This window comes from Cryptomeria japonica, chromosome 2, assembly GCF_030272615.1.
Source record: "Cryptomeria japonica chromosome 2, Sugi_1.0, whole genome shotgun sequence".
NCBI lineage: Eukaryota > Viridiplantae > Streptophyta > Pinopsida > Cupressales > Cupressaceae > Cryptomeria > Cryptomeria japonica.
In genome coordinates, this window is record NC_081406.1 from 550,562,121 (window position 1) to 550,843,790 (window position 281,670).

Genomic DNA, 281,670 nt, shown 5'->3' on the forward strand with positions numbered 1-281,670 from the left:
CCTACGGTTGGTTGTCTCCCTCCAGTTGTCCTCTGAAATGGACAAATTCTTTAGCAAGTCTCTGGTACCGTCGATCAGGTTTAGACTTCGCCTTGTTTGTTCCACCAACTCTTCGCGGCTTCTTACCCTACGGTGGTATTCTGGCGAACTGTAGAGTTCTCCTTCGACACCCTCCGTGACTCCTTCTGGTAGCCCTACAACAGTGTAGACAGTGTAGTTCTCTTCGTCTATCTCTGCCTCCGCAACCTCCGTGACACCTCCTGGGTTCCCTTCGGGCAACCCCTAGGCCGGTCGTCCCTCGGCAAGCTGCCTTAGCCTACGCCTTCGTTCTATCTATTGTCTGAGATGCAACGCAGTTTGTGCCACTTCCCATTCGTCACTCTGTATCTTTTTATTTTTGTCCTTATTTAGTCTATTGGGCATAAGTCACTTCCATACACAGCAAACACACGCCATGTACACAAAAAAACTTTTATTATTTTTATTTTTTATTTTGCCTTTCGGCCACAATTTATATCAGCAATGTCGGGATTATTACAAGGTTCAATTTCCTCCTGGCCTGGCGCCATCTCATTCCGTTTCCCGTCGGCTGTTCTCTTCGTAGCGTTGCAAGATTTGTTGTCGTCGCTCTTCCTGGGCAATCTCCTCCAGGCGGGCCTGTTGTGCTAGCGATGCCTGTGCAACCAACCGGGGGAGGTGGTTCATCAACCGGTTTACTGCCGGGCTAACCTCTAGCGCTGTCCACACGACACTTGGTGGGATTTCTACCTCCGCCGCTTCTCGTCGAACGTATGTCTAAATGGCTACCTGGAGCAAAATTGAAAATTCTCGCGTTGTCGTGTCTTCTCCTGTATAAAGTTTTGTCCGCGCGTCGTCGGCCTCCAGGTTTACTTCACCAACGGGTAGGCCCATTGTGTCTGTGCGCCATCCGTGTCTTCCGTTCCCGAGTTCGTCTAGGCAGCGGCGCCAAATGTTTGCCCTCTTGGGTAAACGGTTAAATGCAGAACGTAAATGCACAGAACATAATGGAAATATATTAAATAGCCAGCCTATGTATTAATTCCACAGTCCATGTACAATAAGTGCTTATAACATTACATCTGACACGACTAACATGATCCTACTTCGAAGAAAAGGTACACCATATATAATACCCGAAGGGGTGCGACACAACCGTCGCAACTCCAACTACCTACCCGTCGGCTAACTAACTGACCACCGTAACTCATTATTACCGACGACAACATAAACATAATATAACAACATAACATAATGATTATTCCCGGCAACATCATCCACCCCAAGAAAAGATACCGGGATAATAGACGCGGCGGCGGCGGAAGAAATAATAACAATAACAACAACAACAAAAACCCACGACTTATCATCGCCCACGATTGCACCCGCTGGTTTAGCATGCACAAGGTGCCCAACCTCACTCTGGCACCTTCTTCGGGAAAGTCCTGGGCCACGACTTCCCTAGCTGCAACGATCACAATATCATCTAAGTAGGCCAACTTCTGTGGTTCCGCTTCTACCGATTCGCAAACGAACTTATGTGACAAAAGTTCCGCAAACTGAGCCAGTTTGGCGCTCAAGGGGTCTGGGTCTGCTGCGGCTTCGGGCTGCTCCATCCAAACCCAACGTTGGAGGGCTTCTGAACAGCTCGCCACAAGCTATGTTTTGTGGAGACTTTCCTTGGTGGAAAGAAGGTGTTGGCTATGGTGGACTCAAGCGCAACACACAATTACATCTCCGCATGCCGAGCGAAGAAGCTTGGACTCAAGATCGAGTCGACTTCGAATCAGTTTAAAGCGGTGACCACACTCGCGCAGCAGGTAAGCGGCGAGATCCACAAGGAAGTAATTCGAGTTGGATCGTGGCAGGGTGTGCTTGACTTAATCGCTATTGGGATGAACGAATTCGACCTCATACTTGGGCAAGAGTTCTTGAGGTCGACATCTGCGGCAGTAGTGCCACACTTGGGCTGCATTCTGATATTGGAGTCAAGCCTGCGTGAAAGGGTAAATCTCCGATGCAAAATAGAACCCCACTAAAGAAAGGTCCGGCCCAAAATGATGTGCAAGTGATCCGCCCAATGCAGGTCCGTTACATCCTCCCCCACTAAACTAGTGGCGGCGCCCTCGACGCCAGCGCCCCTGCACAAAGCACTGGGAGGCCAAATTCTAGAAAACTACTCCTGTCTGGGAGAGCTCCCCTTGGAGAGGAACTCCATGATGATCTCTTCATTGCGCCAAAGTACCTCGCTGCGCACCCATGAAGCCGAGTCGCGTTCCTGTCCTTCGAAAACTACCAAGAATTCCTGGATGCCCTTTCTGCCTCCTCCTCGAGTTCGCATCGCAAGAACTTGGCTGACTCTGCAGTCCGGATTGTCCAACACATTTGCCGGGCCCATGTGCGGAATGTTCCTCGTCCGATTTTCGGTGTCTTCACCAAGGACTTCGCCAGTTAGGCGGACCAACCTGTCCTGAAATGGTTCATACGGCCTTGTCTCATGATCCTCCCAAGTCCAATGATCCACGGCTTGTGAACAACTCACCATGATTTCCAAGGTCTTCCTTGTACTCTCTACGTCGGACAGATCTGTGCTGCCTCCGATAGACATCAAGTCATCATCCCGGATCATACCTTGTTGATCCCGAGTCGTAAAGATGCCATCCTCGCGAAGAGCTTCATTGAACCCAATGAAGTCTGGGAAAGTTCCGACGTGCAATTGCACTGATTCCTCTTCCTGTCTCATGAAGGTGAGGGGAACTGTGGTGAATTCCTCCGCCTGAGCCTGATTTGTAGAGGTGGTATCGTCCTGTGATCCACTTTCTTCCGCCATAACATCTCGGGTAGGCGGGGAATCATCTTCGCAGATATTCACCCGCTGGTTTAGCATGCGCAAGGTGCCCAACCTCATTCTGGCACCTTCTTCAGGAAAGTCCTGGGCCATGACTTCCCTAGCTGCAACGATCACAATATCATCTAAGTAGGCCAACTTCTGTGGTTCCGCTTCTACCGGTTCGCAAACGAACTTATGTGACAAAAGTTCTACGAACTGAGCCAGTTTGGCGCTCAAGGGGTTTGCTGCGGCTTCGAGCTGCTCCATCCAAACCCAACGTTGGAGGGCTTCCGAACAGCTCGCCACAAGCTATGTTTTGTGGAGACTTTCCTTGGTGGAAAGAAGGTGTTGGCTATGGTGGACTCAGGTGCAACACACAATTACATCTCCGCATGCCGAGTGAAGAAGCTTGGACTCAAGATCGAGTCGACTTCGAATCAGTTTAAAGTGATGACCGCACCCGCGCAACAGGTGAGCGGCGAGATCCACAAGGAAGTAATTCGAGTTGCATCGTGGCAGGGTGTGCTCGACTTAATCGCTATTGGGATGAACGAATTCGACCTCATACTTGGGCAAGAGTTCTTGAGGTCGGCATCTGCGGCAGTAGTGCCACACTTGGGCTGCATTCTGATATTGGATCCGAACAGACCGAGTTTGATTCCGACGGTGAAAAGCATGGAGCAGGATCTCCTTTTGAATGCACTAAGTGCTAAACAGGTCGACAGAGGAAGGCGGGAAGAGTTGTTCTTGGCCGCACTAATTGGAGATTGGGATGAAGGAGAGTCTTCGGGACCCTCCAACACCTCGGCGATCCAAGAAGTGTTGTCCGAGTTTGCGAATGTAATGCCAGACAGTCTCCCTGCAGTTTTGCCACCACGGAGGCACATAGATCATCGGATCGAACTTGAGGCCGAAGCAAGACCGCCAGTGAAGGCTCCCTACCGCCTCTCCGGACCAGAGATGGGGGAAGTTAAAGAAGCAGCTGACAGAACTCGTGGAGGCGGGTTACTTGCGTCTGTCCAGGTCGCCCTATGCTGCCCCAGTATTGTTCCAGCATAAGAAGGATGGAAGTCTTCGGATGTGCGTGGATTATCGGGCTTTGAACAAGCTCACAATCAAAAACAAGTATCCGTTACCCCTCATAGCGGATAGCTTTGACCGACTGGTTGATGCAAGAGTGTTTAGCAAGTTGGATCTGAGGCAGGGTTACTACCAGATCAGGATCGCGTCGGGTGATGAGGAAAAGACCGCGATCACGACGAGGTATGGTATCTATGAATTTTTGGTCATGCCCTTCGGCCTCACTAACGCTCCTGCCACCTTTAGCACTTTGATGAACAACATGTTTCGGTCATTGTTGGACAAGTGCGTAGTTGTGTACTTGGATGACATTTTGGTGTACAGTCGGGACTTGGAGGAACATAAGAGACACCTTCAGGAGGTGTTCGCTTTGTTGAGGGAGCATCAGCTGTTCGCAAAGAAGGAGAAGTGCGTCTTTGCACAGGAAGAAGTGCCATTTCTAGGTCATATTCTTGGACATGGCCAGATCCGACCAGACCCGAAAAAGCTTGAGGCGATTCGAGACTGGGAGCCACTCTGCAATGTGCACGAGGTAAGATAGTTTCTTGGATTAGCTAACTACTACCGGAAATTTGTAGCAGGCTACTCCCGAATTGCGAGCCCTTTGACGGACCTGCTAAAGAAGGACCGTGGGTGGAAATGGGGTGACAAGCAGCAGTTGACATTCAAAATGCTAAAAGTTATGCTGACAGATAGATCAGGCCTTATTGTACCATGCCAGGGTGAGCTTACATTGGAAGATGACTTACTCGATCTGCATGAGTATGAAAGTTTAAGAGACAGGTGGAACAAAGCAGAGCAGTAAAAGGAATCGTTAAGGGACGACTTCCTTGCCAATACCCAGACTACCAGCCTTTTGTTTAGACGGCTGAGAGGAGGCTCAGCCCGACTCTATGTTGATTTCGAAATCTTGATGGGTTCTGTCGAACTACCGGACATCTTTTCGGAGGTGGACATCATGGATAGATGGGAGAACCGCAGGGCCATCTCTTTGAGGGACTTGTTAGTTCTTGGTTCTGGAGATGGGCTTCGACCAGAGGACTGCCCCCGCGCCTTCGAGCTTGTGGCGAGCTGTTCGGAAGCCCTCCAACGTTGGGTTTGGATGGAGTAGCTCGAAGCCACAACAGACCCCTTGAGCGCCAAACTGGCTCAGTTGGCGGAACTTTTGTCACATAAGTTCGTTTGCGAACCGGTAGAAGCGGAACCACAGAAGTTGGCCTACTTAGATGATATTGTGATCATTGCAGCTAGGGAAGTCGTGGCTCAGGACTTTCCCGAAGAAGGTGCCAGAATGAGGTTGGGCACCTTGCGCATGCTAAACCAGCGGGTGAATATCTGCGAAGATGATTCCCCACCTACCCGAGATGTTATGGCGGAAGAAAGTGGATCTCAGGACGATACCACCTCTGCAAATCAGGCTCAGGCGGAGGAATTCACCACAGTTCCCCTCACCTTCAGGAGACAGGAAGAGGAATCAGTGCAATTGCACGTCGGAACTTTCCCAGACTTCATTGGGTTCAATGAAGCTCTTCGCGAGGATGGCATCTTTACAACTTGGGATCAACAGGGTATGATCCGAGATGATGACTTGATGTCTATCGGAGGCAGCACAGATCTGTCCGACGTAGAGAGTACAAGGAAGACCTTGGCAATCATGGCGAGTTGTTCACAAGCCGTGGATCATTGGACATGGGAGGATCATGAGACAAGACCGTATGAACCATTTCAGGACAGGTTGGTCCGCCTAACTGGCGAAGTCCTTGGTGAAGACACTGAAAATCGGACGAGGAACATTCCGCACAGGGGCCCGACAAATGTGTTGGACAATCTGGACCATAGAGTCAGCCAAGTTCTTGCGATGCGAACTCGAGGAGGAGGCAGAAAGGGCATCCGGGAATTCTTGGTAGTTTTCGAAGGACAGGAACGCGACTCGGCTTCATGGGTGCGCAGCGAGGCACTTTGGCGCGATGAAGAGATCATCATGGAGTTCCTCTCCAAGGGGAGCTCTCCCAGACAGGAGTAGTTTTCTGGAATTTGGCCTCCCAGTGCTTTATGCAGGGGTGCTGGCGTCGAGGGCGCCGCCACTAGTTTAGTGGGGGAGGATGTAACAGACCTGCATTGGGCGGATCACTTGTACATCATTTTGGGCCGGACCTTTCTTTAGTGGGGTTCTATTTTGCATCGGAGATTTACCCTTTCGTGTGGCCGACATGGAGTTAGCCTTTTTGCGCGGCCGACATGAATTTATTTCTTGGCGGGGCCGACATGAACTTGCCGATGGATTTCTTTTGGCGCGGATTTAAGCACTTAAGTCCGGACCTATTTGGGCGCTGAATTCTCATTGGCGGAAATTCATTTGGGACCGGTCCTATTTGGGTAACGGCTCCTTTGTTTGGGTCCGAGCCTTCTCTATAAGAGCTAAGCGAAAAGCTCATTTTTGCAGAGAAGGAGTTTTCGCATGGAGTTTGGATGCGAGATTGGAGTGAAGGACTTCGGTGCGAAGGCGAAGGCATTTGAAGTCTTGAGCGACTTTGTAATTCCAGGGATCAGGCAGACTCGAGGAGCGAACTGGTCCGCCTCTTGAGCAAGCCGATCTCTGTTTGAGCCAAGGGGCTCTTTGTATACTTGTTCTAAGCCAAGTTGGCTGGCTAGACATTCATTCGGGGGCAACCAGTATTCCTCAATACTGTGTTCTATCCGACATTGTAAATATTGGATTCATAATGAAGGATTTGGGCATCTCGCCCCACCCTTAAAACTCTTTGGCAGTCTATCTTTGTGGTCCGCATTCTATGTCATTTCTTGGGAGAAGTTCGGTCTGCTTTCTTATTTGCGCATTTCCGCTTTAGCGTAATTTGGACAAGGGACAAGGCGTAGGCCGAAGGCCTCAGTCCGCAGACTTATTCCAAGTCGGGACGGGACTTTTCGGTGCCGCACAGGCTAACTAACTGACAGCCGTAACTCATTATTATTGACGACAACATAAACATAATATAACAACATAACATAATGATTATTCCCGGCAACATAATAAAAGTACAAAAATGGAATTTTTCCACATCTTCAAGGTCATAAGATTCTCTAACGAATATTGGGTCCTAGTGGACATTCAACAACATCCAACCTTGTGAATCAGGTTAGGCTTGTCTCTTTGAACTAAGGGACAACTGAGTAGGCAATCATTACTCATTCAACACAGACCACACACAAATATGAAAAATGATCACCTCAAACAAGTAACAAAACATCTAAAGCACATAATACAAGAAATACACACACATTAGATTCACACCAATCAAGCATAAATAAATAAGGAAGTGAGCATCATCAAATTCACAAAGAAGGAATGGAGTATCATAGGTGCCATAATGGAATGTATTTGTATGTGATCACCAACCATTGTGGAAAGGTTGGGGAGTATGCCCATCCAATGGGGGTCCTCGATGACACTATAATCAATATGTAGGATCAATCCCGTGCCCCTCATAATCATAACTTGAAAATTTTATGAGAATTATTTAGTCCTCTCGATAATGAAGAATACCCTTTAACTTTTAAACACTAGATCTTTTACTTCTTGATGAATAATTGATCTATTTACACTTTACATTGTTACCATAAGGCTTTGTACAACACCTTACACACATCTCAAATCCGCATGTAGTGCAACTTTAGTACCTCATGGAGGAGGAAAAGTGCTCTCTATAAACGCACGCACACACTTATGCCCTATTTATTACATTTTAGCCCATGCATAGTCATTGCCCAACACCTAGATTAGGTTGGGAAGGAATTTCTTGGGTTCTGTTATATGGTTAATTTATTTGCGACCACCAAATACTTTTGAGTTATATATTTGGATTCTTCGCTAATAATAGGAAAATAGTTAAAAGATATAGCATTAAAATCTTTGGTTTCCTATCTTCAACCCACTTATAAAATCCTCAATTATTCTACCTATTTGGGACAGACATCCCAATCTTCCTCTCTAGTTTTGGGAATTCTCTTGGTCATTTTTTTTATAGGAAGATGTTGTGATTATTAACTATGCCCATACTACTTATGTCCGCATTCTAGTAGACACTGACACCTTTAAGGATCTGTATAGGGATATTGTGCTAGTTGTTGGGGATAGATCATGGACTCAAATGCTTGGACATGATGGTCTCCCCCTTTGCTAAAGGATATGCTTTGTTGTAGGACACTTGGCATCAGTTTTCCCTAACTATTTTCACAACAAAGGCAAGGATTGAAATGGTGGAAAAATTCCCACTGTGAGTGTTTGATGATTGTAGATTTTTTCAATTCTAAGGAGGCGACATTGGAGGAGGATTTGACCCCAAGGGTTGTGATATCCTCTAGCACTCATGATAACTTATCTTTCATGGGCTCTTCAGTTGTTCCACTTTCAGAATCTTCAATGCCAAGGGTTGAATCTAGGGATCATTTGCATATAGATGCTTTGATAGAGCTAATTGCTATTGTTTCATCGCCTTTTGGTGAGTGGATGATAGCCTCCCCTTCTCCCCTTGATTTGAGTCTTTAGAGGATGATATATTGTGTGATATTTTCCATAGAAGGAAACATGGGAATCCTAAATATGCTTACACTTCCCACACCTTGGTTTTGAGTGCTCAGAGCATTAGGAAGGGTATAGGAATGGTGTAGTTGGCCATCCTAGTTTGTTTTGTTAGCAACTTGGGTTCAAATATATGTGTTGTTGGATACATTTGGTGTGTGATAACTAGGCTATTATTTTGTGCTAGCCTATCTTTTTTTGCTACATTTTTGTTGCTCCAATTGTGTGTTGTATGTCTCTTATTGTAAAGGGCTTCAAGCCCCTTCGAAACTTACTTTCCCACCAATGAAAATAACTATTTAATTGAGGCATAATAGTGAATATCAAAATAGAAGTTACTGCCACTACATTGCTAATAGTTTTAAATAACAAAATCCTATGCTTAAAGCTGTCTTAATCCAATTAACATCCTATATTTTTTTTATTTTTTTTATGTTTTTTAAAAATTTATCTACTTGAAACCAAAAAAGTGTGTACTTTAGAGGAGGCTTTAATAATAAATTTATACACACATATAATTGTAATAAAATTAAATCTGTGTTGAAAGAAATAAATTATATAATTACTCAAAAAATAATATATGATAGTAAAATTAATTGGGTGGATTTTTTTTTAATTTTTTGGTAACTGCCTCTTAGTGGATTATATGGTGATAACTCTCTCGCTTATTGTTCAAACCCTACAACATTCAAAAATTGGATGCTTAGAGTTGCTCAATATTGGGTATAGTGGCCTTTATAGCTCCAATGATGTTGCTTTTTCAAACTCTTCAAATGGTTTGGGGTTCAACCTTCTGGTTCTCCCTTTCTTTGCTAGTGATTGTGATATGTTTGTTGAACAGCTTAGTTGTGACATCTATGAATCAAGGGTGCTCCTCTTTAGTTGTGAATGGAGGCCTTGTTGGATATTATTGGTCCTTTACTACTGTAGTGGGTTCAACTATGCTCTCTTCTCTTCTACATGGGAAGTCTCATCTATTACCCTATTCTCTAGCTCCTCTCGTGGTGGTTTGTGGTAAAGAGGTGGTTGAAAATTAAAAATTCAATATTGGTTGCAGTTTTTCTATGTAAAAGGTTTTGGGGCCCCTTCACACATGTACTTCCCTTAATAAAAAATAAAAATGATTAGTTTTACATTATTTCCATATTCTATTATTGTCATTAGCGTTTTGGATGATGGAGCATAGAGTATGATCTAAAATGAAAAAAACAATATAGTCAAATTCAAAAAATATTGCCAAGTTGATATTATGGACTACGGAAATTTCATGTTTTCGACAAAATTTATAATATAGTTTAAAGTATTATTTCAATCCCTTCCCTTTACTGCTTTAATTATCTCACATAACTTTAGTGAACACTTGTGCCTCACCAAAGGGTCTACCTCTGTCCCCGATGCTTCACACAATCATTTTTTTTAGGGTGTAGGAATAAGTCACTCATTTAAAAACTTGTCATGCATATTTATTTAATTAATTAATAAATTGATTGTTTTTAAAATGTGACCAAGATGACCACTCCCTTTTTATTTATACTATAAAGAATTACAAATTGTATTGTTAGCCATTATTTTGAAAATGAACAATCAAGCATAAAACAATATAACTTCTGACTCACTTATTTCAACATATCTGCATATTATATGTGAAATGGTGGAATTTGGGGTCCTAGCCTAAGGATATAAACTATGATCTCAAATTATCACAAAAGTAATTGGGGAATAATGAACAAGGTTCAAGTTTATTCCTAAAAGAATAGCTGAACATTTTGATTGATTGTCCCTTCTTTTATTATGTGATCAAATTTGAGATTGTAAACTGAATATGCAAGACTTAGGTTTAATGATAGAAAATTGATTACTTTCAGTAATATCGGTGAATTATAGAACCAAAAATCAACATATTAGCTCAAATATGCAAAGAGGATGTTGAAATGAACCTATGATTGCAAGTTGAGCTTGAAAATGTTAGACACAATTGCCGACCCAATTTTAGGGTGTTTGTGCCAACAGAAAGTTCTAGATTCACAATCAAGAGGTCCCATGGATATCTCTCTCTGAAATTTAGCTAAAAAGTGTTAGACATAGTTGGAGGGTGCCCTAGTCTAGGTGTTTTCACCTGTTCAACGTCTAGGAATGTCTATTATTGTCCGCTCTAACACATTTGCAACACTCTTTGTAGTTGGATTTGAACCTGTACACACGAAAAATGGTGGAAAGTGTTGTGTTGTATATGGGCTTGCTTCAGTCAAGCCTCATGTCGGTGTTCCCAATCAAATAGAGATCTTGTTCATAGAAGGACAAAGGCTGAAACAATAATGGAAATGCTTGAATTGACAAATATTACCTTAGATATGAAACCCTTGGCTTGAAGTGTCAAAATAAGGCTTGATGCCACTTGAAAGATATTAATTCATACCACCATTATGGAGGAACTTATCATATCTAATCATGATTGCCGAAACAAAGGTGTAGACTTGAATGCTTGACTCCTTGATTAGAGATTTGTACACAATTATGCTTGATTGAATGCTCATAGGATGACAAATGTTCACTTAGAAAACTTAGAATTTGAATGAGAGGGAGTTGTATTTATATGCAACTTACACCTTTTTGAATTTATGTAGGGAAGACCAACATTAGACTTGCAAAGCTGACATTCATAATTCAAAATTTTGGGCCAAACTGCTTAGGTAGGGGCACTGGGTACCCTAGTCCTACCAGTTTGGGCAAAAACAAAGGTCATGAATAGGGGAATGCACCAATTTACTAGAAATAGTCTCAAAATTGAGCACACTTAGACATGACTCGAATACACATTAGGCACAATCACCAAAGAGGGTCCAAAGTGAGTGTGATTGTAAAGGGATACAATTTATGACACTACATTCAACATCCACTTTAGCATGAGTGTGAACATATGTTTATACTCTTAGTAAAATACGAAGAAGCCAAAGATTCTTCCATTAAGACATCAAAGAGACAAGACAACCCTTGGCAAGGCGGTAGCTCCCAAGACAAGATTTTATCAATTTATAATGTCAAGATAAAAAAAAAATACAAAGTGAGAAATATGATCATCATTGGTAACACACAAGGATCTTGCAAAAACATAAAGGGCATGACATCTAGGGCTAGTAAGATCCATAGAAGCTTACTAGGAGCCATATCAAGAGACAAGACATGATATCTAGGACTAGTAATATTCTTAGATAATTACTAGGAGTCATGTTACAAACACAAAGCATAGTCTCTAGGGCTAGAAAGATCCTCATATACTTACTTGGAGCCTTGTCCACTAGGAGTCATAGGGCTAGCAAGTTGCATTATGCTTGGTGACTCATGCGTAAGAGAAGGTCTCACAAGGGATAGCAAGTTGTGTTATGCTAGGTGAGATTCATGCCAACAAAGATTACAAAACCAAGAAAAACTCTTTTTTTTTTGGCTAATTTTGATAAGAGATTGTAAAAGGGTGTTGCAGTGGCATTAGAAAGTTCATAGTGTGTGATCGAAGTGTATTGCTAATCTCATGATATGTGTAGAAAGTGAAACACATAGAAGAATGCATGCCCCCACCTTAAAGTGATTGTGTAGGCCAACCAAGAGCAATTGTCTAAAGGTAGTGTACATTCAAAGAAAAACATGTTGCCATAATGAAATGCCCCCAAATAGATTCAAGTCAAGGTGATATCACATACAAACAGGAGCACATAAGGAATCCAAAGATTTGGGTTTAGCATGTGTGTAAAATAAATAATGTACATATAAATATTATTGTTCTGAATTGACCTCATCCCCCAGATGCAACAAACTACAAGTATAAAGGAGGAAGATCACATAAGAAAAGACGAAAGGTATGTTGGCAATATGTGTTGTCATTGATGTTAACCTCTTGATGTCTAACAATATATGTTGTCTATGTTGTGTTGTCATTGATGATATGGAGATTGGTTGGATAGAGAATTATGACAATTGTTGAAGTAGTGATGATGTTGATAGCTAATTGTCAACTGTTGTCATTAAGATAGGGAATAAATGAATATTAGTTGTAGATGTTCTGTGGATGTCCACCTTCTTGGTCTCTGATGTCTACACTTTGTATGATGTACTGATAGAGATGATGATACTGATAGTTTGAGGTATTAAGATGATGATTAGATGCATGGTAATAGAATGGAGATATTGATCTTATGATATAATGTTGAGTGAGAAGATTATGTTTCTGGAACATTCTTGTACTTAGAAGTTTGATAGAGTAAGTTGGTGCAAATATATATACAAATCATTTAATGATACGGTTTCGCGTACTTGAACTTAATGTCTATGCTCTGTGGACATTGCACTCCTATCATTCGAGTCCCTGGTGTTGCAGCTAATGTGGTTGGTGATTGCAATTTGCTGACAATCTGGCTGTCTATCAGAATTGGTCCAAAGAATGCTTTGCATTTCTCTACATTGATGTTTCAAGTTTTGCAAATTATAGGACATGTTTATAACGTTTGTTCTATGTCTTAGTTCAATTTTTCAGATACTAGTGATTTCTACAGGAGGTTATAATGGTGTTGTGTGCATGACTGGTTTCTCTAGTTCTTTGAAATGAAGTGTTTTTGTATCAATTGTGTTGTGCCAATATGTCCTTGATGTGGCAAGGAGAAATAAGTTCTTAGGAATGATGTTAGATGTTCAAGTAATGTCCCTACATGCTTTGCATGATGATGAAAGGTCTATTAAATGGTACATTGCGTTTGACATGTGTTTCATGGTAACTACTCTGTTTCGACTGACATAAGTTGTTATCTACTTGCGGTGTATTCTTGGGCATCTCCGCTTGTTTTAAAGGTTGTGCTGCATTGATTTTGGGTCCCACCTTGGCATGTGAGGATCTGCATTGGGCTTGTCATCTAGAAGATATATTTTGCAAAGGCTGACTAGTGATGTGTTGCTTGATTTATCTATACGTTACCTTGATGCCGAGCCTGGAGGATGTGTGATAGCATGCAAATTGTTTTAAAATTAATTAGAAAGAAGTGATACGATGTTTTTAGGTCCTCTCTATCTCCTAGATTGGACCACCTTCACCACTTTATGTTTTGGTGGCCAACTTGATAGACTTGTGTTTGTCCTTTTCTATGGTCAACCTAGTTGATGTTTGCAATGAAGAAGATGGTGTTACAAGTGCGGTTGTTGTTGCACCAAAAGATCGACCTGTTAATGCCCAATACAACCACTAGACTTATAGAATCCATAGGAGGTGGTTAAGCCATGTCACAAACCCAAGCGTTGTGTTGCACAACACAAGGAGACCAAGGACGCACACCTTGCAATAATCCCCCCCAACGCAGGCGAGGGGTTTGAACCTATAACCAAGATTTGATACTACTTGTTACAAGTGTGGTTGCCGTTGCACCAAAATATCGACCTATTAATGCCCGATACAACCACTAGACTTATAGAATCCATAGGAGGCGGTTGAGCCATGTCACAAACCCAAGTGCTGCATTGCACAACACAAGGAGACCAAGGGCACACACCTTGTAATTGAAGGTATATATAGAATATCAAATCGTTGTTGATGGTGTGGATGAGTGTGTGAATCAATGTGTATGCTGCACTTACATGATTATATCATTTGCAGAGTTAGCAATGCAAAATTGAGGCAAAACAAGTGAGTGGCGATTACTGTGAAGTTGGTTGCTTGAGACAAAAAATGAAAGACAACTTCATACTCAAAGATTGTTGGAGGTTGTCTTGATGGAGGTCTATTCATTTTGATTCATATGTTCATGTACCTTGCTCAGAGACAACGAGTCTTCTCTATAGTTTTTGTATCTTGCTTTGAGGTAGTGCGTCTTAGCTTGCAAGCCCCTTGTATCTTGGCTTGGGATAGTGCATCTCAGCTTGCAAGTCCTTTAGGGAGCAGTTAACTGTCTTAGAAGTGAGCCTTAAACAATATTGTAATCTTATTCATATGTTGTGAGTTGACTCTCATCATGGTTTTTCCAAGTTTGGGTTTTCCACCTAAATCTGGTGATCTCTTGTGCATTGTGATTCATTGTTTTATCTTTCATTGCTGCTAATAAGATTGAGACTAAGTTGATAGTGAATAAAGTTTAAGTAGTTGATCATTGAGTGATTCACCCCCCCTCAGTCCTAGGTGTGTGTTTAACAATTGGTATTATCTAGAAGAAGCTTAACCACTTGAGGCAGGTCCAGGATGGCACAAGGTGTATCTTGCAAGATTCTCAAGTTTGATGACATAAACTACTCCTTATGGAAGATGAGGATGAAATCATATTTTAATTCTATAAGATTTAGAATCTAGAACTCTGTTGTAGATGGTTATACTCCTCCCTCTACTCCAAACGATATTAGAACGCATGAGAACAATGGAAAGGAAATGAATGCAATCATAAGTGGTTTGTTTGATAGAAAGATATTGAAGGTGATGAATTGCAAACCCGCCAAAGATGTCTGGGAGAAACTTAGTAGCATATATGAAGGAGACAAAAAGATAAAGCAAGTGAAGTTGAAAAATCTCAAAAGAAAATTTGAGAATCTAAGGATGCCAGAAAATTCAAATATTGATAGCTACATACACCTAGTAATTGAAGTGGTTAGTGGAATCAAAGGTGGTGGTAAATTGGATGAAGATGAAGTAGTGATTGAAGGTACTAAATTTTTTTCCTAAAACCTATACTCCTAAGGTGTTTACTATTTTGGAGAGTAGGGATCTAGACACCTATACAATGGATCAAATCTATGGTACACTCATTGCCTTTGAGATGAGAGAAATTGAACGGGATAATCCCAAGAAGGAAGCTGCATTCAAATCTAGTAAGATAATAGAAGACAATGCTAATCTTGATGATGAATTTGACAATGTAGAAGTAAATTTTATAAGAAGATTGAAGAAAGGCACCAACAAATATAAAGGTAAGTTAACCTTCAAATTCTTTAATTGTGGAAGAATTGGTCACTATGAATCTAAATGTACTTTCAAAGAAGACAAAAATAGAAGAGGAGATGATAAATGGGACAAACCTAAAATAAGTTTTTATTCCAAAGAAAGTTGCTATTCATCTGAAGAAGAAGAATGTGAGGTTTCAAATGATGAAACATTGTTCATGGCTATAAAATTTAATAATGTTAGTAAATATGAAGAATCCAATACTCTGTCCGACAATGACTACAATGAGAGATCATGATTCTATGGCCCGCCCTTCATGCAAAAAAAGAACCAAATGCATGGGTCATTGATAGTGGTTGCTCTAATCATATGATTGGTGATAGAATAAAGTTCATCAATCTTGAAAAATAGAATGGTGGATCAGTCAAGTTTGGTGGTGAAGAGGCTTCTCAAATTTGTGGTAAAGGAGCCACAACTATTGATAGAAAGAACAAAATGGAGGATGTTCTCTATGTTAAGGGGCTCAAACATAATCTTCTTAGTGTTAGTCAGATGTGCAACAAAGTATACAAGCATAAATTTCATGAGAATGGAAGTGAAATTAGGAAAGGAAGCTCAAGAAGACTAATTGTAGAGGGTACAAGGACTGATGGAAATACATGCCATCTAAAGGAAGCCAACGGAGGAAATTGTCTGATAGCCCAAAGCAGTGAATGTTGCCTTTGGCACAAATGAATGGGACACATCAATTTTGATAACATGATGAAGATCAGCTCTACACATGCAACAAAAGATATGCCCAATATTGTCAAGCCTACCAATACATTATGCAAGGAGTGTTAGATGGGGAATCAAACAAAAACAAGATTCAAGAGCAAGGAACAGTCTACTTCAAAACTCTTGGAGTCGATACATACTGATCTATGCAAATCTACTAGGGCAAGATGACTAAATGGTGAAAGATACTTTATGATACTTGTTGATGTTTACTCTAGAATCACATGGGTTACTTTTCTAAGAATCAACAAGATTCCTTTCCTTCAAGTAGAGTCACATGTGCTAAGACACCCTTAGAGTTAGTTCATTGTGACCTCATGTCTTTTTTGAGGGCCAAGTATGTGCTCACATTCATTAATGACTTCTCTAGGTGTGCATGGGTTTTCTGAAGTACAAGAGTGATGTCTTTGATTTCTTTAAAATGTACAAGGCATTTGTGGAAAAAGCAGTTTGGTCTTTCTATCAGGTGGATACACACATATGATGGGGGGGGGGGGGGCGCAAAGGATGTTAATCAAGCATTCCAATACTTTTTGCATTGAGCATGACATCATGCATCAACTTACAATTACTTATACCCCTTAGCAGAAGGTGTTGCCAAGAGGAAGAACAAAACTGTATGGAAGATGACTTATTGCATAATTCAGTCTCAAGATATGGATGTTGCTTTTTGGGCCGAGGCAGTGAATTGTGCTAATTACATTCAGAATCAGATACCTCATAAGGCATTGCAACAATTGACTCCTGAGGAGGCTTGGTCCCATGTCAAGCCTGATGTATCTTAATCCAAAGTTTTTGGGAGTGAGGCTTGGGCATTTATTCGATATGCTTAGAGGAAAGCCATGGAGAGGAAGAGCCAACCACTCATCTTTGTGGGCTATTGTGAGGATGCTAGGGCATATAGGTTGTTTGATCTTGTTTTTAAAGAAGTCTTGTTTTAGCAAGATGTCCAATTTGATGAGCACTATCCTCTAATGAAATTATTATTGCCATCTTCTTCGTCACTTCCTAATCCATCTCTCGAGGGATATTTTCCTTCTGAGAATGAGGATGTTCCAATTCAATCCCCACAACCTCCACCTCTACTTCCCAAGTGGGCTCGTAGTACTATTGATGTAGTTGGAGATTGGGTAGATGATCCTTTAGATTCTCATCGTACTCATTCACAACTTTTTTTGGTTTCACTTTTGAGTCATGCCATTTTGACTGATCCTTAAAAGTTTTCATATGCGACAGGTATTTCTAAGTGGGATATAACTATGAAAGAGGAGTATTCCTCATTGATGAAGAATTGTACTTGGGATCTCGTTCCTTTTCCTAAAGGAAGAAAGTTGGTGTAGTGCAAGTGGGTGTATTGTATCAAGTATATTGCAGATGGTTCTGTAGACACATAAATCTATCCACTTAATTAAATGAATATTTAGTATTTATTTGATTATTTAACCATCAATCAATAATATTTAATTAATTCATCTTAACCGTCTTCTCCTATTAATTAAATAAATTATTCAATTTATTTGATTTAATTCACTTAACCAAATTCAGACCATTAATTAAATAAATAAATCATATTTGTTTAATTAAATCTTCTCTCACATTTAAATAAATTAAAAGTTATTTAAATCACCTTTATCCTCCACTCACTTGCATTTTCCTACAAATGCAAGTTGCACAACTATTTTAAATAAATAAATTATTTATTTAAAATCTTATTTATCCTCACCCACTTGAAACCTTTAATGGTTTCCCTTAAAGTCTTCAAACTTAATGGCTTCTTTCTAGAGCCTTCTCAAGCCTTTAATGGTTTCCCTTAAAGTCTCCTAACTCAATGGCTTCCTTCTAGAGTCTTCTTAAGCCTTTAATGGTTTCCCTCAAAGTCTTCAAGCATTTAATGCTTTATCTTCCTTTTTCTCATATAAATAAGTTAAGATTTATTTAAATAAAATCCAAAATTTACATTCACATTTAAATAAATTAATATTTATTTAAATATCTATCCAAATGTAAATTACACCATTTAATTGAAATAAATGATTTTATTTTAACTGAAAATCCCAAAATTCCTCCCACTTGCATTCTCCTACAAAATCCACTTGCATGCCTAAATCCCTTCTAGATTCTTCTAACTCCTTCTAATTAGCCTAATCCTATCATAATCATTGTCACATTCCAAAATAAAAGGAAGTCACTTCTCAAAAACCTCCAAAGTCTCCAATAACCATTAAAGGTTTTATGTCTTCAAATGGTTAACCTCTAAAGTCTTCCAAACCATTAAAGGCTCTTACATAACCATTTATGGTTAACTCACCTTTTACCTTTGGTTAGAGACTTTCCTCTAACTTAACCATCCTTTTGACTCATGGGTCTCTTCAAAGCATTTATTTCTTTGACTAAGGTAACCATTTAACCCTTGCACATTCATTTATCCCTTGGATAAAAGAAATATCCATTAACCTAACCCTAACCCAACCCCCTAGGGTAACCATCATGTCCCCTCAAGCATTTAATGCTCCTTATCTCTCATCTCAAGCTTCCTCGTGGTGACACTTGTCAATATGGGATTGGGTTGAAAGTCTCACATGGATTGAATATCTTTCAATCCTAACCCTTGTTAAGATTACTCAATCTTAACCCTTCATTTCCCCATTTCTTCATTAGAGTATTGTTGTTGTACTGGTATTAGCATAGAGCTTTTTCATAGCATCACTATCTACACTTGCATAGCATTTGTTTATCATATCCAACCATCTTGAATCTCCATATGGCATCCATGGCTAGTGCTAAAAGCTGAGAGCTACACTCATTTGGGACTTGGAGAGGGGAGAAACAAGGGAGAAGCATAAAAGGCATCATGGAAGCATCTTAGGAAGGCTCTTCTCCTTTCTTTTGTTTTGTTAAACTTCTTTCATGCTTTTTGAAATCTCTTTTCATATGTTTGGAATGGTTTTTAGTTCTTTGTTTTGGTTTTATGGTTGAAACTAAGTTATTAACATTGAAATTTGTTGTTGCCTTGTCCCCATTTCCATGACACCAGGTTCCATTGATATGTATTAGGCTCATCTTGTTGCTAAGGGGTTTTCATAGGTTGAGGGTTGATCATTCCAAGACCTTTTCTCCTATTGCCAAGATGGATTTTATTAGCCTTGTGCTTTAACTTACAACTTTATAGGGATAGCCAATATATCCGATGGGTGTGAAGAGTGCCTTCTTGCATGGTGATCTTCATAAGAATATCTATATAGAGCACCTAGAAGGCTTTGTGCAGGACTCTTCACTTGTTTGCAGGCTTCAATGTTCATTGTATGGTCTTAAGCAAGTCCCTAAGGCTTGGTATGAGAAGATGGACACCTTTTTGCTACCTTTTAATTTCATACGTTGCCATTCCAATCCCATAGTTTACACTCAATGACAGGAGAGAGTTCTTTTGATTTTAGTCTTGTATGCGGATGATTTGATTCTTATAGGCAATTCTCCTTCCATGACAAATCTTGGCCTTTTGCATTACTTCCTTGGTCTTTAGGTTATTCATTCTTTAGATGGGATTTTCATTTTTCAGCATAACTATGTTCTTGACATGCTTCAGAGATTCAACATGCTTGATTGCAAGCCTAACTCCACAACATTTCAGTCAGGGGTTGTGTTGTCTTCCAATTGTTCCTCTCCTTCAAAGACTGCTACATTATGCAGACCATCTTTTGTATCTGACACACTTGTCTTTGATCTTTTGTTTGCGATTGGCCCAGTCTCTCATTTCTCTCATGATCCACATGAGAGCCACTAGAAGGTTGCCAAACATATTTTAAGGTATATACAAGGCACATCACATTTTGGCATTCATTATACATTATGAGACTCTCAGGTTGTTGGCTTCACTGACTCAAATTGGACCGATGATGTTGATGATCGGTTCTATTTCTCGCTTTGTTTTTTGCTACTCTCGTTTGTGAAAGGTGTTCTTCGTTTTCTATTTGATCTTGCAAGTGCTTGTGTTGCAAAATTCAACACAAAGTAATGTCCCACTTGCTCATCTGCTTCTTTTTTTCTTCATCCAAGTCTTCTTCCTATAATATAACTCCCCAACAACCATTTTGGGCCAACGATGTTTATCCATGGTTTCAACACTTTTTAAGTAGCTTAGCTAATGGATTATCATCAATGCCTCCATTGGAAACATCATCGCTTCAATAAAAAAGACTCACAGGGAATTGTGAATTTGACTTTGAGACTATTGGTGATTAAATGTTTTTGGATTCTTTCAAGTTGTTTTCACTTGAGGTTTGACATGCTACTCCGCCAAACCTCACAACCATAGAGGACAATTGCCATGACCAACAAACCAAAAATGTTTCTTTCTTACAGATGTTCTAAAGTAGGTAAGAAGCTTTCCATCCTCCTTGAATTATTTTTGTTCTACAAATCTCCCATCCAAGTCTATTGTGAAAATCAATTCCTAGGTACTTGTAATCTTCCACTATCTCCAACAAGCTTCAGTAAAAGAAAAAGTTAACTCGTTCCTTCTTCCTTTTCAAAGAAAAGATCATGACTTTGGTCTTACTGGTGTTTATTTGCATCCAGACCTCTTAGCAAAAGAGCTCTAAAGCCTTTAAATGTTCAAATCATGAGAAGATATTGGAGTCAAACATGGATGTCCTCTATCCCCCACATTGTGTGGCTCATATATTGATAAACTATAAGAATGGCTAAACAAGACAATGAGCTAAGGCATTTAGTTGACAAGTTTTGTGGTGAAGTTACTTATGTATGCAAATGAAGTTACATTATGACATATACCCTCTTCAATTCTAATTTTTCTTTTAACCTACTCATAAAGTTTATGGACCACTGCTCTAAATTTGTTCAGGATCAAAAGTTCTTCCATTCTACTCCAAAGCTTGTCCCTAGGACTAGTGTCAAAGGAGTTTTTGAAATCAACGAAACAACAAAAGTCTTCTCCTCCCTAGGTATCCCAAACCTTTTCAATGAAGTGTCTAAGAATGACACAATGGTCAATGGTAGAGTGCCTTTGCCTAAAGCTAGCATGCCCTTTTACTCCTTTTATCTCTTTTTCTACCCACATGTTGATTCTAAACTCAATTATGCTCCCAAAAAGTTTTGCAAGTAGAGGGTTGATCATAATAGTATGATAGTTGGAAGGGTTATTGATATCCCCAATTTTGTAGATTGGAATAATAACACTAGTTGTTCACTCGATTGGGAATTTTCTTTGTATGACACCGTTAAAACTTTTGTTGATGCGTGGAGCAAGGAGCTTCGCTCCCCATATTAAGAATTCAGCCTGTAGCCCATCAATGTCTTAAGCTTTACCTCTTGCTAAATTCTTTTTGCCTTGTTTACTATCTTCTACAGAAAAGAGCTCGATTGATGTATCAATCATGTGAAGGTTACTCTTCTTTTGAGCCCATTTATAGAAAAGCTTCGCACAATCTAACCAATAGGCATATGTGATATTATTTTTTGTTGTTTCCCTCTTTTGCTGCAACTCCATAAACCTTTGGGATTGTGTTTTCCCTAAAGATATTAGCTCTTTCCTCCTCAAAATCACATAAAACTATTTTTTGTATTTTTTCATTTTTTCATATTATCTTACTTTCTTTGTTTGACTCTCCTATAAATGATCTTTTAGCAACCTTACATTCTTCATCATACCAAGGGTTAGCTAGGAAAGAACATGTAACCTTCTTAATAGGCCAAGATCTTTTACAAACCTTTAGAGCCTTGTGGATTAAAGGGATCAACATATTTTTGTGAATGTAATCATTTTCTTCGTTGTTTTCCTCGTCTCCTATGATTTTTTTTGCCATCTTAAGGTGTTCCTCAAGGGCAACAACATAAAATTCTTGGTTTTCTTGAATTAAAAGAATTTTACCATATTTATGGCCTTTCATGAGCATGTGTTGGTCCTACTCTCACAAAGGCTATTTGTGGGAACGCCAAATTTTACAAGAAAATGCATATGATCAGATTTCAACTCCATAGGACAATTCTCAATGTTAAACTCCAACATATTAAAAATAGAACTCTAAGAGCATATTACATAATCCACCACACTTTCTCGTAGTAGGTTTTACAAGTGAATTCCTTGGATCCTACCTAAGTTCTCATGCCATTACAGGTAACCAAGCCATACAAATTGTATAGCCCAAGTAGCTCTACACCAAAGTGTGACACACTCCCATACTTATCTTGTGGAGCCCTTTCCCATATCCCGTCCCCATTTTCTTCTAGCCACAAAGGGTTGTTATCCTCTTTGTATTCATTGTCCAGTTGGATAGATTGATGGTTTGTTGCCCTAGCATTAAAATCACTAATTAGGGCTTTTTCTCCAAAAGTGTTGAAAACAAAGGTATTTTTCTAAGCAACATAAGGGTCTTCGTTATCTAGATTCCTCTCATAGAATCTCAAACTTTTTGGAGAAAAGTAAGAAGTACACAACCTAATTGTTACCTCATTGTCAATTATTTTCAGCCAAATAAACTATTTATTTGGGTCCTCTTTTTCAACTTTTACTATTCCATCCCACGTTTCTCTCACTAGAACTATGATTCTTCCATGTCCTTTACCTATTTTAGTCCCTTACTTCCAAACTAAGTTTATTGTAACCTTCAAAATCTGGAACCTTGAACCCATTATGTTCATGTCTATTTGTGAGAATGACAATGTCATTCCCCTCTACTATGGGCCCCAACTCCGATCCTATTCTCAATGGAAGGCTCTACAATTCCAACTTACCACGTGTAAATGCTCTCGTGGGGCCCTATATCTCTATATTTTGTGTGATTTGAGTTCTCCCATTTTTAAACCATACCCATTTTCTTGCATCTATTGTTGATTTCACTTTCTCCCATTCTTTCCCTCAATCTTCTCATTGAGCAAAGGTCAAGTCTGTTAAATTTGATACTTTCAGATTTAATAAAACTTAGAATAAGGTTAATTAGCTTATTGTTTTCCAGACTTAAGCAATAATAAAGGAAATGAAATGCAAAAGACAAAACACAGTTACCCTGGGAAAACCTCCTAAGAGGAAAAACCCAGCCAAAGGATCCTCAGATCTGATTATGATTTTAATTCAACTGGACATTACATATGATCTGTAGCCTCTTATGAAGTTCGCTGCCTTTAATTATGGATCTGCAGATGTCTTGATGAAGTTCGCTGGCTGCTGTTGGGGATCTGAAGTTCGCTGCCTTTAATTATGGATCTACAGATGTCTGATGAAGTTCGCAGGCTGCTATTGAGGATCTGAAGTTGCCTAATGGAGTTCGCTGTCTACTACTGCTATCTAGGGCAGTTCGCTGGTTGCGAGATCCCTGAATATGGAATTCACTTTTCACTGAAAAATACTTTTCATCTGCTTGTTATGGTGTGTTGATAATGAGAAGCAAATGCCACATTTATAGGAGACTTATCCCTTTTAACATGTCGGCCTTCTTTTAACTTAATTAATTATATTAATTCCTTATTAGCTAGGGTCGGCCCTATCAAGGAGGCATGAAGGGTTTAAGTGAAGTGTGGAACCTTTTTGGGTGCACCGAAAGGTATTGGGCCAGGCCCTATATATTAAGGAGGCGGATTCCAATGTTGCCCAAGGCAATTGGAATCCGCCCGCCCTAATTACAACCAACAAAGTCTTCATCTAAATATATATATAAGTGCCTCTAAGCTACCCATATTTTTTAGGATCACCATCTTGTCTTCCATGCTTCTTAAGATAACACTTGCATGCCTATTTCTTCCTTCTTTTGATATATCTCCAATCATATTTGCTTGTTGAATATATTTTATCCATTTCAGCTTGTCCTTGAGAAAATCTCTTGCTAGAATATTTGGTTCTTTCCTTTTCACCAAAGTTCTTCAATCCTTGGATGAAGATATTTGTTGTGTTGTCCTATTGTCTTTTTCTTCTCTTATTTGTCCTTTGAATGATATTTGTTGTGTTGTCTTTTTGTCTTTTTCTTCTCTTATTTGTCCTTTGATTTGTTTCTCTATGTTTTCTCTTTGTTCAATCGATGGACCATTTACAACTTGAGCCCAAGACCTGGCCTCCTATATTTGTTCATTTAGTTTGTTTTCTCTTCCAATTGCAAAGTGCTACTTTCATCGTCTCTAGGCTCTTTTTTTCCATTGCTTTCGATTGTTCCAATTCTTGTTTAAATTGATTATCTCCTTGTCTCCTCTTTCCATACTATTTTGCAAGTTTACTACTTGCTCTTTGAGTAGCTTGTTTTCTCTTTCAAGGTTCCAACTAGCTTTTAAAATTTCCTTTAACTTCATATCTTCATGCTACCCCTCCTCTTCTATAAACTCAATCCTCCTTTAAGCTCATGAGATCATTTACATAGAGCTTGGATAACCACAACAACAAAGTGGTCATGGGGTTGTATGTGTCTTTATTGCTTTCTCCCTTGGTTGTTGTTATAGTTTCAATTTTTCTTTGTTTTGGCCTAGAATCCTCTTGTAGCGACAAATTCTCCATATTTTTTCCTTTGATAGCCATCTTGATCGGTTCGTTCTCCTACCATAGCCATCTTGATCGGTTCATTCTCCTACCAAAGAATGTATTTTGGAAGTGTTTAGCTCTTTTTAGTAAAGATCATCTTGAGTTTTTTTTTTTGTGACTGCCTCATTTTTTGTCTATCTATGCCTTAAAACCCCCTTGTATTATTTTGCATTTACAAAGATCCATTTTTTGTCAATACCAAATGCATTGGTGTGAGGAAACCCTGGCAATGAGGAACTCCAAGTCCCAGCTATATTCTCTGCAAGAGTATTGAGATTTGAGTCTACGTGTCTTGAAATTTGGAGGGTGTGATTCCAAGGAATGCTTAAACCCTCCTCGTAGAACCTCCTCAATGGGGAACTCGATATCTACATTTGAAACCCATTGGTTGTCTCAAGTCCGCTTGTTGTAGATTTCCCTAACCCTAGCATTTCTATTTGTTTCTTTTCCACCAAAAATTGTGCCTTTTCTACTTCGGACCCTAGGTCTCCATATTGAGTTGCTTTGACTATATTCCTGTTTGTTAAAGAGGGTTTAAAGGTTCAATTTAAATATTGTTTAAGAAGTTCCAATTTGCTGCTTTTAAAAAGTGGGCAGGAGAAAAGAAACGAAGTCTAAGTATAGAATAAAACAAGGAAATAGGATATGGGTTCGACCTGTTTGTGCTGAAACCTTTGGTTGATTCGACGAGTCTAGCTCCACCACCCTACTAAGCCCGGCAATGACCCCAAGAATCCCTCAAACCACGTGTTGTCTCCCGCTGCTACTATTCTATTCCACGCACTGCTTGTGGCTGCTCCACATCATATCACACATCGTCCCAGTTTGCTGCCTGTTCACTCTACAATGTAGAATGTCAGCTCCCAATTCGCTCCCAGTGATGTAGAATGTGGCAATGGGTTGGTAAAATGTAGACAATTTGGGTCATAAACCACGTAACAAAAAAAAGAACAAGAAAAGAAATGACTATCAACAAGACATCTCAACACGGTCGAGGCCCATTGCCATAGGGTTGGGATAACCCAATTGCATGTCAATTAAGAATAGCCTAAAAAGAGAATATATTTTGACCAAGTTGATGATGAGTATTTGTTCTGAGTTCATAAAATTCTTATACAAACCCACCAATGATAGAATCTACAATGGCATCGTCTAGGGAAAGTCATTCACATGAAGCAAAATGGATTGTCAAGTTGTTCGATAACTCGATATAGATTATGCCATTTGTGTTGCTAAGAGTGTATCTACCAGAAGATGCACCATGCGCATGGGTTCAACCGCTATTGCATGTTGTAAAAAACATGACACAATGGCCAAATTTTATGCTAAGTACGAGTACATAGCTGCTTGAAATGTTTCTCATCATTTTTTATTTTATTTATGGCAATCTATTTTAGATGATCTTTGATGTTAACAAATCACCCCTGATCTTTGCATTGACAGTTCAGCTCAATCCAGATGAGTAAGAATACTGTTTTTCATGCTTGTACTAAGCATGTCCAAGTGGAGTATCATTATTTGAGCATGTTGGTTTACAAGAAGACTTTGGATGTTCTCTACCATCCTACTACAAACTAGACAATTGACATCTTCACCAAACCTCTTGATCAATTTAAGTTCTAAAAGTTTCAGACAGCCTGATCTTTGTCTTTAACTAGGGAGATTTTTTTTTTAAAATTTCAGATGTTGCTTATGAATGATGGAGTTTGTCGGTTTTTTTCTCCAAAGATAACATTTTATGAGTAATACATTGTGCTAGGGGATTGCTTCTCTTTTTATAGACACCACCTTTTCGACTATCTTTTATAGTCTCCTGTAACAAATGTTGCTATCAGTGTTAGATTAGGCTTTATAATTAGAATTGGTAGTCGTGTATGTTGCATTTGTTGTGGCAGTTGCAAAGCAGTGCAATCATTCTTGATTGCCTATTTAAGGGGAGCATAACTGCATACATGCACCTGCCATATACCTTTGTTTCGAGTTAATAAAATTACTTTTCACACTCCATGGTAAAGGAAAACATATATATCTAAGGGAAATTGCAAAGTCAGTACAGACAAAAAGTTAAAGAACTTTAGCTAATTAAAAAGTATTTACATTAAATTGTTTAAAATAGAAATATATGTACCGGACAAAACCTTTCCTGATCCACAAAGACACTAGAAGTAAACCTTAGGATAGCCCTTTATTTTGAAGATGACAACAACAAAACAAATGGAAAGAAGAAAAACAAAAATCATTTTAAAAATTTCTCCTGAAGGTTATCATTTCTAGATGTTCTTAGCTTAGAGATGAGTTTGTTCTACACCAACACCTTAGACAGCAAATTTGGTGTGAGACTTCCCACATTCAAACACCCCGGATAGTAACTCAATTTTGAGTCAATGAAGAGTGTACTTCTTGTTTGGAGATCCATTTTATTTGAACTGTCTTGAAACAACCGATACAGCAGAAAACCGATATCCAAATGTGGATCATGCCAGAAAATAAATCAACATGAGAAAATTATTGAATAATTACATACAAGCCCTGGAGGACTTGATCGCATATCTAATTGTGTTCTCTGATTTTGTTACCTCGAAATACTTTTTTAAAGAATGTCTGCAAAGTAAATAATAGAGATTAAAAAACTGACATAGTTAACAGATGATATACATAAATTGCCTTAAGATCCACATCTGAAGATGTTCTCTTGCCAAATATTTCCAGCACGTTGTGGACCAAAGATTTTACATGGTTTACAAGTACAACCAATACAATAACTTGTATTCGCCAAAAGAATATATATCAGTTGCCAAATGAGTACTCGGAAGCAACCAGCAAAACATTTCTTACTATTTACAAGATTTTCCTTCTGGATTTTGGTGGCGCATTATTATCAGGGCGCTTCTGCTTATGGTGCGGTTGATACTCATCTTCACTGTTGCCCTCACTAATCTCACCTTTGTCATTCTTAGGTAAAGCAAATAAATTCTTTCTTCTAAGGCTCTTTGATGGTATATGACCATTAGACTGAAGATCTCCTGTAACTTCGCCTGCCTCAAGAACCACGGTCCGAGGCCTTTTCCTGGATACATTGGCTGGAGAAGAATAATCAAAAGAATCTTCTTCCAGTGACCTTTTAAGAACCTGTTGAAGAAAGCAATAAGATATTTTTGTACAATAAAGCATCAAATCTAGAATGCCCTACTTCCAGAGGGGAATTGAATTAGCTTATTGCCATTCTACTAGGAATTTGAGGTGGTAATTCAATTTCCTCAGAAGAGAAAGGAATAGTAACCCAAATTAACAATAGTAAGTTAATCCTGTTCTGCAACATACAAAATTCAATAAAAACTACATGCCCAGAATCTAGAACAATCAATAATAACTTAGAGCATTATGATGGAAATTACAATGTCTAGACTCTATCCTATAAATTGAGCTTATTATAATATGATTCTTTCATACATCCAATCAAGTTTATATTATTATAGAATATAGATCTTAGGTTAATAATTTCTATATGTTTCAAGATAACTTGCACCGTAAGGCAGATGTTCATAAAGGAGATATATGCATAGAAACCCTATATCTATTTATGGTCAGAATTCTACAAGAGTGCTTTGTGCAAATTCTTACTTTCTTCCTGATGTTTACGGTCATCGAATTCTAGCACAAAAATAAATCAGGTAATACAAGTTGCCAATTACACAAAAGAAACAACCAACCTCCAGCAATACTGAAATTTAATGTCTCAATTTGGATGATGTGCTTGGAGAAGCTTACTTTTTCAAGATCAGGCTCTGATATCATCAGAAAAGCTTAAATATAGAAAAATATCTGAACAAATACACGGTGATTTGAAGACCATCAATTTGGACGTGGATAGGCTTATGTTGTTTGATTCCTATACACATTTCTCCTCTAAATTTTCAACTCAACAGAGTGCATACTTATTCTAGCAAAAAAGAGGTTATATGGAAAGGGAATTTCGATTTTTAAAGGAGCTTTAAACTAAAGGATGAAATACTTAAACTGGAAGGGAGCCAATCGATGCAGCTACATATTGAAAATTGTTCCTTGAGCTCTGCTTATCTAACAGCTTAGCATGTTTCTTGAAGTTGCAATTAGATGTAAAATGAATATCCAGTAAGACTGGAATATGTTTAAGAAAGCATAGTTTATGATATGATACTTGGCTCTTGTTGTGACCTTTTCACACATCGCCTCATTGCAAATAGGGATCCCCTCTTTCCTGTTTCCTGCATCGTGTTAGCTTAGGGTTTTGGTAGTCAGGCGACAATTTTGAGTTTTCAGTGCCTGAGTCTCAAGTTTTGTTATGATCATGCCTAAGTGCTATTAGGGTTTTTAAATTTTGAAAAGGATCAAGTGCGTGTAAAATGTTAAAATATCTAGGTGATCCTAATTTTGTCTAAGTCTGGATTTTGAGTGTGATTGAGTTTAATGTATTCAAGTCGGTTATATTTTCGTGCCAGAGCGTCAAGCGGTCCTTTAGGGGTTATTTTCTTGCTCCTAGGAGGTAATTCAAGTCAAAATTGCACTTTATCACAATGAAATCCCTATTTTCTCGCTCAAATTTGGATAAATTTGGCTAATTCCAGGTGCGTAATGTTGAAATTTGACATGTCTAGGTGTTTTTGAGTGTGGAAATCATCAAATTCTTGATGGAAATCCATTAATTTAAGGTCTAAGGATCAATTATCCTAATAGGGGGCGTTTTTCCCCAAGTTTTTGAGTATAATTCTGATGACCCATTATTTTCCCCATTCAAAAACCTGATGGGGGGCATTTTTCCCCAACTATCCTAACATTTATCCTGATGGACCACGTTTTTCCACCAAAGGGCCCAAATTTTGTCTAAGTGTTGGAAATTATCCCGATGACCCACGTTTTTCCCCAAGAGTGAAGTATGACGTTTTATGCGGATGAAATTGACTATCCTGATGGAGGTCGATTTTCCCCAATTTCAGCCTGAGCAAATTTGATGGAATTTAGTGGGATAATTGTCTTGATGGGTGGCGAATTTCCCCAAGATGTGTTTTATGATCAAAATTGATATGAATAATCATCTAGATGGGAATTGATTTTTCCCAAAAGGTGAATTTTGGACTTGATGAGCGAAATGAATTGACTTTTATGTATCCAAATGGAAATCAATTTTCCCCAAAAGGCAATTGTGATGACTTATAATGATTTTTTATGCATGGATTTTTATCCAAATGTGGATTGATTTTCCACAATTGGCCAAATTTGATGAAATTGAACACCATTAAATGCAAATGTGGTTGGAATTTAATAGTTATTGCCTTGTAAACAATTATTTAAGACCAACAACAATTATTTAATGATTTGCAATGATCATTTAATGATTAAAATATTTTCTTAAGGCAAATCGATTTTCCCAGGCAGGTTTAAAAGGAAATTTTTTATCCCACATTGCTTGTGTGGTGAAGTGTTGAGGTAAAAACAAGTTTAAAAGAGGCCAACCAGCAATATAATATTAGTATGAGTGCTGATGTGATTGATTGAAGGCATATTTTGGTGGCTGATGGGAGAGTTTCCAGCTAGGCGACTTTGCCCAAGTGTCCATTGGATGCCATTTTTGTGAGCTGGAGTTACAAATTGGAGGGCGATTTTGCCCAACTATACCCCATTGCCTCTCATTTGAAGGGAGAGATTTTTGAGAATTGTCGTCTACATGCTGCAAATTTGAATACAATCATTGAATTTGGTGATTTTGTTTAAGTGTTGTATGCAATTGTGGTTCTCATTGCCTCCAAGTTAGATTAGAATTTGTTTTCAAGCATTTTAGGTTGAATGCATTTGTGTGGAATCCATTTAATCCATACCACTAGCTTCTTGCTGATTGTAAGTTGGCCTTGTGTGGTCAACTAGAATTTTATTGAACTTAACTTCAATTGTTACAGGTACATTGTTATGCATTGTCTTGATGGTATCAATGTTTGATGTGATAATTTGAACATCTATGAAGTTTACCTTAGATGATTGCACTAAGCTTGTGTCAAATTGTTCATTGATGGTGAGACCTTGCCTAGTAGGATTCCATCAAATTGTTCATTGCCTCTTGCATTCTAGGCTTTAGAATAGAATTCCTAAACCCTATTCCTTTCGTCTTTTTTTTTAAAGCCTTGTTAGGATCTTCAAAATTTGCTAATTTTGAGGTTCCATATAGCTAAAGAGCCTTGTTAGGACCTTCAAAATTAGCAAACTTTGAGGTTCCATATTAAGAAATTTTACTTGCGGCACTCAGAGACACCCCTATAGAATCTTGCCCAAGTAGCTGACTTTGGAGAGTTACCTTTTGAAGCCCATTGATTATTAAGCAAAATGCCTTTGGGGAAGTATTGAGCACGTTTTAGTAGGCATATTAATCATGTTGCACCATCCCACAATCAGATTGGATGCATTCTTGAAGCACTCAGTTTGAGGGGTCAGCATAGGTTCACTGTGTGTGCATTTCCAGAAAAGCCTGAGTAGCTTACTTTGGACGCTTGTATTTTGCACTCAGTTGATTGTCATGATAAACTGCTTGTTCCCCTGTATTCCCTGCAATTTTTTGTGCCCCCTTGTCCGTTCTTAGATTCATGTGATCTTATTTGACATGTTTTCCAAGCTCAAATCTTTTGCAGTTTGTCAATTTCTGCACTTTGCTCAGTGAAATGCATTTCAGCAGAGCTCACTTTGAGCATTTGTATCTTGTACCCAGATGATTATTTCGTCAAGCCAACTGGTTCCTGGGTTTCTTTGTAGCTAAATGAGCTTATGTGCAAGTTCCAAACCCTTATGATATCGTTTGCTATTTTTTCGAAATGGATTTGAAATAGGCTTTGAAGAGGGTTTTGATAGGTTACAGTGCAGAAATGACTAAGTTGCCATCTTTGACGATTAAAATCTCGCGCCTCAGGTATAGTCAAGCAAATCCGCTTTGCAGCATGATTCAAAATATATCAGCCTATGCTTTTGTCTGATGGCATGGTCCCATGTGGCCGTTTGACCGAATTTTGAGGGTGGTTTCTTGAACTCCCGAGCTTGTTTTGGCAATTTTTGCAAATGGTTAAAAATCAAATTTCAGTGATTAATTTCTGCGCATTCTCGCCCCAAATTCATAATGAAGTGGCTCCAAATCAATTTCAAGGCTCAGGTGTTTGCAAACGATTTTTTTTTTAGTTGGGCCCAACCTATTTCATGGCATTTGCATTCCATGGATTGGCATTAATATTCCATTGTTTTATTGTTTAAATCAATTTTTGATTTAAATAATAATATACATATGGGAGTATAAGGCTTATTTTAGTTTATACATACTTATAAATGCCAAAGTCTTGTGTGGTGGGACCTCTTGCATCCACGGGCAAAGAAGATATCAGTTCTTAAATAAATTTCAAAATTATAGCTATTATTTAATAATGTTTTTAAACATTATTAAATACATAGTTCAAATGCAAATGATGTTTAAAGAAATGTGCAGGGGCAACATTTAATGAAATGAAGTTTATTTTCCCGCTTGCCCCCATATATGTAGTTGAAAAATATCTCCAAGAGGGAGCATCCCCTGCACACCCGCGAAAAAATACTGGAAAAAATAAAATGTGATAGCGGGGGTGTGGGGTAGGGTGAAAAGGTGAAATGTTTTAAAACCTTTTTCAAGGTTATATTGATGCCCACATTCCTGCAAAGGAAATTAGGGCAAACAAGAATTGCTGCGGGGGCACGGGAAAGCTCTCTCTTCACTGTGCAGGAGGTGAAATATTAGGGTTTCATGGAGGCCATGATTGCAGTGATAATTGCACAGAATTTGCACAGGGTGTATTAGTGTATCTGCTGATGAAGCTGTGAAAGCTTTTGTGCAGGTTCGAATTGGTAGAAGAAACACTACAATACCACAATCTTTCCCAGTATCCTCCTGCCTATGCCAATACGGGAGTCTTGAAAAGAGCGTGAATATCCATTGAAGCTTTGAAGCAGCGAAATGGATGTCAATATCTATTAAAGCGTAGTGGAAATTGTTTGGATTTTATCGTTGGCAGTCCCTTTGGTGTGTAAGCAAAACATGAGAGTTTCAGATCATGGCATGCAACCTGTTCAAAACGCCTCATGATATGATCTCATGGGCTATGTAGATTGCAGAAATTGCAGAGTGTGTATATGCTAATAAAGGCTTTAGGAGCATTAAGCAAACGCATTGACAGGGGTAGTGTCCGATTCCACAATCTTTTTAACGCCATGGTGAGCCTCAGAAAGGGCGTGGATGTCCATCAATGCATAAAAGGATTTTGTCAATCGCTGGAGTCGCAATTGTTTTGACAGGAGAGCAAAATGTGTAAGCATAAAATTCATTTATTGCGGGGGTTTTGAAATTTCAAGTATGAATTGGCAGTTTTTAAAGCCAAATACCACGCCTTGTGTATACTTTCAGCAAATAAAAAGTGGAGCACTATAGTGGGCATGGAATGCCAAAAGTGGAGGTGTGGATATGGCACATGAATTGTTTTAGTTTTGTGTAAGCCATGTAAATTTGTTGGAAAAGGCTTTTGAAGCCGTTGAGCCGATACATTTGGTGGGTGTAATGCTAAACACCACAAGCTGTCTCCGCACATTTTCTCAGTGCCCCTTTTTCTCAATTCGTTGTGAGAACAATAGACTGAAATATTTAGTATCTGTCAAAGCATAAGACACAAGGGATTCTGTCAGATGTTGTTGTTACAATGCATTGATGAGCATCGATGCAGTGTCGTGGAGAATAGTGATTGTAAGATATGCACAAAATACATTTGTTGATGCTGCTTTAGAAACTTTGAAGTGAGTGCATTTGGCAGAGGTCGCCTAATTCCTCACAGCTCCCAATATTTCTCCTGCCTGTGCCGATAGGGGTTTTGGGCAGTATTGACATCCATCAAAGCAAATAGTAGAGGATTTTTGTCACATGCCATAGTTGAAGTTGTTTTGAAATCGATGCAAAATGTGGAAGACATTTTGAGAATGGCATGGACTGTCATCAAAAAGCACAGGAAAATCTTGCTAGATGCTGTAAGTTGTGGTGCCTTAATAGATATTATACACAATATGGAATCACAACATAAGGTGCGTTAGCAGTTGTGAACAAAGTGCTTTTTGCCTTGAAAGAAATGTGATCTCAAGAGTTGCAATAAGGGCAAAATGTTTTATTGAAAAAAGCTTGAGAACCTCTCAAGCAAGATACTGTTGCAGATATAAAATCCAGTGGTACTACTATGGTGAAATGCAACTATGTGCATTTTTGGATTAAACATTGTAAGTTGTGACAAGTCAGAGCATACAATTGAAATTAAAATGACCACAGAGGTGACTCGTTTCCATAATTGTTGTGTTCATTTTCACTTATGTGAAAATACATTTCGGTAAATGGAGTTACAGGTGAAAGTTAAAAATGACATGTTGGCACAGCATGGTGATTGCTTTTTACCAAGAAGAAGTAAAACTTTTTACATGGGCAACAAAGGAGGAATTGTTTTATTTGCAGAAGTAACTTTATAGAAATGAGCATCATCTATGTCAATGGAAAATGCAGTCTAGAAATGAATATTTTCACAAGGGAGGTAAAATGTGTCGGAGAGGAAAATTTAAGAATGCAGAGCTTGAAGGATACTTACCCAAGTGAATTAGTGAAAGATAAGAGTGACTTTTTATTGGGTAAATATTGTTACTGAAAGACTTTCACCCAAAAAGTAAAGTGCAGTGTATGATTATCAGACAAATGAAATATTTCAGTTGCAAATAAAGATAAAGGTGCTGCAATCAGTTATTTTCATCAAGTAAAGGGTGCTTTTACGGGAAAGCAAGCATGACCAAAGTAGGGAATTTTTTTCAGTTAGAACAAACGGGTAAAGTAGAGAAGTGCTGGAAGTTTCTCAAACCACCAACTGCCATGTTCAGATTTTGATTGGAAAAGAAAACACAAAATGGGGAATATTTTCAGTTGTAGCAAAGTGTAAAAAGTGCAGGTCAGAAAGAGTGTTTTTCAGGTGCAGAGAAATGAAAGAGGATAGAGGATGCTGTTGCAAATCAGATTCTAGAAGAGGACAGCTGGCAGAAACGGGTGGCAAGTGTAGAACAGATTTGAAGAAGATGTGGCAAAAGCAGATTAAGTCTGGAATTCTTTCTTCTTCTATTTATCTTCTTTCTTTCTCTGTTGTAGAGGCTGGAATTTTTGATATTCCAAGCATGTAAATAGAATAGTTATGAATTCTGAGTTGCAGGTTAGGTGTTGATACAATAGTCTGATTTTATGAGCAAGTGCATCAGTGTTTGGAATTGTAATGTTGTTGTCATGAAATTGTCTCCAATTTTGCATACTTCTCTGGTTATATGAATTAAATACCTTGAGGAGGTTTTGATTCAGATTTACAGGTTTTCTGTAAATTCATTGTTTGCTCACTGGTCTCTTTCAAGGAAAGAGTTAAATTCCTCTGCTCAAACAGTTGTAATCTTAAGTTTTGTACTCAAATCCATACAATTTCTGAATATCAAGGGTATTTGAAAATTGTCTTCACATTGCCTTACATGAATGTGATGTTCATTCATGGTTTTCTTCTAAGGGAAGATTTAAAAGATTTGAGTGAATGTTTATGGGTTTTGGTGCACAAATTGGATTTGTAAGAAGAATTTGAATGACAAGATGGGTAAATTTGTTAATGTAAAGCATTAACATCTGAAATACACTAATTGGATTCCATTTGTTCATATTGTCTCTGCTATGGTTTCTTGTTTGACTCTGTAACTTTGGATGAGGCACTGGTCTATTGAGGGCTTGGTATATTTCCAGAAGCAAGTCAAATTTTCAAATCCTTCTAAACCCTCTTGTTGTTAGGTGTAGGTTTTAAATTATATCTGCTCCCAGTTATGTGTCAATGATGTATAAAGTCAGAATAGAGCCAATTCTGAGGAAATTCATGTGTTCTAATTCATTCCATTGAGAGTTATCTGCTGAAGTCAATATTCATTATGAAAGTATTTAAAATTCATAAATATTGCAAGAAGGGTTACCCCCCAAGGTCCTGCAGAGCCTGAAGTGTACGGGAATGTCTATTTCCTATTAGTTGGCCAAGCCCAGTGTTAGGATTGAGTATAAAGTCTAGCTACCTTTTAGATCCTAGCATTTTGCTGAATTGGAAAACACCAACAGTGTGGTCAACTAGAATTTTATTGAACTTAACTTCAATTGTTACACGTCCATTGTTATGCATTGTTTTGATGGTATCAATGTTTGATGGTGATAATTTGAACATCTATGAAGTTTACCTTAGATGATTGCACTAAGCTTGTGTCAAATTGTTCATTGATGGTAAGACCTTGCCTAGTAGGATTCCATCGAATTGTTCATTGCCTCTTGCATTCTAGGCTTTAGAATAGAATTCCTAAACGCTATTCTTTTTGTCTTTTTTTTTTTAAATCCTTGTTAGATTAGATTAAGAGCTCAATTTAAAAATCATAAGTCATTGGCATAACCTATTCCAATTCCAAATCCATGAAAAGATCCCTAGTTTAAACAGTTATGTAAGTCCCCAAGTGAAAACAGCATATCACATCAATGTTGAAATGTAGCTAGATCGAATCCCTAGCTTAATTAATTTTAATGTGGCCCTTGGCCTTAAAATTAATTGTATTGATATAATTGATTAATAATTAGGGCTGAGCCCCAATTTGGATAGCTTGTAATTGGGCTGGGCCCAAATAGATATCAATGTAACTTGTGAACCTTAAGGGCAGGCCCTATTTGAGTGATGATGCATATGTAACTTGTGAATAATAATTATATTATTATTATTTTTGGCGGCAAACTCATCTAGGCCGCCCTTGGGGTTCTAAAGATCGACGCCATGTATATATGTAATATCCCAGTAATTTTTTTTTTGGTTTTTTAACAATAAGAGATGCAAGCAACACCACAACCCGTTAAGGTTAGAGAAATAATCCAAACTACTGAAAGGGAACCCTTCCACCTTTTGTTCACCGAGAGCCCAATCTGGGAGGGTGAAAGCATATGGTGTTCCAGGGATCATTAGCACCAATAATGAAACTGAAATTACAATGCCTGGGCGGCAAGCCAGCCCCTTCTGCTTATCCAGCAGGATAGAAACCAAACTCTCGGCGATAAACCAGCCAAGGGAAAAAGACAAGAAACTAAAATTCAATCACTCTACCGCATATTTCAACGGGAGGACAATTGCATTAAACTGATCACTCGACCACTTATTCAATGGGAGGACTGAGTATATAAACTGAATTACAAAGCAAGAAGGCGACAAGCCAGCCTCTTCCACTTATGCAGTGGGAATTACAGAATAAGGACAGCAAGAATGATTGATCAGTACTACTGAAACAACCTTACAAAAATATAGATGAAAGGAGAGTAATGCAGATTTCTACAGCAAGAATATAATTTTCTGTTACAATCAATCTGCAGGCTGAAAATACAAATCAGCAGCCCATGGAAACACCCAAATGCTCATAACTCCCTCATTTTACATCCAAATTAACTCAAACCAGTCCCAAACCCACCATATTTCACTCACAACAGCAACCAATCAAAACTACAATCCAAACAACCCAATAACTATTTGGCATGCATCCCAATGCAAGCACAAAAACCAACGCTAGACCTAGGAAGTTCGATTTTGTCTAGAAAAACCATTGCTTAGTTAAACTTGCTAAAAACTTACACAATGTATCGCCATGGCTAGGAAGGAAGGATGAGCCGGTACCCAGAATGATGGAATCGCCTGGTCAAGAGGTGTGAGCAAAATTCACTTTCAGCAGTCCTGCGACCAGCAACCAGAAAACACTCCAATCCCACATAGAACACTCCACAATCTGCAACTCACTCACCAACAGCACTAGGAATACATGGACACAGCTAGGTACTATCTTGCAAGTACAAAATTGAGACTTAGCTAGGAAGCCACACTTCGAAGCTCAGATTTTCAATCGCCAAACCGGCAACATAACGATGCAATTTTCATAGATCTCTGAAATGAGAGCCCAAGGCTCTAATTTATAACTCTTCAACAACCAAATTCAAATGCAAATTCCTCCAAACTCCACTCCTTCATTTGCATTTCATTTCACCCTCATGTGGACCCAAGTGTAGCGCCACTTTTCATAAGTCAAACCTCACGCCAAAAGGGAAAGGACCCACGTTAATCACTTGGCAAATAATGGAGATGCAATGTAAAATAATATTCCTCTAAAATATTTCGACATCCCATAGTACACATGAATTTCGCCAAAAACTTAGGATAAAATAGGCATTAATCCCAAATTTAATAAATCAGTAGCAAATAATCAGATTAATTAAATATTAAACCTTAGGATAAGGAAATAATATTTAATTATGTCGCAAATGACTCCCATACTGATTATTATCACAACTAGGATGAAACTGAGCCAGGACGACCACAGAACTGCTGCAGAATCAGAACCCTGTCTACTGCCAAAAATAAAATTGTGCCACATTGCCACTTACTAAAAATAGTAAGTCAAGAACTAATGCTCAGAAAAACATGATCTTCGTGTCCAGAGGCAAAGCATGGAGAGCTCAGTAGGGCAGTAACACCAGAATGGCCATTCCTTGACTTACTAAAAATAGTAAGTCCTCGTTTCATCAATGCTGGACCCTCATTCTTCATTCCACCTAGCCTACGAGTCTCAGGAATAGGCTAATGGACCACTGGAAGGTCATCAGTGAGAAGGGGACATTACAATATATGCAAGGCAAGTTGATGCCTTATGCCATTATCATCATTAGCGAATTTGTCTCTACTAATCAATAATCTGCATTAACGAACTTCTTCTTCAGCGACTTCAATTAATCATCATTGGGGAATCTCCTTGAAGTTAGCAAACTGCTGTTTGATGTCCTGCGATTTGCCTTGTCTCATATGTGAATACTCCAGAACTGGGTGAATGTGTTACCTTGAAGATTGTCTATGTGCTGGGCATTCATATTGTTCTAATTCTGCTCCTAAATGATCGCCTATAGTCCAGATCAGATAAATTGAATCTATGCTACTTTAAGTGAGCGCACTTGTAATTGTATTATGCTGATTATAAATACTTTGATCTGGATTATTGTTGCTGGGTTTTTCCTCCAAGAGGGAAGTTTTCCCAGGGTATCTTGGTGTTCTTGTGTATGTGTATTTGTTTATTTCTTAGTCATGTTATTTCTGATCACTAAAATCAACATGGTATCAGAGCTTGGTTCGTAATAGTTGTGATCAAATACATCAATTACAGTCATTTTTCAGTCTAACCTACTGCTCAAGTTCAGGTCGACATGGCTTCTTATCTTAGGGTTGAAGATAGGTTGGAAGGTTCCGCCAATTACACTTCATGGAAGGTCAGAATAATGATGGCCTTAAATGACCTTGCTGAATACGTCAGCAAGGATGCTGCTGAACCTCAAGACGAAAAGGACAATGAAGAATGGAAGAACAAGGACTACCAAGCACAAAGGATGATTATTGATTCCGTCAAAGATCACATTGTGTCATCCATCTCCAAGAAGACGACTGCGAGAGAGATGTTCAACACATTGGAGAAGATGTACGAAGTCAACAACACTAGCTACATACTTGCCTTAAGGAATCAACTCTCTCACATCAGATTGGAGAAAGGAGAACTTGTAGCTGCTTACTTTATGAGGATCTCTAAGCTAAGGGATCAGCTTTCTACCATTGGGAAGAATGTTGAAGACGGCGACTTAACTATGACGGCTCTGAATGGTCTTCCTTCTACATGGGAGCCCTTTATTCAAGGAATCAGTGCAAGAGTGGAACTTCCTCAATTTGATCAATTGAGAGGAGATTGCATTCAAGAGGAATCTAGCTTGGTTGCGAAAGGAAAAATTAGAAGTCCTCATGACAGTGATCATCATGTCCTCATAGCTAAGAAGGAGTAGAAGAATAACTTCAAGAGAAATAGAGATTTCAGACCCTCTATTCCTGATTCAAGGAAGAAACCAAAGGACTTGTCTCACATCCGATGCTTCCAATGTAACAGGTTTGGTCACTTTGCAAAGGACTGTCAATCTCAACTTGAGCAAGGAGAAGCGAACCTAAATGAAGTCTCGGAACAACAGAATAATGAAGACTTCCTCTTTGTCTCAACCTTGTCAAGCAATGTTCAGTTAGACAGTAACACTTGGCTGATTGACAGTGGTGCATCTAGACACATCACGTGCTATTGGGAGCATCTCTTAGATTTGGTCGACAAGGAGTCCAACCTTCATGTGACTATTTGTGGCAATGCTCGTTATGCAGTAAGAGGTTTTGGCTTTACTTCCTTAAAATTAGATTCTGGTATTTCCCTTCATCTTAGTAATGTTTTGTTTGTACCTGGAATAAAAAGGAATCTAATCTCTATATCTGCTCTAGAAGATAAAGGTTATCAGGTTGTATTTTCTGAAGGAAGAGTTCTTGCATGGCCTAAGGAGACAACCATCAAATCAGCTCGTGCCATCGGGATTAGATATGAAAGCCTATACAAGTTTTCAACTCACACTTTCAATTAAGGATATAGTTGATAGATTCTTAAAACTATGATAGGAGTAAATCAGCTAGTTTTTGAATCAGGTGAACTTATTACTTAGATAAGGATTAAGAGGGAGTTACATATTCCCCATAATCCAAATAGTTTTTCTTTGTATAGGTGTGTCTCAGTCTCTCAAGTGCACACCTCTATGCACACTTTTGCGATTGAGTTTAGTCCTCCATGCTTAGGTGTGTCTATCACCCAGACACACACCTTTGTGTAGGCTTTTATTTTTCACCATCCCCTTAGATTCTTCCTTTTGTCAAGTGTGCACCTAGACCTCTCATGCACATCTATGATTGATACTCCTCTATAATTTACGAGTGTCTCGCGACAATAGACACACACCTCAATATAGTAGATTGTTTTGTTTGGAATTCAACTTCTATAATTGCACCATAGACCACTTGGGGGGCACATTTATGTAGAATATGACCTTATGAATTTGGAAAGTAAGTTGTCTTTGACAAAGTGCACCCTAATATATAGACATGCAAATATGAATGGCACTCACTTGAGTCTCCTTTTCCATACCTGAAATAATTTATGTCCTTTGCTAGGTGTGGGTTGACTCTAGACGCACACCTAATAATGGACATTTAAACTTTAGGCTTTCCCATATTTTCATACATGTTTCTTCTCCAATTGTGCACTTGATCACTATATTTGACCATCATATAACTTAGATACTCCCTTTCCAAAGTTGTTCCCTCAATGAAATTTTGTCCTTGAACTTGATTCTATATAGTGCAAACAATCTTAGGACTTCTTTTCCTTTGCCATGATGGATAACTTCAAGATCATCATTTTATGATCCTATGAACATTAAATACAAAACAAACTTGCCAATCATGACTTTGACTTAACATAGTATAAAATTGTTGGAATGTTACATTGTTTAGTTAGGAGTTATAGGTTAATATGTTTTTAAATTAATAAATAAAGTAAGTTTAATATGTTAGTTGGGAAGTTACCTTCCATGAGTTACTTTTGCTGAAAAATAAGGCTTTAAAAAGCCGTTGCACTATAATGTGAAACCATCCAATCAATACATCAATTTATCTCTTTAGCATTACTCCGCAAATATGGTTTGATTTTTCTAGTAAGTTATACTACTCTATTGTTTTCAATTTGGTATCAGAGCAAAATGAAAATCTCTGTGTCAGTGTAAAGTTTGGAAAAGAGACTACTTTGGCAGCGTGTGGAGAGAAGATGACATGGATAGAGCTTGTAAGGCCTAGGTATAGGCATCCATTGTGAATGGAGAATGATGGAGGGTTCCTCAAAGCCAAAACTGGAGATTGCATAGCGTAGAGGCAAGTTAACGAGACAAACACAACTAGTGAATGGGAGAATATGCTAGAGACATCGCGAGTCATAGAGATTCAATTTAAAGTGTGTGCTGACCACTTAATCTACAATGATGGTGAAAATGACATCTTCTTAGACAGTCAATTGTATTAATAAATCCCATGACTTTGGAAAGTGTTGAATCATTTCTAGCAAGTTGTGAATAAAAATCGTGTCATGGTATTTTGTCTTACTAGAGCGCAGAGTAAAGAGTTTGAAATATTTGTTGGTGGGCAAAGGTCTTAAATCCAACAAAGGGCACAAGAAGATGTTACATATTCATCAAATATCTTAGATATCTTTGTGGTAGAGCAATAGGGGGCTATAGGGAATCGGTATGTATACGAGGTGCAAATCATGGGTTCTTTGGTTTACCCAACAGAAACAAAGGTGGCGATTGGAGCTATAAATGCAGGTCGCTTAGCTTCATCTAATACGCGTGAGGTTCCTAAGCATGCTAACAACAATCTGGGGAAGTCGTTGAAGTATGGCATGAGTTCTTTGCATTTGATGGACTTCCTTGGTGCTAGCGCTAACCCATATAGGCTGAGGTGCATGGGATCTTGGAGAGCTATTTGATAGAGAATCCTTCATTCCTCGAACCTTGATTTTGTTCTAAATTTTGCATGCATAACGTTTTCATGTATGGAAATCATTATATGCAACTTACAAGAAAAAGGTCAGACTTTGATAGCTGATATGTAATGTCCCCTTCCCAATTTGACCTAGAATTTGCCCTAAAATCACAATTGAAAAAAATTAGGGTTAGGGTTACATCTTACCAAGTAAATATTTCTTTAATAATGTGATCCTGGATTTGAATCTTGCAAGCATAACATAAGCAACATATACAAATATATATATTCAATCATTAGGGTTACAAAAGGTAACATCATATTCATATACTATCAATAATATTATACAAGCATGTTAGGTTTTGGAGGAAGAGACATGATGGGTCTACTCGAAGCCATTTCTACACTAAGCCCAAGAGAGGAGTGAGTTCCAGATCCCTCTTGGCCTCAATGGGCAGTCAATAAGGATATCCAATGAGGTGGCCTACTTAGTGGGTTGCTTGTACTTGCTGTCACCATGAATGTCTCATCTCCCTAAAGACAAGTGCCATCTTGCAAAGTTGGGCGGAGGTCGTAAGTGGGTTCCTTGGCTCTTCTACATAAGTGCCCTCTGGTCCTAGGAGCCATTATGGTCAACTCTAGGACGGCCTACTTACTTAGCCCTCTGAAACCCCTTTTGCTTACACCCCAAGCTCTTTCGACAAGATGGCATTCAAACAATCAAGCATATCTTATATTCTATAGGTACATACACTTAAGCATTATCTATTATGCATAAGCAATGAGTGATTGTAAAAAGGATAGTGCTAAGGAAGGCAACTCTTATTAAGTATCAGTCTGTCATATTATGCCTGATCTGAAAATGAATTCACTTTGGTTTAAATGCTGTTTGTTGTCCTCATTTTTGTTTTAAAAAATGGACCATTACATAAAAAATTGTCAAAAAATGAAAATTTTACTCTATGGCATGCTTCCCGAGGCAGAATTTCGCCTTACCCTTTGACTGGACTAATCCTCAGTCCATCCAGAAACCACGTTTCAAATTTCATTGCATTCTGGTTTCGTTTGCTATGTCTTTCCTTCAATTTCAGGTTTTTTCTCCCTGACTGCAGGTGGGAAATTTTCCTTAAGTTGCAAGTTTTATGTTTTCCTTTGTTTTAGTCTTTGTAGGGAAATTTTTAGTTAATTACAAGTGTACTTTATGAAATTAGAACTTGTAACTTTTAAGTTATTAAAACTTATTGAGGGGATGTTACTTTTCATTACATGTAAGACTACTGCAGGCTCACCCTTGAGTAGGTTATTGATTTGAACCTGGTGGACATTCCGCAAGGGATGATTGATGATGGGAATGTGCTTGATCCAGAGTATGTCTCACGAAGGGTTGATGAAGCCCCACTTCCTTTAATCCAATGGTCACATAAGAATGCACTTCCATTCTTGAAAGATTTCAGCCTATCCTACCTAACACCAACACTTGGCTCAAAGCTAATGGTCTTAGACTCATCAAGATTAAGGTTGGAAAAGAAGATGACTCTACGGGGCCTCTTGGATGTAAGTCTGAGATTCAGATTGACAACAATGAAGGTGCATCATATTCAGGCACTAGGATCAAATTGCAGGTTAGTCGGGCAATCGTGCTTCCTCCTCAGGAGGCGACAATTCGTGGAAAAGAAAAGTCCAAGATTCACATGCATGTGATTGATCCCGATAATTCGGAGGAAGGACAACAATCCAATGATGCTCCTAAGTCACTGGCTTTGGAGTCACCTCATGAGATTCCCTCCTCAGTTTCCTCAGAATGGCCTATATCTCCTCCTGACACAGTAGTGGAGTCTCCTCAGAATGTCGTTCCTATTTTAGCAGTTGAGCCACCTCTTGATCATCAACAAGAGAGTTTGCTGGAAATCTTCGAGGATACTCCTGCATGTATTCATTTGTCAGAGATTGATACCTCTACTTCCGGCTTTGAAGAGTTTATTAGACAATCTTCATGCCCTTTGGTTACCGAGCAAACCATGGTTGCCACCCAGACAGATACTCCTCCCAGGGTAACCACGACTGTTCAAACAAAAATTGCTTCTCCTTTGTCTTCGGTAGCTACTAGAGGAGAACTAGTCGTTTTACCTCCATGGCTTAGTTCTTTAGACAATCTCAAGGGTAACTGTTGATAGCAATAAGATGAAGGTGGCTGAAATTGTTGAGCCTTTTGTAGATAAGCCACGTGAGGAAATACAAGCTGCTGATTACAGGGTTGCAAGGATAGAATTGGGTAAACAAACGCATGAAGTGGTCAAGCATTGTTGTCCTCATTTTTGTTTTAAAAAATGAAGGACCATTACATAAAATTTTTGTGAAAAAATGAAAATTTTACTCTGGCACGCTTCTCGAGGCAGAATTTCAACTAATCCTTGGACTGGCTTAATCCTCAATCCATCCTCGAACCACGTTTCGAATTTTGTCGCATTCTGGGTTCGTTTGCTATGTCTTTCCTTCAATTTCAAGTTTTTTCTCCCTGATTGCAAGTGGAGAATTTTCCTCGAACTGCAAGTTTTAATGATTTCCATTGTTTTGGTCTTAGTAGGGAAATTTTAGGCTAATTACAAGTGCACTTTATTAAAAATAAGAACTTGTAATTTGCTTTTTATTTCCCCCTTGATGCTTTTTGGATTTTTTTAGTTAAAATAGGGATTTTTTGGTTAAGTTACAAATAAACTTGTAATTCTTTTCTAAAAACCCTACTTTAATGGCTTTTGCTTGTAATAGGGATTTTAAACCCCTATTACATATGTGCAAGTTATTAAAACTTGTTGTAGGGATTTTATTTTCCCTTTACATGTAATTTTAAACTTGCACATCTCTCTCCAAAACCCAATTTTGCCTAGAATTGAAATAAAGTGACATTTCAAACTTGCTATTTTGCCCAAAAAACCCGATTTTCTCTATAAAGTGCATTTTGATGGATTTTTAAACTTGTAATTTTATTTTCAAAACCCGATTTTGCCTTATTGATGAAAAAGTGCAATTTTAAACTTGTTATTTCATCCCCAAAACCCGATTTTCTCCAATTCATGCAAAAACGAACTTGCTATTCTTTCCAAAAAACCCGATCAGCAAGGAAAAACATTTTTTGAGAATTTTAAGCAAATTTTTGTGGAGAAATTTTTGGAGGTAGAAGGCGTTTTGAATTCCTTCCTATTCTTATGCATTTACAAACATCTTTCACGCCATTTGGAGGTTATGATTGCTGGTTTTTTGGTTTGGAACAACAAACACGTGTTTGGTGAATGCCACGATTTTCTCCTTCAAGATGCCACGAATCAGCAATCTCCTAAGTCATTTTGGCTTGGTATGCTAAGGCGTTGAGGTTAGAAGGAGATTTGACCCCTTCTTGGGCCATTTCTCTTGCATTTAACACCACGTTTTTTTATAAAAAAAACGTGGCAAGGGTTTTTATTGTGGTTTATCTCTATTTAAGAGTTATTATTCTTTCTTCCAAAGATTGATCATCTTTTGGAGAAGCATTTTCAGATTGAAACAAGTATTCCAATTTGTCCATCAATGTCAGATTTGCCTTCATCACCAATTCCAAAGAAGATGAAGTATAAATATGACAAGTACCAAAACGAAGTTGCACCTTCCCAAGTTTCCTCTCCTTTGGATCGCATAAGAGATACAAAAATAGGGCATGTGGATATGTCAGAGTTTGTCAAGAGGGTTGAGAATCCACAAGATAGCAATATGCAGCGGCTGTTGGATAGCCATATCCATCACGCATCTTCTTTCCTAGTGGCTGCCCTAGAACCTGAATTTGTTCTCGCTTGCGCCCATCACTTTGACAAGGAGACAAGAATCATTAAAAATGATGATAGCGAAGCAATAATCCGCCTTGATGCAGACACAATTGAGAAAGTCTTCAGAATACCTCCTGCACCTGTTTACATGGAAATCTCCAAAGAGAGTGTAGTTGAGTATTATGTGAAAAAGGAAAAAGACTGCAAACATCATATCAACAGGTGGATCCATGAGCCACGAGCCTCCTTCTCAAGGTGGGCTAAGTTGTACCGCTGTGACTTCAAATGGGAAATAGGAGACATCTGGATAATGGGCCTTGAACATTCTAATGTTTTTGAGCCCTGGATGTACCAGTTCATCATGTTCATAAGGCAGTCCCATCATATATCATGGGGAGAAGTCATTAGCGATGCCTTGTGTGAACAACTTTCAACAATCTCTTCCACCATTAGTTTCTACATGAACTCATATTTGGTGTACCTGGCAGCATCGCTTAGACATTTTCCAGGTCTTTCTACCAAGGGTGATCGCTCGCTTATGCTAGTTTGGGAATATTATGATCAATTGCCTTTGAGACCTAGCAGATTGCATTTCAGAAGAGTCCAAGATGCATTCTTCGGTTACTTCATGTGTCAGTTTGACAGAACTCTGAAGAACAAAAGGGTATCAGATGAGGCATGGGAAAGGGTGAGTGAGTATGGATGCTTGTTTCTACAATTCTCGACCTTCACCTATATGAGAATCAGATGCTATAGTGGGCAACCATATATGCTCCCTACATACCCAACTGATAAGATCATTCTTATGGAGTTGGGAAGACAGATTATGGCTGTCCACGCTCATCAGTCCGTCAGACATAAGGTTGGAATGGGGATCTCTACAACAAACCCATTAAAAATTGGCCGGTATTCTCTTGTCACATCCGTTAAAGCCAAGGCCATGGAGACCGAAATGCAGGAAATTAAGCTCAAAAGGTTTAAGTCCAAAGCTGATTTTGATTACCGGGGTATGAAGGAGAAGATAAAAAAATTCTTCGTGCACGTGCATCGCATTGAGGATATCTAGGTAGATCTCCGTACAGAGGTCGAGGTTCTGAAGATGGATTACTGCAGGCTCACTGTTGAGCAAGTTGTTGATTTGAACTTGGTGGATATTCCACAAGGGATGATTGATGATGGGCACGTACTTGATCCTGAATATATTTCACAAAGGGTTGAGGAAGCTCCACTTCCTTTAATCCAATGGTCACACAAGGAGTGCATATCCATTCTTGAGAGATTTCAGCCTATCTTGGCTAACACTAACGCTTGGCTGAAAAGTAATGCTGTTAGACTCATAAAAATCAAGATTGGAAAAGAAGATGATTCTATGGGGCCTCTTGGACGTAAGTCTAAGATTCAGGTTGACAACAAGGAAGGCGCATCATCTTCGGGCACAAGGATCAAATTGCAAGTTAGTCGGGCAGTAGTGCTTCCTCCTGAGGAGGTGACAGTTTGTGGGAAGGAAAAGTCACAGTTTCATGTTCAGGTGATCGATCTGGACAATCCAGAAGAAGGGCAGCAATCTGATGATGCTCCCAAGTCTCCAGCATCGGACTCGCCTCATGAGATCATTCCCCCAGTTTCCATTGAGACGCCCCTTTCTCCTCACTTGCTTGTGGATGAATCTCCTCAGAATGCCATTCCTATTTCGGCATACGAGCCACCTCTTGATCATCAACAAGAGAGTGTGTTGGAAGTTCTTGAGGATACTCCTGCTTGTATCCAGCTGTCAAAGATTGACACCTCCACTTCTGGTTTTGAAGAATTTATGAGGCAATCTTCATGCCCATTGGTTATTGAGCAAACCGTGGTCGCCATCCAAACAAATATTCCTCCCAAGATGACCACGGTTATTCAAACAAAAACTGCTTCTCCTTTGCCTACAACTGCTACTGAAGGAGAGTTGATGGCTTTACCTCCATGGCTTAGTTCTTTTACTCAAAAAAGGAAGAAGCAAGAAATCTCACCTGATGCCTTTTATTATCAGCAACTTAAACAGTCTAGATCCAAGGTTGCTAAAAAGGCCAAGACTATCTCCAAAGTAACTGTTGATAGGAACAAGATGAAGGTAGCTGAAATTGTTGAGCCCATTGCAGATAAGCCACTTGAAGAAATGTTAGCTGTTGATTACAAAGTTACAAAGATAGAATTGGGTAAGCAAACGCATGAGGTGATTAAACATGATGCTCAGTTTTCTGTAGCTTCATTGGTACAGCGATGTGATCAACTTCTAGCAAAGAAAGACAAGCTAGAAGAGGAAAACCGACAACTTATGGCAGCTGTTCATAAAATCACAAAACTTGGTGTTGAAGGGAGTAATCCCACAGGTTCTTCCGGTTCCCATGAATCAATTCGTGGAGTGGAAAGGGCTACTCAAAAGGTACAAGCATTGGATTCCTGGGTTGATCAGCTTCATGATCTATGTGCACAAGTGATGAAAGACATTTTTCAGATGATGTCTAAGTTGAAAACCGTTGAAGAGAAACTGGATCAAACTTCCAATACTTTCAAAAAGAATCTGGAAAGTGTTGAAGATAGTTTGACAATCTGGCGTACCATGCCCCTGAAAAATAAATTGAATGAATGATTCAATAATCGGATGATTACATTGGACGATATACACACGTATATATAGAGGTTACAAGACAATGTTCTATAATTAGAACATAACGTTAAAGTAAAAGATTAAAGAGCTAAAAGCTAAATTAAGCTTAAAAGCTAATTAATTAAAAAGAAAAAGCTAAATGCTAAATAAAGCTTAAAAGCTAATTAACTAAAAAGCTAAATGACCATTAAACAAGGAACTAAATATAGGTGACTAAAATATAATTAAATATTCTAATACCCTCCCTTAATGGTCATTCTATCTACTAACTACCTTACAGAAGACACTGCAGGTCTTTTGATCACAAATGAAAAGAACACTCTGCTGCAGTGGAGACCCTCCCTGGATCTGAAAAGTGTTAATGACCAAGAATACCAGAATCCATCCAACCTAACGTTGGGTAACCAAACTGAAAATTGAAACCATGATTTTGAGGAAAATCGGCAAACCCTTTTGTAGAAGAGTATCAACTCCAAAACTGACTGCAAGATACCACGGTTGCAGATGTTCGCCCTGGCAGGTGTGACCCAAACTAACTGCAACAAAGCACGATTTTGAGGAAAAAACCGTCAAACCCTGAAATAGGAACCCTCGAAAAGAGAATTTACGATTTTGAGGAGAAAATCGAAAAACCAAGAAATCTGAGGTTACAAATCATCGTTTTTGTGGGAAAAAAGGGTAAAATCCAGATAACTAAAATCTTACGCGAATATCGCGGATTACAGATGAGATAATTTTAAAGGGAAAATTATAAACCCTGCGAAAAATTATATTGTTGAATACATTATCCGATTATTGGATCATTCATTCAATTTATTTTTCATGGTATCAGAGCATGGAAATTAAAAATTTGCACCTTGGAATTTTGTCATTGGATCGGTTTTCTAATTTTTTCCACAAAAAATCATGGGAGGGTTTTCACGATTTTTTCCTCAAAAATTGTTTGCAGGGTTTATAATTTTCCCTTAAAAATTATCTCATCTGTAATCTGTGATATTTGCGTAAGATTTTAGTTATCTGGGTTTTACCGTTTTTTTCCACAAAAACGATGATTTGTAACCACAAAAATCAGAAAACCGACAGACAATTTTTCAGGAAAAAATCGTGAAAACCTTCCCATGATTTTTTGTGGAAAAAAATCAGAAAACCGATAGACAATTTTTCAGGAAAAAATCGTAAAAACCCTCAGACCTATAAGACGAAGTCTGGCCTAAATCAATTTGATAAAGGTAATGATATTCAGATATCGTGAACATGCACTGTTTCCAGGTGTTGTGGTTGAGGCCACTGAACTTCTGACTGTGTTCCAACATGATGTTGGTCAAAGATGCCATCACGAAAATGGAGGTTGAACAAGGTCAACCTAGTGAAAGCATGAGACAGAAGAATCTGATTCAAAAATCAGAATAGAAGCAACTGCTGAAAAAATTGAAACCCTGGAGAAGAATTCTGGCACAAATTTCAAGGTTTGGAAGAAACTTATAAACTAAAATTTTCTGCAAACTTAAAACAGCATAAACGGTGCCCAGAAGACAAAAAAATCTGAGACAAACCCAAAAAATATTTTGAAAAACCCACCAAGAATCTGAAATCAAAATGCAATTCTGACGGCTCAAAAATTGACGCACGAAAAACGATGCACCCAGAAAAATTTGTCGACAACCCAGTTGAGGTCTCGAAAAACCCACCAAGAATCTGCAACCAGAAAAAAATTTCGACTTGAACTGAAGGGTCAAAACCCTAGTCGAAAATTGCAGAAACCCTAGGAAAATTTTCAATCTTCAAAAAAAACCTCCAGGTTGCAAGCCCGAAAATCTCCAAAACCCTAAAAAAAACATGAACTGCTACCCAGCACAAAGGAATTCGCCCACAAACTCGAAACCCTCAAAAAGCCTTCAAAAAAGCAAAATCGTTTTTTTATAAAAATACAATTAAAAAAATCTAGAAAATATTCCAAAAAGAAGGCCATGAATTTTTATTAAAAAATTCGCCAAACTTTAAAGAATCCCATCGACCCGCTCTAATACCATGAAAAATAAATTGAATGAATGATTCAATAATCGGATGATTACATTGAACGATATACACACGTATATATAGAGGTTACAAGACGATGTTCTATAATTAGAACATAACGTTAAAGTAAAAGATTAAAGAGCTAAAAGCTAATTGATCAAAAAGAAAAAGTTAAATGCTAAATAAAGCTTATAAGCTAATTAACTAAAAAGCTAAATGACCATTAAACAAGGAACTAAATATAAGTGACTAAAATATAATTAAATATTCTAATAGCCCCAACAACAATTGAGTGTTCTACAGGAGCATGCCATCATCTCTTCCAGGGTCATGTACTTGAAATTTGAAGAGCTTCTGAAAAATAAGGCCCTTATTCTTAAATCCCTCATTGAGGAGATTGGTGATGCAATGAGATTACGAGGTGAAGTTTTCCAAGATATTGTCTCTCATTGTGAAAAGGCCTCTTGCAACATAATAAGTCAGGATGGATAGCTAATACCAGAAGAAGAAGTTCTTGCAGATTTGTAGATAAGGATTCATAATGAATGGAGGAGCGATCAATTCTCAACTGCTTCAATTCAAATATTGATGAAACATCAAATCTTTTTGCATGAAATTCAGTCCATCTTGGAGAAAAACAGCTCTGCGCTCCTTCGATGGCATGATACCATTGTGAAGACCGTGGTTGTTGCCAAGAACACCCATGAGCCGGATCCCGATGAACTACAAATGATCATCCAGAAGTTTGAAGGATTCATGTCTTCACATGCTACAACTTAAGTGTTTTTAGTTGTCTTTTTCCACATTTGTAATCTTTAGTTGTAGTTTTTCTTTTGACAAGTTACATGTAAAAGTCTTTTTGTAAAATGCAAGTTAAGTCATTACTTGCACTTTTGTGATTACATGTAAGGCAACTACAAGTTGTGTTCAATTAGGACTGTAGTTGGAATAAGTCTTGGTGGTTGAGAGAATCTCTCAAGTTAGTTAGGATCCTCCCACCTTTTTCTCAAGGCTCCTCCTCTATAAATACTTGAGGGGTCTACTGTAATCTTTATCTTTTCGAAAAGCAAGCAAAAACTCTGCCAAATTTGCAGCAAAGAAGTCTTTGAGCTTTCACGTGTGAATTCAAGAATTGAAAGAAATAGAAGGAAATTGCTCAAGCTTTGAGTCTTTGTGCTACATTCTTGAGTTTGTGTTCTATATTATCTTTCTTGCAAGTGTTTCCTAAAGAGCTTAATCGCATTTGATTTGCAGTCTTTGTGCTGCAAATATTTGAGGTTAATATAAATTAGAATAAATATTCTTTTGAGAGGAGCTGTAAGTCTTTGTGCTTGCACTTATTCTTAAAGATAGTTTAGAAGCAAATTTTGTGAGAAATAGCTGAGAGTTTTTGAGCTTATACTCTTTCCCATTGTTTTAAGTAGAAAAGAATAAGATATTCCAGTCTTTGAGCTATTCTAATTTGTTCTTGATAGCGTTAGTATAGAAAAGGGTAGATAGGACTTCATATAATCAAGACTTTGAGCTTGATATTGCTATCCTGTCTCAAAGGAAGTGACGGAAGTGTAGACTTTTTTTTACTTTAGGAATTATATGATTCTTCTACCAATAAATTGTCTTAGATTCTACATAAATCTTGTACCTTCTTTAGTTTGAGTCAAGTCAAAAATTATGAAATAATTCACCAAGTTCAGACTTGACCTTACAAAATGTCTTAAGGGATTCACTTACCAAATTAATGACATATTAAGAGTGTTCACATAATACTAATAAAATAATGTAATTTCAATTATGTGCCTCAATTCATGTTTTTGATACCTCGAGGTCTTCTTATACTACAAAAAAATATCTCTCGATGTTCGTCTTTCTCTCATTTCATTTCAAAAGTTGTTACTGCTGTTTTATATCAAATCGCTATCACTTTTCTGTGAAGAGAAAAAGATAAGTCTTTCTTGAAAGAAGAAGAAAGATTGTTGTCCCATCCTATTTTATTTTCAAAGTTGTAGTTAGATAGGGGGAGCCTTCCCTTAATTAGGAGAGTTTTACTCACACAATGTGGTTGAAACCACAATTTTGTATATTTCCCCAAGTGAACAAAATTTTCAACCGACAAGCATGATGCTCAGCAATCCGTAGCTTCACTAGTACAACGGTATGATAAACTTCTAGCGAAGAAAGACAAGCTAGAAGAGGAGAATAGGCAACTTGTTGCAGCTGTTCATAAAATCACAAAACCTGCTAGTGAAGGGAGTAATCCTACAAGTTCTTCTAGTTCACAAGAATCAATTCGAGGAGTTGAAAGAGCTGCTCAGAAGGTACAAGCATTGGATTCTTGGGTGGATCAACTTCATGATCTATGTCTGCAAGTGCTGAAAGACATTCCAAATGATGACTAAGTTGGAGACTATTGAAGAAAAATTGAATCATACCTCCGAGACTTTCAAACAAAATTTGTAAAGGGTTGAAGGTAGCTTGATAGTTTGGCGCAAGATGCCTCGACAACAGTTGAGTGTTCTTCAGGAGCATGCCATTATTCCTTCCAGGGTCATGTATCTGGAATTTGAAGAACTTCTAGAGAACAAAGCCCTTGCTCTCAAACCCTTCATTGAGGAGATTGATGATGCAATGAGATTGCGAGTTGAATAATTCCAAGGTGTTGTTTCTCACTGTGAGAAGGCCTCTTGCAATATCGTGGGTCAGAATGGGGAGTTGATACCAGAAGAAAAAGTGCTCGCAGATCTACTAATGAAGATTCATAATGAGTGGAGGAGCGAACAATTTTCAGCTGCCTCAATTCAAGTTTTGATGAAACATCAAATCTTCTTGCACGAAATCTAGTCCACTTTGGAGAAGAACAACTCTATGCTTCTTCAATGCCATGATACCATTGTAAAGACCATGATTGTTGCCAAAAACACCCACGAGCCGAATCCTGCTGAGCTACAAACGATCATCCAGAAGTTCGAAGGATTCATGTCTTCACATGCTGCAAATTAAGTGTTTTTCAACACTTAGTTGCATTTTTCAAAATTGTAATCTCTTAGTTGTAGTTTTTCTTTTGACATGTTTATTTGTAAAAACATTTTGTAAATTGCAAGTCAAGTCATTATTTGCACTTTTGTAATTACAAGTAGATGAGTAACAAGTCAATTTAGAATAGGACTTGTAACTTTGAATAAGTCATAGTTAGTTATTGAATAAGTTTTGGTGGTTGAGAAAATTTCTCAAGTTAGTTAGGATCCTCCCACCTTTTTCTCATGACTCCTCTCTTATAAATACTTGAGGGGGTCTATTGTAATCTTTATCTTTTGGAAAGCAAGCAAAAACTCTGCCAAATTTGCAGCAAAAAAGTCTTTGAGCTTTTATGTGTAAATTGAAGAATTGAAAGGAATAGAAGAAAATTACTCAATGTAGCGTCGTAAATTGTACGCACTCGCTAGGGTGGTACAATTTCACACCTAGTTTAGCACCCGCCTTAGTGCATTTTGCATTCTGCATTACATTTCTCCTTAAGCACTTAATTAATCAAATTAATTAGGTCTAAGGTCCTATTTCATCATTCTCTACATCACAAAGTTGGGCCCTTTCACTAAAGCGTGCCCTTCGCATTTTATTCCTCCAATACACCACTTAATCAAAAACCCTAATTAAGTCCTATTTCGAACTTGGGGGCTTGGTTTCGGGGTCAAAACATCTCGAAATCACCTGTAACTTCGGGATTCTCTCTAAAATCATCATATCCGACGGCCTTGAAAATTTGGTGAAAAGTTGTCGGGACCGTGGCGCCCGGAGTGCAACATGGTCCCGGACATTTTTCCCGAAATTTTAGGAGCGCGATCCAATCATAAAATAAAGCTTAACCCCAAGAAATTGGCGGGATATTCAATCTCTAGGTCGGCCAAAATATGAATTTACGACCTAGGGTTTCATACATAAAAGCTCTCTTTCCTCATTTGAAGGGATGGGATTTTTGTTTCCAGGAATTTCATATGCAGCGAAAGAGCAGATCTTTGAGGACTTCAACATCTTATAACATCTTTCTATCAAGCATCTATCAAATTCATTCATCCACTTAGGGTTTGGAAGACATTGAAGAACAATAGGGGATTACCGACTGAAGATTGGCTTGTACTCCTCCCTTGAGGGTTGGGTATGATTTCGTATTGTTTTCATGTCTTTGCATAAGCTTTGATACATCATTTATTCACGCTTTAGATCAAATTGTATCTTGATTTAGAGCATTTACATTATCGTTTACAAGCAATTAGGGTTTACTTTCTAGGTTGCTCTAGTTTGCTTTCTTGCATTTTGGACCTTGCACACACACTAGGTCTGCACACACAATACATTTTACAAAACAACTTGGCTATTCGTGGAGGTGGAAATCACCGAAGCGGGGGTTTGACTAAGGCAAAACCCTATATAGCCGCCCCTCCCCCTTTTCAGATATTATTGCAGGTTTCGGGATTCGGACGACGCCGCAGGATACAGATCCGGAGAGAGAAAGTTGGGACAGCACTTTGTGTGAAATTGCAGAGCAGGAGACTGGGACAGGGGCGTTGGGGGCCCTGGTCCTTGGGACAGAGGCGCTGGGCGCCCTGGTCCTCCGGACAGACAGTTTGCAGACAGCTTTCCGACAGTGTTCCAGAGTGCAGAGCAGCAGTTTCCGGTGCAGTTTTCAGGACAGTGGCGCCCGCGCCCCCGTCCCGAACATTTTCAGTCCGATTTTGACTCCGGGTACACATCTGCATTCTTATTTCGTCCTTGTATTTACAGCTGTTCATTGTTTAATCTCAATTCTGCAATCTTGTTATTAGTTCATACTTGCATTTTGGGATTAGGGTTTGAACTTGTATCATTTTATCTTTCAATTACAACAAAGGAATAGAAATCCTAATAGGTAGCCCGTGGCTCTCTCTTCCACAAAAAGAAGTAGCCAATTGTGTGATACCTCTAGGCTCTTTCGTATTCCACAAGTGTGTGGTTGAAAGTGAGATTAGAGCATGTTTGCTTAGTGTCACTTTTTCCCCAACACATTTTGGTGAACTCGACGTGAATCTATCATTGCTTCCTCTTGCATTGCATGTGTTAGATCTAGATCTAGAGTTAGTGTGTCTTTCATTTCATTTTCATTAAAAGAGAAAAAAAAGAAAAAAAAAAGAGTGTGTTTCTTTGCATTGTGTGTTTAAATTTTATGCAATCTTTTCAAAATGTCAGATTTTTATTTGCAAAATGTTCATGCTTTTGATGATTATTATGAGTATGGCCAAGATGAATTAGATGAAGCTTTAGATGAGTTTTTAAACCCTAAGGATGCTAAACCTTCATTTTACCAAAAACTCATAAATCTTGTTACTATGCCATTTAGGTGTGATGAGAAAGATAAGTCGAATGATTCCTCTCAAGGATACATTCCTATCAACTCTTCCCCTGAATCTAGTAACATGGTTGTTTTCAATAATCCCCTCTATGAGGAGATGTCTCCTTTTGAATCAAAAGACAAACCTTTTAACCGATATGATCATGCTTTGTTGGATGATGCTCTTGATGACTTTGTGGCTTTGTCGAAACCTATAAACAAAAACAAGACCTCTAAATTGGTTAACATGATAAATTTGAATGAATATAACAAGCCTCTCTTTGAAGTCCAAGGTGCTTATCCTTCTCCCACCTTTCAAATTCCTAAATCACCTCTCCTTACTGTCCAAGGAAGGTATGATCATGATTCCTTTCGTACCCCGAATAAACCAATTATCACTATACAAGGAAGAAAACCTATAAGTCCTTACAATTATGCTAAACAAATAACTAGAGAGAGTTATCATGCGGTTGCCCATACTTATCATACTAGAAATAATAGGCAACCTAATCCTCCTCCTGTTATTCCAGTTTCCCTTCCTAATCCTCAACCAATTCTTCCTCAAGCTCCCCGTATCTCGCAAGTTATGGGTAAGGAATATGATCTCATAGAACAACTTAAAGCTACCCCTGCTAAGATATCCCTTTGGGATTTGATTCAAACTTCTTCCGCTTATCATGGAATGTTACAAGATGCCTTGAAAGATTTGAATGTTCCTCCACCGAATACATCTAGTAATATAGCATCTTTTGTTAACTCTGTGATGAATCCTAAAGCTCAAATTGTGTTTACCCAAGATGAGTTGCCTACAAATGAAATTCAACAACAATATGATCCCTTGATGATTGTGGTTGTCATGAAAGACACTGCTATAAGACGAACACTAGTAGATAATGGCTCTGGCCTTAATGTGTGTAGTATTAATCTATTGCATAAGATGAATGTGGATACATCTCTTATGGAGCCTGACTCTCGTCCCATTCGTGGCTTTGACAATGTGGCTAAGACTTCATTAGGTATCATCACCTTACCTCTCACAGTGGGACCTGTTACTTTGCCTACTCCTATTCATGTTATGCCTGGAAATTTAACATATAACTTGTTATTAGGGAGGCCTTGGATTCACAGCATGCAAGCTGTCCCCTCTACATTGCATAGACAAGTTAAATTCGTTTATAACAATAAGACATACACTTTGATGGGTGATACTAATTTTCAAGCTTGTCTACAAACATCTAATTCCAAAGGAGATTCTTCTAAGCCATCCTCGTCTAGTGATGACTCTTTAAACAAGAAACCTATCGATGAGTCTTCGCTCTCCAATGATCAAAATCCTTCGGATGAGTCTGGAACTCCTGAAGAAGATCCTTCTCGACTTGAAAATACACATAAAAAGGATTTTGATCCTGAGAAGGTCCTCGCAGAAGATGATTGGGGATCTCTTGATTTTAACCCTACCTTTGTAGGTGAATATAAGGTTTCTTCTAGAGAAATTAAAGTTGAAAAGAAAGAAGAAGCTAAAAATCAATCAACCTTACCTGAATCTATGAGTAATAATTTTGTGGCCGCTTCTCAAACCTCTTCTCCTCACATCTATAATTATGAAGAGTTTGATTCTTTGTCTTATGAAAAACCACCTTCTCTTCCTGAAATGGCTGATCGTTATGGTCGTGGTTTTCGCATTTTCGCTAAGCATGGGTATCATGGAAAAGGTTGTGGTGCTAATGAACAAGGGATAAGAGTTCCTCTAGAGACTAATTTTCACAATTATGCCTTTGGACTTGGCTATAATCCCTGCAGACGTACTAAAGCTTCTAAAAGACCATGCATTAGTGTTAATGCTATTTCTACATCTCTATCAATACAACACCCTGAGTATATTGACGAGGATTCTTCGGGTGATTGTGCTTTGGATATCTTTCCTACCGACGATGCTTTAGCTGAGTTCTTGGGAGCCTATGACACTCTTCCTCGTTATCATCACAATAGGGGACTCCCTTATTGTTTGAACACCGAAGCCTATTTTGGAAAAGAGATTGATAACGATAAGATTGTGAAAGAATTCCCTCAGTTAAAGGATACTCCTCAACAAAGCAATCTTCTCATAAGTGATACCACTGATGTTAAGATAGACCTTTGCAATAAAGAGAAAGTTATTAAAATTGGGAAATGTTTGGATGAAGAGGAACAGAAACAATATGAAGAACTATTGCATGAATTCCCTGAGATCTTTGCTTGGACATATTCTGACATGCTTGGTATAGATCCTAAGATCGTTACTCATAATATTGTCTTAGTTCCTGATGCTAAGCCCGTGAAACAAAAGATTCGAAAAATGAATCCTAAGGTGGCTCTGCTGGTTAAGGCTGAGAGTGAAAAATTATTGGAGGCTGGATTTATCCGCCCTATTGACTATTCCCCATGGATTTCAAATATTGTCGCTGTGGCTAAACCAGATAACAAAATAAGAATGTGTACTGACTTTCGGGATCTAAATAAGGCTTCTTTGAAAGACGATTTCCCTCTTCCAAACATTGACATGATAGTTGATTCTACGGCAGGACATGCCTTGTTATCCTTCATGGATGGTTTTTCAGGTTACAATCAAATTTTTATTAACCCTCAAGATCAATTCAAAACCGCTTTCACCACTCCCTGGGGTACGTTTTGTTGGATAATGATGCCTTTTGGACTTAAAAATGCCGGTGCAACTTATCAACGAGCGATGACCCTTATCTTTCATGATTATATGCATAAGATTTTAGAGGATTATGTTGATGATATTTTGGCCAAATCCTTTCTTCGCATGGATCATGTTAAAATCCTCCGACAAATTTTTGAAAGAATTCGTAAATATCACATGCGCTTGAATCCCCGAAAAATGTGTTTTTGGTGTGGATAGTGGAAAACTATTAGGATTCATAGTTTCGCATCGTGGGATTGAGGTGGATACTAAGAAAATAGATGCTATTGTTAACATGCCACCTCCTCGAAATGTGTCTCAACTTAAAAGCCTACAAGGAAAGATTCAAGCTATTCGTAGGTTTGTGTCTCAACTTGCGGATCGTACCTTTCCTTTTACTCAACTTCTTAAAAAGGATATCACTTTTCAATGGAATGAGGATTGTCAGCAAGCATTTGAAGATTTAAAAGTGTATTTGGCTAGTCCTCCTATTCTTCAACCTGCCGAACCTTCTAAACTCTTCCTTCTGTATACAGCTGCTTCCTCTCATGCTCTCGCAGCATTGTTGGCACAACATGATAAAGATGGTAAGGAATGTCCGGTTTATTACATAAGTCGTACCTTACTCGATTATGAGACCCGATATTCTGCGATAGAAAGACAATGCTTGGCCTTGGTATTTGCGACTCAGAAATTGAGACATTATCTTTTAAATTCAGAAGTCCATGTCATGGTTAAGTTTGATCCTTTGAAGCATCTTTTCTCTAAAACTGATTTATCAGGACGTCTAGCTAAGTGGGTTATGATGTTAACTGAATTTGACCTTAAATTTGTTTCACAAAGAGCAATTAAAGGACAAGCGTTGACCGATCACTTAGTTGAGGCCCCTTCACCTTTCTCCTTCCCTAACCCTGAGTCCTTTCCTGACGACTTCATTCTTTCTATAGAGAAAGATGAAACTTGGGAGTTGTACTTTGATGGCTCTAAGTGTCGTATGGGATCGGGGGCAGGTGTTGTTCTGATTTCTCCTACAAAGAAACCTATTCCTTTATCATATCGTTTAAATTTCCTGTGTACCAATAACATTGCTGAGTATGAGGCTCTTATAGCGGGAATAAAAGCAGCCTTAGCTCTGAATATAAAACACATACATATCTATGGAGATTCGCAATTGATTATAAGATAGGTAACAGGAGTGTATCAAGCAAAACGAAGACAAATTATCACAATATAAAGATCTTGCTATCTCTTTATTACAAAATTTCGATTCTTATACCATGGAACCCGTTCCTCGAAAAGATAATCGACATGCGGATGCAATGGCATGTGTGGCTTCTCTAGTATCTTTAGAGGACCCTATGATCGATCTTAATTTCGTTATTCACAATCTTATTTCTCCGGCTATCGAAGATGATTCTAGCTTGATAACATGTTGTGACTTTGTAGACTCAGACGAATGGTACTCGCATATCGTAAGATATTTGACTGATGGTACCTTTCCTGATTCCGCTAATAGGAACACTAGGGCTAGAATCCGCAAGTTGTCTGCTAGGTATATCATTCTTTCTAATGTCCTATACCGAAGGGGTTACGATGGTCTTCTCCTTCGTTGTCTTAACAAGTCGGAAATCCCCGTTGCTCTTGAAGAGGCACATTCAGGTGCCTGTGGGGGGCATTTTGGGGGCAAATCCTTGGTTCATAGGTTGCTTCGTATGGGATACTATTGGCAAACTATGCAGAAGGATTCCTTTTCATTTGTTAAAAAATGTCATCAATGTCAACAACACAATAATCTGATTCATGCTCCTGCCCAAGAACTTCGTTCTCAAGTAGCTTCTTGGCCTTTTTCCGCATGGGGTTTGGATCTTATTGGAAAAATTTCTCCTCCTTCATCTCAAGGACACACCTTCATTATAACTGCAACAGATTACTTTACGAAGTGGGTAGAAGCTATTCCTCTTCGCTCTACTACTGCTGAAGTGATTTGTCAATTTCTTCTGGAAAACATCATTTCTCGATTTGGGATACCTTCCACTATTATCTCAGATAATGGGACATCGTTTAAAAACAAGGATGTGAAGAAATTCCTCGAGAAGTATCATATCAAACATCGATTTTCTACACCATATTATCCTCAATCAAATGGCCAAGCCGAATCATCCAATAAGATAATTGAACAAATTCTTCATAAAACCGTGAATAAGCATGGTAAGGATTGGAGTAACCAGCTAATCTATGCTCTTTGGGCTTACCGAACGAGTGTACGAATTGCTATGGGAACTACTCCTTATAATCTTGTTTATGGTGCAAATGCAAACTGTTGTACATTGTATGCTAGCCTTGTAACCTCTCGCCAGGCCCTGACTGGGGACCATGGCGCCCTGAGGGGACCATGGCGCCCCTGTCAGGGACCATGGCGCCCTGGGGGGACTAGGGCGCCCCTCAGGGACCATGGCGCCCTGGGTGGGCCCCAGTCAGCCTTCAAGGCCCGCATACGATCACAGAAAAGTCAAACATGCGAAAAATCAAAAGTCAAACGTTCAGTCAACTCACCTCGTCCAGTGGCTCGTCGTCGATCACGGCCTGGCGCAGGATCTCGATCCTCGTGGGACGCTCCGGTCGTCGTGAAGGCATGGTGATGGCTAGGTGGGCTCCACTGCACTGAATAGTATTCTAAAATCAACAAAGTGACGAATACAAGTGTCACTTTCGAAGTATATACTCTCGTTTGCTTATTCCTACTTTTTGAAACCCTAATTCTCCTCTGTCATTCATTTTATCATAACTTGAGTTTGGGAGATGCGATTTTCAAACCGTTTGTTGCGTTGGAATCGTATTTTCCTTCCCCTACTCTCGGGATGTTCCAAAAAGTGCTCTGATGAAGCCTATTTAGTGAACACCCCTCATCAATACTCTCTTACACAATTTGTCGCAAGTAAACATGCTACCCTGTTTCACCTCCCTAATAAGCAAGTCGAAACAGGGGGGGGCATATAGCTACTCACAGATTTCATCACTTTCCCTAGTAAGCATTAGGTGATTTTGTGATCTAACGTGTGTTTTGTAGGGTGCGGTTCCTAACTGTGTACTGCAGATACCGCTGGGGGCTTCGTCCGACAACTTATGGATATATCCTTTTTCAAATAATGTTTACTTTTCTGTACTTTAGCTTGCATATGCACGTAGTACTCATATGACCGCTAAAGTGGGGGCTAAATGTAGCGTCGTAAATTGTACGCACTCGCTAGGGTGGTACAATTTCACACCTAGTTTAGCACCCGCCTTAGTGCATTTTGCATTTTGCATTGCATTTCTCCTTAAGCACTTAATTAATCAAATTAATTAGGTCTAAGGTCCTATTTCATCATTCTCTACATCACAAAGTTGGGCCCTTTCACTAAAGCGTGCCCTTCGCATTTTATTCCTCCAATACACCACTTAATCAAAAACCCTAATTAAGTCCTATTTCGAACTTGGGGGCTTGGTTTCGGGGTCAAAACATCTCGAAATCACCTGTAACTTCGGGATTCTCTCTAAAATCATCATATCCGACGGCCCTGAAAATTTGGTGAAAAGTTGTCGGGACCGTGGCGCCCGGAGTGCAACATGGTCCCGGACATTTTTCCCGAAATTTTAGGAGCGCGATCCAATCATAAAATAAAGCTTAACCCCAAGAAATTGGCGGGATATTCAATCTCTAGGTCGGCCAAAATATGAATTTACGACCTAGGGTTTCATACATAAAAGCTCTCTTTCCTCATTTGAAGGGATGGGATTTTTGTTTCCAGGAATTTCATATGCAGCGAAAGAGCAGATCTTTGAGGACTTCAACATCTTATAACATCTTTCTATCAAGCATCTATCAAATTCATTCATCCACTTAGGGTTTGGAAGACATTGAAGAACAATAGGGGATTACCGACTGAAGATTGGCTTGTACTCCTCCCTTGAGGGTTGGGTATGATTTCGTATTGTTTTCATGTCTTTGCATAAGCTTTGATACATCATTTATTCACGCTTTAGATCAAATTGTATCTTGATTTAGAGCATTTACATTATCGTTTACAAGCAATTAGGGTTTACTTTCTAGGTTGCTCTAGTTTGCTTTCTTGCATTTTGGACCTTGCACACACACTAGGTCTGCACACACAATACATTTTACAAAACAACTTGGCTATTCGTGGAGGTGGAAATCACCGAAGCAGGGGTTTGACTAAGGCAAAACCCTATATAGCCGCCCCTCCCCCTTTTCAGATATTATTGCAGGTTTCGGGATTCGGACGACGCCGCAGGATACAGATCCGGAGAGAGAAAGTTGGGACAGCACTTTGTGTGAAATTGCAGAGCAGGAGACTGGGACAGGGGCGCTGGGCACCCTGGTCCTGCCAAGACAGGGGCGTTGGGCGCCCTGGTCCCTGGGACAGAGGCGCTGGGCACCCTGGTCCTCCGGACAGACAGTTTGCAGACAGCTTTCCGACAGTGTTCCAGAGTGCAGAGCAGCAATTTCCGGTGCAGTTTTCAGGACAGTGGCGCCCACGCCCCCGTCCCGAACATTTTCAGTCCGATTTTGACTCCGGGTACACATCTGCATTCTTATTTCGTCCTTGTATTTACAGCTGTTCATTGTTTAATCTCAATTCTGCAATCTTGTTATTAGTTCATACTTGCATTTTGGGATTAGGGTTTGAACTTGTATCATTTTATCTTTCAATTACAACAAAGGAATAGAAATCCTAATAGGTAGCCCGTGGCTCTCTCTTCCACAAAAAGAAGTAGCCAATTGTGTGATACCTCTAGGCTCTTTCGTATTCCACAAGTGTGTGGTTGAAAGTGAGATTAGGGCATGTTTGCTTAGTGTCACTTTTTCCCCAACACACTCAAGTGTTGAGACTTTGTGCTATATTCTTGAGTTTATGTTCAATATTACCTTTCTTGCAAGTATTTCTTAAAGGGCTTAATCAAACTTGATTTGTAGACTTTGTGCTGAAAGTATTGGAGATTAATTTAGTTAAAGTAGAAGTTCTATTGAGAAATAGCTATAAGACTTTGTGCTTACACTCGTTCTTAAAAGAGATTAGAAGTAAAATTTATAATAAGAAATAGTTGTGAAACTTTGAGCTCACACTAGTTCTTGTTGTCTTGTGTAGAAAGAAATAAGTTATTTCAGACTTTGTGCTGTTATAATTTGTTCTTAATATCATTAGAATAGAAAAGGGTAGATAGGACTTTACATAGTCACGACTTTGATCTTGATATTGCTGTCCCGTCCCGAAGGAAGTGATGGAAGTCTTTGAACTTTCAGGAAACTTCATTACCTTTCTCTCATTTCATTTCAAAAAGTTGTTACTGCTGTTTTATGTTAAATTGCTATCACTTTTTTGTGAAGAGAAAAGGATATTGGCTTTCTTGAAAAAAGAAGAAAGACTGCTGTTCAATCCTATTTTAGTTTTAGTATTAGATAGATAGGGGGAGCCTTCCTTTAATTAGGAGAGTTTTACTCTCACACTGTGGTTGAAGCCACAGTTTTGTATATTTCCCCAAGTGTACAAAATTTTCAACCAACATTGTTCAACCTCTATAAGTCGATCCTAGACTGAAGTGTTGTTATGCTGAATGCTTTGATCTTCCTTGGCAAATGTATTTGTTTACTGACTCTGCTTGGAATCTGATTCTGCTTGAGAGATTCGATGATGATCCTCTTCCATTAATTGCTTACTCTTTTTATACCTTCATATCTCATTGAATAGACATGTCTCTTTGGAAAGAGATATCCATCAAATGGGTCATGTCTCCTCATTGTTGTCTTATTATTCAAATCAGATCTGCACTTCTGATTATTCATTACAATGCTTATTTTCTATTCGCCAAGTTGATCTCCTTGGATGTATTCCTCAAATGAAATCTTCTCCCCTTTATATCTTCCCATGTGAGGGAGAGTCACGCCTCTTCATCATATCTGCCCTTTGCAAGGGTAACAACCTTTAATTATTATCACCCTTTGAAAGAGTTACAACCCTTCATCATTTCTGCCCATTCCTTTCTACTTCCATTAATCCCTGCTTGTTTCACATGTTCCCTTCTTTCTCCTTCCTCTCCCCATCCTCCTTTCAAATGAGATTCTCTTCTCCCTTTTATATCTCAAAGAGGGGACATTGCATGACATCTTTGTAATCTAATATTTAACAGCTGTAATATATGTGAAATACTTTTTGATTTCAGTTGTACGCTATTATTTACAATTGTCATTCATGAATGTCAAGTTTGGTTGCCTTTACTCATATGACATCAATGTAACACAAACTCAGTAAACAAATCAGATTACACACAACTATCTGTCAAAATGTCTATACTCTAAACAGTGAGGAAAGGTGAGAAATCAGGTATATCTTGGTAAGAGACATTACAGAAACGAGATGATATTGCTGCCAAATTTTTTGAGTTTTATTATATCCACAAGAATCCAAGCATTCATGAAAGTAGACTGAAACTATGATTTCTGACTGACATCATAATGAATTTTCCAATCAAATTATCAATGGAAATAAGGCATGAAGAGAGCCAAAAAAGAAACAAAAGGTTGGGAGTCAAACCCAAACTAGAATTTCTAAGAATGTTTTAGTGCGAGGATCGAATTTGGGATGCCAAGGTTTCATATAAAGATAAGCTTTGTCCCAAGACAAAGGTCCTTTCAAAAGAATCAATTCCCTATCCTTAGTGGATCTACAAATCACTATGAAAAAATGTCTGGCACAATGACAAATGAAGAGTTCCTCTCCTCAGAAGGGTTTCTAATTTTTCAAAATCCAATTGTAAAGATTGGCCAAGGTTCACCAAAAATAGTGAAACTAACGAATCCACATGTGATTCATGTGTGTCCCAGTATTCCTCTAGAACTTCCAGCCTTGATTCTAAAAATGATAGAAACATCAAACAGATCTTCATGTCCCAATGATCCTTGAATTGGTTGGACAAACTCAAGGCAGGGCTAAGCACAAGGGGAAACTTAACTGATCTAAGTATTCCTTAAAGAATACCAATGTGTTTGGAAATTTTGGATCTGTCAAGTGTGAAAGGTTTGTAGCACGCTTACAAAATGGAGGCTCTAAGATTCCTTTCACCAAATTGCAGAGATCCTGAACCTATTCTGATGCCACAAACTACAAAGGAGAGCTAGGAAAAAAATTGTGAGGTGCTAAAAGCCTACATTATGCGTAGTTGTGGGCAGGGGTCATTTGAAATCCAATGTGGACAATTTCTGCACATATACTTTTACTCATGTATGCTTCTATCTTCAAACAATCCAAGTTTGTTTTTATTTTAATCACAATTTACTCTAATCACTTCAATTCTATTTTAATTTACTCATTTTTGTTTCTATATGTCTTATCACTTCAATTTTGTTTTTATTTAGTCCATCTCTTCATTATTTCGTTGCTGTTTCACATTTTATAATGTTATTATTCTTGCCCCACTTGTAATGATGAATTCAAGCTTTTCACCTTTAGAGATTTTCCGCTTAGAGATTATTCCTAAAATATTTTACATGTTGTTATCTAGAGCAAATTTTCTTGGTTTCTACTCCCTCCTCCCTTAGCATCACAAATACTACTTATGGAGCTATATTGCCAATCCTCATTCCATTCTCTCTCATCCACCAATGATATCTGGGCCGTCAACGTAAAAACTGAATACAAAGATTTTTACCAGAAGCTCTTTTACATAACTCCATGGCTGCTTGACTTGCAACATTATTAACATATGTTTCTTTGCTGTGAGGGATTGAACCCATATTGTTGAGAGTATTCTCAAAGTCAATGGGCTGCTTGTACTCGATCCCACCCAGTTTAAGGAAAACTCAATTAGGAGGCGGCTTTCTAAAGGTTTAAATATACACCAATACATGAATAATTAGAATACCAAGCTTCAAGATAAATTCTGAAGAAAAGAAAATTGTTCCAATGAACTAAAAAATTCCATAATCCTATTTGAGTTTGTTGAAAATTTATTCCAAAGTTCTCTTTTGGGTAAGGGAGGATGAAGTGCCATGTTGTATAGGTTTGAAGGCCAGCATGCAAGGTTTCATGAATTGCCTAAACCGATTAAGGGACATCCTTGAAAAAATTGCTTATTCTCCTCTAGATGCACACATACCAACCCCATGCTCCCAATTCTGATGGATCCAGAGCTTCAAGTATAAGCTTTAACTATGTCAGACTAATGTATGTCAGTATGAATCAACAGATTAGAGACCTTTCTCTATCAAACCACACTTCTTTAGAGTCCCCAATAGCAAATAAACCTTGTTAGTGCTATTCATTTTCTGGGAGCATCCATTTCCCACTCTTGATTGGAAGTTTGGTTTGATAACTGTAGTATTTCAGAATGTTCGTAGAGAAATTTCAACAACTCATCACTTGAAAAAGCCATGGCCTACCCACAGGAGAGGGAAGAGGAGAGGAGGATGGAAGGTAGAGCCTTTGAGGCAAGACACTTGTATCAGTGAGCTAAGTTGCTAAAGTATACATCTTCACTAGACTTCACATAAATTTTTGCATAATCACCTCACCATTTTATAAAAGTAATTTTCATGCAACAAACAGTGGAAGATGTACCAAGGACACCATCAGAAAAAAATGCTATTGAAAAGGGATTATTGATTCAACCAAAAAAGAGAAACAAAAGAGAAACACATTAATGTACATTGATCATATGCAACCGTAGGAGCAAAGTCACTCTGAATACAAAATGGTTTTTATCCTTTATTGCTGTGAACATCTATTTTGTCAGAGTGGATCAATATTGACCTCCCATTCCCTCCAACCATTACTGATATCATTTTATTTTTATTTTTATTTCCCTAAATTGATTTACTTTAAGTAGAACAATCAGAAGCTTCAACTCTCGTTTGTCAAATTACATGTCCAAGACATACTTCCATAACAACATATTCTATAGTATTTATTCATAATTGAAAGATAAGACTTGTTTGATTGAGACCTTAAACTAATGGAAATAAATGGTGTAAATTTCATGACAAATACAAATGTAATTGGAGCCAATAGAACAAACAGATGCTCCAACTCTCATTTGTCAATTTACACATTCAACAACTATGCTTTCACAAGAATAACTTCTATCATTTTTATAGTTTATGCAGCAGAAAAAAGGCCTTCACATCAATAGAAAGGTGTAAAGCTTGTGTGACTCAGACCTTTTTATCTGATGGAAATAAATATATCAATTTCCCAACAAATACTGGACGTAGCAGACCAAAAACCCCATAACAGTATCATTCACAATTAGTAATAGCAGATAGTCATATTATTGAAATCTTTACAAAACAAAATAGAAACAGGCTCACCTGATATTGTTCAAGCACTTGTTGCACAGTCCTAGGGGAAGCAGTAGGAATGCCCACAGTGCTAAATGGTATATTTTGTTTAGTCAAAACATCCCCCAACCTAATGGCCTCAGTAGAAGAAAACGCCTGCAATTGTTTAACAATGGAAAATAGAATTGATATCATGTTCCATTAGAGGAAATCATCCAAATTATCTCAATGGTCATTTTGTTAAAATGCAACTCAAATAAGACATCATTTAGAGCATCAGATAGACAAGCTAAAATGCAACTTACCTGACAACGAGCATCAGACAGTCCATACACAATTTTCATGTGTCTTTTCAATCTTAACAGTAATGAAAAGGCAACTGCGGCATGACAATCTGCCTGGTAACAGAATTAAAAAAAGATTAAATTCAGAAAATTCAAATGCAAATGACTATAAATTCCAGTGAGAAATGCTGAACTTTCATTTGTTTGATTTCAATTAAATTTCAATCAAAACCAGTTATACTTCCTACAGGAGATCAGTATCCCACATTACTATAACATCCTCATGAACTATAATACTTATAAGCACAATAATGTACAAAGTTGATACAATGGTACCTAGAAAGTTAGGCAATGATGCATTTTAGCTGCTGAAATACATAAACCATTGGAAATTCCTCAGAAAAAGAGCCACCCAATAAATGTTTGAAATAGTTAATCTTGATTAACTATTATTTCTCTGCTTATTGATTCACCACTTTACCATTCTCAGTTAATGTGTTTTTCTTGTGAATTATTAATAATCAAAGAACAATATTGATTTCTATGTAGTATATGCAGAAAGAAAACTACCACATAGTGATTGCATGCACAAAAAATAATACCTTGTAACACACATTCAAAACGAAAAGATCCTTGCTATTATATGTCCTTTATGTGCTCATCTTTCCACTGTGTCTGCTGTTGTTCGGCCTTACTCTTTGCTTCCATTTTATGCCCGACTTGAACTTTTGAAAATGAAAATTTGGGTCATGTCACCGCCTCTTCTGATCTTTTTCAGTCAATGTTGAGGATTGTAGATGGGACTCTGCTTGGACTGAACCCTTGTCTGGATCTACCACTTAATTCAATGATGAGCTGAACACTTCTGCAAATAAGGCTACAGATGAACCAGAGGCTGTTTTTCTGATTCCACAAAAAGTGGCAGAATATGGAAAGCAGAGTCGTGTTAAAAGGCAGATTTTATCCTCAAAGTGGTCTTTGATTCTAATAAAAAGTGGATGTCTGGGATGCTACCCTGTCCAAATCTGCCCTTATTGGCAAATGCGAAAGTTTTTGGCCAAATCCTGCCATTCTGAAAGAATGGGTTGACAAGGCATGAAAACTTATATTCAAGGGGGTTGTGGTTCTGTTACCATGAACTCAAGGTTTTTTAAGAGTCTAGTGTGGCTAAGAGTCTAATTGCAAGGATCCCAATTAGTAAAGGAGTTGAGGAATCTTATATCGAAGGAGATGGACACAAATTCTACTCCCACTATATCTCTAGAAAAATGCAGCCAAAATCTTGAGGCTCCTTCCTCAGATGGTAATGTTATGGCAACGGGTTATAACTCTCCAATAACTCACAAGTAGCCAGCCATCTTTCTGGGAGGGAACACTTCTCTCTGGATTGTGCCCAGCTCCTTGAGGATCCTAGGGATGAAAACTCAGCCAATGGGATGGTGGTCTATAATGTTTCCTTTGATTAAATGCCCTAATTTTGCCCCACAAAAGAGTAACAATGCCACTGCCTGCAATATTAAGGATTTCTGGTCTGATTTCTATATTGAAGACTACTCATATCCTTCCCAAGATCTGCTCATATGTCTTAAGATCTGCTTATACACTTCCTTAAAGTCTGCTCATAAAATCTCTTTTCAATTATTTCAGATCCGCTTATAAGCAAGGTTGCATGGGTACTCGTACCGCGCCCCTGGGTACTCTTATCGGAGACTCGGACGCGTATCCCGCACCGGAAACTTGGTTGGAAACGTCTCCATAGAGAGGAGACTTCCCGCTAACGTATCTGCCCGTCTCCCACCGTCTCCAAGCCAAACAAAAAAAAGGGAAACCTTAAAATGTTAAAACAAAACAAAACACACGCAACAAAATAATCAAAATGTAGTACAAATGGAAGAAAAACAATGCTCAAAACAAATGCAGGTCACAAGGATTTCTTAAAACGTTGCAACAACCATTACTAAATTATTATATTATATTTAATGTCATTATATTTTCAGAATTTCTATAAATTATTAAATTATATTTAAAAGAAATTGGCGTCTCCATGTACCCACGTCTCCTATTTTGAAAAATTAGCCGTACCAGTACCAGCACCAGTCTCCAAAGTCTCCAAGTACCCTCGTACCCGTGCAACCTTGCTTATAAGTCTGCTAAGCCTTAAAAAGTTTGCTTATATAGCTTCCAAACACCACTTCGCCCAACGGAGGTGACCTTTCTAAGAGGGTTGGTCTATTAGAATTAAATGCAAATTTGTTTATTAACTTGCCATTGCCAAGGGTTATGAGTGAGGTCGGCCATCAGTCTAATTCCATACATCTTAATTTGAGTCAGACCTCCTTATAATTGATCATTCCAAATCTTAATTACCTTTATCCTGGTTGGCCCCTTGCATTATTTAATCACTAATGCTTATAAACCTGCGTCTAGAATTTAGGACTGCTGTGATTAAAGTTCTATACTGCTACGACCAGCGGGTATAATATGGTCCAAAGGAAGAAAACTTCTTTCAAAATAGTAAGTTCAAGACAAAACGATTCTGAGATCCCATGCCAAAAAACATTATTTTTAATTTAGGGTTGGTTAATAGCTTGTGATAGTCTCTAGTTATAGCATATAGTTGTTTCTCCCCCCCATTTTGTATATGGGGATTGCTCTATGATTGTTTCTCTAGCATTAATTGCCTGCATTGTGAGAGCTTCCCTCTTTGGCAAGTTTGAAAGTCTATGTAAACCTTTTTCTATATTAATAATATAAAGGGTAGAGACAGAGAGATAGTTTATTTACAAAAAAGATGCCTTCTTAAAAAACCATCCATGGTGTTTGGGTTTAGTCACTTTTCACAAATGTCCCATTTAAACAAGGTAAGCAAACATTACAATATGCACCAAATTGGCCTCTTGACCAACAAACAAAAGGACAAGGTCCTTTAGCAGAAGTCTTATCTAAAGTGCCCCCTGTTGCTTGGTGCTGCTAAAAAGTGGATAGAAAATGCTGCAACAATTCGAGTATGACTGGTCATCTCCAGGGCAGCCAGACATCCCCACTTACAAAAGTCAAAAAAATTTAAAAAACACCCAGGTTGAGTAAAAAAATTTAAAATGTGTGTGTTTTCAACACCACAATCTGCCATTTACACCTCAAACACAGCTTCCTTATTTATTTGAATGACATTCTTCATCTCAAGTTGAAGGAGAGTGATAAAAATCAAACTTTAAAGTTCAGTTTGAATTTCAACATAGTACTACAGTTTATTGATTTTTTAGACAACAGCAGCATCAGCAAAAGGACTGAGAAGAAGGACAGAGATAAGTATTGCAACTATTAGCATTCTTTTTATCCATGGTTTAATTTTTACAAAATAAACTCAAACAAAAAAGGAATAGATAATTTGCTATTAAACTTATGTTCTGATTGTTACTTACCCTAAGTAACTCCTATACACTTTAATAAATAACTAATCAACAACTATACTTGCAGCCTTCTCCCCTTCTACCATTTTGGAATATGGAGACTCCGTTGAGGCATTGCTCACAAACATCTTCTTGAAAGAAGGAATTGTGGCTACACTACTCTACAAAATGAGGAAGTGGATGACAAATTGTGTCACCCCTGGTCACACAGGCCTCTTGCGATTTCTTTCTCTCATCAAAGAAAGAACAGAAGTATGGTGTCAATAAATTTAGTAACTTGTATAACATCTTCACACTTTTGACCTGTCCAATCTTTTGAATGTCCTCAAGCATCAAATACAAACAATGTATCAATATAACAAAGAAGTAAGCTAGTCTCAAAGTATCAATAATGATGGCACCAAGTTGGGCCCAATGAAGCAATCCCCTCAAAAGAAGAAAAAGCTAAATATAGATGTATATCACAGCCAAAAGTAAAATCTCCCATGGATCTGAGTTTATGTATGACAAAGTAAGTTAGAAGATAGTCTCAAGACACAGTGGTTGGGCAGCAAACTCAACCTAGACAATGCTTGGAGCAATAGTTCTCACTTGCACCTAATAATGTTTTAAAGCATGAGAGTTTGAGCACTCTCAATACAGACCCAATCAACAAATCCCAGGTTACGCTCCAAACCTTAGAGTCATAAAAAACTATAGGCTTGATGATGTTATTGAAAAGACATATCTTCTAGAGGATATGTTGGAAGTGGAAGACGCAAATGTGAGGCAAGCTTCATGCTAAATGAAGGACCACAAAATTGGACCCACAAATTGGTGTAAGCAAATTGGATCACCACGGTTGCCCCTTGTAATAGAATTGAAAGATAGAAAGAAGACATTTGGAGATATTCAAAATATGACCTTTTACTAAGGTTGACTACAAGCTAGCAAAATTGACATCTATGAAACAACAAAAGGTTGTGATAGATTGTTGACTAGTCTCCTAAATAACACCTTGGAGTGTAAAGAAGTGGTCAATAGCCTAATAATTTCCCCTAAAGTTGGCCTGTCCATAAGCTTAAAGATTACCTTTCTCTATGTACTCAAAAAACTACATGTCTAATGTTAAGGCATAAAGTTTGGCAAATGTATGCCCAATCAAGATAATCCTGTAGTTGCCAAGATTGGCAAGATCCCTAGACATAAGAAAAGGATGAATTAGATACCAAGGCAAAGATTTAGGAAAACCCCAACAAACAACCTCATTGAAAATCTTCAGCAAAGGGGAGGCAGGGAAACCCACATCATATTTGAGAAACTCAGTTTGTAGGCCTTCACAATGAACTACTCTATTTGTACAAAACTTCACAATAGCTCTCTTAAGATTACTTATGGAGAAAATAGTAAAAGTAGGTGGTGAAGTGAGGACCAAGAGCTAGAATAGAAAACTCCTGCATTGGGGCTAATATCAAAGGTTATATTTCCAGGTTTCCTTGGGCAAAGAGTGTGCCCAAAATGTTTGAGGGAATGGTGAAGATTAGCAAGGAGGGAAGGTCACCAAGAACCAAGAAAGAGAAGACAACAATATTCTTCACAAATGGAGGGCATAGAGAGAGGGTCATGTGTTAGTGAGAATTGGAGCCTTTGATGGATGCAGACAATTGCAATCATCATCCAAACACTAGTTCATAGGGCAAGATCCCTATATGCATGGAGATCAAGGATAATATGAAGTGGGGACAAGATTCAAGCCCAACATCCCAAAAGACTTAAATTAAGGAATTCATGGATTTTATCAATGGTGAGAAGATGAAGGTTGTATAAATAAATAAAAAAGAAGGGAGAGACAAGCAGAATAGTCAAGAATACAATCACCAACAAAGTGGAGAATTGTATACTTGCATCTCTAGTGATAGGAGATGTGATGAGAGGGTGAATGTAAGAAGTGGGAATAAGCAAGAAGCATGGATGTCATCTTATCATGATCAACAAGTGGAAGCCGAGGGAAAATGAGGAAACTACAAATGTCGGGGATGGACTTGCAAGCAAGAACAAAGTACACAACAATCGTATCACCACTGTGAGAAAAGAAAGGAAATCTATCAAAATCAAGCGAACATATAAGTCCATTGAGAATGTGGAGGCTCTAAGAGTCACCTAGTCGAAGAATTGTCTCCTATAGGGTGTAACAACGATATTCCCATCAACAAAAACTCTTTGTTAACCAAACTCCTCTAGATCCATCTCTTGAAGACAGCTCGTTCTCTACAAGATCATGAATGAGTGCCTAGGGGTCTTGATACAACCATTAATTTTCCCCAAAAGAATGATATCTCCAAATGTGGAGTATTTGAAAATCTTTGGATAAAGGTCTACGTAGAGGTGCCCATCAATGTGAATAAAAAAAGGAGACAACTAAAGCAAAAAGGAACATACGACAATGAAGACATCCTAAATAGGAAGAGGCCCCCTATGAACCTGAAGTAGAATTTATTTGGACTGGACATCAAAAGAAAACAATGAAACTCGAGAGTCGAGGTTATTCGAAATGAGGCAAGCCACACCTCTAAAATTATGAACACCACCAAACCTATGAGGATCATAACAAAAGGCAGAGATCCAAAATAACCAATGATAGGAAGGAACGCCCACTCAAGGCTCTCATGGGTCATCTTGGAAAGCAATTACATCTTGAAAAGTCCCTAGAGAAGACCATATAGCACCATTGTTGTTCCAACAAGTTATGGAGATGCCACCACCACCACCCACATTCGAGGATGCCCTTATGTTGACTGTTTAGAGTGTGAACACCCAAAAGGAGAAGAATCACGAATTATAGGCAAAGCCTTAAAATCCCAGATAACAACCCATTTGTTTTCTTTCCTAGCAAAAACAACCTAAATACGAGCTTTTCAAAGTTCTTCCACCTAGGATCATGAAAGAGCTGCATAAACATAACCTAAATATGTAATGTCCCCTAATAGGCTGAGACAAGTTTTAACCATGATCAATCTATTTCAATATACTTATGACTCAAACTAAATATATTAGGAGACAATTCCACCTTAACATGCATCGAATCAGTGATATTCCGCAGCTCAATCAATTAACTATTAATAGATAAATTGTTAATCTATCATACATCCCTAGTTCTTAATGCAAGTGTCAAACCGATTGTAATGTCCCATATTAGGAACATCTCCTTTCCCAACTTCTTAAACACAGACAGTCATAACAGAAAAAACATTTTCTTCTTCCTGATATTAACTTTAGAATTCTTCTGATTTATACTCTAATGTTTATTTGTCTGATCAAAGCATTATATATATATATATATATATATATATATATATTCATCTTTTTCAGATATTATTAATATTATTCTTATAAATATTACAATAATTATAATCAGTATATTATTACCTATAATCATATTATTATTATTAAGCATTAATATTAAACACATCTCCATGCATACCAGCAAGAACAAGGATGTTACTGCCTGTAACTTAATAACAGTTCTGATCTGATCTGAAATATATATTTTATATTCTTTCTTTAATTGTCAATTAGTAAGTTTTAGTAAAGAAGTTTATGAGTACTGCCTCTAAACCTCCTAACCCTTGTAAGATTATCAGTTGTTAGTATAATAGTGGTTGTAAAGGCAGACAGATCTGACATGGTCTGCCATTATATATAAAATGAAATGTCTCATACGTATTGCAGTCTATACTACTATCAAATTCTGCATACAGACATTATCAAGTTTCATATATTAGGCATACGTAATAAGCACATCCCCTGGGGATACCCCCAAGAACAAAGAAGTTATTGCCTGTCCTCCTTTTATGAGCATAGACTATATTTAATCATTTCCCATCTATTCGATAATTGCAGATGATATCCTTATATGATTATATTAGATGTATGTGCCTACAGCCATTCTTCTTCCCCACTTGTTTCCTTTTTCCTCCAAAAAACCTGTCGTGTGTTGTTTGAAAGTCTAACTGCCCCATTAAAACTCCTCCACAGGTCGTGACTATTGGTCACGATTCTAAAGAGGAGACATGACTGATTGGAGTCACGTCTGTCCAAAATACATAAACGCCAAGGGTTGTGACTCTTAGAGAAGCCGTCACTACTTAGTGCGATTCTTATAGGAATTTTGCACTAGTAATATTAAGAATTATTTATTAATCTTGGTAATGAATTTAAATAATGATTAATTTCTGTCATTATATTAATAATTAATAAATATAAAATATATTAAATCTTGCTTATTATTATTATTAAGATTTTATTTAGTTCATTCTATTTATTTATTTGGTTATACATATATAGTTTTATATTTTAATTATATATTATTTATTATTAAATTCCATTTTTTAAAGTGGGCATCATCATTTTTTGACCGTTTAGATGGGGACATCACAAAATATGAGCTTTTCAAAGTTCTTCCACCTACGATCATGCAAGAACTAAATCAACATAGATTTTTTTGCAAAAGGGAAAAAAGTTTCTATTTTTGTTGAAGAGCTAAAAAACACTCCAAGAATTCTAAATTGAATAACAAGGGTGTTATCCAATAGCATCCAAGCATTGTCTAGGGAGACATCATTCAAGTCCAAAGATTCACGCAACAATTGTGATGTCCCTTTTTATTTGGCCTTAGAGAACAATTAAATGATTAAAATTAAGTTGTCGAAAAAATAAATAAAATAAAATACAACTAATTTTAATTATTTAGAAGGTCATAGAATAATTAACTAAAGAAATTTTGAAGTCTTAAGCTTCTTGAGATTATTTATATTTAATTAACTAAATGTTGATACTTGGTTATTTAATAAAGTTACTTTATTTATGTCAATAGAATATTTAGTGTGGGTCACTTTGTAAGAGGACATATTTATGAGAAAAACTGAAATTAATATTGAAAAGGTGATTTTATAATTAATTTCTAAATTTTGTTTTGGAAAGCTATAAAAGAAGGTTGGGGAGAAGAAAGGAGATCATTTATGGATATTGTTTATTTTCCCTCTAGATCAAAGTTTGAAAACTCGGACTCGTGAGAAGACTTGGCAAAAAAAAACCGTAGTTTTACAAAAAGAAAAGAAAAGAAAATGCATTTAGAGAACATAAGAGCCATAATTGAAACTTTACAAATGTCATAACAGTCATATGATCTCCAAACACTTAATATTTGAAATTTCATCATTCATACTCATAGTTTCAAACTTTAAAATGTATAATAGCAGCATAAGTTTATAAATGTTACAAAATTACATATAATGATATGTCCAAATGTGAGAAACAACAATGAACAAACTAAAGAGAAGACTACATCTTCCTCTTCCCAGCTCTAGTGAAAACCAAGGGAAAGATAGAACTAGAGGGTCTAGTTCTAGGAGTCCGATGTGGTTTCTCCAGCTCACCAAAATTAGGTTGAGGGTAGCACCACCTGCTAGGGTCTGAGGGTGAGAGAGAGAGAGAGGGGTAGAGAGATAGGTCTAGATCTTGGGGGAGTGAGGAGAGAGTGAGATAGATAGTGGTAGAGAGAGGGGATAGAGGAAGAGTGATAGGGAGATAGATAGGTCTAAAATTCGGAGTAGATAAAGTGAGTGAAATAGAGAGCAAGAGAATGCTAATAGGAGCCTATTGATTACTTAAATTTGATTCCCTGAAAATTTAAAAGATCTTCTAAAACCTAGAATTCGCATTATAACTCCTAGAGATTTGAAACCACTCTCAAACATCCTACCAATATATACATGAAATATAACTTAAAGTATAAGAAAGGAAAAAGACATTGAAATGTGACTTCATGTATATATTTTGATGGAGAGAATGAGTGACTTGAAAAAAAGAATTTAGATAATTTTTTGACATGTTTCCTCTCCTTCTCCAAACCCTACAAACCTGTTTTTAGCCAAAGAGAATGCCAAATGAGTGAAAAATGAAAAAAAAAAACCACTTTAAAACGTGGCTGGGCGTGCATGTTGGGCGACATGAGTCTGCAAAAACTCACGCGAATCCCTGTAACAAACTTGCAAGTCTTTTGTTAAGACTCGCCAGGACTCAACTTGCAAGTCCTTGGCGAGTCGACTTGACCTGCCAATGGACTCGCGAATCCGTGGTGAGTCCCACGAATCTTAAAACTATGCTCTAGATATTTGTGTCGGTGGCTAGATTCTCACTGAAGGGACAAAAACCCCAATGGTTTTCTTGATGGACGAAAACCCAAAAGGTAGTGCAATTCCAACCAGGGATCAATGGTGTATTAAACCTTTTGAGTAGACAGTATTATACTCATCTCAAGGAATCATCACAAATGTCCATACCTTCATATGATGTTTCAATAGTTGTTGATACAACAAACTAAGACCCTTTGATCTTAGCACTATCATGAAGACCAATTTAATCCTTTCCATTCACAGATGCACATGAAGAATTAACTTCATCCTCCTTTCCGAATGCCTTTTCAACTTTCTTACCAACTAATAAATGAGGTTCCAACCATAGCAACAAAGGAAAAATGGGAAAAATCAGATTTGAAAAAAACTATTATTATTATATTATTATAAAATATATAATAATGATAATATATGAATAACAATAATATAACCATATTATATATATTATTATGTTATATTAACATATTTATAATTATAGAACTATATAACTATAATATATTAATATAATATTGTAATTGTAATTATTATACTATAAAGTTTGCCTCATTCAAGTAACGGATACATAGACAGGTGCTAATATAGTGACGTAAGTGAAGAGCACATGTATATACTGAGAGGGGCAGGGGGTGAATCAATGTATCAACAAATTCTACTTTAAAGAAACTTGATTAGATACAATAGCAATACTTTATAAAGATTAATCAACCACACATGCAAGATATCGCAAGTATGAACACAACATAGCACAAGATTTATGTGGAAACCCTAAAGGGAAAAAATCACGACAAAATATTGCTTATATTAATCTTATTTATACAAACTTTGTAGGCACCAACCCCTACCATATGAGGCACCAGCCCTCACCAATATGAAGCACCATGTTGTCCTCATTTTTGTTTGAATTTTTTTTTTGTCAAAAAATGAAAATTTTACTCTACAACACGCTTCCCGAAGCAGAATTTTGCTTCGCCCTTGGACTGGCTTAATCCTCAGTCCATCCTCAAACCACGTTTCAAATTTCATCGCATTCTAGGTTCGTTTGCTATGTCTTCCCTTCAATTTCGGGTTTTTTCTCCCTAACTGCAGGTGGGAAATTTTCCTTGAATTGCAAGTTTTAATGATTTTCTTTGTTTTAGTCTTTGTAGGGAAATTTTTGGCTAATTACAAGTGCACTTTATTGAAAAAAGAACTTGTAACTTACTTTTTATTTCCCCCTTGATGCTTTTTGGCTTTTTAAGTCATAATAGGGATTTTTTGGATAAGTTACAAGTTAATTTTAAATTGCATATTTAGAAGTCACTTGTAGTTCTTTTGTAAAACCCCTATTTTAGTGTCTTCTGCTTGTAATGGAGATTTTATTCCCCTATTGCATGTGTTGAGTTATTAAAACTTGTTGTAGGGATTTTATTTTCCCTTTACAAGTTATTATAACTTGCATCTCTCTCTCCAAAACCCAATTTTGCTTAGAAATGGAATAAAGTGACATTTTAAACTTGCTATTGTGTCCAAAAAACCCGATTTGCTCCATAAAGTGTAAATAGAAGAATTTTAAACTTGCAATTGGATTTATAAAACCTGATTTTGCCTTGTTGAAAGAAAAGTAACATTTTAAACTTGTAATATAGGAATTAAAACCCGATTTTCTCTCTTGCATGTAAAATGTAACTTGTCTTTCTTTCCCAAGAACCCGATTTTCCTCTCCTAATACAATTTTGCCACAAATTCTTCAGGATTTTTGTGGAGATTCATGGAGCAAGGAGGCGATATTGTTGCAAGGCGATTTTTGTGTGTCTAAGAACACGTTGCATTTGTTTTGGAAAACGGTTTAACCCTTGTTTTCTACTAAAACCGTTTCCACGTGATCCTTCAAAGGCTGCGTTTTGGGGGGTTTGGTGCCACGTTTTCATCTCTCCCTTAGGCGTTTTGCTTTGGGACTCTTAGGCGTAATTTCTCTTTGGCGATTTGGCTCTACAAATTTGCATTTGGTGCCACGTTTTGCTGCCTATGGCGTTTTAGTAAAAACGTGGCTAGGGTTTTGGAATGCAGTTAGTCTCTATTTAAGAGTTTTCTTCCCTTCTTTCAAAGATTGATCATCTTTTGAAGAGGCATTTCAGATTGAAACAAGGTATGATTTCTTTTCTTTTCTTGTTTTCTTGTCTTCTTGTTGTTCCTTTCTAGTTGTAAATTTGTGTATATGTTGGTTTTGCCCCAAAAATTGGTTTTGTGAGAGAGATTTTCCCCTTTGCAAAGCAATTTGTGAATTGCATTGTTCTTCCCCATTTTCCCTCTTTACTTGTATTCGAGATTTTAAATCCCAATTACAAGTTGGACGAAAATAATTGATCTTCCCTTATGGTTATAAGAATTTAACCATCTTCTAGTGAAATTCCAAGTTGCAAAGATGAAAAATACCCATCCTTCCAAAATCGGGTTTTTAAAACCGGATTGCATGTCCAAAGTTCTTCCCATTTTCTAGAAAATGACATTTCCAAAACCTTCCTATTTTTATCCATCCATATTGTTTATATCCATACTTTCCGTTCATGTCATTTCCCACAAGTCTAATTCTCATTTTTCACTCATTTCTCCATTTTCCGTTTTACAAGTATACTTGCATTTGGGTTTTAAAAGTCCGATTGCATGTTCATTCTTCCCAACTTGTATACTTGTAAAACTCTCCCCAAGATCCGAAATTGGTCAAAGTCAAATTTCCACCATTCCCATTTATTTCCCATCTTTCTCTCACAAATTTGTGAAGTGCAAGGGTTGGAGTTCTTCCCATTTGAAGAAGGAAAAATGTTAGTTGCAGCTGATTATGATGTTGCCTTAACACTTTTAAATCTTTATCGTAGTATACCAAGTTATCCTTCAATGTCAGATTTACCATCCTCTCCTATTCCGAAGAAGATGAAGTATAAATATGACAAGTACCAGAATGAAGTTTCACCTTCGCAAGTTTCCTCTCCTTTGGATCACATAAAAGACATGGAGATAGGGCATGTGAACATGTCAAAATTCGTCAAGAGAGTGGAGGATCCGCAGGATAGTAATATGCAGCGGCTGTTGGACAGCCACATCCATGACGCATCCGCTTTTCCAATGGCTGCCCTAGAACCTGAATTTGTTCTCACTTGCGCCCATCACTTTGACAAGGAGACGAGAACCATTAAAAATGATGATGGTGAGGCAATAATCCGCCTTGATGCAGATACAATTGAGAAAGTCTTCAGAATACCACCAGCACCTGTTTATATGGAAATTTCAAACGATAGTGCAGCCGAGTACTATGTCAAGAGGGAAAAGGACTGTAAACGTCATATCAACAGGTGGATTCATGAGCCATGAGCCGCCTTCTCAAGGTGGGCTAAGTTGTACTGTTGTGACTTTAAGTGGGAAATTGGAGACATCATAACTCTTCTCAGCAGGATGATGGGTCTTGAACACTAATGTTTTTGAACCCTGGATGTATTAGTTTACCATGTTTATAAGGCAATCCCATCATATATCATGGGGAGAGATTATCAGTGATGCTTTGTGCGAGCAACTTGCCGCAGTCCCTACCACCATGACTTTCTACATGAATTCATACTTAGCGTATTTGGTAGCGTCACTCAAACATTTCCCTGGTCTTTCTAACAAGGGTGATCGCTCGCTTATACCTGTGTGGGAATATTATGATCAACTGCCTTTGAGACCCAACAGATTACATTTCAGAAGAGTTCAAGATGCATTCTTTGGTTACTTCATGTGTCAATTTGACAAGACTCTAAAGAACAAAAGGGTGTCAGATGAAGCATGGGAAAGAGTCAATGAGTATGGGTGCTCGTTTCTTCAATTCCCAACTTTCACTTATGTGAGGGTCGAATGCTACAGCGGGCAACCATATATGCTCCCTAGATACCCGACTAATAAGATCATTCTTATGGAGTTGGGAAGACAGATCATGGCTGTGCACGCTCATCAATCTATCAGACATAAGGTCGGAATGGGGATCTCTACAACAAACCCATTGAAAATTGGCCGGTATTCTCTTGTCACATTCGTCAAAGCCAAAGCTATGGAGACTGAGATGCAAGAGATTAAACTCAAAAGGTTTAAGTCTAGGGCAGATTTTGATTACCGGGGTATGAAGGGAAAGATCAAAAAGTCCTTCGTGCAAGTGCATCATATTGAGGATATTTGGGTAGATCTCCGTACGGAAATGGAGGTTCTCAAGATGGACTACTGCAGGCTTACTGTTGAGCAGGTTATTGATCTAACCCTGGCGAACATTCTGCAAGGAATGATCGATGATGGTCACGTGCTCGATCCAGAGTACGTCTCACGAAGGGTTGAGGAAGCCCCACTTCCTTTAATCCAATGGTCACATAAAGAATGCACATCCATTCTTGAAAGATTTCAGCCTATCTAACACTTGGCTCAAAGGCAATGGTGTTAGACTCATCAAGATCAAGGTTGGGAAAGAAAATGACTCTACGGGGCCTCTTGGAGGTAAGTCTGAGATTTAGATTGACAACAAGGAAGGTGCATCATCTCCAGGCACCAAGATCAAATTACGTGTTAGTCAGGCAATAGTGCTTCCTCCTGAGGAGGTGATAGTTCATGGAAAGGAAAAGTCTCGGTTTCACGTTCATGTGATCAATCCTGATAATCCAAAAGAAGGACAGCAATCAGAAGATGCTCCTAAGTCTCTAGCTTCAGACTCACCTCATGAGACTCCTTCCTCAGTTTCCATTGAGATGGCTCTTTCTCCTCCTGACATAATAGTGGAAGAGTCTCCTCAGAATACTGTTCCTATTTCAACAGTTGAGCCGCCTCCTGATCATCAACAAGAGAGTTCGCTGGAAATTCCTGAGAATACTCCTGCATGTATCCATTTGTCAGAGATTGATACCTCTACTTTTGGCTTTGAAGAATTTATGAGGCAATCTTCATGCCCATTGGTTATTGAGCAAACCATGGTCGCCATCCAAATAGATACTCCTCCTAGGGTGACCACGACTGTTCAAACAGGAACTGCTTCTCCTTCGCCTTCAGCAACTACTAGAGGAGAACTAGTTGTTTTACCTCCATGGCTTAGTTCTTTTACCCCAAAGAGGAAGAAGCAGGAAATCTCTCCTGATGTCTTTGACTATCAGCAACTCAAACAATCTAGGCCCAAGGTTGCTAAAAAGGCCAAGACAATCTCAAGAGTAACTATTGATAGCAATAAAATGAAAGTGGTAGATATTGTTGAGCCCCTTGCGGATAAGCCATGTGAGGAAATGCAAGCTGCTAATTACAGGGTTACAAGGATTGAATTGGGTAAACAAATGCATGAAGTGGTCAAACATGATGCCCAACAATCTGTAGCCTCACTAGTGCAATGGTATGATGAACTTCTAGCAAAGAAAGACAAGCTAGAAGAGAACCGACAACTTGTTGCAGCTGTTCATAAAATTACAAAACCTGCTGGTGAAGGGAGTAATCCTACAAGTTCTTCTGGTTCCCAAGAATCAATTCGGGGAGTTGAAAGAGCTGCTCAAAAAGTACAAGCGTTGGATTCTTGGGTGGATCAACTTCATGATCTATGTGCACAAGTGCTGAAAGACATTTTCCAAATGATGTCTAAGTTGGAGACCATTGAAGAAAAATTGAATCATACCTCTAACACTTTCAAACAAAATTTTGAAAGGGTTGAAGGTAGTTTGACAATTTGGCGCACCATGCCACAACAATAGTTGAGTGTTCTTTAGGAGCATGCCATTATTCCTTCCAGGGTCGTGTACTTGAAATTTGAAGAACTTCTGGAGAATAAAGTCCTTGTTCTCAAATCCCTCATTGAGGAGATTGATGATGCAATGAGATTGCGGGATGAAGTATTCCAAGGCATTGTTTCCCATTGTAAGAAGGCCTCTTCCAACATAATGAGTCAGAATGGAGAGCTAATACTAGAAGAAGAAGTGCTCGCAGATCTACAGATGAGGATTCATAATGAATGGAGGAGCGAACAATTTTCAGCTGCTTCAATTCAGTTTCTGATAAAACATCAAATCTTTTTGCACGAAATCCAATCCATCTTGGAGAAGAACGACTCTATGCTTCTTCGATGCCATGATACCATTGTGAGGACCATGGTTGTGGCCAAGAACACCCACGAACCGAATCCCGCTGAGCTACGAATGATCATCCAAAAGTTCGAAGGATTCATGTCTTCACATGCTGCAGCTTAAGCATTTTTCAACACTTAGTTGTATTTTTCCAGATTTGTAATCTCTTAGTTGTAGTTTTTCTTTTGACAAGTTGCATGTAAAAGCCTTTTGTAAATTGCAAGTTAAGTCTTTACTTGCACTTTTGTAATTACATGTAAGGCAACTACAAGTTGTGTTCAGTTAGGACTGCAGTTGAAATAAGTCTTAGTTAGTTATTGAATAAGTCTTGGTCGCTGAGAAAATCTCTCAAGTTAGTTAGGATCCTCCCACCTTTTTCTCAAGACTCCTCTTCTATAAATACTTGAGGGGTCTATTGTAAATCTTTATCTTTTGGAAAAACAAGCAAAACCTCTACCAAATTTATAGCAAAGAAGTCTTTGAGCTTTCATGTGTGAATTCAAGAATTGAAAGAAATAGAAGGAAATTGCTCAAGCTTCAAGTCTTTGTGCTACATTCTTGAGTTTGTGTTCTATATTATCTTTCTTGCAAGTGTTCCTTCAAAGAACTTAATCGAATTTGATTTGCAGTCTTTGTGCTGCAAATATTTGAGGTTGATATAAATTAGAATAAATATTCTTTTGAGAGGAGTTGTAAGTCTTTGTGCTTGCACTTATTTTTAAGAGAGTTTAGAAGCAGATTTTGTGAGAAATAGCTGTGAGTCTTTGACCTTATACTACTTCACATTGTTTTATGTAGAAAAGAATAAGATATTCCAGTCTTTGAGCTGTTATAATTTGTTCTTGATAGCATTAGTATAGAAAATGGTAGATAGGACTTCATATAATCAAGACTTTGAGCTTGATATTGCTGTCCCGCCCCGAAGGAAGTGACAGAAGTCTTTGAGCTTTCAGGAAACTTCATTTCCTTTCTCTCATTTCATTTCAAAAGTTGTTACTGTTGTTTTATGTTAAATTGCTATCACTTTTCTGTGAAGAGAAAATGATATTGGCTTTCTTGAAAGAAAAAGACTGCTATCCCATCCCATTTTATTTTTAAAGATGTAGTTAGATAGGGGGAGCCTTCCCTTAATTAGGAGAGTTTTACTCACACACTCTGGGTGAAATCACAATTTTGTATATTTCCCCAAGTGTACAAAATTTTCAACCAACACACTAACTTCACTATCAATTTCCTCTATAAGTTCTACTATAATGGTGATCATAAGTCTGCCACACAACTGATCACAATACTCCTCTTTAAAATCTGCTACAAACTCATATTCTTCTCCTCAATTCTGAATATATATACACACACTTGATTGTCTTCACACACAACACACCTTCTCGTCAACTTCTTGGTGTATATCAGATATGTCTTCTTATCTTGCACGCCTTTTTCACACACTCCTCCATTTCAATCTCAATTTATATCTACATAATCTCTAAGAGTCATATCCTTCATTTAAGAGGCATGTCCTTCTATTTTTTAATTGTTGCTTTTAGTTATGATAATAATTACATTCCTTCATTTACAAATCGTATCTCTTCTCTTTTTAATGTTTTTCCTTATATATTCTTCATTGCTCCATGCTTATATTTCTTTCACCAAATCTGCTCTATAAATTCTTCTAATCATTAAAAATGATTAAACTTTATTCACTGTTTACTTCTGTTCAAATTCAGATAATCTTCATTTTACTCCATATTTCTCCAATCTTAGCTTCACCATTTTATATCTCATCTCATCATGAGAAGCAACTGTTCGCCATACCATTTTTACGTTAGATTAAGATAAAAACTCTTCCTTAATTTCCATTGTAGCTTTTTAGACTTTAATTAATCGCTGCCTTTATAGACTTTTAATTGCTGTACATTTCCTTGAATAAGACGAAGTAAATTTGCCTTTTTCTTTAAATAAGACAGATAGTTTTGTCTTTTATGGATCATAATCACTTTTTCCCTTTTTTAATATTTATTAAGGCAGATCACATCCCTTCATTATTAATTCGTTGCCTATAAAGAATTGTGAAGAATATTCCAATGGAAACCACAACTCTTAGGAAATAATGAAGGGATGTGATCTGGCTTAATGAAGGCACCTTTGTAGTCTTGATTTGATTGATCTCTTCAACATTCTCTAGTTCGCTCAAAGTAGTGGTGATGGGAGTATTGATATAGCTAAGTCCCTCTATCTTTGCTTGCTTGCCTTGAAATGATTGTATGTCTTCTCCTTATAACTCCTTTGATCCGTTCATGCCTTCAGGGTGCTGTGAGAGAATCGAGATTCTTCTTAGGTATTTTCTGCTTGTAAATGAAGCGTTCCCTTTACATGCTGGTGTAGATATCTTCCTTGCAACTTGATCTTGATGTTGACATTTTCTCTTTAGGACACTTATTTTGATCTTCCTCCAACGTGATTCTCTCCATTTCTTTCTTCATTTTCTGCAAAATAGACAAATTAGCATCAACACATATGATTTATAACTTTTTCATACTTCTATTTTGACCTGATCTCTCATTCTGTTTCATGTTATTTTTCACTAAATCTGATCTAAGGACTGACAATAATCAGTGAATTCATTGTTCTGCTCTTGATTCTGCTAATCAGGGATGTTTTAATTTGAAGTGATGTTGAAATGAGGATTTCACACTTACCTTTATAGGCGCCTAAGGTGAATGGATGTGTCTTTTACCCTAAGGCCGACTTTGTCATGAATTAAATTAAATCAAGAACTTACCTTGGCCGACTTACCTCTAGATGGACTTAGAATTTGTTTTAGGCGCTAAGGTCATGTATTAGTTAATTTTGGAAACATCATATGAACTTCGCTCCATTGTGTCAACTCATGAAGTGCACTTCACTCTATGTCCTTGCTAGGGACAGGACCTAAAACATAGATTTCGCTCTTTGAGCTTTGAGAGGACAAGACTTAAATGAGATTTTTCACTCTCTTTCCTTGCTAGGGACAGGACCTATATTGAAATTTGTTGGCTCACCTTTATAAAGCATGTTCTCATTCAACTTACTGCATGTTATTTGGGCGGAAAAGGCCAATATAAGTGTTTCGCTTTACGTCCTTAACAAGGACAGGCCCTAAAGATGAATTTCACTCTATGTCCAAGGTAAGGACAAGACCTATAACAAACTTCGCTCACCAACCTTCCTAAGGACAAGACTTAAATCGCTCAATCTCCTTTGTGAGGACAGCCTTCAAGACATAATTCGCTCTAGGACCAGTTCAAGGACAAGTTTTAAAGTGCAGTTCACTCTTTAGACCAAGGTAAGGCAGGCTTCAAAACATAATTCGCTCCATGACCTTTGGAAGGTACAAGGGTCTCATGTCCTTAAGAAAGACTCTTGACTTAGTCCTTTTACCTGTCTTGACGAACCTTCTGGCTACTTAAGAAACTTTAGCCCTTCAATGCAAAGACTAATAGCAAATACTCTAAGACAACCTAGAAAGCAAAAAGTGATGAATACTAAGAGGGGGGGGTGAATTAGTATGCCAAAAATCCTTTGCACTAAAACACTTTGCAAGACTAACAGTAAACCGGTAAAACAGTTTAGCAGACAAACCGGTTAGAACACATGCAAACCAAATAGCAAATAATGCATTTATCCACAGAAGCACAAACACCATAACACAAGGGATTTTGACGTGGAAACCCAAATGGGAAAAACCACGGTGAGATGGAACTCACAAGTAACTATCTGCAGAATAGGAACCAGACCGGTTAAGGTTAAACCGGTTAAGGTCTTACAATGTTCTTTACCAGAACAGATCCTGTTAGGAATCTCAATCTCTGTTAGGAGATAAGTCCGATTAAAGACTACCTTGCTAGAGGATTTTAGATCCACAGATGTGAACCACCTTGTTACAGGATTTACAAAAGGCTTTTGGGCCTACTCGGTTAAGGGCTACGGACTTGTCAAAGATGTGAGTAATCAACAAGTGTTTGATCTAGCTAATAGCACAGACTGCTCGGTTAGATCCTTGATAGCTTGTTCCTAATGCTTTCCAGCATTACTTCAGTCTTCCACACATTCAGACTCTCTCTATCTCATCAACCACCTTAAACCCTAGCAACAACATTGACCACATAACAACAAGATAAAACCCTAGACATGATGTCCTTATAAAGGAATCTGATTTCATGTCGGTCCAATAGGATTACAATACAATTTCCTAGGTTCAATGCATCTAGACATATTCTGGTAACACGACACAAAATGCACCGCCAAAGTGTCGGCACCATCAAACAATCGGTGGATGGTAACTCATCACAAAATGCCGGTTGGTAAGTCATCACAAAGTTTTACCGGTTCATACAAAATACCGGTTGCCGGTTTAACAAAGTGAAGACTAGAAAAATGTGTTATGCCGCTTTGATCCCTCGTACCGCTTGAGATCCACGTACCGCTTGGGGTCGACATGCCGCTTCAAACCGGGAAACACATTCTGCAAAACACCAATAGTCTAAAGACTATAATACAACATACCGGTTGGAACAAATACCGATTATGCTCTAAACTCATACATATAAAGGAGATCTCAATGCAAGTGTGTGTCCATCAATGACAATCACAACATAAACATCAAAAATGCAAAAAGGACTAACCCTAGAAAGCGGAAAAGTGGGGGTTCCCATTTGCAATGGGGCGATGTGTGAATACCTCTCAACATCTAGCGCCACCTCGAATAAATGGTCTTGAACATTTCAGATATAAAGACTCAATTCATACTTAGAACCTCTGGAAAAATCAACCCAACTTATCAGGAAATTAGGAAACATAGTCAACAAGGAAGGTGAATCTCAAACCGGATCAAGACACTTGGTCTTTGATTACCCATGTGTGTGCAAGTGTATTCATTCCCCTCAACAAGAACATTATGAATTCCAAGTTCCATCGTGATTGGCTACGTAGTTTGTCTAAACTTCATAAGCATCCTGGATAGACCCTCGCTGCCAGTCGGACATCTATAGCCCCGACGAGGTTATCGTTGTAATCTCACGATTATTGCTCCATTGCCAGCCGGGCGTCCATAGCCCCGATGGAGTTACTCGCATGTTCCCATAGCCAATTTTGATATTGCTTTTTCATTCATTTTTCTTTTTTCTTTTTCTTTTTTCATCTCATTTTTCTCTTTTGGTATTGCTTTCTTTTCTTTTCATCTGTCAATTCCTTTGGCTTGTAAGCAATGAAGCTTACTTGGGTTTGACAATTACAGTGGCGTTGAAGCTAGACTTTGGTTTTTTCACTAATCACGGCTTCACCTGAAAACCATAATGACTCGGAGATTATTAGTGTGTAAAGATATAGTAACCAAAAGATGTCGGTATCAAGACATAGAAAATGATTCTCTTCTAGGTCACCTACAAGTCCTAACCAAATGATGAAGCCGAAGAGGAATAACCTTGGATTCAAAGCACTTCATGGATAAATACCTAAGAAATGAACCGAACATAAAATCCAAAATGTTGCCCTTGGGTGAGAAACAACACAAACGCCTTTCTCACAAATGAAGGTTCCCACTTAAGACACCTAAACTAAGCAAACGACCAACTTGAAAGCCAAAACAAACCCAAAGCAAGCTAAGCTAAAGCACACAAAAGCAAACCACGCTAAGGCAAACCAAAAGCAAACGAACTAAAGAAAGCAAACACTTAAACTACTTGAGCCACCCAAGAATCATGAGTCAAACGACTCAAGGCAAATCAAGAATAAGGCTCAAAAAGACCTCTAAGCTAAAACACACAAAAATAAAACCTACTCTAAAAGCTATATACAAGACTCCTAGTCTTGAGACGACTCAAATAAGCTAAATATGTACATGACTTTACATGATTTCTCAAGTTGTGCAACATGAGCATGGCAAAGGTGATGGTTCGCAGTCGAGCAAATTCATCTTTAAATACAGAAAAACAGGCTCTCACCATGCATCTCTCATATTCAGGCAAGGTTTTACACAAGATAAGCAATTGAGGCAATTCATTGGGGCCGTGATCTATCCAAATGCAAGTTGTTCTCCCAAAACCTCCATAATCGAAATCATAATAACTTTCAAAGCTAGGATTAAAGAAAGAGGCAACCTGGCATATTTCAAGCTTGGATGGAAATTCTTGCTCGAATGGAGGTGTCTGTCCACCATTCAGTGCATTGTCGGAAGAGAGATCATCAGCTGCTTCAGGAGGTCACCATTGGTGATGTACCATTCCACGGGGATTCACAACATGTTGATCTTTACTTGGAAGCTCCTCTTGAAACAATCTTAGCGCCCCTTCGAATAGCTCAACCTTCTTTGCTTTCACCATAACATCTTGCTCATCTCTATGCATAAACCACACATCTTCATGAAATTTTGTACGCATATCTTCAAAAATTAGGGACTCCTTGATAGATTGAGCTTCAAAATTTTCCTCTAGTTGATCAAATATAAACTCTGGTGGTATCTTATTCTCAAGCATTGTCTCAGGAGGCCAGAGTTGATCATAAATCACATCACTCTCAATAACTTGTTTGTCTTGAAATTTTTTTGATAGTGATTCCATTTGTACTTCTTCCATGATATCGTTTAGCGCCCCCTCAAATAGTTTTGATGGTAATGACACCTCTAAGCGCCCCCTCGAATTGTTCTTCATACTCGGGTTCACTTGTTATAACTTGCAATTCTTTATTCAACATCTCCACTTGATTGTTTTCCTCTCCAAGGTTACTTGAAATCTCTTGCAATTCATTCTCAAGGATCTCCTCTTGTAGGATGAACCAAAACTCTTCGAAGAATTCCTCTTCTAGAAAGGGATGTGAATCATTGTCTTCCTTGACTTGTATTTCAACATATTTCTCTTCAGGTGCAAGATGTGGAGAGCTATCATTCACTGCTTCACCTTGATCATTAGATGAACTTGTATCATCAACTTGTAATTGCCTTCCTTCACTTTCAGATGGTGTAGCAATGTCTTGTAGATATGTTGTTCTGAATTCAGATGCAAGGTACGCACTCCAAGATCTGTTTGCGATACATTCTTCTTCGGATAAGGCTGGCATTCCAAACTGATATCTGACTTGGTTGATAGCCATTTCGCACAATGAGCAAGTAAACTCGGAGTGAGGTGCATTATGAATCCTACACCACAAAGGTAGCAATATGTTTTCCAAACACATTTCACCATTCAAGATGACTTGGCTTTCAATCATCAATAAAAAACTTGAAAGATGATCCTTTTTCTTTGGGACACTAAAATTGCTTTCTTCTGCGTCCGGCCTAGAAACATCCCAAAAGAACATCTTTCCTTGCACTGCCGATTCCATCCTTGATAAGTATTTCAAGCAATGCATCTCATCATGTTCATTCGTCTCGTGGATTCTACACTGTCCTGGTCTTGCAAACTTCAACAAGCGGCGTAGATAAAGCTGTGCATTCAATCTCCACCAAAGTTGAGGGATATCAACTTGTTGCTCATCGTAAGACTGTTGTTGCTCCATCGAGAAATCTTTCTTTATTTAATTTATTTTTTTTGGATTTTTTGAATAAGAGAGATCTTGATTATCTCAAATTCAACTGGAAAGCTCAACTAGTTGCAGCTGCGCGAACTGCTTCTTTTCTTCGCAAGTCTACCAAAGGGTGACTTCCAGCATCAACTGCTTTACTCATGTATCCACAATCATGCCTTCCTTGAACTTCAATTGTGTTGAGTGTGAAAATGACTCTCCACTGATCTTCCTTGGATTCACCTATTCAAGAGTTTGCATTTGCTGTCTTGCCCTCCTAATTATGTTGAGTTCGGGAGGAGGGTAAAAAGCTCTAGATAACTCCTCTAAATATGACTTGATAAGTTCCACTGATCGCGGCTTGACAATGATCAGCCCTCCTAGCACCAATTTTGTTAATGTGTCTTTTACGCACATGCGAACACAGAATAAAATGTTATAAGTATCTTATCCTCTCTTGAACAAAATCTCTTGGATGCTGAAGATTTGCTTAAGGATCATTCGAGAAGACTCCAAGGTTCATGAATGTAGGGTCTCTACATGTGGATAAGCTTAGTTGCTTTGATGTGATTATGCTGGAATCACAAAGGGACTTACATTCGAATGCTTGAATGCTTGATTTGCTGGAACTTGATCATCTGATATTTCAATTGGGCAATGCTCTTTGTCCTAGACTAACTTGAATTGAAAAAATGGCAAAAGACGAAGGGTTGAGAGAATCTATTCTAATCCTAAGAATGTAGGAAGATGAGTGAATGATTAGATGGAATCCTACTGAGCGAGGTCTCACCATCAAAATGAACAATTTGACACAAGCTTAGTACAATAAAGGAGGTTTCCATCCCCAAAGTCTACAAAAACCCTAAGGTTCACAAGCTCCTCAAGGGATGCAAGATAGAAAGAGTAATATCCAACATAACAACTTAACTTCCAAGTTTCACTTTTTATATCTCTCCAAAGCTACGCCCTAATTAGGGCTGAAACCCTAACACCTCAATAAGATTTTATGAATATATTAATTAATGATTACTTTTTCTACATAACAATTCTTCCACTTAAGAGTTCTCACTTTATGTTATATGCTTTTCCACTTAAACCAACCTTTTATCTCTCACTTCCCCTTTCACTCTATCACTAGAAATAGGTGCTTAGGAAAGGTGAAAACTTTATAATATAAATGTGTTTTAAGTGACCCAAAGGAGAAATAATGAAGTTCTATGCATCAACTTTAATATCTCTTTTAATTTGCTCTTTTCTCTCTCCTCATGGATACTTGGCAAGGATGCACCTCACTCTCTCTCTAGGATTTGTCACTTTCTAATGATGTTTAACGTAGTTTCAAGTTGGCATCCTAAAGGTGACACCATCAAGAACTAGCTCAATCCCAAAATACTCTGAAATGGTATCTGAATTCCAAGGAAAACATGTAATGTCCCCTTCTCAATGATGTGCTTTCAATGGTCCATTGGCCTATTCTGGAGACCCATAGGCTATGTGGAAAGGAGAATTAGGGTTTCCAACTTTGGTAGAGTTCTGCATAAGCTTTTTAGAGTTTATCAGGAGGGAAATCTTCAGTTCTATCTATGGTTTCCTTCTGAGTTTTTTATGAACTCTTGGGTGGCATAACGTGCATTGGATTCTTTGGTGAAGTGAGAACTTACTATTTTTAGTAAGTTATGGTTTGGCTGATTGGATGATGTTGTCTTACTGAGCTTTCCAAGCTCTTTCTTTGGGTGCGAAGATCATGCTTTCCGAAGGAGTATTTCATGACTTACTATTTTTAGTAAGTGGCAATATGGAGCATTTCTATTTTTGGCAGTTTGGACAGGGTCCTGATCCTGCAGCAGTTCAGTGGTCTTCATTGCTCAGCTTCATCCTGGTTTTTGTTGATAATCAGTATTGGAGTCATAAGTGATTTAATTAAATATTATTTCCTTGTCCTAAGGTTTAATATTTAAATATTTGTATTTACTGATTAAGTGTATTGAGGACGACTTAAGGAAAAATAATTATCTGATAACAATATTGTTATTTTCCTAAGTCATTGGCGTTAATTTGGTGGCGATTAGGGACAATAAAACATCTCATGTTATATTATGTTTATGTTGCAAAATTGTCACCTAAGGTAAAGTTCGAACTTTGCCTAGGAAGAAGGGAAGTGGGCGCCATGTCTTAAGTGAAGACATGAAATGAAATGAAAAGAGTTTGAGTTGAGTTTGGCACCATTTGCATTTGAATTTGGTGGAGCATGAAGTTATAAATAAGAGTCTTGGGCTCTTATTTTGGGGTATCTTGAAAATTGTATTGTTATGCTATCAGTTTGGCAATAGAAATCTCAGCTTCGAAGTGAGCCTTCCTAGCTAAGTGCAGTTTCGTACTTGCAAGACAATACCTAGCTATTTTCCGTGTTCTCTCAGTGTTCTTGGTGAGTTTGTTGAAACTTGGGATTGTTGGATTTGCTGTGGTTCAAATTTCAGTGTGTTTCTGGGCTGCTGGGAAAGTCATGGCTGAAGCATACTTTCATTCATAAGTCTCTGATTGATCGCTTGCTGCTTCTGGGTATTGGCTCTTTGATTTTCTATGTCCCAGGCGAAGGAATTTGTAAGTTTTCAGCACTAATCTCTAAGTATTCAATTTAATAATGCAAAACAAAATTCCCAGCTATGGCGTTTTTCTTTGTGTGGGCATTTGGAAGTAAGTTGAGTTAAGTGGGTTGTTTGGTGGTCATTTTATTGGTTGTTCTTGGTTAGTATTGATATATTTGCAGTTTGGGTTTGGTTTGGAGTGATTTGGGTGAGTTGTGAGAGTGTTTTATGCAATTTAGTGTGTCTTGGTGTTGATGGTTATGCGTTTCCAGCTTGCTGTCAAAAATTACAGATTTCCAGAAGTTAGTGTTTGGGTGTGCATTTAGGAGTGTGAGCAGATTATAGTTGATTGGGGAGTGATTTGGAGAGATTTGGGTGAGTTTTGGGAGAGATTTGAGTGTGTAATAGCTTCTTGAAGTTGTTGGACTATGTGTCATTGCTCTTAGAATTTCATAATTTCATGTTGAAGGGCTTTTGGAGAGTTAACACTTGCTTGGGAATTTTTTTCAGCTTGGACAGCATTACTTCTCTATTCAATCTCTCTAATTCCTATATTGTAAGGTTAAGTAGTAGTACTACTAACCATTTCTGTTGTGTTGCTTGCCCACTGCATAAGTGGAAGAGGCTGGCTTAGCCGCCTTCTTGCTTTGTTATTCAGTTTATGTACTCAGTCCTCCCACTGAATAAGTAGTCGAGTGATAAGTTTTATGCAATTGTCCTCCCACTGAAATATGCGGTAGAGTGATAGCTTAATGTAATGTCCTCCCGCTGAAATACGCGGTAGAGTGAATGAATTTCAGTTTCTTGTTATTTCCATTGGCTGGTTTACCGCCAAGAGTTCAGTTTCTATCCTGTTGGATAAGTAGAAGGGCTGGCTTGCCACCCGTGCATTGCAATTCCAGTTTGATTTATGGTGCTAACGATCCCCGACCATATGCTATCACCCTCCCAGATTGGGCTCTCGGTGAACAAAAGGTGGAAGGGTTCCCTTTCAGCAGTTTGGATTATTTCTCTAACCTTAACGGGTTATGGTGTTTGCTTGTAACTCTTATTGCTAAAAAACAAAAAAAAATAAGAGGAATATTACAAAACACCATCATAAATGTCCTCTAGCCATCTCATTAGTCTAAGAGGACTCGTTGATAGAATAACTTTTGATCACTGATTCTAACTAGAAAGAGAGGACATTACATATGCTATAAGGGCTGACTAGAAATCAAATTTCTAATTGATCCATAAATACGCATGTGAACCTTGTGGAGGAACCAATGGAAGTACCATGGACTGCATGGATTACAAGACCTACTTGAAATAACTATAACAAAGAGACCCTCGAACTCTAATGTAAGGTCCAAAGGCATGCCACCTTACATCCAATAGTGCTCTCAAGGCAAGTGACAATGGAGCTACTCATAAAAAGGTAAGTAAATTCATTCATATGCCATCTTGGTTGACTTCCAATTTGATATTCGCATGGTGAGTGTGACTGTCCAAACCGTGGTCACATTAGAAATTCATCTGTCATAATATTGTCATTATGGTTGGCAAGAAGTTGACCAATGACTACCTTCCATCCAAAGTCAGTGACATGCGTGGAGGGGCATCAACAGTTTTCCTTTCTCATATGGCTTTGATTTTGGTGCTAGTGCTGCTGACTTACAATTCACCATTGGCATAACATTTTCCATATTTAATGTACTGTTTTATTGGAAGTAATATCAAATTAAAGAAGATTCTGCTTAACCATGTTATGGAAGAAGAATGTATTTGTAACTTGATATATTTGCATCCTCGTGATCAGCCATTTGTGGTAAAAGTCAAGAAGGTTATTCACTAAATGTTTCTTGGTTTAAACTAACATATGATACTGCCCGTGCCTATAAACATAAGTACCAAAAATCTTGTCATCATGGGAAGCATTCTAATAATGTTGAAAAGAAAAACATTAAAGGGAACATAGATCCTTTTACTTAAAGTGTATTATGCATTCAGCTATAGGACCCAGGTAATATTTTGAGACAAGTGAAAGGTGAAATTGGCGATGAATTCAAGATCATTATCGTTGAGGAATATAAGATATATGGTATGACACTAACCTAGTTTATGGAAGTTTGATGCTTGCAATTCATGGGACAAATCTCATAGAATCCTCAATCCAAGAAAATAAACTTCAAATTTGAACCAATTTGTTCAAATATGGCTTAGAAAATTATTTTAAATGGAGGATGGGAAAAATACAAAAAAGGTGAACATAAATATTTTAAATGTCAGACTTGTGTCCCTATTGAAATAATATTGTAATATTGATATTATGGTCATCTTAATCATTTAGTTAGTATTTAGAAACTTCCATCTATTTCTTTCATCTTGTAATTTTCTATTTAAGGAGTATTCCTCTCCTTAATTAATTAGAACAACATTGAATTATCATTTCATGGTATCAGAGCTTAGGTTCTTTTTTGGCAAATATTTTTAGTAAAAAAATTCGTGAGTTTTATGATTTTTTTACACAAAAAATCATGGAAGGGTTTTGTTTGATTTTTTTTCCACAAAAATAAGAGAGTTTTATTTCTGTTTACTAGTTGTGATGGCTGCAAGTAAAGTTTTTGAAGAAACAGGGGGGTTTTGTACGATTCTTTCCTCAAAAATCGTGGATGGGTTTTCTAGTTTTTCTCCACGAAAGTTAGAGGGTTTTGCACGATTTTCTCTTCAATAATCGAAGTTCCTCTATTTGTTTTTTGCACAGTTTTTTCGACAGAAATTGTGGATTTTTTCTCTACTAAAAGGGTTTCTGATTTATTCCACAAAAAATCATGAAGGTTGTTTTCTGGGTTTTCTGATTTTTTCCAAAAAAAAAATCATTATGGGTTTTTTGCGCGAGTTTTGAGAAGCTGATCTTGGTGTCTCTAGATAAAGGAAGGGATGGCTTTGTTACCCAACATCATGTTGGATGGATTGTGGTAGAAGAATTGTGGTAGTTAGTAAAATGACCATTAAGGGAGGGTATTAAAATAATATTGTAATATTGATATAATGGTCATCTTAGTCATTTAATTAGTATTTAAAAACTTTCATTTATGTCTTTCATCTTTAGTTAGTTTCAGTAAGTTTCCTTTGTCTTACGTGTTTCTATTCTCGATCGTTTCCATTATGGAAAGATCGTCTTGTAATTTTCTATATAAGGAGTATTCCTCTCCTTAATTAATTAGAACAACATCGAATTATCACTTCAGTCCCATTATTTAGACTTATCAAATGGAGTGCTTATGGACCTTCTATATAAGAAAATACCAACAATGCTTAATGTAGGCTACAGAACATCATGTCAATATTTAAGTAGGCTTCATCAAAGTAGACTATAGAACATCAACTTAATATTTAAGTAGACTTCATCAAAGTAGACTACCAAATATCATCTCAATATTTAAGTAGACTACATCAAAAAAGACTTCAAACTCAATATTTAAGTGGACATGCAAAGTGCACCCAAATTTTCCATAAACCTCTAGAATGAGAATAAAAGTTTTCATTTGCGAGTAACAACAACATTATTTAGAAGGAAAAAGAAACACAAATATCAAATTTATCTGTGAAACACATTAAGTGATACGTTAGGTGGCGATGATGATCTTTAAAGCAAACTAAGGAGATCGCATAAAATTTATGACATCTAGACCTATTGGCAAGATTACAATAAAGTTGAGAAGCGTGTCATTACTAATGGAAGTTAAGACCACAATGTTAATAATAAGGACCCAACATGTTAAGAAACCTAGATATCACAATCACAGTATTGCTACATTAACTTGTTATAAAGATGGTTGAATATTTGATTGTGATTATCACTTTCCTTACAATGCACATGTCAATAAAGAACTTGTGGTCCTCACATCAAGGTATACAAACTGATCATATCAATAAGTTGTTTAGATAAATGCTCCTAAAACAGATAAATACACCAGCAAAGTAGTTGGATTATTCAACTACTGGGCCTGAAATGGCTCTGCATAAAGAAATTTACAGTAAGACTAAAAACTTTGTTATGACGCATATTATACCTCATCACATAAAGCGATACTTTCTATATTCCAACCCTGAGTCTGGCCAATTTTTGTTGGGGAATAGATTTCGACCATTATGGGTATATCTAATTTTTTACCAATAGTTTATTTTGCCCTTTCGGATTCTCATCAAGCACTGACTATTCATCTCATGACCTTTGAGGGTTATATATAGCACTTTTTGTTAAATATGGTCTGTATTTTGTCAATGGATGTATTCTTACTGTAACGAACACATATGCCAATATATACTGCAATGTTTAATTCATTTTATAGCCAAGATTAGGTAAAGGTAGTTTTCTAGGACACTGCCAAGCGAGATGCCAATTCGGTGCACAAGACCTTGTGCATTCACCCAGGGGTTGTTTTTATCCATTTATTTTAACATTGTTTTCAGGTGAGCAACCTTACTCCCCTACTGATCAAACATGTGACTTCTATCATGGAATACACATGTCTTCACCAGCAAGCCAATTAGGCTGTATAAATATTTTCCAAAATATTTGTAATGTTGGAAAGTTGGAAAATGGCAATTAAGCCTAAGTCACATAAGAGTTCAAAATATTGTTTCCAAGAAACTTTACCATTGGTGGTAATAAGATGCACAAATGTGTGAGTTACATTCAAAATATAGGGAAGAATGAATTTGCATTTCTCATTGTGTTATTTTCACAAGATTCTGTCTTAAGAATCTTGAATATTGAGAAGTTTGCTACAATCGAGCTTCACCACTGTGATCATAAAAATCTCAGTCTTCTACCATTTATCTACGACATCAGTCTCAATAAAACCATAGTGCTGTTCATTCTACCATTATTTCAATATTTAAAATCACAGCATTGTCTGGAATGTTCTAATCCCTGGAAAAAGATTCAATAAATTTTCTATCTTGTTCAGCAAGTTCACTTCTTAATGTTTTTTTGGAGAGGTTTCTTTCACCATTTAATCTCTTCACTATTCTTTAGTGCAACCATTAAGCCACGATCATTGTTAATAATATATGCAAGTTGCGGACAATTATTAATCCTCTCCCTCCCCTCCTCTCCACACACACAGACAACAACATCCACAAAACCCACAACAATGGGCTTCCTAGCACAATATCAAATGTTATAAGCTTTTTCCCACTAGGATAATCATGGCATAAAAAATCACATAGCCCACAGGCAGGAACTTGAAATAAAATATATGTACGAAACAAAGCCACAAGATATGCACTGACAAGCACTTAAAACAAAGCAGATGAAAAGAGCAAGAAGCAAGATGTTTGGCATCCTAAATTAACTATCAAATAAAAATAACATTACTATTGACCATGATATTTTTTATTATTCACAGACACGTTTATCCACAACAAAAGAGAAACTATTTTCTAATTAAAAAACTGTTTCTACCATCTTACCTTCACTTTCTGAATAGAGTTGGCTGTAATTCCTTGTATTTCATCAAGAGCTTTAAAGACTCCACTGGTTCGTAACTTTATAACCTGGAAACTATCAACTTCTTTGTTCCCCTTATGCTTGTTCCCTTCTACTGTTTTGAGTGCTCTCTTCATTATTTTCTGGAAAGGTCCTTCAGAAGCCAGCTTCTTCATACTAGCTTCTAAGTTTCCAGCCCTAGGTTGCACTGTACGATTAATCACTTGCACTAGATATAAAGGTTCATCCGAATTAACAAATGGAAGAGAAGCAAGAACTTCTGTACAATAACTGCAATATAGAAAATATTGTAAGTACCACTCAAAAATTATAGCAACATAATCCTGTTTTATTATTGTACAAACAAAATCACTCAACTATTTCATAACATATTCCCATCTTATGAGCTTACACAAGAAAAAGAAGTGATGAATTCTCCAAGCTCCCATGATCAAACTTATGCAGAATTGATGAAACAAACTTGTTTCTCGAAACACGGCTCCTCCTAATAAGATTGTAGATTCGTGATATTCCTCCTTTCACACTTGCAGCTGTGCTTCCATCAAAATTATTACTTCCATCTTCAAACACTTTACCATGTACTGACTGAATGAATCTAAAGGACAACTCAATGCCATCACCAATTCGACTATCAAAAAATGAAGGATACCTGCAAGAAGGTCTGTATAAGATGGCAATCAAGCCCAAGTACAGAATTCTGACACAATATCAATATATATGCAGGAAGCGATCTCTACAGATAAAAGCATACTTCTCATTCATATAAATCAATAGGGAGTGAGCCATATTTGAGTTTGTCTCCTGTTCATCTACCACAGAGGCTATGAGATATGGTACACAAGTCACCGGATGCACCAGACCTTGTCGAAGCACAATCTCCACAATCTGCCACAGTAAAACATAATGGAGTTATCTTCTTTTAACATGATGCTGAAGAAAATTGAAAGGCACACACTCAACAAACAAACAAGTTCTTAAAATATTAAAACTAATTGCCAGCTAAGATACTGGATTGCAAAATCAGGTCAACGTGGATTAACCAATTAGATAGCCAAAGAAAAATGATACAATGAACGCACATCAACTCAACATTAGAACCATACTCTGTAACCCTTGCTATATTGTTAATGCATGTACCAAACAATGGAACGACGATTCACCTTGAGAGCAGATTGCCGGACCTGGTCATTTACATCAAGGCATTTCTCCAATATGTTCTGCCAATGCAATTGAATTATTCCTCCACAGATATTGTTATCACCCTCCCCAGCAGCAACAGGAACAGCACCATTCTCCTTTGTAACTCGACTATCATTATCAATATCCACTTGTCCCATTTGTTCCTCCACATCTACCAGGTAGTCGTAAAAATTCCGCAATGCTTGAACCTACTAATTAGATTATTACTGAAATTAAGTCAATAATCTTCAAATTTTCGTATGTAACAAAAAGTATACAATATATCACACCTTGATCCGTGTGTCTGAATTAGAAGATAATGATTCCTCCAAAATAATCCTGATATCCTTCTCCATCATAAATTCAGGTTTTGCAATGCAAACAAAACCCAGGGCCTGCATGAATTAATGGAACCTTCAGTTTTAATATGGTAATATATGGTGTCCATGTACAAGCATCTCACAATCAAAAATCTTCATTGGATATACAACAAGAATATTTAAATACAAACCAATTACAAGCATTCTGAGACAGAAATCACACCAAAATAAACAGAAAGAATGAAAAGAAATAACCTGTAAGGAGCGTGCCTTCACAACAACATCTTCCAAATGATGGTAATGTTTGAACAGAGAGAGAATATCTATGACACTAATATCTCCTTTATCCTCACAATCAATCAGTTCTGCTCCATATCGGACAAGCAATCCAAGACAGTAAAGGCAACGCAGCAAAAGCTGAAAATATTAAGCAGAGATAAAACAACATTAGCCTCTCAGTCCTCTAACTATCAATACTGTACAACACTCAGCAGCCTGTTGTGTTCTTGTTCAATGCAATCCCTTAAGAATCAAGACTTTTATTTCAAGGAAAATATGCCTCCAATCTTGCTTGGATTTCATAAATGATATTAACTGTAGATGAAGCCCAAAGAATTTGTTTCAAAGTACTCTTGTAAAAGATGAGATAATAGGAAATTCATCTTACTTTATAATATTGCCTAAATCAACTATAACTTTGCATCCTATGTCTTCTTTAAGAAAGGCACTAAAGAAGACTGAAGCAGCATGCTTGTGTATAAGTTGCACTTACAATTCAAGAAAAGAGACCAACAAAAAATCTAAACAATTATTTGAATTATATACGTACTATGCTTGTAACAATTACATTTCCCTTTTTTCTATGGTCAAAAATATTGTAATAATTAGTCTTTCCTTAATTACATGATAGAAATATATAATCATCAATGCGGTTATATCCAGATACTAGTCTGTAAGACTACAAAATCCAAGTTTAAACAAACAGAGAAAATATATCATGACCAAATAAATACTATGCATCTAAAAGAAAACATTGTGTTATCCAAAGCCTCTGATATTCAATGACAGCGCACACATCTACCATGCATCTAAAAGAAAATATTTGTTTCAGAGGCTCCTCTTATTTGCTCTTTCAAGGTTTTAATGCAATCTCTGATGAGAAGTTTATGACTGGAATAATTCTGATTTTTTACTGTTTAGGAAAGTATTTACAATACTCAATTATTGATATCATTCACAAACTTTAACACCATACATTCAGCAACAGGATTTTCTATACATACAAGAGAATAACTAATATTGACAATAGAACTGTTTGCTGTTTACAATGTCTGTAACACATTAAAAAGGACCTTCTAACCTGAACAGCAGATATAAGGATTTAATGATTGATGAAGTCACCACTTACAAAGATTCCTGAATTTTCTTGTAACCTAGCCGTCTGGAGGCTACTGCAGCAACTTGAACCATCTAACGCCCACCATAATCCTCAAAGATTACCAAAACTTGTTGATAAAAAGATAAGTGAACCTCAGGGGATCTCACACCAGCAAACTTTGCTGTCATGTTCTCTATATATCCCACAACATACAGGAACAATGGCATCCACACAAACACATGAAGTCACAGCCAATAACTCAGCAATGCAATGCCAATCAAAATATATATAAGGCCAGCAACACACTACTTATACAGCACTTCAAAATTCCATGCTAATACAACCATACTACCTTAGTGTCCAGCCTATTGCAAGCAGCACCAGCAATTGCCAATACTATTTTTCTTGTGATTTCCTGTAATCTTCAAACATGGGGTCTAGCTGTCTTTCTTGTAAACCCTTGCAAACATTAATAATTTGTATTGCTTGCAAGACGTCACAAATTATTTAATCTCCTTCCGATTATGCTCCCGTGTGAAACCTGTATGGTTCCATCTGCAAATTAGCTAGGGTATATGTCTCACCACTGAAACCAATCCAATCCAATAGATGCACCTACAAATTCTATGTGAATCCACCAAGATTGGCTGAAATGGGTTTTTGTCCAATCAACCAAGAGGCCCAAGGGTTTTCATCCTAGGATTTGTTGAGCCAAAAGCAAAAACTCTCAAAGCTCTCCAAGACAAAACAAGTCAAGAATGAGGAAATGAGCTTTCAAATCTCCTTTTAAAACCCTCCTGTAACTTTCTCGGATATCAAATATAAAAATCATCTTTTAAATATTAGTTTCCTTTTGCTCATAAAGTGACTCACTTTATATTGACATAAAATCAAGTCACTTATTAAAATAACAAAGGTTCAGCATTTAATTAATTAAATATAAATAATCCCGTGAAGCTTAGGACTAACTGAAATTTAATTTATTTATTTTAATGACCTTTTTGAATAATTAAAAATAGTCGTCTTTTAATTTATTTATTTTTTGACAAAATTTTAATTATTAATAATTCTCTTATTAGGTCAAATAAAAGGGGACATTACAAGCAATTTTCTCTATTTGACCAAACTGTATATCATCTAAAGTTTATGCAAGTTATCTGCACCTCCTTTTAGTTTCTCTTCAAAGATTTTTAGTCTAGTTATTGGTTGTCTTCCATTGCAAAAAAGTTAAGATACCGGGTTCGCTGCTCTGGGTGCTCGAGCCTGGGTCTGGGTTCGCACCTGGGTTCGCAATGGGTGCAACTCAGGTGTGCCCCAAGGGCCCCAGGTTCTCTGTGGGTCCATGTTCGTGGATCCACGGAGAACCTAGGGCCCCTGGGGCACACACAGGCCGCACCCAAGCAAATCCAGGTGCACCACCCAGGTCAAGTCACATAAAAAGACTTTAAAACATTAAAATAAATTTTGGTTTTGCCTTTTTTAGCTAAAAAGCCCTAATCCACCCCTTTCAAATACATATCAAACCTAAAACAACTTCATTTGCTAATCCACCTCTTGGTTTCATTTTGGCATTTTGAGGACCAAGTGATTATTTTCGAAGGAGATCGTTCGTGGAGTGCCTAACGAAGGAGGAGAGCTTGCACAAAGGAGATTCAAGCATCTAAGGTAACCATTTATCCCTATGCTTTGATCTTTTAACAACTTTTTCCAGTTTTTGAAGAATTTTTTAAGGTTTTTTTTTTTATATTTTTAAGAAAAAGATCAACAAGTTCTACTATTTTTTATACTTCCATTAGCTTTAACATTGTGTAATCTTGCATTTTTTTATTTTTTTTCTAATTTAAAAAATGCTTAATTTCTTATAATAGCAGAAAAAAAGGGCAACAAGTTCGAGTTCATTGGGTGGGGTTACAAGACTCAAAACCAAAAATTTAAAGTTGATAAAGGATCTCCTTTATGGAATTATACTACAATGCTTCAACAACTTCCAGGAGGTGGGGGATATGAATAAAATTGTAATTTTTGTAAAACCAAATATAGGTTCTCGTATTATCGAGTGAGACGTCACTTTTGTGGCCCTGTTGCTAGATCAACAAGGGTTGTCTGCAACACAAATAGCAAGATTCATTAGAGAACAAGAAGATGCTAATCAAGTTGTCACAAGAGAAAAACTAAGAGCTAATCCATTTGCAAGCAAAACACCAATGAATTTACCTATTGATCATATAGTACCAGAAAAGGCCCCCCATCATCCTTTCTTGGAGATACCAGAAAATGGAAGCAAAAGATATTGCAAAGCAAAAAATTGAACATTGCCTCTATGCCAATGGTCTTCCTTTGAACTTGATAAGATCACCATATTGGGGGGAGATGGCGACGGCAATCAATAATTTTGTATGAAAAGGTGCACACCACTTTATTGGCAAGAGAGAAGAATTTTGTAGAGACATCATTGAAACCGATTAGAGATTCTTGGGTTGAATCGGATGTTTCTATTGTTTCTGATGGATGGAAGAATTGCAAAAACCGTCCATTAATAAATGTAATTACAGTGTCCCCCAAAGGGGCAATGTTTTTTAGGGCAGCTGATTGTGAGGGGAAGCTCAAAGATGCAGAGTTCATTTCCAGAATCCTCTTTGATTCCATAGATATGATGGGACATGAAAATGTTGTCCAAGTCATTACAGACAATGCAAAGGTTTATAGGGCTGCAAGTGCTTTGGTTGAGCAAAGATATTCGCACATTTTTTGGACACCATGCACCATACACTCCCTCAACTTGGTGATGCAAGCAATTGGCACTCAAATAGAGTGGGTGAAGGATATCTACCAGGAGGTTGACGAGATCCAAATGTTTGTGACAAACCACCATATGTCACAAGCCATTTTTAAAAGTTTCTCGAGGTTGGAATTGCTGAAGGTAAATTTAATTTATCTATTTAATTTTATTTATGCCATCTTTAATTTTATTTTATATTTTTTTAAATGTGTTATTGACATATTTTTTACATGAACTTAGGTTGTTGAGACCCGATTTGCATCACATACAATACTGATGAGACGACATTCGAAGGTGAAAGAGGCATTGAGTACAAATAAATCTCAATCAAAAATTTGAACAAGATTCAAGTTTGTCAAAAAAGAATTGTGTACAAATAAAATGCTTTATGGCACAAGGACATATTGTATCCAAGTACAAACTCAACCCATAATCTTATGGTTCTAGCAAAGCTCCATACTTCTCTAGTAGTTAGGCATTCAAGGTTCTTGAAGACTTATCATAGAGTGAAGGAGGATTATTTTGAGAGTGGCTCAAATGGGATGTCCAAAAACTTGTGGCAAAATGCATGGTATGCCGACAAGATAAGGAGGAGACAATTAAGACTCCAAGTCTTCTGCAACCTTATCTTCTCTAAGCTAAAGATGGGAGGAGGTATCAATGGATTCCATAACTAGTTAACCCAAATCTGAAGGAAAAAAAGTAATCATGGCTGTAGTGAATAACTCACCAGAAATTCCCAAGGAGCCCGATTTCGATAAAGGGGCGAATATTCTCGTGGTTCTAACGACGAGCGGCCCAATTGTTCTTTATCACAGCCAATTGCAGCAAGTACTGTTGAAACAGCCTTTATAAACACCATTCAAAAGCTACATGGAACCCCGAAAACTCTAGTCAATGGTTGTAATCCTATATTTACATGTAACAGCTAACTCAGCTCAAAGTTTGTCAAATCATTCTCAATCAGACAGATAATCTGAGGTGCTCAACAAGTGCTTACAAGATTATCTCTGATGTTTTGCTCCAAATAAATAGAAGAGTTGGGTGGGTGAAATGGTTGCCATTAGTTAAATGATGGTATAACACTTCTTTCCATACTTCATCCAATATTTCTTCAGTTTTCGGCACTATATGGGTACCACCCCCCATCCATCATCTCTTCCTTAAGGGTACCCCCCAGGGTTAGAGAAATGGAAGAACACATTCAACACCAACAAGAGGTACTCTATACACTTGGAGAACTTAGCAATGGCATAAAACAAAATGAAGCAACAACCTAATCAACACTATAGTGAAAAAATTCGAAGTATAAGATTGGGTCTTCGTACAATTACAACCATATAAATAGATGTTATTGAGACAACATAGAAGGATAAAAAAATTTCAGCAAAGTATTATGGCCCTCATCAGGTTTTATAGAATATTTAGTGTTGCCTACAAACTAGAGTCACCTATGTCCACAAAAATACAATCAATCTTCCATGTTTCCTACTTGAAGATCACTGGAATAAAAAATTAATCACAAAACGACACTACCAAAGCTTGATGAGAAGGGATAAATCATTTTGGAACCTAATGGACTCCTTCAAATACACCCTACAAGGTTGTGGATATAGACGATTACAATGTATCTAATCAAGTGGAAGATTTTGAGCAGTGAAGATATGGCATGGGAAGATGAAGCATTCTTGCAAAATCATCCAAGGATCATCAACATTGAGAACAATGTTGGTTTTAAGGGAAGTGGGATGCCTCACCATTAACATATAGTGCACATTGGGATATTTATAACCAACTTGTGCATAGCTTAGCATTTAAATAAATTATATGACCATTTATATAGTCATATATGTGTAGTTAGGTTGGCTTGGGTGGCATTCAAAGCATGAGTATGGTATACATATAGGAGCTACTGGTTAATTCATTATCACGATATTCCAAATTCTATTCCTATTCAAGAATTTTGGATGTTGAACCCTCAAAGTGGCTTATTACGATCAAGTATTTGCAAGTGATTCTTATTATATTTCCAAGTTTTTGCTGTTCCATTCTTTTCTTGTGCAATTTAATTCATTACAACAGAGCTGAGTCTAAGGAGACTAGCATCCGCATCACCATGTGACACTGGAAACATTAGTTTGGCAATGAAGGCAACAAAATATAGGCCCCAGCTACAAAAGATGGGTTCACGCATTAGCATCAAGCATAGGTTATGAACTACAAACTGGATCATCATCACCTTAAATGTCTTCTGACATAAATACAAGCAATGCATATGAACCCACCATTATCACAATTCTACATTCCATAATGATAATAGAGAATAGCACAATTTAGTACATCAATAATCAAAAGAATTGCATATGTGCTTGAATACCTTATTCAATTAAAATAGAGGAAACAACATAAGTATGATGCTTGATGGCCCGATCATTTCGTTAGTGCAAATGTTCCATACCAATCGATCAATCTAAAATTCTAGATGAAAGTCAGTTACACAACTGTGCATATCTGGAGAGACTAAGATAAATCAGCACACAGATTGCAGCAAATGATATAAATTATTATTGCCATTGCATTATAACAGAACTGTGTTATGGCTTCACTCCTGACATCCAAAATCTACGCTACTCTGTCCACCTAAGTGGCGGAATAGTTACATAAAATGCTTTGGCCAACCAAAACTCAATCTAAATATAAAGATTAGAACAATCATCCCCCAATGCTGACTAATCAAGCATAATAGATATGCCATCCTTTAGTCACGTGTATCAAAGCAGCAATGACATCCCCTAGCTTTCAATAAATCACAAAAAAATTAAATTGCTCTAGCTCCAAACATTAGTCAATACACATTAGCTAGGCATCACACTACAATTAAATAATAAATTATTTGTCTTTAAGAGATTTTCATTTTAGAGTAGATTTTATAAAACTGCAAAGAACAAGACAATTGTGCTTTCACCTCTTCCTGTATGTTGTATTATTAATTTTTGCACCCTTGGAAAATAAATTTTTCTTTTGCCAAAGCTTCTCCACAACAGACATGTTTTATGTTTATCGGAGTAGAGAAAAATAAAGAATGATTTTGCAGTCTAATGATATGTTCAATTATTAAAACACACGTACATACTGGTCATTAGGTATGTTGAGATTAAAAAGATAAACTGACAGTCTCTAATTTGTTTAAAGCATTAAACACATCCAAAATTTGCTCAATTGTCTTATATTTTAACTTTAACCAATGGTGGTCTCGAAGTCTTTACAATTCATTAAGGATATAAAAATGAATCTTTCAAATTGAGTTACTTGAAACTTTGAACGTACTGTAAATCTGATGGATATTTAAAAGTGTTTTCTGAGGTTGGCATAGCTTTCTTTGAAAATGATAGAATTCGCTTGAATACAAAAAAAGAAATTGGCACATTTGTCTCTGTCCACATTGAGTGAAAAAGAGAGAGAACTCACCGGTTGATCTGTAGTTCCATATAGAACCTTATGCCCAGCATGTAGATACTTGAAGAACTTTTTAAGGAGGAACCCAAATGAGGTCACTCCTTTTGTGGAAACTTTAGTGAGTGCGCAAAGACACCTGCCTCAAAACATTAAATGAAATCATAAGCTTCAAGTAAATAATAACAGGTTAATGCAGCAATCAACACAGATATAAATAAAAAAATATTAAAAAAGATTGGTATTTGTCACCCTCATACAACTCCATACTTTTGAACATAAGTCTTCACATGGCAAATTCAATAATCTCTCTAGAAGAATTGCATCATAATTGCTTACTGCTATATTTGATAAATTAAATATAGGAAGTAACAATAAAGATGCCAATGCATACCAGATATAGGAGTAAAATATGTCTTTATTTACACATGATATTATTATAGAAAAGAAGATCAGAGATGGTCAGAAAAGGATTAGAGTTGATCCAACTGCATCATAATACTTTCCTTGACATACACAATATATTTAAAGGACCCAACGGTTGCAAATAAGAACACAACCATCAACCAACCAACACTTATAACTACCCAATTTTATCAGACATAACAATAAACATTGTACACTGACTACATCATCCCCCCCCCCCCACCAAAAAAAAAAAAAAATGTTGTCTTCCAAACAACAAGTAAACATCAAGTAATATTCAAGAAGACAAATGACAGGTGTAGACAATGACTTGTACTAAGCAAACTCAAACTTCTAGTGTACTTATAAAATCAAATGGGCATCTGGGGGCAATGCTCCCAGTAGAGTCAAGGGGCAGCACATTATTTTTCTGATTTTGAAGATGCCAAAAACAATGTGACGAAGCCAAAAAAAAAGGAATTTTCGAGTGGTTAACCAATGTATGCAACATGTCATGAAGAATCCTCTTTGTCATTATGTTAAGGAAAGAAGCCATATATCGATGAGGGAATTTGTCTTTTGCCAATGAAGCTGTACGCTGAGAAATGCACTAAGAATGTGTCGTGGCTGAGAATGCCGTATGCAAACAAAGATGTCAAATTGTACAATGCCAGAATGATTGCATCCTGATCGCCACTGTGAGGGTCGTACTATCCAAATGAGATTTCAAGAATACGTGCCATTCCTCTATATGCTTAGGTCATATGGAGGAGTAATACAAGAGCTATGGAGGCCATACAGGAATGAAATAATGATGTTGTACAGGTAGAAACTTACAAGGGAAAGATGATGCCATACAGTGTGATGGTGTTGTTGTGCCATGTGAGATTGAATGCCACCATCCAATGTGATAGTTTTGTCATACGTTGTGAAGCAAGCAAAATAGACGTACAATGTCAACGGGAAAGACTACCATACGATGTGCACAAAATATCACATAATATGAGGATGTAAGTGATGTATGCTGCTATTGGAGAGATGATGTTGTACCATTGCATAGTAAAATTGTCATACTATTGGACTAAAGTGCCATACAATGAGCATCTCCAAGGGTCGTATGGGTATGTGAAAGGTTGGTACAATATGATATGAAAGGAGCCATACTCCAATTGTAAGAAACCATACGATGCCACCATATAAAGGTCATATGGGATTAATAGGAAGTCATACATTGCAAGGAGGCTGCCAAATCCGTACACAAGGTGTTGTTGCTAAGAGTGTGCATTGAGGTTGTACACCAAGAAAATTAATGTTTGCCAAGAAATGCTTATGCTAATAATGGTCATAAAAACAAGGTTCTTGTTTGATTGTTTTATGACATTAAATCCCCCAGATACTTTTTAATGTTGATAATTCCATTTCCTCCTTGCAATTTTTCCTTCGCCAAATTTACTTTATAATTCCATTTTCCCTTATGTTGGCGCACTATGTGCTTTTTAAAAGACAATTTTTTTATAGTCCCTACTTTTAATTTTTAAATGCCCCTAAAATTCATTATATTTCTTGTGCACTCCCTTATTTCAATAAAATTTTGGTTTTTCTCCTCTTCCCATTATTTTTTCTTTTTAATTTAATATTCCTTGGCCATAATATTTTAATACCTCCTCTTTTAAAAAATTTCTCACCCGCTGGATCCCCTTTAAATTTGATAATTTCTTCCAACTCCATTATTTTTTGCTTTCCATTTTCCATCCCTCCTAATTCCCTCTTTCTTTTCTTGTGAATTTCCAATGACGTTGATTTCCCTTGACAATTATTTATATGCTCCACATTACATATTTTGCTCTTTGTATTGTCATATATATCGTTCATAACTTTACATGCTTTCATCAATTGCTCTTCAATGAGAGTTGTAGCTTCAAGAAAATTAAATGTTGACAAAAATACCTCATACTCCTCCATTTTCTAGTGAAATAGTCCTTTCAGGGAATGCATCTCATCTTCAAAACAGTCTTCCAACTCGAGCACCCCTTCATCTTTAGGTTCTATGGCTTTCATTCTTTCATCCATCCCTAACTCTTCTTCTTCAGACTCTGATTCAAAGGATGTCAGTTCCTTGCTTACCACTTGATTCTTCAAGTTTATGGCTCCCAATTATGATTCACCTTAGTAGAAATCAACCAACCCCTCCCAAGGAGTGCATCGTATGTCCCAATCATTACCTTTTGCACCATTAGTGTCCCCAATAGCCTGATTCCATGTTGGTCAGCACCTACCAGGTGGAAGGTTGGTGACTAAAGTGTTGGCTTTCCAAGGCATTTCCAAGTTTCTTTTGGCAAGACATTGACTTCCGATCCTATGTCAACGATGGTGTTTGTCATTTTTATTCCCATTATTTCCATCTTGATGATGGCTAGCTTCCTCCTGATACTCATTATTAGTAACATGGGATCGATGGCCTAGTCGGCTTCCCATGATGGTTTTCCCATCGGTTCCTCTTGTGGCTTACATTATTTTTGGCCAGCTATGTCTTCACTGACTCTATTAGTGATCATTTTTAATTGTGGTATAGTTTCTAGAAGGTCTATAACCTTTACAAGTATTGTTCTCTATAGCACCTGTTGTACTATATTCTTTTCAAACTCCGGCTGCACTAGAGTACTAGCAACTTCAATGGAGACTCTTCTTTCATCCACCATTGCCCATTCCACATCGGCTTTGGCTTCCCGAAATCTCTCCTCCGTATGGGGATCTAGATATATTGCATTCTTTATTTGTAGCCTGGTGATCGCTAGGACATCCTCATCTGGTTCTTCCATGACCAGCATATTAACCCCTTTTTGATTCGAGCAATCAACATCTTTGTGATTCTCGGGTCCACACCATTTGCACAGTGTCCCTATTGACTACATTGTTGACATCGTATGATAGGACGTCCTTTTGAGTCACAATGTATTTGATTTCGCCCTCATTATTGATTTCAATAATCGCTTGGCAATGCGTTCTGTGGTTTCAATGGAATGGGATCTCCTTGTGTGAAAAGTACTTGTGTGCTTCTAATTTTCATAATGTAAGGGCAATCCTTTATTGAATGACCCATCACTTGGAAAATCTAACATTACATCTTTCTAGGACAATTACCTTTTGTGTGCCCATCAATTTTGCACTCAATACACCATAGTTCATTACTTTCCTTATTGGTTCCTTTCTCTGCCTTCATTTCTTTCATCATTCTCATCATATCTTGTCGTCACACTTGGACCATTTTGGATTCTTTGTCGCTGCTACCTTCAGTGCTCTCATTGTCGTCAATATTCCTTTTTCACCAAGAGGATGTTATGGATTCACTCTCAATGTCCATCACCTAATTATATGCATCAGCGTACGATGAGAGAGGCACTACTTTCATCTTCTTGCACAACAAGGGGATCAATCCCTTGTGAACCACCTCTTCTTCAACCCATCAACTGGCTAGTTCTCCATCTTACTCAGCAACTCCTTAAGCCTACGATTGTAAGCTCATACATTCTCATGCTTCCCCTATTTGGTATTATAGATTTCGGCAACAATTTCACTATCATCTCATAGGAGTTTAAACATTGCCTAGAACGCCTTCTTCAAATTTTCCCAAGATTCTATGTGTTCATCTTCTAGTTCTAAGAACCAATCAATGGCTATTCCCCGTCACATTGTGGGATATGCCCTCAACGACTAGTCTTTATCTAATTGACAGCTTGCCAACCAAATGGTTTCGCACGTCTTGCAATGCCTCGTAGGATCCTCTGACCCATTCCAAATGAACTTCAACAATTTCTACCGATCCACATTTGGACTTGGCAGAGTAATTACCATCTTTCTTGCTTGCTACTCCCTTGTGTGTCGGACCTAGGTGGACTGTTCCAACTACTATGTTTCGGTGCTTTCCCTACACTCATCCATGCGTGCATCCTATACATGTCCACCTCCAACGGCCCCAACACTCCGAGTACTTTTAAGCTCCGACTCGTTCTGTGCTCCCTCTGTTTGGGGATCTGCGACTTGTATCCTCCAACTTTCAGTTCCCATAAGATGGATAGATTCTCAAAGCGGTGGAATATGTTTGTGAGTTCAAGATTTCCCTCTTCATACTCCTCGTCTGATGTTGATTGTACGGACGTTGTCTGCCTCGTCTGGAAGTGGTAAGTGTCTGGCAATCTCCTCCACTCACTCCTCATATGATGTGTGCCTTCCTTGCTAGATGGTTTCCTTTCCTCCCGACTACGACTCCTACTTCAACTTTTACTTCGTCCTTGGGAAGGGCTTCGACTCAGGAATCATCTGATTGGAGTTTCCTTGAATGTCTCTCGTAATCTTCTTCTTTGTTCTCTTTCTTTAGCAATCCGTAAAGATCTTCTGCACACTTGGTCTTGAACACCTTGTGACCTCTTCCTGTCTTTAGTGGAATCTAAGGGCATGCATTGCTCAAATCTGACCCAATTTCTTTTAAGGCAAAGGCGCTAAATGATTACTGATATATATGATAAATTAAATTCAGGAAGTAACAATAAAAATGCCAATACATACCAGATACAAGAGTAAAATATATCTTTATTCACACATAAAATTATTACAGAGAAGAAGACCAGTGATGGTCGGCCAAGGATTATAGATTATCCGACTGCATCATACTACTTCCGTACACAATATATTTAAAGGACCCGACCGTTGCCAAGAAGAACACAATTGTCAATCAATCGATGCTTATAACTACCCGAGAGTGACAAACAGCTTAATACAAACAATTAGTACATTGTCAGATAACCAATATTATCAAACATAACAATAGACATTGTATGCTGACTACAATAATATTTTTCCTCGATGCTCTGTACTAGTATTGTTATTTTATATGGTCATTGTAGAGGACCAACGACATACTACAAACCTTTTTCTGTATTTCACCTTGAACCTAAAAAATGTGTAGATGACGAACGTGGCAAATTGATCTGATATTCATTAAGTAGTGTGCAATCTTGAAGATAACGTGAAACACCACCAAGTTTCTTGCTGAAAAATTACTAGTACATTATCAATTGATTAACGTTATAAAATAAACATCAATTATATAACACATTTCATACTCATATATAACTTCATAAAAGCATAGACAACCCAACTCAATCTGACAAATATTCAGTTCCAGCACCTGGCACAAGGTATAAACTACAACCAAACTCTTGAATTAAATCTCACAGTGATAAATACTTACCTTAGGTGCCATTTCAAATTCAAGGTTCTTCAAACTTGCAATCCCATGCAATGAGTACTGTGTGATCCTATGGATGAATGCTTAACAACGAATAATGCTAAATGCAGTTAGCAAATTTTGAGACATCTCAGAAAATTAAACCCATTCTGTACTCCCAGATTCTATAAAGGACAAAATAGTTCTTGAAACCAAATCTAGGAGTTGGCAAGAGCTAATCACAAATTGGTTCAGACTCAAGATCAGACTAAACATCAATACACTCATCATACCGAAAATTCAAAAAATATATAAAATATCATAAAAATGAAATTTCGTGCATGGCAAACCAAAAAATGAGAAAAAACTGCACTGATTTTTAAAAAGTTCCTAAAGTGAACAATAGAATCCCTGCAAATTTACCCCCGGATCAAACATCAATTGAAGTCATTTTATATTTGGTCAAAATCATGAGTAATTGATCACATTAGGTCCCCACAATAGACCCATACGTTATGTAAGTTTGTAACAAATGGTTTGAGCCCACATACTATGTGATACCTGCTAACAAAATTTAGAACAACTTAAGCACTACCCTTCCCTCAGACCACCCATCTCTCAATGAAACTGACTCAAAATGAATATTACCAGTAGTGAGCATATTAATCATTGAAACAAGTGAAATGTTGTGATGCATTTTGGTTGTCTGGAGACACAACAACAGCATTTTCCTCTCTGGAGATACTCACCCTAATCACTTTCTGCCACATTTTCATGTTTATCACTTTCTGCCACATATTCTGTCACTTTTATTAGTCATCCTTCTCATGGTCGAACTTACAGCATATAAGCACTTCACCTTAACCTTCAGGGACTATCCCAGTGCTCTTTTCCCAAATTGTGACTGATGTTTTTGTCTTTTGCTTTGTGCTTTGTGCTTTGCTGCAAAAGTGCATCCTGTGTGTCCAGAAAAACCATTCTGTATCTTTCTCAATTCCTCCAGCTAAAAAAGAAAATGATCTGCTAAAGGGTTAATGTTTGAGTTTGAACCATCAATTCCAAGCTTCAGTAAATGTTTAAAAGGCTTTTAGCAAACCATCCAACACTGGCACAACAATATCTTCATTATCTGAATCCTATTTCTGGCAGAAAACTAATTACTTATTAGTTTCAACCTAAGCAAATGCTCTCACAAGGATCTTCATTATCTACCTTTCCATTTGCAGATTATTCCTCAGGTCAACAACAGATATGACATTTTTGACATCAGGAGACAAGTTGTCCTACACAAAAACTTGAGGAAGCAAGAGTAACTCTCCGTGATTGATCAAAGAGCAACTGCGCGAGCCAGTGGAACAGCCATGCATGCAAAATCCTCTACACATTTTTTCATAAATTTTGCACCAAATGCACAAGTCTTCTTGTCATTGCATGCCACTGTTCATGGCATTGCGTCTGTTCGTTAATGACTAACCATAATCCTGCATAGGACACCCAACAAAATCAACAACAGTATAAATGGATGCATTCTGGCCATATAAATAAACACCAATCATTAGGGAATACAACCAACAAGAAGTTTGACATCAAGTGTTCATAATTGATGATTAAAAATTCCTCAGTTTTTTGTAGTTGTAATGTAATCTATCTATCTGCACATCTCTCATATCAAGAAGCTTGTTGAATGGCAGTCATTATTCAATCATAGGCAAACCAATTAGACATGTTTCCCATTTCTGGTCACAGGAATTTCCATTCCTAGCTCTATCTATGTAATCAACCATTGTATCTTATTCATTTATGTTTGTGAATAGTAGCGCATATTTGCTGGAGTCTTCCTCTTTGATTGTGCAGTTGGTTTACTGTGTCTTGTTTCCCTTTTGCATAATTTATAGACCCAATAATTCATAGGAGAGGTTTGTCCCCCAAACCTCCTAGATCCAAATCATTGGTATCAAACCATTGTTTTCACATGCCAGTTCAAACACATGCACAACAACAAAAGGAAGGTTGTTTAATGATTCATCTTCTAATTTATGCAATGCACATTGGAATAAGGGTCAAATGGAGGATACAAAAAATCATTAGAAGTTTCTTTTGACATTTGACGCATCATCAATGAAGCTTTAAAACACAACACCAGAAAGTCTTCAAACAATTCTGGGATCTGATGGTTCAACTTCAACCAGGCAACAGCTCATCAAACTGCTAATTCCCTTGCAACCACAAAACCACTTTAATGTATAAGTCAACTTGAATATTTTGACATTTGAGGGTAAAATAGATGGCACAGTGTTGGATATCTAGGTGCAACAACTAGAAAAGTATCTCTATAAATTGCTTCACATATGAAGAGAAATTTTACTTTGCAGCATTGAATAATAGCCATTTCAATAACCCACTAGAGGCACATGCTCAGTGCAACATGACAGAGATTATGACCTCATTCAAACATGAATCAATGCTTTGCAAGAAGAATACAGTTTCAACAATGCAGTAATATAAGGAGCAAACAATTGAAGACTACACCAGTGAGTTCCATGACTACTATACGCACTTCCATGAGGGCACTCGCAAGCAACACAAGGTCCTCAAATAACTAAGAATTTTATCACCTTACATACATGTAAAAATGGAGTTTCTAACCTTGAAAATATTGGACAAGCATTTCACAATAGATCCAATGTCAAAGCCAAAGCGAATCACAAAGAAAATTTCTCTTCAAACAAGAAAACAATTCAAACCTTCATATGCAAAAGCAACATCATAACTCCAAATCATCAGCATAAAACTTGAAAGCTACAATATCATTCACATCAAACAAAGAAAAGGTAATAAGTGGTGTTAACACCATTGCACAAGTTCCCACAATGATGTTAAATGTTGCACACAACAATATATTAATGTGCTAGCCGCATCGAATCATTGCAGCCTAGGATGTTAGTCAAGATTTATAGTGTCTCAGCACTAGCATAACAACAATTGATACTTCAAAGGAACACAAGTGTCTCTTCCACACAAAGTGTCAGATCAATGAATAAGTTCATGTCATCATCAACAGTGGCAGCCACAAGAATATACCTTATACCATCAAGCATATAGTTCTTTCCACAAAAGTGTACCTGACACCATACTCTCTACGATGGTTACAACAGGGTAAAGATTTTCAAGTAAATGAAAATGTATTCCAAGTATGCACTCAAATCCATGCAGGACATAGTCACTTGTTAAGTCAAACCACTCATAGTCTATAATATTCTACTTGGAAAGCTGTATGTATATGACAAAGATGGTGTATAGGCAAAAATACAAAGAAAAACAATCATGTCGATGATCAATACTTATATCTTTATGAATTTTGCCAAAGGCCAAAGCAGCCTTAGTATCAACCAAACATTTGCTGCAAGATCATCTTGCACACCCAAAGTTCATGCTTCTCATGGTTCACCTTGAGACACCCACATAAGGAAGCAAGTGTGCACTCGTAGCATTCAAGGTTGCTCAAACATCATCACAGCAGAAGCTCTACAAGGTACTACAATAGTACATAGATCTCTGTGAAGAGCACACAGATCACCAAACACACTGAGGTGCAACAGAAGATCAATTGTCCAATATACCCTCTTCCTGATATTCCTTTTTATTGCAAATTTGTTTGGGAAAATGATTCAGTTCAATGTCAAAACCAAGAGCTGATCAATCAAGACAAGATCAAGCTTAGCTCTTCTCCATGTGAAAGTTTGATAGCCCTTGCACCAAAGAAAGATGCCACATATTGCCTCTACATCAATTATTGAACACTCAACAATATCATAGTTGTAATGTTCCCAAATTTTGAGTGATAATTAATTAAATTGATTTTTATTAAGTTGTCAACAAAATAAATAAAATATATAAATGATGACCTAATATTTGTTAGATTTTAGTAATCAGATTTGCAATCGCTTAACATATAGGTGCAGAAGTAGATAATGTACAGTAACAGAAATAAAGCACATAAATAGAGATGCACACAACACAAGACTACCCTGGGAAAACCTCCCCCTTGGAGGAAAAACCCAGCAACAACAGATCTTCAGATCTGATTATAATAGACAGAAATTATAGTTACAAGTCTGACCCAGCTAAGGCACAATAACAGCAGATGACAATAGATAGAAACCGACTTATCTCAGTCCTTCGGATGCAAGGAAATCACAAGACAATGAATTCGCTTTCCTTCGATGATGGTTCACTGTGCTTCTATGATGATATGTTGCGCTGCCCATCAATGATGTTCACTGTCTTCATACAATAGATGCACAGCAGATGGATTTCACCCAGCAGATGTAATTCGCACCATACAATGACAATTCGCTGTCCTCCTAACTGAGTTTGCAGACCTTCAAGGATAATTTGCACAGCTGGAGATTTCGCACCTAGAGCAGATCTGAATCGCACTTTTGGAGTAGAGGTATTTTGTGAACTTGCATGAGTGTTTCCTTTCAAAATGAATCTGTATTTATACAAGGTAGAGGGAATGAATATAGGGTCGGCCCAATAGATTTTGGCGCCTAAACTCACTTTAATTCACACGCCACATAATGAGGATGGGTCCACACGTTAGCCCACACGTTTGGTAAATAGGTCCATGCGTTTTGAACATTATATGTTAGGAATATAAGGGAAGTAGGGCCCAGCCCTATAATAATCCCAACAACATTGGAATAGGGCCCAGCCCTATTTGTTTTACATATTAGATTGAGATAGGGCCCAACCCTATTTAATCCTAATGGATTCGAATGTTGCCTTTGGCAATTCGAATCCATTATAAATATTTTCCAAACTAGTTAACAAACAACAATATTAATTAATTTAATTATATAATAATAAAGTAATAAAATATATTTCTCCAGCAAGTCGGCCTATCTTCTAGATTCTTCTTGGAGATCTTTATAAGGGGGTTTGTGATGATGTTGGGCATGCAGGATTTGATGAAACATTCTATGATTTCTGGAGACGAGAACCTTCAGGAGATCACAGAAGGGTTGGACGAAAACATAGCTCTTCTTAAAGGGTGTATTTGCGACGGAGTCTACATTTGGACCAAATTTGTGAAGTATCCACTGGAGACAAATTTGCAGTTAAGCTCAATTAAAGATATTTGCAATAATAAGGTTATCCACAGATCTCAGGCAATATTGGCCGACTTAGTAAAAGGTTTCATATAAAGGAAATATTTGTTGAGATTGTAAAGTATTACAAGAGCTATTCCCAGAGCCGTGAAGATATACCGCAGAAAATAAAGAGAGGAGCCGAAAATATCGATTGGGACATAAGGATTTGATATTCGCTGCTAATGTTTTACCGAGCCAGCTCGGTTAGGTTGCCGGCTATTGATCACATTCCTGGGCTGGAGGACGTTTTACAGAATGCTTGAGAATTCTTATTTGCAAAGCAAGGGAAGGAGAGTTCGCTGGTCCTGTGTGCTTAGAATGGAAGACACGGGTTTTGAGAGGCGGTATTTGTTAGATTTTAGATCAGACTGATAGCAATTAAACAAATGAACAGAATGAACACAGAGAACACAAGAATACCCTGGGAAAACCTTCCTCTTGAAGGTGAAAAACCCAGCAACTAATCTCAGAATATATTAGATAAGAATCAGTGTATATCTTTATGTTGATGAATGATAGCATCGGTCAGACATTGGAATGACGAATTAATATGAATCCTACATAAACATGTATGTATGTATGTATGTCAGTCCACCATGTGAACTGACATACATACACACATACTTCATTCTTGTGTGAATAAAACATAATCATATTTCATGCTGTCTTTCTATGCCTGAACGAATCTCCATTCTGATCTGTATGTGATCAGATCCTTGTCTTTTCTCCTGCCTTGAATCGTGGAAAGATATCCAAGGCTTAATACATCCAACGAGTTCAAGGTTGCATGATCGTATTAATTGATCAAACATTCATGTTCGCATTTATTAATATCGAACTTATAAATAAATCGGTGGTTGTGTTTGTGAATTAGTTAAATGATAGTTAACAAATCTTTAGGCAAACGCATCCCTTGGGACACGTTATGTGTTGTGGAGACATGTCCCCACATAACGTGCCCCTATTGAAGATATAAATACAAACCAATTTCAAAGGAGAAAATAATAGAAATCGAAAATCATGCTCTCTCCATTAAATCAGCAAATACAGTGTTAGAAATTAAACTCCAGCACCATTAACATATTGTTGACTTTCATCTTGAAGGATTAGAATTCTCAATATTAAATCTGCACATTGAACAAATAATATTAATCTGATATAAATTTAATCCTATTTTAACATGGTATCAGAGCCAGGGCCAGGCTAGGAGCCCCAAGCACACGAGAGGTGTGGCTTAAGGGGGGGTGTTGGTGTTGGAAATAAGCCACACCTGGACCGACGATGGACTGGTCCAAGAGGGGCCAGTAGTTCAGTGGTAGAGCACTCCAGCAGCGTATGGAAGGTCCTAGGTTCGAGACCTAGCTGGTCCATGTCTCAACATGGTATCAAAGCCTTGGTAAAGGAAGATCCAAGATTAAGTTTGAGATATCAGACCATTATTTATTCAATATTACAGCCACACTTCATTCTTCAAAAATGTCAAGCATGATCAGATTTGAAGATCGACTTGAAGGAGCCAACAATTTCATCTCTTGGAAGCTAAGAATCATGATGTTTCTAAAGGAGAATAAATTAGACTCCTTCGTGAAAGAAAAGAAAACTGAGCCTGTAAATGAACTTGAGAAAACTCAATGGATTGAAAGCAATGAGAAAGCCATGAAACTTATAGTGGATGCAGTCAGAGATCATATTGTACCTATATTGGCAAAACATGAAACTGCATACCTTATGTTCAAATCTCTTGAAAGTGCATTTGAAATAAACAATACAGGCAGAACCCTTGCCCTAAAAAGACAAATCAACAATATAAGTATGAACAAGGGAGAATCTGTCAATGCATACTTCATAAGAATCACTGAACTAAGGGATCAACTATCAACAGTTGGTTATGAAATTGATAGCAAGGAATTAACTCTAATAAACTTAGGCGGTCTTCCAAACTCATGGGAATCTTTTGTTCAAGGAATAAGCGCAAGATCCAAGCTCCCCAAGTTTGATCGATTAAGATCTGACTGTCTACAAGAAGAGTCAAGGCAAATAACAACGGGAAAGCAGAAATCCATAGATGAAGATATCCATGTACTCAACACAAATTCTCATAAGAAAGGGAAGAAGAAGAACTTTAAAAGGAAGAGAAATTATCATGGAAAAGGTTCATCCAAGCAAAAGAAGGACCTATCACAAATTCAGTGTTTTAGGTGTGACCAATACGGACACTATGCAGTCAAGTGCCTTGACAGGACAAAACAACAAGCCTCATTTGCTAAAACAGGGAAGACAAATATAGACCATGATTCTGAGAAATTTGCCTTCTACTCAGCATTATCCAATCAAGTTTCAAACAAATTAAATACATGGGTAATTGACAGCGGATCATCTAGGCACATTACAAGATACCAAGATCACCTAGAGACCATGATGGAAGAATCTGACGAAGAAGTTACAATTGGAGACGATTCGGCACAACCAGTAAAAGGAGTTGGAACCTGTACCATCAAATTGAAATCCGAGGTCACTATTCAACTCACTGCAGTACTATATGTGCCAGGTATTAAGAGAAATTTAATATCTATATCAGCCCTTGAAGATGATGGATACAGAATTACATTCATGGAAGGAAAAGTCCTAGCATGGGCAAAGAACTCAACCATAAAAAAGGCTCAAACTATAGGCATAAGGCAAGGACACCTTTACAAACTTTGCACTGAGTCGAATCAAGCTCTCATACATGAGACTTTTGACTCTAACGAGATCTGGCATCGAAGATTAGGCCATATTTACTTTGGTGCCCTAATTTACATGGATAAATTTGTAACCAGACTACCTAAAATGAATCAAACTCACAATGGGGCATGTAAAGGATGTGCCTTGGGTAAAAATACTAAAAGTACTTTTCCTAATAGTTTGAGTAAAACTAAAGCTGTGTTAGAATTAGTTCATTCTGACTTATGTGGACCCATGTTTGTACCCTCCATAGGGGGATTTTTGTATTATGTAATTTTCATTGATGATTTCTCCAAGAAGACCTGGATATACTTTCTAAAGTGCAAAGAATCAGAAGAGATCCTTAATAGGTTTAAAGAATTCAAAGCTATCACTGAGAATTCTTCCGGAAAGAAAGTTAAAATACTTAGAACTGACAATGGAAAAGAATACACTTCTAAAAATTTTAAAGAGTTTTGTGTACATGCATGGATTAAGAGGGAGTTTACTATACCCTATAATCCCCAACAAAATGGAAAAACAGGACCATAGTAGAAGCAGCTAGAGCTATGCTTTATGATCAAAACCTAGGAACTTCATTCTGGGCCAAGCTTTAAAACCTAGGAACTTCATTCTGGGCCAAGCTTTAAATGCAGTCGTATACATTCAAAACAGATGTCCTCGCTCACATTTGGAAAATAAAACTCCTGAAGAAGCCTTTACTGGTGTAAAACCAGATATTAGTCACTTAAGAATATTTGGGTGCCCAGTCTACATTCATGTGCCCAAAGAGAAGAGACTGAAACTAGAACCTTCTGGGAGAAAAGGAATTTTTGTAGGCTACAGTGAAACCTAAAAAGCTTACAGAATATATATACCTGGACAAAGACAAATTGAGCTAAGTAGAGATGTCATCTTTGAAGAAGACATTGCCTTTAAGAAGGCCAGGAGATCAGATGAGGTAGAAACACCTGATTCACATAAACGGATGGAAGAAGATATTTCCCCTGAGTTTCAGAGGGAGTATACAGATGAAACTACAAATGAAAGTTAGATTCCACCTGAGACTCAAGAAGAGGAACCAGAAAATAATCACAAGAGACCACTTTGGGCCAGAAAGATGATACAGGAAGCAGAAATCCTTGCAGCACCCAAAGAAACATTCAGAGAGAGCAAGAGGCCTCGGAAATTGACATATGATGCATTAATGAGTTAAATCATAAATTTTGAACCTACTGGTGTTATAGAGGACCTCAAGCATCAAGTTTGGAAGGATGCTATGATAGAAGAGTACCAATCCATTCTAAAGAATAATGTTTGGGATATAGTTCCTAGACCAAAAGAGAAATCTGTTGTCTCCTCCAAATGGCTTGTCAAGATCAAACATGTTGCAGATGGCAGTATAGAGAAACATAAAGCACGTTTTGTTGCCAGAGGATTCTCACAGAATGAAGGTATTGATTATGAAGAGACATTTGCACCTGTTGCCCGGTATACTTCTGTTAGAGCAATCATAACTATTGCAGCTGCTAAAGGATGGAAGATCCATCAGATGGACGTGAAAACTGCATTCTTAAATGGGACTATTGATGAGCAAGTCTATCTAGAACAACCTGAGGGCTTTGTGATTCATAATGCAGCTTCACATGTGTGCAAATTAAAGAAAGCTTTATATGGACTTAAACAAGCCCCCTGAGCTTGGGTTGAGAGGATCGACAACTATTTGTTGGGTCTAGGGTTCACCAAAAATGATGTCGATCCAAATCTTTATTTTAAAGTAATTAATGGTGATATGTTGATACTTATCCTATATGTTGATGATCTGCTAATTAAAGGAGAAGATCATCTTACTATTCAATCTAAGAAGGCCTGGCATCAGAATTTGATACGAAAGACTTGGGCAGTTTACACTACTTCCTTGGATTGGAAGTTTGGCAGAAACCAGATGGTATTTTTCTAAATCAAGGGAAATACACCATAGATATTCTGAAAAGATTTGGAATGTGGGACTGCAGACCTATGTCAACACCCATGGAAACCAACTTACATAAACTAAAAGAAGCAGCAGCAGAATCTAGACTTGCTAACCCCACTCTTTACAAACAGATAATTGGGTCATTGATGTACCTGGTTAACACTCGACTAGATATTTGCTATGCAATGAATGCCTTGAGCCAGTTTATGTGTGAACCTCAAGAAATACATCTTGTTGCTGCTAAGCATATATTAAGGTACCTTCAAGGTACTATTGGACATGGACTCAAATATAAAAATGATAATCTAAATCTACATGGTTACTCTGATTCCGATTGGGCTGGAAGTGTGACTGTTCAGAAAAGCACATTAGGATGTTGCTTCAGTTTGGGATCAGCTATGATTTCTTGGATATGCAGAAAACAGTCTTCAGTAGCACAAAGCTCAACAGAAGCCGAATACATTGCAGCATCTTTGGGAGCTAGAGAAGCAATATGGCTCCGAAAACTACTTGTGGCATTATTTGGAGAGCCTCTAAAGCCTACTATCATCCACTGTGACAATCAAAGTTGTATCAAATTGTCTTGAAATCCAATGTTCCATGATAGATCGAAGAATATAGAGATTCCTTACCACTATGTGAGAGACATGGTAGAAAGGAATGTGATCTTGATGGAGTATATTAATACAAGTGATCAAACAGCTGACATTCTTACCAAACCTCTCCCCAAAGTAAAAGTTGAATACTTCAGGAAGAAACTTGGTATGATTGAAATGTGTAAGTTATTGAAATAATTTCTAAATTTCTATTGTATTAATATAAATAAAGATGTTTAAAGTGTAAACTCTTTTGTCATCTGTGTGACTCTATGACTTATGGGCCTGCCCTGTGTACATTATTGAAAGGTGATGATCTTTCAAATAATGAACACCTGTATTGATCATTGTAAGGTGACGACTTTACAAGAATCTATCCACTATCATGATGAATATCATGTGACTTGATATTCATGAACATGTCATGATAGTTTATATCTCTTGGGCTTAGTGATAGATATCATGAGACTTGATATCAGTTGAATATCATTATGCTTCTTATGAGATGATCATGGTGGGTATTATGTGACGTGATATCCATGGAAATGCCATGACCTGTTATGATAGACATCATGAGACGTGATGTCAGTGCACATATCATAACTCGAATGTTTATGTGAAGAATGTCATGTGACTTGATGTTCTTAATTCATCCTTCAATATCACGAGTTAGGTGATATCTCCATACTTAATCATCTTCCCTAGCTAAGAGGGAGTGTTGATGAATGATAGCATCGGTCAGACATTGGAATGACGAATTAATATGAATCCTACATAAACATGTATGTATGTTAGTCCACCATGTGAGCTGACATACATACACACATACTTCATTCTTGTGTGAATAAAACATAATCATATTTTATGCCGTCTTTCTATGCCTGAACGAATCTCCATTCTGATCTGTATGTGATCAGATCCTTGTCTTTTCTCCTGCCTTGAATCGTGGAAGGATATCCAAGGCTTAATACATCCAACAAGTTCTAAGGTTGCATCATCGTATTGATTGATCAAACATTCATGTTCGCATTTATTAATATCGAACTTATAAATAGATCGGCGGTTGTGTTTGTGAATTAGTTAAATGATAGTTAACAAATCTTTAGGCAAACGCATCCCTTGGGACACGTTGTGTGTGGACATGCCCCCACATAACGTGCCCCTATTGAAGATATAAATACAAACCGATTTCAAAAGAGAAAATAAGAGAAATCGAAAATTATGCTCTCTCCATTGAATCAGCAAATACAGTGTTAGAAATTAAACTCCAGCACCATTAACATATTGTTGACTTTCATCTTGAAGGATTAGAATTCTCGATATTAAATCTGCACATTGAACAAATAATATTAGTCTCATATAAATTTAATCCTATTTTAACACTTTACAAACTTGCTTCAACTCTTGAAGCAGTATGAAGTTATGAACAACAGTTCATGAATCAAACTAGAGCATCAATCTAATATGCACAGCAGCATACTAAACTTATCTGAAATATGCTTGACTGAAGATGATTCACTCATCAAAGAAGACAATTTGCTGGCATGAAGACCTTTCGCTGATCACAGAGATCATTCACTGATCATAGACGCAGGTCGCTGATCATGGAGGTGATTCGCTGCTCCCAAAATAGGTTCGTTGTCTTCTAGACATAGTTCGTTGAGCTGAGTGTTGTTGGTGTTTGTTTTATCATCTACCAAACATTAGAATAAGATACCTAAAGGTATTCTATCCTCTCCTGAAAAATCACTATTGATTCCAAGGTCTATATGTGCAAACAAGTGACTTTAGTGGGATAGCTACTAGGGTAGTGTTTGCTGAAAATCTCAAGGGGGACTTACGTTAACAATTGTCTTTGAAGCTGCTGGACTTAGACAGATTTAGCAATTTTTTAGGCTCTTTCTTTTTTTGGATTTTCGGGGATTTTGACTTTCAAAAAGGGAAAAAGGGATAGGGTTTGAGAAAGCTGATCTAATCCTACGAACTCCGGAGACAGTATCAACTGGGTGCTCTCGGGAAGCCACACTGAGGACAACTACACAAAGCGGGTGCAATCTTCAATGGGTTGTGCTTATGATTGAAATATTGGCATGCATAGAGAATAGGCTCAGACTAACTTTGCACAGTGAGATGGAAATCATCCATTCACCAAAAGTATGAGTGGAGATACACCGTCAATTAACACTTATCAAATCCTTCATTCAATTCTAATAACATGAAAGCAAATCTAAATTAACTTTAACTAAAGTGTTGAGGAAATTGAAACCATGCTAATCATTCAAACAATAGAGATTACAAAGCCTTAAGAGAAAGCGCACATGCAATATATTATTCGAAAATGACTTTCACGCAACAATATGTCAAAAACATCACACTCTCCAAATGAGAGGAGGTAGCCTTATATAGTTTTTCAAAAATAAATGAACAGCTGAGATCAAACAGTGATCAAGGGCCCAGATTGAAAGCTACAAACCCTAATTAGGGTTTCCCAAAACTCTATTAGTTTGAAAGAATGAGAAAGTGACAAGTGGCACAGCTGCTATTGTCACTGAGGTGAGTGTCCAGTTTCCCCTTTGGCAGATTCAATGTATCTGGACACAATGAGCCTGACCTCCTCCATAGTGACACTTGGCAAGTTGCTAATCTGGAAGTCGATGATGTCCACATCATCAATACAGGTGGTGAGGATGCCTTCCTACTCAACTGCTTGGACAAGAAAGTTCTCGTCAATGAAGAGAAAACTTGCAATCCTTGAAAGATCGCCTTTATCAATCATCCCCAAGTCTTTGAAAAAGCTCGACTGAATTGTGACTCTCGGGTTCTCTGCCTGCAAGTGTTTTTCTCGTATACTCTCTTTCTTCCAGATCTCTGATGCTACACGAAACACCTTACTCAAAATTTCCCTGACACTTTCCTCTGTCTCAAAGCACTTAGTCTCGGATTTCTTTAGGACTTCACTCCTAGTGACTAAAGCATAATACCAGGTGTTAAAGTCATATCTATCCCTAGCTTGTATGGCATCTGCATCCACCAAACTTCGTTTTGATACACCTCGGATAACCTTCAACTGCAAAAGTATTTCATCTTGAATTTCTTCAACATCTTCCCAATTTGCAGCTAGGTCCTGAATTCGACTGACTAATGAAGAGGCCGACTCACGTGCTGATACTAAATTTTCTACAAGTATGTCAGCACGTGCCAAAGCATCTGAAATCCATTCCTTCGCCTGTGTGAATGTGCCCTTCATGTCCTCGTAATCCTTCATTGACTCTTGTTGAAGAGGATGCAGAGGAGTGACCGGTATCTCATGGTTGAGTGGCCTGGTGAGATGGAGAACATATTTCCTCCACTACTGGTTCTCTTCCTCTACCTTCTTCCTTTTCTCCTTCTCCTGGGCTAGACTCGCCTTGAGGGCGTTGCAAGAGTCGTCAAAGTACTGGACTTCTTGGTCCTGAGTAGGCTTACCCAACTCTATAGTGGTAATCTTATAATCCTCCGAGGCAATATTGTCCCGAGTTTTCCCTTCCTTTGGCACAACTATCTGAACTGTCTGAAACCCTACACTATCCCTCTAAATCAAAGAGAATTTTTTGGCTGGCTTAGGTGGCTTGACTATGACTGGTTCGTTCACCTTTTCCAGAAATGTTGTTGTATTCTCTTCGGAATGGGTTTCCTTAGGAACCTTAGCCCTTATCCTTTCCCTCAACCAATCAGGAATAGTTGACTGCTCCTCAGTATTTTGATCAAATCCATCATCTGTCCTTACTAGTCCAGTAACTATACCATCAAGGAAAACTACTGGGGGCTCGGGCTCTTCAACTTCTATGGCTGCATTTGAAACTTGTTCCTTGTCTGGACTTTGGACAGCTTCTTTCATTATTTCCTCAATTGAAGGAGAAGGCACTCTCACTTCATTTTTTACCATATATGTGTCCATCTCTTGCTCTTCAACTACATTTTGATCAGGCACAGCACATGCGGCACTCAGGAGGGAATGACCTTCGTTGGACTCCCGTCTCTCCTCGACAATTTTCTTTCCTCTGGCCTTTCCAAAGCTTCCAACTAATTCCTTCCTTTTCCGAGCCCCAACACTCTTTGGATTTCGAGCATTGCCTCCAGATATACAAGGGTTGGAGGACAGAGAGTCATCTGCTCCCATTAAATCATAAGTCAGGGCCACACCTTTCGACTTCAATTGTTTCGTCCTCTCAGATGTCCACCACTTAGAGTATTCGACCACCGACCTCATTAGGTCTGCCAGATCTAACTTCTCTCCCTCGGACCAATCGATCAAGGCTAGTGGCTCATTCCTCATCTTCTCAAAGCCTGGCTACTGAAGCTCAAGACTGTCTTCTACTTGATCAGCAACTCTAAATACTTTCATTGCTCTTACCATGCTCAAGGGGATCCTTGACCAAAATCTCCTCCTGATTTCGAACTATCGGCTACGTTAGCCCAATAATCTTCCAAATCAGCTTTGTGCTCAAATGCCATCCCTTCGACCCTTTTCATCCTATGGAACGGATCAAAATTCTTTCTTGCTTTGTACTGGTAAAAAGGGTACAAAGCCAGCTCTTTCTTAGCGGTGGCAGTGGCTTGTGATGACGGGCACGTCTCTAGTCCATTTCCAATCGTGAGAGAGGAGGTTCCTGCCTTCTTCTGCTTATCTCTTTGAACTGTCATATATCCTTCTAATTGCCTCACAACCTCTAATAGCACGACCCGGTTGGTAGGGTAAGCTGGGAGCTTATAAGGAGATCCGAAAAACCCCTGAATTCTGATGTAAGTGAACTTCGGGTATTGAATATACCAATATCTGAATCTACTTATGAAGTCCATAGACTCTTGAGAGAGTCTCTGATGTAGTCCACCTTGCAACGTCTGTGTGATGTGCATGAGAAATGTGTCATTCACCCTCTTGAAATGGAACTTTTCTTCCACGTGAAGTTGGGGATAACAGTCATAGATGGGGAACTAATTTTCTTTGTTTCCCACTTCCACTCTGCAAGTGAGGCCTCTGTATCTGTAGGTTCTAGCCAGGGAATAGAACAAGTACGAGCTCATGAAGAAGGTCCTATTTGCTTCCAGATTCTTCAGCTGGTTGTCCAAGTTATCACTTATCATTCGAGCCCAGTCTATCATCTTAACTCCGTTCATTATTTCATTTATGAAATAATACATCCAGGGCTCAAATGGGGCACCTTGGGGATTACCCATTATCCTGTTTAGTAGGACAATCAAATTTCCAATATCCTCCTTGAAGTACGCCCTCACCAAGCTCTTCCTTTGTAGTTTGGAGGCACCTTTCCTTGGCTTGTCCAGCCAGGAATGATTGACGATGGCGTCATACTCCTCCAAATGATCCTGATACATGTGATCAGCTTCATCCTTGGTTACGTACACAACATTATGATATTCTGGAATTTGAAGGCTTCCCTGATGGCCTCATCGCTGATGTTTGCCAACACTCTTCCATCTGGTGCGACAATATCCCTACTGACAAGGTTGTAGTGCCTAGCGCACTCAGCTACCAACTTAGTGCACTGCATGGTAGGGAGAAAATTGACAACATGCACGATGCCACTTTTCATCATCTTTCGCACAGTCATGGTAGGCACGAGGTTATCTAAACCGAACATCCTCTTCTTGAACTCCCTCAAATTGATATGCCTGAGGTTAGTGTCCCTAACATTCTTCCACTTCGAGGTCATTCTCGACTCAGGAGGAGCATCCTTGTCTACTTGGAACTTCATCATGCCTAAAATCTGCAAATAAACATGAAGCCTTAAGTTAGGAAATCAGATCTTGGATTAAAGAAAATTGAGGCTGCGAATGGCTAAGTGCTTGGAGATTTTTCTTTTTTTACTTCACTTTCATACTTAGCCACAAAAATGGATTTTCACATGTAAACTCTTCAACCTAAGGACATTTATGATTGTAATCCAAAAAGGCCAAGTTCTATAACTCCAAAATTCTCATTCCATTTAGTCAACAAAATGATTTTTCTCACTAAAAATTTGAATAAGTCCACAAAAATTACTTCCAACGAATCTGGAAAACTCAGAAAAATGCAATAAATCTGCATTTTAAAACCAACTTCACCTTCGAATGAATGGGAATAAGGCTAGAAGATCTCAAGAAAACTCAGAAAAAATTGATGAATCTGCCTTCTACCAGCTACTTCCACTCCAAAAATCTGCGGACACTTGACAAGAATGAAGCTAATAAATCAGAATTCCTCAAGAAGCTCGCCCAAACTGCAAGAGATATCCTTGCAACACCAAAATTTTCTTCCAAATGACCTTCAATCTTCGAAATACTTCTCAGTATTTTCCTTAGCTTGCTCAGAAAGTTCGAACTTCTTGGTGTGAGAATGAAGAAATAAAGAATGTATTTGTAATGAAGTTGGTTTCACACAAATACCATCCAACTCATGTTTCTAAATTCAACTTAAACCTTGGGAAAGTTTCTAATTCAATTTCGAGTTGTGCTGTCATCTCTTTGAGTTCGAAAATCTTACTCTTGTGCAAGTTTCTAAATTGTTTTGCCACTTCATATTCAAACTAGGCATATAGATTGGCATCTTCCAAAAGGTTTCTAATTTGGAACTCAGTCTAAAAATTGCCTCAATCTGCAAATATCCTCTTTCCAATTTTGATTCATAGTTCAAACTCGAGTTTCCATTTTGATTTCCCAGCTCATTGATCTTCGAATATCTCTTTTTCAACTTTCTAAATTAGTTAGCAGTTCGAATTCTAGGAAGATTTGATGACATCACTCGCATTTTAACTCAATTTTGAACTTCTTGTTGACTTTCTTTGACTTCCAAGAATAGGGCGGAATTTTTAGACTTCAACTTGATGCTTGGGCGGAGTTTTCATCTTCCAACTTGATGCTTGGGCGGAGTTTGGAGGTGCCTCTATCATCATGTTAGGGTTTTGTTTGCCTTAAACTTCTTTCATTTCATCCATAGGGCGGACTTTTGAAGCATCCCCAAGGCAGAGTTTTAGCCTCTCTCCATGCCGGACTTTTCTCATGCTACCTCCATCATCAAGCTTGGGCGGAGTTTGAAGAGATCACCAAGGGGGCGGACTTTTGAAGGTTGACCTCTACAACTTCATGGAGGGCGGACTTTTGGATGACCTCTTCAAGGCGGACTTTGAAGACACCTCAACCAAGGTGGAGTTTTGGAAGGACATCAAGGAGGGCGGACTTTTGGAGACACCTCTTCAAGGCGGACTTTGGAAGGTTGGCCACTTTATGCATGGCGAACTTTGAAGACACCTCTTCTCAAGCATGGCGGACTTTCTTCACTTCACCATGAGAGCGGACTTTTGGTAGACATCTTCAAGGCGGACTTTGATGACCTCTAGGCAAAGCAGAGTTTTATACTTCCACCAAGGCGGACTTTGAGCATCTCTCCATGGCAGACTTTGAAGCTATCATCCTATAGGGCGGAGTTTTAGTCTACCTCCAAGGCGGACTTTTATGACATCTACACCAAGCATGGCGAACTTCGATGCCTCCTCAACTTGACCTTGCTTGGAGGGCGGAGTTTTGGAAGGCCTCAAGCATGGCGGACTTTGAAGAAACCTCCATCACTAGCACCTTGGGCGGAGTTTTCATCACCTACCATAACACTCAACATCATTCATTAGCGAAACTTAGAAAAATTTGAAAATTTTCAAAATTTCACAATTTTACCAATTTTAACCAGATTAACTTGAAATTTTAAATCCACACTCAGGCAAACCATCTGAAGCATCATGGCCCCTAAAATATAGGAAACTAGCTTTTTAGGTCAAGACTTGGAAATTCTTGATTGCGATCGAAGCAGGTCAGTGGTATCAGTGCAAACCCTAGGTCCCCACTCCGAAAAAGCAAAAAGCAGGCATCCCTAAAAATAGGGAAAACTTTCTAAAAATAGCCATATTGGGGATTGGGCGAAAAATGCCAAAAAAGAAAAACTTTCTAAAAACTAGGAAAAAGCAAACTTTCTAAAAATAGAAAGTTATTCAAATTCGTCCAAATCAATTGTGATCTTCGTCCTTAGGCCCTTCTGGGCACTTTGACGGTATCCGAACCCTGTTATCACTTGGCTTGCAAAAACTAACTTTCAATCTCTAGGACTCGAACCATTCAAAACTGAGGAAGGCTAGGCAAAACTGAAGCGGAAGGCCACGAGCACTAACAAAAACCCTAGAAAGCAGGAAAAGAGAGGGTCCCCATTTGCAATTTGGTGATGTGTGAAAAAAGGTCACAACAAGTGCTTCTTAAGGTATTGATCCGTCACCCTAGGAATGAGTTCTAAGATCAGAAGAAGGAATTCGCTGCTCAGTTGAGGATATTTCACTGAGTGAATGATTGAATTCGCTAAGTATATCTGTTCTGCTAATGATAGATAAAATTCGCTTGTGTTGTTGAGTTGATTCTTTCACTTCATATATATATCAAGATGAGGCACCTCTTCACAAGAGGTCGCTCCTTTAGGTAATGAACCAATTTGCAAATAATATAACAACTCAAGGTGGCGCATATCGGCCCTATATGCATTTACAAGTTACATTGCTCATTATAGGGTCAGCCCTATTTACAAGTTATATTTTAATTTTGCACAATTAATGTTACTAAGGCCGATAGGCCAATTAGTCACCCATATGCTAGGTCGGCCCTAGAAGGAATCCGACCTAGCGACAAACATCAACAATATTGAAGGAGATGATCGAGGAAGGTGATTATAGCCTTTCCCATGTCTGCAAATAGCTGGAATCCTTGCAGATATACATGTTCGTGGCCCATAACGCATAACAGAACTTGCGCCTTCCAATGCAAGTGATATCGATTGATCTTATCTAGTGAAAGTCCTTTGTTGATTTTTGAATAAGTTGTAGTAGATATCTTTTAGTTCCAGGGAATGCATAGTGGCAGCCAAAAGACAAATTCAGAAGACTATTGACGCATGTATGCAAACAGAATTATTATTTCATGCTTTTTCTGATATTTACACATAACAGTATTTTCTGTAGTTAATCTTTTGGGCCTAATTTTCAAATATTGCATATCTAAGGAGTTTCATAAGTGTATTGCATTGCAAATTTCCTGTTCAACTAGTTGGGTATTTTTCAATAGTGAAGAAATGATATCCTTTTTCACACATCAATGATCTTGGACCAATTTCACAATGCGTAGTTTTTCACAAAGATGATCTAAAACCAAGATATCACCACTTACCAATTTATCCTAAAGATGTTTGGAAAACTACATTTAAGACCAAGAAGAGACTGTACTAATGGATGCTTATGCCAAAACGAACAACTTTCATGTGCCTCATGAACATTATCCTATTACTTTTCACCAAATCCTTCATCATTGTCTTCACAAATGACATCCTCATCTCCAACAATATTTGGGAGGAAATGTGAAGCATGTCTCTTTGTCTTGGACACGCTACGGCAACACAAGTTACAAGCCAACTACAGCAAGTATAGCTTCTACACAATATGAATCCAATATCTAGGCTACATGATTGATCACAGTGCATCCATGTAGACATAAAGAAAATCAAGGTGATCTAACATTGAGCAATTCCACACATCACTAAATTGCACAACTTTCTAAGACAGATTTCTAATGCATGTTTGTTCCCGAATTCACACACATCACTGGTCACTAATTCAAACCATCTGTCTCCCCGTGAAAATCTGTGGATAAATGATATAATAGGCAATTGGAAAAATTAAGGGACAAAACCGTAGTAAAGAGAAGTAATCCCCATGGGAACATGATGCGATTCATTAAGACAATTAACAATTTGCTAAAGGCAACCCATAATTAAGAAAGCAACATTTGAAGAGACACCACCTTTCAAGCATCATATCCCTTCGGCGATTGAGAAGGGTATAAAACGGATAGACAAGTTAGTGAAGGAAGGGGCATGGAAAACAACTGAGATAAATATACCTTCGGTTTATAATATCAACTATCATCAAGCATCAATAATCGATGGTAAGTTCCATCTTCAAAAAACAAGGCTAAGGACAGTGATCAGAAATCAGACTCAGCACCGTGAGATCAGCAGAGATATTAATTGACCAGATTCTCCTCAGTTTGATTTAGTCCTATTATAAGCAGTATCTAACAATCTGAATCATTGTGCATTGTGTGTGTATATATATTTACCTTGCATTAATTGTCAATATCTATTTCTTGTACATGTATATATGTATGCCAAAAACTGCATGTCTTGTTTAATACATCTGCATGTAAACCCCCATTATGTATGGAAGGAAGGAGGTGTATGGAAGAGGGGATTGCAATCTAGTTAGGGACCCCGAGTGAATGTCCATGTTGCCTGCCACCGGGGCCAAGAGGGCCAAAGTTCCGCTCTTGGGCTTTAGATAGGACAATCAAGAAACCCCAATACGATCCACCCTCTGACCTGCAGTGACGGCTATTAACCTTACGCAATTAAGTATGGATAGGGAAAGTGTTGTTAAATATGGATCGAAGAATAATGACAGCAATTCTGGAAGACTGATTGCCGTGAGTTCTTGATCGTCTCCATCATTGAATCCGGTTTAAATACAAGAGGAAAGGTTGCCTCCGTAGGGACATGTCCATACGTGGGGGAAAGTGTTGTTAAATATGGATCGAAGAATAATGACAGCAATTCTGGAAGACTGATTGCCGTGAGTTCTTGATCGTCTCCATCATTGAATCCGGTTTAAATACAAGAGGAAAGGTTGCCTACGTAGGGACATGTCCATACGTGGCAGTTGCCACGTATGGACATGTCCCTACGGAGGCAACCGTTCATAACAATTAGTTTGTTTATGTTTGATTTCCAAACTGTATGCTCTGTTAATATATCACTCTCCAGATAATAACCGATTTACCATTAGTTAGATTCATGAGGGCTATATCTTAACACTCCCTCTTAGCAGGAGTGGATCTAAGTAATTTTCTAGGGAGCATATTCTGTCATGACTTCCGACACAATTCGGGACAACATTTAATATAGTCTTGTCATGACAATAAACTCAATATCATGATATCCGGCTTAGTCCGGGACAATCACTTAAGAAGTCAATCATGAGATGATCACATACTTTAGGATCAAGATATCCGGCACAGTCCGGGACAACAACTTAATGTAGTCAATCTTGACACTTGGTCAACTATTGTCAAGATCATCACCTTGAAATAGTAACCTTAAACATAAGAAGATCGTCATCTTCTTGAACACAGTTAGAATATTGCAATATACATTTTATTTATTTATTCATGAACAAATTACACATGGTAGGAATTTCATCCTAATAATCTCAATTATAATCTAGTCATACCAAGTTTACTTCTGAAGTATTCTATCTTCAATCTTGCAAGTGGCTTGGTGAAGACATCAGCATTTTGTTCTTCAGTACTGATGTACACTAGTTTTATGACGTTTCGATCTACCATATCTCTTATGTAGTGATAAGGGATCTCAATATGTTTGGATCGATTGTGAAAAACTAGATTTACTGAGAGCTTGATACAGCTCTGATTATCACAGTGAATTATTGTTGAATTCAGAGTTTTTCCAAATAATCCAAATAATAACTTTCTTAGCCATACCGCTTCACGAGCTCCCATGGAGGCTGCCATATATTCTGCTTCGATGGAGCTTTGTGCAACTGCTGACTGTTTTCTACTGAACCTAGATATCATAGCAGAACCAAGACTAAAGCAACACCCTGTAGTACTTTTACGGTCAGTGGTACTTTCGGCCCAATCAGAATCAGAATATCCTTCAAGTTGAATCTCAACATTTTCATACTTTAAGCCAAGTCCGATTGTGCCTCGTAAATATCTTAGAATGTGTTTAGCAGCCATTAGATGTATCTTCTTAGGTTCACACATGAAGTGACTTAATACATTTGTAGCATAGCAGATATCAGGACGAGTATTTACCAAATACATGAGTGAACCGACAATTTGTCTGTAGAGTGTGGGATATGTAGGTTCTGAATCTTCTGCCTCAATTTTCAGCTTGTGCAAATTAGTTTCCATTGGTATAGCTAATGGCTTACACTCCATCATCCCAAATCTAGTTAGAATATCTGTGGTGTACTTTCCTTGATTTAGGAAGATGTAGTTTTTCTTCTGCCATACTTCTAATCCCAGAAAATAATGTAGAAGCCCTAGATCCTTCATATCGAATTCTGCTGCCAGATCTTGCTTACATTTCTCAATGAGATTATCCTCTCCTGTTATCAAAAGATCATCCACGTAAAGGACCAATATAATCATATTGCCATTTGAAGCCTTGAAGTAGATGTTGGGATCTGCTAGGTTCTTGGAGTACCCTAGTTTGGAGAGATAGTTCTCTATCCTTGCATACCAGGCCCTAGGTGCTTGTTTTAACCCATAGAGAGCTTTCTTTAGTTTACAAACATAGCAATTTTTATCACGTATGGTGAATCCTTCTGGTTGTTCTATATATACTTCTTCTTCAATTGAACCATTTAGGAAGGCAGTCTTTACGTCCATTTGGTGAATTTTCCATCCTTTGGATGCTGCAATTGCAATGATTGTTCTTACTGACATATACCAGGCAACTAGGGCAAATGTCTCTTCATAATCAATTCCTGCTTTCTGAGAGAATCCCCTGGCCACAAAGCGAGCTTTATGTTTTTCAATGCTGCCATCAGATGCATATTTGATCTTGAATAACCACTTGGATGAGACAACTGATTTGTCTTTTGGTCTAGGCACTATATCCCAAACATCATTCTTTAGTATAGATTGATATTCTTCAACCATAGCATCTTTCCAAGCCTGTTTTGATAAGGCTTCTCTGACATTTGTTGGTTCAGAATTTGTGAGTTCGGTTAGAAGTGCAGCATAACATTTTAGAGTTCTTGTTCTCTTATTTTCTTTGGAAATTTCATTTGGTTCTACATTATTCTCTTCAATCATTTTCCTTGCCCATAGAGGTCTTTTCTTGTTATTGAATGTTTCAATATTTTCATCAACAAGAGGTTCAGAAGCTCTTATGATGTCCTCCCTCTCAGTGTCTGAAGGTTTGGAATTTTCTATGATATTCTCCCTCTTAATCTCAGTTATGTGATCTTCTTCTTCTTTAGTAATGTTATCATCCTCAGGTTCTTTGAGTGTAGTGTTTTCTTAAAACTTTAAATCTCTACTTATCTCAATAGATTTTTTCCCTGGAATGTAAATGCGATATCCTTTAGTATTTTCACTATAGCCAATGAAGATACCTCTTTTTCCGGATGGTTCTAGTTTTGTCCTCTTTTCTTTAGGAACATGTATATATATGGGACAGCCAAATATCCTTAAATGACTTAAGTCTGGTTTGTTCCCTGTAAAAGCTTCTTCAGGAGTTATCTTTTCTAGAACTGAGCGCAGACATCTGTTTTGAATGTAGACTGCTTGTATTTGAAGCTTCTGCCCAGAATGAAGTGTGTAAGTTTTGGTCATGCATCATGGCTTTTGCTGCTTCAATTATGGTTCTGTTCTTTCTTTCTGCTACTCCATTCTGTTGTGGATTATATGGTATAGTATACTCCCTCTTAATCCCAACAGAATTACAAAAGTCTTTGAAGTTGTCAGATGTATATTCTCCCCCATTGTCGGATCTTAACACCTTAATTTTCTTCCCTGACTGGTTTTCTACTAGTGCCTTGAATTCTTTGAACTTAGATAGTACTTCATTTGAGTCTTTGCACTTTAGAAAATATATCCATGTTTTTCGAGAGTAGTCATCAACAAAGATTATGTAGTATAAGGATCCAGTTAGGGATGGTGTTGACATGGGACTGCATAGGTCTAAGTGAATTAGTTCTAAAATAACTTTTGATTTGTGCTCGCTTGAGGGAAAAGAAACTTTCACATTCTTTCCCAAGGCACATCCTTTGCAAATGCCTATGTGTTCAGATTTTAGTTGGGGCAGTCCTGAAGTAATCTTCTTTATGTTGGATAGAGCACTATATCTTAGGTGTCCTAATCTTTTGTGCCATAATTCATTATTATTTGAAACTTCAAGATTTAGTGCTTCCTTTTGATCACTGCATAGTTTGTATAGGCTACCATCTCTTGAACCTACTGTTATGGCATTTTTGATATTTGTATTTTTAGGCCAGAGTAGAACTTTATCTTCATTGAAGGTAACCCGATATCCTTGATCAGCTAGGCCTGAGATTGAGACTAGATTTCTTTTTATTCCAGGTACAAATAGAACATCCTTTAATTGTAGAGATACTCCATTTCTTAGTTTGATAGTACAGGTCCCAATTCCTTTCACAGGATATGTGGAGTTATCTCCAATAGTAACATCTTCACTTGAGTGCCCGTTAAGTGTTTCAAACTGATTTCTGAATCCAGTTATAAGCCTTGATGCTCCACTGTCTACGATCCAAGCGTTTTTATTTGTATTTATTTCGCTTGATAGGGCTAAGAAGAAAAGTGAGTTTTCTCCTTTGACTTCGGCTAGACTAGCTTGTGTTTTCTTCCTTTCTGGACAATTCCTGTGAGTGTGCCCATATTTGTCACATTTGTAACACTGAATTTTAGACATATCTCTTTTCTAATGGTTTTTATTTCCTCTCTTCCGTTTGGAGAACTTTTTCTTTGTGTTGAAGGTATTTGTATTAAGTGCTTGGATTTCTCCTTCTTTATTTGTCCCTAATCCTCTTGAGATTAGTCGAGATTCCTCTTGAATGCACTCATTCTTAAGTTGTTCAAATTTGGGTAAGGGGGGTGTTCTGCTAATACATTGAATGTAGGATTCCCATGAAATTGGTAATCCTCTTAGGGCTATGAGAGAGATTTCTTGATCATCTACCTCATTTCCAATAGTTTGTAATTGGTCTTTTACTTCAAATATCCTTGAAAAGTATGTAGATATTGTATCATCTTTATTCATCTTTATGTTTAAAAGTTGTTGTTTCAAGGTTAACATTCTGCTCGCATTGTTAACTTCATATGTATTTTTAATGGTTTTAAATACTTCATATGCTTTCGGCAGTCTGGCTATAGATGGAAGAATATGATCTTTGACTGAGTCAATAATTATTTTCTTTGCTTTATTATTACGCCTTTTCCAGGTAGATTTCTCTGGTTCATCATTTGGCATGTCTTGATTTTCTTCTATGTAAGACTCTAATTCTAGTTCTTCAAAAATGGCAATGATTCGTATCTTCCAAGAAACGAAGTTGGAGGCTCCTTCGAGTCTATCTTCCACTCTCATATTACTTGACATTTTGAATATTTTCTTAGTCGGATATATCCTCTGCGTATATAGCCTCTGTGTTGATTTGTTATTTACTTCCGATAAATGCTTATGAGTAATATGGCTGTCTAATTTATTCTCTTAATATGCTGGCTCTGATACCATGTTGTTAAATATGGATCGAAGAATAACGACAGCGATTCTGGAAGACTGATTGCCGTGAGTTATTGATCGTCTCCATCATTGAATCCGGTTTAAATACAAGAGGAAAGGTTGCCTACGTAGGGACATGGACGGAGGCAACCGTTCATAACAATTAGTTTGTTTATGTTTAATTTCCAAACTGTATGCTCTGTTAATATATCACTCTCCAGATAATAACCGATTTACCATTAGTTAGATTCATGAGGGCTATATCTTAACAGAAAGCAAGTAAAAGCACCCGACTAGGTAGGGAACTCAAGTGGATGTCCATATTGCCTACCACCGAGACCAAGAGGGCCAAAGTTCTGCTCTTGGGCTTAGTGTGGGAGTTTTAAGCGGGCCTATCATACTACTTCTCCCACACCCTAATGTGTTTGAAATGATGCTATTACTATTATATGAGTATCATGTGTTATGAGCTAACCCTAATAATGAATATATGTGTGTGTGTGTGTGTATGTTTTTTATATTATTGTTACAGGATTCTAATCCAGGATCACCCTATTCAAAGAGATATTTTACTTGGTAACATGTAACCCTAACTCTAATATGTTGATTTTGTGATTCATAGGCAAATTATAGAACAGATCATAAAGGGGGCATTACAACTTTTGAGGATCTCTATTATCAACTCTCCAAAGCATTTGTTTTGGCAATGCTTAACATTGGGCACCTCTTTGAGATTCATACTGATGTATCTAACTATGCATTCAGCACAATACTCACTCAATAAGCGCATTTAGTGGCCTAATATTCAAAGACATTGAAAAACACAAAGCAACACTTCTCTACCCCTAAGAATGAATTGTATGCCATTCTACAATTTGTCAAGTAATGTTGATACTACCTTCTAGGTAAGGAGACAATCATTCATTTCAATCATAATCCACTTCAATTCTAGACACACAAAGCAGGCTAACGAATGCATGCCACATGAAATGGATGGCATATAAACAACAACTCCATCTTGTGATCAAGCACAGAAAGGGGAAAATTAAAAAGCAGCAAATTGCCTTAGCAAACCTCCAATTCATATGCTAATCATGATGTTGGACTCCTGCAGAAACAACTTTGACCACTAGGAGCCTGAAGAACCTCTACCTGACATAGTTGAATTTTGCACAAACCTTTGTTGAGCTCGTGCAAGGTAAACAAGCTGACGAATTTCATCCATGCACAAGCTTCTTTTCAAGCTCAAAAAAATTTCTGTTGCAGATGGTTAACCTTGCCAATGACTCATCTAGGAGGCAAATTAAGCCAAGACATTGTTGGAAATATTGTCATTGATGTCAATGGCATATTAATGAAGATTTCTATCATTAATGTTAAAGGAAGAACAAGGAGATTGTAAGATGTTGCCATTGATGTCAAGAAGCAAAAGGTTGTCATTAATGTCACTAATTGATTATCAAAAGATGCTTGATTTTACAAGTCACACTATTGTTTTAGTATGAGAGAAATTAAGTAATGGTCTTTGGTGTCAATGCCTTAAAGAGTTGCCCTCTCCTTTAATTTGAACTTACTAAGTAGTCAATATTCGAGATATTGGAGATGGAAGTGTGGCTATTGCTGAAAAGGCAGAACAGAAACAGATCTGTATGTACGTAAGTGTGTGACAAAACAGATAGGATATGTGCATTCTTTGTGTCGTGTTGAGCTTTCCAGATCTGTATGTATATGCAAAATGTTTCAATCTTTATAGTAGAGAAGAGTAGAAATATTGCAAAGCAATTTCTGAATTGGTCCAGGGCAGTGTACATTGAATCTGAGCAGAGAATCAAGTTAAAGCAGGATATGTGAAAGGATTAACGTAAAGGTAAAGAGGCAGCAACAAAGAAAAATACAATGAAAGTATTAAATTCATTGTTAATCAAGAAGGGAAGTGATTATGTTTAATCACAAAGGCAGTGATTAGAAACGAATAAAGATAAACCATGGATAAATTATAATTATAAAAAGGAATCCATCTATTTAGCAATCAACAACAGCAATTTCATATTAAGATATTTCGCATTAAACAAAAAAGAATTTCCCTAAAGTGACGCTGTATTATAATCCATAGAAGACAAAATTTATTTTGTCTTATTCAAAGGGAAAAGACAAAATCTACTTTGTCTTATTCAAAGGGAAAAGACAAAATCTACTTTGTCTTATTCAAAGACAAAGACAAAGGCAAAGTCAAAGCGGTGATTTGAAATTAAAATTAAAAACAAAAACAAATCCTATTGAGGCAGCGCTTAATGAAAAGGTATTGGTTATTTTAAATAGTCATTATAACAAGCAGCAATTTGAATAAAGTTTAATTTGTTTTGAATAAGGATGACTCTTTGGAAAGAATTCACACCTCTTATGAAAGGGTATAAGAAAGATATAAATAAAGTATGAAAATCATTTGTCGAAGAGTGCGATGTGTGTAATAAAAAAATAATATCATTCAGCAGATCAGAATTATTAAGAAGATCTAATAAAGGCAAGATATTATTTTGAAGAAGAATAAATATAATATTATTTCACAGCAGAGCAAAGTTAGTTACAAGCAGATTTTCTCATGGAATAAAAAGCAATGCAAATGTGTATCATTCATATTTAAGCAGATGTAAAGCAGGGTCTAGGAAGGAGATAGAAGCATGAAGATCTTTAAGAGTGAGTGTGTGAATGATAAGAAGAAAGATCAAGTAAATACACCAAGGGCAGCCATACATGAGAAGTTATTACAGATCTAAAAGGGGGACATAAGAAATATTATAGAAGGTCTAAAAGCAGATTTTAAAGAAGAGATTTGTGACAGTATTGTGGGAAAATTATGGTCTGATTTATATCAGATTTGAAGGTTACATAAAAGAGCTTCATTATAGTGAATTAGTGAAGAAAATATTGTGGCACACTTATGGCAGATTTGAAGAGCAACTAGAGAGGAAGATTGATAGCATAGATTGGGAAGGATAAGTTGATCCATCATCCGTTGATTAAGCAACATTAGTAACGTGGAAATTTGGATGAGGGGTTGGTGCCTCTAGTGGGTTCATACCTACTAATTTGTAAAACAAGTTTTGCATATATAAGGAAGCTATTTTACCATGGTTTTCTCCCCTAAGGGTTTCCACATATATCCTATGTTCCACTTGGGATACATGGTAGCTAGATTTTACGTGAATGTTTATATGAAATGAATATGCATTGGGATTGAGTTAGGTGCATTTGTTATTAAGTTCTAAAAGTAAAAATTTGACGTTATACTAATTTGCCCCCCCTCTCAGTATAACAGTGTTCTCAACAGACATTTAGACACTTCAATGTTCTCAAAATTTAGAAATGCTACAACATTTCTAATGCAACATTGAGAGCCACATCAAGCCTTGTATTCCTTGTTGCATTGCTAACCCCACAATCAAAAGCTCAAGCAACACACACCTCTTGTGCTTCCAAAAATATCCTAAGAATCTATCAACAAGGATTTTATGAGACTTGTGTGATGAAACACTACCATGACTCAATATTTGTTGTAGTGGAAAAGTTTTTAAACTTGGCATTGATTATAAGAAAAGCATCACAATGCAAGAACCATGCACCTCTTCTTCAATCATGTTTGGCTACATTTCAAGCTATCTTCATTCATTCTGCCTAATTGTGACCCAAGATTCAACAACGAATTTTTAGCAATCCTTGTGGGAAAGATTGGATACACAATAGGATCAATCTACAACCTTTCATATGAAAATAAATGGTCAAAGAAAGGTAGTAAATTGCACAATTCAACACCTTTTACACATCAACATATCCTTCAACACACCACCACATTTGGAGTAACGTAAACAATAAGGCAAACTAGAAAGAGCACAAAATCTCTACAACACATTTAGAGTGTTCACCAATAGGTTCGGCAAATTCTCTTATGTCAATAGCATACAAAGAGTGTCAAGATCCCATTGTACACCTTAATCCTTCAAGGTTACTGATAAGGTTTGGTTGCATCTTCAAAAGGAATGCTTAAAGTGCCTGTATTGGAAGACGGAGGCTCTATGCTCTACTTCATACACTATTTTGCACACAACTAAAGAAAATTATTTTGTTCTATCTCTTGAAATACTTGGGTTCGCACCCAATGTTCAATGTGGAACTATTTAAGTAATAATGTCCTCTTCTTGAGCAAGCATCAACTCAACATCCGTAACACTTGGATCCTAAGCAGTTATACACTGTCTTATCAGACTCAATCATTCCAATGACCACAACTAGCATGGCCAAGGCCAAGGCTCAAGCATCCTTACCACTTGGATCCTAAGCAGTTATACACTGTCTTATCAGACTAGATCATTCTGATGACCACAACTAGCATGGCCAAGGCTCACATCATTTGTTCAAAGTGGCCAAGGTAGGGTAGCATGCAAATCAAGCAAAGTGGTACAGCCGTCACCAGTTCAATGTTCACTTTTCATAGCTCATCACAGATATGTTATTGGACTTTTTCATCTCCTTTTATCATCAAGAAATCATATTAATTTTTATTTTTATTTTCAATTTTTTGCAAGGGACTTCTATTAACCAAACATAAACATATATGTGGGCAAAAAGTCCATAACAATTCTAATATAACAAGTCAATTCGTCAAAGCTAAAATATCAACCATATAAACACAATGTGGTATTTTGTAATGTCCCCTTCTCAGTTTTAAACTGATGGATGGAGTCTTAGCCTATTTTGGAAACTCGTAGGCTAACCAAAGACTAAATTAGGGTTTTTGTCTTCAGGAAGGTTTTTGGAGAGGTGTTTGTAGGAGTTCTACAATTTGCTCTCTAGATTCTTTCTGGGTTTTTCGTGAGCTTCAGGATGGTATGACATGCATTCCAATCAGAGAAGATTTTTGTATTTACTATTTTTAGTAAATTGTGACAGGCTGACGATTGTTTGCTTTCTATGATTTTTCTGGGTTTTTTGAGAGCTCCAGTATGGTTTGATATGCAAATTCTTCGGAGATGATTTCCGGACATTATTTTTAGTAAGTCATGATTGCTGCTCAGAATGTGCTGAAAATGACTTTTGACACACTATTTTTAGCAATATGCTATTTATAGTAAGTACTATTTTTAGCAGTGCTATTTTTGGCAGGGGTTCTACAACTCAGCTCAGTGGCTATGTCTGGCAGTGTTATTTTGGCAGGATCCTGTGTTTGAACTGAGATGACTATTTTCTACAATGCAGTTCAATGCCTGGCCTCAGCTCATTTTGGCAGTATTCAGTTTTTATAAGCAAAAGTATTTTTTAATACTTTATCATTTCCCATGGCCTAGGCATAATTGGTGTTGTGACTTCAAGGGGTCGCCATGGTGTTTTTAATTAAATTATAAATTAAGGCAAGTTGGAATATTTTCTAAGTAAGATTGCCTAAGTTATATTATTATTTATAAGTCATTGTTGAGCACTCACTTTACACATTATGGCAATTTTAATAAGGTGACTCTGCTATGATCTTGGACGACTTAGAGAAGGGAAATATTATTTTTATCCTAAGTCTTTTTGGCGAAATATTCCACCTTCATATTGAGACACCAAAGTACATTTTCATCAATATTATTTATGAGTCTTATATCTATCAAAAATGGCGATTTATGGTGAATATGACTTGGGCAAACTTGTGTAAAGGAAATAAAATGAAATGCAATGCCTAATGAATGTGAAATGTAATGGCATTTGGTTTGGGCACATTTGGAGAGCATTTGAATTTGAATTTTGCCTGGCAGAAGCTATAAATAAGGGCCTTGGGCTCTCTTTTTGGTATCTATGAAGAAATTATAACGAAGTGCTGCCAAAATTTGGAATGAAGCTTCGGGGAATGCATACCTCCTAGCTGCCGCTTGATTTCTTGCTTGCAATACAACAACTAGTCGAGCTTATGACCTCTCTTCATTCAGAGGAGTGGATTCGAGAACAATGTTGCAGAATTTTGTGTCAGTTTCAGATGTTTGGTGTGTTTTCTTGAGTGTTCATGTTGCTAGTCGCAGTGTGTGCTGAAGGTGTTTTTTGCTCGTGGCGCCTTGTGTGTTTGACGTGTGGTTCTGGGTATCGGCTTCATCTCTTCCTATGCCTTGGGCGATAAAGTTCACCATTTGTGGATCTTGAAAAGCTGATTTGGATTTTATGTAACAAGTTGAACTTCCCAGCTGAGTCGTCCCCTTTCTTTGGCTGTCTCGAGTTGTGTGCTGATTGTTTGTGGTGTTCGCGGTGCAGGTTTGAGGTTCTATTTGTGTTGTCTATGTTATATCTCTCATTTGCTTTTGATTTGTTGGAATTCGAAGTTGATTTGGGGAAGTTGTGAACATTTTAGTGTGTACGTAGCTTGCTGGTCTGCGTATTTTCAGTGTGTTATTGTTAATTTCAGAATTTGAAGTTGGTTGTAGAGCTTTCTTGGTGTGCCTTGGGGTTTTGGTGTTGGGAGTTGATTTTGGGGTAAGTTCATTGGTGTGGAAAGAAGAAACTTGGTTATTATTTGCAACTATTGGTTCTCAATTCTTACTTCCATGCTTCATATTGTAATGTTGGTAGTAGTACTAACAGCAGTTCCTATTGTTCTTTCTTGTCCCACTGCATAAGTGGAAGAGGTTGGCCATGCCGCCTATCTTTGAATAGTGATTTCTCTTAGTTGTAATCCATATCATGCATTGTAAGCTGGTTAGTAGTACTAACAGCCATTTTATTGGATTATTGTTTTAAGTCCCACTGCATAAGTGGAAGAGGTTGGCCTTGCCGCCTATCTTGGATATTGTAATACTGTCCTCCCGTTGCATAAGCGGTAGAGTTGATTTGAATTTCATTTCTAGTCCTCCTGCTAAACAAGCGGTTGAGTGATTGCATTCTTCAGTTCTTTGGCTTGTCCTTGGCTGGTTTACCGCCAAGTGATTGTATTGTTTTCATTATCCCACTATATAAGCGGAAGGGGCTGGTTTGCCGCCTGAAGATTGTAATCATTTTCAGTTATTGGCATCTAAGGATCCCCTCGTCACTGTATGCTCTCACCCTCCCAGATTGGGCTCTCAGTGATCAGAAAGTGGAGGGTTACTTTCAGCAGCATTTGGTTTTCATTTCCTAAACATAACAAGTGTTGTGTTGAATGTAATTGTGCGAAAAAAATTGGAAAAAATTAAGGTGGATATTACATATTTTAAGGTATTTGACTTATTTTTAAAAATTGAATTACATTGAATGCATTGTTCAATGACTAGAACACGAAATTTATCATTATAATACTAGAATGCTATATTTATCAAAAATTCTCAAATATTCTATTTTACACCAAATATCAAGTAATACTTATCTCATTTCAACCACAAAAGCAGCCACTCTCACCCCAAATAGATCTCAACAGCTTAGGCCCTCTTAGCTATGGTGCACTCTAGGAGGAACCTGTAATCAAACCCAGCATATGGCCATGCACCACACCAGTGTCCATGCATCAGAGCCCTAGCTAAGACAATCCTAAATATACATTGTACCCTGAGTTGTACACACATTACAAACCAGTTCTCCTATGTACATAGCCCACCAAACAACATTCCTTGAGTGATCTCCATGTGATTTGTAGGTCTCAGTAAAATCTTTATATATTATTTAAAGAGCTGAGATCTAAATCATTACACCTGTACTTAAGAATTAAATTAATTATATTCCCTTGTTTATCTCTTGGGACTATTCTATCTCAAAAAACACTTATTTATATTACCTTTTTCCAAAGGTTATTAAAGAGAAATGACATAATTTCCTTTAACCCCTTATTAAAATTACGGGCTTTTACACGACTTTCATTTTTACCTCACTTTTAACAAAAGAGCAAAAATAACAATAACCTTAACTCCCTTTGTAATTCCAAAGGTTCATTCACATGAAAAACTAAGATTATTTTTCGTTTTGGGGAAAAGACACAGAGAAATGGTCGCCATCACCTCTCAAGAAAGGTCAAATGATCAAAGTGTAGTTGCACAAACCATTGGAACCATTGTGCACACAAAGTCTTTTCTGCTCTTCTTTACATTTTTTGCAACTAATGCATACTCTTCTTGTCATCACACAACACCACACATTACAGTATACTTTGTTCATTACACATTCCAACACATAATTAAGCATAATCCCATGCAAGAAACCTAGTTAATTAGTAGTTCTATACATGGATGCATTCCAGCCATGTAATAGAATGCCAACCATTAAAGAGCACAACCAACAAGACATCTGGAATTGGACAGTTCAAAACAGATCATTACAACTTCCATTTCTATTTCAAATGCAATGTATTATATTTATGCATGCACATTTCACATTAAGGTTGTTGAATGGTGGATATTCTAGGATCATAGACAAACCAATTAAATGTGCTTCCCATTTCTAGTCATTGGAATCCTTATTCCTAGTTGCAATCGATATAAAGAGCCATTGCATCCTACTCATTTCTATTTATGAATAGGAGTACCACATATTTTCTGCAGTCTTTTACTTCAATTGTGTGATTGATTTACTGCGTCTTATTTTCCTTTTGCATAAACTATAAACCCCATCCTTCCCAGGAGACTTGTGTCCCCTAGTGTACGGATCAATAGTGCTCGTCACAGTGCCCTAGTGTAAAATGGCATGAAAGAATTAAGGAATATTTTTTGATAAAATCGATTTAAATATTGGCACGGACAGCAACATTCTGGAAGGAAATCAGCAATCCTGGCAATCTTGGAGAAACATTAGCATTTCTCCAATCCTTATATCTCTTGTAAACTTCTTATCAGCACTTGAGCAAAAAAACACTGTACTTAATAACATATATAATAAAATTCTTTAGGAAGTTTCCAACTTCTTAACCTGGTAGTTAGACATTCAACATAAGCTTCTCTGGCCCCAACTATTAGCAATCATAGAGAATACTTCTCCCAGAGGTTTAAACTGTTCTTTAATTCAGTAGGGGCTAACGATTTATAGATGGATAGGATCCAACAGACAACAAACACTCATATAGATTGTAGGAGATTCTCAATGTTGTTTTGTCCATTTCTAAGACAGTTGATGGGATGCTTTAGGAAGAAAAGCGTTTAATCGTCTAAAGGAAAAACGAATTACTCTGTCTTGGCCAACCCCCTTTGCATGATAACTAATGAAGATTAATGTTGATACAAGTACATATTAATTGCCCAAAATAATAGTGTGCAAGTGTAAGGAATACACAACATTTATTATGATTGATGAGTCTAATGTAGGCAGCAATCATGTTTAAAAGAAACAGAGATAGAAATCATTATAAGGCAGGAACTGTAATACAACATTTGACTTCATGGGAAAGAGTGCTATGCAGCAAGTATAATACAGTATTGGACTATTAAGAAGAGGTGTGATCTTACTGGGAGCGATTTTATTATGATCACCAAGCAATGCAATTTTAGTGTATTTATCAATAGCTGCATTTAATTATAATTAGTAATGCTACTTTATAAGGTGCGGTTTAAGTTAAGGAAAGGCATGCAATAAGAAGATGTCTCATCAATGCTCAAAGGGTATGACCCTTGATGTAAAGATATATAAAGATTACAAATGAAGGAATCCAAGGAAAACACATCGGCAGAAAACATCAAGCATTGATAAAAGATACATCATCAGGAATAATCGAAATCACTAAGGAGTCATTTCCAGGAGACCAAGTCCTCAAACAATAATCAAACTGAAACAACATCGAGTTAGATTAATAACATCATCAAGATATCAGTGAAGAACACAAGGCACCCGCAGTTCGAACATAATACATTAAGATTGAAAATCAAGAAGAAAAGAATAAATCAGAGAGAAAACAAGAGAACTGCAATCTCACTGTTAAGGGATTAGACAGCATTGTTGTGCTGATCAGTATTTTGGTATGAAGTATAACGCAGGGCATTCTAATTGACTGAGTTGATATTTATCTTCCGTTGATAGAAAGTAGAATATTAAATAAATAACACCTTGCTATTGATATGAATATTTCTGCATATTGTTATTGTTACTATGGTTTGCTTATGCATAATAGAGAATACTTAAGTATATGAAGTGTGATTGATTGTCTGAAATCCACCTTGCGAGAGGAAGGGCCTGAGGTGTAAGAGAAGGGTGGCGAGAGGGCTCGTAAGTAGGCCATCCTAGGAGGACCACAGAGAAACGAGAATCGCCCAAAATCACTGAGTTTGGGCGATTCTTAAGTCGAGTTGCCCTCCCTGAGTTTGCCAGGCTCTGACTCAAACTCAGACGAGTCCAGAGGGTCAAACTCATCAAAATCGCCCAAAATCGCGAGTCCCGACAGCTGGGCTCGGCCGGTGTTGGGCATAATGAAAGTAAAACAAAAAATAAAATTTAAAAGGTTTTTTTTATGATGTTTTTTCTTGGTTTATTATGCTATGCCCCTAAAAGTGAACTTCATTTCATTCATTTGGCAAAATAGGAGAAAAGTGAGTTGTGAAGAGAAACAAGGGTTCATTGAAGAAAAACCAACAAGGAGGAAGCTCAATATTTCATCCATTCATCACATTGGGGCTGCAGACAGTGACACAGATATTCCTATTGTTGGTGAGGGTGGCATGGTGTCATGAGGAGAGGCTATGGCTGCCGAGTCATCCAGGACCTACCTTAGACGCCTTCGTAGGGGGTCGGGGCCTGGGGATGTAGGCTCCTCTGAGCCATAGGCTTGTAGTTGTTTTTTCTTTTGGTATTTGTATGGAACATTTTGATTTGATCATATGATGACATGGATTTTTTATTCCATGAGTTTTGTAATATTGTATACATTTGACAATATTTATATATCTATGTTTGTTATTTCCTTCAACTACAATTTGCGTTTATGCTTATGTGATTGATGTATACTTGTGTATGTAATCAAATTAGCTTCTATTTGATGATGTTATTGTGTCTTTAAGGTGTATTTAATAAAGGGTGCATGAAACAAGTTTTAAATCCTTAAAAATCTCTAAATTTCTTGATTTTTTCACTTTGCCAAGTCTAGCCAAGTTTCGACTCCGAGTCTCGAGTCCCAAGACGAGTAGGGCTCGCCAAGTCGGGTCCGAGTCTCGTTTCTTTGATTGCGGCCTAGGACAAAGTCAAGTAAAGTAACCCCTTCCAACCTCCCCCCAACTCCACAACATGGCAATTGTCTTCCGAAAGATGAGATATGAATGGGGAAAGCAAGTACAAACCGCCAAGAAAGCAAGAGGGTTGTTGTAGACATCCACTCTTGAGCTTGGTGTAGAAATGGCATCAGGCAGACCCATCATGTCTCTTCCTCCAAACCCTGATATGCTTGCATTATTGATAATCTATGAACATGATGTAATTGCCTAACCCTTATGATTAAACATATATATATATATATATATATATATATATATCTGTGTGTGTGTGTATTTGCATATGTTGTTCATGTTGTGATTGCAGGAATTCAATCCAAGATCACATCATTAAAGAGATATTTATTTGGTAAGACGTAACCCTAACCCTAATTTGTTGCAATTGTGATTTTAGGGCAAAATAGGAAGGGGACATTACATGCTAGAATAAGAACCTTCTACCATGATGAAAGACTTTATGAATGCATATAAAAATCATAATTTTGATAAAAGAATGGGTGTTACTGGAGCATATTTTCACTCCTCTCATCCTAATGCCACTCTCCATACCAAAAAAGAAGTTGCAACCATAACTACATTTTATTATGCATGTCGACTGTAAATAGGCTACGAGTACACAACTGTGCCAAAAAAAGAGTCTATGATCAAAGAAATTTCAACCTTTTTGGTGAAATTTGTAAGACTTGACTTAAAGTTTCAAACAAATGCCAAATCATAAAAAAAATTGCTTGCTTTGGACGTTTAAGTGTGCCTACAATTAAGTACCAACCCTGTCGAAGGAGGGTCTGAAAATAATAAGGTATTCTACTAAATAAATTATTTCCCATATTGAAGAAAATTAATAAAGCAATTTTGGAAAAAAAATGGAAAGGATTGTACTATGATCACTGGGGATAGGCCTGAAAACCAAACCTAGATAACAAAAGGCGTGTAAATGCATTTCAAAGTCCATGTATTCTCAAATTGTTCCCATCAACTTGGGCTTTCAGCTAGATCTTAAACACGTAAAAGACCACATAAACTTCTCCAGGTCTGTGCATAATTAACAATTTATTTACATAGAAAAACTTCCTCTTCAAAACAAAACTTCTGTACCTTCACACAACCTTATCAAATTAAGTAAGCCAGAAAACTTCTAGAACATAAACCACTCTTCATTTGTATCAGAATTGTATACAGCCTCACGTTGCACATTTAAAAATGAAAACTTTGCCATCCAACTTGATGAATGCACATTTCAGATTCAACTAATCAGAACTACAATATCCACTTGAATTGGATAACAAATTTATGTTAGACCAAGGTTGTTTTGAGCATGGCCACAGGTGCAAGACATTTTAGCGATTGAGGCTGAGCCCATTGAAAAATATCAATGTTGTGGTCTAGACTCTACCTTTCATATACATGTGGGTGATGTAGGCCATCAGGCATCGACTCTTCCTATATAAAATAAGAAATAAGAGTATAGATAAGAGGTTAATTATCCAATTCCACCTATATTGAGCACACTTGTGCTTGGTGCCCAAAATTGCACTAAATTATCGCACATGTAATACTTTCAAACTGAGCACATGAATATACATGAAAGGCACTAAAATTAGACATCCAGCTACAACTCAAAAATATGAAGCTCAATATGCACCTAATTATCATACACAACACAAAAAATCAGGGACATCAAAAAAATAATAGGCACCAACTTTAGACATGCAACTATAACTCAATATGCAAATTTCAACTGGAAAAAATATACACTATGAACACATCCAACCGAAAGGAAATGAAAGCTAGAAAAGAGGGGCATAGGATAAAAGATAGGTACTTGCTTTATACATGCATCTACAACAAATAGAAAAGAATATCGAGCAATCAGCTGCCTCAAATCTCGTTCAAGTTCTTCCACAAAATTCGGCGGTGGCCTTCGGAGGAAAGGTAGCACTGCATCAATAACAAATACAATACTCTGAAGCAGCTGAGCAATGGTTCGATTATCTGCCTGAATATTCACACAAGGAAAGCTTGATGAAAATAACATTACAATTATGGAAAAAACATGACAAAACGATTACGCAACTAGAATGTGTCAAGAAATGTCGAAAGCCATGCGGATTCTCTGATTTTCTTCAGTATTCCAATTTGGTTTTCCAAAAAAAAAGAAATGCAATAGATTGGGGAGAGATGTATATAGTTATTAATTTGTCATAGAATGGATAAACGAGTAAATACATGCCTGTGTTTTAAGATAAGGCTGAAGAGTGACCACAAATCGTGATGGATCAGATGCAGGTGCACATAAGGTTGGATCCACAATGCAAAAAGCATGCAAGGCCAGTACATATGGAAGTGCCTGGATTTCACATTCAGCAGTATTTGTTTCTTCTGCCTGTAAAAGCATGTACTACCAATCCATTCAACAACAGGGAAAAAAATCTCATTTTACAGAGAAACAATAACCAAAACCACATTGATAAAATAACTACAGAAGCCATTTCTGTCAGTCTGATACCTTCAGAATACTTTCTAGCAAACACTTGCACATTAGTTCACAGCGATTTCGAACAGCTGCCTGCGATACTGCACTTGTTCCAGAATTTTTGGACACACAGAAGTCCAATGCCATTGTGCGTCTAATAATAGTAACTAATGGCTGATTGTTGTTCAACATAATAAGTACATTAACTAGTTGTTGTGTTCGCTCTGCTATTTCAAGTGGGACAATACTTCCATCTCCAACAAAACCGGTCTGACTGCTGGAAGGTTCTTCAAACCACAACTCATAGAAAGTCTTACAAACAAGATCCTACATACACAATGTCAAAGTGCACTGATAAGTTCTGAAGAAATATAGAAGGGCTGTGTTAAAAGAAAACCTCACCTGATCTTTTTCCTATTTCTTCAAAGGGATTTTCTAAACTAACTATAACTGTTGCAAGCATCACACAGAAAATTTTAAATAATGAAGAAGTGGGAATACAAACTTACAAAACAATCCTTTACAAAACCCAATATGGATGGGCAAAGACACAAACATTGTTTCAGTTAAACATCCCTTTACGAAAGAAAATTGGAATGGATAAATTAACATACAATTGCTTTAATTCAAAAAATTCATTCAGATATACAAAGGGCTTTTCTAAACTAAACTATAACTGTTTCAAGCATCACACAGAATATTTTAAATAATGAAGTGGAAATGCAAGCCTTACAAAACAATCCTTTACAAAGTAAGACGGGTGGACAAAGACACAAACATTGTTCCAGTTGTTAGACCGCAGTTAGTAATGTCCTTTTACAAAAGCAGATTGGAATAAATAAGTTGGCATACAATTGCTTTAATTCAAGCACTTCATTCAGATATGCCTTTTGAACAACATTAAACAACACTAAAATTATGCATGCAAATGATGAAAGCAACCTATTGCCAGGATAAATAACCACATAAAAATAATGAATTCATACTGGAAAAAGAAAATCACATGAAGAATTATTTGATCCAATTTCATCTTTCTTGATATGTATCAAAACAGATCCCAATTCAAGAACTGGATGTGCCACAATAGTTCCAAAGTTAAACTGACATTCTTGGATCTTCAGAAGGTACACAATCAACAACAATGACATGTGACTCTGTTTCAAGGACAAATTAAAAAAGGCTTTGCCACTCTATCAAGAAGATCAAAAGAGATACCATCCCTCATATGACTTAAATGCTTGCTTACTACACAAACAAAATGATTGCCATTAAGCTAAATAAAGTACAGAATTTTTAATCCTTAGCAGATAACAACCATGACTTGTTTCAGAATTCAGATGTGTCAAATGCACAATGGACTTAAATTTAATGAATTGCATTCATGATATTAATTGCCTGAGAATTTTCTATATTGCATTAAACTCAAATGATGCTTAGCATATCCAGCAGACTTCATTTTCATAACATGCATTCAGTATATTAATCATCTGAGAATTTTCCACATCACATGAAATGTGAATAACATTTGCATATCCAACAAAATGAAGTGTAAACAACACATAAGAGTCACAAACTGTTTCAAGACTCTTGACATTAATGTCCCTTTTAGGGATATTCCAGATTTTTGCCCTAAAACAATAATTCTTAACTTCGGAATGATAATGACTTCATCAAACATCAGAAATTCCAGATAATAATCAGATCAACAAATCAAAGCACAATCCTCAAAATCAATCAAATCGTGAATTCTTTAGGAATTGACTTGTCCAGAGCATGCAACATCCCCCATAACTTCTACGTCCTAGCCCCAGAGCATAAAAGTGTCGCCATACCTTCCAACTCCTAGCCCCAAAGCATGACAGTGTTCCCATACTTCCAACGCCTAGCTGCAGAGCATGAAAGGATTACATCCTTCCAATGCCTACAACACACTTCCTCAAATACAAACTGATTGTGTGTTGTATTTACTTAATTAATGCTGATTGATATTTATTGATGAATTGAAAATTATTCCCTTGAATAATATTTGATTGTTATTATGAATCATGGAAGTAAAAATCGTGAAACGATCGGAAATCGGCAGGTTTGCCGATTTTTTCCCTATTTACTATGAGATCAGAGGGAGGTTCTACTGCCTTTTCAGAGGGGCCCAAGCTCTCTCCACCTTTTTCAGGTTCACGGATCAGAGATGCGTTTCTCTCTACTTGTAGGAGGCCGTTAGACTCCGGGATCATTTGCTTCAGCACCCCTCATGCCCTTAGTCTTGCCAACTCATTATCTCCTCCTTCTCCAGGCCTCTCCCCATGCGTGGCACCAAAAGGCAATTGGCTACCTCTCCCAATCATTCCAAGTCCGTGAGGCCCCACAGAGGTTACACACAACGGTCCCTCTCTTCCAGTCGGACTCAAAATACCCAACGGCATCGTCCTACAACTTACCCTTCGGTCTTGAGGTTCTCCTTCGCTACTCCGGTTTGTTAGTGTTGGCTTGGTGGTTTGGAGTTCCCTGCTCACCCCTCCCGCCTCCTTGTTTGTAGTTGTTGCCTTTGTTGTTGTTTGTGCTTTTCTTTGGTCACCTTTTGGTGTCCCTAAAGGGGGCTGCCCCCTTGTTTGTACTCTTCAGTCCCATTAACCCGTTTGTGGTCACTTGTTGGACATTAATAAATTTATCTTATCTTATCTTATCTTCCCCCAAAATGAGATGATTTTTCCTTGGATCATTGACCTAGAATTTTGAACACATTTTTTGTGTACGCATTTAAATTGATATAAATTCGCAAAAAAAAGCATTTAAATAGCAGGAAAACCCTAAACACAATATGTTCGGCCCACAAAGTTTGAAATTCTACGCCTTGAGACTTCTTGCGCACTTTCTTAATCCAACGGAAACTTTTGCAGGTAGGGCATCAATACTGTCATCTGCAATCCTGTCGTTTTTGGGAGTTTCCATTCTGTGCTAAGAGGAAGGATTCCATTAACCAGAAAGCGTTGCTTTGTAGGGTTAATCATTTTTTGTTTTTTAAATTTATGATTTGTGTTTTTCTTTCAACAAAATTTTATGCCTTCTAATTTTTAATAATACAGTTTGCAACTTTATTTTATTTACATTTATAATATTGAATTTAATATTATTTTATCTTATATAAGGTTTTTAAAATATTAAAGTTTAATGAACTAAATTTAACTATTTAAATATTTAATTTTTTTAGGATTTTAACATATTTATATAATTTTTAAATTATTAACTTGTAAGATTTAACAAATTCAAATATTTATTAAATATAAGAAATCTTTTAAATTTTTTATAATAGAGTTTATAATTTTATTTTTATTTACATCATTTTTTTGTTAAGAATTTTAAAGTTTACAATGATGAAAATTAATATTATTTTTTATAAACAAATTTAAAATATATTTCTTTTAATAAATTAGAATTTAATATTTTAATATATTTGATTTAATTTTTAAACTATTAATCTAAGTTGCCGGTACGGGTACGGGTACGATACGCCAGTATGGCAAATATTTTTGGGGGGGTTTAGGTACGTTTGGGTACGTCCGTACAAAAAAATGTAAAAATCATAAATATATACATTAATGCAGCCTAAAAAGTAGAAACAAAAATTAAATTTAGAATCCCAAATATCATCCATATGCTAAACAAAACTTGGAACTATCATATATGATATAAATATAACAAATTTACTGGAAGTCTTATCTAATTTCCATTTGTCAAAATTTGAATCAGTTATGATAGATATATCGAATTCATTGTTCATTGGTTCAACAATAAAATAACACAATTAATAATCAGCATCATATGGGTCACTAGGAAGATCAAGATCAACATCATCATTGACATTAGATGATGTAGCTGGAGTAGTGGAACCACATGCAACCTCACTGCCACTTGCACTAGCAGCAAATTGGCTATTGGACTCCCCAGAAAGTAAAGATTGTGTGGCAGCTGAAAAATCCAAATCAGTTCGCTCTGGATCTACATCCCAAAACTTTGTGCTCCCATTTGTTGTGACCTTTTTCACACATCGCCCCATTGCAAATGGGGACCCTCTCTTTTTCATGCTTTCTAGGGTTTTTGTTAGTAACCTGTGACCTCTCGCTCCAATTTTGCCAAGCCTTACTCAGTTTCGAACATTTCAGGTCCTAAGATTGGAAGTTAGTTTTTGCAAACCCAGTGATTCTAGAGTCAAGACACCTTCAAAGCGCTTAGAGAGGCCAAAGGACGAAGATCGCAATCGATCTTGATGAATTTAGACAGCTTTCTATTTTTAGAAAGTTTGCTTTTTTGCTTTTTCCTATTTTTTAGGAAGTTTCGTTTTTGGCATTTTTAGCCCAATCCCCGATATGGCTATTTTTAGAAAGTTTTCTTTCTATTTTTAGAAAGTCTGCTTTTTTGCTTTTTCAGAATGGGTACTTAGGGTTTGCACTGCTGCCACTGACCTGCCTTGACCAGGATCCGAAAATTCCAAGTCTTGACCCAAAAAGCCAAATCCCTACATTTTAGGGGGCGTGATGCCTCAGATGATCCACCTAGGCATGGATTTCAAATTTCAAGTTAATCCGGTTAAATTTGATGTCATGATGCAGGAGGCCATGAAGAGAAGACCCTCCTAAAGTCCGCCATGTGTTGAAGACCCTCTAAAGTCCGCCTTGAGCCTTGTATGAATGATGCCATGAAGAGGGGCTAGTCTAAAAACTCCGCCATGTGTGTGTGGGAGGCCATGTGGGAACACCTCCAAACTCCGCCATACCATGTGGGAACCTAGTAAAACTCCTCCCTACCCTAGCATCCTTGGTGGCCAACACTCCAAAGTCCGCCCAAGGGGTGCAATCAAAAGGCCGCCCATGTGGGAGCACCTTCAAAACTCCACCATTCTCTTGGAGAAGCCTTGTGAATGGTCCTCAAACTCCGCTTAGGCTATATGGAAGACCTCCAAAACTCCGCCCAAGCATGTCAAGTGGTGGGAGCCTTGCTTAAAGTCCGATCAAGGGGATGTTGCTTGAAGTCCGCCCTAGGAGATGTCTCTAAACTCCGCCATGCCTTGGAGAGATGCCACCAAACTCCACCTTGCATGGAGATATCACCAAAGTCCGCCATGGGGAGATAGTTCAAAACTCCGCCTAGTGTTGAAGATGTCTTAAAACTCCGCCATGCAAAGGGAAGAGCATCAAAGAAGACCTTCAAAAGTCCGCCTAGGCCATGTAGAGGCCTTCTTAAAAACTCCGCCATACCTTGGAGAAGTAAGGAAAGTCCGCCAAAATTCAAAGAAGATGAAGACAACCCATTAAAAGTCCACCTACACATGAAAAGTCAAACGAAATCAACATGATGTCACAAAACTCCTCCAAGATTTTGAACTCAAAGACCAAAATAGAAAGTTTTTTTTAAAAAGGGAGAATATTGGAAGATTGGTAAGGATTTTGAGCCTAAGACCAAAATGGAAAGTTTTCAAATGGAATGTTTGAGGATTAGTAGATATTTTCAAACCTGAATCCAAAATAGAAAGTTTTCGAAAGAGAATATTGGAAGATTAGTAAATACTTCAACTTATAAACCAAATTGGAAACTTTGGAAGATATTTTCTTTAAACTTGGAAACATGACAACACTTTCCAAAAAGAGTGAAGATGAAATTAGAAGTATGAGTTGGAAGATTTTAAGGGTTTCCAATTGAAGAGTTAATTTTATTTACAAATACTTCACTTCAAACTTCATTTCTACACCAACAAGTTCGAAGTTACCAAGGAAAGCTTAGTAAATTATTTCAGTTCGAAGATCATCTGGAGAAAGTTTTTGACATTTCTAGAAGTTGGATAAGCTTTTGACCAAAGTTTCGCAGATTTTTGGAGAAATGCAACCAATACGAGGAAGAATTATTCAACCTTGACTGAATTTTCTGAGTGTTCTTGAGAGAATTTCCAGCCCTACTTCTACCCATTCGAAGGTGAAACCAAATCCATGATGCAGATTTATGGATTTTTCTGAATATTTTCCAGAATTTGAGAAATATTTTTTCGAAATTTTGGGAAAGAAAATCAAATTCTTGGTCAAGTATGAAAAATTTTGAAAGTTTTAACACTTGGTGATAACCACAACCAGCCTTAAGATGGAAGGTTTTTGAGGTGAAAATTCAATTTTTATGGCTAAGTATGAGTATAAAAATGGAAAATTTTCCAACACTTAGCCATTTCGCAGCCCCGTTATTTTTTTTCGAAATTTTGCGAAATATTTTCATACTTAAAATTTTCATTTTTTCGTCTGCAGGTCCTAGACACTATGAAGTTCCAGGTGGACAAAGATGCCCCTCCTGAGTCAAGGATGACCTTAAAATGGAAGAATATTGGCGACACCAACCTCGGACACATCAATCTGAGGGAGTTTAAGAAACGCATGTTTGGTCTGGACAACCTTCTGCCTACCACTACGGCACGGAAGATGATGAGGAATGGTATTGTACATGTTGCAAGTTTTCTCCCCACCATGCAGTGCACTAAGTTAGTAGTTGGGTGTGCACGGCGCTACAACCCCGACAGCAAGGACATTGTCGCACCAGATGGAAGAGTGTTGGTGAATGTCAGTGAGGAGGCCATCAGGGAGGCTTTCAGAATCCTGGAATATCACAACACAGTATATGTCACTAAGGACGAGGCTGATGGCATGTATCAGAACCACTTGGAGGAGTACGATGCCATCGTTAACCATTCCTGGCTGGACAAGCCAAGGAAGGGAGCCTCCAAACTTCAAAGGAAGAGCCTAGTAAGGGCATACTTCAAAGAGGACATCGGGGATATGATCGTGCTGTTGAACAGAATAATGGGGAACCCTCAGGGTGCTCCATTCGAACCCTGGATGTATTATTTCATTAACGAAATAATAAATGGGGTAAAAATGATAAACCGGGCTCAGATGATAAGCGACAATCTAGATACCCAGCTGAGGAACCTTGAAGCAAATAAAACCTTCTTCATGAGTTCATACCTATTCTACTCTTTAGCAAGGACTTACAGATACAGGGGCCTCACCTGAAAAGGGGAAGTAGGGACCAAAGAAAACCAATTTCTAGTCTACGACTGCTATCCTCAACTTCACATGAAGGAAAAATTTCACTTCAAGAGAGTGAATGATACCTTTCTCATGTACATCACTCGGACACTTTAGGGTGGAATGCACCAGAGGCTCTCTCGAGAATCCATGGACTTCATCAGTAGATTTGGATACTGGTATATTCAGTACCCGAAATTCACTTATATCAGGATTCAACGATTCACAGGATCTCCTTACAAACTCCCCGCCTACCCTACCAATCGAGTGGTGTTGCTCGAAGTTGTAAGGCAATTAGAAGGGTATATGGCAATTCAGAGAGATAAGCAAAAGAAGGTAGGGACCTCTTCTCTCACAATCGGGAATGGGCTGGAGACATGTCCATCATCACAGGCGGCTGCAACGGCTGAGAAGGAATTGGCTTGGTATCCCTTCTACCAGTACAAGGCAAGAAAGAACTTCGACCCGTTCCACAACATAAGAAGAGTCGAAGGGATGGCCTTTGAACATAGAATAGATCTAGAAGATTATTGGGCTAACGCAGCCAATAGCTTCGAGATCAAGAAAAGATTCTGATCAAGGATTCCTTTAAGCATGGTAAGGGCGACAGAAGTATTCAAAGTTGCTGACCAGGTGAAGGACAACCTTGAGCTTCAACAACCAGGTTTCGATAAGATGAACGATGAACCATCGGCCTTGATAGATTGGACAGAAGGGGAGAAATCAGATTTGGCGGACCTCATGAAGATGGTGGTTGAGTATTCCAAATGGTGGACCTCAGAAAGGACGAAACCATTGAAGGCTAAAGATGTCACCTTGACCTATAATCTGATGGGAGTAGCTGACTCCCTACCTTCCAACCCGTGTGCCTCTACAAGCAACGCTCGGAATCCGAAAAGTGTCGGATTCCGAAAAAGGAAAGAACTAGTTGGAAGCCCGGGGAAGGCCATTGGGAAGAAGATCGTAGGAGAAAGATGAGAGTCTAGTGGAGGTCAATCCATTCTAAGTGTCGCATCCGCCATACCTAATCAGAATGTCGTCGAAGAGCAGGAGATGGAGGTGTATATGGCTGATGAGGGAGCAAGAGTGCCTTCTTCTTCAGTCGAAGAAGTAGTGGAAACACTTGTCCAAAATCTAAGCAGAAGGCAGGATGCAGTTGTAGAAGTTGAAACGCCTAATCCACCATTAGTCTTTTTGGATGGTATAAATACTGAACCAGAGAAGGCCGATGACGGGTTTGATCAGAATGCCATTGAGCAATCGACCGTCCCTGATTGGCTAAGAGAGAAGATAAGGGCAAAGATCCCCAACGCAGCCCATTCCGAAGAAATCACTGCAGCCTTTCTGGAGAAGGTGAATGAGCCAGTCGTGATCAAACCACCCAAGCCGGCTAGGAAGTTTTCCTTGATCCAGAGAGACAATGCAGGCTTCAGGGCAGTCCAGATAGCGGTGCCCAAGGAAGGGAAAACTAGAGGCAATGTTGCCCCTGATGATTACAAGATTACTACCATAGAACTAGGTAAGCCTACCCAGGATCAAGAGGTCCAGTACGTCAATGATTCTTGTAACGCCCTCAAGACTAGTTTAGCCCAAGAAAAAGAACAGAGGAAGAAGGTTGAAGAAGAAAACCAGTAGTGGAAGAAATATGTTCTTCACCTTACCAGGCCGCTCAACCGCGAGATCCCCATCACCCCTCCACAGCCTCTTCAACAGGAATCAATGAAGGAATATGAGGACATGAAGGGTACATTCGTGCAGGCCAAGGAATGGATTTCAGATGTTTTAGTGCAAACTGATACAATGGTAGAAAATCTGGTGTCAGCTCATGAATCTGCTACTTCATTGATCAGCCGTATCCAGGACTTGGCCATAAATTGGGAAGATATCGGTGAGATTCAGAATGAGATACTTCCACATCTAAGAATAATCCAAGGCTTGTCAAAGAGAAGTTTGGTGGATACAGGCGTCATACAGGCTAGGGACAGGTAGGACTTCAGTACCTAGTATTATGCACTAGTCACTCAAATCGAGGTTTTGAAAAGATTCGAGGCTAAGTGCTGTGAACCAGAGGAGAGCATTAAAGAAATTTTGAGTAAGGTGTTCCATGTAGCATCTGAAATCTGGAAAAAGGAGAGTAAAAGGGAGAAGCACCTGCAAGCAGAAAACCCGAGGGCCAGGATCCAATCCAGCTTCTTCAGGGACTCAAGAATGGTTGACAAAGGCGATCTATCAAAGATTGCGAACTTTCTCTTCATCAATGAGAATTTTCTGGCTCAAGCAGTCGAGTGGGAGAGCATCCTCGCCACGTGTACTGATGATGTGGACATCATCGATTTCCAGATTAGCAGCTTGCCAAGTGTCACTCTGGAAGAAGTTAAGCTAATCGTGTCCAGATACGTTGAATCTACCAAAGAGGAAACTAGACATTCTCCTCAGTGAAATTAGCAGCTGCGCCACATGTCCTCTTCTTACTCATTCCAACTGGTAGAGTATTAGGAAACCCTAATTAAGGTTTGTAACTTGCAATATGGGCCCTTGATCACTGTTTGATCTCGGTCGTTCATTTATTTTTGAAAACTATATAAAGCTACCTCCTCTCATTTGGAGAGTGTGAGGTTTTTGATGTATTGTTGCGAAAGGTCATTTCCAGATAATATATTGCATGTGCGCTGCTTTGTAATCCCTATTGTTTGAATGATTTGCATGGTTTCAAAATTCCTCAACACTTAGTTAAAATTAATATAGATTTGCTTTCATTGTTGTTAATTCGAATGAAGGATTTTGATAAGTGTCAATCAATGGTGTATCTCCGCTCATACTTTTGGTGTATGGATGATTTCCATTTCACCGTGTAAAGTTAGTCTGAGCCCATCCTCTGTGTATCCCAACATCTCGATCATAAGCACAACCCATTGAAGATTGCACCGGCTTTGTGTAGTTGTCCCTAGTGTGGCGAAGCGAAGTTTGGTTTCTCGAGAGCATCCAATTGACACCGTCTCCAGAGTTCGTAGGATTAGATTAGCCCTCCTAAACCCTATCCTTTTCTCCTTTCTTTTGAACCTCTAAATTCCCAAAAAATCCCCAAAAAAAAAGAGAAGAGCCTAAAATTGCCAAATCCATCTAAGTCCAACAGTTCAAGATACTTGTCAAACGTAAGTCCCCCTTGAAATTTTCAGCATACACTACCCAAGAAGCTATTTCACTAAAGTCACTTGTTCGCACATATAGACCTTGGAATCAGTAGTGATTTTTCAAGAGAGGATAGAATACCTTCAGGTATCCTATCCTAATGTTTGGTAGATGATAAAACAAACACCAACACCATCCTTGTACTCTTTTTGTTTATGAGTAAGAAGGTGCAAGTTTGAATGCACATAAACTAGCTCTTCCGCCTTACTTGTTGCCAATCGGTTGCGTTTCACTGAGTGTATAAAGGAGTATGTGCTCCAATTTCACTCAGATGAAGAGGAACTAGCAACCTATTGAATAATTGAGACAAAGTTAGAGGGTGACAATAGTAAAAAATATAAATTTAGAGAGCAATAAAAATTAAGAAACTCACTTGCGATAAAAGTTTGATTGCAAGAGTTTGAAGGTTTGGTGATGTATGGCCATTAAGGTACCACCAAGCATGAGCATCCTTCTTATACTTGTCACGGAGAGCGGCAACACTTTGACCATTGGAGGCTACAAAATCAGCAAACTCACTTGACATTAAATCCTCCATTTCAGAATCGGGGAAGAGTTTAGTATGTGCTGTCCTACACCCTTCACTAACTTCTGAATCTCTATATGGTGGTACCCTTGATGGCTTAGCAAGCATTTCATCACTATAAAATTGGAAGTCAATGCAAATGCAAGATGTAGTGGGGTGGTCATTTTGTTCCACCGCTCAACACAAATAGATTGAACCTCTTTGAAGAAAGTTTCTTCAAGATCTTGCTCTTTTGCATTGATGATGACTTTCATTTCCTCAATCATCGAGTCAAAGCCATCATATACCTATCCCAAACATGAGTGCTCCGTGTCAGTATAACAGATCATACTCATGATGGGCTCAGTGAAACTCAAAAGATATTCCACTCGATCCCACCAAGTGTCATCTAGGATCATGTGTTTTACATTTGTTGCCCTTTCAGTATTGGATTGCCTCCATAGGGACCAACTTTGACTAATTACCATGCTAGCAAGTGGCTCCCGCACCTTCACAAGTCACCTCAAGACGATTGTGTTGGATGCAAATCGAGCCTCGGCAACCTATTCAAAAAAAAAAAAAAAAAAAATTAGAATACAAAGAAGACATGATCAAATTTAAAAAATAAATTAAGGATTACTAAAGTGAAATGTAGATTTTAGAAATTGAAGTGTTTCAATTACCTTTAGCAAGCCTGTGACATGCTATGGTTTGTGATGAACATTTGGATCTCTTCAGCCTCAGCATAAATTTGTTTGGTCCAATTTATTTTCCTGCCCATCTTTTGTAGCATGAGGTTGAGAGAGTGGACAGCACAAGGTGTCCAATATATGTGTTCAAACCGTGTCTCAATCAACATACCTACAGCTCTACAATTCTTTGTATTGTCTGTTATTACTTGGACAACATTTTGAGGTCCCACATCTTGAATGCATTGTATAAGGATGTTAGAAATAAATGGTACATCCTTCACCTGTCCCTCACAATCCACGGCTTTCAGAAACATTGCCCCTTTAGGGCACACTGCAATTACATTAATTAATGGTCGATTTTTGGTATCCTTCCATCCATCAGAAATGATGGACACCCCTGTTTGTTTCCATGAATTTCTAATGGGAGCCAATGCATTTTCTAAGCTTTTTACCTCCTTTGCTAGTAAGGTGCTACGCACCTTCTCATAACCTGGCCCTGTGTACCCTTGTGGAGCCTCATTTACCTTTCTCAACATATCCTGCCAATATGGTGATCGTACCACATTAAATGACAAATCGTTTGCATATAGACATCTTCCAACGGATTGATCTGCAATCTCTCTAGCATCATTTTTAAATGCTCTCCCTATTGGTCCCCTGCTTCCCTTCACAATAACAGGTTCTTCTTCATCAGTTATGCCCAAGAATGGGTGGCTCTATACCACAATATCAGGAAAATTACTCTGAGATGGAGAAGTAGGGGGCCTCTTTGATCTACTTCCTCTTCCTTTCAACAAAGGATGGTTTGAGGCATTACCAACTCTTGCATGTGCTTCCTCTTGCTCTCTAATAAATCCTGCTATTTGTTGAGGTGGCAACACATTTCCATCCCTTCCTGGACATGGTTTGATTCCTTGTTGGGGAATGGCACAAAAATGGGCTTTGACACGGCTGTAGGAGCTAGTTTTTTTCACACTACAAAAGTTGCATATACAATTAAATATTCCACCACCTTTTACTTGGTCTGTTATTTTGACATATTTCCATAAAGGTGAATTTGGGTTGGTTTTGAAAGTTCGTTGAGGAATAGAGCTAGCAGTCGCTGCCATTATGCTATCTACAACAAGTTAAACAACAATTATTAAAATTTAAATATTTAACAGTAAATTTAATTTGATATAAATAATAAAATTATAAATGTTAAACATTTAAATTTAATTTAAAGTGAAAGTGAAATTATTAATAATTATGAAAGTAACCTATAACGATATTAATATATTTACAAACTTCTAAATTACACAATAATTAAAATATCCATATTTAAATTTTAAAATAATAATAATACAAATTAAAATTAAATATCAATATGATATTTAATTTTAATTTGTATTATTATTATTTTAAATTATAAATATGAATATTTTAACTATTTTCAATTTTGTAATTTAAAAATTTGTAAAAATAGTATTATCGTATATATGTTTACTTAAACATTATGAATAATTTGATTTTCCCATTAAATGGAATTTAAATATTTAACATTTATTATTTAATAATTTATATAAATTAAATTTGTATCATTAATTAACAAATAAACTTAAACAAACTACTAAAAATTAATAAACAAACTATAGATTCTAAAATAATAAACAAACTACTAAAAATTAATAAACAAACTATAGATTCTAAAATAATAAACATACTAGTAAAATTAATAAACAATTTATAGAATTTACTTATTAAAAAAAAATAAACAAACTATAGAATTATTGTGAAAGAAATAAAAAATCTACATACCTGAGCCTCTCGTTGATGTCACCTTAACCTGTGAGCCCTCGCGTCGCCCTCGCGTTGCCGTGAGCCGTGAGCCTGCATTGCCTGAGCCTCTCGTTGACGTCACCTTAACGTGTGAGCCCTCGCGTTGCCGTGAGCCGTGAGCCATGAGCGTTGCCTATCTACCGTGAGCCCGAGCATTGCTTGTCTGTCGTGAGTCGTCGCCAAAGACAAACGAAGACAAGCGTGCCGAAGACAAATCCAAATGTGTTTTCTATCTGCTCATGCCGTCGCGGAAGAGAAATAAAAAATACGTCTTCTTATTTTGTTGTAGGGTTTAAATGACCCATTTTCCTTCCACAAAAGTCAACAAAAAACCTCTCGAAATTCGCGCGTGAAGCAGATTCGTCGAAAAAACGCAAGAAATACGCCACATCGACATCGGATTCGTCGGTATGCGTGGGTAAAAACGCGGATACATTTCACGATCAAAATGGAGGTACCCTGTTTGATTCCATAGGGATTCCACTTCGAATCCGAATCCAAGACGAATCGCATCCGGATTTGGGGGAAAACCTAGATGTACCGGTAACCTAGCTATTAATTTATGAAATTTAACAAATTCAAATATTAATTAAATTTAAGAAATATAGTATTATTTTATTTTAATATTAACAAATTCAATTTGAGGGGGATGAGAAGAAAGAAGGGGATGATCTAAGGGATGTTATGGAAAAGTTTGACAAGGGAAAGAAAAGTGGTAAGAAAAAAAGTGACAAGAAAAATGAAAAAAGGTGTTGTCGCTCTGCCGAAATGGATCAGCAACATGTGAAATTGTAAGAGATTAATGAGCCGACGGACCATCACAGGGATGGTGAATTACAGGCCCTAAAATGTGAGGTTCGAGAGCTGAGGAGTTGCCTGGATAGCGACGAGATGAATATTGAATTGCAGGCCCTGAAGAAAGAGACAAAGGATATGAAGACCAGATGGGATGTTAGGGACAAACAACTCGTTAGCATCAACAAATTTTGTATCAGAGTTATGCATAGTTCAGCTACAACTTTATGCCTGCTGCAGGACAAGGTTGCGGATGAGGATGTGGACAGACAGACTTGCAAGGAACTCTACAAGTTCCAAACTGAATTTTGGGACAATGTTCTTGGTATGGCTGGGCTTAGTAAGCTAGCTCCTTAGTTTTAGGCTTTGTCTAGTTTTTAATGTTTATTTTGGTTCTCTTTAGCTCTCTGGACTTACAGGGTGCTCCCCCTATTGCTTTATTTCTAGAGTACTATTAAACTCTCTCATTTTGATATTGTTGTTAATCTGCTACTGATAGCCTTCTAGCTATGTTAAGGGTCAACGCCCTCGTTGACGCTGCTTTTATAATCAAAAACAAATTCAATTTTGTAAATTAAATTTAAACTTACTAATATTTTGATTTTATAATAGTTTAAATTTTTAATAATTATAGTTTACTATATATAGATTTTACTAATCTAACAAATTCAAATATTTAAAATTAAATTTAAAATATGGTATTGTATTATTTTAATATTAACAAATTTAACTATTTAAATTATTTTCTAAATTTTATTAATATTTTAATTTTTTTAATAATCCGGTTTTTTCCCTATTTTTTCGCGATTCTTCTAATTTTTTCAAAAAATCTTATACTTCTGATCTAAGTTACCAGTTCGGGTACTAGTATGGATATGGATTCGGGGGTACAGCAAAAAAAAATTCCATTGGGTATGGGTATGGATAGGTCCGTGAATCAAAATTATAAAATATAAACTGTATCAATGTATAACTATAAGAAGAGTGATACTCATGAATCCATAATTACCAATAAATATCAAAAAAATAGAACATTTCGATATCTCATTCATAACTTGCAAAAATGAAAATACTCAAGTCTCAAAATGTCATTACACAATAAAAATTCAAATTATTATCGATTTTAATATTCATGTTTTTCTTCATTGGAAGCATCAAGGTCAATATTAACATTTGGTTCAATTTCATTTGAACCACAATCAATTGGATTTCTACTACCACTAGCCGTGTCAAGTGCAGAAGCTCATTCAATTTCATTTTTCAAACATTTGATGAAATGCCAAATCACTAACGACACAAGGAAAGTGATTTCACAAAACATAAGCAAACAGCTGCTACATATGCGTAATGTAAATCAACTGAAATCAATCCCAGTAATGCTGATATAATGTTTACTAACCCCGTGTTCTTAGGTATAGCTCACGAATGCAACTGAAATGATATTTAATTGCTTTCTTGCTGGCATATTCTGATAAAAAATGCTATCACAAACTTATGAGAGTTAAACTGAGATTTTAATTTATGAAACTATTGCTTGGGTACAGCCCTTGGTACTTCTTGGGTGCCTGGGTTCTCTGTGGGAAGGACCCACAAAGAACCCAGGCACCCAGGAAGAACCCAAGCCATACCCAAGGCCGTACCTGAACCGTACCCTGAATTCTCAGATGATTAATGAATGATCCTTGAATGAATTTCTGAAGTTAGATGTGTTGCTCGATATATTTCTGTATTTCTGATTTGCTGCTATAAATTGTGGGTCTGCTGCTCAATACATTCCTCTAGTAATACTTCAATATCAGTTTTTGAATTAAGTCTTGGATGATTGATGTCTTAGTGATTGATACTTGAATGATTTCATGCTAGAATGGTTAATGCTTGAATAGTTGATATTGGAATGCTGGATGTTTGTGTGTTTTGTTGATTGAATGAATTGATAATTTATGACGATGATTTGCTTATTGATTGTTTACTTGATTTGATAATTGATTATTGCTTTTGATGGATTCATGAGTGATGATTGAATGAGTGTTGATTTAATGTATTGGTGAGTGATGATTGACAAGTGATCCTTGAATACTCGGAATGATTTCTCCTTTATAATTTATTGGAAAAAGGATCACCACCTTTTATAATAATTGAATCACCACCCTCCATTGCTGTCTTTCGAGAATAAAAAATTATATTGCAAATTGATCTCTCTTGCGTGTCCTCAAATGAAACCTTCTTCCCTTTTTATTTTCCAATATGAGGGAGAAGTCACACCTCTTCATCATGTCTAGCCTTTGCAAGAGTCGCAACCTTTCACAATTAACAATCTTTGAAGGAGTACAACCTCTCATAATTTCTGCCCTTTGACATAGTCATTTCCTTATTTTCTTCAAATTCTTTTCTATTAATCCTCCCTTGATTCATATGCTCAATTATTTCTTCCTTCCTTGCTTGATAATATCCTCCCAAGGAAATGATCTCCCTTTTATATCTTATTCTTGAGGGAGTCACAACTCAACATTTCATGCCTTTTGACCATTTATTAAATTTAATTAAATTTTAGTTACATTATATTTTTTATTTTAATTTATTATTATTTATTATTGAATCCCATTTCAAAAGGGGACAATGCAATGACAAAAGCAAGTATAACTCCGATGTTTGAAGCTACACTTCCAGGTGCATATCTAGTTTTTCTATATTCCTAGCATAGAAAGAGAGAGCAAAGTACAGAGGAGGATCCAGGAGAGGGGAGGGTTAGGGGCCAAGATAACACAGCTTATGTATACGGTAGCATGAATCAAACATCAGTTTCCAACATGATTAGAAAAAAGGAAAATACTAATACAGGCCTACACAACTACCAATACAAGTCATAGCATGAAGAAAGGAAAAATCACTGATGGACAACAGCAAATAATTCATGCTACACTAACAACAATTTGCTTCAGAATATTCAATTAATTAATAACATGCATTTCTTCTTTGTTGAAGCCTGTCCAATAGTTAGGTGGTAAATTGACAATTTAGATAGCTATTTCGCATCGCCCATCACAGGCTCCATCTCTATTTATCTACTTACAAATAAATTACGTAATGTTTTCAACGACCAAACTGTGCACCTGTATACTAGTCTCTTCGTCACTGATTCTGGAAATTATGTGATAGTAAGCATCAGTGGTTTTCGCAAAATTGCATTGCATAATGCATATATCTCGAATAATTTTGATTACACGCTTCCGCACACTTACTCCTTTGTCCATGATACGCTCTGCAACTTTGTTAAAGTACTGTAATTTAGAACACAGTGTCAGATATACCATAGAAAAACCAGAAACATATTTTTCCTAAAAGGCACGTAACATGTATGTCAAACTTTAAGTATCGAAATATTAGATCTCTCAAAAAAACATGTCTCCCCCACCTTCTCAGCCACATCAGGACGAGAGACAATATGACGACCAACAAGCTCCACGGATGCTTCTCGCACAGAGATAGCAGAGTCGAGAAACCTGCCCTCTACAGCACACCTGACATGTGTATCTCCTAATACTCCAGGATCTGCTTCAACAATTGTACTAACCTATGGCATTACCAACAAAATATGCAACTATTTCAGAATATAATAAACTGAGTACTCTTTGAATGGAGAACAAAATATGCAACTATCTTTGAATGTAATAAACTAAGTATTCCTCTGTATAATGAATCCCAAGAATAAACCACAACCAAAAGGCTGCATTTCACATCATTTCCATTAGCAAATACCAATGCCTTACAGCTCTTAGTGCTTTGGCTCGAAGTGTTGGTGAGTTCTCTTGTAAACTAACCTGCATACAAATATATATTATCAGTCAAGCCATTGCACTTCATGTACATATCCACATCAAACAAAAGATATTGTTAAGGAAAATACCAGTAATCTATCAAGAATTTTATCAAATCCACGCGCCAGAGCTCTCTTTTGCCCTAAAGCTGCTGAAATGCATGTGATAACATCCCTGGAGAAACTAGCAGAAGCAATTCCAAAGCCCATAGATTGAACCTTTAAGTTACACCTCCCATGGTAGAATGGAAGCATTTGTAATGCATTTGGTTCATCTTTAAACCACTCACATAAGTAAAACCTGCACAATATTTTCCATAATTATTATATAGAAATAACATAAATAAGAAAGCATTTATCACATAGGAATGTGTATTAAACAAGCACGATGCATTACATACTGGCAAGCATATGTAACCAAATTATCTGTGGACCCAACTTCCTTAAGATAGTTTAAGAGGATCTGCTCAATAACAGCAACTCCCTTTATTCGAAAGCAAGGTTCACTGTCTTTAAGCTTCTCACTTTGCACTTGAAAATGAGAATTAAGAGATGCAAGCTGCTTCCTGCATATGCAACAATAGCAGACCCAACCACGGCTTGTCTGATTATGTCCAGTGTAACCAATGCACTCACCATGGAACACTTGCTGGCAGCCCTCACAAACTATCATAAAGTTTGCAGTTCTTTGCCCTTGACAGACAACACACATCTCCTCTGGGACAACATATTCTGAACTATCTTCCCATAACTCCCGCAAGATCCAATGTTTATCATTGCTGCATACCACACTATCACGCTTCAGTCTAGCAGCAATCTGGCCAAGAAGGTCAATTGCTATGCCACGCACAATTACATCTTTAGACTTAAGTCCAGCATTTCCAAAAAGTAGAACACATAGAATCTGCAAAAAATTACAGTATCAGATGTATTCTCATGCTAAAAATAATAATTAGTTCCATGCTCAAGTTCATATACCTGAAGCAGAAGACTTGCTGCAGGATACTCCGGTACATTTATTGTTATCAATAAATCTATAACAAGGTTCTCAATAATGATTTTAATGTCAGAAATGTCCTGAGATCTGGGAACTGACAAATACTGTAGAAGATTTCCCCAGAAATATCTACAGGATTCAACTGCAGAATCAAAGCACTTAGATGGATCAAAATCAGCAGCAGCAGCAGCATTAACTGCAAAAGCTGTCTTGATTGGTTCTGGTAGAGTGACACTGCATTGAACCAACTGCAGTACCAAGGCAGTTATCATCTGAATCTGTTTCTGTTCATCATCTGGTAAATGATAAGATCTGAGATTTCGCTTTGATGATGGCAACTTCCAGAGTAGCTGAACAATTTCATCCATGATAATTGTTCGATACTCAGGGTATGAGCTGAATACCTTTCCATCAGAAAATGTTCATTAAATCCAAGGAGAGATTGAACTCATGGTAAAAGTCAAAAGCATTAAATCAATTTAATCTTACAGCTTTTTACCAAAGCAAGTAGGTCATGAATAGAGAATATTATTACCGCACATGTAACACCAATAGCCTTTAACTGCAATAGCTGTATATTCTCAATAGTGAATGTTGTAAGGCTTGTCTTGATCAGCTGAAGAACAGAACTATCTAAGAGTCGTTCAATTGAAAGGAGATCCTTAAATAAACCAAGAATACTGCAGAGTTTGTAGAACACATTTGAAACTGCAGTAGAAACCCTGTATACAGTGGAAAGTAAATACAGTATCACACAGTAAATGAACCAAAAACAGGTTACACAATTATTCAGGAGACACACACTTGGTGGATGCTGACTTTCTAGTCTTCCAACCCTTGCTCTGGCAACGCCCTTTCTTTCCTGACTTGCTATGTTGGTTGACATGTTCTTCTTCAATACCTTGTACAATTTTAAATAAACAAAATTTTACTCAATGGTAACTACATTGACAAAGCATATTGCATTGGCAGATTTCACTACTACAATGCAAAATTTTAAAAAGAACATTAACTCGTCTATTTTATCAAGTTCTTCTGATTGTTGTACCTGTTACAGCAAACAATGAGAGGGGCATTTCTGAAACATCCCCCTAATTTCCTGATAGTTTATGAAGCCCCTAATTATCCCAAGAACAACTCCCTTGTACTCCTTTACAATACTTACATATACATAATACAAATGAATTTATAAAATGAAGTTACAGGAATCTCTTGTATTATCTCTCTTAGATGATACTGATAAATAACAACAATGCATAAACTTTGTTAGAAAGTCTTTTATCAATTAAAAACTACAGCTTCTTTATACACAAGCAACTAGCCACCACATTACAAACTTGCCATCATGACCATCAGTTCCATCAACTTTATCGATCATCCAATATTAAGGATCATATGCAATAAAAACACTCTGTACAATTTGCTGTCTTGAGAAATAAACAATTTTATATATCCATTTAAAAATACCATTTCTTTTTTACACAAAGCAACTAGCCACCACATGACAAACTTACCATCAGTTCCACCACCTTTATGGATCATCCAATATGAAGGATCATATGCAATAAAAACACTCTGTACAATTTGCTGCCTTGAGTAGTCAACAATTTTATCAATAATCTGATAACATGTTACACAGTAACCAGTAATTCATTAGAAACTTTACAATTGGGTTTGTATATCAATAAACGTTGCATTAAATAATGAAATTACAACTAATTGCTTCCAAAAATGCAAATACAACCAACTCACAAGTACATACCAGAAACCCATGTATCACATCAAATTTGCAAAAAAACAGCCCAAACCATATGAAACTCCCTCATTTTTTTCACTTTATTATGCATTGATGTACTTTGCCCCTATAGCAAACGTTTGATCATTTTTCAATTGCTTTGAAGTGATCATCAATGGATTTGAAGATTTTTTGACTGGACTTGAATGGCATGTGATTGTTATTTGTATTCGTGTTTTAGATTTTTGTTGTTTTCTGTTCTGTGTTTCTTTTGTCTTTCTCCTAGAGGGCGGACTTGGAAGTTTCCATGCCATTCATCCAAGGCGGACTTTGTGTCTAGCTTGCCATGTTCCCTCGTGCCATGTTTATCAAGGTGGACTTTAGCCTGGACAGCCATTTTTTACACATTCAAATTTGATCAGCCATGCTGTCATCTGGGCCTGCCATGTTCATTTTTGATCTTCTGGAACAAAACCCTAGCTTCTTGCTTTTTACACTTAAAGACATGATTTTTCAATTCTGAAGACATGGGTACTGATCATATGGCTGATCTTTTGGAACAAAACCCTAATTAGGGTTTCCATCTGCATTTTACCATTAGAGACCAAATTTTCAAATTCTGAAAACATGGGTAGTAATAATCTGGCATGGAGATCAAAACCCTAATCTTGAAAAAAAGCAAAAAAAAGCAAACCCTGCTTTTTACACTTGGAGGCGAAATTTCTCGAAATGACCCAAAGCAATTGTGATTCTCGTCCTTCAGACCTTCTAAGCACTTTGACAACACTCATACATGATTTTGAACATGATTTTGAACACTTGGCTTGGGACGACCTTAGAAACTCAAACTCAAAACTCTCTCAGAAAATGGACTTATGAAACTACAGAGCTAGGACAAAAACCCTAAAAAGCGAAAACAAGGGGTCCCCATCTGCGATGGGGCGATGGTGTGAATTAGGTCACAAGAACGGGATGGAATTCAGGGTGAATATGCTGCCACATGTCACAATGGAAGAGGTCAGCCCGATCGTGTCCAGGTTCATCGAACATATTGCCACTCAAGAGGATAATGATGCACCTTCCTAGAAGATAGCTCCTCGCACCACTTGTCCTTCATGCATTTGTTCTTGTTGCTATTATGGGAAACCCTAATTAGGGTATAGATGTTTTGATCTCGACTGTTGATATTTGATTGATCTCGGCCTTTCATTTGTTTTCAAAACTCTATATAACCTCCTCTCATTTTATTGTGGAGAGATTTGTGAGATTGTTGCTAACAACTATTATGATAATAAAAGTTCATGTGCATTTGCTTTGAATCCTTATTGTTCTCACATGGTTGCATGGTTTCATATTTTCTTCAACTTAAAATAGATTTGCTTTACAAAGTTGTTAGATGAATGAAAGATTTGATAGTATAGATTGGTGAAATTATTGCTCATACTTTTTATGAACAAATGATTTTTGTTCATTGTGCAAAGTTAGTCTGAGCTTATTTTGTGGATGCTTTAACTTCTACTTTGGATAAAGGATCCCTTCCTTGAAATAGATGCAGAGTAGCCGAGCTATGGGATTGGAGATCTAAGAAGATGTTATTTGGGCTGCTTGTTATACCAGTGGTATTGTATGGTTGTGAAGTTTGGGGCAGCAACATGTCAATATCAAGATGGAGGCAAATAGAAAATTGCAAATATATCTCATGATTCTCATCCCAAGCAATTTCAAAATTAAAACCAATCTTTATCGAGGAGTTCCTGGATCGTTTTCTCTATCTCATCTTTGAACTTCTTCAGGTGGCGATAGGGTGTGGTGATAACGGGTTTCGCTCCTTACTCCAACTCAATGTTGTGCTCAAACCCTCGGTGTGGGGGTATACCAAGTGGAATATCAGCGAAGACCAAACTATGCTCATCCAGAACCGACTGAAGTTCCTCATCCTGGTAGTAAGTCAGTTGCTCTTTCAAGGGTTTTGTTGAGATCAAGCAATGTGCTGCCCAGACTACTTCATCATGTCTGAAGATGGCTTCCATCCTTTTGGCGGAAATCTCCCTCGGGCCACCATTCGACATTCCCTTGAGAACCACCTTCCTGCCATCCACCTCGAATGAGAACTCCATCCTTTTGAAGCTCTGCGTGTACTGGTTGAGTGTCTCCATCCATTGAATGCCCAATATGACATTCGTGTCATCCAGATCTACAACAAAGAAATCGTTGGTCACCATGCAATTTCCCATGGTGATGCTCAGTTGCGGAACCAGGTGAGTGCATGATAGGAGATTGCCTCCTGCCACCTTGACATCGAACCCTTCATGCTCCTTTGTACACAAACCCCTTCGGGTGACGAGTGATGAGTTTATGAAGTTGAGCGAGGCCCACTGTCAAGCATAACAAGAACTTGTTACCCTTGGAGTGCACCACGTACTCTAAATACACTGCACCTTGGGGTACCTACCAGTGTGGCAATGACACCCCCCCTCCATACCAATTTGGAGATTCTCTCCGCCAGGCTGGTTTCTTTGGTAGATTCTTTCCTTGTGGGGGGGTCGCTTTCCTCATGCTCCTCTTCTCCATCGGACATCACTTCAATATAGTGAATCTTTCCTTTGCCCAAACATCGGTGTCCTAGTTCCCATGGTTCCCTGCAGGTGAAAAAAAGCTTCTTCCTTCTGAGTTCCTGTCTTGTGGCTTCATCGAGCGATGACCCCTTCGGAAAGGGTTTATTATCCTTCTCCCTCAGAACGAAAGGTGGTTTGGTATGTGCAAAATTTCTAGAAGAGGAAGATGTTGCCATGTTACGGGCCTTTTTTATTGCTTCTGTGAGCATGCTGGGGTTGAACCCTTTCACCCAACCTTTCAGTGGTTCCATCAATCCGTCCATGAACAAGACCACCAATCTCTGCTCTGAGATGTCAGTTACCAACACGGATAGTCTCTGGAATTTTGTGATGTAACTGTCCACAGATCCCGACTGCTTTAGTTGTGCCAACTCCTTGAAATTGAGTTCTGGATCCTTCCCGTCAAATCGATCTATGAGCTTCTCTGTCAATTCGGCATAGGAAGTTATCTGGTCATGAACAAGAGTGACCATTCCATGATGCCACCATTCATGCGCGACCCCTTCCAGGTGGAGTGCTACAAACTTGATAGCTTCATCTTCAGGCATCGGGTTGAGTTGGAAGTAAGTATCTGCTTTTTGAACCCAGGCTCGTGCCGAGGTCGATCTGGCCCCATCAAAGGATGATAGGTTGATCTTGCCAACCTTCTGCTTGATGTCATGGTTATAGTGTCCATAATGGCCCCGACTTCTGCCGCCTGAGTATTTCATCTGAAGCTCCACATAATCCTTGAAGGATATGTCCTCCTCGAGATTTGCATCCCTCCAATCTTGGTTCAACTATGCTTGCATCTCCTAAAAGGTGGGCTCTTGCTCCCCGCGTGGTGCTTCTGATTTCTAAGGAAAAGTCGGCATCAGCGGTCGTGAATGTGAGCGTTGGACGTTTGATCTTACCGTGACCGAATCATCGCCCTACCCATTCTATTCTCCATTCGTCTTTCCCAAGGCCAATTGTCGTAAGGTTTCCTCCACAATTTGTTGTCATTGCTCTCCTCTGGTTAGGGTGTCGTTGAGCTGAGCTTGGCTTTTGGTTAGCTCCCTTAATAGTGCCATGACTTCTCTTGCAGGATCCTGTGGTTCCCCCATTTGATCGGCCGAACGATACCTCCTTCTAGTATACACTTGCATCCACTACACAACAGGCTGGTCACAAGTATGGCAGTGTAGGAGCAGGGTCGTACGGTGGTGCACTCGTACGGTGCTTGAACAAAGGTCGTACGGTGAAGGAGACTGGGCGTACAGCTGTCAAGAAAGGATTGTACGGTAGTGTCGAGGAGGTCGTACGGTGGTGCCAAATAGGTCGTACGGTAATGTGAGACTAGTTGTACGGTAGTGGGAAGCAAACCGTACGGCAATGAGGAGGGAGTGTAACTGTACAGTGAGGGAGGGGTATGGTAGACTTCAACTTGTGAGGGGGTTAATCTCCCGCAAGTGTATTGAGTGATGAATTCGGAATATTAGGAATCCTTTATGCATGCAAATCAGATTAACATATACGCAACTGGAGAAGTAACAGTGATGAAATTCAAGATTTGCCAGATCCAGAACAAGAACACTGAACAGAATAGGGTGAGGGGTGAATCCCACCAAAACTGCAAGTACCAAATAGGGAGGATCTTTCACCTCCGAAATGGCGAAAACCAGAACTCCAACAGGAATTCAAACAAGAGAGAAAAATATCAAAAATCGCATACCTACAACAATGACTAACACGACCATATATATGGGCTCCGGGAAACCTCCCGAAGGGTTACAAACGAGCCGACACAACCAACCAAAACTTGCCTAATCTAATTAAATAAAAGGGCCCGAAAGATTTGTTATTAAATTTGGGGCTTTACAATGAAGTAATTAGATTTATTATTTAATTATATCATGGACATCACGGGAGTTGTTCTTCTCAACACTTTCCATTTAACCAATCAGATGTTCTTCTCAACACGGGAGTTGTACGAACCATCAAATCTGAGAGCTCACATTCTGACCAATCAATCCCAGGTGGAGCCTTGTCAACAAGAGTGTGATATTTCAGGTCAAGAATGACTTCATCTTCCACCATGTTATTAGGGATATTAAAAGAAATGCCAAAAGCATGAATTTGTTGCAAAGTGAGCCTCATGAAAATTCTTCTAAACACTTCGGCATCGTCAAAACAATCTTCCCAGAAATCTTCAATGTCTGGCCAATGCACATAATTTTTGGCTCCATACAAGCAACGTTTCACGTAACCTTTGCTGTCAAAACTATCCCTGGTCGGCAAAGAATGAAAGTGAAATTCTTCCAGGGTTTTCTCAACTCCCTTTGCAGCACCATTTGTTTTACAAGAAAAGTGTGACATAGACAACGGGAAGGAATATCCCTTCTTCCCCATATTCAAATATTTGACATAAACCACGGCCATCTGGCGACAAACCTCCAAGAATATCATATAATCAGCGGGAAAACGGGGCAGCTTTAACGGAGCTTTTTCAAAACCCCCAATTCTGAGGTATGTGAACCTATCAAACTGGGTATAGAAACTCCCAAATTCCATCAAAAAGAAGCAACTCATGGGAAATTTGCAGTCTGGGGTTTCCCTCTAATTCTCTAACAAGACCCATTAGGAAGACATCATTTATGCGGGAAAAGGTTTGCATGCCCACCTGTAGGGTGAGCTTGGGATTATTTTTTAAAATGGGCAGACATGCAGAGGGAGGGCATTGCAATTCTAACCCAGGCCAAATAGATTGTTGACTAGATAGAACATATACTACGTATGAACACATGCTAGAGGTCAGGGACTGCTGAAAATTGCTCAATTGCTCATTTAGGTAGTAACTAATTACAGATGCCCAATTGATGGAATTTTGCAGACTGCAAATTACTAAGATGAAGCGGCACATCCAAAATTCAAAGAAGTCGGCATGGGCATTCTCTACTACACGATGCAATAAAGCAATAACTTCTGAAATTTCATCCCTTAAATGTATTCTTCTAAGCTTGGAGGGCAATTGAGACTTACCTCCTTTTTCAGACTTCAGCCAAGACTTGGCAATGCAATTTTTGCACTAGTCTCCACGAGCTCAGAAATACTCTTCACCGGCAAGAACAAACATGTCTTCGGAGGCTTCTTTCTTAGAGAGGCACAAAGCACGAGAAACACTTTCAGAGTTGATTTGAGCGATGACCTCTCCGTCCTCTCTTCGAATTTCCTATGTGGTTGGGTTGTATCTTTTAGAACATGCAACAATTAAATCAACGCAAGGCACGGCACGTGGAAAACCAGCTGCATGAGCTAAGCCACTCTGAAAGATTTTGTCTCGCGACGGGGTCCTTTCTTTCTGTTCAAGGTCCTACAAGAATTCTCCCAGGTTCAAGTGCTCTATCGCTGTATCCTTCACTCCCGCCCAATGATTTTGGATTCCGCTCTGCATGGGCCCAAGCTAGATAGCTCGCTATATGAAAGCACCAGTGAATAATGAAAGTTGGTTCAAAAAACATTCGCCACCTCGTTGATGTACTCATATGATGTGACATGTATTTAATACTGCATTTATTTAGCCACTTTGAAAATGGTTCCTTCATCTACATAATCCTGCTAACAAGACAAATCAAGGTTAGTCTATACAGCTAACCCCACATGGTGGCGGCGCCCCGAGATTTAAGCAAGGCTTCACAAGTCACTCGGTCCCAAACACAAACTTCAGAACCTATAGTCAAGGTTTTCGGACTTTTGACAACCTCTGCATGAGTGACTAAAACACAAGACAAAAGGGGAAGGTCGGGCAATCGGGGACTTTTGAAAATCTACAACTACGCGACCAAGGTTAGAAAAAGTGGACAACGCGCGACAAGCTTAGGAATTACATAAAGGCCACGACTAAACACTTAAGTTATGAGGCAAACAAGGAGAACCTTGAGGAACGAACATGGAAGGGACTGACTTAGTCGTGATTAAATTTTTGGAAAGGTAACAACAAGATAGTTCATTAAAAAGTGATAAGAATTTTGCATAATCCAAAAGGCATTTTATCTCAACTCCAACATAATAATGGTTTTTTATTTGCTTTCCTCTGCAACATCGATTTTGTTCTACCTTGAAAATCCACCCAAATTGAGAACAATTCACTACATGCAGCCTCTTCCAAAGTGATCTAAATGAATGGATCAGAAGCGACTTGTTTTATGTCTATGTTCAAACTAAGAAATCCACATACCTCAATTGAACTATACTTTTCTTTGATTAAGTTTTCACCAGGGATATTTAATCACTTGTTCCTACCTAGAATTATTATTTCTGCATCTAACATGCACTCTATTTCCTCACGTACATAAGCTGCATATTTTGGATTCAATATACAGGGCTATCTCCATTTTGGTATTCAATCATTGATCTCAATTTAAGACCAATAACGTTTCTTGTGCAATTCCTTTTACATCTTGTTAAGTACATGCAAATACCTCTGTTAACTAAAAAATTTTATGACTTCCTTACCCAGTTCAATATCTAAGTCGATTCCCAGTCTAATCATTTGCTTGCAAACTAATTTCCTGTATAATTCAGCCTATATATTGTATGCTTTTTTATTGAAGGAATTCATAGTTATGTTTGGCATCTTCTATCTTGTAAATAGCTTAAGTACAATGGCAGGTCATTACATTCTAATCCATTTCACTATGGCAAACAAAAAGATATTCTTATTCTTCAATATCTATTAAATATAAGGGTTTGCTACTTCTCTTTCTGCATTTCATATTTATACTTTTGTTTTCATTGTTTTTACTAAAAACAAGGTTCTGACATTTCCTTTTCACTCAATTGCTTAGATGGATAACAAATTTTTATACCCAACATACCTCCCTACATGAAGATGTGTTTACAAAGTACTCGTAAATATTTAGAATTTGTCTCTTAAAGCCTTCAAAAGAAGGCAACCACAAGTAAGAAAAGGGGAGCAAAAGAAATGGCCTCCTAAATCCTTCAAAAGAAGGCAACCACAAGTAAGAAAAGGGGAGCAAAAGAAATGGCTGAAGAGGAAACAATCAAGAAAGGGCAAAGGACTTTCCAAAGAGAATGTTGAGTAACTATACTCTCATTGTGTCTCTTACAGTAAACTCTCTCAGACAAAAAGGCACTCAAATTATTGAGATATGATTGAAAATGGATAAGAACAGATTCGAAGGTCTTGTATAGACAACCTCTCCCATAAATAAACACCAAGACAATCGCAATCAACACACCCAAGATGGAAAACAATAAGTGCCAAATGCTGAGAAGTAACTAACCACAACAAACATTAAATCCTATGGTAAGTTATGTTAGCAATATGTGCTATACATTGTCATTGACGTCAACTTACCATCGATGACAGTATAATATTTGTATAGAGATGTTGAAGAGGCTGAGAAATGGTTTTGACCAGCATATTTGAGAGAGACAGTTTGACACAGATGGGGACACGGGATCAGCATGTTTGAGGACAAGCATGACAGTCTGGAAGACCAGCAGATGTATTCATGACAATATGACAGTCCAGAAACATGGTATGTACATGGTTCTGAGGTTTTAACATGGTTCTAACTTCTAACCCTTGCTCACTATTATCTACAGATCACTGCCCGTACACACTTGATAGACTGTTGAAGGCAATCATTTGATACTATTGCGAACACAATCCACTGTTTTTAACAATGATTTGTGCATTGTTATAAATTTGATAACATTAGATATTGGGGTTTGAATATGCAAGGGTTTATGATTTATATTAGACGTTCCATTTTCTTTCTAGCATAGCAACTCATTGATTATTCCTTGATGCCATGGTTTGACAATCTTTTTACCATTGTTGTAGATGGATACCTTACAGAAAACAGTCAAAGAAAACAATTAAAAACATCCAAATTCATTGGCTAGACACATCCGGAGGTGAAATTTGGCCCAGGTTTGCCTGGGTTCGTCCAGGCTGAACACATAGGCTGTGGGCAGGACCCTAGCCAAACCCACAGAGGATCAGACTAGGACCCTGAACCCCGTTCAAACAGCACCAGGGCCCAGCATTGCCTAGGGTAGAACCGGTAACAAGCTACCAATACTGTAATTCTGCAATTCTTGAACAATGAGGTCTCTCACCTCAACCTTGGGTATCATTCTCTCAATATATGTCATGAGGCTCTCCATTGACATCTCCATTAGGATGTGCAAAGCTCAATCAATAGAAAAACCTAGGGTTGAGTAAGTACCCCACTGCATGAATGGGTTGGTGTAGTTGATTGTTCCGACTCTGATCAATGATCTCCAAAATGGGATCAATTTTAAGTTTGTCTCCCTTGTAATAGTTTTAGATGGACTATTTGACCCTATCCATGGCCTTATAGATGTTCCCATTGGGTCTTTATCACCACCTACCAAAGTGCAAAGCTCTAACCAAGGGCTTTGACAACTACAACTACAAACAAATTAGAGTTGTAAATTTATAATGGAAGTAAATACTTCTAAAATTAAAAAATACAATATTCAATTTCGATTTTTAATCGAAATTTTGGAGTTATCTTGATGATCTCTATAGCTCTTGGTGCAAAATGATTATCGAAGATTACACATGCAATACTCTCTCTTTCAAGCTTCTTTGAACATGATGAATCTAGCCATGCTTGACTTACAATTGTTTCAAAGAAGTCAACAAACAAAATAATGTTTTGCAATGTTAGAAAGATAGTTGCAAACTTTGTGACACCCAATTGCACCAACTCTTTCCCTTTGGTGTGATCTCTCATTAAACTAAGAACACAAGGGTGATCATAAATAAATTTTATCATGCTTCTTACATCTTCATTCTTCTATTGATTTCTCAACCAATCAATTTTGCCTTTGTCCTCCACAGAAGTCCAAGGCAACGTGCTGCACAAGGGGTCCAAAAGAGTGGCGAATGCCTCTCTTCAAGCAATCTCTCAATCGCACATATGTTGTTGCATTGTCAATTATAATTTACACTACACTGTCTATGCCCACCTCTAAGGCAACTTCCTCCAACATTCGACTCAAAGTTTTAGCATTTTTTACTTTGTCAAAGGCATTTACTAATTTAAAAAAAATTACCTCACTATTTGAACTACCGAGAAGATGACAAGGGTGCAGTTTTTTGGTACATAAGTTTAATAGACATCGAGATGACGAAAAGATCTAGACTAACATAAGGCCCCCAGCAAAGCAAGCATTCAATATTTGACAGGATACTCTGATTATTTTCCTAAAACTCCTAAATGCAGCTCAAGAAGCAACCAATTTTATCTGATTAAAAATCAAATACAAATATACTATTTTATTGCAAGCCATAAAACAAGCTGATTCACAAGAATCACAACTCTATGCAATAGAAAATTTAGAACAATATAAAAGAACCAAATTGAGTTCAACATGCATGGCTGGCTAAATGTTGTCCTGATTATTTAAACTTCGGCAATCAAAAAACATAACATTGAAAAGGTGGGAAACACGTACCTCCTCTTTATACACTTGCTTTGGCATATTTGGATGAGTCATGATTGTGAGAGAAAGCTGAACTGCCTCTAATGCAGACATGATGCTGATGTAGTTGTCAGAATCAACCTGCAATTATGTAAATATAAATTCATTTCCCAAAAATGAAAGGTCTATTTATCATTATAACATCCCATCTTAAAGATACATATTTACCCTATTATTCATCTAGTGGCATTAATAAGCCAGTCAAATTTATATGTTGCTTCCTGTTGTATATATCCATTGAGTTTAAAAACAGCATAAGCTAGTGGATAACATTACATCAAAGTTTAACCAAAGAGGACAAAAGGAAAAGTAATTCTAATCAAACAAAAAAAAAAAAAGTTGAACCATCCTCCAACAAATCAATTTTATCAAGTCTACCACATATGCAATGATATTGCCACAATCAAAAGGACTATTTACAAAAAGAAAACAATGCCATAAAATAATAATCAAATCAATGTCCATCCAAAGAGAGAATGAAAGGAACGCACTTGATTAATGCCCGCAAATAAATAAATAAATTAATGGCACTCAAAAAAAAAAAAAATTAATATCAAATAGAATAAAAGTAAAGGAGCTTGTGCTCATCAAAAAAGTTTAAACACTTAAAATTAAATCAATTAAACGAAGATAAGATAGGCATAAAACCTACACTTTTGAGTTGCAAATTTGGAGGATGTGAAGATGTGTTCCCAATAAGGAATAAAATCTACACGCTTTTGGTGCTGGCAATAGAATGAGGCAAGAAACAGAGAACAAAATATGTATCTAAAAATAGATGAAAAATAAAAAATATACAAATTGTATGGCTTTCAATTTGCAGAATTAAACATCATTATACATTCTAGAGAGCTTTGAAGGAGTTTCAAATGGCTTCTACGTCTACAGATGTATTCACTTCTCTCTTGTTTGAAACCCTAATGTTGTGCAAAATCTTTCTTCAGCAGCTTTGGTGAGTACCCCTATTGCTGTGTCTAAGTGGTTTGCAGGGAAAGGCATCGCTACTCTCTTTACTCCTATTCAATTAATGAATGCTTTGTTAATGCAGATTGCTCTTCCTATTGATAGTGTTTTGTCCTCCCAGAAACAGACACCTTCCCTGACTATCACAATTCTATTTAGACGGCCCAAAAATTGTCAATTAAAACTCTACGTTACTGGATTCCTCTGCTACCAAGCTCGATCCGGGTCCGGTTCGCACCAGATCTAGGTACCGGTCCAGTTCAACAGCAGGTCCAGCAAAGCAGTAAACCATTGACAAGGGCTGTCGATGAAAATTGCAGAAAAATCAATGATAGCAAAATACGTCGTGTCAGAGAATGTAAGGTGTCGAAGTGTAGTTGGGTGGATGTGATCGTGGGAGCTGTCTTGCTTTGATATTTTTTTTTTGCTTTATATTTTAGGTTTTCTTTTTGTTTTTATTTTTCTATTGTGTGTTTGATAAACTTTAACATACTAAAACTTTCTTTTAGTATGTTAAAGTAACAAAGTTTAATATTTTAAAAATTTAATTTAGTAGTATTTATATCAATTTTTTAATATATTATATTCTAATATTTTTTAAAGGTGAATTTAATTTATATATATTCTTAAATAAAAGTATATTAAATTAAATATATTTAATATTTATTATATATATAAGAATTTTACATTTTTTTGTAATAAGGAACCCAAACAAACCCAACCCAACCCCCCCCCCCCCAAAAAAAAAAAAATTGGCCGAACAGGCAAACCGGATTCTCAAAAACAAACCTGAACCCGAACCGATAACTTAGTTAAAACTTGATTGTTGGTAACTATTTATCAACAACTACATGAAGCTTACACAAATCAATGAAATAAGTCGCTACACAAGGACTAACGAAATATATAACACTTGCTTCAAGTGATTTCTTGCGTCAAACCTAAAGGCATCAAAAGCAGAGCTCAAATCTTGTTGAGATTTCTTCAATTGACCCTCAAGTTGCTTAGTATGTCCTGCTTCTAGATAGTTCTTCATATATCAAAATAAACATTTAAAACTACCCCCTTTGATTTTATAGTTTTGCAAATAAGTATTTTTCTTCTTTTTTTTAAATTGTTGGTTTGGAAGACATTCTATGATCACAAAATATTGGGAGCCTATTGTGACGTTTTCACACATTGCCCAATTGCAAATGGGGACCTGTTGTGACCATTTCACACATCGCCCCATTAAAATGGGGACCCCCTCTTTTTGCTCGGTTTTGCCCGTTTCTCTCTCTGCTTTTAGGGTTTTGGGTTAGTGAGTCAGTCGTCTGGACTGGGGTTAAGCCTTAGGGTTTCCGTTTTGATGTTTTCAAGCCGGTGTCTAGTCCAAATTTTGAAGATTGTTGAGCTTCCTCTCGTAGGATGCAATTTTGAAATAAGGTGAATCTGTCAGGGGGTCAAATGAGTTTGTCTAGGTTCAGTCAGATTTTTGAATGCAAGTCCAAATTCTGCCTAAGTGTTAATGATGGAATTATGAATTTTGTCCGAGTGATTTTTGGCTAATTTTTGAGAATTTTGATAATTGAGCCCGAGCATTGGAAATGGCCTAATTTTGCCTTGTGAAGTGACTGAAGTCTTAAAATCTTGGTATTTTGGCCTATGGAAGTGAAATCGCTCCTGTCCCTCAGCCAGGGACCAGGGCGAAAATGATATTTTATGCATCTTGGTTATTAATTTATTTCATTTGTCTTGTGCAGGGTCGCCAGGAGATGCAGTTGAGCACGAATTGGAGATTTCGAAAGATTTTTGAGACTCAAAATGGCAAATTTTTAAAGTTTAAAGTCAAATCACTCCTGTCCCTCAGTCAGGGACCAGGGCGAAATGACTTACTTAGACCATTTTTGACCTCATTTTGATCAAATTGAAGCATCAAGGACGTAATGGAAGGTGAAATCAACATGATAGAGCGCCAGGATTGAGTCGTTTGCAATAAAAGTTGAACTTTTGCTCTCAAGGACAAAAATCGCTCTTGTCCCTCACTGAAGGACCGGAGCTTGTTTCTCAAAATTTCACTGTCCTTGCAGGACCAAGGCGATTTTTGGATTGGAAGAGGTAAAGGAGGACATCTTTGTCCATTGAATATAATTTGAAGAAATTTGCAAACAAGGAAACATGCTATGAAGACAAATCGCTCCTGTCCCTCACTGAAGGACCGGAGCTTGAAATCCAAAATTGCCTTGTCCTTGAAAGATTTGAACGATTTCGCGATTTGAGAAGAACAAGGGAGGTACATTTTACTCGTTGAATATAATTTGATTGTACCTTGAAGAAGAAAATTGGCCCTAGAAGCAAAATCGCTCCTGTCCCTCTGCCAGGGACCAGGGCGAATTTTAATGATAGCTCCCGTCCCTCTCTCAGGGACCAGACGATTCCTCCACAAGACAAGTTTTTGGCGAAGTGAAATGAGTTTTTAAGTTTGAGGCAAGTAAAAGGAGGCATAACGAATCTATTGGAGATCATTTGAAGATTGCAAGATACCAAATGAAGCCCATATTTGCCTAGGCGCTCCTGTCCCTCTCCAAGGGACCAGAGCGATTTCTTCTTAAGACAAATTTCCCACCAAGTTGGAGCAAGTCGCATGTTAAAGATAAGTGAAGGGGAACATAATGAGTCCGTTGAAGACAAATTTGAAAGTTGGCAAAGCACGAATGAGCTTATAAGTGAAAGTTCGCTCCTGTCCCTCAGCCAGGGACCAGGGCGAAATCAAGGCTATCTAATATTCCCCTCCAAGTTTAAACCACTCCAGGCCAAGGTATAAGGGGGCAATGATGTTTAGAACGCCTCGAAGAGAAACAAAGTTGCAAGGACCGCGAAAAGTGATGGAAATGGTCAAGTTCGCTCCTGTCCCTCTCCCAGGGACCAGAGCGAAATGTCTAAGTATGCTTAATTTTGAGGTGCCACTTCCATTTCAAATGTTCAAAAAGGAGTAAGGAACACCATTTTATACTTTGAAGGCAATTGCAAGTTGATACGAACAAGGATTAGCCCAATGAACAAAAGTTCGCTCCTGTCCTTCAGTCAAGGACTAGGGCGATATTCATAAAATCAATCCTTTTCTTCCTAGACCACACCAAGGCAAAGTTACACAAGGTCGAATGTGTCCTTGGAAGGATGATGGACAAGGAACCAAACGTCAAAAAGTGATTAACTTGAGCAAGGATGCAAAATCGCTCCTGTCCTTCAGTCAAGGACCAGGGCGATATTCATAAAATTAGTCATTTCCTTCAAAAGCTTCGTCAAGCCTAGGCCACACAAGGTTGAAAATGTCATTAGAAAGGTGATGAATGAGGAGTTAATGTTAAAAGTTGACAATTTTAAGCCAAAATACAAAGTTCGCTCCTGTCCCTCAGTCAGGGACCAGAGCGAAAATGGTCTAGGAGGCATTCGTTTCAAAACATTGAATCAATCAAGCTCAAGGTTCCTATTTAAAATGCCAGTTTCAACGTAGAGGAAGTGGTTTTGAACGTAAAAATCAAGATTAAAAAGCTAAGGCGTTCCTGTCCCTCTCCCAGGGACCAGAGCGATATGGTTTGTATCCCTTACATCTCTCATGTGTTTGGCGCCAATAAATTTTGAAATACATTAAATGCTTAATTTCGATAAACCTTGAAATATTTAATTAAAATTGGCATTTAATGGGTGCGCACAAGGTATTTAATTAATTAATTTTGCCTTTTAAAATCGAAATAATTAATTAAAATTGGAGCGCTTGGGTTTTATTTTCTATATTTTACAAAGTCGGCCTTTTTTTTTATTTGAAATTTATTTATTATTTGCCTATTTTCAAAAGTCGGCCTATGGGGGATTGAAGAGGTAAGCGCTTATATAAAGGGGGTGTGATATCTCATTTCAAATCATCATTTAATCGTTCATTTGCATGCGATTTGGAGAAGACAGCGAGAAAGTGCGAAATCTCATTAAGGAAGGGTGCAAATTTGGTTAGAGGTGGAGCGAATACTCTATCATCACGTTGGAGACCCCAAAGGTGGTGAAATTAACTAAGAAAGGCGCCTTTGCTAGAGGAGGACCACATTGAAGACTTCAAACTTCGTTTTTGCCTAGGCGAATTTCCTTATTGTGCATCTTTTTAGAGTTAGCTCTCAAGTGAGGTATGGCAAGATCTCCTTTGTCCAAATTTTGAATTTTGAAACGTCCTAGTCTTAATCTAAATTTTGAAATTTGAAATTTTGAATTTCCAGTAGCTCAATCGTATTTAGGAAATGTTAACTCAAGGACTTATCATGAAGTTTCCTAAATTCAATCTTTAATCTAATTTATGTTTATGCATTGCAAAATCTATTTCTTATTATGAAATGTTGTGTAGGTGTTACAATGGCGACCCCAAAGGCGGGAGCATCCACCAGTCGTCCAGCTCTCATGAAGGAAGATCAAAAGAACGAAGAATTGGAGACCAAGATCGTGTCTAAGTGGAGCAACATTGGAGATACTAACTTGGGGAACTTCAATACGAAGAAGTTTCGAGAGGTCCCTTACATTGGCAAGCCATCACCTGTCGCAAGGAGAATAATTGAAAGTGGCATTATCAAGGCGGCCGGCTTCCCTCCAGCAATCCAGTGCCATGAGTTGATGATCGAGTGTGCTCGCCATTATGATCCACAGTCCAGATCGATAATGTCCAAGGAAGGAGACACTTTTGCTTATCTTTCAGAGGAGGCTATCAATGAAGCTCTTCACTTGCCAGAACATAAAGATATGATTTATAAAAGCTTAGAAGGAACCAGGTCCATGTACGAAGATGATCCAGACACTTGCCTAGGCATCATCAATAAGAACTGGTTACTCAAGAGTCATCCTCGCCTGAGCAAGATTCCGAACACACCACATAGGATCGACTTCCAGGAGGAGTACAGAGATTTGATAACATTACTCAACCGAGTTACAGGGGCTCCTCAAGCCTTCTATTTTGAGAAGTGGATGTTCTACTTCATCCAAGTGATAGTTCAGGGAAAAGGAACAATCCATTGGGCTAGAATGATTAGCCATTGCTTGGACGTACAGTTAAGGAGATTGAAGGCTACCAAGTCCTTCCACATGAGTTCATACATCATATATGCCTTGATCAGGAGTTTTGAATATGCAGGACTACCTCACAGAGGAGTGATTGGAAGAGGACCTGGCGAGGTCAGAGTTTGTGATTCCTATGTTCACTTGCATCATCCGCCAGGAAGTAACTACAAGTTAGTCAATGATACCTTCACGATGAACATCACCAGGACATTGCAAGGCGGGATTCACAATCGGCTATCTCAGGATGCACAAGAGCTTGTAAAGAGGTACGGTGCATGGTTTATCCAATTCCAGAAGTTTACATATATTAGAGTTCATGGATGTCCTTCACCTCCCTACATGTTGCCAAGATATCCGACAGACAGAATAGTGTTACTTGAGGTAACAAGACAGTTGGCAGCTTATGTGAAAGCATTCAGACACAGACATGGAAATGGAGTTCCTGTGCCTATCATATTAGGGAATTCAGTTGAGGTATGTACTAATGCTCTAGCCATGGATGATGCAGAGAAAGAGTTAGCTTTATATTCATTTTCATTCTTTGCCTTGAGAGAGAGCTTTGAGCTTTGATCCATATGGGTATATAGAGGAGACAGTCGGAAGAAAATATAAGCATGAGTTTTAGATAGAAGACTTTGTGATGAATCTCTTGGATGACCTTGAAGTGAAAAGAAAGATGCATTCTAGATTGCCTTTAGACTTTATCAGAAAATGCAAAATTTACAGAGTGGCCGACCAAGCTCAGGATAGTGGCAGACATCTCCAATCATCTTATGATCGAGAAAGCAAATCAGTGAGGCTAGATTGGAATGAACCCGAGGTTGTGGATCTAGATGCTTTGATGGCTCCAGTCTTGTCTTGTACTCGCAGATGGGTTGATGTGCAGCATCAGAAGTTGAGAGAGCAAGGCATATCTATGATTTTCACTTTGGAAGAAAGACCAGTTGAAGGAGGAGCAAGTGTAAGTGAGGGTAATCCTAATCCCAGAAATGCAAGCGAAGGCAACCTTCGAAGCGTAAGTGAGGGCAATCCCCATCCAAGAGGCTCGAAGAGGAAAGAGAGACCTGAGAAAAGAGAATCTTCCAAGAAGAAGCAAGAGGCCAACCGAGATCGTTCATCCGGCACATCTTCTCGACCTGAGAAGAGGACACTTGAGATAGAGGAGTCTATGGAATCAATGGTACAGAACGATAAAGAAGGACAGGCACCTCGAAGGTCACCAAGTGGGTCTCTCCAAGCTAATAAGCTACATGAAGATAAGGAAGATAATGAAGTAACATCTCCTCTCAGAGAAGAAGAAACATTGCCTAATGAGATACAGGTTAGAGAAACAAGATCTGCCATTCCAGATTGGTTAAAAGAGAGACTAACAAGGGTGATTGTGATCGAGGACGAAGATAATGTGATTGATTTAGAGAGCCTTGTTGGAAATTCTCAGGAAGTGACAGAAAAGAGGAAAGCCACCAAGATGTCCAAGATGATCAGAGATGAGACAGGATCCAAAAAATTGCAGATAGCTACACCAGCAGTGGACAAGTATGAAGGTGAGATCCTTGCAGAAGAATATGATGTAGAGACATTTGAGCTTGGTCCACTCACAGCCGAGCAGACACTAGAGGAGGCCACCGATTCATTTGAAGCATTGAAAGACAAGCTTAGGGAAGAAATGGAGAAAAATAGAAAGCTTGAGAGAGAGAGAGGTGCATGGCGAAGCTACTTCAGTCATCTCAATCAGCCTTTGAGACGTCAGGATCCAGCAGTATCTCCTACACAGGCACTTCCCCTTGAATCAGTTGGCGAGGCAGAGAGAGTCAGGAGTTTGGTTCAGCTTATGAGCTCTTGGATTGACAAATCCCATACAGTTGCTATTGAATTTGCAACAAGGATGATGCAGACCATTCACCGAGCCATTCAAGTTCTTGAGGTCATCCACAACCTAATGATAACTGTAGCTGCTTTTGCTCATACTAAGGATGTTATCATTCCTGTCCTGCAAGTAATCAGACAAACATCAAGGAAGGTCCTAGCACAAGAAAAGATAATGGATGGAGGACCTCATAGTTTACTCCAATGGTCAACTTTACTCTAGATGAAGGAAGTTCTTTTTGAGGACATCAGTAACAAATGCAATCAAGTTGAAGAGATTATCCATCCGATCCAGGACAAGGTGTTCGAAGTATTATGTGCTATTCTTGGCAAGAGGATTGCAGTTGAGACAGATGTGGATTTGCAAGAATTAGAGGATAGAGTCAAGGTCATCTTTTGCAAAGATGAGAATGTTATTACAAATGAGCAACGAGATCAGATGTTTGCCACCATGCCCCTGATTGAGAAGATCAAAGAACTTGAACCTGGATGGGACGCTGCTCTTCTCAAGGCTTTCGATCAGGTCATCCACTTGGAGGAACGAATGAAGAATCTTCCCGAGATTCCAATTGCTGAGATCGAAGGAATCGTGTCTAGATTCATTGCATATGCTAAAAAGGAGCATTGGAAAGGGAATAAGATTCTAGAAGAAAGGTTGTTATAGATGATGTGGCACCTTAATTGTCATTGGTCTAAGTCTCCTAGATTTTCGTGCCAAATTTAATATTTGGCTATGCATTTAATATTGTTCAGTAAAAAGGGGGCTATTTGTAATAAACCCTAATTAGGGTTCAGGTGTCATAATCTTGGCCATTGATCTTCTTTTTGATCTGGACCGTTCATTGTAATTGAGGATGCTATATATACCCTCATTTCTTTTCATTTTGCAACTAGAAAACTAGAGATTAAGGAGAAATTAGAGAATTAGAGAGATATTAGAGATTAGCAATTTGATTTGTAGCAAGATTGAGCTTTGAGGAAGGAATTTCAAACAATTGTTGTTCATGATGGCTTTGAGATCAATAGAATATTGAAGTTATGGTGTTTTATTGCAATTCTTATGGTTATCTTCATGGTTGTTCACTTTCTTGAATCATTCTCAATCAAAGTAGTATTTTAGTTTGAAGGATAAAGTGTTGGACTTGATCGTCGGTGAGATTCACTCTCCAAACCACTAGCTTCTTGCTGATTGTAGGAATGCCTTGCGTGGTCAACTGGATAAACTTGAATCACTTAAACCTTCAATCATTGTTGTATCTTGGATATGTGCCTTTGTGGTAGTGTCTATGATCCTTGATGAATTGAAAAATCATCTGTTACCTTAGAAGATCGCATCAATTTCAATTGAGTTGTTATTTTATGGCAATATTGAAGTTGGTAGAATCTTGCCAAGTCTCGTCCACATTGAGTCATTCTTAGGGTTAGATTAGACTAGATCTCTTGCAAGCCCTACTCTTTTGATCTTTTTGAGAATTCGTTTAGTTTAGGAAATTCTACTTCGGAAACGTAAGGCCCCTTGATGACACAGCAATCACAACGACCACTGGTGCTTATCCACACGTAGAGACCCTACTTAAAAGAACATTGAAGTCACCCTAACTGATCCTTCTTGCGATATCTTCAGCAGTTAGAGATTTTATTCAAGAGAGGATAAGGTACCCTTGGGTATTTTATTCTGTGTATGATTGTGTACAAGATACACGTCAACATGACCCCCCTACTTTTTAGGTTCTCTTGGTCTTTTGGTTTTGGTTCTTTGGGTCTTGTCACAACAGTCTCTTCGGTCTCCTTGGTTTGCAAATGTTTGGGGGTCAATTTGATCAAGTCTGCAGCTCGTTTGAGCAAATTTGGCTACGTCTAGACCTTGTTATGTTTGTTTTAGGGTTTCATCCTTCAAACCTGGATTTGAGACATTTCCTTTAGGGTTTTGGGAAAATTGAATGTTACATTGGAATCAAGACCCTTTAAGGAACCTACCCATGAAATTTCAGCGAATTCTGAGCTTTCTATTTTTAGAAAGTTCCTATTTTTTAGGGATTTCACTGCCTCCCAGATTGGTCTAGTTTTGCCAAAAATCAAACTTACTATTTTTAGTAGTTTCTTTTTTTAGCAAGTTTCTATTTTTAGTAAGTGCTTTCCTGACCTGTTTTGCCCTGATCCTAACATTTTGAAACACTTACTATTCTGGGAAAGTCAATTTTTGGCACATTCTTCACTGGTAGACACTGAAGACTGAGCATTCCTGATCATTTTTAAATCCAGAGAATTCGAAAAAGCGGGCTGAGTGATCAAAAAATGGCTAAGTATGGGTTCACATTCCAGAAGTGGAAAGCATGGAAAATCGCCCGAGTCTGGCAAAATCGCTTCAAATCCAAACATGGCATCTTGAATCTGGAAAACGATGAAGAAATTGACTAAGTATGGATGAAGAATCAAGCACGAATCCTTGCCAAGGAAGAAGTGTGAAAATATGGTCAAGGACAAATGAAATTCCTTGGCAAGATGGATATGGCACCCTAGTCTGGAGTTGGGCGCTAGAATGAGGATGCCAAGGAAAGTTGGCAAAGCTAAGAATTCCATCACCATAGTATTTTGGCGCCCAAGTCAAAGGGAGGGCGCTAAATGGGGGTGATGGAGGAATTTCCTCCACCCCCCAAAATTCCTTGACATAAATGTTTTAGCGTCCAAGGTAAGTGTAGAGCGCTAGAGAGGTAGGGTCCAGGAAAAGCATAGGATTTGAAATTTTCCTCCACTATGGTGTTTTGGCCCCTAAGGACAAGGATGGGCACTAGAAAGGCAAGGTCATGGAAAGTTCAAAAACTCCAAATTTCCTCCTCAAAGGCAAATTTGCGCTCAAGTGTTGAATTGGGCGCCACAACCAAGAGAGCATGAAAAGCAAACAAAAGTTGAAATCTCCTCCATACCATGATTTCCACGCCCAAGTTCAAAAGGATGAGCTGGAAGAAAAATTTCCCCTCGAGAAAAATTTTGAAAAATCCATTTTTGGACATCAAAATTTGTCCGAATTTCAAAAATTATTTTGAATCGGTTGAGCAAGAGAATTTTCTCTCTCCTAGACCCTAGAACTCAAATTTGGAAAAAATTTCTTCAAAATAGGAGATGTGAAAAATTGGTCAAAAAACTCCCTACAGACATGATGAATTCAAAGAGCACAAAAAATTCCTTCCTCAAGGAACAAATTTCCAAAATTTCTTCTCCAATTCCAAAATGTGCCCAAGGTTGGAAGCAAGACGTAAAAATCAAGATTCAGGAAGAAAGGTTCAATATTCAAAAAAATTCCTTCCACAGGGAACAATTGCACCGAAGAAGAAGAAATTCCAAGAAGGTAAGAATTTGGCGTTGTGTTAGAAATTCCTTCCTTCAAGACAAAATTCCACGAAAGTGAAAAAAATTGACTTAAGTGATGGAAATTCTTTCCTTCACGACAGAATTCTTGGAAAAGGTGAGAATTTGGCTAAGCGTTTGAAATTCCTTCCTTCAGGACAGAATTCTAGGAAAAGTAAAAAATTGGCTAAGTGTTGGAAATTCCTTCCTTCAGCACCACCTCAACCACCGCTACAGCTTCCTCTAGTAGAGTACCTGGCACTGCTGCATCACCATCAGGGACACAGTCCAAAGTAGTTATTTTGTGCCCAGGAACACACTTGGAGTACAACCATCATTAGAGGCCACCAGATGGAATAGGGAGGCACATAAAAAAACAGACATTGCATGTGCTCATTTTTGGTACTTCAACAACATCCCATTCAATGTGGCAGACAGTCCTTATTGGCTGAATTTGGTGACCGCAATGACAGTTTCAGGAAAGGGCTACAAGGCCCCCTTCTCGCAGGGATTTGAGTGGGAGGTTAGTAAATAGTCCACTTGATTTCATTTTTAATTGTTTTTCAGATTTCTTCTTTATTAAATCAAAATTGTGTACTAAGACCTAATTTCACTTTGTTCGTGTAGGTTGCTCACAAATGTAGTTGATAGGGCAAAATAAGTCGTGGAGGACCAAAGAAATGAATGGAAAAAATATGGCTGCACCATTCTTTCTAATGGGTGGACATATGGCAAAAACCGCACCATTCTTTCTGAAGGGTGGACAGATAGCAAAAACCGCACGATTCTTAATTTTTTGGTTGCTTGCAAGGACAAAGTGGTGTGCTTGAAATCGGTTGATGCCTCCAGTAAGGTGAAAAATGCAAAAACATTGGCTGGAATGTTGGAGCACATTGTCATTGAGGTGGGGGTAGAGAATGTGTTGCAAATCATCACAGATAATGCAGCAGGATATGTGGCAGCAGGTAGAATCTTTTTGAATTATCACCTTTAGCAATATTTTCATTTGTTGTGGCTTTGTTTTTCTTAGTTGTATCTTTCTTCAGAATAACTTCTTCTTTTGCAGGTAGAAACCTCCAAGAGAGGCACCCCACTCTTTTTTGGACACCTTGTGCAACACATGTCCTTGACCTTCTTTTGGAGGACATAGGAAAACTTGATTGGGTGACTCTAGTTGTGGAAGATGCAAGGAAGATCACGAAATATATTTACAATCACCTTTGGGTTCTACATTTGATGAGAGAGCACACCCAAGGGAGAGATTTGGTGAGAGTCGGTGTCACAAGGTTTGCAACGCATTCTTGTTGCATTGACTTCTTTGAAACAAATGTTTGTGAGTCAAAAAATGGCTAGACTCACCTTATTCAAATAAGGCTGAAGGAGAGGGTGTCGCATGCATAGTCTTCGACAACCATTTTGCACAAAAGGCTGCAGAGATTGTGAAGGTAACTTCAAAACTTGAATTTTTAATTATTCTTGATTCAAGTCTCTTTTTGTAATTTGTATTTTTCAATTGTAGGTGTCCGAACCCTTGGTTAGAGTTCTCCGCTTGGTAGATGGGGATAAAACCCCAATGGGGTATATTTATGAAGCCATGGATAGGGCCAAGGAGTCTATCAAAAATTACTACAAGGGGGATAGACTCAAATTTGATCCCATTTAGGAAATTATTGATAAGAGGTGGAACAATTAGCTCCACCAACCCATTCATGCAGCAGGGTACTTCCTCAACCCTCGTTTTAAGTTCGGGGGTTCTTCCTCAGATCCTAATGGAGAGGTCATGGAGGGCCTCACTACATGCATTTAGAAGATGATACCCGAGGTTGAGGTGAGAGACCTCATTGTGGGCGAACTCCAAAATTATGAGGAAGCAAGGGGTAAGCTATTCTCTTCAGAGATGGCCAGGAGAGGAAGAACCACTCAATCCCCGAGTATAACTTGTAACATTTGCCATTTGCATTTTGGGATCTAGAGTGACTGATAAATTGATAAATTATGTTTTCGCTTTTCTCTTTGCTTTCTAACTTTTCAATGTTTTTTTATTTTGCAGATGCTTGGTGGCAAAGTTGGGGTGGAAATACCCCAAATCTCAAAAAAATTGCCCTCAGAATCTTATGTCAGCCTTGTAGTTCATCTAGTTGTGAGCGCAATTAGAGCTTGTTTGAAGCCATCCACACAAAGAAGAGGAGCAAGTTAGCGCAGAAACGCCTCAATGACCTTGTCTTTGTGCAATATAATCTTCGGTTGCGCATAAGGAAAGTAGACGAAGCACCAGCTGGTCCAATTGACTTGGATGATATAGATCCTTACAGTGATTGGACATCACAGGAGCAGCCTCCATTGTTTACCAAGGATGACATCACTGATTTGGAGAGGCAGGCTATGGAGGAGGAGGTGGGTGGATTTGGTTTCACGTTGGATGACGTTGAGGAGTAGTAGAAGGATGAGGAGCCATTGCCAGTGGCAGGAGCAGGTAGAGACATAGCTTCATCTAAGATGAAGGACGAGCCACAACCTGAGCCAGACATACCGAGCGAGGAGGCACAGTCACGCCCACAGCAAACTTCTAGGACTAGACCCTCTAGTTCTACCTCTCCCCTAGTTTTTGCTAGAGCTGGGAAGAGGAAGATGTAATTGTAATGATGTATTTACTTTTAGTTTTACAAAAACCATTTACTACTTTGCTTCCAGCCATCAGCATTCCTCATGAGGATGCGATTTGCACCCACTTTGCATTTAAATATATCTAGACTCGGCTTGTTTCTTTTGTGTTCTCATTTATTGACTCATTGGATGCATCTTCTCATTGAATTTTGCAAAAAAAAAATGCATTTCTAATTAAATTTAAGCGTGTTTTTAAGTTGCCGAGTTTTTGCCTAGTACTAGCCGAGTTTTTCCTGAGTTTTTTTTCAAGCCTTGGCAATTTTTTGCTAATGGCGAGTAGCTCAACTGTGGTATAAATAGACGTAATTGTCAAATCAATGCACGAATTGGTTGTATAAAGCATGAAGGTTTCTTGAAATGATGCCCTTATTACTAGGTAAGGCCCAAATCCCATAAAGGTTTCTTGACTCCACCCAGAACAAGACCTTAATTTTTGGTTTTTATTATAAAAATTTCAATCATCACATACTAGCTATTAGAAACAACAAAATAAAGCAAGTGTTCCAACAAAGCCAAGAAATTCTTAAGCCTAAGTTGCATGAATCGGGCATAAGCATGCTCTGTGCATGGAAGTTCAAGTGCCCTCATTTAATACCTACTATATTCCTGCAGAGTAGCTACAATTCCCTCCACCCAACAAGGTGGGGCCATGCTAACCAATTACAGTTTCAATATATCTATGTTAAAAATTATATTCCACCCTGCACTAAACCAACTAGTACTGCTAGCACACCAACATTCTGCAGCATAAAATATGACTGGAAACTCATAGCAATCACTGACCTTTTAACTCCATATCTGATGGTAAAATAACACAAAATGGACTGACAATGAAAATTAATATATTCTTGATCCCTGAATAACCTTGCAGAACTAGAAACAGTAGACCCCATAAGTGAAAAGCCTTATAATCCCTGAGCAAAATCTACATATCAGATCTAGTTACTTGATTTGGACGGTGCTTCCTCTGACTGAAACTTACCTTCAGCTTTACTCACCAGGAAAGTTCAAAATGTCTAAATGATGATAATAATATATTGGCACCCATTTCACTGTCAAGTATAGCCATCTCCAATGTTGACTCTTACTTCATTCCAGTAAAATATTACTCTGAAACAGAACCATAAATGTGTGTACTTCATAAACATTTAAGGGGGGATGTTTTTGGTACATAGCTGATGAACCATTAAGAGAAACTATATGATCAATAGAAAAAAAGGCACCATTCACGTTAAGGTAATAGATTAATAATCCATTGCTTCTGCTAAAACTAAATATGCTAGTAAAGAAGCATGATTACAATCAGACGTTGCAGAAAGATCTCCAACAGTCACGTTAAATGTTAAGCCTTTTATAATGAAAGTCATTCTTACAGATTTCAACTATATCCATATAACATCGACAACCAGGAAATTAATTTAATCCTATCATGGAACTAGAAGTTTTGAGAAAACTCACATCATCTTCATCACCAAGAGCCTTATCGCAAGAGTGGCATACATACTGTCTGAGTATATCCAACAGTTTAACAATATGCCCAACTGGAACAAGATTTAAAGTTTTCCTCAAATCTGCTGCCATAACTTCTTCTTCAATTACTTTGATATTAGAAAAGGGAATACATGAAGATCCTTCCCCATCTTCTTCACCAGGTAGCTCTGTTCTTTCAAACAACCCATCCACGATTTCACAGAGATGGCCAACACCAGTATCTGGAGCAAAACAAAGTGATAATTAATTTCAAATGGCAGAAGACAAATGAAGCATAGGTTAACTGCAGATTGAGTATAGTTGCAAACCCCTCCCAAGATCAACAATTCCAGGTGCATTCTCTCCTGAATTCTTTGTTCCATTAGCAACTTTTCTTCTTAACCTTGACTTTGTTGCAGATAGAGGTGTTTGCATATCCTGGACTTTGAAAAAATTCGATCAGAATTAAAAAGTGTAATAAAAAACAAATGCATCAAAACTTGGAGAAGAAATTTCTAAAATGAAGTTCATGCCTTCTCTACCATAAATTAAATTTCGGAACAAATGGGAGGGGAAAATGGGAGTGGGGGAGAATAATTCACATGTATCTATCCATACCAACAGGGCACTGGTGTCTGAAAATACGAAATAAAAGCAGTAAATTGGTGCATATTTAACATGAGCTTGTAAAATCCAATGTGATTATGTAATTCTCAATCCTGTGCAGATAAATTTCAGCCATATTCTAGCAAACTCACCAAAGTAACATAATTTCTTGGAAATAATATAAATACTGTTGCAATTGGATATAATTTAGATAAATCAATTATACATATTTATTGCATAGTTTTGTATTATAGCTCACATGGCATCTCAGTATGTAGGGTTAAAAATGGAAAATACTTGAGAAATCAGAAGTTGAGGCAATCTCAGCGAGTGCTCCCCACCAAAAAACAGAAGAGGCAGAAAAACAATTACAAAGGCAGTTTAAATAATTACTTTTTAAGGCAGTTTAATTTTTGACTGAGATTTCTGAGCTTTAGGCTGAATCAAAAATCTGTTTGTTGAACACTCACTGAGTTCATGTCTCACACCATGTTATCACCACACAGAACACATAATATTACAGGTTCTGTGATGAACCCTTGCTGGTTCAACTCTTCAACCTGCTGTAATTTGTAGATCATCTTTGTAATTTTTAATTATTAAGATGGTCTTTCAGAAATAGACAGAAGTTGCAAAAGAGGGTTTCTTTAATTTGCAACACATATTGAATAATACATGAATTTAATCAACTGAAACAATGAATTGGAGAATTTAGGAGCATACCCGTATGTCCTTAGCCAATTTATTGAAAAGAAAGAATAAATCAGCAACTTACAAAGTTTTGATTTTTATTCTGGAACAATTCAGATCTGCTCTTATTTAGATACTAAGACACCCAAACAATGGAAGGTGGTGCCAATAAATGAGCAAGCTGTGTGTTTGGGAAAAGAAGCCTCCAAACCACAGAAGAATCAACAAAAAACAGTAAATAGGAAAACCCTACAACAAATCTGCCTTGTAAGAAGCCAAATCTGCCTTGTAAGAAGCCAAATCTGCCCCAATTCAATTCAATTTGACTTTTGAATGAAGCCAACCCAGCTGCAACAATTCGATTGATCTTTCACAATCTCAAAGCTACTGAATTCTGAAGAATGCACGCTCTCCAAAACAAGTCCAAACCCTAGCCGCCATAGCCAAGTGCTCAGAAGAAAATGTCAAATGCTCAATATCAAGAATGAGGTTTAATTTCCATCTTGGCTGCCTAAATACCCAAAAAGTACGATTTTTGGCAATTAGGGATTTAAAAATTATAACTTGCTTTTAGGGTTCCCAACTTAACCCTAAAAGCAATGCCTAGCTTAGGAGATATTAATTTTCCACTTAAATAAATTTAAGTGATGCACTTTGTGATTTTATATTAATATTTCATTAAAATATTAATTGCTTGTGGAACCACTTAAAAATTCATCTCTCTCACATTATTGCTCGGAAATTGAATCTGTCAGAAGCTGGGGCCACAATTCACCACGCTAATGAAAATAGGACCATGTCTATTTTTAGCAGTTTTTCCCTAAAAATTAGGAAATCCTCATATAATGTCAGAAACTGATGAAACGAAGACTAGAACTGAACTCAACCTTGAACTAGAACAAATAGACTAATCACTCCTCAAGATACTGCATCACTGACCCCCTTATCCATACCCTATTAGCCTACAAGGGTCCAAAAATAGGCTAACTCCTTGAACTCTGATGCTCCCAAAAACGAGGACATTACAAGTTCTACAGTCCATATTTTGTATATCAAAATTTTGATAGCTCATGAAAGGGTTCGATCTTATGATTGTGACTAATTACTAACGAAGAATTCAGTAGACATAACTTCCCTGAAGTTTGGCTTCAGACATAAATGTCACATCCCCTCCTTGATCGTTACATATATCCTAAATGAAATAATTATTATTAATAATTAAAATAATAACTACCAAAAAATGATTATTTGAAACTTATTTATTTATTAAATATTATTATTTAATTAATATTTATTTAAATGATAATAATATTCTTGAAATATTCAAATCAAATAAATTAATATTATAACATAATCACTTGAAAATATTATAAAAGAATATTACATATTACATAAAATTAATGTACAACAATTCAAAACAGAAATCAAGGCATATGATTCTATAAAAGTTTCTAAACTTATCTTACAACTATGATAGCGTTCTATGATAGAAAAGAGATTCAACAGTTCGTGAAGATTCTCTAATCTTGCCAAGGACCTTGATAAACAAGTTATGGAGCAAATATGATCTATAATTGATTTCCATTTAAGAAATAATTCCTCTAGAATGAATCCAGATTCGAGTAAGTTGCAGAAACACTAAAGACGTGAAATGAGATTTTACAGCCCAAAACAAGACATGAAACAGTATGTGCATGTGATCATCACAAGTCACAGTTTTGTTTAAACCAAATTATGAAGGATTGAATATATTGTCTTAAGAGTATATCAGAGCAATAAGAAAGAAAAGGCTTTATTATCGATACTAATGATATTAATTAAAACCATTAGTAAGCTCGACTTAACCGATTGTTTTGAATCAGTTTAAATAGAAGAAGATGCAATTATTATCACAACCTTTGGGTTAGAAAAGGATACAACTCTTGAATGGGTACGTAAAGGGATATATAAGGGATATGAAATCAGTTTGAAAGGGGGATCATCAATTACTTTTTATTCTTTTAAAATCCTTATTGGATCACCGATCAAGGGGAGATAAAAGGATATATAGATGTCATCTAGCAACCATCGAACAGCTCAGATCAGAACTGTTATTAAGTGGCAGGCGGTAACATCCTTGTTCTTGATGGTATGCATGGGGAAGTGTTTAATAAGTATGCTTACCATATGAAGCTTGATAATGTTTTTATGCAGAATTTAATAATAATATTAAGTGCAATAATTCTTAATTTCATAATAGTGGCAGACCCAATCTGACAGGTATCAGAGCTGTCTGCCTTTACCAGCCATTAAATACTAATATTTTTAAGCAGTGGTAGCATTAATAATTTATAGAATAGATAATTAGCAAATACATGAATTATTGGTAATATTGTTTAATTCATATATATATATACTCAAATCAGAATAAGGAATAATATGAGGGTTATAAATATAGATACTGATATAATAGTATATATTAATAAATTATAATTAATATAATATCTTTTAGAAACTGCTCTGCAGCAATACATAATAATTTAAATAACTAGTAATTAATAAATATGTAAATGATTTATAAATGAATCAGAATAAGATTAATTAGCTAGTATAGTAAATTAGCAAGTATTTGATGGACTAAAGAAAGATAGAATATCACAGATTTGTTTCATGTTAAGATAGACATGACTCTTAATCAAGTTAGTTTAAGTCATAAGTACTTAGAAATAAATTAATTATGGTTAAAATAGACCAAATCCTAGTAGGAGACATTACAATAAAGCATTGACTAAACACTTATGGTAAGCAGTGAATCAAAAAAGTTAATCACAAGGTAAAATTGATTGCCATTTTCAAAGCAAACTGTAAATCAATAAATAAAAATAATTATGCCAAGAGGTGTTCTACAGTGGCATCAAGAACTGTCATTCATATGTAAATAAAATAGTTCTGAAGTAAAATATAACAACTCTCAAGTAAATAAAAATAAAGTAAACAATGTAAATAAAATAAAATAATTCTTAACTAAATAAAATAGCTCTAAACTGATATTTCTCAGTGTTCTTTCAATAAGACGTATTTAAGATATCTATACTATAGCTAATTTGGTTCAAATAAAAGGGGTGAAAACATGGTACATGAAAGGAAATTGTTCATGTGTCATTTTGTTGTGTTTTTTGTCAAAAAAAACTGAAATATTCACAAACTAAAAAATTAGTGACTAAATCCCTTAACCTCTCATGCATGTAAACCACTAAACCTGACTAGCATTCTCTTAATTACAAGTATTCTGGTATAAAATGATTCTACTGTTGCAGAAAGTACTTTCATACCTCGCTAGTAAAGTTGTTACCTTCCATCAATTAATGACTCCTCATATGAGAACATGCTTCAATTCTATCATACAAACAAGTCTTATATAGTTTTCTTCCTCTAGGCTATACCCTTTAAAATGCATATTCCTAACTACTATAATTTACAATAAATTATAATGAATAATCATGCTCTAACAATTCTACTTTTACCATTCTAAAGATCAATTGTTTTTCTAAAGCTTATTCTTCAAATAACAATAGGAGTGACTAGAATTGTGGAGCATTCCACTTTATGCAGGGGAAGAACTGATCATCCAATCATGATCATGACTCAAGTAGGATGTTAACATCTCAAAGATAAATAGATGAAGATTATATGGATAATTATACTTTATATGATTGACAAACAAATCTTCAAGTATGTATAGTGTCTTCAGTTGCCACTTACCCTAACATATCGTCTCTTCAGTTGCCACTTACCCTAACATATTGTGTCTTCAGTTGCCACTTACCCTAACATAAACTGAAAACTACAACTCCAAATTAAAGTTGGTTGCTGATTGTGGAGCAGCTTCACTCCTTTGTTGATCATCAACATTAGATAAAGCGATAAGATAATTTTCTTGATATAAAATAACCTATGATGCACCAAATTTTTGAGATGGAGACAGCAAGGGACAAGGGGTTGCATTTCCAGGACAGATTTTTGTTAGGCAATTTTTGGGGACAGCAAAGGGGGTGACTGTATAAAAAAATGGGGAAAAATTTAAAATCATAGAGAAATTTCAAATATTCATATGATAAAACTGACAAGGCATTCATCATATTGACATATATATTATAGAATCCTTAATACACAACATTAGAGTTCATATGAGTGCTGAACAAATTAATATAAATAAATGTCTAACTTAAAATTTGATTGCTTCCATAACTCGTTGTCAATTTGCATATGATATAAATCAAAATATGGTAATACAACAAAATGCCCAAAGGCTGTAAGTTTGAACTACAAATGTTGAAATAACAAAGTCACAAAAATACAGTGACAGAAGTATGAGGCTGCCCCTAATCAGCATCTGCCAACACTGCATCAAAATGGATCTAAGTCAATACCACTATGAAGGATTGCCTCATCTAATGGAAGTCCAACCATTCCCTCTTGTGTCTCCTCAGCAATGTGGTTGGCGTCTTCTAGATCAACATCCCACCATAAAGCCGGACTGTCGATACTCTGAAGTCTAACAATTTTGGAGTCACAAAAACTGTGAACAGCCACCGACTCCTATGCTCGTTTAGAGGTCAGCCAATTCCTCTTGATAGAGTGAATGAAGCTATTTGTGGACCAATTCCTCTCAGCAACAAAGGAACTGGCAACCTATGAAACAAGAAGAATAGTGACCGTCCTCAACTATAGTGTATCCTTGGCGTGCCATGTCCACCATCCAATAGGATTCATTTGAGCTAATGTAGTTCTATCTTCACCTCTAGTTTCCTGAATTGAATACATCTTTCAAAGGGCCTTCATTAACCCTAGTTTCACCTCTTCGTCAACACAAGGAAGCAACCTACCAACCTTTGGTGCATACCATTTGGATTTAGAGCAAAGGGTGCTATATGAAGCGTTGTGCTCACGAAATTCCACCACCACATCACAATGGGCTTAATATGTTGCTCATATAATCCCAATTCAAGATCCCTGTTACAAATTGCTTGTTCATTTTCCCAAGCATGATATAAAATGTCTTATAAATCTCTCCAAGACTAGAAGAGTTTGTATCCACATATCTATGACATCTACAACAAGTGAGATGATGGAGCAAATACATCTACAAACAAAAACTTCAAAAAAGACAAGTTAAAATATTAGAATCAAAAAATTAATAATTAAATCAGCAATTAAATTATCAGTTTATTAATAAAATAGGCAATTTCTTACCTTACAATGAACCACCAATCATCATTAAAGATTTTTTATTCAATATTTTTTCTTTTTGCAATGTTTGCAATAGACCATTTACTCCACTTTGAATTAGCCATCATCAATTATAGAACCTCCTACACCTCAAGCATCCTCGCTAACAAAATGAAATACCTAACATACCTTGTCTCAACAAGTTTGGGGAATTCTTTCTTTGAAAAATTTCTAAAGAGAACGAGGTGTGGGTGGTTTCAAATGAACAACTGATATCTCTAGATTTTGCCATCACTTGTTGCACCCAATTTATCTTCCTTGTGTCTTTCAATGCGTTGTTCAACACATGAACACAACATGGGGTCCGAAAGATGTGCTTGCAAGCACCCTCCACCATAATACCAACAAACTTAGACACGTCCCAAATGACTGACTACTTGTACAATATTTGAGGCCATGCTGTGACGTACATCGCCCCATTGCAAATGGGGACCCCCACTTTTTTGCTTTTTAGGGTAGGTATTTTGCTTAGGTTCTTTGCTTGGCAATAGTTTCCTAAAACCTTTGCTTATGAGAGGGTGTCGATCAGAATGCAAAAGGTTGTTAAAGTTGCAAGGAAGTGGTCTTAAATCAAGTCGCTTTAACATGTCAATTTGTCCTTTTGGGGTCGCCTTAGAAATTATGATAAAATTATTGAAAATCGATGTGATTTTTGTGAAAGTCCAAATGGAAGATGATTTTCCTCTCTTGGGGACTCAAAACAGTGCAAAACTAAGTTAAAAATCCTTAAAGTCCCGATGGAGATCATTTTTCCGCTGTGCAAAGAGATTAAAACCCATTGGTCCCGATGGAAGGCGGTTTTCCACTTCACAAATATGTGAACAAAATCAACTTTGAGCAATGGAAGTCATGAAAACTGCTTTGTCCCAATGGGATACATTTTTCCACTGAGAAATTAAGGTAAAATCTGCTTTGTCCTGATGGAGGTCGTTTCTCCCCTTCATTTTGGGCACCAAATTACCTATTTTGAGTTTGGGACGTGTGTTTGGAATGTTTAGTCCTAATGAAGGTCATTTTTCCACTTGGAAAGAAAGTTTACAAGGCAAAAAATACATTAATCATGATGACCCATGTTTTTCCACTCCTGAACTTAGTTAATAAAGCAAATGAAGTTCTTATTGTGGAAAGTCCCGATGACCTTGGAATTTCCACTTAGGACACAACAATGGAAATCAAGAGTCCTGATGACCCACGTTTTTCCACTCAGGGCCTTATAGATCAACTTACCCATCAGAAATAAGGACAAGTGAATGAAATAAAATGGAGTCCTGATGAAGTTCGAATTTCCACTCAGGGAAGAAGGTTTACAAGTCATAAACACAAGAGTCTTGATGACCCACGTTTTTCCACCAGGCTGGTATTTTATAATATTTATCCCACATTCAGTGTGGAGTGGAACAAAATGGGATGAAGGTGAATAAAGTTGCAAGTGGGTGAATGAGCAAAGGTAACACAAGTACTGGTTTGTCCCTATACCCATCAAATCTCCACTTGAAGGCAAAATCACAGGGATAAATCAAGCAAATTCCAAGGACTGAATTAGTCCCTACATGGATCGATTTTCCACTTAGAGAGTAAATGATCAAGGTGATGCAAAAACAACAAAGGTGGAGTGTCTTGATGACTATTGATTTTCCACTCAGCATAAATCAAGTGAATTTTATAGGAAATAAGGAGTCCTAATGGGGTTCGAATCTCCACCCCATGGACTTAGCTTGTAAAAGAAATAAAAGTGATGAAACAGATCAGTCCCTATGACCATCGATTCTCCACTAAAGGGGACAAAGTAAGTTGAACAAGGACAATCAGTCCCTATAATGTTCGAATCTCCCCTTTGGGTGAAATTACAAGTTAAGCACAAAAGTCACTAAGTAAAAGAGTCCCTATGGGCTATGATTTTCCAACATTGCATTTGGTGGATCAAAACAAGGGAAACCGATTCAGAAAGAATATCAAAACAGTCCCAATGCAAGTCGATTTTCCACCAAGTGACATTTGAAAAGGACTTTTGTCCAACATGCATTGTGGAGTGGGTGGAAAGATGAATAAGTGCGAATGAGAAAAATGAAACAAAACATAAGTTTTGAGCAGGTCAGCTGGAGACATGAAATGAAGATGTGCCACCTTTGATAAACCCTTCAGCAACATATAAATGGAGATCAACTAAGACCAATCAACCATTCAAAACAAAATTCGATTTCCTGCAAAGGCAGGAACAAGAAAAAAACATCATCAGACCAATGGTTGAAAAGGAAAATCAGAATTCTAAATTACATGAGGAGAGAAGTATAAGGCTGATCACCAATCAAAGCCTTCATCGACTGAAAAAGCAGTAATTTCCAAGTTTCAATCAAGTGATTAATGCTCAGAATCAAGGTAGAAATCACACAGTTTAACCAAATATCATCCGGATTTCTCAGGTGATATTAGCAAATTTCCAGAATAAATAACAGATTTAAAGGGTGAATTCTCAACTAAATTTGGAGGCAAAGAGCGAATGTTCATTAAAAAATCAGGTTATAGCATGAGGAGATGCAAATTGTGGAGACGACCAATGCAATTCCAAATCAGACTTGAACGGATTCCTTCATTCATTTAAGCATTTCCAGATTCTAAAACAATTGCATCTTGTTTCCAAGTCATCTCCAGAATTTTCCAAGTCTAAAAGTGATGTTTCCAGATTACAAATGGTATAATTAGAGTTCCATTTTCTGGAAACTTACATTTAGAGTATACAAACATTTACTCTAAATGTATACTTTGTAAGTCCCAATTGTATTTAGAGTTATATGTTTGGTTTTCAGATTTAAAAACACATCAACAGGCCCTAACCTCCACTATAACATCTCTCAAAATATGAAATAGGAAATCTCCATCCTTGCACTTCCCAAAACAATCATATAGATCTAAGAAAATAAGAGTCAATTGAACATGTGACTATGATGTTGAGGAGCGGTTGATGTCTAATATCAATCCACCCATCAATGGCAATAGCGCAGCCAATCCTTATCCAATTGTGTCTCATGTCCTCCACCAAACTCACCTTGCAACATTCTTTGTCAAGGTGGTGCATAATTTATGTTCACCAAGGTAGGTGAATGAGGGACCAACAAAAGCTACATCTTTGAACATTTGTTTGAAGTAAGAATGTGCTAAATGGCATGGAATGGCATGTGCATGGAAAGAAATGGAAGATTGATGATAGGCGTGACAAATGATAGAACAATAGGAAATAATGATAGGAGGTTCAGGTGATAAACAGAGTTTAGTCAATCCAACAATCTTACACCAATTGTGACAAGAAACAGAATTCAGGTTTCACATAAAACAGACAAACAATGCACAAAATCAATATCAACTTTGCATCATTCACAATGATTTCTAGCACATTACAAAAGTTCTTCGATCCCCTACACGAACCGGTCTACAATGGTTAAATCACACTTGAAAACATTCTGTTGGTTGAAAAATTTGTACACTTGGGGGATGTGCAAAATTGTGGTTTCAGCCACAGTGCGTGAGTATGATACTCTCCTGATTTAGGGAAGGCTCCCCCTATCTACAAACTAAACTAATTTAATATGGGTGAGGCAACAGTCTTTCTAAGAAAAACTATACTATTTTCTCTTCACAGAATAGTAATAGCAATTGGAAATAAATAACAGCAAATACAGAAATGAGGCTTTTTGTAGGATTTGGAACATAAAGGGAAGCAAAGTTTCCATGAAAGCACAAAGACCTTCGTCATTTCCCCGGGACAGGAAACCAGAAAGAAAGCTCAAAGTCTTCAACTATCTATTCTCCTATTAACCTTTTTAGATGATGCACTTCACCTTACATGATGCACAAGTCTAACTACATGATGCACTTCACCTTACATGCACAAGTCTTAAAAATAGAAGCAGCACAAAGTATACAAGCTATCTTTCCACTTGAGCTTTCCACACTAGCTTCAAATATGATAAGCAGCTCAAAGTCTGCAAGACTAAATCTGAAAACCAAACATATAACTCTAAATACAATTAGCAGCTCAAAACCTGCAAGATTGAATTTAAATCCCTCTTGAACGATAGAACAAAAATCCCAATCAACTCCAAAAAATGTCATCACATAACAACTTGAATTGGCACAAAGTCTCAAAACAACTTGCCTCTTTTATTGAAAGCAATCTAATTTACATCCAAGCTCAAAGTCTAAGAGTGCACGTACAAATTGGCAGAATTTTGTTGCATTGCCAAAAGATAAAAATAACAATAGATCCCCTCAAGTATTTATAGGAGAGGGGCCTTGAGAAAAAGGTGGGAGGATCCCAACTAACTTGAGAAACTCTCTCAACCACCATGACTTATTCCAACTACTAACTAAGACTTATTCAAAATTACAAGTCCTATTCTAAATTGATTTTTAATCAGCTTACTTGTAATTACAAAAGTGCAAGTGATAAACTTGCAATTACAAAATTGTTTTTGTCTTTTTTTTTACAAGTAAAACTTGTCAAAAGGAAAACTACATTTCTGAAATTACAATTCTGAAACTATTTTGTGTTCGAAGACATGACTCTAATTACATCATCCTCTATTTTGAAAATCTTCATGCTGCTACAAGATATTGGTATTATGGATGTGTTGCATTGGTTTTGTCATTGATGTCAACACTTATCAACACTTATCCTTCTAGAGATCCTTGGTTATGTTCACCGGCAAGTTCAGTGACATGCACAGTCACCGATATTTGGTTCACCGGCAGGTTATATTGTTCACCGGCACTGAGGATGACTAGTTATCATCTGGAGATCACTTGGTTATGTCGAAGACATGGTTTGGACACTTGGTTTTGGTATTTTGGTTATTGGTCTAATCGGGTTGACATATTTGTTGTTACCGGTAAATTGGTCTAGGTTATGGACCGACATGCATTATCTCTTCCAGATCAGCACGGCACATTATATCAATAGGATATTATTGTAATTACATTGAGCAGACATGATGCATTGCATCTTGACTTATTTGTAGTTGATTGTATTGTAATATTCTTTATTAGCCGACCTACACATTTGGTCCTAGGTTTTGGTATATATGTAAGATCTCAATTGTGAGATGAAAGATGTGGTATGTAAGGTTATGATATTGTAACATGGTATGTGCGAATATAGAAGATCTTATGAGCAGACCATAGAGAAGGTGATTATCAGAGCTTAACCGATACTGAATCCAGCATTGGAGATGCTACTTTGAGCAGTACATCATCATTGGATTTAATCATCCAATTGTAGTCAGTGTGACTCTTATTTTGTGATTGAGCAGTGAGCTCTAGGCGATTGGCCTTTCTGCATGTGCAGACCCCATTTGTACACACATACTATCTGCAATAGTATCATCTGATTGTGGGTAAGGTTTCCCACCGTGGTTTTTCCCCTTACAGGGTTTCCACGTACAAATCTTTGTGTTATGTGTTGTTGATGTTGTTTCTCTTTCTGTTTCATGCATTAAGTTTCACCGGTATTGATATTTACTGTTAATCTGTTAACCGGCATCAAGTTTGGTTTACCAGTATTATGTATCAAGTTTGATTAAGTTATATTTGGGTTGAAATTAATAGACAATTGATTCACCCCCCCCCCTCTCAGTTGCCTTTGGGTCCTAACACAAGACACTCTGTGATCGAGGTAAATGACAGCTTGAACTGGAACAAGAACTTGCACCTTTGATAGTCTTTGTGTCTTTAACCAGCGAACTCTAACCTTTCACATGCTTGGTGTAATACTGACTTTTCAGGAGAGAAGTTCTTTGCAAGGTTGAAGTAAGAAGCTTATCGCTGTCTTGAAAGCATCCTATGCTCTCAACCATTCATGTCACTTATCCATCTCCTTGTGTGGCTCCGTCATGTTGTTGTTCTTTCTCCAATCTTGGAATCTGCTTGCAAAATAAGGCCCATGCCTTAATTTATTGATTTGGTAGGCCGTGTGTGCAAACAGGACTGACATGGGTGAAACAAAGGGACTACAAAAGTGGGGTCAAAGCTCAATTTCGGGTTTTGAAGACTGCATTACATGTGTGGAAAAACAAGAGCATTGGCTTGCAATTGTGGAGGAGGAACATGCAACTTCATATGTGTAAAATGGGAAAACACAAGTTTGCACTTGTAGTTGCATGCTAGAGACTCATTTTCAAGTGTTTTTTAGTGCATTTTGGACCAGTTTCGGGTTCTGGAAGGCTGACTGCAAGTGAAGACACAACTGCAATGGGTTTTTAAAATTCCGATTGCAAGTAGACTTTAAATGGGAAAAATGGATGAAAGTGAAATGAATGGATGAAATGGGGTTTTGACATGAGGGGAAAATGGAAAGGATGATACCAACCAATAATGGCAAACTTGGAAAATGGGAAAAACTCTTGTTTGCAATCAGATTTGTAAAACCCGGAATCAAACGAATAAGTCTCATGGCAATTCTTCAACATTTGCAAATTTTGTAAAAAGAAAATTAACTCTTTTTACCAAAGGGGAAGAACAATGATACCAACACGTTGCATTCCTTGTTGCAGAAAAAACGGCTTTGCATTTAACCCATTCCACAAAAAAAAGGGCTTGGAAGGAGAGTTGCATTAGGCGCCAAACAATCTTCTTTGAATGAAGGATGCAAGACGTGTTGCAAACATGGCAAGAATGGTGAAATTCATGCTCCCAAAACGTGGAAACAAACTCAACAGAAACGGAATCAAAAACGCCTTACATGAATGCAAAACGTGTTGCCCAAAACCGTTTTTGCTGATAAACGTGGCAACAAGCAATGATATCTAGCAGCATAGCATGAATGTGGAACAGATTTAGGGGAAGAATGCCACCAAAATCGGATTTGTGGGAGCAAAAATGCAAGTCGGGTTCTTCCTCTCCAACTTCAAGCAAAGCGTGCCCTCCAAACATGCAATCGGGTTTTTAAAACCCCTTTACAAGTATTAAATTGCATTACTTTTCCTTCACTTCAACAATTTCGGGTTTGAAAGGAAGAAGAGCAAAAAGAAATAACAAAACAACTTGTAATAGGGAAATAAAATCCCCATTACAAGTTTTAAAAACATAAAGGAGCATAAAGACTTGTAATAGGGAAATAAAATCCCCATTACAAGTTTAAAAGCACAAAGTAGTAACTTTTATGAGAAGTTACAAGTTCTCATTAAACTTGTAATTTTAAATTCACTTGCAATTTGTCTAAAAAGTTCCTACAACTTATAAGACATAAAAAGAAAGGGGGAAATAAAAAGTAAGTTACAAGTTACAAGTTTTAAATAAACTGCACTTGTAATTGTTTTAAAATTTCCCTACAACACAAAAACAGAAGAAAACTCCTAACCTGCAATAGAAGGAAAAATTTCCCACCTACAGTCAGGAAGAAAAAACCTGAAATTGTAGGAAAGACATAGCAACCGAACTCGAAACGCGATGAAATTTGAAACATGAATCGAGGATGGACCGAAGATAAGTCTAGTTCAACAAGGAGCAAAAATTTTGCCTCGAGAAGCGTGCCTTAAGAGCAAAATCTTCAACCTACAGGACTGCTTTGAAACCCGAAATTGTACAAAAAGCTAGGAAAAAGAAGACCAAAACTTGGACAATGATGGCAAAGACACCCCCCAATGATTTGACACTAACAAATGTGAGTTTTGTACCTCGCAAAACGTGCCTTAGAGACAAAAACAACACATTTAAACCAAAAATTTGTAAGGGTTATGACATTTTTGAAAATTCAAAAATGAGAACACATTCAAAATTCACACACCCGATCAGAATGTCTCTCATGTTCCCTTGTCGGGCTTCTCTTTTTGTCTGATCCCCTGTTGTACTTTTACCAACCAACCCTGAAAAACCAGGCAGTCCCCTCTTATGTAGGTCGAGTACAGTCGGTTGATAACCGATTAACTACCAACCTTCACCTTGCAACAGTCGGTCGACTTAGCTATTGTCAGTCTATTTGTCTTCATGTCTCTCTCTGTTGTGGCAAATTATGTAACTTACACACACATGCGACAGTAAGATTATTACATACCAATATAGGAGACACAAAGCTTGTTTATTCAACCAAAACAAAACTAAAGAAGCAAACTAAAATTGAGAGAAGAAATACTGAAGAAAAGAGAGGGAGGAAGATGCCCCTGCATCAAACTCCTAGGCTGAAAAGAAATCATGAGCTCCTGATCATGAGATTTGCAACAGTATGACCTAGCTTAGTGATCTTTGATTCAATAAGCCAAGAAGAATCCTCCAAGGGGTGATTGTTGCCACTTGACAAGATACTTGAAATATTATTGCTTTTGGGTCTTCTTTAACAACTATCTATCAAGAATGCACTCTATTTTCAGCGGAATGGATGTGGTTCCTACGACACCTATATGGAAGGTGACTCAGCCTCTACGACAACTACATCCCCACCTCCTTTGTAAGGATATAGGTCTGTCACATTAAAGATAGGGCAGATGACCAAATCTGAAGGCAGAGCTATTTCATATGCATTGGCAAAAAAATATTTGAGTACTTTACACGGACCAACTTTTTTCATTTGGAATTTGTTGTATACACCAGTAGGAAACCTCTCCTTTCTAAGATGAGCCAAGACAAGGTCTCCAACCTGAAAATGAAGTTCCCTCCACTTCTTATCAACATGTTTCTTGTACTGCTAATTGTGCCCTTCGATATTCATCTTCACCTCGTCATGGAGATCATGGATGACTTTAGCAAAGTCTTCTCCCATAGCACTACGCTTTTCCATATTACCAAGGTCTCTTAATTCAAACATCCCCCTTGGATGCAAAACATATACAACATAGAATGGACTAAATCCAGAACTCCTATTAAGAGAGTCATTAGATGCAAATTTAGTGTGTGCCAAAGCTAGATCCCAATTTCTCGGTGTGTTTCCAGCAATACACCTCAACATGTTACCAAGAATCCTATTGACAACCTCTATCTAACCATCTGTTTGGGGGTGGCAAGTAGAACTGAAACTCATATTTGTGCCCAATATCTTCCATAGGGTCCTCCAAAAATGACCCACACAATTTTAGTATCCCTGTCAGATATTATACTTTTCGAAATTCCATGTAATCTCACTACTTCTTTATAGAACAAATGAGCAATGTTAGTGGCATCATTAGTTTTCTTACAAGGTATGAGATGCAACATTTTTTTAAACCCAACACAAAGTCCATACTTACTAAGTCCCAAGGCCAAGTTGGAACTGGCAGTGGTTGATACAATCCAGTATTTTGGCTCCTTCCCTTAGCATGTTCACAAATTCTACACCTTTCTACATGCCTATTAACATTTGCTTGCATCCTAGGCCAATAGTTATGAGTGCTTAACTGCAAATAGGTCTTGTCCTGTCCAAAGTGACCAGCAAGACTGCCACAATGTTTCTCCTTCAATAAATTATCTCTCATGGAACCTCTAGGGCTGCATTAGTTGTTCCCTTTGAATGGCAAACCCTACTATATCATATAGTCCACCCATGGTTCTCTATTCCTACAAATATGATCGCTGCAAGCTTCCAATGCTTCTCTAAAATCTGCATACAACTCATTTAAGCTTTCAAAACCCACACTGTTAGTTTGCATTTCATATAACAATAATTTTTTTCTACTCAAAGCATCAACAACCTTATTCATTTGTCCACTTTTATGCTTCAATACAAAGTTAAAGCTTTGGAGATACTCTACCCATATAGCATGTCTTTGATTCAACTTGTGTTGGCTGTTTATAAATTGTAAAGCATGATTGTCCGTATACACAATAAACTCCTTAGGGAATAAATAATGTTGACTGAACCAAAGCATAAAATCTAAATCATAAGCAGGATACTTCCTTTTTGCATCATTTAACTTCTCACTAAAGTATGCTACTGGTTTACCTTCCTGACTTAGAACAGCCCCAATAGCCAATCCGTTAGCATCACACTCAACTTAAAACACTTTCTCAAAATCAGGTAAAGCAAGAATAGGCTGCTCACTCACTTTTTGTTTAAGAAATTTGAAACTTTCTTCTATTAGAGTATTCGGGTATTTACTTGATTAATTAAACAATATTTGTTTAATTGTTTAAGTTCCCTTTATCTCTTTTACACTTCAGCTAACTTTAGGTGCATAATAATTAATTCTTTTATTAATTATTATGTGCAAACCTAGGTTTTCCCTTTTAGGGTTTCTTGACCTATTAAAGGTTGAGTTCTTTCTTTTCATTGTAACAAGAAGGATTATTATTGACAATACATTTTTGGAGATTATTGAGCTCTCATCTTTTGGAACATATTTTTTCTGTGTTTTTGTTCCTTCTGTGATTTGCTTCCTTGCTTCTCCTTGTAACAGGTTTTTCAGCTTGCAGAGATCATTTGGGCTTCTGTGGTGTTGTATTTTCTCCATATCTTGGGCATACGAAGTCGTTTTTTCGAAACGAATAGGCGTCGGAAAGCTGGTTCCGAGCCGGACCTCATGGTGTTGGTAATTTTTTCCAATTTTGCTGTTTGACTGTGTTTTTTTCCAGTCAAAGTGAGGTCTCTTTTTTGCACTCCGGGAGCCATAAAATGAGCATCCGAACTCCATTTTTCGAAAAGTTTATATTTTTGGAAAGCGTGTGCTGTGTACTTTCCAGCCATATGAGTTTTATTTCCAGAATCTGCCCCATGCATATTTTATTCAGTTTTTTGCTTTTCAGCACTCTGGTGGATATCTTGGTTGTTTCAAGTCCTGGGATCTCTTCTCTGAGTAGGATGTCTCTTTTTTGGTTCTCCTTTCCGTTTCCAGTTTTATTATCATTGTAGCATTGTATATATGCAAACGCACTGAGATAAAGTGCCATCATGCATTGTTTACTTGGGATCTTGCACATCTTGTGCCTTGTTGTACATGCACTACTTATAAAGTGTCATAAGGGGGTTGATGTTTGCCTTTTGTTTGCCATCCACCTTTGTCCAGTGAGTGTTCCTTCCATGACATTTGCCTCATGATGTGTGTCAAGTGAGTGTTCCTTCCACAACACTATGTACTTTCTCAGCACCTTCGATGTTTATGGTTCTTTGTCATGCAGCTCTTGTTGGTCGTTCTTTTCAGTGTACCTATCACTCTCCCTCTTCAGCATTATGGGGAGGTTTGTCCTGTTGGTTCTAATGCTTCTGTGGTTTGATTGATCAGCTCTTCAGGCTTTGGTTTCTCATGCCATCTGTATCTTCGATTTCAGTTGCTTGCCTTGTTTGCCTTCTGATTCGAGTAGTGTCATTTGAGGGCACTCATACAGATTACAGTCTTCTCTACCTGGTCATGTTCTCTTTCAGTGGAAGTTCTTCAGATCAACAGTTATTCTTCGACAGTGTTTGCAGGTTCTTCATGCTTCAGTGGTGTTCTTTTCCATCTCTTTTTGGAGTAGAGTTTTGTTCCCATGTGGTTTTCTCTATTTCTCCGGTTCATAGAGATTTCATTGTATTTGGGTACCTGATCAGGCCTTGTTGTCGGGACCCATCTTTCATGCTTTCAGTAGCGGTTCTAGGTTTTAGCTTCTCCCTAAGTCTAGCTTAAGGGGGGGTGTTAGAGTATTCGGGTATTTACTTGATTAATTAAACAATATTTGTTTAATTGTTTAAGTTCCCTTTATCTCTTTTACACTTAAGCTAACTTTAGGTGCATAATAATTAATTCTTTTATTAATTATTATATGCAAACCTAGGTTTTCCCTTTTAGGGTTTCTTGACCTATTAAAGGTTGAGTTCTTTCTTTTCATTGTAAGAAGAACGATTATTATTGACAATACATTTTTTGGAGATTATTGAGCTCTCATCTTTTGGAGCATATTTTTCCTGTGTTTTTGTTCCTTCTGTGATTTGCTTCCTTGCTTCTCCTTGTAACAGGTTTTTCAGCTTGCAGATATCATTTGGGCTCCTGTGGTGTTGTATTTTCTCAATTCCAACATCTTCAGCCTTTCTAGTCCATACAAATTGTTTCTTCTTCCCTTTGATGATCTCAAGAATGGGTGCAACCACATGACTGAAATTCCTCATAAATTTTCCATAAAAACTTGCAAGACCATGAAAGCTCCTTACCTCCAATACACTCTTTGGTGTTGGCCAATTAAGTATGGCTTAAACCTTTTCTGTATCCATCTTTAGCCCATCCTTAGACACCACAAAACCCAAGTAAATCAGTTCGGGCTGCAAAAACACACATTTCTTGAGATTTATCAGCAACTTTTCCTCATGTAACCTTCTCATCACCTTCCTCAGATGCTCCATATGCTCCTCTTTGGACCTACTGAATACCAAAATGTCATCAAAATATACAATCACAAATTTCCCTAGGAATGGTTTTAAAACCTCATTCATGAGTCTCATAAAAGTGTTGGGTGCATTAGACAACCCAAAAGGCATAACCAGCCATTCATATAAACCATCATTAGTCTTAAATGTTGTTTTCCATTCATCCCCTAGTCTGATTTTAATTTGATGGTATCCACTTTTCAAATCTATCTTAGAAAAATAAATTGAGCCACTTAATCCATTAAATCTTCAATCCTAAGAATTGGAAATCTATATCTTATGGTTATTTTATTGATAGCCCTAGAATCCGTGCACATACGCCACTCTCCCCCTTTCTTCAATACTAGTACTGTTGGAACAGCACAAGGGCTTAAGCTCTCCCTTATCAAACCCTTCTTTAAAAGATCTTCCACTTGCTTCCTAATCTCTTCAATTTCCATAGGTGTCAACCTATAGGCGGCCTTGTTTGGAAGGCTAGCCCCTGGGATCAAACCCATATGGTGGCTAATGCTCCTCATAGGAGGCAACTCACTAGGTAAATCAGATGCAACAATATCCATATTTTCATTCAAAATATTTTGCACTTCGAGCAGCAAATCATCAAGTTTTGCAGAAGTAAACACACACTTAGGTTTAAGGACCAAAGCAAATCCTACTTCCTAATTCTTCATATCATGTATAAACTCATTACCACTTACGAACATTACCTTGCTACTATTACTACTACAATTGTCCTCTTCTTTCTCTTGTATAGGCATCAAGATACGCTTGACTTCATCTTTCTCTATTGAATAAGTGTTCTCCCTTCCATTATGCACCGCTTTCCTATCAAATTGACATGGTCTTCCAAGCAATACATTGCACACATCCATGGGCATCACATCGCACAACACACCATCTTTATAACCACCAATCTGAAAATCAACATAAGCCTGCTCATTTACCAACAATTGGTGTCCTTTTTGCAACCAAGATACCTTATAAGGAGATGGATGCTTGATTCTTTCAAGGCCTAACTTATCTACCATCTTTGTTGCAACAATATAATCCATACTACCACTATCAATGATCATTTTGCAACATTTACCTTTTGACTTACACTTGGTCTTAAATAATATCATCCTTTGGATTGGTTCTTAACTTTCTTTTTGGGGCTTCAACAATACCCTCTTTAGTAACAAGGATTCTCCTGATTTTGGCTCTTCCTTGTGGTGGACAAGTGACCCCACACTCTCTTGGTCAACATGAGAAATTTGATTACTCCTTTCAAACTTCGTATGCCCTCCTTGAGAAGATACAGGACATTCCCAACTTTTGTGTCCAGCATATTGATTGCACTTAAAGCATTTTATAGCGAACCCTCTTCATCTACCTTGAAAACCACCTCTTCCATAGGATCTTCACCCTTTGTTTTGATAGCCTCCTCTGTCATTATTGGTTGTTCCACTAGAACTTCCAGCCCCTTCTTCTTGATGATTTTGCTGTCCTCTTCCAGTTTGTTTGTCCCCTTCCTCTGTTTCTCTCCTGCTGACTTTGCTTCCTTTGCAACTTCTCTTCTTCCTTGATGACAAGTTGATAAGCCTCCTCAAGACTTTTAAAGGACACTAGACTCAATTCGTCTTGCAAACTATACTTCAAACAATTCATATATCTTGCCACTTTCTCCATGTCATCCTCACTATGCCCTGATCGTACCACCAACTTATAAAATTATTCAGTATAATCTTTCACAAACGTCTTTTTGTTTTAGGTTCTGCAATCTTTTGAAGAGATTAGTTTGATAAACTCCCGAAAGGAACTTAGCCTTCAACTTTGCGACAATCCTTCTCTTGGATTGAACAAACATTTTTATTTTTCTTCCTTCTCTTGGATTGAACAAAGTCCTACCACATAGCAGCATGGCTCTTCAATCTAGTGCACGCAAATTTCACTCTACTTTCCTCTACAACTCCCTCATATTCAAAATATTTGTCTAAGTCATTGATCCAATCGATGAGATCTTCTCCATTGAGGCTTCTCGAATAAGTAGGAACCCCTATTTTGGGTTTGGAACCCACATTCATCATTGTCCTCAATAACCTTTCTTCAAACCTTTCAAGTTCTCCTTACTCTTCTTCATCATCTTCTCGTGGTTGTTCTTCTTCTTCATTATCACTTGCATAGTCAGTAGGGGTTCCTCTTCTTTGTGCCCTCTCCATAGCATCCATTCGAGCAATCAAATGCTGCAACAATTCTTGGAATCCTTCACCATGTTCTTGTCTGCCTCGTCCTCAGGCACCTCCTTTAACCATTCTCCTTGGAGGCATTCTGTCCGCACCACTAAATCCCAAACTCTTAAGGCTCTGATACCACTACGATGGCAATCATGCTGACAACAGAATTACAAGAAATTACAAATGATAGAACAACAGGAAATAATGATAGGAAGTTTAGGTGATAAACAGAGTTTAGTCAATCCAACAATCTTACACCAATTGTGACAAGAAACAGAATTCAGGTTTCATACAAAACAGACAAACAATGCACAGAATCAATATCAGCTCTACACCATTTTACAATGATTTCTAGCACATTCCAGAAGTTCTTCGATCCCCTACAAGAACCAGTCTACAATGGTTACATCACAATTCAAAACATTCAAACTTCACACACCTGATCGGCTTGTCTCTCATGTTCCCTTGTCGAGCTTCTCGTTTTGTCCAATCCCCTATTGTACTTTTACCAAAACAACCAAGCAGTCCCCTCTTATATAGGTCGAGCAGTCGGTTGATAACTGATTACCTACCAACCTTCACCTTGCAATAGTTGGTTGACTTAGCTACTGTCAGCCTATTTTGTTGTGGCAGGAAGTCTATTACAAATTCTATAACGTACACACACATGCGACAATAAGTTTATTACATACCAATATAGGAGGCACAAAGCCTGTTTATTCAACTAATTGTGTTGGCAATGGCACACCCGCAGACCTTGATTGCACATCCAAATGCAATCTATGAACCTATGCATTCTCATCTTCCTCTTGACACACCTTCACCCCTTGTCCTAGAAAGGATAATAGACAACAATATACTTTTGTGTGGCTCGCTCTAAAATCTATTTTGCAAGTATGACACAACCATGCTCTAGTACCCCTGAATTTTTCTTTTTATCTTTGTCTAGGGCTATCACTAGTTGGGAAAAAGAATTTTTTGGATTAAAGGCCCTTTTGCATGAGGTTATAAAACTTTGGAAAAGCATCCAATTGAACTTTTTTGCTGTCCCCTCTCACCAATAGAACTCCCACACCCTAATTAAACCTCAAGTGAGTGTGAAACTCTCACGTTTTGATTTTCATTTCTTCCATCTCATCATGCTCACTACCCTTACTATTGCTGCTCGTGCCGTCTTGTTTTGTGCAACAATATGCAAGTACAAACTAAAAGTAGAAAAAATAATAATAATAATACATTTCCTCCTTTAAACTTTGAAAAAAAACAAATGGAAGATTCAATTCTCTTTCTACCTTGCTACCTCACTCATTGTTTGCCAATGCTAGTTTTTCCAGCTACACCTTCAAACCCTGCTCAAAATAAAAAAGATTGACCCAAACTTGGCTGCAAAGTTTTTTTGTATGTAGAAATGAGTTAAAATTAGATTAGGAGGCCTTTTTGTTGTTTTAGGGCCAAGAGTGATGTGGGGGGCCACAAAAAAATAATAAATCAGTCTGTTTTCAAATCTGGACCTTTTTTTCATTGAAACTAAACATCCCGGGCACATCCAGCCGTCCCCTACCCATCCCCACATCCCCAAGACATTTAGGATTTTTTTTGAAGTGGGGGCAGCTAGGAGACATATCTGAGCCATCCCTAAGGGGGGTACACCTGGAAAAAACCAGGGGATACATCCCCGAGGAACATAGAAAATAACTAATCTTTCTCATAACAAAGCAACTACTTTTTTCACTTTTCTAAAGCAACTAACACCTATTATGATCAATTTTCTAATGCAAATGGTCTCTATTTTGATGATGATGGCTCTGGTTCCAATGATATTTCATGACTTGAGAAGGATTCTTGATTATATGCCTTGGTTGGATTAGAGTGAGAAACTTTCATTAGCCGAATCTTTATTATATGATCATCAAATGGTGCAAGGCTTCAGAAACTGCTGTATAAAAATATGCTTCTGCTTCTCATTAACGCATTAGTGATGGTATAATGCTCACTAAGTACTCTATACTTTGTATGAATCTATAGTATACGTATTTCATTTTGGTTCGCTAGTAAACACGCATCCTTGATATAAAAATGAGTACCATATGGATATAAAGCTATCCTATTTGACACTAGTCTTTGACATAGCTCATGGACTTCTTGCAGGTTTAGAAGTTGATGAACAGCATCCTTGATATAATCATGAGTACCATATGGATATACAGTTATCCTATTTGACATTACTCTTTGACATAGCTCATGGACTACTTGTAGGTTTAAAAGTTGATCAACAGCAAGGGTGTCGCTCATCTAAATCCTACCACCAATGAACAATATCATGTACATCTTTTGTTGATATTCAATTTTCGTTCTAAGCTTGGTGGATCAACATCATACACAGTTAATTTCTGGCTCTCATAATAGAATTACAATCATATAAAGTATCTCGCACTAGTGGATATTTTGATAGCATTGTCTCTTTTTCTCTCCTGGTATCAATTGTAATTTTTTTGAATATGTTGTCAGTGTCTAAGTTGATTATATTCTTCTATTTCAGTTCCATATCTAAAATTTAATAATCTTTTACCACCTATTGTCATTATCATATGCTGTCTGTCAAAAGGTTATTCCACTGGTTCTAAACTCATATTTTTACAAATTTGCGTTTACCTTAATTAAATCCTTGATCTGTTGTATATCAAACTGTAACAAGCAAATGTTTAAATAGCATTTTGGTGAGGAGTGTAAATTTCATCTTCACCACTCTTTTCTAGTCAGCTCGAAGAAATTGTATCACAATTCATTTTATATTCTTTGTGTTATGCTCAAAAACTTAACATGGCTTTGATACTAAGGTGCAACCCCAGGGTTCCTTAATTAAGAGTACAACTAAAAGAATACTACACATACCCTACGTGTGCATATAATACATCAATACATGTACCAGTTAAAACATTAATCTAAATTGCAAAAATAGCCACATTTGATGACAAATAATTTTGCCAGGGTTCCTTAATTAAGAGTACAACTAAAAGAATACTACACATATGCTACGTGTGCATATAATACATCAATACATGTACCAGTTAAAACATTAATCTAAATTGCAAAAATTGCCATATTTGATGACAAATAATTTTGCCAGGGTTCCTTAATTAAGAGTACAACTAAAAGAATACTACACATACGCTACGTGTGCATATAATACATCAATATATGTACCAGTTAAAACATTAATCTAAATTGCAAAAATTGCCATATTTGATGACAAATAATTTTGCCCCTATTTCAGAAATATTGCCTCCTTTCCACCAGCAGTTTCTCATCTTATCAATAGCATACACTTCTAGTCTAGTGTACAAGTAGTCTTATATAGCCTTCTTACAATAAGAGACACGAGCTTTAGGACACATCTCTTCCTAAATGTTATAGTAAAATATAATAATAAACAACCCTTCAAAGCAGACACTTATTAATATCAGCATGATTCATTGAAGACCCAAGGGTTACATGAGCCTTTCTGCAATGAATCCCTTTTTACTTGCTAGCCCTTATTAGAATATTTAATTATATTTAGTCAACTATGTTTAGTTGTTCTATTAATGGTCATTTAGTTCATTTAATTTGTTTAGCTTAACTATTGCTTCTTTTATTAGAAGGCATAGTTAGCTTTTTCGTGTTTTTACTTGTTAGCTATTTAGCTTTAGTTAAATGGTTTGTTCTTTTTAGAACACAGTCTTGTAATCTCTATTAAAGGAGCCTTTGTCTCCTTTGTTAATACATCGATTATTTGAGCAATTAATTTTTCATGGTATCAGAGTGGGTCAATGGGATTTTTTAGAGTTTGGCAAATTTTTTAATTAAAATTCGGGCCTCCCTACCTAGAATTTTTTTCCAAAAAACATTTTTCCAATTTTTTTCCATTAGTGTTTTTTTAGATTCGAAGATCTCCAAAGTTCGGAAGAGTTTTAGGTTCATGAGCGTTTGAAGAAATTCACGGGTTTTTCAACCCGTTTTTGTTGCTAAAGGTCGTTGATTTTGCCTGAAGTTGGAAATTTTGAAGGTTTTTGCTTCAGATCGCGACACTTTTTTCACATGGGTTTCAAGGTTGCGATTTTTTTGCAGTTTACGATTTTCTCCCACGTTGGCTCTATGAGTTTGGGCGCAGCTTTTTATTCGTGCATTGTTTTTCAACGCGACTCCAAACTAGTTTTCAGCCCACACATCTTTTTCTGCATGGACAACTCATTTTCCAACGTCTGTGTCTTATTCGACGGCTCGCGTTTTCAATAACTACGCATTTTTAGACGCGTTTTTTTTTTTTTTCCAGCAAGTTTCTTCTACGAGTGCTTTTTCTAGGTCACGAACTTTCTCTACTTTCCCCGCACAATTTGAATTTTTTTTTAACGGATTTCACGTTCCTCTTTTTGGACACGATTTTCGCTTTTTTTCTAGTCACAAGCGGGGAAGACTGTGTTCCGGCATCTATGACGGGATTCTTTTATTGAGGCTAGGGCACAATTTTCGGTGATTTTGGGTGTCGTTCACCTAGGTTTTTTTTGCAGCAAATGAAAGATTTTTGTGGGTGGGTTTTAATATTTTTTTCCAAAAAAATTTATTTGTATGGTTTTTATAATTTTTCCTAAAAAATTATTTGTGAGTTTTTTTATAATTTTTTGTCTTTAAAAAATTTATTTTGGGTTTTTATAATTTTTGTCCTTCAAAAATTATTCATGGGGTTTATAATTTTTCCCTTAAAATAATTATTGTTGGGTTTTTATAATTTTTTCCTCAAAAATTACTTGTATGGGTTTTCACGATTGTTTCCTAAAAAATTGTTTGTTGGGTTTTCTATTTTTTCCCCATAAAAAATCATGGGAGGGTTTTGCTTTATTTTTTCCTCACAAATCAGGGAGTAATGTTTTACTGCGTGAAGTCTCGAATTTTGTCATGCGACGTTTTAGGGTTTTGTTCAATCTTTTCCTCAAAAATCATTTCAAGGTTTTGTTCAATCTTTTCCTCAAAAATCATTTCAGGGTTTTGTTCTTGTTTAAGGTTTTTTTTTAATCATTTTTTCCCACAAAAACTAATGATTTGTAACTTCAGTTTCGGAGGGTTTGCCGATTTTTCCTCAAAATTGTGGTTACAAGTTTAAATTTGATTAGCCAACATCAAGTTGGATGGATTCTGGAAATCTTGGTCATTAACACTTTGCAGATCCTAGGAGAGTCTCCGCAGCAGCAGAGTGTTCTTTGCGTTTATGACCAAAAGACCTACAGTGTCTTCTATAGGGTAGTTAGTTGATACAATGACCATTAAAGGACGGTATTAGAATATTTAATTATATTTAGTCAACTACGTTTAGTTGTTCTATTAATGGTCATTTAGTTCATTTAATTCGTTGAGTTTGTTTAGCTTAACTATTGCTTCTTTTATTAGAAGGCATAGTTAGCATTTTAGCTTTTTAGCTTTTTAGCTTTAGTTAAACGGTTTGTTCTTTTTATAACACTGTCTTGTAATCTCTATTTAAGGAGCCTTCATCTCCTTTGTTAATACATCGATTATTTGAGCAATTAATTTTTCAGCCCTGAAGGACCTGATGATATAAATACACCTTTGAAGTTGGGAGGTTTGCAACCAGAATAAAGCTAGTTGGTTCCCTCACACATGGACTCCCTTCAATGGAGTAGCACAAACAAGCCCACACACACCTTGGTAACATTTATTTCATCTATAAACCAAAGCCCCCACATTAGCTTTAACCCTTCCCCCTAACTCAAACAGGCTGGAACAAGAACACTTAGAAATGAGATGGAAAAGAAATCTTCACCTGGAGTACAAATTGGGCTTAATCACCCCGATTGAACAGGTCCACCAAGCCAACCTTAACAACATGACTAAACCAAGAACACACCAATTCTAGCATTTACCGCTAATAAGTAGCATATGCAGTGAATGGCTTGTATCCATAACCCTCATTATAAAGTCCTAGTTTCTTGCAACAAGAAGAACTTCTAAAATCTTGCAGTTGTTGAAGATGGAAAACTTGTACAGATATTAGCATTTATGACTATTTAACAAATGACATAGTTTTCTTGCAAAGCTACCAATATTATAGAACCAACACACCTACACTTGTTAACTAATATCCAAAACCCTTTGCAACTGCCTCTCCAAGTTCACTATATTTATATAAAAACAAAATTAGACCACACAAAGAGAATCAACAAAATACCAAAATTGAATAAATACAAGCAGAATTACCTAACGAGATACCAAGGCTGCCACAATAACATCATCAATATAAAGTTTAAACAAGCAGACTATGCTCTTCAGCTTAAAAAAACCACTGTGCCCTTGTAAATGGACAAATAATCATGAGTAGATGTTTCATGGCATGTCTCATCCTTTGACAAATTGAAACAACTCGTTATAACAAGATTCTCTTCAGAAGACTACATGTCCCCACAAAAAAATATTATGGAAGTTTCAAAAAAATTACACAAACAAGTATGAACTCCAATTATCATAAAATGTTAAAAGTAAATATAAACAGCGATTCAAATAACTCCTCTTAACATTTCAAAAGAACTACTAGAAAATGTTTGAGCAGATAACTTATTATCATTCAGAAAATCAACCTATAGTTCATCCAAAGCCAACCAGGTGATCTTAACAATGCCTTCCTAAAACAGTTTATGACACACTAGTAGCAACTACAAACATATTAATGTGCAAATGTATCATGCATATTACTTGAGGATTGGCAGAAGATCCTTTATGACTATATGTCAATGGAGTTCCACTGTGTTGATTTTGTTGAGAACCTCTATCAGAAGAAGAATGCTGAAAACCCCGCAGCTTGCCATTACCTGAGAAATTTAAACAATCAGATATTGGACAAGCAAGAATATCTCAAAGAAGGTGAGTGATATTTATTAAATAGTACTAGACCACTGCAAGCACAAATGACACATGAGAAGATTTAACAAAATAGAGAAAGACATTTAGTTTGTCTAGCAACAACTACTTTTAAGACAGTGAAGGGAATCCAAACAAAGAGCAATTATCTAAAGAATCCCAAGGTCAGTTAAGTGCACCGACTAAAGTTACAAAAGATTATATGATGCACCATTCATAGTAAAAAAAAATCTTCTAGGAATAAATTGTTCCCAACATAGAAGCTTACCCTACAACCCCAGAAACAAATATCTAACCCAAATTCTGCTTTATTTTATAACAAAAACAAACTTAAAGACTCTCAGTATGTGCATTCCTAAAATATCCACAATTTCCACCACTCTTTTCACATCAAGCAAAACTTCCTAGAATGCATGAATACAATCTACATATGTTGTATTCTAAGTCCATCTCACTCTCTCCATGTTGTAAATGATTTATGCCGCAAGAAAGAAAAAACCTAGCAAAAGCATTAATAAAAACAAGCAAATGGACAAACTATGATGAAGACCATCCTTCATTTTGAATACCTGGTGTTTTACAACTGAAAGCACTAGGATCATGATCAAGAACAGCTGCAAGAACACTTGCTGTATCACTTGAAACTAAAGCTTCCTCATTTCTCATATGATATTTTAGACACCTGGCCATAATAACATTTAGAAAGGAATCAATTTTTTATCTAGAAGATAATAGCAAGATGAAAGGTAACAAGGAAAGCGACACTTCCACATAAAACCCAAGCATGCAAAAGGTAAGAGAAACCTAAAACTGAACAGATGATAACATAAGTATTATTTCAGTATTATCTAACCATACAGAGAAGTCTAATCTTGGAAGGAAATCTATAAGAAAACGCTAGAAGAGACATCCCAGTTGTGACAAAAACCTATTTAGACCCTTATGATGATGACATCATGACCTCATTATTTATGGCATCATCTTTATATTCATTTGGTATTGTCTATGAGAACAACAACAAACTATGCATATAATCTAGTGAATTATGACATACTTTTTTAATATGCCATGCTAGCACACACAGCAACATCAATTGAGCATGTAGATTGATGATAAAAATAATAAAATATACAATGTTTCCTTTGGGATGTTCTACTTGTCATCCAAAATTTTCTCCATCTTCAGCTTGAAAATTCATCAACTGAATAAAATGACAGCTTTTGGATATTTGAGCTAATTCACTGTTGAAAAAAAACTAAAACGGCATTAGTAGCTAATTCACTGTTGTGGACCATTATGAAGACTCTTTTTGACATTCAATTAATATATTAACTAGAATTGACACTATTATGTGCACTTGTATGTATACTGCCAAGGCTACATGTTGAGGCATCCCCATTCTCAACAGCATTTCTGAAGTGGTGGGGTGGAGAGGAAAGTCCCCTAGCAGTCCCCATGTTTTTGCAAAACCCTAGAACATCACTTGGACGTCAAAAAAACTTAGACTTCGTTTCCTTTTTTTCAGATTGCTCTTTGCTATTAGCCACCCAAACCCACAATTTCACAGCAGCTTATCACACATTGCTTTGCAAGCAAAAATAAGCAGCAATAACATGTGTGTGATGGAGAGTGACGAAGTAAATGTCAATATAAAGTCAAGGCAAAACAAGTTTAAAGGAGTGTTGGGGGGTCCTCTTCATTTGAAAACACAAATGTTGTTGCAACAAACTATTTTGCTTGCCCTTTACCCAAATGCAAGGATTTTGCAAAAGGCCCTTTCAACTCCGAAAAAGCTTTTGATGCAAATTGTAACCGTTTTGGACAATATTAGACCATTAATGTAGGGAGGCAGCAAACATTGGTTGTATCATATTTGCAAACTGATTTTTATGAGCTATGGTAGATTGGGACAATTGATTAGGTGAGAGTAGACAAAGGGTTGGAGTTTCTGGGGAAATAACATCAAAACAGAGAATTGAAATAACAAAGCTAGTTGGGGAGAGTGAGGCAAAAACTAGTAGTAGTAGACATGCATCCACGCCATTGCCATCTATTCAGAAGTATTACTATGTATCAACTGGAGATAATTATGATTAATGTTCCACAAAGTTTCCTAATGGGGGGACACGGGACACCAGGATGAATTTTGGGGACTAGGGGACCAAGGGCCTAAATTTGGGGACGGTGGGGGAGCAGTACTGATATAAAAATAGAGGTAAATTGAAATCTTCAAGGCAAAATCTGCAATATGATATCTCTATGAGTGCCCTATGAAGGCCAACTAGTTTTCACAAAGTTAAAGGTTGCAATCAGTATGTAATGGAATTTGCCATATAGCAAGCAACCCAGCAACATCCCCGACAAAGATGTCAGAAGTGGTGGTGTTGCGGGGAGATGTTTCCCCCAAATCCCCAAGTCTCAGAAACATTCCCTTACAGGGGACACAGGTTTTTTGGGGGGGGACACGTCCCCATGGAACACTGGTTATGATACAGGAAAGAGGAAGGCCACTTCTATTACAAGTGAGAAAAAAATAGTGGGTAGGTTGTTAAAAATTTGCAACAATGTGAAGATGCTAATGATTCCAAGTTGGTAGCATGTCCCTATCAAGATTCAACATAAGAAATGAATGCTTATGTGGATGATTGCTTCGACTTAGGGCACTCTACGAAGAGCTTGAAGTGGGGTTTTCAGCTCTCTTCCAGTATGTACTTTTCTGAGGGAATGCCAATGAAAGAAGTTCGTTGGAGGAGCAAGAGGAACAAGGTCAATATGTTCTAGATCAGAATTAAAATCTAACGTGGCCTATAAGAATGCATGCAATATTTTCCATTCCTATAGTGATTATTTTTGTCTATGCTTGTAAAGAAAACGGATGGTCCTCTACTGACCATATAGATTTGCTTTTGTGGCGAATATGGATAGTCACTCCCAGTTCGGAATAATACAGATGGATTACAATTCTTTAAGGAATATTCAGAGAGAAGGTCAAAACTTATGGGTGGAGCTATTTCAAAGTAAGAATTCCTTAAATCTTGTTCTGTCAAGCTCAATCGATCCAACCATGGACAAAGAAGGGCTCCATCTGAAGGTCCCAAACTTTGTGATTGATAGATATTCAACTAGACTTGAAAACACTTAGATAGGGAAGTTCCTAGGTTTCAAACCTGATATTGATATCTTTAGGAATTGGTCTCACCTTAAATGGCAACCAATAGGTCAAATTGAGATCTCTACAATTGTCAAAGGCTTTTTCTTGATATCTTTTTCAAATCTCGATGACTATGTCCAAACTCTACCAGGTTGATCATGGCTTTTAGGGAGAAAACCTATGTTGTTAAGAACATAGAGATTGGGATTTAATCTGAAGGTACTTGAATATTGGGAAGATGAAGTCATCATAAGCATTGCTAAATCCTTTGGACAACTTATTACTTTTGATGCTATAACAAAATGAACAAAACATCTAGTTTGTACCAAATTTTGTGCGATTGCTAATGGTGATAAGGATATTCGTTCATCTATCACTCTATCTTCAAAATTCGATAGCTGGGTTAAATAGATAGAACACAAGAGCACCACATTCGCTTGCCTAAATTCTCATATGTCAAGCCACTCCACAAGATTGTGCCCACTAAGAAAAAGGACCAAAAGGTCAAGAGGAAGAAGAAAAAGCCTAAACAAAATATAATAAAGGAAGAAAAAGAAAAAGAAGCTAAGAGTTTGTTAGTTTAAGGGGTTAAAAGCTTGAGAAACAAACGAAGACAAGAGCAAGAATTCCTAGATGACCAGCTAGGCTCGAATTCTACTCAAATCAATCTATGAAGTAGCTACTGCCAAAAATGGTGAAGCACAAATGAAGTTTAATGAAGAGAAGTAATAAATTTTCTTCATGCTTCTGTGACCCAAAAGACATATAAACAAAAGAGAAATTCATGGGTTTAATAAGACGAAGGGGAAAGGTATTGGAAGTGTTGTGGATATTTCAATATTGGAAGTCGGAAAATCAATGATAAGAATCTAGTTGATGTTGAAGTCATCCCTTGCTCCTTGGTCTATCCCTTGGAGTTTCAATTGTCCTCCCCTAACTCAAATTTACACCAAGTCTTATAGCAATCTTGCATCCAACAAAAAAAAATACTAAGAAAGTAGCACACATAGGAGATGAAGGCCAAATCAAAAGGAAGTTTGTAGCAGGGAAATAGAGAAAGCTATAGCTAACGGTAGTCAAGGAACTCTAGAACTTAGAAGTTCCAAGCCATTAGCCAAGAATCATAATAAAGTTCTTTCCCTAGAATTTATGAAGGCTGAATGGCCTGAATATTTTGTTTTTAGGAAAGTTCTTTTGGTAGGATCATTCTTGTGGCCCTTTCGCTATTCGCTGAAACCTCTTGTGGATGTAGTGTTGTTTCGCTGTGGGTAGAGTCCTTTGCTACCCCTGCTAGTTATTTGTATGTTGTGTGTTTGAACTTCATTGTTACATCTATTTTATCTTTTGTCAAAGGGTATGGTGAGGAGGCTATAGGACACCTCACTAGGTACACCACCTCATATGAGATGGCAAAAGGCTACATGAGGCCAAGAGGGATGGTATATTCACTCTTGGGCCTAGGGTAGAGGATCGCTTTGGGAACCCTATCATGTCTCCTTATCCTACCCTTTTTATGGTTGGACTCCATTAATGAATTAGGTATATCATATGATTAAGATAATGTTCCTAACCCTAGTAGGAAAGATCCATTTTATTAATTATGCTTTCAATAATTATCTAACATGATCGTAGGATCTCAACCAAGATCTATTTTGCTCAACAATTTAATTTGGTAAATGATATCTCTATCTCCATTTCATTTCTTGGAATTGTGATTTTAGGGCAAAAAATAGGGCATTTATAAAAGGGGGCATTACATACATATATATACATATGTGTGTGTACGTATGATGTATGTATGCATCATATAATATGCATATATATAATGTTACATTCCATAATAATAAACATATACATATAAAATTTATACCATAACAATATACATATACATATATAATGTATACCATTATATAATATATGTATGGTATAATAATATTAATCTACAGACAACATAATATTATATATAAACACACATACATGCATATTATATGTACGTATTTATTATTATATATACGTAGACATATATACATACAAATATATATATATATATATATATATATACACACACATACATGCACATATATGTTTGTATTTATAGATGTATACATATATATGTTTGTGTATATGTATGTATACATACCAACATATATATGCATGTATGTATACATACATACAAGCATATATGTATATGTATGTATACATATATGTGTTTGTATATTTTATAGATATAAATGTACATGTAATGTATGTCTATTTTAATGTTTATGTATAATACATACATATATATATGTAATGTATACAAACATTTATATGTATATATGCATATATACACATATATGTATGTGTATATATACACACATGCACATATGTGTTTGTATGTATATATATTATATATATATATATATGTATAAATTTATACATGCATACAATTTTTTATTTTTTCTAAATCTGGTCAGACCAATAAAACTAGTTCCATATATAATTTCCTCTAATGTGGAATGGAATTAAGAAAATAATTTCTGATGATTTACGTTTCAGCTTAAGGGCTCTGAATAAGAATATAGTATACTTACCCCAAATTTTGATCTAATGCAAGCATCAATTGACTTATCCCCTTTATATACATATATATATATATATATATATATATATATATATATATATATATATATATATATTTATATATATATATTTATGCATATGTACACATACATGCACATATATGTTTTTATTTATAGATGTATACATATATATGTTTGTGTATATGTATGTATACATACCAACATATAAATGCATGTATGTATACATACATACAAGCATATATGTATATGTATGTATACATATATGTGTTTGTATATTTTATAGATATAAATATACATGTAATGTATGTCTATTTCAATGTTTATGTATAATACATACATATATATATGTAATGTATACAAACATTTATATGTATATATGCATACATACACATATATGTATTTGTATATATACACACATGCACATATGTGTTTGTATGTATATATATTATATATATATGTATATATGTATAAATTTATACATGCATACAATATTTTATTTTTTCTAAATCTGGTCAGACCAATAAAACTAGTTCCATATATAATTTCCTCTAATAAGAATAATTTCCTCTAATGTGGAATGGAATTAAGAAAATAATTTCTGATGATTTACGTTTCAGCTTAAGGGCTCTGAATAAGAATATAGTATACTTACCCCAAATTTTGATCTAATGCAAGCATCATTTGACTTATCCCCTTTTCGAATTTCCTAGCTTCAGAGTCATCACAACTTAACCAGTTAACCGCTAATTTTTTTTTCATTTATAATTACTCAGTTAGAGAAATTCAATGCAACAACAGGATGTCCCCAATAAAAGAGCTGTTTAGAAGAAAGTGTATGACATGAGCTTGTAACCCCCTAGAGCACTTTGGCTCAAAACAAACATCGCTGGATCTAATAAGAATTCATACACGGCAAAGCTGAAGGTCTATGTCAGGATATGATTGGCAATGTCAACGTTTTTTTTTGTTTGGATCTCCGCGAATATAATAATAATTTCACAAGGCATTGGCTATTTTGAGAGGTGTCAGTCAATCTTACATATTCAGATCTATTGAAGATGATCATGGAAACGAATTCTCAAATTTTAGCCATCTCCTGCCTCTCGAACAAGAACCTGAAGAATTGAAGCTAAATGAGATCATTAATGATGTCCGTTGGCTTCCTGAGAAGTTTCAAGTGTATCATGCTCAATATTCTCCTAGAGATGCCGAAATGTGACGGGTCTTCTGGATAAAAGTATTTTCACCCTTAAGGAAGACCATATATGGAGGGAATATTCCTAACCTTTGGCTTGTATCAAGCCTCCAATCCATTATTTCTAATGACATAAATAAAAAGAATTTAGGGAACCTCGTTAATTATCTTTTTTTTAAATAATTCTAGGCCTAAACCTGTTACTTAGAGCCCATGTGTTTAAAATTCCCCATCATAAGTTCTTTAAGTCTATTTTCTCTCCTAGCATGTCATTTGCTGCCGCCAGCCGTCTATCTTGTCTTATGGTGAGCCATAGACATCTTGCACATGCAGAAGATAAGTAGGAGATGGAAAATGGACTACATTTGGCCTTGCCCCAAAATTGATTTTGTTTCGACTCCTTTCTCCATCAATGTCCATCTGTTTTTTCGAAACATCCTGGCTGCATTTTCGTTCTTTGTTGCGGTTTCTTGTTAATGCAAGGGATAGTTGCAGATCATTTGTAGACAAGAATGGTTTTTAGGCTTTTAGCGAATTGGGCCTTATCTTTCCATTCCTGGGCAAAGCTGGCATTTGTTGGCGGGAAAAAAATCTCTACAACTTCCAAGAATGTAAAGTCAATCAATACCCCTGCTAAACATTCCAATAAGTGCCCTACAGCTACCAAAGATCTCTCTGCACTCCTTGCTTCCAAATTTGGCAAGACGCCGAGACTGGATGCTAACACCCACTTGCAAGAGCACTTGTTAGCCAGTCACTCCTCTCCCTGGACCAGGCGGTATAGTGACTGATTAAAAAGACGTACTACTGGGCATGATAAAAGACTAACAAACATGTGGCCTCTAAAAGTCCCCTTATTCTCTGTTGCCTTCCCCGCCAACCCTATGGATACAAGGGACAGACATTCTGTCTTTAAAAATGTCGTTGCCATCACACAATTCAACCATGTTTAGTTAAGGGACACCCAAATGGCCAAATGTTGAAAGCTGCAATCGTGATGAATTGAAAAATTTACGGAGCAATTGCTCGAACAGACATCTGTATACCTCGCTGAATCTTACATTAAGCACGTCTTTCAGCTTCTAAAGAGGCAACCTGTTTGTAATTAATTGCCGAATTGAAGATTAAACAATCTACAACATCTAGTCGATTAAACAATCTACAACATCTAGTCGATTAAACAATCTACATCTATGACTAGAAAATTGAAGCAGGCCAAAAGCAGAAGACTGCGGTCTTCAACATTGAAAACACATGGCACATCACACGATCCAAAATTCATCGCAAAAAAAAACCCTGCATTTCAACGTATCACCTACAACCAAAAACAGGTCCAATATAATTATGGTCCTCTTTAGGTATAATGTAAATGTATTTAATTTTTTCAAAATTCTCGGATAAACTGAGATTTTGTATTTAACTGACGTTTCGAATAAGCTACCACAAACATGCTCGGGGAAACTACTTTTGGTGAGGTCAGCTTAACTTAAAAAGCGCTCAACAGTTATATAACCTAAAATGTCAAAGCATTGCGTAAAGAACAGGACTTGCTAAAATTAGAACATAAATTATAGACCGAAGCAGTCCTAAGCTCGAAACCCCGGGGTCGTCATAAAGCAAAGGGAATAAGCGGCAAATATCAAATATGTCGGTAAATTTGAAAAAGCGTGCCAGTGAGACAAAATATCATAGACTTACACAGCTATAACCAGAAGCGTTCATATTCGTTTACATACACTATCATGTCTATAAGAGACAAAATATGTTGAAATAAAAAGCGAGAGAATATAATACAGGAAACAAAAGACTCACAAATAACTGACGTCGGTGGCTTTAAGAAGCTCTGCAATTTTGCTGCCTACAGACATTACTGAAGAGCTCTCCGCGGCTCGAACTCGCGACGCAGTCTCTCCATCTTCAACCAAAGAAAGCTCCTGTGAATTGGCCCCAAAGCAGAAAGGAAGATGAAGTAGAGGTAAATAAGGCACAATTTCTGTGTGACTGGTTAAGCAAAGCCTGTGAGTAGCCATGCCTCAACAAAATTCTACCCCCTTCTCTCTTCACATTACAGCTTACATCATTCAAATTACTCCAACATGTCCTTTGCTTTTCACTGCCGCGGACAAATTCCTCTAAATATTATAATTCATAATTATGAAAGTCCAGTGAAATGCTTTAGCCGCGCTGCAACACTACAAGCCTTTACTCCCAGAATTTTTACAGTAAAATCACGAGTTACAGCTGTCGCAGAGAGTGTAAATTTGTGACTGCTAGGGCAAAATGAAAATTGAACAAATTATTCCTCCCCACGAACAAAATCATTTGCATCTCATATTCCATAGACGAAAAGCCGGTGGATATTTTTTCCCCTGGTTTTGCATTTTGGTAAATTTCATGTGTGACAGCTGGACGAGCGGTGTAATAAAAAAATGTTTGGCTTTGAAAGGGATTAGGGTTTAACATATTTTGTTAAAGAGTTTTTCTGGGTTTAACATATTTTGTTAAAGAGTTTTTCTGGGTTTAAGTCTTGCCATACACGCTGATGGATACTAGTAAATAAATTTTCAGATGTTTCAAATTCCTTTTGTGTCAATGCTAGTCTTGACTTCTCTTGAAACATTTAAAAATAAAAAAGATCTCTTAGGTGGGGACGAAACCCAACTACTCTTTTGGGTTTATTTTGAAACTTTGATAGCAAGTTTGTCTTTAATTGTCTTATATTAAAAAAATTATATTATTATATTTAATATCTTATATGTTGTATTATAATTGTTATTAATATATATTAAATAATAATAATATATGATATGCTCAGAAATATTCTTGGTGATTAAATTATTAAAAACTAGCATATGTATTCTTAATAATCTCTATAAAGTTAGCTGACAAATATCTAAACTTTAATTTTTTTTATTCTACGTAAATAATGTAACTTTATTATATTAAAAAGATTAAAGTCACTTACTTTTTATAGATGATTTATTTTATATTTAAATAAATTAGATAAATGATTAATAATAATTTTATATCTTCAAAAAAAATTTAATAAATTATTTAAATCAAATTAAATGAGAATTAATAATATTTAAATAAACTAATTTGTTCAAATGATTCATCTTGCAGTAATAAATTTGAATTCTTATTGAAATAATATATTAGTAAAAAAATGCCCATTCTTCTGGTTCTCTCCAACGGCTCTCTGTTGCCCTCGTCTGGGCGACGGCATGCTCTCCCCAACGGCTCTACTTCTTGTGCCAAGGATGGCTCCAACAGCTCTTTGTTGCTCGTGCCTGGGCGTCGGCATGCTCTCCCCAACGGCTGTGCTTCCCGTGCCAAGGATGGGCATGGCCCATTGGCTCTGCTGCCCCCGTCTGGGCGGCAACTTAATGTGGATATGGCAGTTGGAGTGATGAAGAGCGGTGGCTCTGCGAAGGGGAGTTTTTGCAAACAAAAAAATGAAGCTTTGAGAAACGGGATCAAGAACAGAGGGCTATTCAATTGGCCTCTGGTATTGGGGATGCCCACAACAGGGACGCTCATGGGTGTGGGGAAGAGGATGTTGTTGCTAGGGCAACAGTAAATTTGGATGCAGATACAGCTAAGTAGGTTTTGGAAAATGAATAATATTATGCTAAAAGGGTTTGATAGGGAGGTTTCAAGGATTATGGCCAAGTCTTGGGGATCTTCACAAGTGGATCTTAGAGACCTGGGGCCCTGTTATGGTGAGTAATGTGCAGATCTACCCAGGAGCTCGAGGCTTCTTTGTGGTTATCTTTGACAAGGTGGAAGATGGGAATAAAATCTTCTTCTCATCACTCTAGAGTTGGGAGGGGAAACATACTCTATTGCTCAAACCCTGGTATCCACAATTTAACCTAGTCACTGAATCTTTTGATTGGATTCCGATTTGGGTTAGACTTCCTAATCTACCACTTCAGTTTTGGCTCGAATCTTATTTTAAAGTTGTAGGAGATTCTTTGGGGAAAAAATTAGGGGTTGATAAGGGCTCCTTGGATTATCTTCATACTACTTATTCACGCATCTTAGTGGAAATGGATTCATCCAAAATCCCACCTGCAGAATTTGTTTTAAAGTTTGTAAATGGGACTTGGGTGCAGTTAATAGATTATGAAGGTATTCCATTTAGATGCAGGAAATGCTTCCAAACTAGGCATATGACAGCCAAATGTGAGAAGCAGAATAACAATAGGATGTCTCCCTTCATCATTATTCAATGGAGAAGGATGTAGGAAACATCCAAAAAGCAATCACAAACAATGAATCTTTTGTGGATGGACAGGAGAAACCATATTTAAATGCCTTGAACCAGGAGATTGGCAAAGGCAAAAAGGATAAACAGTTTTCAAACTCCTCTCCTCCAAACCCTGGAAGGGTAGTAGAAACAAATCGACAAGAAGTATTGAGCCCAAAGGCTAAGACCGGGACAGGTTCATCAAGCAGGAGTGAGGAGACCATCAAGGATGGGGTGTAGAGCATGAGAATTTCAAGGATATCCCTTTGATCCACACAGGCAACTTCCTCCCAAGAGGGAAAATGGCAGGAAGTTAGAAGAAAGAAAGAAAGGAAAGTTCCAAATGTGATTCTTTCCAGCCCAGATCCGGAATTGACACAATTTTCTAGGATGGCTTCAGCTTTGGCTGGATAGCTGACTGGCCCTACCATTTTATCTATAATTATATGATTAAGTTCTGGTTATTACTTGGAATCCTCTGGGTTGAGCAATTATATGTAATTTTCTACAGTTGATGATGTTCTGGATAACAGTTCAGATCATATGGATCTGAAAATGTCTAATGATGAAGATAAGATTAGATCTCTGAGTCAGTTTACCCATGGTGGCTATAACTGTATTGTTTTGTGGTTAGCCATCATCCTGGTCAGCAAGGACCTTTCTTGTTTAAATTTTGTAAAAAGCAACTTTTTATTATTAATATAAATCTCTTGGCTCTGCCTTTTATCGATAAAAAAAAATATTTAAATAAATTAGATAAATGAATAATAATAGTAATTTTATAACTTCAATAATGTATTTTTAATAATTTCTTTAAACCAAATTAAATGAGAATTAATAATATTTTTTAACTTAAATAATTTAATTTTAATAATATAAGTTAACTCATTTTTAATGTTTATATCTTAAATAAATGAATAATAATAATAAATTTTTTTTTGCTCGGTAAAAGGCCAAAGCCATATTTTATTAATAAGTAAAATTGCAATATCCGGTCAGTGCGGGTGCCGATAGGAAAGAGCAGAGAAAAGAAAACCTTTGGGCTTGCCCGGGACCATAGGTCTAGTCAGTAGCTAATATTTACATTTATACATCATTTATTGAGTTACATATATTCCTTTACAATCTCTTCATTGTGGGCGTACAAAAAGCCCTTCACGGGTAGTATCTGTAATTTTTCATGTGCTAACTTGCTTACACCAGACTTCCTTGTGAATGGTTGTCGCTTTTACCATATTTTCTGCCTTATGCTTTACCTACAAAATAGATTCGCAAGACAATCATGTTGCAAACCACTTCATGAAGTGTTAGTGTAAAAAAAGAAGAAGAACTAATATTATCTCTGCATACTTTTGTTATACTTTCCACTGTTGTTATTATAGCCTAGGCTTCTTTCATATTAAGTCAGCATCAAGATCGTATTGTTGGCTCTAATATGAAAGATTACCTGGGCTACAATAATAATAGAGGCATAAACATTGGTCATCAAGAGACTAATAATAGCACAACCCATCTGTCATGTAGTTTGTGATATTTCCTTGATATTCTGATATTAGAGATGTCTAAATGCAAATGTTGAATTAAACCAATATGCAAGAGTTACGAAAGTACTTCCTGTTACTGCATTTTGCAAATGAATGAATGCGGGTGTCCTCAGGTTGAGCCTGTTTATTCATGTCTGCGAAGCTAATAATAGAGAGCAAACATAAGAGTATATGCCTGACTCAAAGAACAATCTAGATTCTAAACTTTACTTATTTTAGTATGTATATGTCTTGTAAATACCATCGAGTAAGTATCCTTACCCTTCTCTATCTATGTTATTACAGAGTCATACATTTCTACGCCATCCTAATATCAAAGTGTTTTCATAAATAGTTCTATATGTGCCTTATACTATCTATAGATCCTACATCCCTATGTATTAGAGTAGTTATATCAGTATATGGCAAACAAAAGTGTGTTATGAAAATTTATTATTCATCCTTATCATCTACAACTTCCATGCTAGAGGCCTGTGTTTCCTTAGCCTCCATGTCATTGGGATTACCAACTTGGAACGGGGTCCAACCCTCCTCTACCATATAACTTACCCACCAATCACCTTTTGGCTCTTCTACCACACCAAGCCATTGTTTAAGGAATGTAATACTCCTTGTTATCTCTGATTGTCATTGTCGACATAGTTTCTAATCTTTGTTGCTGAGAATAGGCCTCTTAAATTCTATGTCGAGTGCTTCTTCCTTGTCTATGGATTCCGCAGCTTTGATGTAATCTTCCGGATAAGGTATTTGTAGTTTATCATCCACGCATTTGATAGCCATTTCCAAGTTAACCAAATATTCTTTCTTTAATATTAGCCTACATAGTGATACTGTGACTGCCTTATCTTCTCCCATTGTGAGTAATATTATTGCAAACCTTGCAGGGATGTCACTATTGACTCATTTCCTATGCTCTGTGTGTATAATCTCATTGCCTAGAATCCTCTTGGTCGCATGAATCACCAGATCATCTTCCACTCTCAGAATAATCGACCAGCGTTTGCTAGATATCTCTCCGACAAAGGACATCTCACGCTTCTTAGGGCACAGACAAATATCGGAGTCTATTTTTTTCATAGAGATAAATGGTGGGTGCCTCCACTAAGATATATTGGTTTTGTTAACCGGTCTTATCGATAAGTTGAGTTATAACTCCGGTTGTGACAGGCTTTTCTCGTGATGGTTTCCCATTCACCTTCTGGTAAGTATTATGATTATTCTCTGATAAATCTGACAGATTTCCAGCCCCATATTGCCCTTATGTATCGACTATAGGAATGTTGATTGCTTTTTCATGGTTATCTGTTAGCCTTACTCCCTAGCATCTCCAATGTATTATTTCTTTAAGAAGTCGTGCAGTGCCTATATGATGATGTCTGACATATGATGTATAAGCCTATGTATATGTTATATAGGTCTCTCTCTCTCTCTCTCTCTCTCTCTCTCTCTCTCTCTCTCTCTCTCTATATATATATATATATATATATATGTATGCATATACATATGTATGTATATACATATACATATATACATATGTATATGTATATACATACATATGTACATATGTATGTATATACATATACATATATACATATGTATATGTATATACATACATATGTACATATGTATGTATGTATGTGTATATATATATACATACTATGTATATATATATAGATGTACATATATATACATATATACATATACATATACATATACATATACATATATATGTATGTATGTATATGTATATAGATATAGATGTGCATGTGTGTGTGTGTGTCAATCTCTATGTGTATGTATATATCTATATATATGTGTGTGAAAACATATATATATATATATATATATATATATATATATATATATATATATATATATATATATATATATATATATATATATATATATATATATATATAAAATTGTATTTATGTCTATATATGTATATACATATATAACTATATGCATATAAACATGTTTTGTGTATACAAACGAGCATATGTATCTATGACAAATCTGAGAGATTTCCATCCCCATACTGCCCTGCTATATCGACTATGGGGTTGTTGATTGTTTTCCATGATTCTCTATTAGCCTTACGCCCTAGCATCTCCAGTGTATGATTTCTTAAGCAATCGAACAATACCTAAATGATAAGGTCTTGACATATGATGGTGTATATATAGACACACACACACACACACACACACACACACACACACACACACACACACACACACACATACATATACACACACACACACACACACACACACACACACACACACACACACACATATATATATATATATATATATGATGATGATGATGTCTGCGCATATATATACATACATATATAAGCATATACATCTACTATATGAAGAGATCTATTAGGAACAAAGGAGGGGTTATGATGAGCTTTGCTCTAAGATTATTATTGGTAGGTATATATATGAATATATACACATATATTTGTATATGTGTGAGTATGTATGTATGTATATATATATATATGTGTGTGTGTGTGTGTGTGTGTGTGTGTGTGTGTGTGTGTGTGTGTGTGTGTGTGTGTGTGTGTGTGCACGTATGCACATATAAGTATATAATTATAAATATATACGTACACATATACCGCTATCTGTGCATATACATATTGTATGCGGGAAAAGTGGTACAATGAAACGAAAATTACAAAATCATGACTAGTCCACATACCAATGGGACTCTTGGTGCAAGTTATGGAGCTATGTGGAATAGCTCAACTTCCCAAGGGATGTTCCATTGTTCTCTATCTCACAAGACCCCTTAAGCCAATGCCTTTGCTCTCAGATCACTGAGCAAAGTGACTTAGGGATGACAATCATGAGAATGAGGGATGTTTTTTTATCAATCTAACATGAATGCAATCCTAATGTGCATGATATTAAGAGATGAACTAACTAGCATGCATATGATGATAAGATGAAAGGATTAGTAACAAGACTATCCTAACATGATATACTAGCCTAATAGGATTATTATGATAAAGGGAAATATTTCTAAAATGCTTATTAGATTATTTCTATTCAAAGAGGGATTTAAAAGCTTCATAAAAATGAGTATAAGTGTGATGCTAAAGACTTGGATCTGAGAATGAGAGAATGAGGACTCTATTTATAGGAAAAATAGGACAATGGATGGTCAAGATTGGATAATCTTATCAAGGGCTAGGATTGAAAGTTATCAATCCATGCACTCAATTCTCACCAATGAAATGGTGACAATTGTCAAGAAGAGACTGCTTGAGAGGATATGCAAGAAGCATTAAATGCTTGAGAAGACCTCATGGTTACCTTAGAAGGTAAAGGTTAAGGTCATCCATTGGATAAATCTTTTACCCAAGGGGTAAACTCTTGTGCAAGGGTTAAGGAAATAACCAAGGTGAAGCCATGAATGCTTGATGAGACCCTTGGGTTAGATGAAGGTCGAGTTAGGCAAAAAGTCTCTAACCATGCCAAAAGGGTTAGTTAACCATTAATGGCTTGGAATACTTTGGGGACAAATTTGTAAGAGTCCTTCCAAATTTGGGGGAACTCAACAAGTTAGCTTGTTGACGGCATAAAGGCTTTAATGCCTTTGGAAGACTTTACTCCAAATTTGAGAAGTGACATCCCCAAATTTAGCGAAAGGGGATAATTGAAGGGTTTAAGCTAATTGATTAGGATTATATAGGTTCTAGAAGAATCTGGAAAGAGGGTTAGGAGGCAAGTGGGAGATGTAGGAGAATGCAAGTGGATGGAGGATAATTTTAATTAAAATAAATTGCTTTATTTCAACAAAATAGATGCAAGCGGGGGATTTAAATAAATTAGATTTATTTTTTTGAAGTGAATAATTCAATTAAATGTAAATTTAATTAAAAGGAGAGAGAAGGGATTTAATTAAATAAAACGATTTATTCAATTAAATGACATGAAAGGCTTAGGTGAATTTAAATAAATAAATTGAATAGTTTATTTAATCAAATAGAGGAATGTGGATGATTTAATTAAATTAGATTTAACTAAATAGACGAATGAGAATAAAATGAACATTAAATATTCATTTAGGAAAGTGGTCATTTTTATACGTCTACATTTTGCCCCTCTTTGAAGTGACATGTGTGCACATGTTGATTCAAAGAAAATTGATGCGTCGCCAAAATTTGATTGGTGTGATGTCGTGTGTCAATATTGTCGATGTCGTGCCCTAGATTTGATAAATGGTATTGATAATGCCCCCTCGGGAGATGATTAAAAAAAATTGAAAGTTGGTTGTTGTTGATAATTGTTGTAGATTTAAGCGCATTTTAGAATTTTGTCTGTGTTGAATGTGTGCTAATTGATTCATCTCCCGATAATGATGTTTGCTAGGGTTATAAGCGAGAGCATGAGCAAAATACATGCCCCTCCTACTAACCCTAATTTCCTTTTACCCCATAAAAAGGTGAAAAGTGATTTTATTTGCATCATTTGTGCTTGTTGACTTTTGGAGATAGTGACATTTGGAGAGTGACAAAATGTCGATTCCCTATGCTTCACACCGATTCGAGCGCGTTTGTCGATATCGGAGGCCCGCCGCGTATGGTCCACCTGTAAGTCATCTAAATTTTGCCCCTTTTTGCTTTTTGTTTGGTCAATTTTGAGCACGTTTTTCATTTTTTGTGTCGATTTTTCATGTTTTAGCGCATAGGGTCAATTTCGTAGCACATACGATAAAATATTTAGCGCATAGGGTTAATGAATTAGGGTAGCATCGGGGGGGTGTTGGGTAGCGCGTCACAGGTTGAGGCTATCACATAGGGGAAGGATAGCGCATATGGCTAATAGGATAGTGCATAGCGGGCAAAGGGTAGCGCATAGAGTAGACCTAGCGCGTAGAGGAAAGATGGTGGCGCATGGGTGAAACAGGGTAGCGCATAGAGTAAGTCTAGCATGTAGGGTAAAGTTTGTAGCACGTAGCTGAGTTTAGCTAGAGCATAGGTGGCATCTTAGTGCATAGGGAAGATGTCTTAGTGCGTGGGCATAAAATGTAGTGATTTAGGAAGAAAATATGATGTTGCGGGGTAAATTTAGAGGAAGGGAGATAGGTTGGGGTGAGTAGGTGTCTACCAAGTGTTCCTGGATGGGTGCGGTAGCCAATCTTTGTGTATGTTGTGCCGATGTGTGATTTTTTGATAGATTTTGAATTTGTCTTTGTTGTTGAATTTCTAAGCTGAGTGATTGAATGATGATCCTGATTGTCTACTTTTTTTTTTAGATCTTTAATTTTTGGGTCATGAATATGATGTTCGATATGAGTTTTGATTTATGATTTCCGATATGGTTCCTCAAATGAGTCTTGTGATATGGATTTTAATTTCTCGATATGGATTTGAGTTGATTTCTCGATATGGATTTGATAGATAAAACTTGATTTGATTTGGATTTGTTTCAAGTTTATATGAATTTTGATTTTGATATGGGTTGGAGTTTCTGATATGAAACTTGATTTGATTTTCATTGTTTCAAATTGATATGGAATTTGTGATTGGATATGGCTTCAATTTTTGATATGAAACTTGATTTGATTTTCGTTGTTTCAAGTTGATATGAAATTTGTGATTGGATATGGGTTCGATTTCTGATATGAAACATGATTTGATTTTCATTGTTTCAAGTTGATATGGAATTTGTGATTGAATATATCGGATTTGATGTGGGAACTGATATTTGGACATGTTTTGTTTGTTACAGGAGCGGCTTGGGGTTCTGTAGTTGCGAGAGTGATTTCCGAGGCCATGGTCTCTGGTTCCGCGATTGACACAGGCGGATAGATATATTATTGAGAGATGTGGGTTGTCTTCTTTGTTGGACATGCCTTGGTATATCATTAACTGGGGTTTACCGATAGCATTGGCAGAGAGGTGGCATAGTGACACCAACACTTTTCACTTGGCTACGGGTGAGATTATAGTCATTCCAGGCAGACTCAGTCGGGGATGAAGAGCAGAGGTGTGACTGGGCCGCCGAGTCATGATCCACCTGGAGATCCAGGTGCCAGTACATCTGCTACGAGACCATCAGCCTCAGGAGATAGTCATACCTGAGAGACTTGTCTCTGTTGTATTTTGATCATTGTGTTGTATTTTGGACAAACATGACATCTTTTGTATATCTGACCAGTTTTTATATATATATATATATATATATATATATATATATATATATATATATATATATATATATATATATATATATATATATATATATATATATATATATATATATATATATATATATATATATATATATATATATATATATATATACGACACCAATTTCTTTGATCCACGTGTGATGTGTTTTATGGATGATGGTTTATGTATTGATGTGATGGTTCTATGGTGATGATGCAATGCTTAGATAAATGCTTGTGATTTGATATTGATGGATATGTTTGGATGATGCATGATGTAATGATATGATTTGTGAGATGTATCTTGAAAATGAGATGTATGATAATGAATGATGTGAGATGTATCTTGAAAATGTGATGTATGATAATGATATGTTGTGAGATGTATCTTGAAAATGAGATGTATGATAATGATATGTTGTGAGATGTATCTTGAAAATGAGATGTATGATAATGATATGTTGTGAGATGTATCTTGAAAATGAGATGTATGATAATGATATGCAACTAATGGTAAAATGAGATGCACCTAATTGATCATCCTCATTCTTTCGTTTGTCATTCTTGTATAGTCACATGTTGTTGCTTTCTTTGTGTTTATCATCATTGAGTTGTTTTGATATGTTGAAAATTTATACAATCATAATGGTATAATTGAACCATAATGACCTGAGAAAAATTTACATGAATTTTGATATTGCAAGATGATACAAGCGTCGAGGTATGATTGAACCAAGACGACCTGAGTGTTGCTTGCGTAAAAACAGACAAGAGTAAACCATTTGTATGCACAAAGTGGAATAATGTCTTCAGTGATATGCTTTGAATCATGTCTCGAGACAAGTATTTGCATAGTACAAGTGATCGCCTCACAGACAGAAAACTAAAAAAAATCGGAGTCCCCAATTACTTGCTCTATCTCGATGCATCATTGAGAAAATTTAGGGGATCCAATAGTTTAAAAGAGTTCAATTGTAAAAATAGTTGAAACTTCATGCAAGATGTAAACAATTTATACTTCAGAAAATCATCCATCACGTGTTGCGAAGTTGTTTTTAAGTAGATCAAATTTTTTTGTTCTTTGTGACGGCTGGAGTTTTGCTTGATATGATTTTCTTGTCATGTTGTGATTCTTGTTTTGTTGACATGATGGAATTTAGATGAATGTTTCCCCTAGCTAGATTTACCTATCGATGTGGATGTGTATAGTGATTACCAAGCCATGGTGGGATATGATGAACTGATATTCAGATAAGCAAGGACAGTGACTATGCTAAGTATGTCCTAGACAATGTTGTTTTGATAAAGTGTTGGGCAATGGCCAGTGGTGTTTAATTTTGGATACAAAAGTTAGGAGAAAAGATAGATAGAGGAGTTGTTCTCTCGCAAGTAGCACATGTTGCCACGTTTTCACCATTTGTTTTTATTGCACCTCTTTGTTTTTTTGTATTTTTTTGATTTTTTGATTTTTTTGATTTTTTTGTATTTTTCACTTTGTTTGTGCATTAGACTGCTCAAGTATAGTATTTCTTCAGATGGATGTTGTTGGTTGGTTCATCGGTCACATCACCTTCTGAAGTTGTTAGCTGATAGGGACCTAATCCATAGGCTGAGATGATGACATAGGGACCCAACCAATTAGGTTCAAACTTCCCCTTCTTTTCTCAATCCTGTTGATTTCTGGAATTTTCCTTGAGTAAAAGATCATTGACTTTAAAATCCTAGGGATGACCTTGTGGTTGTAGCTTCGACACATGCGTTTCTGGTATGCTTTGAGGTGATTATAGGCATGTTTTCGCTTTTCATCTAGAAGTTCTAGCTCTTGTAGTTTGTTTACTCGATACTCCTCATCCAGAATGAGGCCTTCAAAGATACTCTGAGTGAGGGAATTTCTACCTCAAGAGGTAAAATTGATTCTGATCCATACACCAATGAATATGGCGTAGCTCCTATAGGTGTTTAGATGCTAGTTCTATATGCCCAAAGTGTCGGATTGAGTTACACATGTCAATCCTTCCCTGCATCATTTATTGTCTTCTTGAGGATTTTCAATATTGTTTTATTTGATGCCTTCGCTTGACCATTCGCTTGTGGGTAGTAAGGTGCAGAGAAACAATGTTGGATTTTGAATCATTCAGAGAGTTTTCGCACATCCTGGTTTTTAAAAGGACGTTCATTATCTATGATGATGGAACTGGGAATGCCGTATCTGCAGATCAGATAATTAAGAATAATAGAGGCAATTTGTTTTCTAGTTACTGTGGTCATAGGGACCGCTTCGATCCATTTTGTAAGATATTCTGTTGCAGTGATAATGAAATTGTGTCCATTTGAAGATGAAGGGTGTATTTTGCCTACTAAGTCTAGTCCCCACGACAGAAAGGCCAAGATGTTGTAAATGGATGCAACTCCCGTGCTGGTGCATGTATAAGATTGCCATGGATTTGGCATTTAGGACATTTTTTTGCAAAATGATAGGAGTCTTTTTCCATTGTCGGCCAGTAATATCCCATTCTTAGAAGTTTTTTAGCAAGAGTAGGACCACTTGAATGTGTGCCACAGATACCTTCGTGAAGCTCTTGTCAAGCCGAGTCAAATTCATTACGATTAAGGCAACGAAGAAGAGTACCATCTAGACCTCGACTATAAAGAGTATCAGCAGTGAGGGTATAACGGGCGGCTTGCCGGATAAAATTGTGTTTTTTTATTTCGAGACAAGTTAATGGGTAGGGTATTGGTTTTGAGATATTCATATATTGTTCTATATAACAGAGAGTATGAACCAGTTAAGACATAGATAACATGGGATGCAAAATTGTCATAGGCTAGGGAAAATAGTTGCTCTACCAGAAACTCATAACGACTGTGTTTCTCTGGAATTTGTAGCAGTGAAGCGATAGTAGCCATTGCATCGGCTGCTCTATTGTCCAACCTTGGTATTTGGTCAAAGGTGATGTGTATAAAATATTGTTTGAAATCATCCACCATTCTTTGCATGGCAGCAACTTGTCATCTTTTGTCTGATAGTCATTGTTGATTTGATTTATGACTAGTTGGGAATCTCCATAGACTTTCAATTATGTGATTCTCCATTCTACGACCATTTTGATTCTTGTAACCAGTGCCTCATACTCAACAATGTTATTTATGCATGGAAACATGAGTCTATATGATCTTGGTATGGTGTGTCCTTCAGGAGTGACGAACAAGATGTTGACACCTGAGCCATGTTGAGTGTAGGAACCATCAAAGTACATGGTCCATTGCTTGGTGGTGATAGTAAGAACATCCCTATCTAGAAATTAGATCTCCATTGGTTGTTTATCTGGTAGTGGTGCGTTAGTTAATTGATCTGCAATTACCTGTCCTTTGATAGCTCGACGCTCTGTGTAGTGGATATCAGATTCACTAAGAATCATGACCCATTTAGCTAGTCTGCCTGTGAGAGCTGCTTTGCTGAGTAAATACTTGAGAGGATCAATTTTGGCTATTAGCTTGATTGTGTGAGCTAGCATGTAATGTCGAAACTTTTGAGAAGTGAAGACTACAACTAAGCAAGCTTTCTCAATGAATGTATAATTGAGCTCATATCCATTTAGCGTTTTGCTAATGTAATATATAGCTCGTTCCTTGCCTTCTTGATCTTCTTGTACTAATAGTGCCCCCAATGATATGCTCGTTGTTGATACGTAGAGAATAATTTGTTTTCCTGCTATTGGTGGTACCAGAACTGGTGTGTTCATTAGATATTGTTTGATTTGATAGAATGATTCTACACATTTGGCTTCCCATCTAAATGGCACATTCTTGTGTAGCAAATGATTGAATGGTAGAATTTTATCTGCTAGTTGGGCGATGAATCGCTTGATTGATTGGAGCCTTCCTTGTAGAGATCTAAGTTGGCTAATGTTCTTGGGAGGTGGAATTTCCATGATGGTATGTACCTTTGCTAGATCTACTTCAGTGCCTTTTGCTGACATAATGTAGCCTAATAATTTGCCTGATGTTAACCCGAAGACACACTTCTTAGGGTTGAGCCTGACTTGGAATTTCTCCAATCTTTCAAAAAAATTCTCTAGTATGCCCAAATGTTCTACCCGGGTAAATGACTTAGCCAGTAAATCGTCCACATAGTCTTCCATGAAGGTATGCATCATATCATGAAAGATTATCGTCATTGCTTGTTGATAAGTTGCTCCAGCATTCTTTAAGCCAAAAGGCATGACATTCCAACAATACGTTCCCCAAGGATAGGTAAACGTTGTTTTATCTTGATCCTCTGGAGCTATCTTGATTTGATTATAGCCAGAAAAACCATCCATTAATGATAGCATTGCATGGCCTGATGTGAGGTCTACAATTATGTTGATGTTGGGCAAAGGAAAGTCATCCTTTGGACAGGCTTTGTTAACATCCCTAAAATTTGTACATATCCTGATGCTATTGTCTTGTTTTGAAACTGGTACAATGTTTGAAATCCATTTAGCATAGTCGATAGGTCAAATAAATCCGACGCCTAATAGTTTCTTTAGTTCAGCTTTGACCATTATTGCCACATGTGGATTCATCTTTCTCAACTTTTGTTTGACTGGCTTAGCTCCTGGAGCAATAGATAAGTGATGCATGATTAAGTGTGGATCAATCCTGGGCATATCTGCATAGGACCAAGCAAAATTGATTTGCTTCTCTTTGAAGAATTTGATAAACTCTGGCTTTTCTGCATTTGTCAGAGAATCTGCTAGGTGTATGTTTTTGGTTGTTTCTTTTGTACCAATGTTGATGGATTGAGTGGGCTCAATCAATATGGGCAATCGCTCCTGATAGTGTTCAGGAAGAGTGTCAAGTCTCCCATCTTTAGGTGCCTTAAAAAGGTTTTCACTTGCATATGTGTCCTTTATTTTTACTTTTTTGTGATCTAGTGCTGTCATTGACTAGTTTTCAACAGTAGATCCTTTATTTCCTTCATTTTTGCGACTGAGAGACTTGGCACTCCCTTGATTGCAGATGTCGTTACTTTGATTGCTAGTAGAGTCTGTTTTCGGGTTTACAGTACATAGGTAATGGATAATGGAATCATCATCTGGGAAAATAGGTATGTCATGGTTTTTCAGGTTCATTCAGTCTATGAGATTAGGAAAGACAAGTGGCAAAGAGTCATTGGGTGGGTCGAGTTCGGCTGCGGTAAGTGTCATGATGGAGGTATCGTCAAGGTTGGCTGGGATATTGAATAAGTTAATGATTTTGTCGAGGTCCTCGATGGTATCATCTTCTATGTAGACTTGCTCGTAATGTCGCTGCTCATTTTCTTTGGCCTCATAGATATTTTGCAGACCAAATTCAAGTAGTCTAGACTCTATGCCTTATCCTTCTGGAGAAAGGGATGTAGGATTAATATTCTCAGGAATATCTTCAGTAACATTTGAAAAGATTCCCCATTCATAGTCATTAGAATCAGTCTCAGAAGTGTTTTCCCAGAGTCTTTCAGTGCTATGGATAGGTATGTTGTAGGGTGAAAAGAGGTCCCTGATGATTGATACCAGCCTGATAGTTTTCTCTGATTCTATATCAGATCCTGCTTGTACTTTTTGCATTTGTTCATATACTGTTTCTCCTTGGGGAGTAGTGATGTTGCCAGGGAGTGATTCTTCCTTGTTTGGAATAGGTTCCTGAACATGATGTACTTCTGCATAAGATGCTTCTTCTCTTGGAATGGCCAAATCCTCGTGTTGTTTCTCTTTTTCCTAGTATTCACGTTCATTTTGTATTGTTTCTGTTGATTCGTGTAGTGCCTCCTACCATGATTCCTCCTTGTATTTCTTCTTTGCTTTCCACTAAGGTTTTTGATATTTATTTGGTTTCTTCTTTGGGGGTAGAGTGTGTTCATAGCCCAATCCTGTTTTGTCTTTAGAAAACTGTGAAGGAGGACCAATGGTTCTGTGACACCTTCTTGATGCTTGTCGATAGGTCCTTCGCTATTGTATCCCATTTTTTGCATGATCAGGTAGCCTTTCCTATACAGTTGTGTTGGTATAGCTACTTCCATAGTAGCAGCTCTAACTTCTTCTTCATCCTTGTATATCCAACTAAGGATGTCCTTCTCTTCTGATTCATGTTCTAGTGTGCCTAATTGGATAAATGTGCCATCAAACTTGGTGATGGGATGTGTTGTTTGATGTGTTGATGCCGAAGGTAGCCCATGAGATTTAGGTGATGCTGGTAAGTTGGTTAGACACATGGGTTCAAAAGAGTATTATCCCATGCCTTGTTCTTTGATTTTCATCTTTTGTTTGAAATTCATGGATAAAGATTTAATCTTTTCTTGCTGAGGAAGTTTGTTTTTCCCTGTTATGTGGAACCAATCTGTCTTGGGCTGCCCCCATAGCATTACAATGTTGAAAAGGGTTATTATCTGCCGATATAGAAATCTCCTGCCCATTGTACGAGAATTTAACACACTGGTGGTAAGTTGAGGGCACTGCTTGCATTTCATGTATCCAAGGTCGACCCAATAAAATATTATATGTGAGGTCTATGTCTAAGACTTGGCACACAATGTCCCTTTGTATCGGTCCCACTTGAATTGGCAATATCATGGTTCCCTTGGATGATCTTTCTTCATCATCATATGCTTTGATAGTGATCTTTTTGTGTGGATCAATAGACTGCTCAGAGAAGCCTAATGCACGGATAAGTTTTAAGGTACAAATATTGAGTCCAACTCCTCCATCTATCAATACTCTTTTAACTCGATGTTTGTAGACCAATACTTCGATGTGAAGTGGAGTATTGTTTGGATGACTCAATGAGATTTTATCATGCTCAGAAAAGGTGAGATTATGAGGCTCTGTCATGTGAGCTACCATGGCTTGAAATTTGTCAATATCCAGATCTTGAGGTACATTTGTTTCCAATAGTGCCTATTCCAAGATGTCTTTATGCTTTGGTGAAAGTTTTAATAACTCAAGTATGGATATTTGAGCAGGAGTTTTGCACAATTGACTAACCAGATCATATTGAATTTTGGGGATAGTGTTTGTTGTTGATGTATGCCCTTTCAAAACATATTTTTGAGCTCTGGTGGTTACATTGATCGATTCATGTTTGCGTTTGTCCTTGATTTTAATGACATTTACTTGATTGTCATCTGTTGATATATGGTTGATGGTGTTATTGTATATGTGATTGATACAAGCTCCGCGTGTATCATTTGATGTTGAAGCTCCATCCTTGTTGTAATTTGGAAGGGGATTTTTAAAGGCACCATGATCACCATTTGTCTTGAGACCATTGACTGTTAAATCACCTGTATCAATCATGTCCCGAACAATGTTTTTAAGCCTCATGCAGTCATTTGTTTGATGTCCTTTGTTTCGATGAAAATCACAAAAGTGTGAGTCATTCCACCAAGGTGGTTTGACCTGGGGTTCAAAGTTATTTATTGCTGGTAATGAGATAATCTTGTTTACCAGGAGTTCTCAGAATGATGATTCTAATGATTGTCCCAATGGTGTGTAAATGCGTTTAGGAAAGTTGTTGGTGTTACCCCTTGAATTTGTATTAGGTCCTCGATTTGTGTTGTTGTTTTGGGTATTGTTGGTGTTGTTTGTATTTGAAGATTCTGGATTGGTATTCGATGCATAAGTGTTAGTGCCTTGGTTAGCACCGTTTTGATTCTTGGTAACCTGAGGATTGCCTGATAACGCCAATACTGGTTGTTTGGACTTCACATCATTAGCCTCGTTTCCTCCTTCATTTCCAGAATTTTTGTTTCTAGTCCAGAACCTGGATTTATCTAAGTTGTTGTTGTTGTTGTTCGAGTTATTGTAATGAGAGTTGGAGGAATTAGTTCCTTCTTTACAGAACTTCAATGTTCCTTTCTTGATACATGCCTCCTCTACTTGGATTCCATTTTCAATCAACTTAGCAAAAGATGGTATGCATTGGAGCTTGAGTAAGTAACTCATCTTGAGTAAGATGATATGCATTGGAGCTTGAGTAAGATGCTATTCAAATTGTCGATGAAAATTTCCATCTTTTCCTTTTCGGGCACATCTCGAGGATATCTCGAACCATCCGTCTCCAACATTGAAGAAACACCATGAATGTTTCATTGTTTTTCTATTTGGTATAGCAGACATCTAGCATGGTGATCGCATGTTGAATATTTTAGGAGTATTGAGTGATAAATTTGTTGACTAACTCATCAAAGGATCTGACAGGAGGTGTGAGTTTGGATAACCACTCCATTGTTTGTCCTCCCAAGCTTCTCGGGGATAGCCTCATCAAATAGGTGTCATCATGGGCAAATTCAAGGCTCATGGTACAAAATTCCTGAACATGATCGCGAGGATCGCTTTTTCTATCTTATTTGTCAAATTTTGGAATGTCTGAATTCGGGGGAAAAGGTATCATGTTTAACCTTCTATCAAAAGGGTAAGGACAAATTTCGTTTAAGGAATACCATACTGTTGATCCCTATTGCATGTCCTGTATTTGTCTTTGTAACATTTGCATTTGTTGTGTGAGAGCTACCAAGGGTGCATTTGCTTGTCAAGGGAAGAGTTCTTCCCTCTCGTTATCCCTAGTTTGAGTATGTGTGTGCTCTGGTATGTTTTGTTCAAGGTCACGTGCTTCCTCTTCTCTTTGTTGTTCTTAATAAGTATAATTTCGAGACCTTGTTCTAAAGATGTCAGTATCGAAGTCTTCAAGGAGCCTAACTCTTTTGCTTGTTAGCATGAGTAAGTATTTTTTTTTGTCGGCCTCTGTGAGTTTTTCCACAAGTTTTTGAAATGAAACGCTTTCTTGACATTCTTGGAGGAGCTCCTCATAAATTTATGTGTCTTCTAGATTTGGATATTTGAAAGGATTTGATAATATTCGACCCATACTAGACTCTGGTTGTGGTTCGCTTTGCTTGTTTTGTTGAGAGCGAGTGACAACGGGCATCTAGTAGAAACTTTATGTGACAAAGGGGATGAATTCCTTATCTGTGTTTTGCTCGGGGGTTGGTGGTTCAAATCGAGGTATGTTGTAAGTGATGCAAACTTCTGGGAAGAAAGCTGGATTGATCTTTCCTCCATGATTTAGGCGTTGGCTAAATGCTGGTTTTTGGCAAAAGGCTCTAGTTCTCAATGGCTCTTCATCAAATTCATTTGACTTATCTTGAAGATATAAGCGCATATGACAGAGAAATGTGCGATGAGATTTGAAGAGTTGGTGATTGATATAGAGAAATCTATTCCTTTTAGCAAGTTTCTGGGAACTAGGTTGTTGTTTCCTTAACTTAGTGTTATGATGAAGACTTTTTCTTCTCAAAATATGAGGATTAGTCATACACAGGTGATCAATGGTTTCCTTTGATTTGTTTGGATTATAATACTTTGTTTGAAAACTTAAGCCCATTTTTATCAAATGAAGGTTCAGATGCCCCCTCATGACAAAGTGTGTCAAATGATATGGAATAAGAGCTTTCCCGATATAGAAACTCGATTTGACAACTTAGGTTTAAACTAGGTATGTTTGATGATGGAATCCGTTAGATGATGGACTGTTTGATCAGTGTGATGATGTAACCTGATTTTGATAGGAAAAATTGTTGTCCTTAGCTAGTTTTGGACTTGACAACTTTTGTTCTAAGACTGACTTGTTTGATTTGGAAATGATTTCTTTGGTGTTTCTGATTTGTTTTCTGATGACCGTGTTCAATATTGGACCTAAAAGGATACTCAAGAAGTTTTGATAAAATTTTCCAGAAAGGTTTGTTTTGCTCTTTGGTTTCTGAGTTTTTGATCATGCACTAAGCCAGAGACTAGATGCGCTATAGAATGATCCCAATACGCTAAAGAAAGACCCCGATGCGCTAAGCTGCCTTTTCTATGCGCTAACTTGGACTGTTTGATTTTGACTGATCTAGATGGATTATGCGCTAATATGTTCCAATTACGTGCTATTGTTTGAGCTCAAAGCACTATTGTATGTCTTGAATGTGCTAAGCTGGTGTCTGAATGCGCTAATATGTCCCTAAGAAGCGCTACTATTTAGCTATCAAATATTCTAATGATTTATGCTATATTTCTCAGAATGGATGTGCTATGTTTAAGTTTGAACATGCTAAGTTTTGCTTTAGATGTACTAAGTTTTGCTCCAGATGCGCTAGGATGTTGTTCCTAAGCGCTAAACTGCCCTGTTTGTTTTGATTTGCTGGTTTTCTTGGAAGTTTTAACACTTTTTTAACCGTGATAGATGATTTTCTGAAGTATGAAATACAAACACAACATGAAAAAGACAACCATTTTTGTCTATTCTAAACAAAGAGTGTATGTTCTGCGAGGATGTGTTCAAATCCCCAATGTTTTAACAGGTTTGGATACAAATAATACAATTCAGTCAGACTCTTTATTCAAGGGTCATCAACAATATCATAGCCCACTAGTCTCGATATTCTGTCAGCTTAAACAGTCGTGTCACCCCCTATAGGGCACCCATTTTTTTTGCATTTTGCTAGAAATTAACCCAAAGTGAATTGCTTCACAATTGAGTAGCTATCTTGGGAGATATATGGTGAGTAATTTTGGGGGTAGATTCTTCCCCACCCTTGCACTATGATATTGCCAATGTCTAGATACTAACTCAACTCAAGGTCTCTATTTCTAAGGTTCGTAATCAAGTTTCATGTTTGGTCGTCAGTGATAAACTCCCTCGGGAGGATTCCCAACCTTTAGAACAAAGGCTTTACGTATCGTAAAGATACTGGGGGAAGGCTAATCGCTGCGTGAAACCGTTGAAAGGGACTTTCATCACCCTCCACTTTTGATTATAGTGGGTTGAAACACTTGGCGATAAAGTCGTTTCCCACTTAGGTCGTTCCCCTCACACCGACCAAAAATGGATTTAAGAGTTTTTAGCTCCTCGGGAGGGCAAACCTGCTAAAGGATTTAAATGCTTGAAATGAAGAAAGCATAAGAGTGGTTTGGCTTTTTGATCACCGTGTTAAGGGGAGAGCATATACCTTCCACTTTCGAGACAAGGCAAACAATCTTCTTTTCAACCTTTAAAGCAATGATTTTTCTAACTTCTATTTGGAGATGTTGCTCCAAAAAGCATGGTGTTCTTTTTAGCTCTCAAATCAATGATTTTCTAAGCTAAGTAATAAAATCCTGGTCAACAAAGCAAAGTGTTTGCGTTGGTCAACAAAATGAAATCGATAAAGGGGAAGGACTTCCCTCTTTTGGTTTGTCTCAAAAACTCTTGGAAAATGAGGTTCTTTAACTTGGAAAGTGAATCCTTTTAAACACCAAAGGATGGTGAGGTTCTTTTTAAAACATTTGCAAAAGTAAAGTTTGTTTGGTTCTTTTTATGGCTTCCAAAATGAAGTGTTTTCTTCCTAAGAAAGCAAAAAAATGGTTTTTATTTGTTGTTCTTTTTAAGTACCCCAAAATGAAAGGTGAGTTCAATTTTACTTAATAAGGAAATGAAGAAAATTTAATATAACTAACTTAACAAAGTTAGTTTTACAAAATTAAACTCCAAGCCTAAAGCTTTAGTAAAAGAAAAACAACCTCCCAAACCCTGCAAAGAAATTGTTAGTTACCTGAAGTAAAACCAGCTAGCAATCAAGATTTTTCTTTTTGTGGACTTCTACAAGTCTAATTTAATTCTTTGTTACAATTTTGCTTTCTGTTTGTGTCTTCTATGCACTACAAAATAAGACGGATGCACTAGCCGAATGCCCAAATGTGCTAAGATGTTGTCTGGATGCGCTAGACTGATGTACTAAAGCATTGGGACCTACAGGAAATAGCATAAATTCTATGCGCTAAAGTTAAGTCTTGACGCGCTAAAAGATGGTTACAAAGCGCTAAACAGTCTTCTAGATGCGCCAAAGAACTGACCGGATGCGCTAGAGAATTCTCTCCACGCGCTGATTCAAATTTATCGCGTACCTGCAAAGTTAATCTTGTATTAAAAATGATTTGATAAATGGGGTCGAGCCCCACGGTGGGCGCCAGAAATGTATGCGGGAAAAGTGGTGCAATGAAACAAAAATTACGAAATCATGACTAGTCCACACGCCAATGGGACTCTTGGTGCAAGTTATGGAGCTATATGGAATAACTCAACTTCCCAAGGGATGTTCCATTGTTCTCTATCTCACAAGACCCCTTAAGCCAATGTATTTGCTCTCAAATCACTAAGCAAACTGACTTAGGGATGACAATCATGAGAATGAGGGATGCTTTTGATCAATCTAACATGAATGCAATCCTAATGTGCATGATATTAAAAGATGACCTAACTAGCATGCATATGATGATAAGATGAAAGGATTAGTAACATGACTATCCTAACATGATATACTAGCTTAATAGGATTATTATGATAAAGAGAAATACTTCTAAAATGCTTATTAGATTATTTTTATTCAAAGAGGCATTGAAATACTTGATAAAAATGAGTATAAGTGTGATGCTAAAGACTTGGATCTGAGAATGAGGACTCTATTTATAGGAAAAACAAGACAATGGATGGTCAAGATTGGATGATCTTATCAAGGGCTAGGATTGAAAGTTATCAATCCATGCACTCAATTCTCACCAATGAAATGGTGACAATTATCAAGAAGAGACTGCTTGAGAGGAGATGCAAGAAGCATTAAATGCTTGAGAAGACCTCATGGTTAACTTAGAAGGTAAAGATTAAGGTCATCCATCGAATAAAGCTTTTACCCAAGGGGTAAACTTTCGTGCAAGGGTTAAGGAGATAACCAAGGGTGAAGCCATGAATGCTTGATGAGGACCTTGGGTTAGATGAAGGTTGAGTTAGGCAAAAAGTCTCTAACCATGCCAAAAGGGTTAGTTAACCATTAATGGTTTGGAAGACTTTGGGGACAAATTTGTAAGAGTCCTTCCAAATTTGGGGGAACTCAACAAGTTAGCTTGTTGAAGGCATAAAGGCTTTAATGCCTTTAGAAGACTTTACTCCAAATTTGAGAAGGGACATCCTCAAATTTAGGGAAAGGGGATAATTGAAGGGTTTAGGCTAATTGATTAGGATTAGATAGGTTCTAGAAGAATCTGGAAAGAGGGTTAGGGAGGCAAGTGGGAGATGTAGGAGAATGCAAGTGGATGGAGGATAATTTTAATTAAAATAAATTGCTTTATTTCAACAAAATAGATGCAAGTGGGGGATTTAAATAAATCATATTTTTTTTTTTGAAGTGAATAATTTAATTAAATGTAAATTTAATTAAAAGGAGAGAGAAGCGATTTAATTAAATAAAATGATTTATTCAATTAAATGACATGAAAGGCTTAGGTGAATTTAAATAAATAAATAGAATAATTTATTTAATCAAATAGAGGAATGTGGATGATTTAATTAAATTAGATTTAACTAAATAGAGGAATGAGAATAAAATAAACATTAAATATTCATTTTGGAAAGTGGTCATTTTTATACGTCTACATTTTGCCCCTCTTTGAAGTGACATGTGTGCACATGTTGATTCAAAGAAAATTGATGCGTCGCCAAAATTTGATTGGTGTGATGTCGTGTGTCGAGATTGTCTATGTCGTGCCCTAGATTTGATAAATGGTATTGATAATGCCCCCTCGAGAGATGAATCAAAAAAATTGAAAGTTGGTTGTTGTTGACAATTGTTGTAGATTTAAGTGCATTTTGGAATTTTATCTGTGTTGAATGTGTGCTAATTGATTCATCTCCTAATAATGATGTTTGCTAGGGTTATAAGTGAGAGGACGAGCAAAATACATGCCCCTCCTACTAACCCTAATTTCCTTTTACCCGATTAAAAGGTGAAAAGTGATTTTATTTGCATCATTTGTGCTTGTTGACTTTTGGAGATAGTGACATTTGGAGATTGAAAAAATGTCGGTTTCCTATGCTTTGCATCGATTAGAGCACATTCGTCGATACCAGAGGCCGATCACATATGGTCCACCTGTAAGTCATCTAAATTTTGCCCCTTTTGCTTTTTGTTTGGTCAATTTTGAGCATGTTTTTCATTTTTTTTCGGTTTTTCACGTTTTAGCGCATAGGGTCAATTTCGTAGCGCATACGATAAAATATTTAGCACATAGGGTTAATGAATTAGGGTAGCGTCAGGGGGTGTTGGGTAGCGCATCGCAGGTTTAGGCTAGTGCATAGGGGTAGGATAGCGCATATGGCTAACAGGATAGCACATAGCGGGAAAAGGGTAGCGCATAGAGTAGACCTAGCGCATAGGGGAAAGATGGTGGCACATGGGTGAAACAGGGTAGCGCATAGAGTGAGTCTAGCGCGTAGGGTAAACTTTGCAGTGCGTAGCTGAGTTTAGCTAGCGCATAGGTGGCAGCTCAGCGCATAGGGAAGATGTCTTAGCGCGTGGGCAGAAAATGTAGTGATTTAGGAAGAAAATTTGATGTTGCGGGGTAAATTTAGAGGAAGGGAGATAGGTTGGGGTGAGTAGGTGTCTGCCAAGTGTTTCTGGATGGGTGGGATAGCCAATCTTTGTGTCTGTTGTGCTGATGTGTGATTTTTTGATAGATTTTGAATTTGTCTTTGTTGTTGAATTTCCGAGCTGAGTGATTAAATCATGATCCTGATTATCTGTTGTTTTTTTAGATCTTTTATTTTTGGGTCGTGAATATGATGTCCGATATGAGTTCCGATTTATGATTTCTGATATGAGTCTTGTGATATGGATTCTGATTTCTCAATATGGATTTGAGTTGATTTCTTGATATGGATTTGATAGATAAAACTTGATTTGATTTGGATTTGTTTCAAGTTGATATGAATTTTGATTTTGATATGGGTTGGATTTTCTGATATGAAACTTGATCTGATTTTCATTGTTTCAAGTTGATATGGAATTTGTGATTGGATATGGGTTCGATTTTTTATATTAAACTTGATTTGATTTTCGTTGTTTCAAGTTGATATGAAATTTGTGATTGGATATGGGTTCGATTTCTAATATGAAACTTGATTTGGTTTTCGTTGTTTCAAGTTGATATGGAATTTGTGATTGGATATATCGGATTTGATGTGGGAAATGATATTTGGACATGTTTTGTTTGTTACAGGAGCGGCTTGGGGTTCTGCAGTCGCAAGAGCGATTTTTGAGGTCATGGTCTTTGATTCCGCTATTGACACATGCATGTAGAGATATTATTGAGAGATGTGGGTTGTATTCTTTGTTGGACATGCCTCGGTATATCATTAACCGCGGTTTACTAACATCATTGGCAGAGAGGTGGCACAGTGACACCAACACTTTTCACTTGGCTACGGGTGAGATTACAGTCACTCTAGGCAGACTCAATCAAGGATGGAGAGCAAAGGTGTGACTGGGCCGCCGCGTCATGATCCACTTGGAGATCCAGGTGTCGGGACATCTGTTGTGAGACCATCAGCCTCAGGAGATAGTCATACCTGAGAGACTTGTCTCTGTTGTATTTTGATCATTGTGTTGTATTTTGGATAGGCATGACATCTTTTGTATATTTGACCAGTTTATATATATATATATATATATATATATATATATATATATATATATATATATATATGACACTGATTTCTTTGATCCACATGTGATGTGTTTTATGGATGATGGTTTATGTATTGATGTGATGGTTCTATGGTGATGATGCAATGCTTAGATAAATGCTTGTGATTTGATATTGATGGATATGATTGGATGATGCATGATGTAATGATATGATTTGTGAGATGTATCATGAAAATGAGATGTATGATAATGATCTGTTGTGAGATGTATCCTGAAAATGAGATGTATGATAATGATATGCTGTGACATGTATCTTGAAAATGAGATGTATGATAATGATATGCTGTGAGATGTATCTTGAAAATGAGATGTATGATAATGATATGCAACTAATGGTAAAATGATATGTAGCTAATTGATCATCTTCATTCTTCTGTTTGTCATTCCTGTATAGTCACACGTTGTTGCTTTCTTTGTGTTTATCATCATTGAGCTGTTTTGATATGTTGAAAATTTATACAAGCATAATGATATAATTGAACCATAATGACCTGAGAAAAATTTACATGAATTTTGATATTGCAAGATGACATAAGGTCGAGGTATGATTGAATGAAGACGACCTGAGTGTTGCTTGCGTAAAAACAGACAAGAGTAAACCATTTGTATGCACAAAGTGGAATAATGTCTTCAGTGATATGCTTTGAATCACGTCTCGAGACAAATATTTGCACAGTACAAGTTGTCCTAGTCTATGAATGTCTTATCATGTTCGGGGATGGTCACATTATTGCTGTTGGAGATTTCTGTGATGGAGGCTTCTATTTTTACTATAAGATTCTTTACCTTCATTTCTGCTTCCTGAAAAATTCTCCTGTTCCTCTCCTTCCAAACTTCCCAGATTACTATTGCTAGGCTACATATCCATAAATTGTGGAAGATGCTATTCTTTTTTATGATTGGCCAACCTCTGAGCCATTCCCTTAGGGAAGGGATAAGGGCACCTGACCAACCTAGTTGGGCCATCAGCCAATACCAACATTTATGTGTGTAGTTACAAGTTGTTAAGACATGGTCATTTATCTGCTTGTCTTCTTTGCATAAGAGACAGATTGAGGGCCCTTCATAACCCCTAGTTTTAAATTGTTCAGCAGTTAGGACCTTCCCCTGAATTGCCACCTAGGCAAAGAAGCCATCTTTGGGGAGACAAAATTTGTCCCAGCATAGTGTATTAGGGATATAGTCCTTGACAGTGTTTGCCTCATCATATATGGTTCTGAAACCATCTTTACAGTTGTATTGTCCATCCTTTTATCTAGACCATATGAGCTCATCTGGCCTAGATCTAAATATTATTATTCTGCATCCAATATTTGCAACAGTTCTTAGACTTTGCTATCCGCCAAGAATGGGAGCATGTTTTTCCATTTCCATCCCATTGTCGATTCTGGTACTATTGTTGTCTAATCCCTTACATGATTACCCCATAAAGATTTCATTTGGTCCTTAATACCGGGCGTATCCATTAAGTTGTCTATTGGGGGTATCTGCCCCAGGAATCTTCCTAGAACAAGGCATATTTATCGTCATGAACATCCCAGGATAGATGATTCTATATGATCATTTGACTCTCTTTTATAAAATTATAGATTCTAGATCTCTTGGGTGGGTCTGTGTCCCTAAATACCGCCTCTCTCTAATTTTGTGATATATATTTGCTCCTAAGAATTCTGACCCATTTGGCTTCTGAGGATGTGTACATTTTCCATGCTAATTTTGCCCCTAAGGCCTTATTTTGCCATAGTAATTTTCTTATTCCCGTGCCTCCATCACTCTTTTCTCGACATATCTTGTCCCATGATATTAGTTTCATTTTGTTATTGTCCTTTGTACCGTTCCAATAGAAATCTCATATTGTTTAAGTTATCTTCTTGTAGGCCCCGTTCAGAAGTGGTATGCATGGTAGAAGATAGATACGCATTACTGGTAAGATTGTTTTTATGAGGGTTAATCTTCCTGCCCTTGTCATCCATAAGGCTTTCCAAGATGACAACTTCTTTCTAACCCTCTCAATCAGGGGATCCCAGAGTTTGTTGGTTCTGATACCTTTGTCCAGAGGCATCCCTAAATACGAGAATGGTAGATGACCAATTTTGTACCCTAGACAGGAAGCCATTTTGAATTCCTCCTCTACTTCCATACTGAAAAATAATATCTTTGATTTCTCCTTGTTTACCATCTCTCCGGATGCCAGCCCATAAGATTGTAATATTTTCTTGATTTCCTTAGCTTCATTCAACTGCCCTTTCCCCAAAATCATTGTGTCATCAACAAACTGTTGATGAGTACATGGATCTACCCCTCTGGTGATCTAAATCCCTATCAGTCTGCCGATTCTCCATGATGCATCTAGGCTTCTTCCTAAGGCTTCAGACATAATGATAAATAAGAATGGGGATAGGGGATCTCCTTGTCTGAGCCCCCTAGATACTCCAAAGAAGCCTTCTGGTTTCCCATTTAGTAAGATAGAGAACCTAGGGTTTGATATGCAGAAGTATACCCAATTAACCCATTGTTTGTTAAAGCCAAAGGGCCTTCATGCTGTTACAAAGGAAATACCAATCCACTTTGTCATAAGCCTTTTTAATATCTAATTTTATCAACATATTAGGTTTCCCTTGGACCTGATAGGAGTGGATGGCTTCCTGGACTATAATAATCCCATCCAAAATTGATCTATTGGGTACAAAGCTAGTTTGTTCTTCTGATATTATGGCAGACAGTGATTTTTTTAGTCTGTTGCCCATGACTTTAGCTATTAGTTTATAAGTCATGTTGCATAAAGAAATGGGCCTGAATTCTTCATACTTCATGGGATTCTCCTTCTTTGGAATTAAGGCCAAAAAGGTATTATTGATCTCTTTTAGGAGCTTCCTTGCATTACGGACAGATTCTAAGGCATTAGTAACCTCGTCCCCTAAGATGTGCCAGTATTTCTGAAAAAAACCAGCCGGGAAGCCATCCGGTCCAGGGGCTTTGTCTCCTTGAAATTATGCCAGAGCCGTTTTGACTTCTTCATGGGTGATTTTGGAGTTTAGCATTTGATTATCACCCTCTGTTATCAGTTTGGGTATGTTATTCAATAAGGTTCTATTGTTAGGGAGGTCCGAGTGCTTCCAATTATTGAGAATAATTTCAAAGTACTTGGTAGCATCTTTTGCGATCAGATTTTGATCCGTGATGATCTAATCACTGTCATTGATGATCTGAGTAATCTTATTTGTTGTTCTTTTCACTTTGACATTGCTGTGAAAAAATTTAGTGTTTCTATCTCCATCTTCTAACCATGTTTCTCGAGATTTCTGTTTCCAATATATCTCTTCTTTGGCCAAAATGCCTTCATAATCACATAAAAGCATTTTTTTAGCCTCGTATGTTTCACAGGTCATCCCTTTTGCATCACAATATTATTTATTGTTTCCAACTCTTTCTCAATTCTTGACTTCTCCTCGAAGATGTTTTTGAATTTCTTTTTGTTCCAATCTAACAGTTTGTGTTTAATCTCTTTCAGCTTAGAGACAAGACAATACATTTTAGATCCTTCAAAGACACTATCCTTCCACCATTTCTGTATGTTGGGGAGGAAGTCTTCATGTGTAAACCACATCATTTCAAATTTGAAGGGACACACAGTTTGCTTTGCTTCCCCCATAAGTTCTAATAGCACCGGGTAATGATCAGAACCTGACCATGGCAATATGATAGTTTTTAATTCTGTTTTGAGGTCGCTTAGGTCCCCTTTGACAAAAAATCTGTCAAGTGTTTCTGCAATGTTGGAAAAACCTTTTCTTCTGTTATTCCATGTGTGAAAACTCGTCTCAGTCTTGATTTCCAGAAGCTTATTGTTATTTATCCAGTTTACAAAGTCTCTTTGTGGCTGTCTTATGGTTTTTACCCCACCGCTTTTATCAGTTGAGTACAAGATGGTGTTGAAGTCACCACCTATGATGATGTGTTTCTCATCCTGATTGTTTAATAAGTGTTCAATTTCCTGCCAAACTAATCTTTTTTTATCTATTGGAATTGGGCCATATACATTAATGATGATAAACTCAAGATTTAGACTAAGGGCTCTTACTTTACCAGCCATCCAATTTGGCATCTTCGTATGGCATGTAAATGCAACTAAGTTCTTTTTCTACATTATACCTTGTCCACCCGATGCCCCTATAGACCACCATTTCCATCTGCCATTGGGTGAATTTTCTGCTAAAATTGTTCATATCAGTCTTACCCAGTTTTATTTCTTGTAGCATAACTAGGTCCATAGTAGATTTCAGTATGCCTCGCTTAATTAATCTTTGTTTGTTAGGAGCCCTCATACCCCTAACATTTCATGTTAGTATATTTATTCCTTTGCGAGGGGAAGGGGAGATTTTCCTTGCCCCAGCAGGGTTGTGATTTTGGCCTGCCCGTCCGCATTCCCGTCCATCTTTCTTTTGTCTAAAAAAGACTTCCAACCTCTTTTGTTGCTCATGGTTTTGCCACAATCTGGAGTTAGTTTCTCACCTCCCATCTGGAGGATACCTCTATTTTCTATTTTGATTGAGTTATTATCTAATAATATGTAATCTTCCCCTTCCTACATACTGATCAGTTCATTAATAATGAATTCTCTTTCCTCATTTGCATTCAATCCTTCCACAACAGGGGATTCCTCCAAAGTGGGAGAAACTGTGATGTTTTCCTCTTGAGCAACCTCAGTCGGGTTGGTGTCTAATGAGGGGTTTTTGAAGGGGGTCCGAACATATTCTAGATTGGAGATGATGACATTATTTGCCCTATTCGTCGGAGTATCAATGAGTACCTCCTCAACAAATTCTTCAGCAAGTTTCCCCATTAATTTTTCTATGACATTGTTTCGTTCTTCTTGGATTCGATTCTCATTATCATAAAGCAGGAGTTTCATTGTTATTTTCAGCTCTGTCAGAACTGTTTCGTAAGATCGGGGAAGGAGGTGGAGTTGGGATATTAACAGTCTCTTGCTGACCAGTGTTTATAATAAAGCTGCCCCTATCATTGTTAAATTAAATATTTATTATGTCTTTCGATGCTCTGTGGTTGTCTCTTGCCTTTACCTGAGACTTCTATAAACTAGGGTTCGACCTTTTATAGAATGCTAAATCTTCAGATACCGGGCCAATATACCATACCGGTTTTAGGGGGGTGAACTCACAATAATGGTTCCCACTTTTTTGCCACTTTTGACACTGAGATAAACATTTTTTAAATAATCTTCAACTTCCGAGAACTATAACTTTTAAACTAATAGAAATTTGAAGATGATGTAAATTAGTGATTTGTAGCATTTTGTCTGTAGATTCTATATATATATTTTTTTCCAATTTTTTTGAAGTATTTTTGTAGATAGGAATTTGGAATTCATCAAAGCAATAGATATTAGACTAGCTCAACCACAAAAACTAGACTGCAATGATAAGAAATCCTAAAAACAATCAATAGAGGTATGAAGACAAGATAATCAAACCAAATGCAAACCATTACAAACGCGAATATCTCCTCCATAATTCTCCATTGTCCTTCTTTCTCCTTCAAATTACTTTGTTTGTGGATCTCACCTACAAGTGCAAAAGCATAGTATGAAAGCAAGATTGACAAGATGAAATGGCAGCGTAAGGATACTAGAAGCGTGATTGATCTCTTCTCTTTTTTTCGATTGAAGAAAATCATCCAATTTATAGACAAATTGGAGAGATGACAAGATTAGCATGAAGAGATTTGAAAGGAAATTTCAAATCAAGAATGACAAATATGACAAATTATGACAAGATTGACATGCAAGATTGATTGATTGACAAATTATGACAAATTATGACATGCAAGATTGATTGATTGACAAATTATGACAAAATTGACAAAATTGAAATGCCATTCCCATGAAATTAGGGGAAATATTAGAAAAATTGAAGAAAATAGGAGAAATAGAAATTAGGAATTAGGAGAAATTAGTAAATTGGAAAAATGAGGAAAAAGGTGAAATAGAAATTAGGTAAATTAATTAATAGGTTTTCATCCATTAATTAATTCATGAAAAGACCTAGGACTAAATAAATAAATTTATTTAACCCACTAAGAAGAAGCAAAGGATTAAATGATCAAAACATAAAACCCTAGAAATAAGAGGACAAAGAATTAGGTCAAGACAACAAGAAATTAATGTCAATTCGATCATGATTCTGATTGACAAAGGACCAATGTTGATAAATGATTAAAATTGGTTGACAAAAATCAATGACAAATTGACCAAGATTGACAAGGAGATCAAATTGAAAAGCGCTAATTGACATGATTGAAGAGGACAAGGATCGATGACGAATCGATCGCAAAATGACAAAATTGGCAAGGACAAGGATCGATGATGAATCAATCACAAAATGACGAGATTGACAAGGACAAGGATCGATGACGAATCAATCACAAAAATGACGATATTTGACAAGGACAAGGATCGATGACGAATCGATCGCAAAATGACGAGATTGACGAGTTGGTAATCGCAAATGATTACTAATAAGCCAAAAATGATTGAAAGATTGACAAGAGGACAAAACCCTAATTCTATCATCGATTAGGATTGACGATGTCCAAAATGATGATAGATGAGCATGCACCATGATGCGAGAGGATAAGATTGACCAAAATCATGACTGAAGATTGTTATCGACAAGACCTAATTCGAAAGCGATAAAAAATGAGGAATGCAGAAGAAGAACTCGATGCTCGCAAATGATAAAGACCAAGTGCGCAACATAGAAGAAATGTTAATGTGATGCAAGAACCCTAAAATAAGGCAATGCGCAAATGTTAAAGTATGACTCCACAAGCGTTGACCATTTTTAGACGTCTACATTTTGCCCCTCTTTGAGACAATGCAATTTTAAGCGTTGTTTCAAAGAACAATAATGAAAATTCCCCAGACAATAACAATGACATATGCATGCCCCCTCGAGGAATTGGCCGGAAAAATCCAGAAAAGAGGCCAAGTGATTGATAAGAATGACAGAAGACGATAGGTTCGAACGGATCAAACAGACTGCCAAGACTGACGGAAGAAATGTTAGTAAGAAGAAATTAGACAAAGGACAGTTAGAGATGAAGGAAAACTTGCTTTCACAAATGCACATAAGTAGGTGAGAACCTTTATTTAATGTAGCAAAGCGGATGCAGAGCATCATGGCATTGAAGGCCAGAGCTGGAACGCAACCCCTTTTGCAAAAGACAGACACATCGCACACAAGGAATGAGTGAAGCATCCTAGGGTGCATACATCAAAGGTTGAGGTATGTGCGGCGTTCACAAAGCGAACGTACTTATCACAGACACCCAATGATATAGTTGCCCCAGTTTGTGACAAACATTCCACAAACAACAAACACAACAAAAAAGGAAAGGGACCATGAACCATCCCGGTCACTCTAAATCACTCAGTGACATCCTTGAGCAACATAGGAACATGATCAAAGCCAAAGATAAATCAGTAAAAAGATAAGATGCACAAACTCAAACAAGTCAAACAAACAGTCTGATCGTCATTGTCAAAAGTGGAAAACAAGAATGATCATGCTGTCTAGTTTCAGGGAATGTGGTACCCCGTCTAAGATAGGACACAGTCTGGTTTCGAGTATACCACACCTTGTATAAGACCCATGATAATAATGACAAGGATAGTTGATATTGATGTTGATTAATTGATATGACAATTTTGATCAGTTTGAATGTCTGGGTTGATTGAAAAATTCATCTGTTAACGCATGATTTTAGTAAAGCGCAGTGTTGTAACATGTTATCTATTTGTTGTATACACAAATGTTTGATGTATGCTCAACGATCTGTCTATGCACAGAGGGTACCATTTATTGACAAAATGCAAAATGCCAAAGGAATTGTTTTTGGATTTTGATGTTTTGAAATTTTTTTGTTCATTTTTTTTTAGGACTTTATTTGACTTTTTAGGGATTTTTTTAGGACATTATTTGATTTTTAGGGATTTTTTTTAGGACATTTTTCAATTTTTTTATATTATTTCAAGACATTTTTCAATTTTTTTGATTATTTCAAGACATTTTTCAATTTTTATGGATTTTTTTAAGGACATTTTTCAATTTTTTTGATTATTTCATGACATTATTTGATTTGAAAGCTCCAGTAATTGATCATGACAAGGGGTGCACACCCAATGAATAGTTGAAAGACATATACAGCGACCAGGACCGAAACATATGCACAAGGATTGGAAACCTGAGTATGCAAGACAATGATGTTGACCAATCACGGGCCTGGAACAGAACATTGGGTCAGGGCAAACATGATAAACCTGCGGGGGGAAAGTATAGCTAGAGGTCATGATAGATGACGGAGCAATAATCTTTTAGACATGGCGCCTGTTTGCCAGGTTTTCACCATGGTACTTGCCCAAAGCACCTGTTTGCCATGTTTTCACTAGAGGGCGAATTATTTTTCTTTACTTTTGTTCTTTTCAATTTTTTTCACTTTTATTTGATTTTTCAATTTTTCACTTTTTTTGATTTTTTTGATTTTTTGAGCTTTTCAATTTTTTTGTATTTTTTCAGGATCATATTAAAGAATTACTGACAAAAGAACTATGCCTAGTACTTTTGAAGGTGCATGCTATTTACAGGATCTGACAAAGGTTCACCTTCTGGGGTTGCAAGCTGATATGCCCCCGAGCCATAGGCTGCAGTAACTATGAAAGGCCCAACCCAATTAGGCTCAAACTTTCCTTTGATGATGTCAGCAGATTGTGCATTCTTTGGGTTTGCTTTTAAGACCAAATCTCCCACTTCGAAGTGTCGCCCTTTGACCTTCTTATTATAAGAGCGACGGAGACGGTTTTGATATGTCTGCAAATGTGTCAGGGCTGTCTGACGTTTCTCATCTAACATCTCAAGCTAATGCAACTGAGAGACTCTGTGCATCTCATCATCAATCAAATTTTGCAGGGAAACACACAAAAAGGGAATTTCCACTTCCAAGGGTAAAATGGCTTCTGCACCATACACCAAGGAATAAGGTGTTGCGCCAGTAGGTGTGCGGATGGAAGTGCGATAAGCCCATAGTGCTGGATTCAACTGTACGTGCCAATCTCGACCAACATCATTGACAACTTTTTTCAGGATCTTAATGATGGTTTTATTTGATGCTTCAGCTTGACCATTACTTTGTGGATAATAAGGACTAGAGAAACGGTGTTGGATGCGAAACTTTTCACAGAGTTCCTTGACATCTTTATTTTTAAATGGACGACCATTATCTGTGACAATTGCAAGGGGAACCCCATATCTGCATATGATATAATTCAGTAGAAACTTTGAAATTTGGACACCAGTGATATAGGTCATGGGGATAGCCTCGATCCATTTTGTAAAGTATTTTGTGGCCGTGATGATGAATTTGTGTCCATTTGCAGATGTCAGGTGAATCTTGCCAATAAGATCCAATCCCCACTGAGAAAAGGGCCACGAAGATATGATGGAGTGAAGTTCTTGGGCTGGCGCATGAATGTAATTTCCATGGATTTGGCATTTGTAGCATTTCTTGACAAAATCATGAACATCTGTTTCCATAGTGGGCCAATAATACCCAGCACGAATCAACTTTTTAGCTAGACTCAGACCATTGAAATGGCCCCCACATATACCATCATGAACCTCATGTAAAGCTGTTTGTGCCTCATCAGAATCTAAACACCTGAGGAGGGTGTGGTCAAAGGAATGACGGTAAAGGGTGTCTGCGATGATGACATATTTGGCTGTCTGGCGGATGAAGGCTCGGCATTGGTTAGAGAAAAGGTTAGGTGGTAAGGTTTGGGATTTCAAATATTGATAGATGTCATTGTACCACGGGGAATTAGGACCAACAAGAACACACATCACATCTGCTGTCGGAATTTCAAAAGAAGGGATAAGCAACTGTTCGACCAAAAATTCACATCTGTCCATATTGTGGGGCATATTTAACATGGAAGCAATAGTTGCCATAGCATCTGCTGACTTGTTTTGAATTCTTGGAACTTGACTGAAATGGATAGCCATAAATTTTGTCTTGAAGAAATCCACCATATGCTTGTAGGGAATAAGCTTTTCATCTTTCATTTCATAGTCATCATTCACTTGACAGATGACTAACTGGGAATCTCCATAGACTTGCAAATGTGTGATGTTCCAGTGGATCGCTACTCAAAGTCCTGTGACCAGAGCTTCGTATTCTGCAATATTATTGGTGCAATGGAAAGTTATTCTATAGGATTTAGGAATAGCATCACCTTGAGGGGTGACAAACAATATACCTGCTCTAGACCCAAATTTGGTATGGGATCCATCAAAATATAACTTCCATTCATTAGAAGATGTGAGAGCAAAGACTGATTCATCTGGAAAATCCATCAACATTGGATGATCATCATGAATAGGTGCCTCTGCAAGTTGATCCGCTATGATTTGTCCCTTTATTGCCTTTCTCTCAATGTACTCAATATCAAACTCACTCAGGATCATAACCCACTTTGCCAGCCGACCTGTCAAAGCTGCCCGACTAAGCAAGTATTTTAAGGGATCAATTTTTGCAACTAGCAATGTCTGATGATTTAACATATAGTGTCGAAGCTTTTGTGTTGCAAAGACCACTGCTAAACATGCCCGTTCAATAGTTGAATAATTCAGCTCATAGCCTACTAGTGTCCGACTAATATAATAAATAGCCTGTTCTTTGCCTTTCTCATCTTGTTGGGCTAAGAGAACTCCCAGTGTCATTTCAGTTGCAGAGATATACAATATGAATGGCTTCCCTTCTATAGGAGGCATTAGAATAGGTGGCGACAACAGATAATCCTTGAGAGTTTGAAATGTTGATTGACATTGCTTAGTCCATTTAAAAGTGACACCTTTATGCAATAAATGCTGGAAGGGATGACATTTATCTGCCAATTGAGCTATAAATCGACGGATTGACTGTAACTTTCCTTGCAGACTTCTTAGTTGACAGAGATTTGAAGGAGGAGGCATATCCATTATTGCTTTAACCTTTTCAGGGTCTACTTCGATGCCTCTGTGAGAAACAATGTACCCTAATAATTTGTCGGTTGTGACACCAAAGACATATTTCTTTGGGTTGCGTCTGAGCTTGTAGGTTTCCATTCGATCAAAGATGGGGCCAAGGATGGCTAGATGACTATCTCTTGTGACAGATTTGCATAATAGGTCATCAACATAGTCTTCCATCAAAGTATGCATAAAATCATGGAAAAGTGTTGTCATAGCTCTTTGATATGTTGCGCCAACATTTTTAAGACCAAAAGGCATCACATTCCAGCAGTAGGTACCCCAAGCACATGTGAATGTAGTCTTATGTTGATCTTCAAGAGCAATACAAATTTGATTATATCCAGAAAAACCATCCATCAATGATAGCATCTCATATCCGGCAGTCATGTCAACTATGATGTCTATATTCGACAGTGGAAAATCATCTTTAGGGCATGCTTTATTAAGATCCCTAAAATCCGTATAGATTATGATGCCCCCAGTTACTTTGCTAACTGGTACCAAATTTGAAATCCAGTCTACATAATCAATGGGTCTGATAAAGCCCACATCTAATAATTTTTGTAGTTCTACCTTGACCAAGAGAGCCACCTAGGGATGCATCTTTCTGAGTTTCTGTTTGACGGGCTTGGCATCTGATTTTAATGGCAAGTGATGAAGGACTAATTCTGGATCAAGGCTAGGCATATCTGCATAGGACCATGCAAAACTGATCTTCTTCTCACGAACGAAATTGACAAAATCTATCTTTTCCTGTTTTGATAGAGAAGCAGCGAAACGAATGACCTTAGGGTTGTCAGGTTTACCCAAATTTATCTCTTCGGTCATTTCCACAAGCAATGTTGATTTATCCTGACTTGATGAGGGTATGTCCAATCTTCCACCTTTGGGAGCCTCAGAGAGGTTTTCACCCGCAGGTACGTCTTTTATATTTACTTTTCTATGGTCAGAGAGCGCCTTACAGTTTTCACTCAAAGACTTATTCTTTTGATTTTTTACTGTTGCTTTTTCTTTTTCATTTTTATGACTAGAAGATGGAGTTGACTCCCCAAAATATGCTGTGGAATCTAGATCAATAGTAAATCCTGCTTTATGATCACCTTGTGGTATGCCTTCTCGGAGTCCAAGAAATTCGGCAATTGCTTCGTCATTTTGAAAACAATCTAATGTGAGTGGTGCTTGTTGGTCATGTTGGATAAGCCAAATTATGACAAAATTATGACAAAATTGATTAACAAATTATGACAAAATTGATTGACAAATTATGACAAAATTGACAAAATTGAAATGCCATTCCCATGAAATTAGGGGAAATATTAGAAAAATTGAAGAAAATAGGAGAAATAGAAATTATGAATTAGGAGAAATTAGTAAATTGGAAAAATGAGGAAAAAGATGAAATAGAAATTAGGTAAATTAATTAATAGGTTTTCATCCATTAATTAATTCATGAAAAGACCTAGGACTAAATAAATAAATTTATTTAACCCACTAAGAAGAAGCAAAGGATTAAATGATCAAATCATAAAACCCTAGAAATAAGAGGACAAAGAATTAGGTCAAGACAACAAGAAATTAATTTCGATTCGATCATGATTCTGACTGACAAAGGACCAATGTTGATAAATGATTAAAATTGGTTGACAAAAATCAATGACAAATTGACCAAGATTGACAAGGAGATCAAATTGAAAAGCGCCAATTGACATGATTGAAGAGGACAAGGATCGATGACGAATCGATCGCAAAATGACAAAATTGGCAAGGACAAGGATCGATGACAAATCAATTGCAAAATGATGAGATTGACAAGGACAAGGATCGATGAGGAATCGATCGCAAAAATGATGATATTTGACAAGGACAAGGATCAATGACGAATCGATCGCAAAATGACGAGATTGACAAGTTGGTATTCGCAAATGATTACTAATAAGCCAAAAATGATTGAAAGATTGACAAGAGGACAAAACCCTAATTCTATCATCGATTAGGATTGACGATGTCCAAAATGATGATAGATGAGCATGCACCATGATGCGACAGGATAAGATCGACCAAAATCATGACTGAAGATTGTTATCGACAAGACCTAATTCGAAAGCAATAAAAATGAGGAATGCAGAAGAAGGACTCGATGCTCGCAAATGATAAAGACCAAGTGCGCAACATAGAAGAAATGCTAATGCGACGCAAGAACCCTAAAATAAGGCAATGAGCAAATGTTAAAGTATGACTCCACAAGCGTTGACCATTTTTAGATGTCTACAATTTTAAAAAAAAAATTTCCATCTCCCTCGAAAAATAGTTTTTTACAACAAACTACATTTTTTAAGAGTGATGTGCCTCTCGAAACGCACAACTTTTTTTCTATAAATGATAAAAAACTCAATTCTTTCAAATTTTGGTTTGTAACATCAATATCCAGGGCTTGCAGTTGGTTTGATAGTGATATGTTGAGTATTTTTCATTTTATTAAGTTTTGAAGTCCGACTAGTCATAATTCAAACATAGGTTTAAGTTTGAACACATAACTTGTTCTATATATATCAAAATTCAATTTATTTATTTTTGTTAGAAAGAAGACATCAATACCTGGGGCATAGATATTTTTTAGAATTTTTTTGAATTAGTTTCCTGTTTTTCCCAATGCATTGAACAGAGAAGTTCATGTTCAGTGAAAAACCAATATTCCATAAAATTAGAAAAACAAGAACATAATAAATTCACAATGTAATAAAATTATACTAGTTGAAAAGCTTGCTCCAAGTACTACCATCTCATATTTTTGGGTTATCAAGATTATTTCATTTGTGCCTTGAACCAGAGGTCCGAAGGCAAAAATTCCTCAGAACTCTAATTTTTTTTGGGAGAGACCTCTAACAAGAGGGTTCAAATGAACACTAGTTCGAGTGAAGGGGGGTCCGCTCGAACCATAAGGGGTTCGAGCGGACCCCACTTCACTCGAACCCCCATGCTAAATTATGACGCGCACATTTATGTAACGGTCGGGTTCGAACAAACCCGACCTTTTCTAACTATCGGCGTTCGTTCAAACCCTGGCTGACTCAATTTTTTTTTTATACATTTAAGTAGAGTCGTATAAATATACATAATTTTTTTAATTTTTTAACACACAAATGATTAAAACAATTTGCATTTTTGGATGAAAGAAGACATTTGAAAATTATTTTGAGGGCAATAATTTGAAGATATTTGAATGTTTTTTAAAAGCATGGGGAATAAGAAGAGAAGGCAAAATAAGACTTCGAGGAATTTTATTGTCCCGAAACAGAACAAAGATATCGAGAACAAAGAAGGCAAAGATATCATGATGCAAGTATGTATTTTTATTTTTATTTCTATTTAATTTTATATGTATTACGTACGAAAAATTGTGTTTATTTGTTAGTATTAATTAGTTAAATATTTTTTATCTAATCTTTTTAATGAAAATCAATTTAAATAATATTAATTAAATTAATTTAATTTATATAATAATTCCATCTTAATTAATTCTAAATGATGTTATTTTTATTAAATTAATTGGAAATAGTAGGATTAAAAATAATCTCGTTTTAATTGGAAAGCATTATTAATTTGAAATAATACGTGTATTTGCAAATTTCAAATTCCATTAACTTGCTTGTTGTGTAATTGACTTTTTCTCCTATATAATTAAGTCCATTTATAATAGATCATGGTTTTAATTTAAAATTTAGATCTTTAGGACCCCTCTCTTTCCCATTTATTATTTATAATTTATAATTTAATTTAGATAGTCCATAAATATATAATTTAATTTAGATTTTGAAACCATGTGTCTTTATAGTTTAGCAAACACTTCAATTGGTGCTCTAAAATTAACAAACTTGTCTTTTGTGTCTTTAGCAATAGGCTCTTTTTGTTTTATCCTAAGAAAGGGGTCTGCCTCCCGAGTAGCCATTAAGGCTTGGTGAGAGGGAAAGACCCAAAGTGGTAACAAGATAAAGCCAAGCTCTTCCAAGCCATTATAAATAAATGTGTTTGTGACAAAAGTTGCAAGCAACGGGTGTTACATGCTGCTATAACGACGTTATGACTCCCCATAAACCCTATAGAGCGCAACCTCTATAGATTGGGAGGTCTTTCATTTAACTAAGTGTAGCACGCTGTTGATTATAGCCACCCGAATGGATGCCCTTACTAGACACCTTTTGTGTTAGAAGCCAAAAACCTTCTAGTTGTTGGTGCAGGAGGTTGGACCTCTGAAGCGGCTCACATTCTTACGGTTCTTAGTAGAGATACAAAGTTCACCACGAGGAGTTTTCGTGGGGATTGGTGCTTGGCTGCCCCGGAGAAGTGAGTGTCGCGGAGGGGAGCCAATGGGGTCAAGCACCTAAGTATCCGCTCTGAATTGCATAGCTCGGGGTAACCCCCCAAGTGATATTCAACAACTACTATCTCGTCCAACCCTAGGATTTGTGCTTGCATGATCAAAACAATCAAACACTTTCAAACAAACAAACATTGTGTCTTCTTTGTTTTCAAGTGTATGCAAAAATATTTCACATTATACTTGAGTCCCCTTAAAACCTATATTATGTGATACTAGGACCTATTATGTGATATTAAGACCTATTATCTGCATTAATACCTATCTTAAATATGACATAATAGAACCTATCATGACTTAATAGGTCTTTTTATGACTTAATAACATGATCATGTATGCAATTTAAACATTTCACATTATATACTTGAGTCTAGGCCTTAAGAGGTCTATATTTATGATATATTAGGGCCTATTGTGTACATGTGATAAATTAATGACCTATTATTGCATAATTTAGGTCCTAATATCACATACATAATAGGTCCCAATATTTGCATAATATCTAGGTCTTAAGGGGAGTCAAGTATAATGTGAAATGTTTTTGCATATGTGGTCTTCTATTAAGTCATAAAATTAATAAGACCTATTATGTCATAATTTAGGTTCTAACTTATATCATATTTAAGACATGTACTTAATTTTATGTGATAGTTCCTTTAATATCACATAATATATCTGTCTTAAGGGGAGTCAAGTATATTAATGTGAAATGTTTTTGCATACGTGGTCATATTAAGTAATAATAAGGCTTATTATGTGATGTTAGGACTTATTACATTGATTATAGGTCATAAAAGTGACGAAAATTTAGAACCTATTATGTCATAATAGGTTCTATTTATATGACTTGACCTATGCAAAAACATTTCACATTATACTCGAGAGTCCCCTTAAGACCTATATTATGCAGATCATATTAGGACAGGTATTACATGTGATATTAGGAAGTCTATTATGCCATAATAGGTCTTAAATACATGACATTATAGTCCACCTGTTATGACATAATTTTTAAATGTCTTACTAAATGTCTTGAAAATTTGGTTTCAAATTAAACTTGGAATTTCGTTGCATTGAAAATATTCTCTGTCATCTTAAATTATGTGTAGAACGGGCTCCAGAAGAAGGGAGTTGAGGCAAACAAACCTGTTGAAGAACACAATAAAGTTGATGAACATAGGGAGGAGCTTGTCCAAGTTGAACCAATGGAGGTTGAAGGAGAGGGGTCAGGATCCTTACCTCCTACCACCGGTATGGATGAGCATATTGTGGATCTAGATAAACAGGTGAAGAGAAATATTTCTTATAAAAATTTAGATCATTTACTTGAAATGGATGTGGATGAGTTGAAACGTCTCAACGAAGAACCTATAAATACTAAAAGGAGGTCAATGAATAAAAGTGCAAAAGAAATAATGTCTCATTTCAACAATCTTGATACTACACTAGAGAAAGCTCAATTGTTATCAATTGTACTTACTCGTAAAGACTTAATAGATCCACTAAAATTGTTGGGTATAGATACAACAAGTCAAAAGAGGAAAATTTCTCAGCTACAAAATTCTATTGTTGATAACGTTAAGAAAGGTTTGGTGAACATTGGTAAAAAATATTGAACAGTAGATAAGACCATTTCAAGAAGAGTGATGTTGACATCTTTAGTAAATTAAAGGTTGCCTCAAAAAAGACAAATCTCCTCACTGTCATCTGAGTTTGGTTTTAGTAGAAGGACAATATCAAAATATGTTAAAAGGAGAAAGAGTTTGGATGATACTACCTCAGAAGGGAAATGGGCAATTATGTGTAGAGCTCCTCGTTCTGATAGAATTGAAGATGTTGTTAGGAACTTTGTGACAAGTTTTTGGAATGATAATACTCGTCCTTCATCAACTAGTAGAGATGTTATCAAGCAAAGGATTAGTCCTAATAATTATGATCTCCATATAAAACATTGGATATACACAACAAAACATGAATTGTATGTGTTGTTTAAAACAAACCCTCATATAAAGATTGGACAAACCATGTTTGAACAGTTAAGGCCATATTATGTGAAGGTAAACAAAGTTTTTAAAACTTGTTGTTGTCGTTATCACATTGAATTTGATCTGTACTATCAGGTGTTTCGAAAGATTAGAGAAGATAGTGATGGTTATGAAAAATCTCCTCCTAACCGAACAAGTCAATTCATAGCATCCATCTTATGTGGTAAATCAGATGATAATGCAACCGGTCAAATAAATTGCATAAAAGGAATTTGTGGAACATGAGGGGACTTGGATAAATTGCCTTTGAGAGATGAAGATACTAACACGAGGAAGATGGTAAATTGCAAGAGTTACAAGTACAAAAAATTTGAAACAAAATTTGGAAAGGAATCTACAAGGTTAGATTATGTAGAAGAGGAAATACCTATTGAAACATTTATGAAAATTTTTTGTAAGTTGATAAAACCATACATATGCCATGGTTTTTTTGCCATGTGGCAAACAGAACAATTAAAAATATTAAGAGACACATTCCCACTTGGAACTATTCTATCCGTAGTGGACTTCGCAGAAAATTACTCTTTTGCACATCAAAAAGAGATTCAATCAGAGTATTACTTTTCAAAGCAAATCACTATTTTGGTGCATGTGTGTTATCGACATGCACAAATGGATTTGGATGGTGTTGATAGTACATTTGAAAATCAAGTCATTAAGAAAGAGTACCACTTCTATATCAGTGTTGATAAGGAGCATGACACACTTTTTGTACAACATTGCTTTAAGAAGTTTTTTGAATATTTGAAAGAGAGAGGCATAACAATAGTTAAACATTTTGTTTGGTTTGATAGATGTGCGACACAATTCAAATCTTCGAGGCCATTTTATGCACCATGTCGATATCATCGAAATGATAAAATACCACATGTTTGGATTTTTTTTTAGAGTGGTCATGGAAAGGGTGAACATGACGGTGTAGGAGCTTGTATCAAACATGCTCTAAGAAAGCATCAAATAAATTACATAGGAGATCGTATAGATGATGCACATGATGTTGTTGAATGGTGTAAAAAACACTTTGAGCAACCTAATTATCCTGGTGAATCATCATCGAGAACATACAGACCCATTCCATATAGAGTGCTTTGGGAGATAACCGGTATGTGTTCTCTTTTAGTGTTTTATTTAATTTATTTATTTTTTAAAAATGTTCCTAGTTCAAATGTTTCAATTTAACAACTTGATCTACATGTATGTTCATGTACACATGTACATTTTGCAGATGTGGATAGAAGATCAATGCATGGATGCAAGAGCGTGGAGAGGACAAGATCTTTGCATTGTGTCATGAGTACAAATAATCGCCCATGGACATTATACACTAGGGATTATTCATGTTTTTGTTCTGATTGCATTTTAGAAAACTATGTAGATTGCAAGAACCAAGAGCTTGGATATGTTAGTGAATGGAAATTGGTGCCACTAGATGTTTCTGACACATACGAGGATTCAAATGAGGATGAAATCTTTGAAGACATTCCTTTGATTTCTAGTGATTATGATCATATTTCGGGATTGATTAAAAAAAGGTATATGACGTACACACACACACAGATATATATATATATATATATGGCTTGTGTGGACCATATATTTTTTAGTTAAATATGAAATTTTCAATTATATCAAATTAGGATGTATGAAGTTAATTTGTATGTATGTTACATAATACTTATGTGCACATATGTAAAGTAAATTGGGACATGTGGATGCTCGTTGAAAATGTGTTAAGGCGGGCGATGTATGCAGTTGATTAGGATATATATAGTAGATATC

The 281,670-nt window shown here is 37.2% G+C and overlaps 1 protein-coding gene across 4 annotated transcripts; it reads right to left on the reverse strand.

Moving 5' to 3' along the window:
- Positions 1-26,927: 26,927 nt before the first annotated feature.
- LOC131030360 (sister chromatid cohesion protein SCC2) lies at positions 26,928-237,405 on the reverse strand. 4 transcript variants are annotated; one of them, XM_057961149.2, is made up of 28 exons: positions 236,638-237,405; positions 228,467-228,579; positions 227,733-227,848; positions 200,258-200,366; positions 199,917-200,170; positions 184,521-184,628; positions 174,209-174,314; positions 173,514-173,595; positions 173,230-173,416; positions 172,676-173,098; positions 172,099-172,601; positions 171,788-171,998; positions 171,651-171,701; positions 171,296-171,454; positions 170,994-171,161; positions 153,857-154,150; positions 153,577-153,733; positions 153,177-153,342; positions 108,751-108,874; positions 101,381-101,542; positions 101,096-101,200; positions 100,787-101,014; positions 100,378-100,511; positions 100,018-100,275; positions 99,590-99,896; positions 68,358-68,450; positions 68,083-68,208; positions 26,928-27,835 (listed from the first exon to the last, which is right to left on the reverse strand). In XM_057961149.2, the coding sequence occupies exons 1-28, from the start codon at positions 236,853-236,855 to the stop codon at positions 27,545-27,547; spliced, it is 5,253 nt and encodes a 1,750-aa protein (XP_057817132.2). In that variant the 5' UTR covers positions 236,856-237,405; the 3' UTR covers positions 26,928-27,544. The 4 variants fall into 4 exon arrangements, with proteins under 4 accessions (XP_057817132.2, XP_057817131.2, XP_057817133.2 ...); XM_057961148.2 differs by having other exon boundaries at positions 173,499-173,595; XM_057961150.2 differs by lacking the exon at positions 228,467-228,579 and having other exon boundaries at positions 173,499-173,595; positions 236,638-236,772.
- Positions 237,406-281,670: the final 44,265 nt, after the last annotated feature.

Excerpts from the sequence above, each read along its gene's own strand:
- LOC131030360 (XM_057961148.2), bottom strand. The coding sequence starts at position 236,855 with ATGGCTACTCACAGGCTTTGCTTAACCAGTCACACAGAAATTGTGCCT. Across the intron at positions 173,099-173,229 it reads CTATTGGTGTTACATGTGCG|GTATTCAGCTCATACCCTGA; the intron begins GTAATAATATTC and ends TCTGATGGAAAG. Across the intron at positions 171,455-171,650 it reads GAGCCAAAGCACTAAGAGCT|GTTAGTACAATTGTTGAAGC; the intron begins GTAAGGCATTGG and ends GTAATGCCATAG.